We start from the raw sequence: 288,358 nt of genomic DNA on the forward strand, positions 1-288,358 counted from the left end.
CTTCTTCTTGGATACATCTTATGTTTTCCAGTACAGGCTTTGTTTCTTGCTAAAGAGAGGAGGGAGGGGAGGGGGATATTTGCCCTTACTGCAGTGCTGCCATGTCTGTTGCATCCTTGGTGGCTGCTGGCACCTCTAGGCTCTTGGGATTTCTCGGGAAATCCCACTGCTGCAGGCAAACTGGGGCACGTTTAGCAAATGACATGACAAGGAGGAAGAACGGCTCTGCGCTACAGGAAAAACGCAGACATACACTTCACCCATTAAAAAGGAGGAGGGGGAACGCAGAGAACAGAGTCAGAAAGAAAACCCAAAGATTGATTATTATAATATTCCTAATCCTAGGAAAATACTCAGGAAGATTGCAGCAACAGAGAGCAGTTCTTGAGTGCTCCGAGCAAAACCCATTAAATCACCAATCAAGATGTCAATTACTCACTGGTTCTGCAGGGGGGCTACTCGCAGGCAGAGTTTTCCTGTGATACTTACATGAACGACCTCCTTAAAAAATATTTTTAGAGCTGTTTTAGCAGAGGACAACTGCCTTAGCTCTGTGACACCAAATCAGGATGCATCTCATCTGCAGAGGGTATCATTGACCAATATCTTACTTAAAGAAGGAGTCTCAGGAGCTCATGGAAAACGTCATAGAAAATGCCCTGAACAATTGCATATGAAACCATCTCAGCAAAACTGCCCCGTTCTCTGCTAAAGAAATCATTAGTTTCAGTTCCAACCTTTGGAATCAAACCAGACTCTCGTGGGAATTCTCAAGAGAGGCAAGCTGGAATGCATGTTCTTGCTGCTGAGAGCTATTAACTTATTTTGCTTCCTGTAACATTGACAGAAGGGAATATCTGGAAAACTCTAGGGGATAAAATTCTCCTTATCTTTAGAAACAGCACAACAGTACCAGCACCATGCAGATCTACCTGAGGTGAGATGCTCTTCACACCTGAGGGACAAATCAGCTTCCCTGACTCGCTTACTCCACCATCCACCCCCATGTAACACAGCACTCAGTGCGGCTGTGCAGCAAAACCCACAAGCAATGGGCAAACAGTAAACGTGCAATGGCAGAACTGGCTTAGAACCAATAGCAAATTGTGTCACATGTATGGACGCATAAGAAAACAAGTTATAGTCTGAAAAAAACGCAGAAGTAAATTTTTATCAGAGCTGGCATGAACTTTCTGGTTTTTTTGGTTTTGCTTTGTTTTACGGCCACACTCTGTTCAGCAAACGCAGGGTAATTCAATGGAGCCCTCAACTTCACCATGTTTGAAAAGCAGCGCAGGGCACTAAGCATTTCATAGATGAATTTTGCAAAAGTCTCTACATCCTGCACTTGGCCCAGGTCTGTGCTCTGAAATGGGTCTGACTGGTTGTAAAACTACATTTGTTTTTATTTTTCCCCTGTTCCCACCATCCTGATATACAATATCAATGCTGTAAAAAAAAGGGGCTGGATTAACACCCAATATTTTTTGCACAATTTTTTGTGTTTCAGTTCCAACCTTTTTCTAGATGTAACTTCTCTTTTTCACTACTGTGTCAATGCCACAACAGATCACCCCGTGAGACAGAACAATGAACACGAGCTGATTTCAGTTAGTGCTACCTGCCACAGTGAACAAAAATCCACCCCGGGAAATAGTAACAGAGGTGCCGGACAGGGATGAAGCTGTGGGACCCGCTGTGCGTAGCCCTTTGCTGAAACAAACAATCCTCTTGCAATATCCTTCCACATCAGCCTCTGGTCTCCCACTGTCAAAGAGCATTGGAGAGTTTTGCCCTTAACTTCGGTAAGCAGGGAAACAACTCAGGCTCTGCCTGCATTTCCGTGTAGGCTCTGCTGTACAGAGGGAAAGGCAAAGACCACTTTCCGTACACTTCGGGGAGGAGAAGATCGGCTGCAGATGTCTCACAGCTGTGCACAACACCTTTGTTGCCCCAGAAGCTCATTGTCAGCCTGTTGTTTAAATGTACCCGTTGCAATTATTTTTATTTTAGAGGACTTTGGGGACATCTCTGTACCTGATGCTTATTTATAAACATCTGTAAGGTGGTTTGGCTTGGGTTTAAGACCCCGTGCAAACCAAGGGGTGAATTCTCAACCCGCAGCCACAACATGGCTCCTCCCACTTAAGCCTCCTCAGAATCCCCTTTCCTGGAACATAATTGTATCTTGTTAATAAATGCTACAGACAGAAATAAGCAGGGCCTTCTGCACAATTACAGTTTTGATCATCAGGGTGAAGTATGAAGATGATAGATAATTTGAGTTCTATTTTAGAATCAAGCTAGAAAACCAGAGGAAAGTACATTTTTCACAAAACATTCCCAAGTATTGTCCCCGCCTCTCCTGTTTTCATGATATACATTTACAGGACAAAACATTTCCAGAGAAACTGAATTTTCTTACAGCTACAGTCTGATTTCACCAGACTTCCACATAGTAATGACACCTCTGTCTCCCATTAATTACAGCAGTATGCTGCTCTGGGCTCAAGAAGAATTGGCTTTGATTATTGAACTCTGTTTTACCATATTCAGCTTCAGGTGACCTACTTGTTCTCCAGTGTTCTTCATAACTCCAATCTAATCTGCAGCCAGAAGTAATAGAGCAGACAATATAAGGCAAAAATGTGACACTGTCTCTTTTATAAGGAAAACAAAAGCTACGTCAACTCTGGAAAGCACAAGGGCTTCCACGTGGTGCACTCATTTGCCCCAGAAGATACTGCTCTTTAATTCAGTAAACGATTCTGAGTCTTTCTCATTCTGCTCATGTTTCATGTTTCCCATTGGTATCATCTACCCCTCAATTCAGTTATGTTCAAACTGAAATTTGATTTTCCTGATATCTCCAGTTCTTCTAAGAAATAAGAGATTCATGGATGAGTAAATACAATAATATATTGGTAATAAATTACCAGAACTAAAACAAAATCCTACGTGGGTTACTTGGAGGAAGCCTAATCTGAGAATGTTAACTGAGATTATTAACCTTAGGAAATCTTTATGACAGAGGAGCTATTTCCAAAGAGCAACACAATGTTTAGACCTATCTCCATAGGGATGAACTGACAGATCTTTAAAAGAGTATGCTCAGAGTTGTACATCTACTTAAGCAATACAGTATCTGAGAGTCCAAGGGACAGACATTGTCTCAAATTCACCTCGTGCTCACTCAGTTCCTAGAAATTCTGAAGTATTTCAAAGAGCTCCCATATTTTCCCTTGTTTTCTCCAAAACATAATCAAATTGAACAAATCCCTCTAGATTTGGATCTTTTTGGACATTTGATACAGGAAAATTTAGTGCTTTTCCCCTTAGTGTTACTGTACATTTATTTTGCCAATTTACTGTGTTAAAAGAAACCATGACCTGGTCAAGCGAGGACACAAGAAATAACAAAAGTGAGTTTACAGCACGTATAGAAAAATTCCCGAAAAGAATGAATCCCATAGGGAATACCTAGAAAGTAGAAAAAGCTATTTTTAACTTAAATATGAACTTTGTGATAATGCAATTTCTAACTTCTCAGCAGAGAGCAGTTAATCCACTTCCGAGGCAACAGCAGTTTTACACATTTTATAACTTAGCTGTCAACATTTGGTCACGTTTCAGCTATTTACTACATACACACTAAATAAACTAAACATGCACCACCCCCACCCCAAATATAAAAATGTACCTACTCATAGCAAGTACGTGCTCCTACAGTGTTTCTTCAAAAACTTACTGCGTTTCTAAGACAAGTAATTTCCTCAACTTCAGTGGACTTTTTTAATGCCGTTTTGTTTCGATGTTTTTACCTGGAAATGTAGGAGCGGAGTTGGCCAGCCTGTTGCCATGAGCTTCCTTACTTCATAGAATTTGTTCTATAGCCAAGTAAATTCCAAATTGTAAGCTAGATGACTTGCCTGATTACGGGAGGTTGTGAAAGCAATGTGATATCAAACTGATACGTGAACAGACTGATAAAAGTAGCAAGAATGTGATTTGAAGCAACACGGTGAGAGACAGCACTTAGAAAATGTTTTTGCGTTTTGATCAATGCTGGTAAACAGGGCTGGGAGGCGGGAAGAGAGGGAGAATGAATTTATCTAAAAATATCTTTGTATGCTCATTGGATTCATTCCGCAAGTAGTCGAGTATTTATTTTCAAAAATTAAATATGTGGGTGATTACAGGCTTGTTGGGTTTTTTCCCCACACAGAGTTCTGTTTGCGGTTTTCAAAGTCCACCTCTTCTTCTGCAGTTAGAGGAAAAAAGGAATTACAAGAGAAAATTTACATTGAATCATATGCCCTATTTGGCCAGTCCTGAGAGAAACATTTCAATGAGTTCAATTTTGACTCAGTAGGATGTAAAATTACAGGGAAAAAGCTCTGCTCATGCTCTCGATGCTTTCATTTCTTTCATTTTGCTTTTTACTTTGTCCCCGTCTCCAGAATATCTGAGCACTTTTCAGTGGGTCATTAAGCAAGATAACATTAAGCAAGATAACATTTGTCATGTGCTGAATCTTGCTTCCTTTACTCCAAAGAATCCAGCTTTCCAGTTGGCGCAAAACAGGCTGTCGTGTCCTACCTGATTTGCTGCTTGTTTTTAACTTTATTCCAATTACAAGGTACATATTCCAAGGGAAAAGCTCTGAGAAATGAGACTGTCTAGGAAATACGCCCCAGTAAAGCTTATTATGATGTTTAATTCTCATTGGCTTCACACCACAGCCTCAGTTTCCTGGAAAAGATCCACCTTTCAAGGCACATGAACTTCCTCCTACAGGAAGCCCCCCTGTATTACACAGGGAGGGGAAAACCTGTGAAGGTAGTCTTCATGATGAACTTTTCTATTATCATTCATACCGACTGGGCTAGCTAGTTAAATGTTCCCCGCCTGCTACCAGAACTAAACTATGCAGCTCTTCAAACATCTCAGGAAACCATTTATTTTATATAAATCAAATAGTCCTGGCAAAACTCAATCCATTAGCAAAGGAGATAGTGGTACATTATAGTATCATATAATGTACCACTGAGTTTTCAGAGCCACTGAAAGATCTTTCATAGCTAAATTGACTTCTTTCGTGGATGACTATGAAGTGTAATGGAAGATATAAATGAGGCTTTACATCTTAGCTTAGTCGGACAGGGAAAAGCAAGGCATTATTTATGACAAGCAGTGCTTATGTTGCACATGAAGGAACAACTCTGAACTGGAGACTGGGCATACACTGGCTGTGACACATCAAACTGCCTCACATAGATCATACTGTCTCTCCCTTTGTAGTTTGGGTCTAAGCTGAAGCCTGAAGCATGGAGGACCGCACATAGGGTGAGAGAGAGCATTGTAGCACAACTTCTCCATCCCCTAGGCAGCACGGTGGCTGGAGGAAGATGGAGAGGGGGTGGGAAGTGCTCCTCCTCACGCGTGAACAGTTCTGGAAATCTCATGTGCGCTGGCTCCCCTGACAAAGTTCCTCCTTTAACAGTGAGAAACAGAACATGCAAAAGCTCTCACCAGAGGGGCTGGGCTTGAGCAATCCACTACAACCATTTATGTATCAGGCTGAGGTTGTACCAGGCTTCCTGAAGATTTGTTTTCTTAGGCGGAGTAGCCACAGACAATATGGAGAAGGGTCCAACACAGCATTGCCAAAGTCTCATGGCCTGGCTGCTCAGTTCTGACCCGGACTGCTCTGAGACACTGGATGGCTGACAATGAGTCTCGCTTCTCTTCAGTCTGATCATTCTGAGACGTTCTGCATCTTCTCTGTCCTAGTGAAGCTGCTGCTCTGTGCTGCCTTACAGCCCTGGAGGTAAAGGTGCAACCTCACACCGCTCTGGTACTTTCCTTTCCCTTTGCCCTCACCTAATTGGGAAGGCTTGTTCACCCCACGTTTGTTCTGCTTCAGTATCGTGCAGAAGATAACAGGCTAGATTTACGTGGGCAAACAAACAGTCATACGACCTATAACGAAATTCACAGTGCGGGTAGAACACGTTAGGCGCTAAAGCACTGGTTATATAGATGCAAGCCCACACTAAGCAAAGGCTTGCAAACACGAAAGGCCTAGAACAGATATACATTGACACTAAGGCAAAAGGGGCTTCGTAACCCGGCACAAGCCTCTCCATTCCTACACACGCAAACACAAAAACACACGCGCCTTTAGAAATTGTGTACCAGAAAATGCTGGACTGAGCCATTCACCACAGTCAAGTGAAGTGCCATATGGTAACATGGTGTGACAGATGAGGCGGGCAGGGTTTTTTATGCTCAAGATCTTTTGGATTACAGATCTGCCATCTCTCCACACAAAATGCACCTGGTCAGAAAGTTTTGAAGTAGCCTGAAGCACCAAAACCTGAAAATAATCAGAGAGAAACCTGGATTTGTCAGTTGTTTGGGAAAGTAAATGATTCCTGACCAGGGCTTCTCTGACGGGACCAAAGACCACCAGTAGCCACCCTGTGGTTACCTCTGTCAGTGTGTGCCACACTGCTCTGCCAAGCAGCTGTCCAGGACAGCCAGCTGGCCAAAATGCCATGTCTTCTGTGGGACTCAGATGAAATACGTCTCCTACTGTCAGCTCCAGACTCCACAGGCTGAAACCAGTCTGTTCTCCCAACCTTTCCCCATCACCCTCCACAGGAACAAGACAATGCCCTCCCATTCACCATTATTCTTCAGTTTATTTCCTTCAGTTAGTCTTTCTACCTACCAGGAAAACCCTTGTGTGGCAGGCAGGGTCTTCCTGCTTGCTCCACAGCTCCCCTCTCGGCCCCTAGACTGAGGGGACTTTCCCTGGGACAGTCGTTACATGACAGCCGAGTTGTTCCAGGTCTCGCCTTGTCTGTACCCAGCTGAGGACTTCTCTATCCCATGGAAGACACCCAGAAACTCCACCTGTGCTGTGCCAGTCCCCTGCCCCTTCAGTGAACTTAGCTGCAATATGGGCTCACTTAAAACATGTGGACAGAAGTTGAAGAATACGTCAATAGAGCAGTTTCCACCTGCTGGGCATGGGCACAATGTAAACACATTTCTTCCTGTGGACCTTCATTATTTCCTCAATGCTTCCCACCCATATCTCTGGATTTGTTTCATTTATATCACAAGAGGGCACCCTTCGCCTGACTACAGTAAGTTTCCCATACACATATTGAAGGGCAAAAGCTGAAAACAGTAAAGTTCTTGGACTGAAATGGGCTTACAGGGAGAGGGGCACCAAAGGAAGAGCCACCAGGGAACAACCAGTTGCACCTGCAGTGGCAGTGACCTCTCCTCGCTGGCAGCAATAAATACTCTCTCTCCTCTGTGCGATCCCTGTAGGGAGAGGACTCCTACAAGCTTTAAAACTGAATTAAAAAGTAGCCGACTCAAAATAAGGCATTTAAACAAAACAACCGTATAACACTCTGCAATGAAAATGCCCTCTCAGCCACGCTGAAGCTAACTGAAATGCAACTCTTCCTTTCTTGCCTTCACTGTTAACTTTTCAGACCTCCACACAACTCAACCGCCGAAGCAATTTAAAACTATTTTGCCAGGTTATGCAAAAAGCACTATTTGATGGTCAGTTGCTTGGCTTTCTCTGCTGCCAATGAGGTTCCAGGCTCCTGGGGAGAATTGTGCCTGAAACGTTCTGTTTGCTGCAAATACGTGCCTGAAGCGGCCCATACCCAGCGAAGGAGGTGACTTTGCTCTCTAGGCCCCTTGGGCCTCTGGTACCGTTCAAGACACGCTGAAGGTTTCTCTCAGCCCCTCCCTGCAGTTCATCTGGAAGGATCTGGGTCTCCCCTAGCTCCTGAGCCAAGCCTGCCAGTTGCAGGTGAAAAATATCTGATATCCCAGGGCACTTGAACTCCTGCTCTGCCTGTAGGCAACTGAAGGACACCCCTGGGGTGCCAACTTTAGACATCACTGAACACTCAATAGCTTTTCTTGTCCATTGCTAGTAATGAGAGTTTCCATATCCAGCTCAGATACCAGCACCCGCATTTAGATACCTTCATCTGTGAGCCAAGTCCCACCCCTATATTGTAAAGGAAATGTTCTTTCAGACTGGCAGCCCACCGATGCAAATGCAGCGATACCCCCTTCCTCTTACACTGCTGTGAATTTTGGTTGAAATCTGAAAAACAGGGTCTCATCAGGTTTACCTCCTCACCAACATTCCTGCTAACATTTACCTCTTTTTAGACTGGCCCATTCAACACAGTACCATGGCTAAGTGTCACAGATCAGTTCTACCATGGCTAAGCGTCACAGATCAGTTCTACCATGGCTAAGTGTCACAGATCAGTTCTACCATGGCTAAGTGTCACAGATCAGTTCCTTAAGCTGATGAGCACTGACCTCTTCTGATGAACAGCGCACACGGGGCTAGTTTACAGAGCCCTTTATAATCTGAAGCATTTGAAGATGTACAGCTACAAACTTTTTTTTTTTCCCTCAGAATAAATTTCCAGACCAACTGTCCAAAAATCTTGAGGAACAGAAACCTTTTTTCTGTACGCCCAGTTACGGCATCAATTGTTCCAGTTCCCTCAAGTTTCGTTACTTTGCTCATTTCCCCTTGGTTAGTTTTCTATCTTTTGATCTCTGAGGCCAGGCAGCTGTTAAAAACAAGCCAAGCCCCCGATATATTAATTTCATTACTAGCCAACATATTCACAAATAATTAACTGAAAACCAGCTAAATATACAACTGCTGCTCTACTCAAGATATTATGCAACTAGTATTATTTCGCAAGGCAGTTAATAAAAAGGAAAGAGTTTTATTCTTTGTGAAGAAAAGCAGCATTTAAATAATCCAATGAAACATACTTCTATTATATAAATGGAGATTTTGTATAGACAGAAATACAAATGGACTTACATAAATGCATGTTTTGCTTTTAAAGAAGGTGATCGACTTTTCCTTAAGCATAATAAGAATCTAATAGCACATCAACAAAAGGTGTACTGTGTCATAAAACTCTGTACTATAAAAGCAACCTTGTAGGATGAAAATATTTGATTTTGTATGGACTGTAAGAAAAATTTTGTCAAAAAATTAACACTGTTAGAAACGAGTACCAAAAAAGTAATACATTTGCTCAAACAGAAATTAAGGGGACATGGTAACATTCTCCATTGTTAGCATCAGAGTATATTGTTACCCTGGCAGCAGCAGTAGCAAGAAACATCATGCTGTGTGCACCCCAATAAACATATCCTTTACTTGTTTTTTTTCTCATGTTTCACATGTTAATTTTCTAAACTATCAGCTAACCACACTGGTGAGTATGTTCCTTACATATTGCTCTGATTTTATATCAACTTCTGCTGTCATAGTACCAGGTTAATCCCATTGCAATTTCATGTTATTTCCTTTTAAGCAAAAGATCACTATTGCCTGGTCTAGCAGACAGAGCATATTTCTGGCACCCTTTATAAGAGAGTCGCTATGGTATTTCCAAGTATGAGTGGAGCTGCTTTGTCAGCACACTGCAGTTCAACATACGCACGTCAAACAAACTACTGTAACCTAAACTTTCCTTGCTTGCACTTTCTGTTCAATACCACGGGCCACAACTAGGTGATGTGTGTCTCAGGAAAGGGACGCCAATTCACTTTCTACCAGATCCTCTTTTCTGTTACTCCACAGATCCTCCTCTCGCTTCTTTTACAGAAAAGCAGAACTGCAACTGTGTGAACTGCCCGGGGAAGAGGAGGTCTTCTAAGGAAAGTGCAACTCCTCCTGAAATGACTGACTCGCTCCCAGCCCTCATTATTTCCGACTTTCCACCAACATCTAGTGAAAACAGTCGTCCCGTATATGTTAAGGTCAGCAAGAAGCACAGTTTTTCACATGTATTCTGTCTTTTTTTTCATACTTTCAATTTTGAGTAGGTTGGCAAGATTAGAAATGTGGAAGATGGCCCAGCTCTGAGAGACACAGCAAAGAAAATGTTAGTGTGTTTCTCTGGAGTAAATAGTAAACCCTCTATTGCAGTTGCACACACAAAGAAAAAAAGGTACTGGCCAGGAACGTTGGCTGTCCAAATGTGTTAGTACCTTTACGGTTAAATAAAAAACAAAGCATCAAGGTGGTTGCTTTAATGCCCCTCATGGTAGCTTCAAAACATACTTCTGTCCTTGGAGACAGCTTTATCAATAGATGTTGATAACATTGATTCATACAAACGAGGTCGATCTGTTTGACAACAAGGTGAGCTTCTCTGAACTGCTTTGCCCACATCGTTCACTCCCTTCTGAGTCACCAGCCCTGAACTTTCAGCCACAGCTCTTTGTGATGGTCTTCTATATACACTTTTCTCCCCATAAAAATGCATATAAAAAGCAGTGAGGCATCCCAAATGTAAATGCACTGAGTTATGAGACAATAAAGAAAAGCAGTTGAAAGGCCAAGGGACTCCTCCCCCCCTGCCTCCCCCCGCCCTTCCCACTAGTGTTTATCAGAGCTCCCTGGACTGGGTGATGGCTTACTGGTTCTTTCCAATGAAAGCTATTTCATCTTTCGACCACTTGACCGAACTTCAGGGCTTACAGAGGATCCTTCCGTAACACCAAGACAGGTGCTTTGTGCTGTCTGTGGCTCTCTGGCTCCAAATGCTGCTTTCAACTGCAGCTAGAGGTCCACCTAAGAACCACTTCCCCTTCCAACCTTGACGGGGCAGGGGAGAAAAGCTCTAACAGAAAGCAGAGAATCCTGCCCCACGGTGCCATTGACACTCAGATTGCTTTGGCTACATAAATAACCGGTGAAAAACAGCTGCTTTAGTCACATTATCTTTTACACTTTTCTTCCTGAAAAGTAATCTCCATGAAAGAAAGGCAGTGTGTTTACTTGGCCCTTTTGGGTCGCACTGTAGCTAAAATTTTCTAATAAAGGAGAAACAAAAAAACATGTTCCACAAGAGCTTAGTGCAGCACAGTGGAATAATGGCAAAGTGTCTGCTGGTGCCAAATGATATGCTTTCTGGCACTAAACTCTTGCTTTTAGTCTGACTGAACTTTATCAACTCTGAGTCTGAAGTGTCAGCTTAGCAGATAAGTAACAACAGTAACCTTGTAAACAGACTAGCTCCCTTGAAAGGATTTCAGACTTGTTCTCAAGCTCTCCCAGCTGTGTTCTCAAGCTAAAAACCAGCTCATGACACAGGACCCCATGGCCATAAAGCGCAGGTTGGGATACTGTTGCTTGGTAGAAGCAGGCTATCCGTATCTGACTGATAGCAGCAGGATAAATGCAGCTGTGAGGGAATGCATCTCTAGGGATTAGCATCTCCCTTTATGTGGGGAAAATCTGGCTCAGCATGACCAAGAGGAGACAGAGAGGAGCTGAGAGAAAAATCAAACACTGGTACACTACCAAATAATTGTTCTTCTTTTCCATCAGAAATACTGCCCGAAGCCCACAAGGGGTCCTGCTGCACACAACAAGGAAAGCCAACCAAAGTGACAGGAAAAATTCCCCAGAAGAATGATAGTCCTGGAAAATGAATGACATTCTGCTTATTATCCAAAAAAAAGTTCTTTTTAGTGCTAGATCAAGGACCAGTTTCAGCTCTGTCAAGAACAAGCTGTCTAGGAAGGCTGAAGAAAAACCCCGAAAACCCAACAACCCCCAAAAAACCCCGTGGAAGTATAAGTTCTTGCTTGTTCTTTTAGAGATGACAGTTGTAAATAGGCTTTTGCACAGTATTGCATGCAACTATTCTTTCATGATGATGCGACGAAGCTCTATCCAAGTAGGAGAAAAAAAGGCAATATTTGGATGATAAGGACAGGTATTGTTCTTGTGGACTTAGCCAGACATGCAGACACATGAACAAGTTGGTTCATATGGGTCCGTAAGACCCACAGTTTTCGCCTCTGCACCATAAAGAAGTACGTACTGTTTGAGCCACTTATACACGAGACTTCAATGTTGCTTCTGTCCCCCTTAAGCACTGAGCATCTGCCAGCATGGAGCTGGGATTTTCAGTCCTGGCTGAACACTCAACTTGTAGAGTTAAGGAGTTTTTGCAACTCCTTAGAAAGTTTGTGATGTTTCCTCTAGGAGCGGGTAGCCATAGAAGATTCAGCCATTTTCTCTTTTATTTTCTACAGACAGGTGTGAACAGCTGTTGCCAAGCCAACAGTTCAACAGTCTGACAGTAGCTCAGGATGGTCAAAATTAAAGCTCAGCACAGTGGCTGCACCAAGTGATGGCGCAGAGGGTACAGTGCAGAGCGTATCACTCTAACATCAAACACTGAGTTCATTAATGCTTACAGGAGCAGCCTCTGGCTTGCCCAGGGCTAGGCAATTTGCATTCCCCTTTCAAGCACCAGTCACAGGTTCCTGTACCTGCTGCCCAGCTTCTGTGCCAAGGCAGCAGCCGTCTTGTCCATAGCAATCCCTCTGGTATGTGCTGCCTTTTCTCCGCAAGAAGCTGGCCCACAAGATAACAGAGCCTGCGATCCGGATGAAGGCTGCATAATGCTATTTGTCCTTTTATTTACAAAGGCTTAATTCCAACTGCATAAATAACAAACCTATTTCTAAACCAGGCTAGTAGTCAAACCGTGTTACAATGAAGGAGGGAAATAGAGAAGTTATTTTTACAGGTAAGCTAACCCTGTATTCAACCCTCCTGCTTTTCCTAGAATCACAGAATGGTTTGGGTTGGAAGGGACCTTAAAGATCATCTAGTTCCAACCCCCCTGCCATGGGCAGGGACACCTCCCACTAGACCAGGCTGCTCAAAGCCCCATCCAGCCTGGCCTTGAACACTTCCAGGGATGGGGCAGCCACAACTTCTCTGGGCAATCTCTTCCAGTGCCTCACCACCCTCATAGTGAAAAATTTCTTTCTTATATCTAATTTAAATCTACCCTCTTCCAGTTTGAAGCCATTACCCCTCATACTATCACTACAAGCCCTTGTAAAAAGTCCCTCTTCAGCTTTCTTCTAGGCCCTCTTTAAGTACTAGAAGGCTGCTATAAGGTCTCCCCAGAGCCTTCTTTTCTCCAGGCTGAAAAACCCCAACTCTCTCAGCTTGTCTTCATAGGAGAGTTGATCCAGCCCTCTGATCATCTTTGTGGCCCTTGTTCGTGGACATCCAACAGCTCCATGTCCTTCTTATGTCGGGGCCCCAGAGCTGGATGCAGTACTGCAGGTGGGGTCTCATGAGAGGGGCAGAATCACCTCCCTTGACCTGCTGGCCACGCTTCTTTTCATGCGGCCCAGGATGCGGTTGGCTTTCTGGGCTGCAAGCGTGCATTGCCAGGTCATGTTGAGCTTATCAACCAACTACCCCAAGTCCTTCTCCTCAGGGCTTCTCTCAATCCATTCTCTGTCCAGCCTGTATTTGTGCTTGGGATTGTCCCGACCCAGGTGCAGGATCTTGCACCTGGCCTAGTTGAACTTCACGAGGCTCACATGGGTCCACCTCTCAAACCTGTCCAGGTCCCTCTGGATGGCATCCCTCCCCTCCAGTATGTCAACTGCGCCACAGAGCTTGGCGTCGTCAGCAAACTTGCTGAGGGTACACTCAATCCCACTGTCCACGTGTCAACAAACATGTTGAATAATAGCTACTGGTCCCAGTACTGACCCCTGAGGAACACCACTCGTCACTTGCTGCCACTTGGACATTGAGCCATTGACCACCACTCTTTGAGTGCGACCAATGTCTCTCCAATTTAGAGACAAGGATGTTGTGTGGGACAGTGTCAAACACATTGTACAAGCAGATGATGTCAGTTTCTCTTACCTTATCCAACAATGCTGTAACTTCATCGTAGAAGGCCACCAGATTTGTCAGGCACAATTTGCCTTTAGTAAAGCCATATAGGCTGTCACCAATCACCTCAATATTTTCCATGTGCCTTAGCATAGTTTCCAGGAGGATCTGCTCCATGATCTTACCAGGCACAGGGGTGAGACTGACTGGCCTTTAGTTCCCCAGGTCTTCCTTTTATGCCCTTTTTAAAAATGGGGGTTATGTTTCCACTTTTCCAGTCAGCGGGGCTTTTACCAGACTGCCACAACCTCTCAAATATGATGGAAAGTGGCTTAGCAACTTCATTCACCAGTTCACTCAGGACCTACGGATCGATTTCAGCAGGTCTCAAAAAGCAGGTTAAAAAGGATAGCAAATATTGTGTCACGGAAGCTCATTTATGTACCTTATATTCCTACTTTCAGAAGACATGGAAGAGGAATACACAGTTTTCCCCAGCTTTTTACATAAACTAGGTCCTGCCTATAAGCCTGAACAATTGGGGAAGGATCTAGAGGGGAAGATGGGAAAAGACCTCACCTGATGAAAGCTAGGAGGTAAGTCTGTGAACTGCAGAAGCTGTTTCTTCCTTTCAAAGAGTTAGCCTCTTCTTTCTCCTTCACCCTAACTCAGCGAATGGGAGAGAAAGAGAGGAATCCTCCTCCACCATCGGGGCTTGAGGCCCTGGTGCTGGTGTTCATGGAATATGTAACTTCCAGCACCTTGTACCAGCAAATGGGCTGCAGTTAAGGACAGTATCCCCATTGATGAAAGCTACTTCAGCATGTTCTTACAGAATTAAAAAACTAAATACTTGCCTGAGAAGGCATGGACAGGACATAAAAAGCAGCTTACCTTAAAACTCAAGAGAATCAGTGCAACAAATAGCTATATTTATTCTTATTTCTTTTCTTATTTAAATAACAGTGGCAGGATAATTGCAACTACCTTTTCTGCCAAGTATGTGCTTTTGCTTAGTGATTTTGTGTCCAGGGTGATCCACAGCTACAGTTTCTTTTTTTTTTTTTTTCCATTGGGTTCTTCATAGGATAAATAGAGTGACTAAGTATTCAGAGCTACTATGAACTTATTAGATGTGTACTCCTTCGCAGTCATAAACATAATCCATAAAGCAAATACACAGGGAGACTGTTTTGTTCATAGCTGTAGCTGAGAAGAAGCCTCATCTTTTTTTCTTTTTGGCATCTTGCTATTTCAGTCAAAGTGGATTGTGTTCTCCATTCTTACTCTTTCAAAAAAAAGGAGTTATATAAATGACTTAATAAAAACATACTTTCATATTTCAGTGCAGTTTGTACACCAGTTTCTCAAAGACTATTCTAGAAAAGTCAGCTTGTTCAACCTAATATAAGAAGAAGGTCAAGTATGGAAAATTAGAGTAACAAAACTGTATAGTAAAAATAAGAATGTCTGTAGCATGTAGTGGTTAGTTGTAAACAGCTGAAAGAAAGAAAAAGCCTCCCTAAAAGTTGTAGTCCAAGCTACATAGCTACTATATTTTTGCAGCAGGTGTTTCCTACAACAGCCTTGATTTTTATTACTTTATATTTTTTTTAAATAACTTAAAATAACAATGAGTTTGCCTACCAGCAGCCAACTCAAAAACATAACAAAAAAAAACCCAGCCACCATTACAGTGGTGGGGAGAAACACTCCCCAGCAGCCAATTTGTTGTGTCCAGTCCTTTCCCTTCTTAGCAATCCTGATCAGGCAAAGTTCCTGGCTATATTCAGCTTATTAGGAATGGAAGTTCTTCAATACAGACTTGGGTTTCACTGAAAGGAAAGGTGATTTTTTCCCCTCTGTAATCTGCTATCAACTCCACAGAGTCCTTGTAGCAGCAAGCTGCAGCAAAAGGAAGGGGGAAAATTATTCCATCCAGGTGTGAAATGATTCATAGGCGGCATCTGAGGTCTTCAAAGGATTCTGTCAGCGCTGTCCTCAATCAATACTTAAGCCTGAATCACAGCTGAGTGGGCTGTGATTTTATCTCGTATGTCACATGTGAGAGGCTGCCTGTTTGTTCTTGAGTTAACTCGTTTCATCTTTGCTGACACAATATTGCGACTGACTGCACATTTTTTTATAACTTTGAATGCCACTCAGTGTCCAGAAAAATAAACCAAGCCGTGCCCCTTGGTAATCCACAGAACGTAGCAATGGCAGAAACGGCAGCTATCTTGTGCACTAGGCTCTGCCCAGAAGCGCTGACCTGAAAGGAAGAGGCAAATGCAAGTAAGTAAAGACAATCATTAGAATGATGTAAATCTTCTCAGACAGCTTCAGAGTGTCTTGCATAAGGATCCTGTGAAACTGAAGTTCGTGTTATCACAGATTTTCAAGCTCAGTGTCTTTGTCCGTTCATCTTGCCACCCTGTGTAATGCAGAGTGTCCGTGCACTGATTTTAGTAACGTTTCCTTTCTGTTCTCTCCCCAAAATAACTGGAGTTAATCAGATGGAACTGTAACTGGTCCTTGTGATATTCCAGGAAGAAACAACACTGCCTGAGAATCCTTTCCAAGAATGGTTATCTCACTGTGGTGCTGCAGAGTGGATCAAAAGAATTGGGATGTTCTATCAATGGGCACCTCTAGGTGTTAATGTACCAGCCGTCTGCAACAGTAACAAGAGCATCTGAGTAATGGTCAGCTCCTTGGGATATTGGTAGCTTTAAGACTTAAGTGGAGGTACGGCTTAGGGGTGAAAACACGGACTATTCATACACCTACTTACTTCTGTGTCTATCTATGCACATGGTTATTTTTTTCTGCTGCCATGAATTCAACTTTAAAAAACCCAACAGTTGATTGGCAAAGCATGAGCTAAAACACTGCCATAATGGTTCACGCATCCTTCCACAATTAGGAAAATTAAAGAGTTGATGAGACTATGTTCAACCAGCAGCAGAAGAAAAGCCAAAAATAGGATTTTGCTTAAATTTGTTTCTCCCAGCCTGGACTCTAAATCATTACCTGGTTTCATGAATGCTTTTGCCCCAGGGTGATCTTTGTGCAAACGTCATCCCTGTCTGAAAGGCTAGGCACATCAAGGGATGCAATAGCTGCGGAAACGTCTGCCTGGAAACCAGAGTATTCTGTATAGTAGTTGTCAGGAAGTAGAGATTTCTTTGAAGTTCAGAAAGCATTTTTTCCTACACTGAATAACACAAGAAATTAAGATTAAAAATTACTTATTCTGATTCCCATCCCCTAAGGGAGAGAAGGCCTGGGAGGGTTTAAGATAACGACCGACTGCTCTCTTTTTTCCAAGAGTCTTAGATTGCAGGGGGGGATTTATAGCAATGCTGTGCCCCATCTGTCGAACACGTAGTGTGCCATTTGGTTTTAACTGTTTGATGCTTGCTCTGTATCCCATTCTCTTTATTTAGTGGTGCAGGTAATCTCTGACACAAACCTTAGCATCTTCCATCTGTCCTTTTCAACGTGATTCTCAGGACTTTCGCTCTCATAGGAAGCCAAATAAAGTGCTGCAATCAGAAACAAATACAGTATGTTAGGCCTACCGGCGTTTTAAAATTTGCTCTCCCTGGAAAGTGGACTGAAGTTAAAGGAAGCAGGATTGTACTACCCCTCTCTCAGATTAGAGCTCCAGAATCCCATTAGAAAGCATAGCATTGCTTATAATTACACCCAGACAATACTAACAAACAGTGCATGAGAACAAAGGCTACCCTGCGGGGGAAAAGAACAACTAGTGAAAACTCAAAAGCACAAGAGTGGAAGAAAACACTTAAAATAAAAAACTGAGCCCAGGGACATAGTGCTTTGTAAGCAATTAGTGAAGTCCCTGTTTTCTTTTTCAGGCAGTACTCTTTAGTGTAAAGCATCCTGAAAGTCCATATAAATACACTTCAGGTTATATTTATGGGACCACATACCAAATTTTTTTCATTCCATTTCAGAAAAAGGGATAAAGTCAATTCTCACAGACCACACATACATAAAAAGAAAAATCTTATTTTCTCTCTCATTTGTAAGGGAGAATCACTATTTACTTGCCAGACAAAGATGTCTCGGGGCAAAGTCTTTCTTCATTGTGAGGAAGCAACAACTTAACATGGAGAGAGACTAAGCAGTAGACAGTGACATCAGACCTGCAGGAAGTCCAGAGCTTCTTACCGTCATCACTGAAGACCGGGACAGTGAGCAAGTACTGCAGAATCTTCCGATCCCTTTCAAAAGGACACTCCACCTGCTTCCATGTCATAAATTCACCGACTTGTTTTGCCAATTCCCAAAATTTCTGTCAGAATAGAAGAGAAAACAGAAGAGGTGCTATACATTGAACAGTACTATTTACCCTAAACATTTTTTAAAGAGAGAGAGATATCTTGGTTTCAAGTCCAAGGCTTGGATTTTCCCTGGCTTTTAAGCTAGAATTGAACGTGATCTGACTCAACAACTCAGCTTCTAACTTTTGCGTTTCTGTTTCAAAACTGCGATGACTTTCCACTCCTCCACCATGGTCAAATTGTTGCTACTTAGGAATATAAATAGTAGACCATGATTTGCATTCAGTTTCTTTTCAAGGAGCTGATAACACTCCTTATGCCCAACATTTCACTTTGATGATGCTCATGCTTGTTTATTTCAGAGTGAAATATTTAGTAATTACCACATCAAAAGTCTCTAGATGCTTAATACTGACATTTCAAAATCCAGATGTTCCATTTAATTAGTTAATCTGAAATGCTCAATTTTCTTACTGGAAATTTATGCCAAAAATAAACATTCCCCATGTAGTGTGTTGATGTCATCCATTGAAAAACTCTTTCAATTAAATTTTAACATGTCTTAAGTGCATGTGGATTCCTACAATAAAAGTACATTCTAGATCATCACACAGCTTTAGAACCAGGCTAATTCAGGCCAATGACTCCAAGTGAAATGTACTGTAATTTTGTGCGCGACCCAGGCTTCTTGAAAGTTGAAAGCACCAGCAAACAAATCAATGGGTAACCCATGCTGTCAGATAACAAGTGTAAAATTGGAGGCAGAACAACTACTGAAAGACAAGCGACTGAAAACTCTTTCCTGCTGCACTATCGTGTTTCTTCAAAGACAATCATCTGTGACTTACATGTATGAAAATACTGCATCCATATCTTGACAAAGGATGACCTCACCTTTTACATGTGGAATTCACAAGGCAGCTCTAAAATACTAACTTGAATGATTTTGTTGTTCAGTATAATAGACCTACGAGTTGAAATGTTTAGATGAATTAGAGCCCTGGGAAAAAGTTCTGACTTTTTTCCCCTTAAAAAATTGTGAATATCTTGACTACCTCCCAGCTCCTGTGAGAAGCAGCAGATACACTCAAATTCGAGTCTAATTTTGCTCTCCCAGAATCCAGTGGAACTTGAACCATGATTTACTTCAGTTTTCTGTTAAAGGGGCTGATCCTTTATCAGTACCCAACTCAGTGCTCTACTTACTTCAAAATTGACATGACCATTTGGAAGACGATTGGCGCAACCCTCATTGAGGAAGTAAATATCTTTGATCAAGAGGCTGAAGAAAGGTATTACAATCTAAGGAAAGAACAACATTATTCTCAGTCTGGTACTGCATCAAAATATAATGTTCTACAGAGAAAAATAAAAGGTGATGCAAAAAGTAAGCAAAATATCAAAGGACTAAGATCTGTATGATATCTCTCTTTCACTAGACAAAAATTCTGCATTCACTACATTTAAAAATACATGATGTTTCTCTATAAAGACAGTCATCCTTTGGAAGGTAAACTAATCCATACAGTTTTATTTCCAGTTTTGTGCCAAAGTGCAACCATTACTTTGAACTCTTATGGGTATGTAGCTCTCTCAAGGTCACAATTAAAGTACCTGTTGGCACTCCACTGCTTGTCAACTGTGGCTATGAGGCGTGTTTAGAATAACAATAAGCCTAACTCGTCTCATTTCTATGTCATGTCCCTCTTGTTTTCACTTTCTCATTCTTCCTTGCAGATGCCAGAACACAAGAGTTCAGAGGTGCCTACTTCTTACATGTAATTCCTGCAGGGTATCTTTTAGTACAGCTCTCCCTCTTGCTTGGTAAATGAAAGGAGATGCATGTTAAAGCACAGCATGGAAAATCTGGGGATAGCAGCACAAATGGCTTTTGAAATACAATTCCCTGAGCTCCTGCAAGAAATTGAACCTTGGCACCGACTGACTCAAAACGAAGCATTTCCTGCCAACTGAACAAATCAAAGTATTTTTCTTTGGAGAATGCTGGAACATTCTTACGTTCTTAAAATGATTGTATTTTAATTTGCATCCTACAAAAATTTTCACAGCTGCACGTCCTTGTTGCAACTGGGGATAAAACAAATATCAGTAGTTCCATGGAAGACTTTGCTGCACCATTTCAATAAGTTCTTTCTTTGAAGCCTTAAAACTCACTCTTCTCTGAAAGGAAGTAAGCATCTTGCATTTAAACTTCCAGTATTTTGAATGATATGTGAACAGATCCTCAGGACTCAGAAAAAAATCCCTGTTTTTAATTTACATGTGTATAATCACAATACAGACCGGCAGACTGCATGTGGATTTGCTTCATCCTGCCTGGTAGTTTATTCTACGAGCACCAAGATCGGGTATATTAAACACAGCATGAAGTCCTAATATTAACAGCAGTTGATAAGCAATGCTTCTAAGTGGGGAGCAACTATTTGGCTTCTTTCCACAAGAACTACAACTGAGATTCTGCATTAATGTGTGACCAAACCCAGTTTATTTGTCAAAAGCTAATTTATTTTGAAGAGCAAAGAAAGATGTCACCCCTACTAACGCATAGTTCACAGCCACTCTTGAATCTAAAGGTGGATTTTAACCCACTCCATTACACAAACACCTGATTCATCTCACCGTTTCCACTAAAAATCTCCAGAGTATATTTAAAGCTCATCTAAAGACTGTGCACAGGAAGGGGACTCCACAGAATCTAGACAGAAGCTCTGTCTAGATTTGAGATTTAGAGTACCTTTTCTGAGTAAGTTTTAAAGCTTTTTCACCCCAAAACATAAACCACTTAAAATTGAGCACAAGTCGCAGCTATAAGAACAAATTACTAGCAACCTTATCTCAGTCCTTAACCTTTCCATCTGTATTGCTGGTTTCCAAGATAAAGTTCTCTGTCAAAAAAGAAATGAGCTGAGGCAGTGTACTTATTTTATATAAATAATCAAAGGAATCACTTCATATTTGCAGATTTCAGTCAGTGACAAACTGAACTGGCATCCCTAAGATGGTCAGCTTCCTCGAGCCACCTGGTTTCCTCAAACATCCCATTTATTTTCTTGGTAGCTTACAGGCAATATTTAGACTTTCCCAGTAGAGAAGGATTTGGTTTTGAGACTTTTAATTCTTTTAAAAGCCCACCAGGGTAAAGCTGCTGAGGATCAGAATCCCAAGACAACAGTTTACCATGCAACTTATCAAGCACATTTCATTTTTGCACGCTGCCAAGTCACTTGTAAACATACCTTCTCTCTGTTGCTGTGAGCTGTCAAGGACCTTTGAGCGGCTCCACGCAGAGCAGTTCGGTAATTATAAAAATTGCTAGAAGGGTCCATCTGATGCTACCAGGCATGAAAAAATGTAAATAATGAGCCAGTCATCACCACACTCAATTCTTTTTCACTTCAGCAACTATTTTAAAAAGCAAGAGGTCTGCTGAGCAGCACCACAAAAACGGCCTTTTAGAGGACTGCAGTATCTCTTTATCTGTTCACTCGATCAGAAGAGAATCTTGTCTTAAAAACGTTCACTCAGCACAACAAGGGATCCAGTACAAGTCAGGGGCAGGAAAGCAAAGACAGGCTTCACGGACCTTCTTTCTCTCTCCACAAAGAAGGTAGCTCAGCTTTAATTTGGAAGCCAAAATCCTGGAACTAAGACTACAATGGGTCTTGGCACTAATTTTCTGCTCTTCCTAGCGTGTAGGTTTCTGAGAGCCAATTCAGTTGCAATGGCAAAGTAAGATACGACACCTAAAGCTGTTAGTGCCCCCACCTCACTGCTCCAAGACTGACTGCCGCGCTTCAATGACTAGGATGACTGCATGGCTCACAAAGCGCGTCCTTAACCAGCAAAGTCCAGACTGCATAATAAAGTCAAATGAAATAGAGCTGCAATAATAAAAGCGACTTCCTGAGCTGTGCAGCCACCCTTGACACAAGGAAGGCTATTTCCCACCCAAGGGTGGGGGAAGGAAGAGTTTAGGTAGCTGCAGCCATCCAGTTTTAATCTGTTGTCCTAACACAAGTCAAATCTCCTGATGATATTAATAAGCTTCTCATGCTTGCTTTAAGTACAAAACATTATACTTTCTTTATTTTATTAATAAGTGACCTGAATTAACCCTACTGCCATTTCCAGCAGGATAATTAACTTGTTGGCAAATAATCTGTTGGGTAAATCACAAACTCATACACTGCACCTACATGAACTTTTGACAGAGCTCTCTACTACCTGAAGGTAACTGGCAATCAATTAGCTCAAGATAATTTTTTTCTGAAAGGGCAAGGCAGCTGTCTTGCAGCTCAACTTGATTTTCAAAGGCAGAACTGCATTAGGTCAATCCACAAATACATCTCCCTTTAAAGAGGTTACCTACGTGGTGGGTTTTTTTTAATAATTCTTAGGAGGTGGGTTTGTGAATTAAAAAAAAAACAACTTCAATTTCCTTCCTCCAAATCAAAAGAGCACAAGTCGGTTGAACAATTCTTATTATGTCTTCTAGAACTTCCATACAGAACACAAACATAGTAAATTAAACATGTCATAATGAAGACAAACTCGCACTTTAGAGCGGTTGAAAGTAAAATTAACCGTTCCGTGTCCAAATATTGGCAAAGCTTACCTCAAGAATATCAAATTTGGCTGTCTTCACTTTTGCCCAAGTTTTCTTTAACCGAGACACAGGACTCATATTCATGCCAGCTTGATGTAAGAAAGAGAAATTGTTGGAGTATTTAAAAATATATTTTTCACGTAACTAAGGCTAGTAAGTATTTCTAAAGCAAAGAAGCTATTAACAATAGCAAGTATTTTCAACAGAGCTACTCAGAAATCAGACTCATAATTTTCTTGAAATTCCAACGTTACAATCAACTTTGGAAACAAACTCAACGCCTCTTACAGAATGAAAGCTCCAAAAACATGCTATGACATTATTTAATGTGGTTTTGATAAAACATGAATATACAGTAAAAAAAACCCACAAATGAGTTTTCTCAACACCGCCTCTTAAAAATGTCATTGAAAACTGCACATATCTATGAAGTGTTCACATTTCAAATTTTAAAAATATTCAAAATATTTTCCTATCAAATATAAAAAAGGTGTGGAATTTTTAAAGCACTAGGGTATTTATGGTGCAACAGAAACGATGGAAGGCGTCAATCCTCCATATTACAAGAAGAGCTTCTATTCCAATTTAGCACTACAGTTGGTTTCAAAAAGTGGGGATTTACCTCTCTGAATAGTTGCAATGAAAAATTTGTTTTTCTATAATTTAACCAAGGCAGTAAATAATTTCTTAAAACATAACACCACAATAACATTGAGCGATCCTCCACCAATTCCGCCCCCCAACTTCACACTGCTGGGCGTGCTACGCAGCAGACTTTTGTATAAAGCACCGTGCTTCCTTTATCTAGATTCAAACTGGATTCAAAACGTCTCAGGACACATACTTACAAATAATAGCCATTAAGGAGTTAAAGTTGCCAATGTTAAAACATTCTCGTGCCACATCAATGAAATATTCTATCACTCTTGCTCTGTGCTTCTTCTTCACCGGCTGCAAGAGATGCCATCAGAATGTTACGCTCAGACAGAAACAGAGCACTCTGACCCATCCCCAAAAGAAACAACACTCCAGTTAAAAGTCTTCCTCACCTACCACAACTTCACACTATGCTTTACGTGCAGAGGAAGCCACACTATTGTGTTCAAAAGCCCTCAGGGCAGCAAAGACAACCCAGATACCAGGCAGGTAGAGAGCAAGGAAAACAGGTAAAGAGGCTCTGCCAAGAAGGGTACGAAGAACAGCGGAGCTGAAACGGGAGTCAGCACAGGGGAGAGAAACGATGCCCCCATTCAAAAGAGGCATTCACAGGAGAGAAGGGCAGGCCAGACGCACTCCTGTGCCAGGAAGGGCTAACCCAGCATAACATCACTACTGTGCCAAATGAACAAGGCTGAGGCACGAGTATGATGCCGAAAACATGGAACTTATTTCCTCTTCAGCCCTGTGCTGACTTCATCCATATGTGAAAAAGTACAGAGTTGAGAGAATGAAAAGTCGAAGAGCACAAGTCAAGAGTGCCAAAGGGTCACCAAACCTGAAAAGGCTTCACAGTTTTAGACAACTAGACTAAACAAAACCTTATATAGCAGAAAAAGTCCTTGCTGACCATACAGATTTCTGTTGCAACCAAGTAACTGAGCCTGTTAAACCATTCCACGTAAGCTTCCAGATTCCGGGTCTTCTTTTGATCTCCATAGCAGCTCTGCAGACAGAAGAAAAATAGCAACTTTTAGTCTAATCTTCATCTTTTCCCTGAGAGACCTTTTGGCTTTCCACCTCACCATCCCAAAACACTGTCAAGTAATCAGGAATAACTCAATTACACAGAGTGACAAAAAGCTTAGAGGGAAAGCAGCAGTGATAGTATTTGGGCGTGTATAACTTCGTCCTGAGCTGTTGACTCAGTAAAGCACTCAAGCAAGCACGCAGAATCCATCACCTGCTGTAAGTCCTACTGGGATGCTTTAAGGACTTAAGATAAACTTATGCAAACAATCAAAGCTAAGTATCTGCTTAAAATTTCCTTGCATATGAGCACTGTTTCAGTCCTCACTCCTGTCCCACTGAATTATAGCAGAGACAACATTATATGCCCTCTGCAAGTGCAGAAGGAAAACAGAGGCCAGCCCACTCCACTGTCCCTTTACATTCAGTCATTGACACCAAATTAACATACTGCATCCTAACTTTGGGAGATCAGCTCTACCACGTTGATTGGATTCCCCCTTTCCTAACGAGTGCTATTAGTTCTGTCTTGGAATGATTCCCACACCACATCTCAAGGGTTGCCTAAAAAGGGGCACACGGCAGTTTTAGTGATCTCTACCTATAAAATCATTTTCAGAGGCTGTCTGACTGAACATCAAATTGCAAACTTGAGTCATTCTGTTCTGTTTGTCAGTTTTAGAGAGGACAGTAATTCAAATTTTAACTGCCTGACTTTGGCACAGTTTATTGACAGAGCATAAGTCATCTCAAAAGCAGCACTCAAGGAGATGACAACTCTGTCACGGTTAGCTAAAAACACTGCATCTTTGCCCTTCATCTCCCATGGATCTAGAGCTCACTGCCCCCTTTTTGTGATGTGCGCTCTCCCTGCAAATTGCCCCACTTGCCAGTTTGCTGCAAAGTTTACTAAAAGGATAAACAGATGTTGAAAATGAGTAACGCAAAAGCCAAAATTAAACTCAACTTTTTCAGCTGTAGACCACGTAGGTGGCTTGGAGAAAATATTAACAGGATTAAGTTCTCCCTTAGCTTCAATCAGAAAAAAAATAGCAAATGTGTTACTTTAAGTCAATTTGTTGTTTGAGTTCTGGAGCTCCAGGAGTTGTCCTCCAGAAAGAAAAAGCATCAACAAAATTTTTTAGAGGAATACTAAAGCATTTTCACTATAAAGCTTGTTTCTGCTGGTCCTCATTTATTGCTGGACCTCACTTTCAGCTCATGGGGCTCCTGAGCTCCAGGATGTTAAACATCACATTTCAGAGCTGCTCCAGATCTGCTCCAATTACCTTGTCATTATCCAAAGGATCCTTTTGTACAAACGCTTGGACAAATTCTTCTGGTCCAATATAATTGAGTCTCTCCTAAATAAAGCACACAAACAGCCAAGTCATATCCTACGTTAACTTGCATTTCAAAAGGAGAGGAAGGATGAAATCATACTTGAAGTATAACAACTCACAAGCTCTATTTGTGTCAGCTGCTGAGCTAATGCGTAGGGATCATTGCAGACTGTGATTATGTCCCTCTGGATGGACTGGGGCTTGGTCTTTAGAACCGTGAGGCGATCTGTGGACGTGGCATCAATTTTTGCAAGTACTTCCTCATACTGGCTAACAGTGGAGAGCTTCCGAATCAGGTTCTGGAGGAGCTGCTGAACGTTCTTCCGATACATCTGTCGTGACATAAAACAATGGGAAGATGTTTTCAAAACATGAGAAGATAGTATTGAAGTCTGCATAACACCAAAACAGATTGATGCCGATACCTGTATTTGTTGTCAACTTAATATACACTCTACTACTTAAGTTTCTAATACTGGCATTTCATCAGACCTAAAGGAATCCAGTTGAGGATTTAAACACTGATTGTCTCACGGATTCAATAGTGACCTGGTTAGCTCAAGGAACAGCAGAAAAGACATGCGTAATCTACTGCATGAAAAGTACTGGACAAAACACCAAAAATGAAAATACTACATCTTCTCCTGCTTAACACCACAGAAAAAGCAATATACAGTCATTCAATGATGAAGAAAGGGCCCGCTTCTCTCTGAAGTAAATCAAGACCAGTTTCACTGAAGTCAGTTAAAACTTGCAGTAAATCTGAGAAAAAGAATTCAATAAAACCACTTCTCTTTTCTTTCACCATTCCGGTCCTTCCTTGTGGCGGTTTAAGTTAACAGGAGTGACAAATTTAAGCAGGAGCAGGACTTGACTCAGGTAGATAGATCTGTGTAAGTGAGCTCAAGGTGGTTACTCTCCCAAATTCCAGATACCATCCTAAAGCCAGTAAAGTGAAACCTAAGTGGATGAAAAAAGGAGCATCCAAAACTTATTAATAGACGTCCAACGGTCACATTATGGTGTGATCAGTCCAGGGCACGAATGTTTCTTGTATTCTAATGAATTCGTCATTCCCTCCAAAGCTGCCATTTATATGGATTTCCAAATTTACTCAATACAACAGCACTATCTTTGGTCAGATTCATTCTTGGAGTCAGCTGTGTTCAACCAAGGCTGAATTTGTTGTGTTAGTTTGTAAATAATTGCTCTCTGCTTAGATGTATTTTGATTTTCTAGACAAATACATACGGCATAATTTTTCAGTGGGGTGGGGAGAGAATAGGATCTCAAGCTTTTAAAGAAAAGGATCTACATTTTCCTCAGAAAGACACAGGAGTATTACTTCGTAAGTGCTGCATTTCCATTAACAGGTGACACACACAGACATTTGCTTCACTGACCCATTTCCTTCCAAATTCTTTGAAATTTATCGTAAGAGAACTTCATGAAGCATTTTCTTGCCCCGCTGGTAATCAACCGAGAATGAAAAAAACATCTGAACTACTCAGGATGAATTCTGGCTACTGATGGAAATCACATAATAATCAGTGGGTTAGAGCTTCAAAACAAAAAAAAACCAAAAAAACCCAACACAAACCTTGCCTGAATTTGTGGTTCACGTCAACCCAGAACTGACAACAAATTCAGGGAGAAAACGGGTGAACATACAAAGCTGAACCACCTAATTCTGGTCAACCTGCTTCTGTAGTTGGAGAAACCCAGAGAAAATGCAAACTGGCAGAGATACCCTCCAAAACAGAACAAGAAATCTCATCTAACACCTGACCTAACAGCAGTTCAACATAACAAACACCCCTCTGTCCAGCGATGAGGTAAAACCCTCTTGGCACAAAGGTAGAAGGAAATAGCAGTTTCCTCTCACACCTCATAGATGTGAGAGCCCACAAAGATGTGAGAGCCTACCTGAGCCGACAAACCCAATCCTTTCCACTTACTTGTCCCACAGTCTCATTTTTGATTTTATGTTCACACTGACAACACTGATATTCATTTATATTTAAAAACCTCTGAGGATTGGACAGCACAGGAGAAAAGTGATGAGACATTTCACCTAAAGGTCACGCCTTTTTGTCTCTGTTTGGTATGGATAGTGGCTGGATGCATCACTACTACCTGCTAGATATGGAATATCACATGTTAAATGAGTTTCCACAGTCAATCTCACTATATGATATCATGGTGGGGAAGAAAAAAAAAAAAAAAGAAGAGAGGTCAGTGCACATGAAAAGACACCAGGATACAGGACGTGGCTTGGTGTGAGTGCATACACTCAACAGAAAAAGCTACTGATAAAAGTTTATATCGAACTAATCAGGAAATGTGAGGCAATGGCTGATGGGAAAGGTTTCAAAAGATGTACCTTGAAACAAAGGTCAGTTAAGCAGTAAAAGGGACCACTACAATCTAGAAATATCTCACGAGCGTGATGACCTCTCGGGACACAGAGCGGGGAAAAGTGGAAGGAATGGAATTAAATTGAGGGAGAAGAAGGGGATAAAAATAAGGTTTTTCTAAAGACATTTTTTTTGACGGAGCAATACACTAACATGGTGAACAGTTTTAGTTGGACTTTTACTGGTAGCTCTTAACAATGCTGGAGCACAATAATTTGGGACGTGGAATAAGAAGCTACAAGTAGAAGAGCTATAGTGACCAGGAATAGGAAACACTGCTTCTTTTGTATCCTTCAAGGTAATGACTCGCACAAATCCAAGCAATCTGTAGAAAAGCAAGGTCAAGGATGTTGCCATTTACTGTTCCAAGCAGTTCACAATAATGCAAGTCAATTTACTGCAGCGCTTGCTTTCTCTTTTGTCTTTCTAAAGGCGACCTCAAAGTCAAAAAAAGCTCAAAGCTAGAGCTAGAAGAGATCTATAGCTCGCTGCCAGAGCAAGATTGCTCCCTAGTGCTCATTTTCTAGCAGTTTGTACTTCTGCCTTTCCCCTCAATAGATGATTTAACTGTTTAAACTGTCTGTATTGCCAGAAACTTCACTGTTGCCATTTCACTCTTGCGTCCACCAACTCAACTTCCTCCAGGCTAAATAGCTTGCTCTCTCTTTTTGTGCCAGTGAGTATTTTTCAAGTAGGTGCGAGTCCTCAATCTTATTACTTTTCCTTGAAATGAACTTCAGTTCCCTGTCTTCCTATTAAGAGTACCCAGAAACAAAGCAACAGTGCAGGACTACTGTACGGGGAAAGGTGCCTCCTGGCATCCTCACAGTGAATGCAAAGCTATTGCCTCTCCAGAGTCCAAAGCCCCCTGTAGCTATCTTGCAGCAACTCTAAGCTTGCCCATCAAATTTGGCATCTTTTTCATTTGTATTCCATACTGCATGTCACCCTCTTGTGCCATCTTCTTTTGTCCCCCTCCCACTTTCACAACATCAAAATGTATTTCAGCTTCCAAATTCAGTTTAGGTTTGTTCTCTTCCATCCTTGTTTACAATCTCTCAAGATCTTCCCAAGCCTTTGGCAGCACTCGCAACTCCTCCCGCTAAAGCTTACACACATGCTTGCCAACATGCCCTTTGCTGCCTCATCCATATCCTTATTCAAAAGTTTACATAAGGAACTCTAGAAACATGGTGCCATTTAGCAATTGCTCTTTGCGTTTATAGTTCTTCCAAATGCCGCTCCAGTGCTCCAGTGTCCTTTGTAATCTTAGTATTACCCCGGCTACACATGATCTGCTTACTGAAACCTTGTTAATTGCCTTTCCACTAAGTAAATATCAACCTTGGCTTTCGGCTAAGTTTATTTCGGTACTTACAAGACAAGCATCAGTTAAGCATCAGAATATTTCATAAGACCTCCGTGAAACTTAACTTCTCTCTGAGAACTGGGACTAGAAAAGAGTCAAGTGATTTCCTTTTGTGCTCAATCCATGAAGAAGGAATATGATAGACTTCCTCTGAGTCCATATCTGATGCTTTAAGCTCAAGACAATTCTTCCTGGACCGGTTTTCTTTTAGAAACTTTTTCCCAAACCTGCTATAACTCTTACATTGACCTACAGGTCAGAGGCTCAATTCCAACACAACTTCATCAGTAGGGATTTCTCAGATATGCAAGGCTTCCCAGTGTCTTATCTAGCTTCTTCCAAGCAGAATTGCTAAAATGAAAAATACTAATACCCACCAACTTGCGTCTGTCTGCACAATATGCAATTATATTATGTGTTTAGGGATGGAGTGAACCTTGCCTGTGTGTTGGAAAGGGTCTGCTTATGCTGTGTAGTTTCTTCCTAGGCCTAGGTACTGGACAGAACCTTTTGCCTACCAGCAGCTTCATAATAAGTTTGTTTAGCCACCCAGAGCCATGCCATGTTATTAACAACAACAACAAAACCGCAATATCAAAGCATTAAAGGGATGCCTTTTCATTCAATAACTGTGCGCAGACAACTTACCTCATCACCACTGGCTATTCTTTGTGCCAACTCCTTTAAGTTCCTCATCATTCTTTCATCTCGGAAATCATAAGGAAATGTCTCTGTCCATTCAGTCAACAATTGCAGGATTTTGGGCGCAATTTTTTGATTCCAGTTCTATTTGAAAATGGTAAGGAGGAATATTACATGTAACAGCAATACAGCACATAATTAACCCAAAGGAAATAGATTTTCCTTCTGTAGGATACTGTGGAGTGGGTATGAAGGTCAGTTAAATTTTAAAGCTTTATTTAATTCAGCATTGGATTACAGGCCAGAGCCAATACCCACAGAAGCCAATGAAGAGACTCTCATTGGCTTAACTGACCTGGAAATTAGGCCCCCAATCTTAGAATGATTCTCCTCATTATCAGGAGTGTCTCAGTGCAAGACATTTATTAGTGTTTCCACAACTTACGGCTCACTATCAACAATGAAAGTGATAAACGCCAGTTCTGCCAAGACTTATTCATGCGCTACACCTTATAGTGAGAAACCAGTGGAAGTATTCAAGTATCTTAATTTAATTTGTGTCACTTTCCACTGGGGTGGAGGTTCTACCCAAACGTCCACATCCTGCCTCCTTTCAACTCTAGACATGACACACAAAACACCACGTGTTCCTGCGCAAAGGGGCCAGTAACCTAAGCCACTCTGGAAAGACTGTAGCAAGAGTGTAGCTTAAGCACAGGAGACAGGTCAGTGTAATTCCCATTGATGTGCTTAATTCATCTTTAATGTCTTTCCAACACTTTGGCGCTGAACCGTGAATCAAAAGCAACCACTGCAGGGTCGGTGCAGGATATGTCATTAACAGCAAGCACTTCTGTTTCTGGCCCACGTATTGGCAAAACAAACAGTGCAGCAGCTGCAACAGTCTTCACGGAGGACAGGCTGAGCACTGTGGAAATTTCTCACGAATGTCAGTGAATAAAGGGTCAAATTCTAGTTGCTGGTATCGGGTTTTCAATCTGTTTGATCCTATTGAGGACTCTCTTGAGTAGGAACACGTTGCTGTGGGCAGGGTAGAGACAGTGACTGGAACTAAGAGGAGATCCTGAGAGTGAAGGATCTTACCTTGTCCAGGCCTGGCTCAGTTAGTCTCTGCTGCTCAATGCACAGGTGGCAGACTTTGGCCATGAGCTCATACGGATGCATGAACAGACGTGAACTGAGAAGGAAGGTGAAGATATATGTCCTCTGCAAACAAGAGGAAGACAGAGATAAATTACCACCAGTTTTATGTTTTCTCAAAATGTGTTCCTGACAGATCAGTTCCTAATGCTTTATTATCTGCAGAAGAAAACGCTGCATGTGGCTGTGTCAGGAGCTAATACTACAGCATTAAGCGTTTAACACTTGTCATTGCTCCAGAATCAGCATTATAAATTAATTCTTGAGCCAAGTTATGCAAGATTTAACCAAAACAAGGCAGGGCAGGGCTTGTTCAGCTCTCCTATTGCACACCGCCTTATTACAAGCTCAGTACCTGAAATTACCCACAATCAAATTTAAACTCATCTTCTCTTGCTCTACAGCAAACCTTTGTGAGAGCCATTACCAGCTTACATAACTCTTTCTAGCTGACAATGGAACGAAACTCATGTTGCAAGTCCAAGCTACTTAGAATACCAACAGAGAAATCTTTTCTGCTTCCACATTGCTAGTGAAAGTAAACAGTCTTCAGAGAAATAATAAAAAAAAAAGATGCCAGTTGACCAGATTGTTGAGCTGACTCAATTTTGCCACACACACCATCTTTGCTATGCCGTGTTTGCCTGCCTAACCTCAGTAAACCGCATACTATGACCTTGTGCTTCCTTTAAGAATCCCCAAATGCTGTTCATTTCTCAGGGTATTGCTGGTCTCCTGAGTGAAAGCAGAGGGAACTACATAGCTTAATTACAGAGAATTAAAATTAATAACTCATTCTGAGGTTACAGGAAGAGGCTCCTTATTTTGCTTTAATTTTCCATATATCGTGATTTGAACTCATTGTGAGATGGATATTCAAAACATCCACTCCACTCCCCACACTGACAGTAGTTAAGTATCTGTGGCACCCACAAGAAAGATTCTACAACGTTCCAATTCTAGGGACTTGGAATAAATCATCACGTTCGACCAACTGATGTCTAAATTGCTACATGTTTGAATTTTACATTAAGCACATTTAAGGTTAAGCACAGTCCTGTGCTGCTGTTAACCCTGACCCAAGTTAAAAAAGATCCTGTCTTGGAAATGTGAATACATCTATGACAGTAACAGAAGCTGAATATAAGTGGAGTTATGTCTTCAGCAGGAGCCCTTCAACAAGCAGAGATGCAATTTCATCATCCCTCAGTCATCCCTGACTGCCCCCTCCCCCCCCGACCTTTTGATATCACTCTTCTTTTCTAAGAATTAAATAAAATGTCTCAATGCATGGATGCATCTAGACAGACCAAAAATTCTCAGATGACAAATGTCCTTTCCTCATGTAAAGCCTCTGCTGATTCTGAACAGTGTGGTACTAGTTCAACACTTCAGTTGCCAATTGCAAGATACATGTTGACCTCAGATGAGCAATGGGAAATATGCGTTAAAAACTGTTTATTTTTAAACTAAATACATTCATCCTGTCACGCCAGTGGTCATGCTTTTCTCCTCAGCTTGCCTGACAGATTTTTAAGGGTCAATGGTACATACAATCCATCAAACAGTAGGTCACAATAGGTACTTACTTTATAAATGAGTCACCAGGGTTGCACACCTCACAACAGGAGTAATAAAGAATTAGATTTCCTGCGTTAGTTACTGCATACTGCACTCACATGAAGCATGTGTTTATCCCGCCATTGCTGATCAGTCACTTGAACCCCTTCCTTAGCAATTTGATGTGAGACCTTCTGCTTTTGCTGCATATGTGAAAGTTCCCCTTTACAAGATACATCAGGCCTAGCCATATAGTTACCTGGGTATATAGACTTACGTCAGGATAGTAATCTACATTGGGTACCAGGTGTTGGATCAGAGCTTCCAGAGACCCTGACAGGAGGTTGTTGTCATGGTAATAGAGCCCTCCACAGGTATCCTCTTTTGACTGATACAGGTTCCTGTTGTAGCTGCTGCTGTCAAACATAGCTGCAAAGAGAGGCGTCTGTGGCATCCTTTCCTGAGGAGACACACAAAAGAGATACGTGATAATTACCAGAAGGTGTGATGTAAGAGGATTTCTACACTCCAGAGATAGTACTGCACTAGGAAGAAAACCCAGAGTCATACCCTGGGTTGCTTGCACACAGCAGTAAAGATTGTACTGTCTTCCAGCCTGCGCAGATTTCTCAGGAAAGGGCCAACACAGGCTCTCATCACTACCTGTGTGTCACAATTGCCAGGCGCTTCTTTTATATCTTGCTGTTTCTTCATTAAACGACAGATAAGAGGTCAAGGTTAAGAGTTAGATGCAGGACACAAGAATCCCGACAGGTTTTGGGAACCCAAGCTCTCTGTAAAGCTTTTGGGCATGTGGCATAATGTTCATGGACAGCTTCGGGCAAATCCTGACAGTAGGTACCTAAGAGCAGCACTCTGATGGGGAAGCGTGTTCAGGCTGTCACGGGCTGACATAGCCCCAGTCCGAGCAGAGGAAGAGAGGCTGAAGTAAAGCCCCGAAGAGGTTGTGTGCGAGGACAGTCTCCTTATGCGACACAACAGCCACGTAACTGCAATCAAAAGCTCCAATTTCCCAACTCCACCCTGGTAAATTAGTGCTGGGTTTTTCCAACCACACCGTGACAGGTGTGACCCAGGCTAAAGCCTGATGCTACAGCGCATCTGTCTCCACCTACTCTCTGAGGGGCTCCACAGAAATTTAGAAAAAAATGCCTGTGTATAGCTGCTCACCAACGTTGTCCAAGTTCACCAATGATATCAAAGATACGAGCAGAGTCAGAGATCTGTTAAAGCCTCTCTCCAAATTCTGTGACAATGTAAAAATTCAGCGCTGTGTTTTCCAGCTTCAGATTTTCTTAATACTTAAGGAAAAATAAAGCAATTACTCATCAGCCTGCACCTCAGTGCTTGTGAAATGAAAATGTCTTTCCAAGGAAAAGATCAGCCAGCGCTGCAGGCTGTTCAGTCATCCAGAGTAGTGGGTAGGCGGCGAGGGGGCTATGACCACCCAAGAGATCTTTTGGTGAGCAGTATGTGAAAAGGCCAAAAGATAAAATCTCCCTGATTTCTTGAGCGTTGAGTCATACCCTCCTTCCCTCTCCCCTCCCCTGCTTTCTGTGAGTACCAATTCCTGTCAGTTTAAGGAGCCTGGATTTTATAGTCTTGACTACGAGTAAGTTTGTGCCCAATTTTGACCACAAATACTTACGTGCTGGTTTTAACTACTAGGGCAGTTATTGGGCTGTGAGTGCTCATGGGGCAGCCGCATTTGGGGAGCGGGTGGATCAAATGCAAGAAAGTGTCGCACACTGCTTCCCATCCTCCCCACAACTGGGAGGCAAGGGAGATCAAACTGAGAAGGTAATATCCACAGGCTGCCAGGCTCCTGTGTTGACAGAGCGTGTCCCTGAGCCTGAGAAAAGCGTTAATGCCTCTGAACCATCATTGTAAGTGCAGATGCTGTTGCTTTTCTCTCCATTGTATTGAATCCTAGTTGGGAAAAGGCACTTTAAAGCCATAGACCTCAGCAAACACGAGTCTGTAAAGGCACTCCACTTTGAGAACAACTGGCAATGTGACAGCCTGGAAATAAATAGCGTGCTGCCATCTGTGTGCTCCACAACTCACAACAAAGCACTTTTCAGAGTGAGCTGAGTGGAGATGAGAAGCTATTAAGTTATTAGCTAGATTCCTGGGGACCTGAAGCACCACACAGAGAGCCACAGACTTGCTGCTGCTGGCAGCATGTCCGGACAATGGAGGCATTCAAACCAGCACAAGATTGAGGGATTCAGTAAGTAAACAGTAAAAGAAAGTGAAAACAATTGCCAAAACAGAGAGGGACGGTGAAGAGAGCCTCCTGGCCTATGTGGCTTGTGCTAATCCTGCCTTGTGAGATGCCAAAAGATATCTGCATCAAAATGGGAGTGAGGAGTCTCCATGTCTGTAAGGTGACATTAGTCACTCTGTGCAGCTGTTCAAACAGCAATTCAATTCCATCCAGCCCAATGAATTGAGAGAAAAGAAGAATAAAATAAACACATGTGCCACAGAATAAGAGGACGAGGTGCAGGACTGAAGAGAACAAGGTTCCCATACAAGAGAGTTCAAATCACCGGGCAGGTGAGGTGCAACCCCATCACGGCCACTCTGCAACACTAAAGCACTCTGATGCATAAGGACTCTTGGACTCTTTGAAAGGCTAGCAAAGTTTAAGAAACAAAGTTATTACTAAGGAGCTGACGCAAACCTTCTGCAGCATTTCCTAGGTTTTCATACGGTGTAAAGCTCACCGTGTTTTAACCACAAACCACAGACTTGAACAAATCCAAAACATTCTGCAGCCCCCTGGCACTGAACAGTGTCCTGTTTGCACCAAAATTCAGAAATCTTTTCAGCTACGGTAGCAAAGTTTATTCAGCCAAAAGGCAAGTGGCAGTGGACAGTGTGTAAACACTGCCACCCACCAAACATTTGTAGCCCTGTGGCTCCAAGGTATTACTCCCCAGGGAAAGTGAGAAAGGCTAGCTTGCATCTGCAAAACGACTTGACATCAATACTGGCACTGTGAAAAAACAAGGAGTGCAGTTGTTTCAATCCAGATCTCGTATTAACCAAAACGGCCCAATTCAGTGTGAGACTGGAATCTGCAAAGGTTTTAGCCAGCCTAGCCAGCAATTAGTTGCTATTTCGTATATTGCAGACTCAGGCAATATCTCCTTTCATTTGCCATACGATGTTTGGGGAAAAACCTTCACTTCCACCATACATTAACTTTACCGAGCATGGTAAGAACAGAAACAGGTGTGAATCACAGAAGGGTTTTTCTCCAACATATTTCACACATGCACACTATCTTTTACTGCCCATTAAAGTGCAAGGCTTTTTAGAAGGTCAGCAGGTAGTGCTTAAATTCTACCAACTAACTCCCAAAGGGAATGAGACCTTTTCGAAGCTTGCAATCCTGTAACTCTCAGCAAAACCATTACACCCAGGACCACATGGGTCCTTCTTCAGACAAAACTAAATTTGAGACACACAGAGCTTCACCAAGAGGAAAGAAAAAAATCATCAGGTCATAAATAGATATACTGCTTCATAACAATAACATAAAATTCCCAAAAGTCTGGCCCCAAAAGGTACATACTTGCTCACTTGTTTGCTGTTTATTTCTGGAAGCTGCTTGATAGAGATAGTTCAGTTCTGCTTCAGTGAGACATCAAGTCATACAGCTAAGAGACGTTCTGTATGTCCTGTGTTCAGACACTGAGGATTTCATTTGTAAGTGAATAGGACACAGGACACGTTCTCCATGCGATGAAAAGGGACGATATCAAAGTGTGCCAGAGATAAATACAGTATAGCCAACAGGATGATTCATACAACACACGTACTTTTTCCAGCAGGACTCCTTTGTTACCTTGACTCTCCTGCTGCATTTTATACAGAGGTGGAGCCACAAAGCAGCATGCTTAGTTTTAATTAGCTTAGAAGCTAAACACGTAACACCAAACCCTGTCTTCAGAATAACCTGAGTAGAATTGAAATTTGGGCACAGAACAGAATCTGGTCCACAAATCCTTGGCATATAGAGCAGAGGTCTACATAAACCACAACAGTACTATGTCTGAGAAGCAGGAATTAGGAAAAAAAAGTCAGGAAATATGATTCCAGTAAGAGACGTCCTGAGAGTTAAAACTGGAACTTTTTAACCGGGCTTTGGAAACATTTGGCTATCACTAACATGGAAAAACATTTCTCTCTCCTCTTTCTGTCCTTTTTTTTTTTTAAGGAAAAGAGTGACTTTTTTTTTGTTAAAGATCCGACTTGAAGGAAAGAGCAATGAAATAGTTTCCTGGCTCTCTACCAGTGATGTTCTCCTGTGACAGCGAGAAGTCGATTAACTGTCTGCATTATGGAAAGAGGAATAAAATATTTTTTCTGCATTTAGTATCCTTATGAAGAACATGAGATCTTGGGCATTAAGGTCCAAATTCTGACTTTGAGTAGCCTCTGACAGGAAAGAAGCCTCAATCTTCCCAGTAACACTTGTGTAACTAGAAAGCCAAAGATGATGTGCTCAAAACGCCACCATTTCCTGCAGGAGTTGAGTTCCAGTTTGGCAAAACGAAAGGAATCGGACATAGCTTCCAGGCTGCCAAGTGCTTGTCCAAACCTCTATGATCAGCAATAGCAAAAAAAAAAAAAAAAAAAAATCAGTTTTCTACTAGCAACAGTGGAAAGTTGTGTTGGTTTGTTTTCATTTACATTAAAGAGCTCAGTCTGCACATCAGGTGTATACAACAAAATCAACAATATGGACAGCTTGCATCCTTTATAGAAGCACCCACTGAGGGGTTCAGTAGTAGCCACAAAAGTGCCTTTAAAGCCACTGCCAAACATTTTCAGCTCCTCTGTTATGTACAGGTTATCTCCCACACTACCTCCCTCAACCAGAGGAACGGTGACTGAACTTGTTATGAGTCCCAAGGCACACCCCCTCAGAGTAGATGCAAACCTCAGGTCTGCAATTATATCCCCTCAGAGCCGCTTCATCATACCTCAATGCTTCACCATAAACCCCAAACCACATTTAGCAAGTGATTACCATCTCCCATTGCTGCTAAGGACAGCATTACAAAATTGAGGTATAGCAAAATAAAAGACTGCTGGGAAAAGGACTACTTGCACCAACCTGGGAAAGTCTGAGCAAGTCAGAATAAACCTCAGCTTTAACATATAGAAAGGAAGTAAGGACTAGGTGCTTGTCAGCAACATCCAGCTCTCTTAATTGTTTCTGGAAAGTGTGGAGTATTTTAGACAATGACCCAGGCTACCTAAAACAAAAGCATACCAGACCCAGAGGCCACTGGTTGCATTCCATACAGCTGGGTGTCACTGCTTTTCTTACAAAGCATTTGTTTTTTGCACTGAAAGGTAAAGTGCAATTCTACAGCTCAAACTATTGAGAAGATAAGAAACCTGAAAAAAACCCCAGGTCGGTGTTTTATATGCCTTAATTGCAGAAACTAAGATCACAGAACTATCCCAGCTCAAGTCTTCTTGCTTCCATTTTCCATGAAGAATTTGCCATACGATTCTGGCAGTGTGACTTCAGCACCAACTTTGACTTACAGTTCCTTCTTATATATTGTTCTTCCTAGAAATACTTCTTATTAACTGCATCTTGTAAACGGCAGAGTACAGAATGGTATTTTATACTCACATAGGAGATGGAAAGAGGAGTGACATGGGCTTTTTCCTGAAATCAAGAGCAAGATTAAGAGCAACTCAGAAGGAATCCATCACAGAGTAACAAGAGGACTAAAACTATCCATAGGCGATACTGCTAGACAGCGACGTGACAGTAGAAACACATCTTGCACACAGCAGAGACCAGTGAATTGCAGCCTCTGGCAGGGTGAGCAAGCACCTGAGGCAGGCATAATAAACCTGACCGAGCCCTGAGATACTTCTTCATCTTCACTAGAACAGCAGAGGATGAACAATTTTGTCAAGTTCTCAAAGAATTACTCAGGCAGTAATAGGCTGCAAAGGAAAAAGGAAAACCCCAGTAAGCAAAGAACAGACCAGGAACTGAATTTCAATGAAAGGCATTTTCCTCCTGAATGTGCAAAGGAACTCTTTCTTGGATCTATAAATAGATTCAGCTGATGATGCGGGAAGGACAGATGCCGCACTGCTGACTGATCACTCACATATGAGAACGGACCCTCGATGCTAAAGTCCTTGGATACTGAACTGCAAAAGCGTGACGGATATGAATGCATTTGTGTATATGCTTGGGAGCATAGCGAAAAGTGCAGGGGGGTTAAGAACGCCTTTAATTTTTCAAAATCTGCAAGGGTGGAAAAAGGGAAGAAAACAAACAAGTTCCTCTTGATGCCATTGTGCTGTAAATCTATGTCCCCTGCTTAAGCCCCCAGAACCAACCCCACTTCTGCCCTTTCTCCATGTTCTTCTTCTGTGGGGCAGGAAGAGTGACACAAGCCTAACGATGCTGAGGGTGGCCATGCCACAGCACCGCAGACAAGCGTGTGCAGACAAGCACACGAAGGCAAACTACATCACGGCAAAAACCCCAATTGCAGGAAAACTACCCAGGCCAAGGGAGAGGAGAGGACATAAGTTCCTTCCAAACAAAACACATGAAACAATTTGTCTGCATTGCTGGGCACACAAAAGCAGCAGCCTTGAAACACAGAATGTGAAAAGAAGAACAACGTAGCACATACTAGCTTTCTCAGCACACTTGTATCCTACCATGATCACAATGCAGCTGAGATTTCTATCTGTAGGTTAAAACTTCACTATATGAAGTGTGTTCCATCACTGACTAATCTTTTTATTAAATTCATTTGTAAATTATATTTTAATTTATGGACAATTTCTTTATCTGGATGATGTCCTCTTAACATTTTAATTAATTTTTCCATTCAAAATAAGGCTGTTCTCCCACAAGTGTGAGGGGTTTTTTAACCTTGTAGATCTCTCTGATAATCACACATTATTTTTTTTTTCTGGTATCAGAGAAGTTTAAAACATGAGCCGCACAGGATAAGTATCTGTTGTAAGTGACATGATGGATTAGCACAGCAGTAATTACAAGTTACAAGCCACCAGAGATTCTAGAAAAGTTCAGTCCATTGTATGCTCCATAGTGACTCCTGTACAGCTTGAGTGATTTACAGAATGAGTGAAACATAAAAGGATGCACAAAGGCTTCAGACCAGCCAAAGCATGCAATGAAATATCGCCCATCTTAAACAACAGACAAGGCATGTAGCTACTTTTCTCTACGAAAATTTATGAGCAGACAGCTGGACTGAAAGCAAAGAAGTTTTAATAGACAACCAATACTGGGATCATCTTAGAGAAACAACTTCACCTCCCCTGGATCTATTTCCTTTAGAAAAATTCATAAATTAACTGTCCTCCAAGCACTTTTTAAAAAAACTAACCCAATGCACAAGCTGAGTGTGATCTCCTCAGTCCTACATGTTAAATTTCATTCAAAATCAAATACCATCAGGAAAGGCAGACAACCTAGTGGGTGGCCAGCAAAAAGTGTTGAGAAAAAGGCTAGCATTGCTGATGGCAAAATTGAGAGCTTTGAAACAAGAGTACAAGTATATTAAGTGCAAAGAAAACACAAGTGTGCTACTCAAGTCTTATGCTTTTTTTAACTTACTGAAGCAGGGTAAGCTTTTTATAAGTACACAGCATTCCCCTAATTGCACCCAGTGAAGTACAGAAGAGTTTTGCCATTTGTTCTATTGGGAATAGAGGGTACTTTAATATTACAATCATAAAAGACTAAAATCCCACCTCTCTATTCAGCCAGCTGCAGACTGGCTCCATCTGGTCTCCCACACACCATCAAGATGCAAAGCTCTACAGATCTGAGGAGGTTACCATCCCAGCCTCCCATGCAGCTGAGTAGACAGCTGACCTGCTGCTCATCAATCAGCTGATGAATTGCTGCAGTTTGCAGTCAGGAGTTTTAAGGCAAGCGAACAGCAGTGATGATTAACTTCAAAACATCATGCTGTAAAACGAGTCATTCAGCAGCTGATTCACTATGGCTCAGCTGTCCAGGAATGGGACGTAAGGTGGGGTGGGGTGGACAGCTGAGATCTGCATGTCATCCATGCCATGCCATCCCCATTAGTGAATCAGAACCCTGACTTTATCGTTTCCATAGCACGCTTTGTGCCTCCTGCATACCTCAAACTGAAGAAATAGAAAACTGATGTTGTCAGTAGAGACAGGAGCAGTTTCCCCTAGACTATCATCAGAATAGTATCGCTGATTTCAATGCGGTATTAGACTCCCACTAAGCTTGGGGAATATGACCCATTTTATGAGACAGGGATGTGAACCTCTGTAATCCTAACCCACCTCAGGTGGTCGAGGCCAAAGGATACACCTTCTCTATCTGCATGGTCAGTAGCTAAGCGTGGGTCCAAACTAGTTCGTAGTGATAACCAGCTTGATCAAGAACTGTTTACACATCCATCTGCAGTCAACAGAAAAAGCATGATTTCAGTGCTCAGACATGGCAACTGGGAGCTTAGATCTGCTTCTGATGCTGCTACAAGCTCCTAAAGTGGCTTTAGTCAAGTCACTCAGTTTCTCATTACTGCATTCCTCTGCTTGACAGTACAAAGAGGGATTAGTGCGGGCTTATTTCCTTTCATTAAGTTCCAAGATCTTTTTTCAAAAGGGGTACAGAAGATGTATCACACTGTATTAATTCTAGAAGCACAGCACTAGCCTTAAGCATGAAGCTCTCTTGACACGGTTCCTTCTTCAACCTCATCAAAGGAAGACACTTTCCAAATGCAAAAGCTGTTGTTCTTTGCAGACATCCATGCTTGGCCTTTTGGTGAAACCTACAACACACTTCAGAAGAAAGCACCATTCCCTCTTCTAATCGTAACAGACAGCCAAGTTATAATTTACAACAGCAAGCTGTAATAGTGTTAAATAACAGTACTTAGTTTCATTTAACTGGTTCTACCTAAAACCTCATTGACAAACATCTTCTTTCCACTTAGATGATGCAGAAAAAATGCTGGCTTAAGGTGAACAATTCACCTAATCTCTGTTTTTCCATTTACTAAAACCATGAACAGTATGGAATTTTTACTGACACTTACAGACGTACAGCAGGTTGAGAGCAGTATATTTAGAGTTTCTGCAGTAGAAACACTTCAGTTAAAAAACAACCACAACAAAAAAAATACAGCTTCAAATGTTTAGGTTGATGATAAAAAGGGATGGTCCCACTTTGGAGTTAAGAAAGCAAACACAGCTCTGTATCTGGATCAGTTATACTTGCCTCACAACCTGAACATCAGCCAATGGTTTCTAGCGAAGAGCTGGGTCTGAGGTACAGGAGACCTTTAAAACAGTTGGCTCCTCCAATCAGCTTGACTGGCTCCTTGGGAAATTGAGAAGAACAGTCTAGCCAAACTGACTGAAAAGTTTTTTCCCTAGTCTAGGCAGGGCCACAGCAGAAATCTCCACTGCTTACATGCTGCGTCTACTGGTTTGTGCCAGCCTCTAAGACCCGGCAGCAGTTCCCATGCTCGACTGAAGGTGGACCCTTGCCCTCTGCAATCGATGGGACAAAGTCTTGCCTTGAAACTATTACACCTATTAATTCATCACACAGTAAGTATGGTATTGAGCAAACGTATACCAGCTTGGGTTGTGAAAGGATCATTGTAAACACAGGCTAATAGAGTCTGAATCCCTGCAGGATGTATAAGGGAGGATCGACTCGCAGTCCTGATGGGCAGGTATCGTCAGGTCAGCATGCTGCTTTCATGCGGAAAGCACCTGGCCTTGTATCAATTAGAGCAATTATCTCAGAGAATATCCCACTCCTCAATCTGACTCAAGCATATTTATCCTCTGTCTTATTGCTTATGAATCTAAATGTCTCATTGTTCTGGCTGATGCAGACTCACAGCTTCCCAGGCTCATCTCTCTACTGGCGTGTAACCTGGTATTTTTGGTGCTATTTTCAGATGTGACAAGATGCAAGCAGAGTACCTGACCCCATGGGAAGGGCAGGTGACCCGAGGAACTTTTTACTCTGGGGAGAAGATGCATTTTAATGAGTCAAAACCAAAATAGTCAGAATACATGGATCTGAGTCACGCAGTGCTATTCTAGAGCCGCCTAGGAAGACTGAGCTCTATTGTTTCCATGATCCTGCTCATTTTCTAATTAAAAATACAGCCATACTGAATACCATCCGTTCACGTTCCTCACTGCAGTGATTTATATTTTTTAATACTACTTCTCACAGCAGCTATAATAGAGGAGAAATTAGCAATAGCTTTCGGCTAGAGGTAGAGTCTTTGCCTCCTGTTTGTAAATTATGTACTGTACTTGCTGCGGCTGCAAAGTACAATCTGGAACTTCTGTTTGCAAGCTCATTTTCTAGCAAAGTGTTTATTAGATGATGTGGCCTGGTTCCAGCAAGCAAAGGGCACTCGTCAGTGCTTGCAGAGTACACTTGTGTATCTACTAACATTTGGGAAAATATGCTTAAGTATAAGCAATCATAAATCCTGCCTTCATTGAAACACAGGCATCCTATTCCAACCGACGGCTTCTTTCTGTACTGCCCAACCATCTACTGAACAGCACAACAGTGCTCAAATGACTGAAGGAAGACATCTTGAGACAAACGCAAAATTAGCTTTTCATTTAGAAACACTGCATAAAGATATAAGGAAATAGATGGTTTGGATCATTTCTATCTCCAAAAATCAAGGGCTGTCTTCTGAAGACTATGCTTTAAATGAAATCTCCTATGACAGCTACCCTACTCAACGCTGGAGCTTTGACATTAATCTCTCTAAATGAGTGAGAAGGATCACAGCTAATGGAAGGAGCTCTACAAACTGAGCAGGGACACAGTTGCAAAGAACAACACACCCACATCAAGGATGTGCAAGAATGAAATGAGCACCACAAGCTTGCCCTTTTCCAAGTCATTTGACTGAGCTCCCAGGACGTTTTCTAAGTGTAATGACACTCCAGTTAAAATCAGTACCAGCTGACTGACTGCAACCTTGCATAGAAAAAAAAGTTTCTAAACCCTCTGATTTAGATAGGAAATATTTGGAGTGTGAGCCATCCAATACTTACACTTCCTCTCTTTGCACAAGGCACCTAGAGCTTGATATTCAGAAAAGCTTAGAGCCACAACGCATCCCTGTTACCAGGAGCATTCAGCATCTTTGGCCCCAAATATCACTTAACCTTTTACCGACGATCATTTCAGAGGTGCTTGAGAGCACCAGTTTTAACCATTTAGCTTTGTAGCACTCTTCCAAGGGTAACACCAATGCCCAAGAGGCCATGTAGTCAAAGGCTGCCAAGAAAGATCCCACCCACACAATTTTGTCAGCTCTAGTAGGTGTCACAATGCCAGACCCTTCCAGCGATGTAGCACAAACTGGCAATATGATCCACACACAGCCCCTTCCTACCTTTACCCCAAGAAAAACTCACTTTTTAACTACCGTGAGTTACAAAAATAAACTCCCATGTTTTCAGCTTTTTCAGTTCACTGATGGGGCTCTAGTGTTGAACTATGCCTGTCATTTCTGACACAGTGTGACAGCAGTTCACCCTGCAGACCATGAACAGGTACGGTGACTCACTGCATTCCCCAAGGACTGTTTAGATAACTCATACAACTGGGGCACAGGTAACAACACACTGTGCTATCCCCGAAAACCTCAGCAGAAAGAAACCATGAAGAACATGAACCAACAGGGATTCATTGTACTGCACAAAAAAGCATTTTACTCAGTGTGTAGCACCACTGCGAGCTTAACCCCAGACAAACCAGCACTTTCTTCCCTCTTTTACAAAGAGTTAACATAACCTACAGTGGCTTGTTTCAGTCCTGCCTGTTTAGAGTGATATCCCCATCGCTAAGCCAAAACCAGAGCTGGGTCTTACCTATTAGGTCTCTCCAGCACAGCTCACCAGTTACCTACTCGTCTTGAGTATGCTTAGCATTGATCTTCAGCTGATTATGAGCTTCTCTCCAAGACATCTCATTTGGAAGCTGTAAGGTAAGCCTGAGGGACCTATCCCTCAAACAATGTTCTTGGCTTTCAAAATACAGAGATAGACTAGAGACCCAGTCCTGCCTGCCCAAGTCCCCATTTCCCACAGATGGCATGTTATCTCAGCCCAGCCCACGTCACATTACATTACGTTACAGCTGTAACCTCACTGAAAGCAACCCTCTCAGCACTCCTCGATGAGACAGATAGCTGCCTGTCTGAGGTCCAGAGTACCTCTTTGTTCATGGCTCTTTTGATTTTTCAGGCCATTCTTCCCCTTTAAGAGGAATCAGCCCTCCTCTGCTCTATTCAGGGGAACTCCTCTGGAAGAGTTTTCCTCATGCCTCAGTGCTATATTTAGCTTTACGCACAGGAAGAAAAGGGAGGCACTGCTTGTTTTTAGGGTTGCCTTAGTTTACAGTCTGGCCTAAGCACAACTTAGGGGTCATTTAACAGCCATTACTCTCCTCCTGTCCCTGAACTGCTTCCACCTTACTCAGCACAGAGGACCTGTTTTACCACAGTCACGCACAGCAGATGCCCAGCATAAGAGAAGCCCATAAACACATTTGAGCGATACCACACATACATCTCCGTCCCACCTGCACACCCATTTTATGCAGCCCTACAACCACAATCTGGCAAACTGCTTTTTCATCCCTCCGATCCAAAAAAAGCAGCCATCAATTGAACCGACGGGCTTCAGGAAAAACGGGGAGAGCTTCTCCAAGGGTTATAGCCACAGAAAGATTCCATCACGCAGTTTTAGGACCCTGTTCCATGTTAATACAGGGACCCAACCACCGCACCGCCAAGTGATGCTTCGGATGGGCTGAAGTCTCTCACCCCTCCCCGGTATCCTGAAGTTCCGCAGAAATGAGTGGCTGTGGCTGTACAGAACTGGGTAGCTGGTAAGGAGATAAACACCAGGAGGAAAGCGACATCCTGCCGGCGCTAGCAAGAAGACGGACGGACGGACGCACACCCGAGCACTGCAGACGCCCCGGACCGTACCTGGAAGTGACCGCAGGCGCTCCCGGCCACGGCCGCTGCTTCACCGCCCACAGGTACACATCGTCCACGGCTGCGCTCAGCTTCTCCCCCAGCCGCTTCCCAAGCCGGGGCTCGCCGGGCAGCAGGCGGAGCGGCGGGAGGAGCTGCTCCCCTGCCCCGCCCCGCTCCCGCCCCCGGGCGGCGGGAAGGGCGGGGGGCGCCCGCGCTGCGGTGCCGGCGGAGCGTGACGGCGGCCCGTCCTGGCTGCGGCGCTGGCCCCCGGGGAGGCTGCTGGAGCGGCTGGGGCGAGCCCGCTCCGGGTGCCGCCAGCGGGGCAGAGGTGGCAGGCGCGGGTTTCAGAGCTGGGGCTGAGCCCGTGTGCGGCCGGGCTCGGCTGAGGCGGCCCCTGGGCGGCGACTGCCCCGCCGGCCCTGCAGCTCGCCGCCGGCCGCGGTCGTTAAGCCAGTGGTTATACACGGGCAAGAACAGGACACGTATCCACGGTGCTTCCTCCCGGCTCGTATGTTCAGCACAGAGGATTGCCCGAGCCCAGTGCTGTTCTGCAGATCCTTCTCTCCAGTACTCGTCCAGTTCCCCCCACAGACCATCCACAATAGCCTTCAAAAAGGACTTGGGCAGATCCACTACAACCCCTCAGAGAGCCACTGTCCTTCGTTTCTCTTGAACTCGGCTTACTAGCTTCCATCTGATGTCCCCTTGTTCTTTCATGGAGTGACAAACATTTTGCTGCTACGCGGTCTCTCCAGAGCACTCTTGAGTTTTCTCCATTTCTTGTACAACAATCTCAGTCACCGCTTTTCCAGGCTGAAAAGTCCAGGTGTACCTGGTCACTCCACAAACAGGGTCCATATCTCTGACGATCCTTGTTATCCTTCACCAACCTCTTTGCACTACTTCTAAACCTTCTGAGATGAGGGAAAAGGAGCTGCACACGCACAATTCAAGGTGCAGCTGAACCTTAGGTTTGGGGAGCAGTATGCCAACTTTCCCTACACTCCATCCCCTCCTAGCAATTCCCAACCTATGCTACATTTCCTTTCTTGACTGCAACTGGGCACTGAGCTGGAGCCACCCTTCAGAACACCCAAGATCTTCTGACCAAGTGTCAGCAGCCGGGTCAGAACCCATACTTTGCACATGAAGCTACATGCATCAGATCTTCCACCAATTGAAGAAAAACTGTCCCCAGTACTTAAATGCTCAAAAGATAGGTCCCTCTGGCTACTATTTCTGCATATAAGCATAGAAGCATGTAGACCTGCGTTCCGTTGTCCAGGATGATTTTGGAGTCAGTCACACAATCCTACCTACCTGCATTTCCATTTCTTGAAACTCAGTCCCTGGAAACAAATACTTTAAAAATCTATTTTAAAAATAACCGAGCTGGCAAGATAACTAATAGTAAAGTCCCTGGAACTGGGACTTAAAGGCTCATGTGATTTCCCTGTGGATTCTAGAAATTACTTTCAAGTCTTTGAGTTCTGGATTCACACAAAAGCCCGCTCTGTCCCTTTGCACAGTGCCACATATAATGTGAAGTATAACGAAATGACATTGCAATGTTATTTCTGAAGGGAGATGACACAATGAGAAGTCAGAGGTCACAGCACTTACACACGCATTCTGGTCCTTTTCCCACTTCAGTGAGTATGTCAGAGATGGCGCTACACGTGTTCCTCAGGCTCTGCTTTATGATGTTTCTACCTCCATCTCCTCTCTGTGACAGGTTTCCTACTGCAATAACTATTTAACTTTCTTGATTCCTGTTTACCCCTACAACTCTCTTTATCAGACAACTTTTGTTGCCATACCTGCAAGAAATCTCCTAGAAAAAGATTTAAACTTCATCCAGATAAAGAGTTTTCCCTTTTTCCTTTCCCCCTCTCAGATTTGAGGACAAACTTTTGTTTTTCCCTCCCCTTGATTCCTGTATTCTCAGACACGATCTGTGATTAAAGCAGAAATATTTTACTGAAGTAACGGCATGTACAGACACATTTATCCTGGTTTCTTTTGGTGCAAGCTGACGAGCGAAATCAGCCTGTGGGTTTCCTGGCTGAGAGGACTACCCCAGAGGAGCGACGGGTGGTGCAGCGAACGACGCATTGTGCATGAGTCAGCAGCGCTGCACTGCTGCAGGACTGACAAACGCTACAGCTCAGTGGGCTGCAGTCAAGTATCACGTTAAGCAAGTGAAGTAATTTGTCTGCTGTGCTTGGCATTGCTCAGGCCCCATTTGCAGTAGTGCAAGTGGTTATGAATAACTTGGCAAGAGTTGAGAGGAGACCAAAAATTGTAAGGAGCTAAGCAGTTATGAGTCAACGATTCAAACACAGAACATGCCCAGCCTGCATTGCTCAGATGCTTTTTTATTTTTCCCATTTTTGATATGGTAGTGCCCACAACAGCAATGCAGATTAAAGGAATTAGAATGATAGAATCATAGAATTGCCTAGGTTGGAAGGGACCTTTCAGATCATCTAGTCCAACCATCAACCTAACTCTGACAAAAACCATCACTAAACCACATCTCTAAGCACTATCTCTACCCATCTTTTAAATACCTCCAGGGATGGTGACTCAACCACTTCCCTGGGCAGCCCCAATGCTTAATAACCCTTTCAGTGTAAAAAATTTTCCTAATATCCAGTCTAACCCTCCCCTGGCGCAGTTTGAGGCCATTTCCTCTTGTCCTGTCTCTTGTTACTTAGGAGAAGAGACCGACCTCCACCTCTCTACAGCCTCCTTTCAGGTAGCTGTAAAGGTTGATAAGGTCTCCCCTCTGCCTCCTTTTCTCCAGGCTAAACAACCCCAGCTCCCTCAGCCGCTCCTCATAAGACTTGTGCTCCAGACCCCTCACCAGCTTCATTGCCCTTCTCTGGACCCACTCCAGGACCTCAATGTCTTTTTTGTGCTGAGGGGCCCAAAACTGGACACAGTACTCGAGGTGGGGCCTCACCAGTGCCGAGTACAGGGGGATGATCACTTCCCTAGTCCTACTCACCACACTGTTCCTGATACAGGCCAGGATGCTGTTGGCCTTCTTGGCCACCTGCACACTGCTGGCCCATAGTCAGTTGACAGTCGACCAACACCCCCAGGTCCTTTTCTGCCAGGCAGCTCTCCAGCCACTCCTCCCCAAGCTTGTAACGCTGCATGGGGTTGTTATGTCCCAAGTGCAGGACCTGGCACTTGGCCTTGTTGAACCTCACACCATTGGCCTCAGCCCATTGATCCAGCCTGTCCAGATCCCTCTGCAAAGCCTTTCTACCCTCAAGCAGATCAACACTCCCACTTAACTTGGTGTTGTCTGCAAACTTACTGAGGCTGCACTCAATGCCCTCATCCAGATCCTGGAGAACACCACTTGTGACCACCCACCAACTGGATTTAACTCCATTCACCACCACTCTCTGGGCCTGGCCCTCCAGCCAGTTTTGTACCCAGCGAAGAGTACTCCCCTTCAAAGCCATGGGCAGCCAGTTTCTCCAGGAGAATGCTGTGGGGAGCCTTACTATCAAAGGCCTTACTAAAGTCCAGGTAAACAACATCCACAGCCTTTCCCTCATCCACCAAGCAGGTCACTTTGTCATTGAAGGAGATCAGGTTTGTCAAGCAGGACCTGCCTTTCATGAACCCATGCTCACTGGGCCCGATCACCTGGTTGTCCTTCATGTGCTGCATAATGGCACTCAGGATGATCTGTTCCACGACCTTCCCAGCCACCAAGGTCAGACTGACAGGCCTGTAGTTCCCCAGATCCTTCTTCCAGGCCTTCTTGTGGATGGGCGTCACGTTTGCTAGATGCCAGTCAACTGGGACCTCCCTGGTTTGCCAGGACTGCTGGTAAATGATTGAAAGTGTCTTGGTGAGCACTTCTGCCAGCTCCCTCAGTACCCTTGGGTGGATCCCATCCAGCCCCATAGACTTGCGTATGTCTAGGTGCTGGAGCAGGTCCCTCACCATTTCCCCTTGCATTATGGGGGCTTCATTCTGCTCCCCACCTGTATCTACTAGCCCAGGGGTCTGGGTACTCAGGGAACAACCGACTCTACTACTAAAGACTGAGGCAAAGAATGAGGCATTAAGTACCTCAGCCTTCTCCTCATCCTTTGTCACCATGTTACCGCCCTCATCTAATAAAGGATGGAGATTCTCCTGAGTCCTCCTTTTGTTACTAATGTATTTATAGAAACTTTTTTTATTGTTCTTAACATCCCAAGACAGGTTAAGTTCTAGTTGGACTTTGGCCCTTCTAATTTTCTCCCTACATAGCCTTACAACTTTTTTGTAGTCTTCCTGAGTGTCCGCCTCTTCTTCCAAAAACCATAAACTCTCCTTTTTTTTCCCCTGAGTTGTAACCATATCTCTCTGTTCAGCCAGGCCGATCTTCTCCCCCAACAGCTTGCTTTTCAGCACATGGGGACAGCCTGCTCCTGCACCTTTAAGACTTCCTTCCTGACAAATGTCCAGCCTTCCTGGACACCTTTGCCCTTTGGGACCGCCTCACAAGGGACTCTGTCAAACAAGCTCCTGAAAAGACCAAAGTCTGCCCTCTGGAAGTCCATGGTGGCAGTTCTGGCAGTTCTCCTTGCTTCTCTAAGAATCGAAAACTCTATCGTTTTGTGATCACTATGCCCAAGATGGCCTCTAACTGTCATATCCCCCACAAGTCCTTCTCTGTTTACAAACATGTCCAGCAGGGCTCCTTCCCTAGTCGGTTCCCTCACCAGCTGTGTCAGGAAGTTATCCCCAACACACTCCAGGAACCTCCTGAGAGTTAAATCTGCGCAGCTTCTGTTCTGGACTAACTTCTGTTTCATGGTTGAAAATATTTAATGGCATCATTTGAGGAAGTGAAGCTTCAGAAAAATCACCAAGCCTGGGAATGCTGAGAATAGAGTTGTTAGCTCTACGCAACTTCTGTTCTGTACTAACTTCCGTTTCATGGTTGAAAATCTGTCTACTGATAAAACAACCTACCCGCCGCCCCCTCCTCCCCAGCTCCCCCACGGCTCTGGGTTTACCCTGATCCCATGCAGCACTGCTTGTGCTACGTGCCCCTGCCAACTATTCATAATTTCCAAGCGATAAACCAAAAACCACTTCCCTTAGTTTAGACAGTAATCTTTTACTGGTTAGCTCACACAAGCGTGGTCTGTAAAACACTTAGGCGATGCGGAATTTTAAGCATAAAGAGAGAACGTTCCCTCTTGTTTCAGCAGTAACCCTCTGGACAGTTCTCCATCAGAACCGTGGAACAATCGCTAAACCAGCTGCTCTCTGCCTCCTGGTACTCCGAAGGATCATCAAAGAAGAAGAATTAAGAGAAAACAGCCAATACCCATTCTTTTTCCATTTCAATACTTGTTGCTGTGCAAGTACATCAACCCTTACCCTCTGGTTTGTAGCACTTCCCTGCATAAAGCGGAAAGACATCAGGTTTCATTTAAGCCCCATGTTTATTCATTTTGAACTTGAACTAGGATCATATTAAAAACAGATTACTAATCATTTAAGAGCTATTACTGCTTGCCAAAACTAATCTGTGGTTTTAAATAAGAGGAAAGGCAAAGTAAATAAAAAGTAGCATTTAACTCACTGTAGAGAAGTCATGTTATGTAAAAAGTGCACAACATATTTGGCATTTCAAAAAGTACTCAGCAGAAACTCATACACAAATAGTAGTCTTGACAGAAATGGATGGAAGGGAAGGATTTAGAGCCTGAAGTCAATTGTCTGAAATTCAAAGGTAAGCTTTAGTCTGGCAATATTAGCACACATTTAAACCTCTGCAGAGAACTCATGCTGCAGTCACTGAGATACCTGCACAGATAGAATCACGTGCAGAACGAGAGACCAAAACTCTTGACCACTTTGAATTTTCAAAAAACTGCTTCAAATTAAATTCACACCTCAAACATTTAGATTAGAGGGATCAGTCCAGCAGATCACTTAAACCTTGCCTTGGCTTCAAGTTTGAAATTAAGTGCATGCTTCAGTGATTTGACAGAGGGATTCAAGTACAGTCTTCAATGTTCAGATGGAGTGATGTGACAGTGCAATAGTTTTGTGTGGAGATTAAGACGTACAAGCAGACTGGTAAGCAGACAATACATCCTGTAACAGATTTTTTTTGTAATGAGACTTTGTTTTTAGCTGTCTACAACTTTGTCAGAATTTAATCAATGGGAGCTAAAAGTGTTGATGGCAGGTGCCTGTTTCAGGCTAGGACAAAATGCAGATGAAATCATTTATGCTTTTCTGAAAAGATGGCAGACAAAAATATACTGCTATTGCTCATGTTTCTGTGCTAAATACAGCTTTTTTATTTGTTACTGTTACCTATTGAAGGAAAACGTTCAGAGACAAAGCCTTGGACAAGGACTTGAAAACCGAAAGAATACTCTCCCTGTAATTTGCCTTTAATGCAAGAACTGCCCAAATTCAGACAAGCTCTTAATTTCTAAAAGCTCTCTGTCTGCCCTACAAGCACATGTGAGAATTTGTCAGCACAATTCTTACAGACCCTCTCAAGACTGACAGTCACTCTGAATCCTTCAACGTTAATGCAGTGTGGAACCACTAGCCATGAGGAAAAGTGTCAGGATTTGGCCTACCTTAAAAATGTATTTATGCAAGAAGCAAAGGCTCTCTCTCCTTTCGAGTGAATTTTGCCAGTACTATTTTGGTGCTTTACAAGTTCAAAACCATCAAAAAATGTGCAGGTCAGTGCATGATGTTTCACTAGTTCCTGATGTCCCTTACGAACTGGGAGATACAGAAAGTGGATAAGGTCAATGCCAACTCAGTAGGGCTTAATCCCAATTTTTATCTCTAAGAGAAGTTGTCGATTCATTGCAATCACTTGCATTATTGATGGCCTCTATTTAACTTCCCACAAAGGAATACACTGTCCAGAGTGAAATAATTAAGTTTCCTGTTTATTTACATAAAACTTTCCCAAAGTATCTTAACTAATAAATCTTTACAGTTACCTGCAAATCTGAAAAATATTCCACCTTTTCTTAAACAAACATAGGCATTTTCAAAGACAGATGATGTAGCACAGGAGCAGCTAACACCAAGAACAGAACCGAGCCCTGATCCCCAAGTCCTCTGTGGCTTGGGAGGTCAGAACCTCATGGATTGGGAAGTACGTCTAACTGCAAAGCACACTATCCACAAGAAATAACGCACCATGCACAATTACTATCTTTAACTATGGGTAAAAGCTCTCATTTAGGACTTTGTCTGATGATACACACGCGATGTACGAATACAGGAGAAAGGGGACTACTGATGAATGTGATCTGGCTTCTGCTGCTAGTGGATAACTGCAAAAATAACTGCAAGACTGTGTCAAAGCCACATGCCTTAAGCTTTAAAAGCCCCAAACCACTCCTTTAGTAGCATTATTCTAAAGCTGGATGTTGAGATCTTTATTTCTGTTTAGTTAATGATTTTCTGTTCTGTTGCTGGAGGCATCTCCCTCACTCCCTCAAGACAAGGAAACATTTACAACTCTCCTGCCTCCCCACTCTTTCTTCTTTCAGCCTGACATCCTCTCGAATGCTACCTGACAGACTGCAGCAATCACCCTGTGAATGGTAAGTAATTTCCTTAGTGACAGCCTCCCATTTACTCTGACATCTGCCAGCACTCCCTGACACTTGAATAAGCATTAAGACATAAGCAGTCTGGCATAGGTTTAAGGGTTGGAATAATAATGTTCTGTGGACTCACTACACTCACACAGGCAGCTAAAAAAACCCTTGTGCACTAAACTTTGCCATCCTCTGGGCTGGGAAATGCTGATGGAAGGGTGACTGCAGCGACAGATTTACCTACGTGGATGAACTGTCACCTTTTGCTACTTGAGACAATGAGGCCTGATCTCTGGCCAGTGAAGCTTTGAACGTCTTTCCCGGTACCACAATACAACCGAAATCTGGGCTACAAGAAACAGACTCAGTGGTTTGGGAAAATAACAGGAAAGAGAAAATAGAAACAAAGGGAGTCTTCAGAAAAAAAGAAAAAAAACCCCAAACCACAACAAACCAAAGCCCACAATTAAAACAAACAAACCACCTCCTCCCAAAGCCAAAACCAATGCTTCTTCTGATTTTTGTAGTGTTCATAAACTCTCCCTGAACTCCTGAACTGGAATTGGAGAGCTTTGAACTACCTTTGGAGTGCAGAGTCTTGTACTGCAAGTATCACGAGGTCAAAATAGTTTCCATTTTAATGGATTATCAAAATGAGAAAATGATCCTACTATGTTTGCGTACAGTTTATACTAGCACTTGGTTTATTTCTCTTGTGTGTGGGCCTAGTCCCAGTCTGGGACTCTGGTATAATGGATGATCTATTAGCTTGAAAGACATTCCCTTCTGTCACTTCCAACCATACCAACCACGTCGGACTATGTCATGGAGGAAATTCTTCCTTCTAACCTGCAGCAGCGATGGCTCTTAAACAAACCTCAAAGCACTGGTTATAGTAAGAAGCTTCTGTGCCATATGACTTGCAGGAAACCTGGTATGCCTCCCAGATGTTTAATAAACTCGACAGTGCCCTCTCAAAATCTTTGGCTACAGTTCAGTCATCTCTACCCACAAACAGTGCACAAAGGATTCAAAGACTTCACAAACCACAACTTTTGTTTTGAGTTATGGATAAAGCGTGCACATACGTTTCTCTGTGCTTGCTATTTTGTGAAGGGATCTGGTGTATTTTCCACCATTATGTATTGCAAAATAGGCTTATAGTTCAACAGATAAGACAAGGTAAATGAAGAGATGTCCCAAAAACTAACAAATATTGCCATTATTATTTTTAATGTGTTAGTTCAGTTGTACGTCAGTGAAGAAAAAGGAAGATTTATTATGAATGAAAGCCATTTGACAGCCTACACGAAAGGAATTTGGTGGGTGACCTCTGTCAAGTTCCAGGGAATGGATTCACATTTTCAAAACTGTCACCACAGCACCCAGCAGCTGCATGGGTGCCATGGTTTAACCCCAGCCAGCAAGTAGGACCATGCTGCCACTCGCTCACTCCCCCAAGTTGGGATGGGGGAGAGAATCGGAAGAGTAAAAGTGAGAAAAAACTTGTGGGTTGAGATAAAGAGAGTTTAATAGGTAGAGCAAAAGCCGCGCATGCAAGCAAAGCAAAACAAGAATTTCATTCACTGTTTCCCATCAGCAGGCAGGTGTTCAGCCACCTCCAGGAAAGCAGGGCTCCATCGTGTGTAATGGTTACTTGGGAAGACAAATGCCGTCACTCTGAATATTGCCCCCTTCGTTCTTGTTCCCCCAGCTAAGCATGACATCAGCTAAGCATGACATCACACATTATGGAATATCCCTTTTGGTCAGTTGGGGTCAGCTGTCCTGGCTGTGACCCTCCCAGCTTTTTGTGCATTCCTGGCCTACTTGCTGGGAGGACGGTGTGAGGAGCAGAAAAGGCATTGACAGCTTACCAACAACCAAAACCATTAGTGCACTACCAACACTGTTTTCATCCCAAATCCAAACCATAGCATTACACCAGCTGCTAGCAAGAAAGTCAACCCCGTCTCATCTGAAACCGTGACAATGGGGAATGTCTTTCCTACTCTGCAAGTATATGTAAGGTATCGAAGATCCCTCCCGAACCGGAACACAAATTTGAAAACACCCCAAAAAATGTATATTCATGAACCAACAATCCCAAACATATTTCAGACTGAAAATTTTCTTTATATAGTTTTTAAAAGCTTAAATTTCAAATTCAAAATTTTGTATTTTTTAAAACCTTATTTAAAAAATTAACCAACAAAGGTCGTTTTGAAAAAAAAAAGACACCCCCCCCCCTTTTTTTTTAACATTCAGAAATAACTAAGTAGAAAATACCGAATCTTTTTCGATTCTTCCCCCCTCAGAAGAAGGTTGTGATTGTTTTTGCAAACTACCCTTTTTCCTAACAGTTTTCAGTTTTGCAAATTTGTCTGGTCAAGAGGGGAAAAAAGTGTTACTGGAAAATTTCCTACTCTCTCCTTTTAATAGAAAGGTTGCCTGCTGTGTCCCCAGCTGTCTGCTTCCAGTGGAGAGGAGGATTACAAAGCTCTGCAGAATAAAAACTTCCTGGAGCCCTCCCCCTGCATGCACATAACAGAGCAGCTACTACACCCAAAGCAAGAAAAATAACTGGCGCTCAGCCTTCAACCCCTTTTTTAGCATGGTGTATGTCTCCCAGAAGGCTTGGAACAACAGTTCCTGAGCTCATAGACTGCAGGAGGTACTGTACAACAGGCAGGACATACAAGGCAGAAAACAAAACTAAGCAAAACAAAACCTTCTCCAGCCACACGCAGAAGCCCTGGCTATGTATCTATCTATTTGGATGGGCATCTCTCCCTGCATAAATCTGCAAAGACTTTCTTTTCCTGAAAAAAGATGGTGGGACAGAGGATAGAAACTGTTACTATTGACGTTTTTTCTGCTGTTATTCACTGTAACTGCAAAGACTTGCTATTGGGTCGATACTTTTGATGGGTAGAAAATGAAACAACGCGGGCTTAGTATCTTACACCGACACCATTTGACTCTTCAGTGTTTCATTCCAATAAGCCAGAAACAGTCATTTGAAAACTGTTTAAACGTTACTTCATGCAACAGAAATGGCTTCAAAACAGCCATTCTTGAAACAGAACAAATAGCAAACACTTCAATTCTGTCCAAATATCGTTTAGCAGGCATACTTTTACACCCACGATGGGCTGCAACTCGTCTGCTGTGTTTGTTCACTAGCTTTCAATGGCGGTTTGCTGTTTGCCCCTCTTATAGCACAACAGAAAGGAAAGGCGCTGTGACAGAAACCAGGATTCAGATTCTGCAAACTGTTATGCACACGCTCAACATTAATAGAAGCTGACCCGAGACAGAGTCTCATTAAACATTTATACAGTACGTCAGACAGAGCACGTGAATGTAGGACACAGGCTGAAAGGAAGGACGTTTACACTAAAGACTGTGTACTCTTTTTCAGATTTACAACAGTGTTTAAATATTATTGCTTTATTGTTGTCTACTTCGCAGAGCTGTACTGCTTTATCAGAGCATAACCTCAGGCAAGTAAGGTGTTTCTCATCACCTCTGACTTTAATGCTGGGATGAACACCATTGAACGACAGGCAATTAGGAGAAATTAATCATAAGATTTTTTTTTTTTTTCAAAAAAGAGGCTTTGAATCTAATTTATTTTTTTCATTGTTGTGTTTGTTTTTTTTTTTTTAATTAATTCCTGCCTCTTTCTTGTACCTAAACAATGATACAGCCACAGTGTCAGGATTCAGAAACACAACAATAGTTAAATGTGTAAGTTATGAAAGGATCTGAAAGCAAGCCTCTGGAAATCAGCAGTGCCACAATTTCCAGTGTTCTGAGTTACTGGAGTAATGCTGTACTCACCTTTCATACAGCAACCAAAGCCAGAATTGTTCTGCCATTTTTCAGCAATTCAGTTCAATTTGCCAGCTCCAAAGGTTCTACCAGAAATGTTATGGCATGAAAATATTTGCTTCCTTGCATTGAAAGAAAGCAAAAAAAATCTAAGGTTTCCATCGTTTGATTTTACCTAAGTTTCATGGCTACAGGAAGAAGCATGTATATACGACCCAAGTGTATTTTTAAGGAATTGTTTGGGAGAAAGCAGGAGCAAAGGGGTGGGTTCTAGGTGTTATCCACAGCACTGTCATACCTCTCAGAACCTATGTAGTAGGCCTTAGTTTAGGCAAAGGAAAGTGCAGCTGGCAAAACACATCTGGTTTGGTTTGGATCATATGGGAAAAAGATTTTGTGATTTTTTTTAAGTGATTTCTATTTCGTATTTCAAAGTAAATAAAATATTTTCACAAAATAATTTCCGTTTGCTTCCAGCTAGAGAATTTCAATACAACATTGATTTTTACCCATGAGTCAAGTAGTCAATTATATATCAGCGTAGCTCTCTGTTTCTGAAGAATGAGCATGAATTATTATATTTGATTAAGAGCCTGGCCTATGCCTTCCTTTTCCAGCATGGGGGAGAATTTTCCTAAATTCAGATTAAGAAATAAGGAATTAATATATACGGATCGCTGAGGATAATCTATGTAAGAGAATACTTCCTCCTGCAAAATTAATAACCGTTCTTTGAGGCCAGGATTAATTTAACAGTAGGCTTAGTCACAATTCACAATGCCAAATGAGCAGGTGGCATTCTACACAGTCATGCAGAAGTTTCTGCCTCTCTTGGCAAATGCAAATATTTGAGGTGATCAAAGCCAAAAGGGTTTTTGCTTTTCCTGAACAGTCAGTCATCAGGCTACCATTGCTAAAGCCTCCTTCCCTTTTCTTCCTCTGTCTGCGTACAGGCAGGGACATACGGGCTTTATTTTGTGTTACTTACTCACACAGATTGGAGGTTATCCCTAAAAGTATTCTGACTAAGGCAGCACAAAGCTCTAAGAAGGTTCGCACGTCTTAAGAAATGCCCTCAAACATTATGATTTGAGAAAGGGAAGGAGGGAGGGCATTTGGCTAAACAAGGGTGGACTGGCTAAAAAGAAGTCCAACCATAAAGGCAACAACAACACTCCAGGCTACAGAAGATAATTAAGGGGGACTGTAGTTCCTCAGAGAAAATCAGAGGTCCTTGTGTGCGGTTTTCACTGAAATATTTTATTGCAGTTTAAGCTCTGTACAGATGTGCTGTAATCAAACAGGAAGTATGCCAGCAAGGAACGGTGTGAAATCCATATGCATGAAACTCTGCTAAAAGTCTCTGGGTCGCCCACATGGAAAAACCCCAACCCTGTACTGACCAGCTTCAAAAACAAAGGCAGGTATGTGATTACACATACTGTTTCATTAGAGTATATGAGAGTTTTATAAACGTCACAGGCCCCGTCCACCCTGCAGATGATATAAACGAGAACTGCAGAAAAACGCAACTGAATGGTGCATGTCTGTCAGGAAACATGGACAAAGGAAAAGATGTTGCATGAAACCTTGGAGCTAATGTTGCCAATTGGTATTGAAAGCTCTAATGAAATAGAGCACAAGGAGCAAAGTTCTTTTCCTCGTTCTGTCACTGATGCTTTTGGTAGCTGTATGTGCATCATTTCCTCTCTATCCTCCCATTTCCCTTTTTCCATTTCCTACAGGATAAGCCCTTCAGTGCAAAACCAGCTTATTTTATGTAACTGTCAGACAATCCATAGCTCCAAAGTAAGGGCATCATCATGCACAGAGTTCGGTGTGCTTTCAAAAAGTAGAACCAGAAATGAAAAAGACTTCCCGAACCAGTTTCCAACAGTTAGGAGAACATTTATGAGCATCCTTTACAACTGCAACCACCAGACTTCACAGCACCAAGATGAGCTGCAGAGTAGGACACAGCCTCTTGAAATAAAAACAATGCTAGCAGAGTGAGGTGGTGGTTATATCATCAGTGAATGATCACTGTAATAGTTTTAATTATTTAACTTGATTAGAGAAGGAACTTACTCTGGATTCTGGTATTCTGCAATGCCATGGAATTTAAGGTGAAAATTACAGAATTCGTATTTCAATAAACATCATGGAGAAGAATACAGCATGACTATGATAAAATGAACCTACTGACTTGAGCCCTATGGGATTTCTTTCCAGAAGCGTTTACCAACAAATCTTACCTGCACTCTACAGAATAGATTCTGCTTTCATTTACCTGCACGCAACTCCTGCTATAACACTTACAGCTTTCACATCATGAGTCTTGAAGACGTGCAGGTGATGCACATAAAGGGGAACAGAATTTGTCCTTCTGTATCGCAGAATGACATAATATGAGTCCATTTGGACTGAGATATCAGTCACTGAAGGGTGAACTCTTGGTGATGCTCATTTTTAGGGGCCGTTTCAAAGAAGCCACAGGTGTGAAGAATAGCCTGGAAGCTAGAACCAGTAGTAAGATGTAAAGAAATTCAACTGATATTAAAACCGATACTATAACTGAGTCCTGGGTGGTGAAAAAATATTCCCTTCTCTTCCTTCCATAATTCTTCTATCTACTAGCATCACTCTGAGTGAAAAATAAACTGCAAACTCAAAAACATTGAAAAGTAGACGAGCCTTTTGTTGTAGTAGCCCAGGAGTTTAAATGGCAGCCAGTGCTGCAACACATCACCCATTTGCACCATCTAATGATATAAAAATTACTTCAGAGAGACGATATGTGGACTTAAAGGCACTATTTAATATGGCTGCCAGAAAGCCCTTCATATAAATTCATAACTCCAGCAGCTGGTCCTAGTTGCCACGAGAATTCTTGTGTGTTCTTCTATGGAAGTTAGAAAAACCCAAACCATACTCCACATCTCCTCAGAAGAGCCGTGTCTGATTTTAACTAAATTGAACAAGGAAATGTTCCCACCACCATCCGTTATAGAGATAGCTTCTCCATCACCTACGGCTCTGGAGCATCACTCCAATCTGCTATACACTCCATAGGAACAGGAAGCAATGGGCTTTAAATGCTGTGATCAGACCCAGCAGAAGCAACCCAGAAAGCTTTGGGAGTGTTGCTTCTTTCATCCAAAGGAACAAAATCCTCAAAGGGGTACTACTACTTAGTGATGTCTTAAAAATGGTTCAAAATTTTTACTCAACAGTAAGCACAAATCTGTACTGGGGAATATAAAAATCATGTCACATAGCGGCAGCCAGTTCCTTTCTGGTCAAGGCCTTACAAACATTTATTTTTATGACCTCTGAAGTTGTCAGATTGATCTGCTTTAAAGGGGAGATAAAAACACCCAGGTGAAGCAGGGGAACATCATTTCCCAAATTGCCGTAGTCAAACAATGAGAAATAGGTTTAATGAAAGCTTAATCCAGCACATTAACCAGTGCACCTCTCCAAGCACTCTTTAGAGATTACAACTTGATGTTAACAGAGTCAGAAACTAATAATCCGTAGGGGGAATGAAGCCCAGGGCTCCCACACGCTTCTCCTTCAGGGGTGGATGGCTGGCTCCTGGCAGCAGCAGTCACTGAGGATGCCCAGTTGCTTCCTCAGAAACACACTGCTCAAAAGATCATTGCTCAGTTAAGGCACTCTCTTAGGTGGAGCTCTCAGAACTAGGTATCTGTATCAGGAAAACACCGACTTATGAATCATTTAGGCATTTTTAAGCTGTGGTCTTCTAACATTGTGGCTAACTTGCTAATGACAAGGTCATCTTCCCTTCCACAGGACACAAACTGCTGAATACGGTGGCCTAGCTGAAGACAAGGACCATGAGTTTCTACACCACCACCTGATAGTGAGTAACTTATTAATCACAGACATCAGGCACAACTCCAGGGAGTTTTCCTTCTACTTCATGCACATTTCCAAATCTGGCTTGTGCCCAGTATGTCAGTTTACCACGCTGCCTTGGATAATACAATAACACTTCCCTCTCCCTCCTTTGCCACACAGCTTGGTGTCGTCAACAAACTTGCTGAGGGTGCACTCAATCCCACTGTCCATGTCACCAACAAAGATATTAAAGAGCCCTGGTCCCAGTACCGACCCCTGAGGAACACCACTCGTCACTGGTCGTCACTTGGACATTGAGCCATTGACCGCAACTCTTTGTGTGCGACCATCCAGCCAATTCCTTATCCACCGAGTGGTCCACCTGTCAAATCCACGTCTCTCCAATTTAGAGACAAGGATGTCATGTGGGACAGTGTCAAACATGTACAAGTCCAGGTAGATGACGTCAGTTGCTCTTCCCTTATCCACCAACGCTGTAACCCCGTCATCAGGCACAATTTTTCCTTAATGAAGCCACGTTGGCTGTCACCAATCACCTATTTATTTTCCATGTGCCTTAGCATAGTTTCCAGGAGGCTCTGCTCCACAATCTTGCTGGGCACAGAGGCGAGACTGACTGGCCTGTAGTTCCTGTAGGTCTTCCTTTTTTCCCTTTTTAAAAATGGGGGTTATGTGTCCCCTTTTCCAGTCTCCTAGCTGAGAACTGGCTTCTGCCTGGAAGCTGTGTTGCTGGAGTACAGAAGGTCTGGAGGACCAGAATGGGGGTTTTTTTTTTGCACTCCCAAACCACCCTTTCCTCCATGGTTGTCATGTGCATTTTTAATAGGAGAGATTTGTAACCCATAGAGAGCACTTTACTCCTGTTTATGCCCGCATCAAAATTCAAGAAGACAGACACTTACAAAGAAGGCTTGCTACAATTACAAGATTGCTTTCTCCCCCTCTAGTTTCTGGCATTGCTGTAAGGAAGACTATTACTTTTAATACTGAGATACTGAACAATAAATGTGTAAATTTCCCATCTCTCTAAGTGCTTTCAACAGACGAAATGCACTCATTTAAAGAATTTACCATGCTGGGATTTAGAAAACACCCTGAGAAAAGAAAACACCCTTTTAATTGACATTTTATCATTTATTAAGTCTAGAATAGCTATACTTATGAGAGAGCCAGCGTAATATTAATTATTATTATTTTACTGATGTCAGTATTTCTGATTTTTAGGACACTAGTGATCATTCAGCTACTATTTCAAAAACAAGAAAAATCTTGTTATTCTGCCGAAAATATACAGAACTAAAAGTAGCAGACTTCCTACGCAGTTATTTTCATTGAAACACAATAGTTTATTCAAAAGAAATTTTTAAAAAGTCTTCTGGCTGGGATTTCTCAAAGCTTTCTTTAATTGACTGTACTTAGAAACATTTTAATTTGCAGTATTGTTTTTTTGTGCAAATGGTAATAAGGGCAATTAAATTTCAAGTTACATACATGTTTCTGAGTTTAGAAATCATGCAGCACATGAAAAAATGATATTATTCAAATTGTTCAAGAATAATAGAAGCAACTTCAAAAACTGCAATCTTTTCCTATGTGGTACTTTTCAGTATAAACTATAGGGTACACTGTCTCCCATGTGCAAGAAGGGAACCATTGTACCATGGAACAGAAAAGGTATTTCTCTGCTTCGAATTGGATCATGCTCTCCAGTCATTTCTTGAGACCACGTGTAGCCCCGCAGAAGCAATGAAAGAGAAAAAGCAAGTAAAAGCAACAATAGGAAGGAGCTGAATCCTGACTAGAAGTGAGAGGTTTACTGTAGTCTGCAGAACACACTGGGGAAGGCTTCTGGCTAAGGAACTATATGAAGGCTTCAGAGAAGTTAGAGGGAGCTGCTAGAGAGATGGAGCTGAATTCCTGCTTCTAAGGGATGAGGATCTGTGTGAAAGACATGCTAGGTCTCCCTAATGCTGCAGCTCAATCCGCCCACATTTAAGGAGATTTATTTGTCTTGCTCTTTGTTGTGACACGTGGATCCAATCAGTGTCCTGATCCCTTCTGGATATCACATACTTGCTTTGCTTGAGTTTTACCATCCCACCACACACTTCCTTTGAAAGCCTGCCTCCCTCTCCATCACTCACTTCCTTCAGTTTAATAGTTCCCAAACTCTGCCTGTGTTCTGGGCACAAAGGGAAAGTTTTATTCCTGCAACCCAGATCCAGACTGAACAGCACACTCTCTTTGCCACTGCGATGCTGCAACATTGGCTGGCTCCCAGGATGTGAGATATGGTGGGGCTTCATTGCTCTAAGTCCTTTCGTTAATACTTTATAGAATTTACACTCAGCCCCGGGCATGGATACTGTCCTTCAGCTAAGGCTGGTTTCCTCCGTAATTGCCAAAGGGCCAATCTGGACATGCAGGAAATGGAACAACACCTGGGAGATGAACCTGCTTTTGTAGTCGTCATGTCCAGAGCTGTGAGCTCTGTCTCAACGCCTTCCACCCCTGCTTGGGGGTGGGCATGGCAAGCTGTGTTGTTAGTGACAGTGCGCGTATGTCAGCACCGAGGTGAACTGTGCTTTCCCCCGAGGTACCGGCTCAGTTTCTCTCAGCAACTGCCTCTCAAAAACCCTGGTAAGTCGCATGCCAGCTGCCTTCACCACAAGTAACTGCTGCTGCTATTCGTAGCAGGAAGAGGAACTGACGAAATAGCACACTGGTTACGAAATACACTTACTCTGTAGAAAGTGATGGAAAAATTTGCTAGACAGCACAAAGGCAACTTTAAAAATTTTACTGGGCAAAGAACCACCCACACTCTGCCCCCCACCCAACAACCTCATTTCCCCCTCTGAGCTTAAAGCTACGTCTCCCAACCTATGGGATGGATGCAGACTCTCATGTGTAAGCCTAAGGTGCTTTAGCGAGTTCCCCAGCTAGGAACAGGTGGCTCTTTCTAATGCCCCTTCAAGTAACATACAGGCTTCAAAGTAAATTCAGTGGGGTTTGTAGACCTCACTCGTGGCAATCAGCTGAAGTCCCCAGTGACTGTAAAAAGGGAAACATCACACCCATTTATAAAAAGGGTAGAAAGGAGGACCCTGGGAACTACTGCCCTGTCAGCCTCACCTCTGTGCCTGGGAAGATCACGGAACAGACTCTCCTAGAAGCTATGCTAAGGCACATGGAGGACAGGGAGATGATTTGAGACCGCCAGCATGGCTTCACCAAGGGGAAGTCTTGCCTGACCAACCCAGTGACCTTCTATGATTCCTTTAGTGCAATTATACTAATTTTAATCACATGCAGCTTGTAATCACTGATGTACCTTCTGACTAAAACTATTAAAGCATTTGACAGTGACGCATGCAAAATAGCATCCTCTGATTAGGTTGTATCATTAGTGGGAGATGTTTCACCTCATACGATGATTAAATCTTCTTGACAGTTGGTATTACATTTACCATGGCTGTTTGACCATGCACTCACATGCATGACAGCAAATCCGCACTCATTCAGATGAGGTCAGTGGTAGTCAGCACAGAAATGCTGTAAAAAGTATAACAAGCAGCCTTGTATTTGTGCACATGGAGCAGGTACAGAGAAAAAGAACCTGTCTTGAAACTCATTAAAAGAGCCAAGAGCCTCATCGCCATGGCCATTTCTCTCAGTGCAGCACCAGCTTTAAGAGTTTCTGCCCCTAACAGCTCGTTCCCTGCTCATCTGTGGCATACAGTTGTACCAATACAGCTTGTCTGGGAAGCCACGGTAGGAACAGTGCTTGGACATGGAAAAGAACGGAGAGGAAAATTTCTGGCTCAGCCTCCCTGAATCCATTTCACCCTTTTGTCTCACAAACAGTTGTACTGCCACAACTGAAGATGAACAGCTAGCCTGAAGCCACTTAAACTGGCAAGAGCCACTGAGAGGTCCAGAACTGCATGCCTTCTGGCAGCAGTGCATACCTCTAGACTAATTTAAGGCAGCCATGAAAGCACATTCTTACTGAAAGCGATGGCATGGATGTGGGGACAATTTGTTCCGAGCCTGTTCTCTTTGATATCCAATAAGATGCAAACTGCCATTTACGTCTCCCTAATGACTGGCCAGCATCCTGGTACAGCTGGCCACGACAGCCAACTTACCAAGGCTGTGTGGTGGTGACATTCCCACTCAGACAGAGAGAAAACTTTACTTATGCACAATTATACTGGCAGAAGACGAGTTTTAGCAGCACAGGCTGCACTGGCAGGGGGTTATTATTTCCAAGCACAGGAATGCTAGTTAAATTGTCAAGTTCAACATCCAGGAGGTAGGCAGGGAACTTAAACAGGTGTTTTCCACTATACACTGTGGTTCCATTGTAACCCTGGAATTGAGTCCGGATTCAGTGAAATCGCCTCAAAATCTGAGCCCAATTCCACATGAAGTTTTACTGAGTTTCAGATGAACCTTAGATTAATGTTTTTGACTAGAAACCATGGGAAATACGTCAACTTCATATGATCAAACCACAAAAAGGATGAAAATGAGCAGTTTAATCTGAGCTTTTTTTTTTTTTTTGAAAGGTTTGGTTTCATTCAAATGCAAAGCAAAGCGCAGCTACTGGGAGCTCGCATGATGCAAAACCTGTAATTAAACCTACACAAGTGCCACATTTAGAGGTGGCGTAGACTTCTGCGTTTAAAGGAACAGCACTCCAAGACAGACTGTGAGGGCGTCCATTGCCCAAGCTATCAATCCGACGGAAGTTTGATCATCATCATGTTTGTCCTCATCCAATGCTCAGAAATGAGCTGCATGAATTCATCTTCGTTCTGGCATTTAGTCATATAGCTGATATAAATATTGATACACACATGAAGATCAGTTCAAGATCCACACTGTATATTCCCCAGAGTAGGTGTGTGGGGTAAAACAGGGGAGAGAGAGTTCAACCCCTTGTTGAGTCAGAAACTTCTTAATGCATACAGAAAGTGATAGATGACATTCCAGTGAAATATCGAGTTTTCCCAGGAGGTGCCACAGTCGTCAGCTGCCAGAAGTGAACAAGTCTGCAGAAAAAGGACTGAACATGAATGGAACCTCTGGAAAATTTCTGAAGGACAGAAGGACTACAAAGCAAATATTCTGCACCAGGAAACAGCCTTCTCTCAGAAATCTAATTAGACTACAGCTAGGCCATCAGCTTCCAGGAATGTAGGACCAGAAAGTACCTGCAATACAGCAGCCAAATACAGGAGAGACACTTTTTAGACATTATCCTCATATAAGCAGATAAAACTTGCTTTTTATCTTTCTTTTTTTTTTTCCAGTGAGCTTTGTACACTTTAATTAAACATTTTTAATTTGTATTTGATCTAATTTGAATTAAGATCATGGCAAGGTCACTGGTAATGTTCAAAACATTACTCGAAGGTAAGGCCTTGAACTACATCTGTGAGCTGGGCTGGCTGAAAGCTCCTGAAATGCTGCACTTCAGAACAGTCAAGGAATAACAGGGGATGGCATCATGCCAGCTGCACAGCCCTGGTGGGTAGCTGATATTGCTGGAGGTGGACTAAGAAGAAATGCTTCCACAGAGGTCAGAGATCTCTGGCACGTAACCAAGCCTTGGGGGGCATGCTGAAATCCTGAGGCCCAAAGGAATTTTTGACAGTATACGATCTGCTGCATGGAGAGCGCCTCAGGAGCTAAACATCTCCTTGGCTGCGATGCCAGTACAAGCTGGGCTGTCCCTGCCTGTTTGCAGTAAATCAAATGTTTCCTCAACATCACGTGATGTCCCTATCTATAGCAAAGAACGTCTTAAAATTTAGATGCCAAAGTGTGCCTCGGGACTCTTACAAGTTCCTACAGAGATCCAGGCTGAGACCCAGAGGTCCCCTGAGACCTAATTGTGTAACGGAACAAACCAGCTCTCAAAATCTCATCCCCTCCTCAAACATGACCGCTCCACTTTGTGCATCTTCTCAGTCATTTCAGTGTGCTGAGGGCACTGTGCTCCGAGATCCTGTTACAAGGGGGTTTGGTGAAAAAAGCACATTTCAGGTGCACATCCATTAGTACTTACGCGTGATGTCTCCTTTTGCAATGTATTTACTTGGCTCTGTAAATATCTACTGCCCAAGAGTAACCTTTGGCTAATAATAACACTGACTGATACAGTCAGTACGCTCAGGCGTACTGACAAGAGGCTGGAACGGTCTGATGCTGTGGAAAAACAGAAACCAGGGACCGGCTATGCCAGTACTTCCCGCTTCAGAGCCGCTTGCTACCACACAGTATCTTTCACTCAGCAGTCACCAGGGGTATTACGAATACAATTTGTCAGAAAGACCCCGTGCTCCTTGTATCCCTTAAGGAATTATTTAGAGACCCATTATGCTTCAGAGTCAAAATTTGCAGAGACCTGTCAGATAGAATGACATATGCTAGAAGTCAATTTAAATGGTGTTACCAAAATGTGAGGACTTAAAAGCTCATCCTGACATGGAATAATTTTTAAAGCACTCAGAAGACTTTGCAGTTCCTTCTGACTGTGTCATTAAATACCATCATTTGTGAACCAGCAATGAATTCAGGAAGCTACATCCTTCCGAGTTTTAGTTTTGGTCGATTTGCTGTTTATTTACCGTAAATCAACTCTCCTTACTAGGAAGTTCCCAGCCACATTAATAAGATCGCAGTAACACCTGCAAGGCTATAAAGGACTAAATCATCCCCTTAACAACTCCCAGAGGATCTGGCCCCCAAATTAGCATGATAAAAGACTGCACTGTGCCATGGGAAGGTTAGAGACAAGCTAGGCCATGTAGGGCGCTTCCAGGGCTAGAAGGATCCTGCCAGGCCACCCAGGCACATGCCCAGGGCGGCTCAGGAGAGGATGCTTCCCCCAGGCCAGCGAAGCACCACTCCCGAAGGCCAGGGCTGCAGTCTACAGCAGAAAGGTTCGTTAATGTGAGGGGATCACCTAGGGGTCATTACGGCACAGGTGCTTGGCAAACTTAGAACAGAAAAATGCCGCAAAGGGATGAAAAAAGCAGCAACAGCTGAGCATTCGGCATCAAACCAGGCATGGTTTTGCCTAAGCCAGTCATGTACGTGGTCTGCTGGTATACACCCCTGTTCCCATGAAAACTCTTCACACCAAACTGAGGCTTTGGAGTTGGCACTTGTTATCAGTGCTAAGAAGCGCTGGCACCTATGAAAATCAGAGTCACTCAATTCTGGGGGGGACTATGATTACAGAACAGCTTGCTATTTGCCTGTAAGTCTACCACAGTGCTAAGATCCTACACTTTGCACCACAAGTAACTAATTTTAAAATGCCAAGCAAGAAAGTACAAGTGATAAGAAGAACTGTGTTTTCAAATGAGAATTTCTAAAGAAGCTAAAGGCTCTGTCTCAGCTGTCTCATAGAGCAGGCTGAAGCTTTGCCACTCACTTCGATAGAAGCCAAACTGGGTTCTTTGGGAATTCCCTGAAAAGCACTACAATAAGTTTGTAAAAATTATGGGAGGGGGATTTCCACAGAGAAAATGAGTAGTGTCCTTTCTCCAGAAAGGCCTATAAACAGAAAAAAAAGAAAAGAATGTCCCAGAAACTTCATTCTACTCCAACAGACACACTGTAAATACCACTGTAAATAGCTCACTAGCTTAATCATCTCTCTAATCCAGAAAACAAAACCACCTAACCAAACTTAACCCTTGAGGGCTGGGGGGCTTCACACTCCTGATGTCAGGGAAATTTTGACATGATCCTAACTTTAGGTAAAGACACACACACACAGACACTGAGAACCTTGTGAGCAAACCAAAAGCCTGCCTAACCAGGCAAGCTAGCAGCAGTCCAAATTATTTTTTCTTGTTTTACTCCTACCTTATGGCTGTGTTTTGATATTTGCCAGTGCTCCACGGGACAAGATTTGCTCACTATCAATGATCGGTAATGTTAGATACACTTTTCCCAGTAGCACCAGGCCGGTCAGAACGCAAGATCTGCCAGCTGTGACAGTTCCTCAGCTAATTGCCAAATCCCGTTATAGACAATCCTGGTGCAAGAAAGTCCAGCCCTTTATGCCCTTCCAAAGGGACTGACATGGTTTCTTTCAGGTGGCTGCTCAGGACCTCATGTGTCTATTTCTCAAGCAGCTCCATTTCTGCCGGGTACCACTTGCTTCCTGGTATGTATAATGCCATTAAGGCAAGCAGTATTGTTGGGGATATGCTTTGATTGGAGAGAGTGCAAGCATTTCTCTGTGTTTGTAAATCAGTGGGAAGGGAAACAATGGCTTGTTTTCAACTAATATGAAAACTTTCAGAAGCTGTGTAAAGAGAGCTGGAAGAATGCTTCTGTTCCAGCCCACTGCTGTGAAGTCTCAGAAGAGTAACATGAGGTCCTTCAGCCGATAAATATCCCACCCGATATCTGAATTAGCTGGAAAAAATATGAGAAGTGCACTCACTGGCTTTAATACTGCTTAGCACAGAACAATAAGATGATAACGAAGACTGACAGATTAATACTTGAAGGCAGCACCACCCCCAACCACTTTTGTCACCAGGAAAACTGAAGTTTTTCTATTCTCTCTCTCACTGAGAATTTAAAGCAAGTTCGTCATAAATGGAGTCAAATGGGATCTATATGCAAACCATGCAGTAACTGCACCTCAGCTGTTAACTTGCTTGCAGTAAATTTAAAATAAAAAATAAAGATTCTTTTTTTTTGAGGCAGCTAATCTTATGATACTCCATCATGTTCTTCCCCCATCCTACGGTGACAGAGCTTCTTGCCAGTGGGGTGAAATGAAGAGACTTGTCTGAAGGATCTGATAGTTTTGGGGGCTTTTTTTTTTTTTTTTTTTTTGCTGAAGGTGGATCTGAGGGGATCCTAGGAAGGTCAGTCCTGCAGTCACCAATATGCCTGTGAAATGAGAGCACCTGCAGTCAATTCTCAGCAAATTTAACCTCACTAACAGCTCCTGATCAACAAAACAAAATAACACACAGATTTCCCGTCCTTTGTCTCATAGTGTCTACCAAAAATACTAATTTGTTAAAGCACACCATCTTCTCTGTCCTTTAAGAGCTTTAACCGGGGTGGGGGTGGCCTGGGACCAGATGATCCACAGCAGAAGTTCTGAACGATGCCACCTCCCCCACCAAGTCTGAAGGATAGAGAAGTGGAGGAAGGGAAAAATCATCTCTAGAAAACGTCTAGGGCGACTACTGAGGATAATGACAGATACGGAGCCACACAAAACTGAGAAAAGGAAATGGAATCTCCAAAAATTACTAATAACTATGTTTCTTTTTGAGATTAATCAGCCATGGGAAGCAACAGATATCACAGGAAAATGGGGCTGGACCGATACAGCTACCCTGTTTCTGTGGCAATGGGCAGACAGCACTCTTCTGTTTCAGCCCCTAAGGTGACATAGTCCTGCTTCACAGTTTTTCCCCATTATTTCTCCACTTTCCTATGGATGGAGGCAAATTTCTTCTTACTCTCTCTAGCTGTCTGAGTGACCTTCCATTGCATGCAGATGGCCTTTTTTTTTTAATGGAGAAACAAAGGAAAAATAGCTCTCCATGTGCTTTTTTTTCTGCTGAATGGCCTTTATATTCACCAGTTCATCTCAGCAATCATATGAGGCACACAGGAGTTTGTCTGATCATCTTCCTTTTTCAAACACACTTGGTCAAAGCTTGCAGCTTCAGTTCTAGCCTGTGACAACTGCCAGTAATACTCTTTAAATTAGCAGCTCTTTCAGGCTGCAGCTCTCAAGCAGGCCAATACATCTGCTTTGGTGACAGCCAACTACTGCTCCCGGGGCCACTCCAGACACATTTCTTTTGCATCACAGTTGACACTTAAGGTCAAATGCCGTGGTAGCTTTGACACTGCAGCGATAATTCACTTCATCTGTCTCTCAGGATTAGGCGGTTCTTGGCTGAGCAGCAGAGACAGAGGAGCCTGCTTCCATCCCTCTGCTTGCTGCCGCTGTGAGCATCCAGAGCAGGGACCACTTCCCTGCACCTTGCTGCAAGGAGCGAAGTTGGGTGCCCCTCTAACTCCTTGTTGCCCAGTGTATCTGACTGGAAGCTAGCTGAGGAGCCAACGATTGTGCAATGATGCGGAAGTTACTTCTACGTGAGGACAAGTGGTATGCAGAGGAGAAATGGCAGTAGCATAACAAAAAACTTCTAGCCCTTCTTGCTTAGGTAGGACCGAATACTCACCACTGTCCAGTTTATCTATGCTAGGGCACTACGCTAGTGACCTCTTAAATTACAAGTTACTACCCCCTCCCTTGAGGAACTATTCTATTAAATTATCAGGACAAAGATATGAGTTCTTTCATGCCCTTAGAATCAAAGGTTGTGTTATTTTCTCTAATGGTCACATACAAACTAGCCAGTTACTATAATTCATTTTCAACCATGGCTAATTTCTCATAAAGTATTATGTTGTGAGTAATTTTGCCTAGCAATCTATGTGCTTGCTGGATTTGAGCCTCCCCATTTGCAGGTTTGGTTCAAGACCTTTTGCTTTCTAAAAATGTCTAGCCTGCAGAGAGCAGGTCGCTAGGCATCCCTGGCTTTTCAGGTCAGCTTTCTTATGCAGAAGAGCAGCAACAGCATCATTACAAATCTGATGGATAAAATACAGCCTGTCAAGCTGAATGAAATCTATCTTCCTTGTTTGGTCCATTTAGAGTCCTCTCTAAGCCCACCACTCAGCATCCCTGACATGAACAGCTGAAGTTCCCATCTGTATTCCATAAATAGTGCCCTCTTTTACCACGTCTTTCTCTATCACAATAAGATGTGACGAATCTGTTATCACGCGAGCTCCTTTACGCTCTCTAACTCCACTTACAGAATCCCAGAGCTTGTTCCATTTTTCAGGCTGCAGAGCCATCAGGTTGAGAGACTTGCCTCCCAGCGATATGCTTTTGTGGCAAGCAATCCGCTCCCACTGAAGGTTACATTATGCAGTGTAGCGGAGAATAAATTCCCTCCCGCTAGTCACAATTTTTCAGGTTGTCACTAAAATAAATAAAGTGAAAAATGACCTCACTAGCACCAGTAAGAACAGTATTACTGATATCTATAGGAAAAGGTTTTCACCCAGATTTTTGTTTGAAGAATGACAGCTGAAACACAGCATGGCATTTAAAGTCTTCCTTCCTCCCACTGTGGGTTTGCAACTCACATAAGGATTCACTTCAAAGTGAATTTTCTTAATTTAATTCCTTAATTCGCTCTCTTTCCACACCTGGCAGCACAACCCTCACGTGAAACCATCACCTCTACTAAAGCTGCCTACAATCCAGAGGGATACTTGGGGTATGCTATTTTGTAAAACTAAGTTATTTCATATCCTAAATGACAGACAATACCTTTGTATAGCTTTAACAGTACAAGCTTAGCCATATACAAAGATAAAGCAATACTGCCTGATAGAACAAAACCAATTAAACCACAAAGCTTTTTCACTTTGATTTTAGGAGAAGAAACTTATGGCAATATAAGATAGATTTATATCTTTGTGTCTGAAGCCATTCTCAAAAAGCTAATGGAAACAGCAGCAGGGATGGGGAGATCAGAAATAATTATACCCGCGAAGAAGTTATGGGGAAAGTAAATCTGCTTACAGTTTCAAAAGTAGGCATCCTGCTGTCTAGAAAGATTGCTGTTTACCTACTAAGGGTCATTAACACAGATTTCTTGGTTATATCTGATGGGAACAGCTAGATTAGTAAACAGCAACATTTTATCTTTTGGTTAAGGCATCACAAGCTTTAGGAAAGATCGCATAGGATAAAGAATGAATGATTTCCTCTCCATTACACTCTTGATCTGATGGGTCTCCCATTCACTCCACCTGTGCATAAAATGTTGTCACAGCATCTTTCAAATCCATTCCTCTGCTCTGCAGCCATTCCTAAACATCACAGACACAACCACACACACGCTGCACTCAGCTAAGGGGACTGTGGCCTTTATAACTTGTGTTACACAAGCTCAGCCTTACCAGCCCTCCAGGCAATGAAACTAATCACCAGGGAAAATGGGATTTCACCTTGACCATTTATTTCCATTTAACGCTGATGACTCAAATCGCTGTGAGTTCATCTGTTTCCAACAGGACGCACATTCCTGTTAGGAAGGGAATTTGATACTCTGAAGGAGAGGAAGTGGCTGCCATTAAAAACCTTTCCTTGCTGTAACCATGGGATTAACAGTCACATGCCCAACTCCCTGTGTGTCTAGTGCCTGCTTCCAATTTTTGTCTCCAGTGGTTTCTTGCTAGCTTTTTCTATTTGCATTTCAAGAGCTTTCTTCAGTGTCAGGAGGAGTGGTTCTTCCGGCCAAGTACTTTGACAGGGAGAGAGGAAGAGGGAAGAACTCAAAACATGCAGACACTGGCATAGGTCAGTGTCTTCTCCGAACCATTGCATCGGGTTATTCAATACAGATAGAAAATTCACAGGGTTGGTTGTTGCTTAATTTTTTTCATATGAAGCATGTGAAACTGCTGCACAAACTGGCCCAAAGTAATCGGTTATGTAAATAGATGCACTTCCCTAAGTTGGAATGGCAGAGAGCTATGCTGAGTAGAGCCAAATACACATGCTGCCTTTCAGTTAATATGTCTCTTCTTTATATAATTAAGAAAAGCAGTGTGTGGAGAATGAAGAACCCATTCAGAAGAACAAAATGTTCCTGAAAAAGCTTCTTCAGCTTCCTCCAAGGCAAAACAACAGCTTTCCAGAGAAGAGGTTTTTCAGCCCAGAGTTATACTCTGAGACACCAGAGACAAAGGGAAAGTAAAGGAGGGCCTGACAACTGAGGATGGCACTTTGGTCCTTGACACGCAATAAAGTGCGGTACACTGAAATATCATGAGCGGTGTACGCACTCCGTTCTGAAAATAGCTCCCTGGAAACAACAGCACGCACCATGGAAAGAGTAGGCGAGATGCTTTACACAAAGCTCTGCCAGTGCCTCCCAAGCCCGACCTGCAGTGCCTCTGGGATTGGCTTTAACAAGCACACAAACGCACAAGTCAGTGATGTGCTGAGCCCCACCTTGCTTTTAATTTCTTAGAGGCTGTGAGGAGGCCTTGGAGCTCCAGGCAAGAGAAGCTAAAGAGAAAATATGTTTGACCACTAACTTTATTCCCACCACTGCTTGCACAGTAGCCTCACCTTTCACATCAGTTTATGTAGCTTAAATGTGTGCGGGCCCCTTCCACTTTCATTTTTGACTCAATCACTTTAGACTGCTAGAGCTGATTTGAAGTAATTGTAAAATGCACTCTGAAAATCTCTGACAGGCTGTTTGGGTGGTAATACTGTGAAACGGTTCAGGAGCAGAAAAGAGCGGCTGTGAGGCACCGATGCACTTCCACAGCATGGTGTACAAGCACCACACACACACGCACATACACGATGGAGAACCTCTGTTTACTTTTGCAACACAAGATATCTGGGAAAAGCATCCTGGAGGCAGACATGCCATTTAAAGGCCAGACCAAAAACTGGGAAAGGAAGAATATTCACCTTATTGAAGGCACTGTGATTTGGACAAGTGACATCTTTCCCACCCTATAGAACTACCGCAAGGATTAGACAGCACTTGGATAATTATGTTTAAGAATAATCCTAAAAATAAATTGCACTGCATGCAGAATGAAAAACAAAGTGACACGTTCAGTTTATATAACACCATAAAAACAAATAAACAAAAACTTTCTACAATTCAAAACTGAAAGAAAAAAAATTGATAAGGACATAAATGGCTTCTGGCTACCCCACAACAGTCACACTTTAAGCTTACCTTTGGCCCCAAAATGGCATGCTGAATTCACAAAAAGGGCTTTTTCTATCCAAACACTATGTAACTTGACTGATATATTATCAGCATCGTAAAGGAAAAACCTTGAGAAAACTGCTCCAATAACTAGTCACTACAAATGTTTATTTGTTATGGGAAATAAAGGGTTTCCTGAGTCGTATGCCCTGTATATGTTAATTTTAGCCAAATTTACATGCCAAGGGCATAAAACAAGCTTTTAAAAGTTAAAAAAGGGCTCCACTCACAAATTTGTGGTTTATATGAACTTTCATTCTCAACAGTTGTGTTTGAGGTCTACAAAGCAATCTCAGAGGACTGAGCCACAAACGAAATAGAGAACTTTTAGATACACAACCTCCTTACTGACCGTCACGTTTTTGTGCCTTGCTGAGCATCGTACCTTGTAAACAAGGGTTTAAAAACTGAAGGAAAAAAATGTAAGAGCTTCTGAAATACGATAAGAAAAAACTCAGTTCAAGAGACAGAATTAGAGATTCCTAAGACTGTGTCTTGCTGCTGAAAAAAAACCTATGATTCCTCTCACTTAAATACAAACATGTTCCAATATGTTGAGCTCCTATCAGGAGCTGATATTTGAGACTCTGCCGGTCATCCATGGAGAGACAAGCACTTCTCAGGTGTGATCACTGCCTTTGGAAGCAGATTTCTAAAACAGATCAGACAAATGGCACCTTAAAAGTGACTCTCCACCAAACACAAGGGTGGTCTAGACACTAGCTAAGGTATAGATTGCTCCATTATAGCCACAGAATATAGGTAAATGGAATGAAGTCTAATTTCCTGCCAAGTTGTACCAGCATACAGTAAGAGTAATTGCTGTGAAATGTCTCATTAATAGAAGAGTGCATTCAAATCTCTGACACTGTTTTGAGAAGTTCATCTCTGATAATCACACAATTTAGAAGCGGAAAAAGAAGGGGAAAAGTGGCTTGCAATCCGGTTCCACAAAGCTGTATTTCAGAAACCAATTCCTTTTACTAAGACAAATTTCAATTTAGTTGTAAGTTAAAACAGAACTGGAGTTTTTCAAGCAAGCTTGCCTTTTCTTTTCCAAATTCTGTCTTTAATTTGTTCTGTGCCAGGCACTTGCATTCTCCTTCTTCCTCCTTGCTTATTTGGCTATTTCCCCTCAAATACTTGCACCTTCCCTTGCACGAATTGCAGCATTGGAACAGTAGTTTCCAAAACCTTTTTCTAGTCGCTGTCGCGTCCTTTTTCTCCATCCTGTGCTTCAGAGAGTAGACCTAAATCTCACCTGCTCTGGATTTCCTACTGTCAGAGATAACCCACTGAGGAAGCCCATGGAGCAACACTCATGCAGAATACACACACAGACCTGCGCTATTACTGACCAAGCAGCAGTGCTGCTCTGGGAGAAATGGCCATTGTTTTTAATCAGCAGTTACAAAGCAGACCTTAAATATACATGGAATAATTGTCTACTATCTGCACAGCCTCTTTGCCTGCAAAGGTTTTGTTTGTATGCTGCCTTTTTCACCCAGTTCACACGCAAATGGCATTTGCAAATCAAACAGCTTCAACAGGTATGCCTGGGACCAACATCCACAAGTGCAACTTCTCTTCCTGAAAATGCAGATCAAAAGCAGGAGTACAATTCTAGTAGCAAATCAACTGTCTGGGAAGTACTTGCTTTACCTCTTCCTCATAGGGAGAAATGTGGTTTTTGTTGACCCTGCCTCCAAATTTCCAAAAATCAACTTTAATGAAATCTAATAGAAAGACATGGAAAAAGACTGACTAATTTCTCCCGGGGTCCTCTCCTTGTAATGCTGCTAAAGCTGTGGCAGAGAAGAGTAAACACAGAGATTTCAGGTTACCTCTGATCCATAACAATTGTGTTTCACCTCTCCCTCCATCAGCCAGATGTATATCCTACCACTGAAGGGGAAGAGCACTACATATACAACAACTCTTTTTCATATGATTTCAGTGACAGCATCCATCATTATTAAATGAGTAACTAAAGTCAGGTGGTAACATTGCCCCCAGAGTACTCTAAGAAAAAGAAGTTTCAAAAGTCCATTGACTTCTAACCCTATAATGCAGGAATAGTCTTATTCATAATCATCACCAGGAGATGAGAGATACCTTTAGAATTCTCCCGTAAACAAAACATCAGCAACATCATAAACAAAACAACAACAAAACTTCCTTGCAGAAGAGGCTGCCAGCACATTTTCTGCCCTTGGAAGGGCTCAGTTTATGATTTATAGCAACTCCAGATGATCTGCTTTTCAACACTGCTCTAAGTAAATGCTGCAAAGTACAGACATTCACTGCACAGAGCACAAAAAACAGTGCCAAGGCAATTTCGCCGTTACACATGTAAAATGTCAACAACCCTGCCAGGAGAAGGTCTGAGATTTCTCTCTCCCATGGACACATGCATGCACCTACTCACACACGCACTACTCCTGTGAAATCCTGGTTCATGTCGTGCACCCGACAATGAGTCAAAAAACCCAAGAAAGCTCTTCAATAGCAGCTAAGAAGTTACTTCAGGCTGGCAGTCGCCTGTCCAATGTCTTAGAATTAAGATACTGAAAATCGAATAAATGGGAACGTTTTCATTGACTTAATTTTGTTCAAATGAAGAAGATGGAAGAGCTGTTAGCAGTTCCGGGCTTTTCACTGATACAGAAATTAGAGCTCTGATCCAGCAAATCAATTAATCTACAAATAGGCCCAGCAAAGCATGCTGCTTCGGATCTAAATAGTAGATATGAAGCTAGTTAGATAGCTATCAGTAAGATTCAAATTGGTTTACAGCTCCAGACCCTCTAGGACCTTGGAATACAGTACAGACCTGCTGCTGAAGAGTTCCATCTTCCCCATAAACCTCTTGAGATCATCCCTAAACGACAGTAACAGCCCAAAAGACCACACTTTGGTTTGAGGAACCGATTGTGCTAGCTTATGTCTTTAACTTGTTGCCTAAAAGCATCTAAATCTTCCTTGAATGAAGGCCTAGAATAAACCTGTGAAGTATGTGTTTAATTCACCTTTAAAAGAGAAAAGGTGTCTCTTGCTTTGTCCATCCCATCACAGAAAAATCAGAGTTATCAACTGCGTTAAGTACTTTATTCCTTGGGGGCTTGTGTATATTCTCCACAGCTCTGTTCCTTGCAATTAGGGTGAACATTGGAAAAGCAGAACCTTGGGCATGATTTTGTGAGGAGAAGAAGGATAAATAAACTCCTCCTGTGATTTTCATTAAACAACATCTTTTTATAGGACGATGCATTGCAGCATGTTTGCTTTAAACTAAACACACTTGAAGTCCTTGGGTAAATTAAGACTAAATAAAGCACCCATTTAAGAATGTTTCTTTATTTGTTACAAACTGTTTACATTCAGGAAAAAAATTTATTTCCTCTATCAGTTGGTTAACAAGAGTCTGAGAGGGTCACAGTGGGCACACAAGAAAAATTCAAAGCTGCTCCTTAAAATAGGAAAGCCTCGGTCTTGCCCAAAGCTTTCTGGGCATTTTAGCAAGCACCAACAACAAGAAATTACTATAACTAATAGACATAACAAGGTTACAAATACTCTTGAAAGGCAAGAGACTAAAGGTATTCATGTGAGGAAACAACACAACAGGAGCAATCGTACCGTTCTGTCAGAAAGCTAAAGAAAATACCTATGACTTGAGCTGTTAAAAGCCGCTCTGGTGTGGAATAAAATCAGGAAGCACTATCATGAAACTAATTGTTTCTGATTTGAATATGTTAAATAGGCACGTAACTAAAAATGTTCTGCTTTTTTTCCCCTCAATATGTTGAGCAGCATTATCTCTCATTAGACAATCCGGAAAACCATACAAGCTTAGGATCACTGTGAAGTCAGTCCTTTTTTTTTTTCCACCACTGTGACCCTGCTGACACAAAGCAGCCTTGTGAGGGGCCATCTTCACTTTTTCAAGAAACGCTCTTAAGCCTCAGTGCAAAACATGATTCATTTTGAGATAAAAGAACTTGAGACATTACTGTTCCATGCAGTCCCAGAGTGCTAAGAGAGTGCATTAGGCCACATGCATCACTGTGTCACGGCCCCACTTCTTGCAGCCTCCCATAAGCACTGCTACTGACCACTGCCAGAAAATACAGAAGGGGACCGGTGCACCTTGAGTCTCACCCAGTATGGCTACTCTCGTACACCTGTGGTGCACTGCACTAGTACTACAAGGACACTCATGTGCACTTGTTATTTTGAAATAATTATGTTTATGGGGGGAAAAAAAGGTCAAGTCTATATGCAACAATGGCTAACGAAAAGCCATGTGCTGGATGTTTTAAGGAATATGTCAAGTTTTCTCTAGGGAAGAGAACACGCTTGACAGAAGATGGTCATCAAGCAGAATATGCTTTTATATGGTTAAGACTATAACTTGGCCAGTCAGACCAGAAATTCATGTTAGGCTTTGAAGTTGGTAGCAGTCAGAATATTCATGAGTCAAAACGGCTCTTCCTTCAGAGCTAAGCTTGTTTGCTGACATCCAGGCTAAGCGAAATAAGTACAACAAAAATCAACGACTAAACAAAACTCATCTGGGATTGAATTCCTAACCCAGAACCACAGTCAAGACCGTAAGATTTCCTCAAGCTTGCTACTTACATAAAGAAACTGTAAGATCCTGCAGTCAGGGGAGATGTTGCCTTAACTCGTGGTGATTCTATAGCCCCATAAATAACAACTTGAACCAGAATCAAGCATAAACCAGCTGATGTGGGGTCTCAAAGCCTTAACTGATAATGCTAGAGGTTTAGGTCCTACACTCATTTCAAAACCCTCTTGAGGGAACCCAAACATAACTCCTCTGAATTGTTGAAATATTTGCAAAGACACACTCTCTCAAATCTCAGGCTGTTTACATATTTTGAAAAATAGAAGATAAAGTGTAAAATACCACCACTACTCTGAGCTCATAGAATGCTCAACACTAGTCATAGAATGGTTTGGGTTGGAAGGGACCTTAGAGATCATCTAGTTCCAACCCCCCTGCCATGGGCAGGGACACCTCCCACTAGACCAGGCTGCTCAAAGCCCCATCCAGCCTGGCCTTGAACACCTCCAGGGATGAGGCATCCACAACTTCCTTGGGCAACCTGTTCCAGTGTCTCACCACCCTCACAGTGAAAAATTTCTTCCTCATATCTAATCTAAATCTACCATCTTCCAGTTTGAAGCCATTACCCCTTGTCCTATCATTACAATCCCTTGTAAAAAGTCCTTCTCCAGCTTTCTTCTAAGCCCCCTTTAGGTACTGGAAGGCTGCTATATGGTCTCCCTGGAGCCTTCTCTTCTCCAGGCTGAACAACCCCAACTCTCTCAGCTTGTCTTCGTAGCAGAGGTGCTCCAGCCCTCTGATCATCTTTGTGGCCCTCCTCTGGACTCGCTCCAACAGGTCCATGTCCTCCTTGTGCTGAGGACTCCAGAGCTGGATGCAGTACTGCAGGTGAGGTCTCATGAGAGCAGAGTAGAGGGGCAGAATCACCCCATTTCACCTGCTGGCCACGGTTCTTTTCATGCAGCCCAGGATGCGATTGGCTTTCTGGGCTGCAAGCGTGCATTGCCAGGTCATGTTGAGCTTCTCATCCACCAACACTCCCCAGTCCTTCTCCTCAGGGTTTCTCTCAATCCATTCTCTGCCCAGCCTGTATTGGTTCTTGGGATTGCCCTGACCCAGGTGCAGGATCTTGCACTTGGCCTAGTTGAACTTCATGAGGTTCACATGGGTCCACCTCTCAAGCCTGTCCAGGTCCCTCTGGATGGCATCCCTTCCCTCCAGCGTGTCAACTGTGCCACACAAGTTGATGTTTTTGGCAAACATGCTGAGGGTGCACTCAATCCTGCTGTCCATGTTGTCAACAAAGATGTTAAAGAGCCCCCGGTCCCAGTACCGACCGCTGAGAGCACCACTCATCACTGCTTACCACTTGGACATCAAGCCGTTGACTGCAACTCTTTGAGTGTCCGTCCAGCCAATTCCTTATCCACTGAGTGGCCCACCTGTCAAATTCATGTCTCTCCAATTTAGAGACAAGGATGTTGTGTGGGACAGTGTCAAACGCTTTGCGTAAGTCCAGGTAGATGACATCAGTTGCTCTTCCCTTATTCACCAATGCTGTAACCCTGTCATAGAAGGCCATCAAATTTGTCAGGCATGACCTGCTATCTTTTTATTATTTTTTTTTTTAAACCACAAGGCCTGATATATGTGGTGAAAAATAGTTTTGTGTGAATCTAATGCATCTCAAACTGATGGCTCAGTTCTTAGTGTAGCAACATGCTGCATTACTACCAAAATCTATGAGACCAAGCCAGCCTACATGGCAAATCAGCTTTTCTGCAACCATAACTAAGCATGCCTACATATTCTCTAGGTTAGCACCATCTTCTGTCACGTTTCACAGGGAAGAGCTAAGCTACAGAAGCAGAATTTTTTTTCTGTGTGTCAGAGATTTGCTGAAAAAATACACCAAGTCAGTCACAGAGAGCAGAGAATCCAGGCAGTTTCTCCTTGCTGCCACAAAGCAACCTTGACACTGAACCATAGACTCCTGGTACTCTGTAAGCATGGTGGTGAGGTGCTGGGACTTATATTACTTGGAACAAACAAACAGCAGGGGCTTAATAGCTATAAATGGTGAAAGGGAGAACAGGGCCTCTTAGCTGATGCCAACACATGCAAATGCTGCAAGGAGCTAACCACAATTAAGAGAGGAGCTACATTTCCTTACCATCCCTGGAAAGGAAAAGAGGCAACTACCAACAGGGGCTGTAATGAAAGGCAAGGCTGGCAGGGTGACTGGGGAACTGCTGTAAAAAAAACTCCCTTCTATGAGGGACAGACCCAGAAAGAAACGAGCCCAACATGATAAGAAATCCTTATGCCTGTGATAGCACTGCAGGACAAGAAATACTAAAAGGAAAAGCAAAAGGGGCAGAGGAGGCAACAGACACTCTCTATAGCTGGTTGCGTGTCCCAGTGTTTGTGCTAATAGACCATGAAGAAATGCTCCTATCATGTCCTCTCTGGTAGAGTTAGCAACTCTACAAGCCAGGCAGAGGGAAGTGAGAAGAAAAGGGGGAATCTGTAGGCAAGGAAAGCAAGATGGAAAGTGGCACGACACTGAGTCACTCAGCTGTCAACAGAAATGCTATTCTTTCCACTGTCACATGGAGCGATTGGCTTTTTTGGACAGGGAGACTTGTAGTACATGGCTGCTCATATGACCTCTCCCACCCCCTGCAAGCTGTAAGAACACACGCATAACAATCCCAGTCCAGCTATTTGTCTGCAGAATACACTGCCTTCTTGCCATCATCTTTAAAACAACCTCTTTATTCTTGTCGTTAAAACCCTTCAAGTAGCACAGTAGTCCCCTATAAATACACTGCTCTAACTTCCTGTATAGGTTTGTCTTGTTTCATAGCTGCTGGAATGTTTCTTGTGCCGGATTTAGCAATTCCTTTGGTTTTCCATAGCCCTTGCAGAAAAAAGCCTCAAGTCCCTTACAACCGTACACTTCAAAAGAAATTAATAATATTCCTGTGATCAGTAGTGTTTGGGACTGTTAGAAATAAATTACATCCAGCTCACCCATAGAATTTCTTAGGGAAGCCTACTGAGTTCTGCAGCTGTTAAGTACACATTATACTCCAACACAAAAAACCCCTTTGGTCTCTCCACTTCCTTCTCTTGCTGTCATTGCTTCAGCTTCCTCTTTCCTTTTTTACTTTCCTGATCTCATTAAACCAGACTGAGTTTTTTCATCACTGTGAAGGGCTGATTTTATTTTAAGCCTGTTTCATGGCGCAGGCGCTATTGTATTCGAGCAAGCAATAAGCTAACATGTTTGTTGTATTGCAGCTGAGGTTCTGCTTTCGTGTCTCTGGGGTAGAACCATCACCTGACTTTGTTCTTGAGTCTATCCCGCTAAGTACTCTATGTAATTCAAAAAAGCGAACTAAATTTAGGTCATTCTTCAAAGTTAAAGCAAAAAGAGCAAAAAAGGGTCTTAATTTGCACTGTCATCATTTTGTATCTCTTGTTGTATCTCTTGAAACAGAATAAGGCAATGGAGTCGCTTGTCCTGATCTCTAATTTTGAGAAACTCCAAAACTATAAAGAAGTGACAACTGGAAGTCCCAATGTTTCTAATTTACTACCAGGAGGTTTGAGGAGCTTCAGCCTCTTCAATAACCCTGTCTAGCGTAGCAGCCAATTGCAGCTGCACAGAAACCACAAAGCTACATCTTCCAACCAACCCATATTTCCCCTGATTTCCACAAGAAAACAGTACTTCTGTTTATAAAGGAAGACCAAACACAATTAACCTGACCTTTGAAAATAATTCCCTCCCAAGACTCCACTATTACCATGTCTGTCTATCCAGGACAAACAGGGCTCTGCCAGTCACACCCCATTACGAGCATGACTCCTCTTCAGAAAACTGACTATGGTTAAATGACCATAACCATCGCACATGTGAGCTTTCTGTTAATCTTCTCTCCAAACTTCACAGCAGCCTAGCTATGCACTTCCATTTTTTTCTTCCACTGCCCATTACCGCCCAGGTGTCTTCACTCTTAGGTACACTCCCCGTGTCTCCCTCTGTACTCAAGGCTGTGTCACATACGCTATTTAACAAACAGGCAAATGACAGCCCAGAGCATTTCAAAGACATCTTGAATCCCAGAAGTGGCCGATAGCATGCATGTGCTGGAAAACAAACATTTTCATTAATCTGACTCTGCTATAGGTAAGATGTGTTAGTTATTGAGCTGCTACATTTCAACGCAGACGCTTTACTCCCGCGGGCCAAGGTGTACTGTGAAATTTAAGAGAAAACTAAGTTCTCATGAGAGCACAACTCATACAAAAAGCACAACTTTATCCCTAGCTTTGATGAGAAATAATGTCTCAAGTGCCAGAGGCATTCAGTGACTGGCCCTAGATCCTGAACGAGTCTGGGCCATAATTAGAAGCTAAACCCACGTCTTAGGTGTCATTTCTACTAGTGTAGAAAACATAAAACCAAAACGGAAACTCAGAATTGAATAGTCTTCTCAGCTATGGCTTTGCAGAAACAAATTGTCCCTTGAGAGAAGCTGTCCTACCATTTAATAACGTTAAATAAAAAATAACTCCCTAAGCAGAGAACAAGTAATCTTCTGTGAATTCACTTGGAGAGGCTGCGTTCCCATAGGGATTCTTTGATGTCTAATAAAGATGATCTCATACTGCAACCTTTCCTTGTGGATTTTCTTCTCTTCAGCTGCTTTACTCATGCAGTAGCTGAATTTCCTTCAGCCCTCTGTTCTACAAATTTGTAAGTCAACAGTGACAACAGGATGGGGGAGAAGAATCACAAACATATAATAAGCATCAAAAATGAAAAAAATCTCATTTCCCTAGATAAACAGACTGAAAGGAGACACCACCAGTACTGCTGTTACATAAAACATGTTTGGGTTTGCATGACGGTTTCACCCAAGTCCAGCAAGTTTTCCTTAATAAAGAGACAGACCTGAAATCCTGAAGAAATCACCATTAACAATGGAAGCATCCAGAAAACATTATGGAAGCTTATTTAAGTTGAGTGATGAGGCAAAGTCTTTCAAAAATATTGGGTGTTGTAGTCAGTATCCATCTCTTGAAAGATCACTATCCCCTAGATCCATAGTGAACATGTTTACCCCACCAACCATTTCACAGTGGTCTTATGGTCATTCAAGTAAACAGAACTGAACGCCCTGGTGGAGGCAGGCACTGGAACCTGCCAACTACTGTCTCTTGTCTCTGTGCAACTGAAATTCAATTTTAATTTGAGCTTTTATTAGCCACACCACCACTGTGCCAAAACAAACCATATGTGAAGCAGGTGCAATCAGTAATGTCAGAGAACAGCAACTCTGACGCCTGCCCACTCTTTTGACAAGCTGGAGGACAACCTGCGCCATTTGGGGCTATCACTGTGAACAGAGGCGGTGCTTTTGGAAACAGACAGCTGTGACCTAACATCCAAGTCCAGGGGAGTTAATGCCACCAGAGTTAGGCCAACGCCGAGACTGATTCTGTAAGAATAACTGTTTCCAGGCCATCTTTGTAAAACCATTTTTCTCATTCTTGCCTGGAGAGTCTTGCCATCAAAGCCTGTTATTTCCACATTAATCCTATGTCATGGTTTAGCCTCAGACAGCAACAAAGAACCAGCGGGACGCTCTTTCAACACACACACACACCCCCCTCGCCGGGGGCAGAACTGGAAGAAAAATCCAAAACTTGTGGGTTGAGACAAAGGCAGTTTAACAGAACAGCAAAGGGAACAAGAAAACAACAACAATAACACGGACAGAAGAAAACGACAAACCCGATGACGGTACCACCGCTCACCCACTGGACCTGGGATGCCCCAGCCCGCTCCAAGGGGCACCTTCCTGCCCCCTCCCCTGGCAGCTCCCGGCTCCAGCCTGGGCACGGCTTACATGGGATGGAATACCTGTGTCCCTGCCGGAGCCTGGGGAAAATTAACCCTAATCCCACCGGAACCAGGACATCCTATAACACAGTTCACACACAGCATTTTCTGTAACAACTTGTGGACTTTCCAAAGCCAATACAGCACAGAGTGTGAGTGTAACCACAGGGCAAACAACCACTGGCAGAGGAAATAATAATACTGCATGTACTCCCTGCAATTTTATGCCTACAGATAAGATCTGATATAAAGAGGTAACTCATCTGCACTAAACTAGACAATATTCTTTCCCCCCAAGAAATGAATTAGTGAATTAGTACTAGAACTGCAGGGTCAAAGCTATGAGTCAACAGTTGTAGATTAACTAGACACTAATTTTAATTAGTATAGGGGATATACCAAGAAACATGAAAACCAGATGTAGATGTGTGTGAATTGAGAAAGTCTGTCTCCTCTCAGTATACATTGTCCTTCTGGTACAAAAGCATGTCTTCAGTGTTGCAACTAGCATTCCTGAAATGGTCTTTGGTTGTTCTCCCAGGAGCTGGGCTTAATGTCAGAGCAGTCTAGGTGAAAAAAATCTTAACCGGTAAAAGACGAACTCCTGAGGCCATTGTCCAGGCCAGACTGTAAACTCTTAAAGGGTCTAGGTACCAGGAAGAATTAGATTTCACTGTAAATTCAGCTTTATTAGGCCAAATGCTCAGACAGTGCAACACACAACTACCACATTGACTTCAAAGGAAGTTGACAAGTTCTTATTATCTGTGAGCATCTGTCCCATGAGGTTGTGCTTTATTGTTTTGAACCAAGGGAGCATACATGGAGTAATGAACACACTGCTTTGTAGTCCTACTACGGAATCGGAGCTGACACATAGGTATGAAGTTTGGGTAAAAGCAGTGATTGAATGCGTACCACACAGGGTAACTTACTCTTTAATTATGAAGAAAGCATCAATCAATACTTCTCTGGGGCAGTGGCTGCAGGAAAGTTCCTTTTCACTGCTGCCAAATCATAACCTTTCAACATCTACACAGCTTTACTGCACTGTTTACAGGAATGACCTCTGAATAGTGCTGCAAGTGACCATTGCTAGAGCTTTACAAACCCATCAAGTGGTGAACAAAGCCCTTTCGAGCAGACTCAGCCCACCTTATGTCAGTCAGGCCTGTTTTCTGCTGTTCAGTAAAGGCCAGATACGAAGACCTGCCGAGCACCTTCTGTTCAATTTAGCACAAGACTCAAATGCTTGTCAGCTTTCAGGATTTACCCCTGAGCTAAGCGCTATTTTTGAATCCTCATTAGCACAGGAACTTTCTGTCTATGCCAGCAATGCTTTTCCTAACCCTAGAGATGCTAGTGCTGGCTGATTTAGAAATAAAGGTTATTTTTTTCTTTTTTTGTGATTTTTATCAAAACATCCCTCCTGTTAGAAAATGGAGTTGTGTCAGAAGTGACCTTTTCTGAGGGAAATGATCCATTCAAAGGGACTTCTTCATCTGGAAAATAAAACGTGTTCTTCAACCGGCAAAGCTCAGCATTGGTCTCTGCACCAGAGTCAACCACTGCATTTTTACACCCCTCAAACTCATGTTATCTCTTGCAGGGCCTGTTTGCTGCACAGAATATGTATAACTCAACAGTGTCTCTCAGTTGAACCGCTATGGACTATCACTGAAGAGTACAGTAGGTGTTACATGATAGATCGACTGTACTAAGTGCTTTATAATCAACGACGATTTCAGGATGAGATTAAAGAGGAAATTAATATGTTCCGTGCAGTTGCTGCTTTTTCTAGGCTGAAGAAAGTGTGTAGATAAAATAACGTTGTGTCATCTTTTTATGCATTTTTGCCCCGTGAGAGCAATTCCATAGATCAAAGATAACAAAAATAGCTTTACGCAACAGACTTCACAAATAGTCAGGCTCCTCTCTCTAACCTTAGGAGCATTTGTGAATGCTATAGCTTAATTGCTATGTTAAAACTGTACCAAACAAGCTTCAGCTCTGACCTGGCCTAACAAGGTGAGAGCTCACCTTCAGATTGCTGGTCCACAGTAGTCAACAGGAGGCTTTCCACTCTATGCAATGTGATTTGCATGATCAGAGGGATTGATCCCATATGAATCTGGAAAACGGCAGAAACCAGCTAAAATCAAGTAACACAGACTTTTTTCTCCTCTTACATAATCACAAATATTACACTGTCTGTCTAAGACTGTACATGTCACCTGATGATGACAAACTATGTGTTTTGCCTTTTTGGCACTTAAAACGCATGTGTCTTTCCACCCTGATTACAATCTCAGTCCCATCAAAGACAGAATATTCTGTTAGATCCTGTTGTTACACAAATCTCCTTCAGATTGTTTTTGACTGCAGATGTACGCAGGACTTGACCTCTCTCCTGAGGGCCCCTGTGAACAAGAAAACAAGGCCAGGCAGCAGGCTTGAGAAAACAGACCAACTCCCTTTGCCTTTTACCTTATTACAAGGGAGGTTTCAACAAACCAACTTCACCACCACCCTTCACTACTCAGCCTTGACTCTACAACACACAGTGACATATGTCCCACAGCCCACAAATCTGGGAACTATCATTTACTTTATTTAAGAACCTCAGGGAAGAAGAAAAGAAGCTCCAGCAGCATCAGCCAACTGTGACAGAGGGAACCCAAGCCTCCGTCCGGATGATCTAGTCCTCCCATTCACTCTCATTTAAGCAGCAGCATATCAATTACAGCACAAATTAACTGCCAGGGTGGGTTAGTAGGTTATTAAGCACTGGGAAGCAGTCCAGCCTATAAAGCTGAGAGAGACAGAAACAACAGAGGCAAAGCTGCACAGGGAACTTGGGCTACACTGGATCTTCAGCGCCCTCCCCGAACCAAAGGGCCACCTTCCTGACGAACTGGCCGGGAAGCTGGCTGGGAATACACGGCTTCTGTATGAGCTGTGCCGTACAGAAGCCATCAGTATGGCAAGGACATGGATGTGGTACGGTCGCCAGGGAAACTTTTGCATCCGCTTTCTTAAGTGAAAAATTACAAAATTAAATTGTCTGCTGAACTCTTCGACTTGAATTAGACTCACTCTTGAGTCTAAAAAAATAATGTTTTCAATATTCACTGTATTTATTGTACACAGAAATACAGTTTCATTTTATATCTCAAGTTACATTCATAAACTTCTATCACATTGCCAGTTATAAACCTATTGTTTTCCTCGTTCGAGGTTAAAAAGAATCCATGAAGGGACATTCCGCACACAAGACCAAATCCAAATATGAAGGGTATGAGACTGTTTAACTAGTTTCATTAAGGTATCTCAGTGTTCCAATGAACGCTTGCATTGCCTCAGCTTGGCCTGTATCTCAGCTGTCGTGTCTATGACATCTGTCAGCATGGTTTAACTGAAACCATCTCCAAATGACTTTCTGAGGATAACCATCTTCAATACCATGCAAAATGCTGATGGATGAGGACATATATGAAAAAACACGACAGAATAAATTCCCCAATGAAAAGATGTCTTTCCCAAGTCTTACACGTCAAGTTGCAGTTCAAAGCAGTAACACAGATCAGCAGTGGTTTCTCACCCGGTAAAAACTACTGCAGGCTTGAAAATAATGCTTGAGTTAGGCCTCAGAAATACATGCTTGGCAGGCAGTGCTCTGTCAAAGTTGTCTGACCTGGAAGATTTCAGACTTTCACCTTGGTTTGAAGTACTCAAAGTGTGGAAATTTGTCTGAAAGGCTTCGTTCAGATGAAACTGAACAAACTGGATGAATGACCATTCAAAATACAAAGGTAAAGAAAACCTTTGGCATTGTGTGGAAGACAGTAACCTAAAAACAGATTAGAAACTTCTGTTTGTGAATTCAACTGCCAAAATTTCTGGGAAGCACATAAGTTAAAGCTTAACATGGGGAGGATTTCTCATATACATGGAGCTCCAAAAATGTGGTAGAAAATACAAGCATGTACATCTCCAGAGGAAGGTGGGGCTAGAATTGGGAACTAAGGCAGGTACTCAAGGAAGGAAATGAAATACCAGCAGACCTTCCATCATGCATGCTTTCCTGCTTAATACCTTCCTGTGGTCTCTTAACATGTTAAAAAAAAAAAAAAAACAAACACACAGAGACATTATAAGCAGTTTCACAAACTGGACAGCGAGCAGAAAACTTTATAGTAAGCCAATAAATCGAGCTCATATAGAGAAATTTGAGAAGACTGTTTTAGTCAGAGCATCCAAGATCTCTAAGTGTATTCACATGGCTTTATGATGCTCCTTGTGCAATTTTACTTTTACTCCATGACACAGTTCTGCAATGTGACATTAACACTGAATGTGTCACAAAGTGCGCGTTCGTATGTTTCCTCCCCACCCCCCAATCAAAAAAAAAAAAATAGTCCATGGTTACTCCTGTGCCCACAGTCTACTTGAGCAAGACTACTAGCATCCCGTGCCCAGGAGTCAGGAATGCAGCAGGGAGGGGAAAAACAGGCGAACAGAGGAAGAGAGGATGAGGGTTTTGTTCCTCCCATTTCTAACCACTGCAGAATGAGGCTAAAACAGAAAGGAAGGTAGGTCAAAGACAGAAGGTTCTTTGCTGTAAAAGCCTGGGGTATCCTGCAGATAGGAAAAACAGGGCTTCTGACCAATAAAGCATAGAAAATGTGAAATGCCATTTGAGAAACACACAGGGCCCAATTCTGACAACCTCTAGAGGAGCCACAACTTCTCTTCCTTCATGAAACTGATGATGCCTTAGAGAAGAGCTTTACCTTTTTTTGGTCTCAACAGGAGATGTTTCATGCTGCAGACATGAATACGAAGTATGAAATTCCTTATCTGCATTCTTCACATTTAAAAAGTTTGGGGGAATCTGAACCTTGACTGCTGCTGCCTCAGGCCTACACTCCTGTGGGAAATCTCAGAACAGAGGAAACCTCAACATCCCCAAACAGGTCCCTTTCACCCTGTTTACAGAGCATCCCAAAGGAAACTTAGTTGACAACAATTGCAACGCATTTTTCAACTGTCCTAAGTCTATCCATTTCTCCTTGCTCCTGGCCTGACAAACCATTTTCTCCCCTTCCCGCATGACCCCAGTAACATCCTGATAATTCTTAATTGAACCCAACAAACATAAGCCTTTGACTCAAAAAATCATGCATGCATGTTTGTGTATTTGGATAACAACCTATTAGTCTGTATTACAGAGCCTTCAGTTTCCAGGCAACTTCCTGAGCTAAATATCCACATCAATCTTCAACTCAATAAAGGACATAATCCCACTGAAATCCATTCAAAAGCATCATTCATTCACTGACCCTGTAGGAAAAAAACCAAAAAAACCTCCAACTTTGTCTTCACTAATATCTTATTTTAGAGGTCTTCAGATGTTCAAATGAAATTCAAGGCATATGCAGTTGTTAAAAACTAGTGGGAATTGCCCAGAAATTAAGAAAGCAAACACAGCCTCTCGACAGCTGCAATTATCTCTGGGAACTCAGAGATATTAGGCGTTTGAAACAACATGAAGAAGTTACTGTCTGGAGAGGGTGATATTTAGACAATCTATTAGAGAGATATGAGCACTGGGAAGTTCTTTGATGTCAATGGCAGCTGCCAGATGCACTGCACTTCTGAAAACAAAACACTGTGATGCTTTGACCTCTGGTGATCTTCTCAAGTGGCCTGTTTGGTTAAAAAATGTCATTTCAGAAAGGGAGTTCCACAGCTAAGTCACGGTTCAGATTTTTAGTAGGAATTCTCACATTACAAGACCATTGGCCATGAAAGAAAAACCCAAATTTATTTTTCAGGTATTACTGAGACTAAAAGAAGAGATGCAATATTTCCGTACTGTATGACTTGATATTTGAGCAACAGAGGTACTTCTATTTTCACCACCTAATTATGCATCTCGTGATGCTGATCATAACGAGGGGTTACAAGAACTGAATCTTTCAAGAGGTTTTTTCTTCAAGTAGTTCAGACAAACTCAGTGCTGTCTCACTTCTCTCCTCCCTTTTTGTTAAGTGGGAGGTTTCTGTGGCTAAGGTCACATTAAGATTCTCGAGATTGGGGATTATCTCTTGGGTACAGTAAAGAGGTTATGCATGAAGTCAGGAACCATGGATTAGATCAAAAGGCGACACAATCTTTTCAGTGGATTTGAATGAGACTTTTAGTTAATAACCATCAGAAAGTAGAAAGGCTTAGTCATGCTTTCCAAGTTCTGCCAAGCCAACATTGAGTACTACACCTGACTACACAATGAATTAGCAGAGGAGTAAAAAGCTACAACTTTACACAGATATTTTTAGAAGAGAGCTGACACATTTACACTGAAACTTTACATCATTATCACATTTGGAAAACAGGAAAAGAAGGTGTATTCAAATCAGATTTTTAGAAGGAAATCAGAAATGCTGATTATGGAGTAAAAAGAGCAGTTTGAAACGAGCCAAAGAGCCAGAAGTGTATTTAAGGGCGACTCCTACAAATCCACCCAGCTGACTAGACACTTCCAACACTGGATGCTCCCTTTAAGTCACTAGGTTTGTCCTCAGTCTTAAGAGACTGCCTGTACAAGTTTTCTTTACAGGAACCTGAAAGATTACTGCCATGTGAGACACCAGATATACAAAACCATAGCTGGTTAGAGTGCAACTGTTGACAAACAAGAACCACCAGGAGCCAGGTCAAAAGTCAACAGGAGAACATGATGCGCGTGTAATTCACTGCAGAAGACAACTGTGGGCCCTAAACGCTTACCTAACTTCAAAAGGAGACCAAACAATTCCATGGAAGAGAAATCCACCTCTAGCTGAGAAAAAGCCACATACTGAAAATACCTCAAAGAGCAGAATATAGTTGGGGCAAGTCTCACCTAAGCATGCCCCATTTTTACCACTCTCTAGGTATTTATATGTTGGCCACTAAATTGGTTAGTGGACAGGTTGCAGACTACAGCCATCTTGGGTCTGAGCCTGCATGGATCATCTTGATCAGACAGGTTTTTTGTACTGACCCATACTCTATACGCGTAAGGTGTTCTGTTCATTATAGCTGCTCCCATCTGTGCATACAATTCTTTCCTATGCTTCCTTACAACTCATGAAGATACATGTAAGACAAAAGACTGTTTCGGACATATGCAAATACCCCAAATTACTCATAGAAGAAAAGGGCAAGACTTCCCATGTCACTACACAAACATATGGCGACTTGAAATAAGAGAAAGGCCACATTTACACGTTGCTAAGTAATGGGTTATGCAAAAATAATAAAGCCAAACTTCAGCGTGCATTTTCCTTGTGTTCCTGAGAATACAGAGAGATATATGCTTGAAAAGCAATTTTCACGGTTCATGCATTCCCTGGTGGGCTGGCTTCAGCAGCCCCACAATCAGGACAACTGTTACTTTTCCTCACATGGAAAGCATACAGGTATGTAATAGCCTTGCTACCAAAAATTGTGCAGAAAGTAAACAGTGAAAGGAACGATTTAGTTTCTTTTCACAGCCCACATAGAGCAAGAAGGAGAATCAACAGACCTCACTGCCATAGAATCAGCATACAAACAACTTGGAAGTAGTTTGCCTTGGCTTTAATAGCACGTATGCTTCATAGCATGTTTAATATAATCAACCCAAACCCTATCAATGAGCAATATTATAGCCTCAGGACACCTAGGGGGAAAAAGGTGGGGTTTGGGTGGTGTGTGTCAGACCAATTGGGGAATGCGAATCCCATGCATGAAAGCATGGAGGACATTGAATATTAGGAACCACAGCACTCAAACCCTACCTTTACAAATCAGCTGCGTTTACATGGATCTATAAAGTCAATCAGATGTTACAAAATAAGAATTCTAGCCTGAGTACTGCCACAAAAAGTTATGAGCTGAATGTTTAGTCTTTAAGCTATCTTCACTCCCTCTGCCTAGGCACTCAAACTGCTATAAAGATAATATCTAAGGTGGCAATTAGACCATATCTCCTGCAGCTCCAGATGATGCAGCTACATGCCAGGAGGGAGTTTATTCAGAATGCAAAGAGTGAAAGTAGAAAACTGTGCTGTACCAGTATGAATCTGAACATAAAACCTGAATAGTTTGCTTTGAAACTTAACAGTTGAAAATTAATCCTAGCATTAATTGCTGTATCAGCTGAAATGAACATAGCAGGAATAAATATAAGTTACAGTAAGAGCTCTAGGCATAAAACTATGGTATGTGGTAAAGAGCAGCTGAAGTAAAAGTGGGCAGCATTTTGTGAAATGGGAGGACCTGGACCCTGGGCTGCTGTACTAACAGTTTTGCCAGTTTCCATTACTAGGTATACCTCTTTTCAGCTGAAACACCAGATTTTTTTTTTTAAATAAAAAAATAACTCAGTCCTGAGTTCAGAGCTTTATGGTACATGCACAAGACTGCCAACTCCTCGGAAGCAGACAATCATTTCTGCATCAGAGCTCCACTGACTGTTAGCCTGCCAAAGAGCATGGCACCCTTGCTTGAAGTTGGTCTTAAAAGTCCATTTTTAAAAATGGTTTGAGGACGGGGGGTGAAAAAAAAAAAAATAAAAAATCAAATGCCCCTTAACAGTCCCTTACTTCTTCACCTTCACAGAAGCTGCCTGAGCCCTTGGGCAGTTGCAGGCTGAGCAGAGGTGCACTACAGCAATCTGCAGCTATTCAAGAGAAGCACAGCAGACACCACCAAACACACGCAGCACTGGTAACGATTCCCAAGCACGCTGGGACCGCTCTTCAAACAACCTGCCCTCCTGGTGGGGAAGATATATCAAAACAGCAAGATAAATCAGTGAACACCTGCCACTTAAGCGTGGGAGATCAGAAAGCCTGTTTTTGTCATCAGGGTTGTCTGTCTGTGGGAATCTGCCAGTTAGTAGAACAAGGAGACGAATGGCAGCCCAGGACGCTTCTGAAGTTTAACTGAAAACGTGCTGCTTAGTAATGGCAAGCTGAGAGTTGCATTGAAGGGATTCTTCTTTTTCATGTAATGCATCTCCTATCTCACTCAGCCATCAGTAAGGTGCCTTGTCTTGGATTTTACTAGTCACCAGCTCCCACATCTCCTGGATATAGACTGATTTTTCAGAAGCTACCTTCAAAGACTATGGGAGGTAGAGTTATATAAAGTGGGAATATCCTTAGAAGGGAAAGGATATGTGAAAAAAGAGCTGGAGGAAGAGTGGGAAGAAAGGATTCATACTCAAGTCAAGGCTGAATCCAATGGGTTGACTGGTAGATGTGTGTTGGGGTCAGCAGAACACCACCAGAGAAGGGACTGGATAGGGATGTATGCTGGTGCCACAGAGCAGCAGGCCAGATCAGGTGGGTGTACGCATGGCTAGTAAAGGCAGGTGTGCTGGGAGGGAACAGAGGGAGGGCCTGGAGCTGGGCTACTGCAAAAGCAGTGCAGAGAAAAGGCAGTAGTGGAAGTAAGGGGGTCCAGGGTAAAGAATTTGAACAGGGAGCTGGAACAGGTCCTACTTCCCATCAGCCCTCACTGCAGGTGGGAATGTCCCAAGCATTCACCTTTGCCTCTCTCCATGAAGAGGGTCACAGCAATACTCTCTAGTCACGTCAAGTATTTGCCACATTCCTAACTATTTCACATTTCACATTCCTTACACGTTGCTCCTGTACATTCCCTTTCTGTTCTAATTCATCTCTCTTCCTGTCTCCCCTCCTTCTCCCCTGCTCCAGTTTGATAAAGTTTTAACACAAACAACCCCTCAGAACTCCATCAATCAATCCTCTCCTCTCTCCCTGATCCACCTAGGGATTGGGAGAGAAAATAGGCTGGACAGAAAAACTAGGATTTTATGCCTTTAAACACACGGTGCGAAGCCACACACATGGAAGAGGATGGTTAGTTGTTCTTTGTGAGCAAGGAGCAATTTCACTGTTTATCAAAACTGTAGCTCATGCTACAAAACACACTACAAACTCAGCTCTTTGAAGCTCAGTGCCACATTCCAAGGCTGCCTCCTCTCAACAAATTCAACCCACAATTTCACCTGACACAGAAAATTTCCAAGTCAACATACAGAAGCTTTAGAAGAATTGTTATTATTATGAATCAAAAGCAGCACGAAGATAAGAACTGATCTTCTATTAAGAGTCAGCTAGAAATTGCCAATCACTGAAGCAAGACATCAAGTTTAACATGCATTTATTGCCTACGTAATGCTTTTCTACTGATTTGCCAACAAAAGGGTAACAATGTCATCCGCCACAGAAATTACGCATGCTGATCCTCCAGAAATAGGCCCTAGCCACAATCCCATCTTTTACACACAATACTGTATACCAAAAGAGAAAGCAAGTATTGCAAAGTTTAGCCTAAGTGACCCAAGTGCCTAATACATAGATGGCATTATACTGTCACTATTAGGAGGAAGAGTTTAAAACAAACAAATAAAGCTGTCTTTGTCCGACGTAACACCCAGAAACCAAGCTGTAAACGCATTGTGTCGGATACAAAGGTTAGAAAGCCCATCTTCTCCCGCTGAAGTGGAAAGATGCCTCTGGAAACAGCACTGGGATGGGCGGTTGTAGCTCTTGGATGGAGATGATGCATTCTAGGGCTAGATCAGCGTGGAGCTGATCCATTGCCAGGACTGCCAAAATTGCCATAGGTTCTTGCCGGTCGCTGTCTGGCCAGGGCTGGAAGAGGCTGAGAACTGAGACTGGAAGCAGTGCTCTGCACAAAGCACTCGGGTTTGGGGATGGATTGAGAGCTGCTGTGATTTAAGAGGTTGTGTGGCTTCACACGTACTGTTGGTAAAGCTCCCCTTCATTTTCCCAGTAGCCAAATGTGAATCCTGTCCAGGGCTCTGTTGCTATTCTCCCCCTGAGAAATCAGCAACATACCCTTCTGCTCCTGAAGTGCAATGGTAGCAGCATCTTCAGAGCAGTCAGCCTCTTTGCCCTCTGCCTTGCGTCTCTGGACCGGTTAGACCTTGCAAAGTTGTCCCCTCTTCTCCCCGAACTTTGTGAGGAACACTTGCATTGGGCCTGATCCACGTGCCACCAGAGTTGGTGGGTGGAGCATCTCCATCTGGTTCATGCAGATTTTTAACAGTCCCTGGTCCATTAAAATGCTGAAAAGGATGGGTGGGTAGAGTCCAGACAATTCTGGCCCTCCACAGCAAAAGCATTGCCCACGTTTAAAAGCTGATCCGTGAAATATCCCTCCGTTAGGAAAGGACCCAGGGGAGCGATCCCCAGGAAAGGGGCCCTCAGCTCCCCTCAACCCTCCTCTTCCTCAGGTACGCAGTACCTTAAAGGTACAGGGTAGGATACCTTTAAGGCCACAGGTGCCCCAGCTGCCAGAATCGCCATGTTTGGTTATTTGCATAGCCATCACAATGGCCTCCTGATGCCTCGAGCTACCTCACTGTTCTGTTCCAGACCCTATAAATACCACGCCCCCGGCAGCTGGCCCCCATTCGCTGAGCTTCTGGGTCCTTGACTTCTACGGTGGTTGGCAGCAAGAGGACCCACATCGGTGAAACAAGTGGGTGCCCACTTCTGCGTGAGCGAAGAGAGAAGACGATACAACAGGTGCGGAAGCAGAGGAGGCATCAGAGGGGAGGCACCATCAGCTACTCAGCCGCAATGGCCATCGCTCGTGTAGCTGGTGGTGTGGAGCCCATGGAGGTGGATCCTCCTCCAGATGAGGAGGAACCCATGCAGGTCGATATTCCTCGAGATGAAGAAGAACCTATGGAGGTGGATCCACCTCCAAGACAGCTGCCCTGGCACCACTCCATTGTGCCAGGGCTCCCCTCCAGACTACCATCGACATGGGGCTGTAGGAGCACCTGGCCAGCACCCTACCGTCAGCCCGGCCTCCGCACCTGGCACTAGCTGGGAGGCCCACCCTCTGCACCTGTCCGGCCTGCCGGCTCACCTTTTCCATCTCGAGCTACCTCACCGCATTCTGTTCCAGACTGTATAAATGCCATGCCCCCCGCAGTTGCCCCTGTTTTGCTATCTGCAGACTGATACAATACATCTGTTTTCTTTGATTGCCCAAGGTCTTTTCTTCCTTAACAACATCTTATCTGCTTTGCCTTATCAAGAGGAATAACGTGCCCAAGTTGAGAAAGCACAACTGGATCCCTAGCAGGATCTCTCTGTCACCAGAAACCTAAGTGCACAACTCCTTCATGGATTTCTATAGTACTTAATGCATTGGAACTGGGGACCCTCTTGTTAACTGCATAAATATGTAATTCTCTAACTCCTACTATGCAATGAACATCTGTTTTCATTGAATTGTTAACATTAAAACCTTGCTCTTCTTCCTGGCTGCTCACAACAGTCGACCACATCACTGCTATAATTCTTACTTCCAACATGCGCTATCCGGCACTGGTTTGAATTTAATCTCATCTGCTACGATTCTTCAAATCTTTGCAGCTCTGTGAGATCCTGCCAATGCACTGCAAACTCTCTTCTAGTTTTTGCTAAAGTATTGTATGCCAGTTGCAGGTTCTGCCTCCTTATGTTCACCTCTTCTGTTTATCAATACACTAGCTGTTTATTGTTTTGACTTCTAGTCCTAATTTTGATAGCTCATGTCAAAGAAAAAAATACTTAGAATTTGGATTTCCTTCCCACTGCAACAGCAGAACACAAGATAAACAGGAAATCCGTGACATGTGGGAAGACAAACCAGACATGCAAAAGGCACTGCTTATAGGCAGGAAACCAATAACTACTTAGAACTGTCTTCTCTGGTTCAAAAAAAGAGAAGGCAACAGACTTTTACCCAAGAACATGCCAGATTAATCAAGGAAAAAGAATAATTAGTGTTTTATTTTCAAGTAGCTTTAGTACTGTTCTTTGCTTATCTTACATTTAAGGAAAGCTCAAATCCTGTCTTTTGTGTGTGTGACACTGACCTTGCCAAACCTAAGCTAGGGATGTCAAGTAATTCCTGTAGGTAACTCTCAATACTTCATGAGTGTAACCTAGAAGTAAAATTGCATCAGTGTTTTCGGAGCAGGACTCTCCCATTACTTTCTCAAGGTGAGCAGTCAGAACTGTGCAGTCTCTTTTTTCCTTATTACTCACCCAATAACCATTCTCTAAAATACATCATTTAAAAATGGTAGTTACCAAGCCTCCAGTGTAAACCAGCAAGAAAACCCAGTCATTTTAGTTCTTCAGTTTTGTGATATCGGTGCAATATACACACCCCAAAGACCATACGGAAAGAGTGGCATAAGTGCCCTCTAGGCTGTAGCAGCTTTTTGCATTTCTGATTGGCTAGGAAGACAGCCATTTAGAAGGGAATGGGTTTGGAGGATATCTTAATGGTTAAAACTAGGGAAAAACTCAGTCCAAGTGGGTTCTTTATGAAAGTCTGGTGTGGTGGTGTTTTGAGAAATAACATTCATGGGAAGGTACCAGCCTGAAAACCATTCCAAAGGAGAAACACACAACTTGACAGGAGTATCTTAGTTTGACAGGGTGACCCTAATTTCTCACATACTATTACTAAATACTGGGATGAGCTGTTAAGGCCTGTTAAAGCCCAAGAGTCAAGCACAAAGAAAAACTACTTTAAAGCAGCGTAGACGGTCATCTTACAAAATCTTACGTGAGACCTCTGAAATGGATGTGCATTTCTGACAGCCATTTAAAGCTGGCGCTTTCAGCAGAGATTCAGTTACCTACCACTAAGCAATTACATTGGAGCCTTCTCTATTTTGTGTCAAAAAGAGAGTGTTCAGTTACTGTGAGAAGCAAAGGCGCTGCCCTGCTTGGCCCACACTCAGTGCCTGTCAGTGTGAGCTAAGGACTCACATTGGCTCATGAGGCTTTTGCCGGTGGATATGGCACAGTGGTGCTACGCATGTTTCTATTGCACTGCAGTTAAAAGCAGCCATTGCTCTTGAGGAATGGAGAAAGCAATCACATCAAAGCATGCTACAATGGCTTTTAGAAGTAACCAGAGATATTAAGGAACGTCAGCAGCATTGGATCCTCTGTATCACAAGGAAGAGACTGACTGCCTAGTGCGGCTCTGAGCATACTCCATACTCCCTTCGGCTCTAGTACGTCTATGGAGAGGACGCACACTCCAGCCCTATTTGGCTGATGGTTCCTACTAAAAGCTGTACAGATGAGACACCTCATTAGCAATCAGCATCCATTTTAACCTGAAAACAATGGCATCATGTATGTTATGGAGTCCACCTAGGAAACAAACCATGTTTAAGAAGATAGCAAAGAAAAAGCCTTTTTCACCATCAGATTGTCATGGTTTGGCCTTTCATACTACACGGTCTCTCAAGTACTTGCTGAAAAGCTTCAGAAAATATAATACTATTTTATCCTGTGCCAAGACTAAGTTCCATGGGAGCCCTAACTATAGTTTTGCAACAGCTCAGCCAGAACAAATAGCATTCTCTATTTTCTTTCACACATTCAAAGTTGCTGCTTTTTGTGTTTTCAGTTCAGTTCAGCGCTATCATGAAAAGAGCAGTTCTGCTACTTAGCTGTGTGACAGGTGGGTACACTTCCTTTACAGGCTCTATACCTCCCTGGAGTCTTTCAGTTTCAGTCTCCAATGGCCCATCCTGTAACTTATGGTCACCATGAAACAAAAACTCAGCTGAAATTTGCAGCCTTCTTTGTCAGCACCACACAAAGCCAAAATAAAAAAAAAAAAAAAAAATCATACTTAGGACTCCAAGTCTCAAGGCAAACAGGATATCTACCAGATAACGACCACTTTCAAGACAGCAGTCTATCAGTAACCACAACTAGGCATTTGCAAAAGAAATATGGAAAATATATCTGAAAACTTTAGGTATTATTATACCCCCTTTGTGACTTCCTAACCCAATTGTATATCCTGCTCATTAAGACAGAACTAACTGTTATACTGAGGAGAAAAAAAAAAAAATCTTCCTATTCCATACACACCATGTCATACAAGCTCCTGCATCACCTGTGATTGCCATTATGATTGTTTCTTCATGTTGCATTTTAATTTTAAATACATTTTCTTGCCTATGTGTTGATACCGTCATTAGAAAGAACAGTCTAACCTTTTCTTCTTCCTTCTATAGAGACGCGCACCTATATTTTCTTCGTGGTGATTTTGGTCATCTCTGATAAAAGTTACTCAGAACTGAAAATATGTACCCTGCTGTACAGAGCTATATATAACTCTCAGGCCAGTGCTTCCCCTAAATGTCATCTAAACAGGATGCATCTACAAACTGTAAGGGTATGGTAAGGAATCAGGCGATGAGTTTGCAATGGGCAAATTACTGTGCTGGATAAGAATTCACAAGTCCAGACCTGTCAAGACATCTGTCCTTTTGCTATGCTGACTGAGGTGTGCTGGAATCACCACAGAACTGGCTCCCAAGTTTAAAAAACAAAATAAAACCCAGTTTCAGCTTTTGCCAGCAATGTATATTTGCTGTGTAGTTCACAAGACTAAGGCCTTAATTTTAAGGGTCTTTACTCTCAAAGGTTTACAGTCCTTCCAACCCACAGATCTCTTGTATACCATCATCCATCCCTTAGAATGGATTTCCTTCTGTTACACAAGACAAACGTGATGTGACAAATTCCACAAGAAATAGGGCTTATAATATAATGCACACAAGCACAGATAACAATAGTTTCAGGGGTATATCCTCTTTCTTTTTTTCAAACCAAGAACCCCATACAAACTTTTGTTATAAAAGCCTTTCCTTATGAAAAGAGATCCTCACACACACTCAGGCTTTCCAAAGCTTTCAATAAATACTCTTTATTAATACTGGAAAAAAGCTTTTAATAATGTATTTTTAAATCATCTAAATGCTTGTCCTATGCACAGGCTACTTAAGAAATCCATTTAATGTATCTCACCACCATTAGCATGCTACAGGTTGGTAACAGACTATGGAAAGCAGATACTTTTCTGTTACGATCCTTACAGGCGTATCACAGCCAAAAGCTTTTCCAGTGAGTCACATTTTCACAAACATCATATTCCTTGTGTTGTGCTTGGAAATGAAGGCAAAACACTGATGACCTCTGGCAGACTTTTGCCTCTCCCACCCAGACCGCTCGAGCAGTCCAGCAAGATGAAGCTAATCCAGAAGCTATATGCAGAACGGAAAAGCTCCTTTTCCGATGTAAACTGCCATTGATGTCCATGACATGGCCATATTTCAAGCCTTGACTTATGCTTATGATACAAGCTTTCATTTTCCTCAAGAGATGAAGATTCTGTTTTCCATCTCAACTTCCCACCTATGAAGTGGCAAAAATCACTCAAATTTGCAGGTCTGAAGGCAGAGGATCCAGGATGCTCTTTTTATAGGCTGCTATGTAATTATTAATGCTACTTTGATCTGGTGATTATTAGCTTCACTGTAAATGGACAGGGGTTTGGTTTGTTCCGAGCCCAGTGAAGATGCTCAGAAGTGCCCCTGTATCAGACCAACACTCATTCTAGTTTTAATATCTTGCTTCCAGTGACATGCAGCAAGGCTATTATGAAGAAAAGCCAGAGTAAAACACAACCAAACACTTAGGGGATAATTTATCCCTGAGGAAGCTTTGAAGCCTTGAAAATCACAGGAATCACATCCTGCCTCAAGTTAACTGCTTATGCTTTTTAATATTCATTACAGTAATACCAGGAATCCTTCTCACCCATTACTGTCACATCAGTTTATGCATTCTGCAAGTGACAGATAAGTTAGATATTATCTGGGAAACAAATGCTGAACATTTTTCTATTTAGCATGAGAAGACAATCTTGAACTATGCCTGCATGGACATTTAACTGAGAAATAGTGAAACTTTAACAGGGGTAATAAAATCCTTTCATTAGTTCAAAATATAGTGTAACACCATTCTGAAGTATAATTTAACCATTATTTAACTAAGATTGCATAAGATATGCAACATTTTTCTTGCTGGAAAATAGTTAAGGTTTGGAGATTCACTGTTATTTCCCCTGTCCATGCACAGTTACACTGCAGATTTACAAAGATAATGAATTCAGTTCACAAAATTAATTTCAATAGGAGGTAACTGAGCTTTCAAAGCGTGGATGCACGGCACTTATTTCCTTTTAACCAGTTGGAATAAGCCTTAGTTTCAAAGATACTAGTAGCAAAATTCCTGTTGCCATCAAGAAAGTGTGAAAAAAGATTCGTCAAAAACTCAGGATCTGATAATGTAACCCCTCCTGAAGGGGGCAAAAATGATTCCTCTATAATTTTTTCAAATGTTGTGTTAATGTATATTCTGATGCTTTTATTACTGGAGCTGAATTGGAGATCATTTTAACATAGCTGATCCTCAGCTGCTTGTATATACTTAAAAAAACCACAACAAAAAGCCCTATTGAAACCTTCCTTCTCCCCAGCCAAGATCCAACTCAGCTCTCTTTCCATTCCAGAAAACTTGAGAGTCAATCTTTCCTAGTAAAGCTCCTGCCAGAAAAATGACTGAAATTAACTGTGGGAACATCCACTCCTCTGATATACAGGATTGTTATTTACAGTAAGTTTTGGAGTTTTGTCCAAAGTGGATTTAAATTACTCAAAACACTGGGGCTTCCACTATTTCCCTCGAGAGATTTCACGCTTTCAGTTTTCGCCATTACAGGGTTTTTTTCCTTGCTACATGAATATCTTTCTCGGCTTGCTCAATTTCATCTTCATTTTAACTCTTAATTGTTCAGAGCTGGTCTCTTTGCTGTTCCTGCTCTTTTTGAAGACCACGTCATACGCTTTCCCATCCGTCTACATAATTTGTCATTGTTTTCCCCTCCCTGTCAAATTAAGCTCCCGCTCTCCAGTCATCTTATTAATTTCACATGCCCCAGAAGATTATCAGAAAGGGCTACAATGATCTCCTGTTATCCTGTGTTACAGCTCTCCTGCCTACACCCTTAGTCATGTTTAAGAATTTGCTTCTTCAGCCTCTTCATTGTTTCCAATTTGTGTTTTGGTATTCTGTTGTTTAAAGAATACTGTTGGCTTTGATGTGATTACAACTCACTAGAAGCACTACTGACTTTTCTTTACCAGTTTGGCTGTGATAACTATAATTTTAGCCCTACATACATTTTCCAATAAGCTGAAATGAGAAGGTTGTTTCCCCTTGAATGTAAAGGCAGAAAGATGTCCTATGGCAGGTGCTCAGCTGACATTTTTCTGTTAACTGGCATTGTTACTGTCAGTTCACGTAACTGATGTTGTTCTGGCATAAAACTCAAAATTGGGAGAGTGTCTCTTGCTATCTAGTAGAAAGGAAAATAAAGGTAAAACCATCCAAATTTATCTCACTATAAAAACACTCAGAAAAACGTTACCTAAGCACTTCTTGAACCTGACATTCTCAACTTAAGACAGATGCTTGACATGAAATTGCTACAATGAGAATGTCTGCTCAACACCTGTTGCAAGCCGCACAATTACAAGAAGTAAAATTCAGAACAGACTAAAAAGTTATGAGCAAAATTAAAAGAACTGAAACTTGCACCAAGGCCCTTTTGCTGTTATTGCCTATAAATAGTCTGCACAGTGTCCCTGGCCCCTCATTTGAGGAAAAGCAATCTGTGACTAGGATTTCAGTGCTGCTTGCTGCAAGACTGATGGAGAAGGACAGAAAGCGACAGATGGAGCTGAAGGTTTGGTGATATTTAACCCTCTTATTTGCAAGCAGGATTATAGACTGGAAGGGACCACAGTACTCTCCTTCCCTCCTAGGTAGTCTAGCATACAAATGGTATTTCAAAACATTAACAGCACTACAGTCTATCTGAAGGGTATATGTGTTACAGAGGCATATTGCACAGCTGAGAAGTAGTTGCATTCTACCCTTTTACCCTTAAAAGCTATTAAAAAAATCCATCTGCATAAGTGTGTAAAGGAACTACATCTGCAAGCAATGCCCCAAAAGAAATAATTTTCTAATGAATATAAACAGTGTTGTGACCAGGTTGGCTCCTAATGCTTTCTCTGACCTGACATTTGGAATTTTAAGTAACTACTTGGGATCAAGCAGTCGGGGACATTTCTGGATAGCAGCTGCTTATGAGTTAAATGCGACACAAGTATCCTTTATGGACTCCCTCTGGCCAAGATGAAGCCCTACTCTTTTCAGAAGAGGGCAAACAGTGTGAAATAAGCAAAACCCCCAGGTGGCCCTGATGGTTGACCACAACACTGAACTAAAACTTCCTCTCTTCTTTTTAACTAAGTGGTTTTCTTAAACCTCTTTTAAACTTCTAGGTTCCCTGCAAAATCTTCTGGAGAGTCAAGAAACCTATGACAGTAAGTTCAAGGTGGGATGGGCAGCATTTGCTTGTTTGTTTTCACAGACCAATGAGAACGCAACAGACCACCAGGTGTTCATTAGTAGGACACTAAAACCTGTTTTTCCAGACTGGGATAGAACAGTGGTGCATTATAATACAGTGCTAGTAACATGTTTCGGCCTTGAATCCTCAAGTTTGCTGTGTAAGAATTGCTGCCCAAACAAGCAATGCAAACCCTGCAGGTGATAAAGTGACAGAAGGATACTTTTTTTTTTTACAGCTATGAAGATGGCAAAAGAAAAGGCTATGTTCAATTTGACTGACGTAGTAGCATTGCATATCTGAAAGTGCTGACTTCAATAAAGTGTATATCCATGAGACATTGCCATCCTTCTCTGACTGTCTTCCTTCAGATAATGATCTTACATTTCCAAGGCCACGCTCTGAAGTTGTCTCAATTGAGTTTGCGGTTTCAAAGCCAATTTCAGCTCAGCCAGTGCCAGAACCCTGTGAGAAATTTTCAAAATTAATTTAAAACAGCCATCCATGGTCAGTTAGGAAACCAGTTAAACCAAAGAGGCTGTGAGGGTCCAACAAGACTTTGAGACTAAAAATTAAATTGGGAGTTCTGAGCAACTTAACATCTTCTCTATCACTGCTTGAAAATCATGGGTAACGTGTAGAAACAACAGTCCAAGAAACCTGGCCTAAGTGATTGTACCCTTGCAAATTAAGCAAATAATATCCTGTCAGCTTTCTTTTATCCATGGGAGACAGCAGCAGCACAATTTTGAGAGCTAAGTCACTGCATAAATGTAAAGCAGCGATGGGAATTGAATCCAGGTATCTTCTGACTGTCACTTCCATGTTCCCACCACAAAGCCACCCTCATCACAGCCACACTGTGTGATGACAGATGACCTGCAGCAGTTCACTCTTCCTCTTTCAGAGCTTCCTTGTTACTATTCCAAAAAACCAAAATAGGTCTAGACCTATAATTAGCAGTTTCCTATCTTCTCTTGCTCTGCTCTCCCATGCTTCTACTCCAAATGTAATTGATTACTTGCAAGACAGCTATCAAGAGCTATTCTAGTACTTACCTTCCACCCAAAGGTATCTTCACCTTCAACTTGAGGCTGTTTCCTTTCTCCTGTGCGTATCCCTCAATTCCATTTTCCTAACCCTGACTTCTCTTCTATCCATCTCAGCACTTTCCCCTTAATTTCAGACTTACGTAGAAGATTTTTCCTTCTCCCTTCTGACAAGCCTTTTCCCACCTCTTATAAAGCTACTAGTTTCCACTTTTTTACCATTCCCTCCTTTCTTCAAGAGCCCGTCCTACCCTAGGAAGGCACATGATTTGGTATTACAAGATGTTTGATTAAATTTGAACATAAAATATGTTCTATGATGCAGTAAGAATGGGGTTCAGCATCCAGGCTACCTTGTCTCCGCTTATATAGTTAGGAGTAAGCTCCATCATCTGTTACAGATCACCACTGACTACAGACAGAGCCAAGATGCTTGGCTGTAACTTACATGCCTTAAGCTACAACCTGAATCCCACACAGTGTCTTAAATACTAGCTAAGAGAGAGTTCTCAGAACACAATTACAAGCAGTAAATAATCACTAAATGCATTTAATCCATAGCAGGGATTCTACAGAGGTCAGGTCTTGGCCAGTTTTCAAACACCAGAAATTCCCAAGGAAGCACAGGTTATAATAAACTTGCAAACAAGTCAAATAACGTGGACTCCCATCACTGGCAAAAAATCTGGTGAAGATTATATGGCTTTCTAAACTAAAAATGCTACTGTAAAACCAAATTAATTTCCAGATGCCCTATGGCCCACACACTATTCTGACTAGATTACAGTATTTCCAGCTTTATAGTGCATGAAGAACTTGTCTCACTTCTGAAAGATTTTTCCCTCGATTCCCCTCTTCAAAACCCTTCAACAACTATTACCTTCACCTGCTTCTGTAATGACCTTCTAAGTAGTGTCTCTTTCTACCCCTATTCCCTTTGTGTCCTGGCACACGTTCTGCCTATGCTGGGGAGGGCTTTGCTGAATTGAGTTCTCTATTAGCTCTTCCTGCTGCACCATCGTCTGCAAATTTCTTTTCTTCCCACCCCTCCATTAGGGTGCTCCACAAGCCCTCTCACCTGATCTTCATGATCACACAACAGGCTGAACAGAAGAACACTTTGCATGCTGGCAAATTATCTGTAAATATCTAGCTTCCTAGCATGCTTGCTTGCAGCATGACTCAAACCACAGAACTCTTACACAACAAGAAAATAGCCTTAAGATCAGGATTCATATCTGACAGACATCAGCATTTTCTTAGGCTTTAATTTCTTCAGAAGTTCTTTATGAACATAGCAAGTAAAACAAGATGCTTCATCAAAGAGTTTAACACACAGGACTAATTCGATTTCTGAGTGTTCTTCAGCAATACAAGTGATAATGACAATTAACTGAAACACCTCTCTCCCACGTCTCTTTGACAAACTAATCCCTTACCTCTTCACCTCCTTTATTTTCTTAATGCATCTTCTGTTCTTAAAACTTCTTAGGAAAAGAAGTACTTGAATGATTTGTTAGAAAAGTGCTGAGCGTTTGATGACAGCTGGCATCCTAAAAAGTGTTTATACTTTTCCATGCCAAACAAGTCAAATGATTATTTCACCCTTTCCACTGAGTATGGACGTTCAAGAAATACTTTATTCTAGGGATACTTTTGTGCTTTGTATAAAACATACAAACCTAAGTATTAATACGGTCTGTCATGGTTTGGGCCAGACCAGCCACTGAAACGAATGAAAGATGCTCTCCCCAGTCCCTCCTGGAAAGGAGAGGAGGAAGAGAGAGAGAGAGACTTATGAGTTTAGAAAAAACTGAAGTCAAATAGAAAAAAAAAGCCAGTGCAGAAAAGCCTTCTGTGGTTCCTGTGGTCACCATGCCTGCTGGACCACCCCGCCACACTTCACATGCAAATAACTTCCTCCTGGAACCGCTTCAAAACTATAAAAGGAAGCCAAACAGACCAAAGACTGAGCTCCCTCTCCTGCCACCTCTGATTCACCTGGGTGAAAAAGACCAACGAGACGTCACTGGATCCACAGTGGTGACTATCTTCTTGCACTTTCTATTTCCTTTCCTTTTCTTTTCTCTCTCCCTTTTTCCTACTTTGACCACTTAAATTGCTGTTAAATAAATTGTTCTGGTGAGTTTTCAATATCTGGCCTCGCTTGTGCCTTAATTCCAACTGGGTGATTGAAATATAACTTTAAACTAATGTTTGCAGCCTGGTTGCGACACCTTCTCTCTGTACCTGGTAGGTACAAACCCCAGTCAATTCCACTTGCAAGTGAATTGTTTGGCAAGAGATCAGTCAGTACTCTTGCCATGGCTTGTGGGAAAGGGTTTCACTGGAAAAGTGACCATTCATCCAGGAATTCGCCCCCTCTGGCAGCAACTAGAGAGATCAGCGATTACAAGACACCCTGAGGCTACTGCCAACCTGTTAGGAATTCATTGCAGTGTGCATGTTTTCTCTGCAGCGTGAGTTATGCCTCAGCATAATTGAACCATTGCCTTTTTAAGGGTACTGATTTTCCACTTAGGCACAACATAAACGTTAGCTCTTCTTTTGGCCATGGGCCTAAAGCAAAAAAAACAAACACAAGACAAACTTGCGGAATATCAAGGCAACATGATGTTTTTGTCATGGTAGGTGCTCAGTAAAATCAGCACACAACATTCAGGAAAAACATCTAAGAAAGTTACAGCAGCAAATCTAATACATATGCTTAGCCTAGCTCTGAAAGACCTCCGGGTAAGAATTTCTGGGGGATTTAGAGTCATAGAATCATTTGGGTTGGAAGGGACCTTTAAAGGTCGTCTAGTCCAACCTCGCCTGCAATGAGCAGGGACATCTTCAACTAGAACATGTTGCTCAGAGCCCCGTCCAGCAGGACCTTGAATATTTCCAGGGATCACATATCTACCACCTCTCTGGACAACCTGCTCCAGTGTTTCACCACCTTAATCGTAAAAATTTCTTCCCTTATACCTAGTCTAAATCTTCCCTCTTTTAGTTTAAAGCCATCACCCCTTGCCCTATCGCAGCAGGCCATGCTAAAAAGTTTGTCCTCATCTTTCCTGTAGGCCCCCTTTAAGTATTGAAAGGACGCAATAAGGTCTCCCTGGAGACTTCTCTTCTCCAAATTTGTGGTCTTAAATATCAAAAATCAGGTTAAAACCAAAGTGAAATGAAATACTGACATACACACACTTACATCTTTCTACAAAGAAATACTGATAAATATACATATATCTATATATGGCAAGCATTTTTTGCCCTAAGACAAACTTCCACCAGTTATGTATAGGTAAACTACTACTAAGGTCTTATTCCAAAACCAAAATACTTTATCAAAAAACAGAGGATGATGTTTCAAAGTAGTCTATTCAGGCTTATCTTCCTCCAAATTTGAACTTGTTTTATAAATCTCAACATAGAAAACCAACGTTACTGTATTCACTTTTCCAGTGTTTCCACTTGAAGCACAGGTAACCTTTTACGTGACTGAGGTCCTACAGCAAGGCTGAAAGCACGCCAAGCCACTATCCTGCAGAAGTTCCAACAGGCCATTTGTCTCAACCCATGAGTTTTGCCTTTTTCTTACGATTCTCCCCCATGGCTGGGGGAGAGACAAGAGAGGGGCTGCGTCGTTCTTTGTTGCCACATGAGGCTAAACCACGACAGTTATAAAAAAAATTTAAGTCATCCTTGCAACAATCAACTCACAGCATCTCTGTTATTAGTTCAGTTACCTGCAACATTTAACATACACTGCAATTGCTAAAAACTAGCATTCACCAGGGGGACAGCAAAAGCTACACAGGACTAAAATTAACTTTTCTGATCATAAAGGTCATACTGGTATAGTTGTATGACTTACAGTGACAGCATGGTAACCATATGTGTGTCCAGGGATGGGCATTAGAAAGACAGAAGAGAGTAAGGCAAGTATTCTGTGCAGGGTAACTGGTGCCAGGCCTCAGACATGTTGGAGAAGCCACGTGTAGTACCAAAACCGAAAGGTCTATAGGGACATGGCCCAAATCACTGCTATGGAGACTAACTGATACAGACATGATACTACGATCTCTCCACAGCTATTCCTTGTATGGGAACAGGTGAGAGAAGAGGGAGAAGAATTCAGTCATAGCTCCTTCAAAGGAACCTTTAAAATCTTTTCCAGCACATACAACCTTTCCCCTCACCTGGGTATTAAAAGTAACCAGTGATCCTGACAAATGCAAACATCCCCCATGTTCGATGACTAGGGAGAGGTATAATGCAGTCTGCTGATAAAGCTACTCTTCCACAATATGCTGGCTCTCACTAGCGGAGGCTCAGCCCCATCTTAGGTTTACTCAGGAAGTAGCAATCACCCATGGAAAGAGAGCAAAGCAATCCTCTGAGCCTACATACTACTTTGTGCTGAAAAGTTCCCATTCCAGTTTTCTCCCTGGGCAACCCTCAATACCTTCACATGCAACGAGGCTACCCAGATCAGTGCACAGGTGGGGGTTCCTTGAAAACAGTATCTTTTCGATCCGTACGTACTATTAAAAAATGAACTTCGAGTGCAATTCACCAAGAGTGAATTTCAAATCAAGTTTTACTCATCTGTCCTTATTGATTTAAGGCAATTCTTGAAATTTGGACGGGCAAAAATTCATTCTTATTTATTATTCTGGCATCAATTAACTACAACCTTGTAGGTTCCCAGAAAAGTCAAAGTTGCACTTTTTTCCAAAATGTTACTCTTGATTACCTGTTACTCTTGACAACTTCAACTTCAGGCCAGATCAAGGGTCATGAGTGTTAACTTTTGCAAATCTAGTGTACAGATGAATCTTAAGCACATGATTATTTTCATAAATTTATTTCCTTTTAATCACAATTGCTAGTATTATCTCAGGTGTGCTTTCTTATGAAGAACTACCTGGAAATCTACAAAATCTGAACATTACTTCTCCGAGACAAATCCCACCACTCTTACATGATAATATACAAACCTATCAAAGCACCAGGAAAGGTACAAGTAATTCAAACAGTACACCTTGACACCTGCACAGCTCCAGTCCTGCTTTAAGAAAAGCTATTGGCAAAATTTCTGTCTGCTTCAATACCAGGATTGTACACTACAGGACCTATAGGGGGTCCGGATTGTGTTCTTTGAGTGCATCACCATGATTGTATACTAAATGAATCCAAGCATGGGGGGGAACTTTTTTTGTCTTGAATGTCATTTATCATTACATACTTTACTCAGCACTTGTACTAACACACAACCTTTGCCCAAATATCAACAACTTAAATGTAAGGTCATAACAAAGCTGCCACTGATTTTAAGGAGTCAGAATTTCTTTCTGAATGCAAGCTGCCAAACAGACAACTGCAAGCAACATTTGACTTAAGCAGGGGTGTCTACGTTTCACTTCTTGCTAAAGGAGAAAAATGCATTTGTGGACTGTGAGGAAAATCATCATAAACTCCCAGTAGACACCACCAGCTTTGGGATAGCAGCCAGGAAATATGCATCTCTGGAAACACTTCTTCCACACAAGCTAATATGGAAAATCTAAACTGCAAAAGTTGGACAAGTAGTCTCTGCACAAGACGACTGATCTGCTTTCCCAACCTGTACAGCTGTCTCAATTTTTCTCGTTGACACCTCTTATGTTTAAGAAAATTTATGTCATCTGTAATGAGCAAAGAAAAGGGCTGCAGTGAGTATTCCACAATCCATTCCTCTACTGTCAAGCAACCCAGCATCTGGCATTTATCTCAGCCATCAGCATAGAAAAGTGGCAGGCACAGCAGCTCTGGGACATCTTTCTCTGACTGTTGTCCCTTGTCCTGTCACCGGGCATGACTCAGAAGAGTCTGCCCCATCCTCATGGCAGCTGTCCTTTAGAAATTTATAAGCATTGATAACATCCACTCTCAGTCTTCTCTTCTCCAGGCTAAATGGACCCAGGTCTCTCAGTCTTTCCTCATAAGAGAGTTGTTCCAGTCCCTTGATCATCGTCGTAGCCCTCCACTGCACTCTCTTCAGTAGTTCCCTGTCCTTCTTGAACTGGGGGGGCCCAGAACTGGACACAGCACTCCAGATGTGGCCTCACCAGGGCAGAGTAGAGGGGGAGGATGACCTCCCTTGACCTGCTGGCCACGATCTTTTTAATGCACCCCAGGAGACCATTGGCCTTCTTGGCCACAAGGGCACATTGCTGCCTCATGGCCAACTTGTTGTCCACCAGGACTCCCAGGTGCCTCTCTGCAGAGCTGGTCTCCAGCAGGTCAGTCCCTAACCTGTACTGGTGTGTGGGGTTATTCCTCCCCAGGTGCAGGTCCCTACGCTTACCCTTGTTGAACTTCATTAGGTTTCTCTCTGCCCAAGTCTCCAGCCTGTCCAGGTCTCTCTGTGTGGCAGCACAGCCTTCTGGTGTGTCAGTCACCCCTCCCAGTTTTGCGTCATCAGCAAACTTGCTGAGGGTGCACTCTGTCCCCTCATCCAGGTTGTTGATGAATATGTTGAACAAGACTGGACCCAGTACTGACCCCTGGGGAACACCACTAGTTACAGGCCTCCACTAGACTCTGCGCCACTGATCACAACCCTCCGAGCTCTGCCATGCAGCCAGTTCTCAATCCACATCACTGTCTACTTACCTAACCCACGTTTCCTAAGCTTACCTATGAAGACGTTACGTTATTATATGTCTGTTAAAATGCATTTTTCTCTGAAGTGCATCCAGGAAGCTGCCTATAATAGCAAACACTAGTGGAACCACACAGAAGTAAACGCAGCCCGAGTATCAGACAACCTTTTTCATGCAAAATGTACTAATAGGTTGCAATGAAGAGATGAATACTTACAGGCTTAGCCACTTACAAAACAAATGCAGTATATCTGCATCTTTCATCCGTCTCTTTACAATATATAAATGAATGGCTCTCATCAAAACAACTAAGCCATCTTTCATCAGATTAACTAGCATTTTAAGAAAATTGTCTTTCTCAAAAAAAAAAAAAATAATCCCCTTTTCATCCAAACCTGACAGCAGACCATCACATAACCCGGCATGTGTCAGGCGCGGAGTTAACTAGTAAGTTCACAAGGAGAAACAAACAAAAGGAGAATCTTGTCTACTAATACATGCAAATTTTTTGAAATAGAAATGTTCCTCTTCGTTGATCATAGGAAAGCTCAGCTATATCCCATGCCTGTTCCAGAAGGTTTAAAGAAAACAAACATTTCATCATAATTAAAGCCAGTTATATATCACAAAGACATATTTCAAAAAAATTACACAAACTGTTAAGAATATACTTTATCACAAAATTTAAAACAGCCAAGCCATTACAGAAGACAGAAACAAATATCTGATATAATACATTTTATATTGCCAACACCACCATAGTAACGTACAGGAAGTGAACTAGATTTCTGATGGTAATTAGTACCCTGTGCATCAGTCATCCCATAATTACTCCTTTGTTTGAAAAACTGTTTGCATGCATGTCTCTCTTTACACAATAAACACCTGCTATTTTCCCTTAGGTTCAAACTGAGGTTGACATTTTATGTAAAGGAACCTTGCATGAAAGGACACTGAAGCATCGCCAGGGGATGTCTGCTACTTCAGAGCTCCAGTTTGAGACAACTGCCTCTAACCCGCGGCAAGTCCGGTTTTAAATGCTCTGTTCCATACAAAGTCACTCACAGCTGCGTCAGACAAGCAACTAAGTTTCCCACTGGTTTCAGAGACTCCTCACTTGCCCTGATACTCATGAGGAAGCTTGGCTTCACCATAGCCTGGGCTTTACACAGGCTACTTTTCGCTTGCTGTTCAGATGATTACAAAGTCAGTTGGTTCAGCTCACTAACGTGACCTAAAATTATGCCTTATTCTTAATCATTGCATTCTGTGCGAGGAAGACATCGTTCCAATTCCCTTGCAGCTATGCAAGTGCTAGCTCAGATCAAAGAGAGATGATGGAAATACAGTATGGGATAGAAAGAATAGTTACCCCTTTCAGCAGCACTCTGTACTTGAGCAACATTCCATCAAAATCATACCTTGACCCTTTATCAGCCAAACCTGGAAAATGTCTCACTGGTTATTTTCCAAAGGAAAATGTGGATAGGGAATAATGGAAGAGGGACGGCAGCAGCGTATCTTGGCTTTTTTTTTTTTTTTTTCTTTTGAAAGATATATGTGTGGTAGGTTCAGGGGCTGAGCAAAAGAGCTGCACAGTTCCACCCTTGTATGCAGGGCTGCCTCTGGGCCCATTCCCCCTCTCTCCCAGCTCTGTTGGCAGTGCTTTCGTCTGCGTTTGAAGCAATATGGCCCTTCTTTTTTCAATGAAATAACCTCTCTATACTTCTCATATGCAATACTGACATGGAGTAAACAGAACAATGTCATCATTAATGAATCAGTCCCAATCAACTTCACTGCACTTTAAGAGCTTTCATCAGAAACTGTAACATTCATCACATTGGGAAGTAACAGCTAACCAAAAAAATAACTTTCAGAGCACGCATTCAGTATATGCCATTTTTCAGCCCTCTTCTTGACCTGAGTGAGCAGGTAAAGAAAACAATCAATATGAATGTTTTAGACATTCCATGCTGAATCACTGACTAATATCAAAGTAAAAGACAACTTGGATCCAGGATGGTTCCAACTGCTGCTGTTCCTGACACTGGGATAACATGTGCTCCTTCAAAAAGTACACCTTTCACGCTTATGGGGTCCTCTTTCTTTAAAAGATTTAAAGCGAAAGAAATCATGGGAGCAAAATGCAGTCCTGACGTGTGCTAAATGGGAAAATAACTGTTGAGAAAATAACCAGTACCCCTGCTCTTACTTGATGAAATCAGAAAGAACAAACCATTCGTTTTTCAGATGTAATAAACATGTTGAAACAAAAACTTATTACTGCCTTCCAATTAAGTTGCTACAGACACAGCCAGCTCTTGATCATCATACAGAGCCTCTCATTTGTATTAATTACCTGTCTATTAAGCTCTTTCAACCAGCAGCTCCTGTTGGATGAGACACTTCTTAAAGTGATAATTCCATGAAGAAACCTTGTGATTTCTAATTTAAGTGGCACAAATACTATGTTAGCACAAAAGGCTGCCAGGTGACTTAGGCACAGAGGCTAGCTCTCCTCATTTCAACCATCCTGCTGCTTGGTGACCTGCTCCCTACCATCTCTGGATACACTGGAAAGTGCCAGACCGCAGTGTTGGTGTTCTAAGGGGAAGAAAATGCTACAGTCTAAGTTTATAACCCTTTCCCCATCTTCACATCAGAGAAGACTCCTCTGAGGCAAGAAGCTTAGATTCATTATTGGTAGCACTGACAGCTGCAAGTCACAATCACTCTATAACATGAGTAGGCTATTCATCTAGTAAGCAAGTAATTACACCTTTCCCAAAGGGTGCCAATTTTATGATTAATCACTATTGACAATTTGTTATGCCTGATGACCAGACACCCTTCATCAAAGAAACGGCAGCAACACCGTCAACACTACCATTCAACAAGTTCTCTTAGGCTTACGCTCAGGACATACCAACAGTACTTAGTTGTGGAAAAGGTTTCACAAACGCTTCCCAGAAGACTATAAACACATGAAGTGAAGATATCGCATCATTGTTCAAGAATAATAGTATTGAAATATAGCTTTTTCCATCTTCTAAAACACAGGCCTAAGAGATTAAGGGCGATAAAAATCGAAGGACTGACTTACTGATCACAGTGGTGAGTTTACCTTTTTACCTTCTGATTTTATATTCTTGCAAGTTTCTGTCTCAAGGCAGTTGGTAGCCCAGGCCACCCATTTGTTAATAGCTCTGATCAAAGAGAAGACAATTACTGATCAAGTAAATGAATTTCCAAGCATTTGATAGCACAGAAAATAGGCAGAGATAATGGCTCCACAGTGATGGCTGTCCTTTGAACAGCTAGCCATTTCCATGCTGAGAGGTCGAAGGCTGTTTTTTGGGAGAATGGTAGGCAGTGGAGCACCTAACAGCCCATTACAGTTGATTCACTGGTTTACAGAGCAATAACGCTAAAGGGATAGAGGACTTTCCTGACCAGACATGCAAGTACAACACTTAGTGGTGTTCCATTCTTACCCATTAGTATAAAACGTCATGCATTTTCAACTACTACATGTTTGGCCCTTACGTTTCCCTGCAGGATTTACTTCTTGTGAGGTACAGGACAATGCAGAGAACAATTCAAGAGACCAGACCCTGGGAGACCTGAGCTGGACCTGCATTTTCTTACTGCATCCCTAGGCCTACTGTGTGACAAAGGCTATATTGTTGGTGCTTTCTGTTCCTCGGAGGTCTGAACTGGGAACCTTTAAGGATTTAGCTGAGGTGCTTAAAATCTATTCTAAGTTACTGCCACATGTCCAACCCCAACATAAACCAGTCAGCGGTAGTAGTCAGATAGAGATGATGTGGTGTAGCTCAAGGTCTTTAGCTTAGCACAGACCACAGTGTGTATGAGAAGGGGCAAAGAGAGGGGGAAACTAAATACACTAAGTACTTGCTTGCAGCAAGAACTGGCCACACGTCGGGTTTTGCTGCTAAGGTTGCTACAGAAACAGTAACCTCTGGCAAGGGCAGAGAACCAGGGACAGTATTGCTTTGTACAGTCCCAAGCACATTTGCTTGAACCTGGAGTCAGAACCCACAATTTCTTCTTTGGCAAAATATACTCCAGAATTTAAGACTATCCGGGGAGCTGTCCCATTCTCTTTGCAAATACATATCAGATCAACACATGTTAACAATAAAAGAGACAATCCTCAAGTGTCCCCAAAATACATCCATTGTTTTAAATGCTAAAGAGAGTATATTCAAATGCAGTCTGACACTCAGCCCTTTTTGAAGGGCAGCAAAAGTTAACACTTACATGTCATCCATCTTTGAAGTTCTCCCCTCACATACTATACTCCATATTTTGTGGCTTTGCTTGAGAAAGTGAACTGGACATCTTATTCATAGATAAAGCTGAAAGAGAAAAAAAGTCTTGTAGTGAAAAATAAAGGCCTTCACCAAAAGAGATCTTTTGGGAGGGCTGTGAGCCCCTGAATTTGCTATTAGGGTCAGTCCTAGCCAGTCGCCTCCTTTTTCTTCAGTCATGTCCAAGCCATTTACTGCCCAACAAAGGTACTTTCAGTTCCACTGTGACCACCTAAATTTCTATTAGCGGAAGTCAATTACGTCCACAGCAGTATTTTAATAGTCAGGAAGAGGAATCAGGACAGGCTTCAAGAAAAAAGGGGACCAAGGAAGCATTCTAAGTTTGTTGTAAGAGCATGTGAAAGCAAAGTGTTAAGGCTGAGTCAAAAGCACAAAAAGTTACAGAAAGACTAACCAGCCCCGTGGATTGTCACTGAAGTCCTGGGTTCTGTTTTCCCCTCAGAAAACTGACATGACTGGTAGGGAAACATTAAGAAAGCAAAATCTTGGAAAGGGACATTATTTAGACAAGGCTCGGGCTGTCAGCACACCAAACATCGTCTCTGTTTCCAGTAAACATAAACATACATATTGAAGTTGCCATCTTCCCAAAGGAAACTTGGCAGGCACTCCTTAGTTTCTAGAGCCAAATAAACTGGCCCCTAACCAAGTCACAAGCCGAAACCAGCTGAAAGAGCTGCAGCAGTTTCAAGCTAAACTCAGGCTGACTGCAAACATGTGCTGTTTTATCTCTCCAAATCACTCTACCAGGCCACAGCATCAGTACTGCTGTTTACTCGTTCATTTCCCATGGAACTTAAGACAGCTGAAAAAGCAAAGTAGCTGATGAAGCTCCAAGAAAAGGTTGCTTCTTTATTTTCCGGGACTGTTAAGCAGTGTACAAAAACTGCCAAGCAGTGAGGTGTTCATAGGTCCAAATGCTTAATGCGTGCAGTTTCTTTTCCTATAAAAAATCCTCCGCAAGCAGCTTATGTGACAGCTTTTAGGAGAAACCTTTATCCCTGAAACTGCTCTGCATTACAGGAAAAACAGCATATAGAGACCATCATTGACCATAAACGGCAATAAATTTCTTAAGACAGACATGCTTATTGAGATACAGTTTCAGGACTTCAGCGTTTAATAGAAGAATGACTAGTGAGAGCATGTAACAGTAATAAAGGATTGTTTCAAGTATTATTGGTGTGCACCTTGTGTAAAAAACCTCTTCTAAGGCTGAAGAGAGAATTTTTAGGCAGTTTCCCAGCTATTTAGCAAGCCACTTTCTCTTGCACCATCATCATCTCACCTCCAGGTATCTTATTTAAACAAATAAGCTAAAAAACCCCCACATGTACATATTTTTAAACAGATTTTAGGGAGCCAAAAAGCTCCAATAAGACAGTGTGCATGAAGAGATTAATGAAAGGCTCTGGGTCAGCCAAGGGAAACACTATATGGCTGAAGGTGTCTTGATGCTGCATTTTCAGTAAAGGAATAATTACATGCACATCACAGCTCATTTGCCATTTAGTGGCACGAAGTGAGGATTCATTATTTAATACAGGAAGCACATCTGCTTGGTTTAATAGAATCATAGAATGGTTAGAGTTGGAAGGGACCTTAGAGGCCATCTAGTTCCAGCCCCCCTGCTATGGGCACGGACACCTTATCTCATCTTCCTGGATATGCAGCTGATTTAATCTAAAAGATAAATGTTACTTATCCTGTTTGTAAGCAAAATACTGTAATAGTAGGGGATGCAGTAATTACCTAAAAGCTATCAATTCCATACGCTTATATTGAGCATGAGTGGCAAGCTGCAAACCCAGGATCTTTTCAAAGGAGACAGAATTAACTGCAACAGCAGAAATCCATTGAGAACAGATCTTAAGTCTATTGAAAGCTGCTTTCTAACCCAACAGAAGATGGAAGGAGAAAGGGAAATATCAGACTGGAACACGAATTCCAGAACATTCGCCACCACCATGAAGCCAAGAATCTCTGCGCAGAGAACCTTTGGCCCTCTGTTGCAAGTAGCATCATCAATAAAGCCTTCAAAGGCTCTCTGGAGACACTGTCCAGCCGAGTTTACCATAGCACATCAGTGATTCTCTCCTGTAAACACAATTCAAGCCACCTGCATTTCTATCATGGTTTTAAGCAGAACAGTTCTGCAGTCTTTTCTGGCAATAATCCCGTTGTGGGACATTGCCACCTTCTGGGTCCTGTGGGTATGAAACAAGAAGCAGAAGAATTAAGACGAAATAGTTTAGCAATGGCCCAGGTAAAATGGCAAACCCCTGTTTAGAAATATTATGGGTTCCTATACTTATCAAGGAGCATGTCTCTGAAGGGTAAGCCACAAACAAGATTAATGTAAAAATCAGACAAAATGAACGCTTTTAGCTAAAACGCTCTCAAGTTCTGACAAAAATTGATCCGCAAATTCAAGTCCTAGAGCAGCTTTCTAAGCAATACACACCAACGTGTATCATACAAGACAAGTGAAAAGCTATTCTAATGATCCTCGAGGGGTTTTTTTTCCCCTTCTCCTTGACTGTGTTTGTGACCAAGTACCTGCAAATATGTGGTTAACTGGGAGCCTAGTGGTTATGATGGGTTGAAAAGATAGCATTTTACTTACTAAGAAGATAATACAACCGGTTAATTGTCCTTCTATACTTTACTTTTCAGTGTCATTAACACCTAATTTAAAGGACAAACGGACTTGCCAAGACAAAAACGCTCTTCAAAGAAGCCAATGGAACTAAAGGTTTATTTCGCATGTCCTGAGTGGATTTCATTCTCCTCTGGAGAGTCAAATTTCATTTGCTTTAATAAAACCCACAAATATAACCTGATAATTCTTTTTAGAAGTGTTCGTTTTTCCCTTATTTATTTCTACAAAATGCTGAGATCTCAAACGCATTTTAAACTGTGCTCTTTGCTTTTAATCATAACGCGGTGGGAATGACAAATCTGGTCTCATTTATTTTGTGAATATGTACACTCAAGAGAAGTACACTGGGAGTGATCACAGTTTAAGTGCCAGATACGTTTAACCACAAAGGCATTCTCACCTCCAAGGATCACTAGCTCTTCTAAGTACTTAACACAAATTTACAGACGATTCCAACATAGAACTAAAGAAGTTTTCAATACATTAAAATGCACTTCCAGTTTCTGTTGTTCAGCTTTTAGTCTCATCATTACAAAGCTTTCATCACTTTTCCTCATCTGTTTGTCACTAAGCACCCTTCCAGAGAGTACAAAACTCAATTAATTAATAGAATCATAGAATCCTTTAGGTTGAAAAGACCATCGAGTCCAACCGTAGATGGAAGCCCCTCACCGTACAGAAATCATAGAATCATAGAATTGCCTAGGTTGGAAATGACACCAATCTACTTCAATTTCCTCCTGCAATTCATTCAGAAATGCATTTGGAGTTTAAAAAAAAAAAAAAAAAAAAAATGGAGAATGCTAATGATTTTCTACTGGCTAAAAGCAGCAACCCTATTAGATTAAGGGAAAATCAGAAGCAGAATTTAGTTCCATCCAGCTGGAATGATTTCCAGTGGGAAATCACCATCTCTGTCTCAAAATCCTAGGTACACCAGGATACTCACCTGGCTCCTGTGCTCATAATGCAGAAGAATAGGCCTTACTATGAAGAGATGCTTACTTAATTTTTTCTTGCATAATACACCCAATGGGAACAACAAGAGTGTTATCTGCGTCTTCCTGAGTTGAGCTGGCTGGATTATTCCTAATGAATATTCCCTTTTCATATGGGTTCATATGGATTCATAGGCATCCACTCTTGAAAGCGAACAATCTTTTCCATTACAATCTTCCACTTTTCATTCCCGCAACGCAATCATTCGAAGGGTTCAACGGAATAAGGAGGAAACCTACTTGTCTGAGCTAGGTACTCAAAGGTACCAGCTTGGCTGCATTGCTTAGTGGAAACCTATTCCTGGGCTTGGGCTCCTGTCCCTTCTTTGGCACAAGTGAGGCTGCACCACCCACGATGGGGGTATCGCAGACTGAGGCATCACACATCAACTCCCAAAACTGCCTGCACAATTGCAGCAAGCAGAATTAAGCCTCCGCTGTGGTGAAAGATGCAGCTTCTGGGCAATTTTGCTTTTCATCCTTATAATGCACTACTCCCGATCCTACGCAGATAGTGATAAAAAGAATGTAGACATACAAGTTGCAGGAATCTGTACAGTTCTAGTAAAACCCTTTTATTTTCTGCTCTAGGAAATTTAAAGTGAAGGTTTCTAAACACCTAATCATATCACTTAGCACTATAAGTCGCTGTAGATGTGGCAATCAACCAGAGGCTTAACTGGATCATAAGATTATTTTTATTTCCTGCGCATTACCAGCTATTCTTTACGTAGTTATTACAATAGACTTTGCAGTATTTGTTTTTCCTTCCCTTCCTCTGTCTCACCTACATTTTAAAGCATGAAGTTAATGAGTAGCCAAGGGCTGATACAGTACAAAGGACCCAAAATACTAACATGACCTTGCAGCCATATCAGAGCAACAGCTATCTCCAGTTTCACTCCAACAGCAGCAGGTTGTACTGCTTTAAGCCCCAGGGGAAAGTTGAGGGATAAACTGGAAGAAGACAGGAGGAAGAAGGCCTGTGATGATAGTTGCCATCAAATAGTTTTAGCTTAGAGCGTTTTCCAGGATGTTTAATGTATTAATCAGAGATGCTTTTGTATATACCAGAAACTAAGCTGTAACCAGAAAGGTTAGAGCTATGCAGGCACACAGATGGGATGCATCCAAAGCCTGCTAGTTTCAAAGCAGTCTAAACCCTCGCCCTTTCAGACTGTATCAGATATCACCCATTGTGAAATCCACGTAATCTCTTCAAATTAAAATTTACAATGAGAGTTTCTCCACAGCAATAGAAGTGCGATTGTGGGTAGACTGGGAGACAACGAACAACAGGCAAAGCAAAACAGAACCCATCCCTTCTAGGTCACTGGTCCAAATTAACAGCAGATTAGAAGGGCACAGAAAGCATCACCATCTGCTGTCCCTCTGGCATGCTGTACAGAGTGAACTTTGTAATACTAGGCCAGATCTCTGAAGACAAGTATTCACAAAGACACTAGCATTAATTGGAGACAATCCAGTACATGTCGAAAGCCTTCCACATCACTGCCAAGTCCCACATAAGCAGCTGTAGCAGGTGGCACCTGCCTCTCTCCAGCCAGATTCAGAGCTGAGCATCAGCATGGCAGGAGCAGACGGGTCACACCATCAGGCATATAGATCCATCTCTGACCTCAAGTGTCCAGCATGCTACGATACTGTATGAAATCTCCAATACAGAGTAGCCAAAAAGGCCATGCGCCTTTATGGATGGAAGACAACACGAAACTCCACCATAAAGAGGCAGACAGAGGGACAACAACTATTCTGGAAAAAAGGAACAGGTATCAAGAAAAATTTATACGCACAAAACCCAGAACCTCTCAAGTGACATAGAACAGAAGTGATGCAGAACTGAAGTCTAAGATGGCCCTTTCCTCTAAGCTACCTTATATTGTCATCACAATCATTTTTAGAAAAAATCTGTATGAAGTCCCAAAATATATTACAGAATAAGAAAATACATATTAGCTTCAGGGCTATGTGCCAGGATACAGATTACAGTTCCTGGCTTCACTGATAACAAGGGCCAAAATGAAGGTCTGTAATGAAGTTACAACTCCTAATATCACTACTCATCATCAATAGCAGAAATTAGCCTTACTAGTGTTATTAAAGCTGAGGATCAAAAGTCCCTTTCAAAGAAGTAGCAGAAATTACAGTAAAAATTAGGTAAAGTAAAAAGCAGCTTTCTGGAAGTAAAAATTGTTAAGATATCCCTCCTTCTTGCTCCCTAGCACATACATGCAAAGAAAGGAGAGGGAAAAAAAAAAGGAAGTTACAGCAGTGACAGGACCAGTTACTGAGAGCTCAGCTTTATCATTCACTCCTAGAGCTTTCTCCTAAAGAGGACGTACAAGGGGAAAACAGGGCTAGAAAACATCTTCTCTCCTGCCAACTTTGGAAACTCAGGCCAACAGGAGTTGAATAAGAACTGCAGCATTCAGATTCCATGCTGTGTATCCCGCAAAGGCTCAGCTGCTGAATATTATGACACTAATTCATCACAGACAGCAGACAATCCTCTGGGGTCACATTTACCAAACTACACAGCACTAAGATGCAAGGTTCCTCAACAGAAACGCGATCATGACTTAACTGAACACGGGCACAAGCAACACAACAAGTGCTTGTCAGGGAAGGCAAACCTCAAATACCTGAAGAGTCCACACAAATCAATGGCTAGCATCTCAAGTGAACCTGATCACACTGTTGTTCCTGCTATATAAATAACCCATCTCAAATAGGACATGATAGGTGCTCCACAGCAGGCAGGAAAGTCCATGTATTTTTCTCTCCCTCCTCCTCAGGGCGATTTTATATAGCAAATAGAGTGCACATAATCTATATATGAACTACAACTTACTTTTTTGATCCAAAGATGAAATAAAATTAAAAGTATTTTTAATTCCAAAGATGAAATAAAATTAAAAGTCATAGAAGTTCTTGCCTTTCCCACGTTCACTTTCCCTGCCTTCGTTCTTCTTTTCACACTAAACTGCCTTTTCCAACTCCCATGGCCGCCCCTGGGCTTGAAAACGATCTTCTGCCAAAATGGAAGAAGTCTGTCCATCTTTTTCTTCCATATATCTGGCATAGAAAAGGGGTTTATTGAAAAGATGAAGGATTTTCTGAAAACCTGTCTGGTTTTGATTCCAGGACTGCTTCTTGTGAGAGAGCATTGGGTAGAAGCAAAGCCGTGACAACCGCTGCCTGGAACTGCTAAGGGTACGCTGAAGAGTGTCTACTCACTGAGTGATGTTCTGTGATTCTACAGGCTCAAGCTGCACGTGAGTTTACCTCTCATTGCGAACTCTTTTTCTTTCAAGCCCCTGAGAAATTATATGGTGACTTGTGTCCTTTTAAAGTTTTTTATTTTTCCCTGTGGGAGGGAGAAGGGACCAAGGAATTGCTTGATACCTGGGGAGAGCCTTGTTTCTGCAACCAGTTGATCCGCCTGCCTTGGTGGCTTATTCCCTCCTTATACATTTCCCCTCTGCACTAACAAAAAATTTCTTGATACAGTACTTCTGTGCAACTCCATCTTCATTCTGGGATGAAAATGTGGAACTTTCACATTTGGGTTGCTCTTCCTGTTCCTTTCCCTTTACATTTTCTTTGATATCTGCCTCTAATTACTCTGATCAAACAGACAATTTTAAAAGGTTGTTCTTCTACTTCAAAACAACTCTTGGCTTAAATGATATATGTTATAAAACAGCTTTCCTTTCAACACAGAACTGTGTTGAACACTAGACATAGGTAGTTTTTTGTATGGTTAATTTGGGGACTTCTTTCATTTTTTTTTTTTTTTTTAAATGGTGTCCTTCATTTTCTTAGCAATGCCACCTACCTACCGTTAACCCAAGTGTTATCACTATCATACACCACCTGCCAGATTATGATATTTAATTCCTATTCTGAATAGCACATTGTAAGCCTTTTTTCCAGACGCTATGATTGCACGCAAGTGGGTTTTCCTTCACAACAAGATCTACACTCAGTCACTACGCCGTGGGACATTAGTCTTTAACCATAATATTAACTGTTACAAGTTCCTTCATGTTTTTTTCTGAAAGGTGAACAGCCTAACAGGAGCTTCAGTGACATTTTCTGAGCCAAACTTTTCCTACCTTACATTTCTCTAAACACCACCACAGTATTTATACCACAACTTCGCTCCTTTCTACCCTGTGTGCTAAACGCTGCCTTTTTTTCAATAGCACTGGAACACACTGCATTAGTGACAACTCAATTATTTCTTTGGTTTTGCAATGTAAACTAGAAGCCCTAGGCACTACAGGATTAAGTTGATCCTTTTCTGTAGAAACTCAAGTTTCTAATCATCATGGTTGAAAAAAAAAAAAAATAAATCCAAGTAAGACTAGACAACAGCTGACATGTGCTAAACGAACCTGCCAGTGGTTGCTAGTCTGCATCACAAATTGAGAATCTCCTGGCTGCAGCCCCTTTCCTCTTGGTGTGCAGCATGGATGCTGCTGCACCTGGAATGATCAAAGCCCTACGAGCAGGATCCCTCTGCCATTACCCTCTTCAGTCTTCCATGCGATGCTCTCAAGGTCGCTCAGAGCAAACCCAGGATGAGTCTGCCCCTTCTTGTCATAACCCAAGGCAAAAGCCTTCTTGTTCTATGAAAATGTTGCCTGATGTATGGTCTAGATGTGGCTGTAGCAGGGAGGGACTCTCACTAAATCAGATGTCAGCGGCCATTGTCATTTGCCTTTTGAAAAACCACTCATTCCAATCCTTAAACTGAAACTTATATGCTAATATTCAAACTGAAATTTATATGCTAATTTTCAGCTAATATTTGTCTTCTGTTTAAAGTCCTTGAGAAAGCTGTTTCAATTTATCTCACATACCACCTGGAAAGTTACTTTTAATTCCATATAACTGCCTCCAGGGTGGCCATTCACAGTCTTTAAGTTTCTGTGGCACAGATAATAAGCAATGTTGATATGTACAGTTTTAGCCTTGTTTGACAGAAGAACTACTTCTACCCCATCTGCTACTCCTACTGGATCACAACCCCACAGCTGAATCTCATACTGGCCTCATACTCTAACGCTAGACTGAAATTTTTCAGACTAACTGATTTGCTAGTGATATCTTCTCCTACTTCTAGTGAGCTTCTGACTAACCTGCACCTAAACGCTCAATCTTGGGATTCACTTGGTTCAGTTCAGGCTTCTGTTTCTACTGCCTTCAGGCCCCATCGCTCCTGATTTCATAACAGCTTCAACTCACATACAAACACAACATATTACAGAGATGATTTGAAACTGAGACATCACCAGCACCTGAAAATTACCATTTGAAAGCTTGCTAACGTAACTAAATGCATGCAGCAAAACAAACCAAGACCTTTTGTGCACATTAAGATGAATACTGTGTTCACTTTTGGGCTCCTCACTACAAGAAAGACATGGAGGTGCTGGAGCATGTCCAAAGAATAGCAACAAAGATGGTGAGGGGTCTAGAGCACAAGTCTTAGGAGGAGCGGCTGAGGGAGCTGGGGTTGTTTAGCCTGGAGAAAAGGAGGCTGAGGGGAGACTTTATGGCTCTCTACAACTATCTGAAAGGAGGGTGTAGAGAGGTGGGGGTCAGTCTCTTCTCCCAAGGAACAGCGGAGTACAGTGGGATGGTCACTTCCCTAGTCCTGCTGGCCATGCTATTTCTGATACAAGCCAGGATGCTATTGGCCTTCTCGGCCACCTGGAAACACTGCTGGCTCATATTCAGCCAGTGATTTAGCTTCAGACGGCAACAAAGAACTATGAGGCCACTCTTTCAAGCCCCCCATGGTGGTGCGGGAGGGTGGGAAGAAAAAGGCAAAACTCATGGGTTGAGACAAAGGCAGTTTAACAGAACAGCAAAGGGAACAGGAAAACAACAACAATAACATGGACAGAGGAACGTACAAACGCAATGACGGTACCACCGCTCACCCACCTTACCCAGGATGCCCCAACCCTCTCCCAAGCCGCGACTTTCCGCCCCCTCCCCCAGCAGCTCCTGCCTCCAGCCTGGGCACGGCTCACAAGGGGTGGAATACCCATGTCCCTGCCGGAGCCTGGGGAGAATTAACCCTAATCCTGCCAGAACCAGGACAACCCCCAGGTCCTTTTCTGCCAGGCAGCTCTCCAGCCACTCTTCCCCAGGCCTGTAGTGCTGCATGGGGTTGTTGTGTTCCAAGCGCAGGACCTGGCACTCGGCCTTGTTGAACCTCATACCATTGGCCTTGGCCCATCAATCCAGCCTGTCCAGATCCCTCTGAAGAGCCTTTGTAGCCTCCTACCCAACTTGGTGTTATCTGAAAACTTAGAGTGTACTCGATCGCCTCCGCTAGATCATTGATAAAGATATTAATCAGAACTCATCCTCATAGTGAGCCCTGGGGAACACCACTTGAGACTGACCACCAACTGGATTGAACTCCATTCACCACCACTCTCTGGGCCTGGCCCTCCAGCCAGTTTTTTACCCAGCAAAGAGTGCGCCCATCCAAGCCATGAGCAGCCAGTTTCTTTAGGAGGATGCTGTGGGAAAAGGTGTCAAAGGCTTTACTAAAGTCCAGGTAAACAACATCCACAACCTTTCCCTCGTCCACTAAGCAGGTCATTTTGTCATACAAAGAGATCACATTAGTAAAGCATGAACCCCTGCTGACTAGGCCTGATCACCTGGTTGTCATGTATGTGCCATGTGATGGTGGCACTCAAGATGATCTGCTCCATAACCTTCCCCCGCACCAAGGTCAGACTGACAGGCCTGTAGTTCCCTGGATCCTCTCTCTGGCCTTTCTTGTAGACGTGTGTCACATTTGCTAACCTCCAGTTAACTGGGAACTCCCTGGTTTGCCAGGACTGCTGATAAATGATTGAAAGTGTCTTGGTGAGCACTTCCACCAGCTGCCTCAGTACCCTTGGGTGCATCCCATCTGACCATAGACTTGTGCATGTCTAGGTGTCGGAACAGGTCCCCTCACCATTTCCCCTTGCATTATGGGGAGCTTCATTCTGCTCCCCACCCCTATCTACTAGCCCAGGGGTCTGGGTACTCAGGGGACAATTGACTCTACTACTAAAGACTGAGGCAAAGACGGCATTAAGTACATCATCCTTTTCCTCATCCTTTGTCACTATGTTTCCCCCACATCCAATAAAGGCTGGAGATTCTTCTTAGCCCTCTTTTTGTTGTGAGTGTATTTATAGAAACATTTTTTAATTGTCTTTTACTGCAGTAGACAGATTATGTGCTAAGGGCTTTGGCCCTTCTAATTTTCTCCCTGCATCACCTCATGACATCCTTGCAGTTGTCCTGAGTTGCCTGTCCCTTCTTCCAAAGGTCATAAAGTCTCTGTTTTTATCCTGAGTTCCAGCCAAAACTCCCTGTTCAGCCAGGCTGGCGGTCTTCCCTGCCGGCTCGTCTTTTGGCACACGGGGACAGCCTGCTCCTGCACCTTTAAGATTTCCTTCTTGAAGCAAGGCCCCTAAACAGGCCAAAGTCTGCCCTCTGGAAGTCCAAGGTTCCTGTGATATCATTCACATCAAGGTCACCTAAAACATGAACTATTCTGGGTCCTTCTGTCTTTCTCCTCCATCAGTTAATCTCTTCACATGTTTAACGAATACAACCTGAAGTCTTTCAGAAATACAAAACAAAGTAGTCTTTCCTTCACTTAGCACCTAATTGGAAAAGACAGTAGCAGTAACTTTTACTTAAGTGAGTTTTTTTAATCTGCATTAACTATGAGTATGGTCTATTAACAGTATTAGCAAAAACCATGCCTCCATAATGCCATGTCACCAATAAGCTGCAACTGCAGCAAGCTTTAGAAGTCAACAAGCAGCTTTCACAGAGAGATGAATTCCATAACACCTTCTTTTATTTATTCAGGATGTAAGAAATGTCTTGGAGCCATTAAGATTGTTTTCTTTCTTGTTTAGTTAAGCTTCAGACCAAATGAAAGATCGAAGATGAAGCCAGTCTATTAATAAAAAAGTAAATAAATGTCAGAAGCAGTACAAGCTTCTTTCCATAGGATGCTAAATCAATAGCACGGCATCCCCTTTTAGCTCAGTTGGATATATGCTCACAAAGTCTAAGGTGAGTCACAACTGATTTTCTACACACGTGAATTCATATTCCATATCCCTAATACACAAATGTTCCCTCTTCTCCTTTTAATAAAAGTCAATCCCTAGAGCATGTGTTCAAAGCTTAGTTGAACAGAGTATTATCTGGACCTCTGAACCAATTGTCAGTGACATTTCCCCTAACGACCTGCGCTGGAAGTCAAAAGACAGAAAAACATACAAATAACTTTACCACAGAAACTAAAGACAGAATAGAAGGATGTTCACCTTTGTTTGCATCACACCCATCAAGTTCCCGTTGCTGTGTTATACTGTTTGCTTGTAGTGGCTGCCCTGGTCTCAGTAAAACAGTGTCATCTGTTTGATGGATGCTCCAAGGTGTGCACACAGGACGGGTAGCTTACCTGTTTGTGGGCAGGTGAGAGCTTCTCATTGGCAGAGTCTGCAAAATAAAGGACAAAAGGTCCAGTAGGCCAGACCAGTACTAATTGCCATATTTTCTGGAGAGTATAGAAATTTTTAAGGTTGGTTTTTTTTTTGTTTTTTTTTTTTTTTTTTTTTTTTTTTTTGTTTTTTTTTTTTTTTTAAACAAAATGTCTCTGACTAACCATTAAACCAAGTAAATTCTTGTGCAATACAACAGTTCATCTTGGCATCTAGATTTGCACGTTACCCCTAGGCTTTTCATTCCTTCTGCAGGATGACATGAAAAAAAATGTTTTTTCTAAGGACAGATTTTGCAACATATGCTCTTAAGCATGTATTTCTGAATTACACAATAGAACATTTGACTGGTTTTAAGCTGTATTCTTTTCCTAAGTAACTACCTCTGACATACAAAATCACATTTGTATGCACATTTCACCATTATGATGATCCTACGATTTATTTAATGCCGACACCAAAAAGATTCAAATCAAAATACTGCCAGTAGAATGTGTACTGGCGCAAAAAAGGAACTTGCCCTGAAAAACAGGATTTAAACTAGGGAAAGTGGATACGTGGCAATGTCAAGGTAAACATGGTTAAATGAGTCCGTACAGACTGAACACCTTGAGCAGCACTGTACAGAAAGACCACAGCAATATCACTTAGAGTTAGGATTGGGAAAACCACCATACATGGGGTGAAAAAACAGGACAAGTATGCTGTAACAACTGAAAAAAGCATTTAAACTCATAGTATAGTTTTTAGACTTAAGATTCTGGCAAAGAAACCCGTGGAGGCTTTTCCCCCATTGATGAAACTTTCACCCTCAGGTAAAATGAAGCATGATGACAGCAAGTACTGTCAATTCAGATCTTCACCTAGAAAGTTTTTACTTCAATGTACTTAGTACTCTCTTTAAACCAAACTGGGCACAGCCCCTTTCATTGAAACATGAAAAAGGATGATGAAAAGGAAAAAGGAGATTCTCTTGGCTGTGAACAGTTCAATGTGAACTGCTAGTAAAACCACTTTTTTGCTCAATTCACCTCACTTCTACCAAGTTGTTTCCAGAACATCTTCACCTTCCCCTTTAACCCTCATCCTTCCCACTTCATTGCTTAATCCTCTGGGTAGGTCCAGAGGAATACTAGTCCTGCATATGCTCATTATCAACGGACTGCATTAAAAGTGTAATACATGCTGATCAAGTGAACACAAGGGGCAAGTTCAGAGATTGAAAGTGTCATTATCATAATTACCAGCTATTAGGCTTCCTTAAAATCAAAGCAGAACAGTAATGATTGCCTCAAGTAACTATCTGATGGGTTGTTAAAAGCTAAGGTCTGATGCTGGTGAAGGAAAGTTCATTTGCTATTATCACAGCCACTGTGACAGTTTGACAAGAAAGCAATATTTACATTACCCATTGCATAAAAAGAAGAAAGCCTGGTTTGCTTTCAGTGTGCCAAATTCATCACACTATTAGAACATCGATGGATAAACCCTACAATTACTTCTTCTCTTCTGCTTCAAAACACTGTTTCACGCTTCAGCTCCCCACTGGCTTTCTCCATTTGAACCACTCAAGTCAAAAAAGAGGGGACACTTCAGCATTGCAACTGACAACTCTTCTCAAGCGAACAGAATTTTCACCCACAGACATCATGCAGGGTCTAAGCACAGGCTGCTCCAAGACCACCTAACATGCTCCACCAGATTATTTTGTTTTTTTTATTTAAAGACTGCACACAAATCATCTCCAGGAAACAGACTAGCAATAAAAAGCAGCTGCTTTTGATAAATTCATTAGGAAATGAAAAATGACATGACTTATGGCAAATATCTTCACAGAAAAATACCTTCTCAAAACCTTCTCAAAAATTAAGAAAGACCCAGCTCATTACAAAACTTACAGCCTTCATAAGAAAGCTTATGCTTTTCAGGAACTTAACTGAAGACTTTTACAGATAAGCATATTTAGGGAGAATAATTTAAAAACTGCTCAAATGTAAGCTATCTCAGGAAGCATGTCTGAGCTGAGCACAGTCCTAAAATAGTTTCTGAAAGGGGTCTCATTTCCTAGACAACAGTTTATGCAATATCTGCTTTTAAGCAAAGGGGTTAAATAATTGTTTTTTCTCACCTATATTAAAATGATGTCCTTTGCTAGGAAAAAGCATCGCTTCTGCCCAAGTGATGTCTGTGAGGATTGAAGGGAGTAAGTTCCCCTGGCAGTAGAGATCATAAAGGGAACAACAGGCCTGAAGGATAAATTGTTTTCACAAGTAAACAAATCATCGAGGAGTGCAAGCTTCAAACTCCTCTTCGACTAATATACATTGAAATTCACTAGTCAAACTCATCTCCTTATTGCAGTGCCATAGCTGAAGTCAGCATTTTACAGTATCACGTTCCGCTGGTTTGCTCAGTGTCTCAGTACCACCGTAAGGCGCAGCTGGGTTCAGTTCAATAGGGGTTACCAGCATGTCCTTACAAAATGTCTTGCATGGCGATACACGGCTTGGATGCTCCGGCCTGCTTAACAGACAGGTCCAACTTGGAACTTAGCGTCAGTAGAACTACACTTCTGACATGTGCTAGAGTCTGAAATGAAGTTGGTCACACTAAGTGAGCTATCTAATGGTCACAAAGACCATTTCCAAACCAGTCACTAAACTGGTTCTGCACAGTGCATCAATGAGCTGAAGCAGCTTATCAGGCAACCTTGTCAAGCAAGGCTGACCTTCACTACTTCTAGTGACTAAGGATATTTTGAAAACAAACTGACCATGAAGTCAACTCTTCCATCTAATGCTTCAAAATGAAAAAACATTAGCCTACAGTCAGCAGTCTAAAGGGAAAAACGTAATAGCTTTGGTGAGCGCTCATTTGTTCTTTATATAGCAATTCATCACATTACTAAAACTTGCTTCAGACCAACGTTTGGAATTGGACGTCGCAGAAATGAAAGATCACTGGTTGCAGCCTACACACAAGCAGCGCACGTAACCAAATGATGCTACCCTAGAGTGAGGATGTTAGAGTATTCAGTTTCCCGTCTGAGAAAAGCCACCTGTGTATTGAGAATATGGAGCCTCTTGCCCTGAGATTGTCTGGATATAAGAGCTACCCTAGAATCCCCTGTAAAGCCTGGCTTTCTACACAATCAGTGCTACCTCCGCTCCATGGACCATTACCTACTTGCTTCATATCACTGCCAAATGAAACTGCAGAGGGTAATTTCTTTTTAGATCTTAAGATTTCACTATACACAAGATGAGCAAACAGAATTAAAAAAAACTCAAGAAATGTATGCCTGGAAACAGGTCTCTGCAAAGACAATGGGAATCCAGCTTTTAATGTTGCAAATAAAACCAGCAGGCGTGGAACATAGCAGGGCTTTAACTGCAGACCAAAGCAGTCCTTGGCAAAAGGACACCTAAGCAAAAAAGTTTAACAGTAGTCCAGGCAGGTGATCCTGCTACCACGGGCTTTATCTCTAACACTCCCAGACCCTGAATCATATTCCATTTGATGAACAAATATTGCTACCACTACCTGATAACACTGAAGAGGCAAAGGGTCTCTGCCAGGCCTCAGATGCTGTGGCCTTAATATAACAATTAATTTTCTAGCAACTCCAAGTGACTGGAACTAATAGCTTGCACCAAAAAGATGGGACAGTGATTGCATAGAGCATATCCTCCACCTCTTCAGGAAAAAGCACCATTATTTTTATTACTTGAGTAATTTTCCTCATTACAGAAGTCACCTTTACCACCTTCTCTTCAGAACTGTGAAGAAAAAGTACTCTTATTTTAAGTTGATTCATCTGGCTTGCTTGAAGCCTGCAGTTTTTCCCCTATACTTTGGAAAATGCTATTCTACCAGCACCTATCTTGAAATCCCTTTCTTACTAGCAAAATTGCCCCTACAAATAAATTTCCCTAGGCAGATCCAAATACTTCAGTTACATCACCAGCCACAAAAAATCAGCCCCGTGCTAGAAGCTGTTTTATGTTGACATATAGCACATTTTAAAGCTGCCACTCGGCCTAAGAAGTTGAAGAAATGTGCATTTTCAGCTTGCTTTTCTTGCCTACATCCAAGAGATAAATAATGTATGCTCACACTAAAAATTAAGAGAAAGCGAAGGCCCAAATGTCAGCTTAACACCAGGTATGTGGAAAAATTAAGGTTGAAAAATTTATGAAGAATGACTCCAGGAAAAAAAAACAATTGTGGAATTAAGTAACCCGAACAAGAGATAGAATTATAGCATGCTTTCAGTTGGAAGGGACCTTTAAAGGTCCTCTTGTCCAACCCCCTGCAATAAGCAGGGACATCGTCAACTAGATCAGGTTGCTCCGAGCCCCAACCAACCTGACCTTGAATGTTTCCACAGATGGGGCACCTACAACCTCTCTGGGCAACCCAGAGATCAACAGCCTTGTTAGCCCAGTTGCTAACACACACCTTATGTTCTTCTAGTAGTTCCATAACTTGCTGTCTTATTTCTTGAAGGCTTCAGGGAGTTGGACCTGATGATGCTGATGGGTTTCCCTGAGATATTCTACGATTCATCTGCCCTTCCTCTAATCCTTCCTGTCTCAGGCTAACTACTTACTATGCTCTTCCAGATTATCTCAAGCCCCCATTCACTCTCCTGTGGCTGACCTTCATCCTCTGCAAGCAAGATATGAGCAGGTATCACTTTTCTCCCAATAGAAGAATGTCTGCAAGTTCATGTTACTCCCCTAAGCAGAATACGGGCACACAGGTGTGTGGGCATTTCTTTTCTCTGAATAGGAAAACATCTGATCTATCACGTTCCTCTCCTAACACCTCTGAATCAGGAGTTGAGCTTAACTTGAGGTAACATTACCTACACAGATGGACAACACTGCCCATATCTGACTCTAGCTGCTCTTCTGTTGTCTCTGGCACATAGATCCAGTGCAGTTTCTTCACTTATATATGATCCTTAATAACCTGAAGGGAAAGCACTAGGGAAACTGACAGCTTTTTAACCTCAGCTTCATATTTGATATCTCAGAGCTTTTAGTTTTACAGTTATCTATAAACACATAGCAATTATTACAAAACTCTATACACTGCATTGTGGCATTTCTATGTTGTGCTCAAGAACAGGGTTACACCTGCCATAAACTTCCTATATTGAGCCTTCCTGCTCACATTTCACTTTTTAAACGTAGTTTCTAATTATTCAGAAGATGAGAAGGTATTCCTTGAAACAGTAGCAGAAACGGCACACCAGTTCAGTTCTTTAAGATCGCCTCTGTTTAAACATAATCACCTGCAAACTACAAACCACAAGGGGTAAGTGCAAAAGCTCCATTTGCACACAGCATAGCTTAGATTTGCAAGCATAGACAAATTTCCAATTCTCCGTAAGAAAAATCAGTGCAAGTTCTTCTCTGAAAAAATGGCCCTAGGCCTTTTTGTAAAGGTCTAATCCAATGCCTGCTGAAGTCATTAAGAATCTTTCTACTGATGTTAATGGGTTTGGAGTTTTGGGATCGCCTTGGCACATTTCTCTCCGTGACACACACAAGGTCTGATACTACCATTCTCATTTAGCTGCAAATTCAGTAGGAACATTTGCCGAACAAAGAGCATTAAGACTGGCCTAACAAACCAGGCAAACAAAATGGTAAAATGTGAAAACAAAACCTGCCGTCTCAACACCAGAAATACTAACTGGATTTAGGGTGAACTACAGCACTTTTACATGAAAACCACTTGGGGAAAAAAAAAAAAAAAATATCAAGATCAGCTTGTTACTGCCTGATTTAAATCAAAAGTAGCCTTACTCCTTCAATTCAGAACACATTAACACAGGCATCCAGGTTAGATGGCAGTCAGAGACAGCATTTTGGTCACTCGTGAATTTCCAGTTTTCTAGCAAGCATATTCTGAAATTGCATGTCTGTACACCTTGCTCACCAGATGCTTTTCAAGCAGCCTAATCAGATACTAAAGGAAACTACAAAAAACTTGAACACGTGGGCAGCATGGCAGCATCTCCCCATCAGGTCTGGGAGTCCCTTTTGCCCGATGCGAATAGGATACAATGCTCAGCTCCTCCCAGCGCAGCATCTGCCTCCTCCTTTTTGTGCCCCCAACAGATTAAATACCAAATAGAAACAAATAAATAAATGCTATCTTTTTTTCCACAGATACATGCTGTCCCAATGCGCCTGTTTGGTGTGATATTTATAAAGAAGAACTAGCAAAAGCAGTGTGAATACATGAAAATGAATATATTTTTATGTCTTTTAAAACAGATTCAATGAAACGGAGCTAGATTTAACAACAGTTGCTTCCTGAACTCATCCTCAAAAAACCAGTTTCCCCTCTCCATTTGTGCAGTCTTTCAGCAGACTAAAGGCTTGAATACTTGACAGAAAATCAAGTCAGGTACAGGAAAGATTTACAAATTATGTACAAAGAAAATCAGAGATTATGGCGGTTTTAGTACCTGCTTCCAGTTGGGAAACCTCGTGGCTACTCTGTAGCTTCCAGTTGGGAAACCTCAGCTACGCTCTCAAGAGGACGGAGCTGAGAGCATTTGAGAGGGCACTGATTAGCCAACACCTATGTTTAATTAAATCAACTGCCAGAGCACTTGGATTTGCTATATCCTGGAAGGCACATTGCTGACATTTGAAAAGATGCACCCCAAAAGCCAGAAATTTAGTGGACGTAGTAAATGCTTTTAGAAAGACAGAAAATGGCTTATACTAATGCTACATGCTGTTTTTACAAAGCTTTGCTGAGGAAGAAAAGATGCTGTGCCGGCCGCTCTAACGTCTCAGCTCCCAGGAAACTCCCAGCACAGAGAGACTTGCAGAAACACACTGGGGAAGCCTAATCAGCTACCTTCAGAAGCTCAACACAGCTGTTCTCTTTTAGTTTCCAGAGTATGATAGGACTCCCACAACACATCAGTGAAGTTTGTGCTGCAGGTAACCTAGGAAAACAAAGTATGGACAAAGAGAAGAACTAAAAGATAAGGCAAGATAGTCCAGACTGTGGACCAATGATAAGATGATCAGCTCCTCAGCTTCCGAAAACCTGATGCATCCACCGGAATGAAGAATTATCTTTGCCCACGTTTGCCCAAGGTGTTCCCTTCCTCCCGAAGCCGTAGTGCTTGCAGTGTCCTACACTTGCTGTCCACTACTGGGAGTACACAGCTTCCTACTGCTAGAATTGGGTGAGTATAATCCTTTTATATTGGTATCAGGACCAATATTGGTTATTAATTTTAATTATCTAGTCTTATCCTATTAAATGTGTTTATATTTCAACCCTCAGGTTTCCTTGTTTTTCCTGATTTCCCTTCCCAGGTGGGAAGGGGGGTCATCAGATGATAGAATAGTTGTTTAAATGACAATAACTTGTTGTGGATTTCTCAAACTATAACAAACTCAGTGCCCAGTGTGGTATTTTAACAAATCTGGTGCACAACATATTTTAAAAACCTTGGCAGCCAAGGTGGTATTTTAATGAATTTGGCACTCAATGTGATATTTTGCACTTAATTCAAATAGCGCCGGCAGAACCATAGGCTTTAATTTGAGAATTTTGAAGGGTTGAAGTTTTAAACAGATTTGATGGGATTTGCCGAACAGTCATCACGAACCTGTCGGGGTGATTTCAAAGGAGCGCCGCTGGAGTCCTCTGGTATCTCTGCGTCGGCTTATGTTGGGAGCTGTGGGAGAATTCCTTGCCTTTTGTCACTGGTTTAGGGCAGTTTATCACTTCTAAACGTGGACTTAAAACCATCGCCGTGTTTTGCTATGTTATCGGGTCTTTTGTAATCTTTCCGGGTTTTGTCACTTGCGTAATTGCATCTGGTTGATCGCCGCGGTCGGAGTCAGCTGGGGACGGCGGGAGCCCTCTGTTGGGCATTGTGCATAATGACACCTTGCGCTATATGAAGGGCCATTCAGCAAGGGGCGGGATGTCTCTTCAGGATTTGTATGTTCTGGGGGCGTCAATAGTAAGAGATTTTGAGAGTTTGGAATACCCTTGAACTGTTTTGGTCATCGAGCTTGTGTTGTTAAGTTTTGCGGGCTTGTTCTTTTCCATTGGCTGGATCTGCTGTAGAGGGAAGCGTCAGGTAGTGACCCAGACGGCTCCTACGACACTCAGACCCCTCCAGCCCCCACAACAGGCATTTATCCAATCCAGACTCCACCAGTGTAGGTCCCACCGGCTCCTGCGACAGGCACTGCACAGCATCCATCATGCCTACGCAGACCCCGCTGGCCCCTATGACAGACATTGATCCTATCCAGACCTCGCTGACTCCTGTGACAGGACCTGCAGGTGCAACAAGTACTAAACCTACTCCAACCTTAGTGATGGATGATGTAGCTGACCTACAGAATCAATCAGTGCCAGTATCAATCAACCCTGTACATAAGAGGAAATGTGCAATAGCACTGGGTAGCGATGGCCAACCAGGGACATCACGTTATGAAGTAGCAGAGGAAACTCCTCGATCATTACAACTAAGTGAGCTGTGAGATTTGTGTATGCATAACAGCCGTCAGGAAGGGGAGCAAGTGATTACTTGGCTGCCACCAGGGACCTGTCTATTGTGGGGCTATTGAGTGTTGAGGAACAAAATGTACGATTGCTCCCACATGAAAGGTGCCAGGAGGGAATGCTGTTGCTCTTCTTCACTGTCCCTGGCAGCGCTTTCATTAGTAGCAAAAAACATGGGTCTCTGCATTTCCCCAATGATATAATCCTCAAAACAAATTTTTTTTGTTCTCACCAGACCTGGGATCAAAAATTGCAAATATCCATCAGTTTTACTTCCAAATGAAAGGTGCCAGGAAGGAGCGCTGTTGCTTGTCTTCACTGTCCGCTGGCAACACTTTCATAGTACCATAACCCTTGGGGGTCCCCGCTTGTCTAATGACTTAATCAACAGAACTTTTTTCTCTCTCACTAGACATGGGGTCAAAATTTACAAACATTCAGTGATTACTCCCACACCAAAAGTGCTGGGAGGGAAAGCTCATGCTTGTTTTCACTTTTTCTGGGATGCGCTTTCATCGCCTCACAAGCCTTGGGGCCCCACGCTTGTCTAACATCTGAATCCTGAACAGAACATTGCTCAAGCCCAGCAGGGCCGGGCTCAAAAATTGCAAATGTCCAGTGATTGCTCCCACAACAAAGGTGCCAGCAGGGAAACCTGTTGCTTGTTCTCATGTTGACATGTCAGGGATCTCAAGATTTGAGGCTGCAGTGATCACACACTGGTGGAGTTCACAGTCCTAAGGGATATGTGTCAGACAAACAAGGAGCATAGTGAATAAGAAGATTCACTCCTAGTACCTTTTGTTGGACAGCAGTTGCTGAATGGTTTCAAAATTTGATCCCAGGATGGTGAGAGTGGAAAAATTTTGTCCTTAAGATGTTTGCAATTTTTGAGCCCGGCCCCTGGGAGAGTGAAAATTTCTTGTTTTGAGGAGTAAGTCTCCAGGAAAACATGGAGCCCCAGGGTTTGTGGGATGATGAAAACACTTCCCAGAAACAGTGAAAACAAGCAAGAGCTTTCCCTCCCGGCACCTTTGGAGTTGAAGCAATTGCTGAGTGTTTGCAAATTTTGACCCCATGTTTGGTGAGAGAGAAAAAAGTTTGTTTTGCTGATTAAGTCGTTAGACAATTGGGGAGCCACAAGGTTTTTGGTACTGTTAAAGCACTGCCAGGGGACAGTGATGAAGAGCAGCAGCGCTCCCTGCTGTCACTGTTGGTGTGGGAGCAATCTCTGGTCGGTTGTAGTTTCTAACCTTGTCCCTGGCGAGACTGAGATATGAATATTGAGGATTCACATATTAGACAAACGCAGAGCCCCAGTGTTTGTGGTATCATGAAAGGGCTGCCAGTGAACAGTGATGGAGAGCAGCAGTGTTCCCTCCTAGCACCTTCGGTGCGGGAACAATCGCTGGATGTTTGCAATTTTTAAGCGCAGCCCTGGGCATAGTGAAAAAAGGTTGTTTTGATGATGAAGCGGCAAGTAAAGCATGGAGCCACAAGGTTTGTGGTACTATGAAAGCTCTACCAGGGAACAGTGATGAAGAGCAGCAGTGTTCGTTGCTGGCGCCTTTAGTGTGGGAGCAATTGCTAAATGTTTGCAAATTTTGACCTCATGTCTGGTAAGAGAGAAAAATATTTTGTTGATTAGGTCATTAGACAAGCGTGGAGCCCCATGGTTTGTGCTACTATGGAAGTGCTGCCAGGGAACAGTGAAGAAGAATAAGAACTTTCACTCCTAGAACCTTTGGTGTGGGAGCAATCGCTGGATGTTTGCAACTTTTGATCTTTTTAGAACTTTTGAGAAAAAAGCGCTGTTGAGGATTACATCGCCAGTAAAGCGTGGAGCCCCAAGGTTTGCGGTAATATGAAAATGCTGCCGGGGACTGTGATGAAGAGGGCCAAGGTCAGAAATTACAAATGTCTAGACATTGCACCCTCACCAACGGTGCCAGCAGGGAGCACTGCTGCTTTTCATTACTGTCCCCGGGCAGCACTCTCATAGTACTACAAACCTTGGGGCTCCGTGCTTGCATAACGACTTAATCAGCAAAACAAACTTTTTTCTCTCTCAGAGACACAGGGTCAAAATTTGCAAACATTCAGCGATTGCTCCAACTCCAAAAGCGCCAGGAGCAAAAGCTCTTGCTTGTTCTCACTGTCTCTGGGGAGCACTTTCATCGCCTCACAAGCCATGGGGCTCCATGCTTGTCTAACGACTTAACCAACAAAACAAACTTTTTTCTCTCTCACCAGACATGGGATCAAAATTTGCAAACATTTAGCGATTGCTCCAACACCAAAGGTGTTGGGAGCGAAAGCTCTGGCTTTTTTTTCACTGTTTCTGGGAAGCGCTTTCATCACCCTACAAACCTTGGGGCTCCACTCTTTCTTGGAGACTTATTCTTCAAAACAAGAAATTTTCACTCTCCCCAGGGCTGGGCTCAAAAATTGCAAACGTTCTAAGAACAACGTTTTTCCACTCTCACCACACCCAGGATCAAAATTTGAAATCATCCATCAACAGCTGCCACAGAAAATGTGCCAAGAGGAAAAGTTGTTATTCTTCTTCACCGTCCCTTGGCAGCGCTTTCATATCAAACGTCCGGAGATTGCTCCCACACCAAAGGTTCCAGGAGCGAAAACTCTCGCTTTCTTGGCAAATTCATCCTGAAAACAGCATTTTTTTTCACTCGCCCCGTGGCCAGATCAAAATTATCCCCCTTTTTTTTTGGGGGGGGGGGAAAGTTAATATTTGTTTAGTATCTTCCAATTACTTCTGGCAGAACGAGTGACTAATCAATTTAGATCAAATGTATCTGATTTCTACACACTTTATGGTTCTCTGTCTATGGAAAATGCCTGTAGGAAAGGGTATGCAATAATCCATCTCAAAGGTCTGAACTCATCTTCTGGAATTCAATGGACAATCATAAAAATCCTTCAAGGTGGTGTAAAACCTTGTGCTAGATGGTTATTCTGTAGTAAGTAACACCTGTTCTCCCATTTCCATGGGGATACATGACATGTTATAGTGCTCTCTACTGAATTAATTCATCTTAAACTTCACTCCGAAAGACCATTGGCCAGTTTGTTCATCTCCGGACAGCTCTCTCTTCTAGTACACCAAAGGCAGACAAGGGGAGACACAGCTTAGTAATACCATCATGGGTATCTCTCTGTCTCTTCTCCCATTTCCTTTCCCCTCTTCTCTTATTGCCTGTATGGTATATGGTGACCTGTAGTCGTACCACCGAACACCTTGCACCAGAACTTGTTTTTTGAAGTTGCTTGGCTTTGCAAAGGGATGGAGAGCCAGAGTTCGACCTCCATCGCCATCTTGTGTCATTGACTACTTGCGTAGCAGTGTAAGCCCTTCTGTCAAGGGTGCTTTTCTACAATAAAACAATAATCATTATTAAATTCAGTGCAAGAGAATTGCCAAGGGATGAGAAATGAACATGGTTATTCAGGAAGTCTCTCATCCCCAGAGCCTCGCTAGCTGACAGCTGGGCTTGCGATCGCATATCTTAGTCCAAATTCAACCCAATCCTCAATTTTTTCAGCCCCAAATGGTAGTTCATCCATTTCTAGAAGCTTCTAAGATTGGAAACAGACAGGAAACTCAATCAGGTTTTGCATTTTTTACCTCTCTATGACTTCCCCTCCCTTCTCTCACCTTCTCCTGCATGCTTATTGGAAGCAGGTCTCTACTGTGCAGGAGCAGCGGGCTGACTTCCCAGTGGTCTGATGTAAGCTGTTTTGCAGGCAGGTGTCCCCAAGCTTCTTCAGCTTTGATGGTTCTCCAGGGTAGCTCCGCAGGGTTCCTTTGCACTGAATGATGATATCCACCTTCATTGCTCTTGTCAGGGCTCCCTCCAAAGTGTTGCTCACTGCCTCTAGATGGTGAGCAGCTTTAACAAATCACTGCTTCTATCATGAGAAGCACCAGTGGTCTGAGATCTTCCCCGGCCTTTGTGCTTCAGTGGGCAAATTAAGGAAGAGTATCTAAAAATACCACCTGAAAATAAGCCATTTTTACTCAGATGCTCCTGTGAATCAAACAGGGCTTTATTCCATTTGACAGTGGAGACAATTACCCTGTGCAGTACTTATTGTTGACATGTCTCTGACCTTCGCTGCTCCAGGTGAATTTGCTCTCTCAATAAGCTCTCCCACCCTCTTCCTAGTTATTTCTCTTCAAACAAATCAGTTCTCTGATCCTGCCTTGCTTTGACTCTCCTGAGACAGTAGGCTGAAAGTAACACTTGAGAGAAATAGGGAGAGAAAGGTGGAGGTGCTGTATTTTCTCCTAGTCACCACCTCAGTCAGAAATCTGGCATCCGGGAAGGGTCACGTATTTTCAGTGATGTATGTGGACAGTACATTGTAAAATGGATTAGTTTTTTTTTTGTGTGGCTCCCCCTGCCTTCTTTCAAAAGGGACTGGCATCTTCCTTTTGACTTTCCAAGGCACTTTGCTCATGTGTATTTCTGTTTTTGCGTCACTCTTCCACACAAATTCACTGCTGCTCACACACACATAAAACAACCCATTAAGTATAGTGCTGCCATTCACGCTGATGTTGTTAGGATCCTACCAGAACTGGGTATGAACTCACACTTTGGAGGGCTCCTACTGCTGTAGTGAAGCGCAGTGACATAGATGGCAAAAAGAACAGCACATTTTTTAAAAGGGGTGTTCTCTGCACGTCTGTGTTCAGGTAGTGGAAAAGAAATCCTGAAAAAACTGGAAAAGTTGCTTTAATAATCCCATAATTTAACAGTGGGGTGCTGAAGCTGCTGGGATGTTTATATTTGGATGAGACTGCCATGGTGAGAATCAGCTAGATACTCTCTCTGTTATTTTATTTAGATGTAGTTTGTCACACATAACTACCTATTTTAATAATTGCAGAGGAGTAGCTGAGCTGCAAGCCAAGCAGGCTGCCTTGCCATTTCTTCCAGTATTACCAGAGAAATTAGCAGACACTCGGTGCTTCTGGTATAGCTGTTCTACAAACGCTGTTGCTAAATGCAGCACTACAGAGATTTGGTGATATCAGGTAGTGGTAGTAGAAAAGGAGAGATGTAATTGTCAAGTCTTGCTCCACCGTTGGATTTCCGTTAATACTGCGTACTGCTGAATCATAAGGGAGATACATGTTCTGCATAGCTCGGGGGAGAACTGGCTTCATCACTGCCCTGTATTTGTGGGGCACCTTGAACTCTTTCTCTCAAGGCTGTTTTTTAGGAGAAAAATTGTTTTCAGAAAGTCCCTACATTTTTTGGCAAAGAGCAGCCGATTTGTGCTAGAAAAGACTTTGTGTTTATCTTCATCCCCCTCCCAGGGTGCTGATCTCCTTCATGTACCACTCTTCCTCTGTTGTCTCAAGCTCCCTGCACTTTGCGTCAGAGACACAAAGGCTTTTCAAAAGAAAGGATGATTCCATCACTTGAAGTGGAGAAAACACTGGTGGGTTTCTTTCCTTAGCTTTGTTTTTGTAAATGGATGAATAACTTCGGCCCAAATGATTCAACTTCCTCCCCCAAAATGAGCAGTCTCAGGCATTTGCCCTGAAAAATATTTGCCAGATGCTTTTAAGTTTGGTGGAGCTGTAAGCAGTTTAAAACAGGTTTATGAGGGGAATTTTCAGGCAGGTTGTCCTATAATAAGTATAGCATTTATCATTGTAACGTTATAAAAACCTTTACAGAGGAGACTAAAGGTGCACTGGGGAGAGACATTCTCATCTTCTTTCTTCAAGAATGCCAACTCTTCCTGTATTTGGACAGTAACCTTGTGTGCTCTTGGTGGAAGATGAAGCCCAATGTCTTTCCTCAAGACGTGTCAGGGACAGTTTTCTGAATACAGACTTTGCCTGCCAGGCTGATTCTCCTTTTCTTTAACCCTCTGTAGACTATTCTACTTGTGCAGAAAGTGGTGTACATGGGGTGGAGCCAGAGAAAGACAGGATCAGAAAAAGCCAAGATCCATGCACCAAAGGAAGTGGAAATGCAGGTGGATGGGAATAAAGTCGATATGAACATTTCTTTTTTCTCCTATTTCTATGGGTGGTGTATTGTGATGTGGGGATTTTTCCCTCTGCCGCTGCTGCGGTCATTTAAAACCACAGCAGACCAAGTCTGTTTGTGCCTCAAATCTCCCCCACAACCCTCCAACTAAACAGTTACACCTTGAAATCCTTTTTATTCATTATAACTTTGATTAGCCACGTTAATTTCTTAAATAGGGCAACTTGTAAGAAAAAAAATGAAAAATACTTATTAAATGTTTTTTTCCCCCAGTAATTTCTTCTGTTAAAGCTGAGAAATGCCTTGAACTCCAGGTGCTACAGGATTTATTTAGCACCCTCATCTTGAAAAGACTGTAAAGATGACTGAAAAAGTCCCATAAAAATACTAAACAAAAATAACAACCAACAAAAAATGACGATAGGTTGCCTACTCCTGTAGTTTTTCATAAGCTTTGTAATTTATTTACAAATCTTGAGATAGTGGTTGGCTTGCCTAAAGCCCTGGTTATTGGAGTTATTTCAAGAGAATCTCAGCAGATATTGGATTTTTTTAAATACGCATACATCTTTAACAGTCTTGACTGCAAAAGGTTTGATGTTCGAAGTGATAGTCATTGCTTTGGAGGTGCTAGTTACTATTTTTGAACTTCGGTCACCAGCAATGCAGTGGCAGGCATAAGTTCAAAATAAAGATTGATTTATTTTTTTTTTTTTAGCGATCTTAATGTTGCTGAGTTTTACTACCTACGAAGAGCTTCACAAATATTTACAGGCACCTAACAGAGATAACTTCCCGAATCCCATCAGTGTTCAGGTCCCTAATTCTTTTAGCTGTTGAAAACTTTGGGATGTTGAAGTCAAGGTAATTATGGGCAAGTTAGATCTGAAGCAGGACTTTTATATTACATGGGTCTTGGTTCTACTGGTGAGTTTTATGTGGAAGCCAGGGCTTCCATACTTACGTTGGTGATTCAGGTGATCAAGGCAGGCCTCTCTCTGTGCATTGAGTGAGGCCTTGAACAGCTCGCAAAAATTCATATATTACTTCAAAGGCACACATTATTTATGCACTTTTCCAAGTAAACTGCATGGAAAAGTGTAAATGAAGCATAAACGCTCTTACGAATTGAGCCCTAAGCATTTCTCCTTTTAGCATATAAACTGCTAGTCAGGATGTGATAGGAATGCGTTCAACAGTATTTTTCAAACTGTAATTATGTTTCCCCAATAAAACTCAAATAGTTGATATGGTCCTGGTGTACTAGACAGGCAGTAATTGGAAAATTTAACGCAGAGGTTTTATCTCTTCTACAGTAAAAGGTAAGGTTACATGTTGCATACAGAAGAGGTTTTGTCAAATATGGAAAAACTCTGCTATGTTAATTTTATACTTGGAGATCTCCAAAACTATATCGTAAATTGTCGTTTTTCTCTGAAGAAGAAAAAAAAAAAGGAAAAAGATTTCTATCTAAAATTAATTATTTTGTCTCCTGAATCAACCATAATTAAAATAATCACATTTACACTAGCATAGCCTTTTACGCAGTGCATTTCAGCCCTGAGGACTATGTTTTGAAGTGCACAGAGACAAAGGAACATGTTTAACTCTTGGTAATGTAAACTAAAAACAAAAAGATCATCTAGAGATGTGTATCTGGACACAGAAGTCAGTGTCTTTCACAGTCACGACTACCCACTGTAGTATGAACTCTCGCTTTATCTGTCACATCCATTCAATCTTCATTGCCAGAAAAATTTGCAAAGAAGTGATCTGCATTACTCTTTGAGTATCACACAGGTTACCAACTCATGCATATAAATGAATCTGCCCAAAGTTATTACAGTCTGAGAGGACTTTCCCCTAACTCTGAATTTGCCTACTCTTTTCCGTTCCTAAGTGATCTTTCTTTTTTATACGCCAGATCTGCTCTCAAAGTCAGTACTGTTTTGGAGACATAGTCCAAATGACACAAGTGGTATTTTGTTTATTTAAGTGATATGTCTGTCACTGTACCTAGTCTCTGTTCAGCCTGGTAGTGGCTGGATTGGTGTAAAATAAAAAAAAAAAAGAACACAGAACAAAAAAATAAAAGAAAAAAAGAAAAATTTTACATATTTTTATACATATTGGGAGGAGAGAGAGGGGATGTACCTACACAAGCGCACACAGATGAGTAACTTTTTCAGGATGATGTGGAATTCTCACACTTTCTGTATTCCTGGTGAATGCTGGGGGCTAGTATAGGGGTTTTCATGTCTTGTGGGAACATCTCATGGTTGAAGGATTTCCCTGAAGACTTCTCACTCTCTGTAGAAAACTTATTCTTGTTCCTACAAGCAGCAGGGAAAAGCTACCATACCAGAGAAGCGACCTTGCCTGCTGGTGACTACTGTGCACTGTAGCACACGCCACAGCTTTGCATTTTCGTGAGAGTGCTTAGCTGGGTGTCAACTCTGCTTTGACTGTTGTATTTCATTTTTTTTCCATATACAAAACAGTAGAACGTCACTGCAAATTAAATCTGGCACATCAAATTTGTCCACAAGATGGCATATCACTCCTGCAATTTCAGGGAGCCACATGCGTGATGGGTGAAAATATGTCTGTTTCCCTCATGCCTCAGAAAAATCTCCCTTTCCTAGCACTTGGAAAATCTTGTACCTCCTATATTTCTTCATGGTGCGTCCATATCAGAGAAAATTGCACAGGACTCTTCAGAGAGGAAAAAAGATCTCTCCCATCTCATCCCCCAAATCACTGTAGAAGGTGTTTTGTTTTTAAGAAATTGTTCATATGTAGAAGAAAAAGAGATTTGAAAGGGTTATCATTGCTGCTGATGATACTGTGCAGAAAAGCTGAATGGTGCTTTGTAGGGCAATAAAGTTTTCAGAGCTGCGACCATCACTGAGGTACAACACCATGGTTTGGGATGGGAAGATGGAATGTACGATGGGTATTACAACAGGTCTTTTTTCAATTCCCAACCTAGCACAAGTGATGATAAAAGTCATCCTTGGAAACGGGTTATCGTAAATAACACAGAGTCCCTCTTTAAACTGTGTTTTGGCAAACTACTGAGACATGAGGACTTCTGTAGCTTGCCCACAGCTGGGTGTCAGCTTTAGCTGTGTGGAGCTTTGCTCCATAAATCTGGTGTTCCCCCCACGTTTTTTCAGAAGACCTCCATGTGTCCCTCAAGGCCTGTTCTGCAGCTCATGACACAAGTGGATTTGTCTCAATTTTTCCCTCTTTGCTGAGCTCATTTCTGGGACTCTAGGCTGGGCTGAGAAGGTGGACCCATTGGTTAGGAGGTACACTGTGTTCTCTATTATAAGTCATGCTCCTCCCCAGCATTCCTACCAGATTCTGAATGAGTTACCCAGCTTCTCTGAGATGTATTTCCTATCACCGAAAAGAGACAACAAAGAGCACTCCTCTGCCACAAGGCTGTGACAGGAAGGAAATTCAAAGTCGCAAAGGGCTCAGGTTATCTAACCCCTCTATAAGATATCATTTATCATGGCAAAATGTGCATTTTCCCTTTGCTTAACCTATTTGTAGTACAGTTAGAAAATTTTTACTGTAGGCTCAAGGGCACAATTTGTCCAACTAATGTAATTTCCTTGCTTAGTTATATTTTGTTCTATTATCTGGACAGTAGCAGTAAAGGGAGTTAAAAAGAGTGCATGTATCATATTAACAAAAAAAACCCCACACCTAAAATAAAAGTACTGCCTGAAATGAAGAAGTTTACTGCTTTCAAACTTGGGAAGTTTCCCAATCAGCATGTTTAATCAAAGTGTAGGGTATCTGAGCTGTGTCTTTTTTCCTGGAAGGTCATGTTATGTTTGTTGTTTTGGGACTGTAATGAAAATAAGTACCACCACAAGGAGTGTTTTGTTTTTGTGATGCAAAATCCGGTGTCCCTGAAGGCAGATTTCAGTCTCTGCTGGCAGCATCATGAAATACTTGTGCAGAAAAATGTCTCTGGCCTCTTCTACAACATTTTTGGGATTGCAGAGTGTCTGCTATTTAGATCTTGGGTTGGCAGGACACCACAGGGAGCGTCATTCAGAGCTCTGGGTAGCCGAAGAGCCATCAGAAATGGTGCAAGAGCAAGGGGCTGTGAATATGAATCCATGTATATTCACTGCCATCCCATGGAGATGTGTTGCTCTGGGCACACAGCACGCTGTCTTCTTTGTCACGAACAGTTGCTCCAAAGGTTCCTTCCAACAGAATGAGTGTCCCATAGTAGAGAATTTGGGCTGGAGGTATTTAGAAATTCTGCATATCGTGGCCAGGCTAGGTACTTGAAAGAACCACCATTTAGTCCAAACTGTGTATGAGCCCTTGAAAGATGCGCAGGATTTTCCTGTCTAGTGTGCTTAATTTCAGACTCTGCTGTCATCATCTGATCTGCTATCATCACCCAAGTAAGTATTAGTTCTTGGCTCCTATCTACACAAAAAATACTGCAATTACTTCTCAAATGTCAAAGAGCAGCTGGGGCTGTCTGTTCCATATGGGACAGGGATGAGGGAGCCGCAGGGGATAATGTGATTGGCAGGGTAGGGATCTTGCCAGCCAGGGACTGTCCCACAGTGCCCAAATCAGGTGAGCATGATCATCCTGGAGATGGCAGGCAGCGCCAGCAAAGTGTCCAGACCGTGAGACAGCTCTGTGATGATGAGCGGGTCCAGGCCAAGCTGGCATGGTAAATCTGTGAGTCAGAATGGGGACCAGTGATGGTAACCCAGGTCAGACACAGCCCAGTGACATTCAGGCAAGTCCATAGTGACAGGGCAAGTCTGGGGTCCAGTCGGGAAGTCTTTCTGTGAGTCAGGGTCCAGATCAATGAGGTCCGTGGCCCCCAAGGCTTGGCTGCAACATGGCTTTGATGGTCATTTATACAGCACAGTGCATGAAAGGAGTTAATATGCGGGCTTGAGCTTCAGTGGGGATAGACAGGGATGCAGGAGATGGTGATCAGGCCCATTAAGTGCTCTCAGGGTCCTGACATCAGGGTGCTCTGGGAGTTCGGGCTCCTGCTGCCACCAGCTGCATGTGCTACTGTTTCTTTCTGATGTCTCACGGGTCTGATTTCACATGTTAGTGTTTAGCATCAAGATAAAGAGCGCATCCAAGACAAGCGAAGAGGGGAACTGCTGCTGGTGGGTCTCACTGGTGGGTCTTCAGCCAGTCGGGTTGAACAGGTCAAAACCTCATGCTGATGTAGATGAGTGATCCAAACTGTCTTGAAAAAAGCGTTACTGAAGGAAAGGGAGTGGTTCATATTTTCTTTAAAGTAGGATGACTTCCCCGATCCATCTCCCTCTACACAGAGCTGAGGTGCTGCAGCCCTAGGAAAAAGCTGTATAGGCCGGAAACGTAAAGCTACACCTTGAGCCATATTGCTGCCAAAGTCTGTAAAATGAAGCTCCATGAAGCCTAACACTGAAGGTAGTACGTTAAAACGTAAATGCTCTTTTGGAAGCCAAAAAATGAAAGTACATCTTGAGAAACACAGATTGTCTTCTTTTCTCTGTTTTAAGTCTTCAAAGTATCTTTGAGGTTTGTATTTTAAAACTTAACCAAACTGACAATCTAATTATTTTTTCCCACTGGCACTGAACATTTTTTCCCAGGCTGGGTGGAGGATTGAGGAAAATCAGTTGCTTTGTATATTGTGGGAATGCCACCAGAATTAGCACTAACACTATCTTGCAGCTTCACAGATGATGGCTCTGGGTGAAATCCATACAGAATCTATACTAGTGGCGAGCCAGATGGTTGACATAATGTTTGCTAAACACTGTCACCACTGGAGGGTTATTGTGCTTTGCTGAGTCTGCAAATGAAAAAATATAATTTATTCAATCTGAAACAAAACAGAAATAAAAATAACAAACCAAAAATCTTACAACCTGACTTCTCAATTGTAAAACAGGTAGGAATGATAGTGATTTTGTAGCATATGAGTGGACTTTGCAGGTCTGATCTTTCTTGAGACCTGCTCCAGAGGGCAGTCTTTATCTTAAATTCACTTACCATCAGTGAAAAGCACACGGGCTTTATTAACACACTTAGGCTTGTTTGTCACTGAAGTTCAAATGTCATTTTAGCATTTCACTGGCCACAACACCCTCTCTGGCCTTTATAAGAAATAACATATTCCAGTTTTCTTTGTTTCCTACATATGCTCCAGAAGAAGCCAAGCATTTATTATGTTTTATAAGGTTAGCTGGAAGATGGAGAGTGCTGTAGGCAAAATACTTCAGAGAAAGAATTAGGATATATTGTAAGCTGGAGACTTGTGGTACAGTGTGTCACAGTAAGGATTTTTTTTCTTGCTTCTTTGTTGGTTTTCTATGAGATTTTTTTTCTTGCGTGTGGTTTTTTCTTGTCCTGAGCTGTGGAGGCTCTAATGCAAATTTGGCATCTTTTTTATGTAACTGCAACTGTGCTTTTTTCTTTCCAACACAAATGCCTAGGTGAGCCCGCTGCCAGGCAGCTGTTAGTCACCATCAGTCAGAGAAGCTCTAGACAAAGATGCTCTGCCAGGCTTCTGTGCAACGTGGTACCCTTCATTCCCTGGCAAAGCCTGATCCACCAGCAGTGCCTGCCAGTTTAGCACAGAGCAGACACTGTTTTACAGCTTACATGAGTGCTGCTCCCTCAGCCTGCAGTGGGGCTGATGAGGAGCCCTATCGTCCCCCCTTCTTTGAGGTGCTGACTATTGTGTTCAATTACAGCCTTTCCAGCTCCAGTTCAGCCTTTGCTTGGATTGCCAGTAGACGTTTCTCCATCAGCTCTAGAGTTATCAACAAGCTGACACCTGTCTTTGTTTTCCCACTGTCTCAGCTGAAGCTCTGTTCCAGGCAATCAGTCCCTGGTTTAGCTGTGCAAAGCCAGATCATTAATTACCCATAGCGTAACGACCAGCGTTAGGCACCGCTGCAGTGGAAAGCTTTTCAAGCAACTCTGTTTGGGCTTTAATGATAAGGAATTTCCTTCTGCAGAATATGCATTGCATGTATCTAGGATGTGTTAGATTTCACATGCCTTGGATTAATCCTTAAATGGCGCATCATCTTCCCTGTAACACGTGCTTTAACACATGTGAATACGTCAGTTCCCCTAATCCTGTTTCTTCTGGCAGATCACATCCTCAAGGGTGGTTACCTACTAGAAAAGGGAATCATGACATGAGCTCTCCAGCTGTCACAGCTTGTACTAATACATGCAGGGAAACTCTCAATGTACCTCAAATTTGCAGTAGAGAGGAGCATGGTTTATTTTCTTTGGCAACACAAAAGAAGAGGTTTATTCACATTTCAGAATCAAATCAAGTGGAGCTTCCATCCATGGTGGCTCCCGTTCAGTTTGCTGTTTACCAGGGTCCCCATGTCCTTTACTGCAGAGCTGCTACAACAATTGTTCAACGGTATATCCTAGCGCGTGGGATTATTTCATTCCAGGTGCAGGCTTTGCATTTGCCTTTGTAGCATTTCATGACATTTCTTGTCAGCTCAGCCCTCTAGTCAGTTGAGGTCCCTTGACCTTACCCTCCAGAATATCATCTGTTCCCCTCCGATTTGGTGGAATTCACAAACCGATGGGGGTGTGCTCTTTTCCACTCCTCAGGTAGCTGATGAGGACATCAAACAACAGTACTCCCTGTGCTGACTGCTGTGACTGGTACCTAGCTGCAGGTTAGAGTTTGGGTCTTCAGTCACTATCACTAAGCCCAGTGCTCCAGCCAGTTTTTCACTTGCCCATTCAGTCTGTACCTTCCTAATTTGGCCCCAAGGATGCTATGGGAGATTGAGTCAAAACTCTTGTTAAGATCCAGGTAAATGACATCCTCTGTTCTTGTGTTGTCTACAGAACTAGTGATTTCATCAGAAAAGGTGTATCTCTGCCTCTTACGTGTCTCTGCTCCGTGACTGACAGAGTGTGAATGTCACCAGCTCTGTGGATGGGCAAAACTCCTGCACTGTCACTGATCATCCCGTCATGCCTGAGGCATGAGGCTGTCAACAACGTGGTGATCTGGCATGACAGTGCCCTACAGGGACACCAGGTCATTTAGGATATGAGCGGAGAGCGTGGATCTCTCTGAGACAGGGTGTATTATAAATTCGGGACACTGACTGAGTATCGTGACAAAATCCCTGGTTTTGGGATTATGGGTTTTTTGAAACTGGCTTTTGGAAGCAAATTTCCAGTAATCAAAATTTCAGACACTCCTGTCAATGGAGCCATCAGTGGCTTCTCCTAAGCGAAGGTCTGTTGGGAAGTGTCTGAGAGAACTCAGGTCAATTTAAATCCATTTTTCACCAAGTAGTTGCTGGCAAGATTAGGTATCCAAAAAGCTCAGTCCTCATTGTTCTGTGAGGGTGGGGCTCTTTTCCTGGTGCATTGTCACTGCCTTGTGGCTTCACACAGAAACTGGAATGTGTTTCAGGTCATTTTCTTTTTTTAAAAAAATATCCTTTGCGAGGATAACAAATCTCTCAGTATGTGTAACATGGAAATATTAATCTGACGTGTTTGTCATTGGTGAAAATAACAGTGTAGAATCCTGGGAGGAGGCAGAATCTCTATTTACGTTATCTCTAATGTTCTCTTCTGAAGGTCTTGGTTTACATTTCATTATTGATAATGGACTTGTTCTCCTCATCCCTTATGCATCAACTTTGCATACACATAATCCTCACAGATTCTATGGAAACAGATATACAAGAGAAGTGAATTTTCTCCCTGGAAGATGAGAGGAGTAGGGGGTTTCCTGTTGACAGTTCTTACCTTTTTGCTGAACAACTGTAGATTGACAAGAGCTGCTTCTATAATTCTTTAGCTAATGGCATGGGTTTATATCCCATTACAATGATGAACCCATCTCTCAACACAACTCATGTACTGAGAAACTTCAGCACTGGAGGATTATTCTAGCAATGTTGTAAAAATGCATCAGGGAGCTGGAATGATAATGCAGGAGCCTGTAATTCTGAATATGTTTGATCCTGGCTTTAACGTTTCCCTAAAGGTATGAGTTGAGGAGCAGGACTCAAAATGAGTAGAGGTAAGACGGCCAGTAAATTAAGTTTTGCTCTGTCCTCCATGTGGACAAACATATAGAACCCATTGTCTAGGTATCAGGCCAATGGGAATGGGATGTTGCCCTCCCTGAATCTTTTTCTTGTGATGGGAGATGTACTTCCCTCTGGAATTGCCCTCTTTTAAGAAATGCTGCTGAGCACAGTAAATCAGGCAACTAGTTAATATGTGCTACATTTTCAGGAAGAAATGCAGATTGTCCACGTGACTAAAAAAAAAGAAATCAAAAGGAAATAGAGCAAAGCTTTAAATTCAATACACAAGAAAAAACAGCCTGTTTGTAGTATTAAAATGCATTGCATCAGGTGCCTGAGCTGTGTATAAGTATCTGTTTTCAAGTCCGCTGACAACCAAAGTGATATCATTTAATGTATCAAATTCACTAGGTTTTAAGTGGAAATTCTGCTGAATTTCCTTTAAGGGGCAATTCTGCTGAATTCCTTTCAGAATAAGTATTAAGCTAATTCCCTTTCTGAGCTGCTGATACGGAAACAAATTTGAAGACCATTCTGCAAATATGCCAAGAGAATGTGTTGACTTTCTGGGTTGTGGAGGAGACGGAAGCGCAAGGACTAGCAGCAGCTGCTGCTGAAACAGAGGGTGTTTAGCTGGTGGTAAGCGTGGCCTACTGCCTCCAGTGGAAAGACAATAGGAGCACGAACATCAGAAGAAAACCGTAGTCAATCATGATTTGTTACTGTGTCTGAATAGACATCTCTACCTCCTCGCTCTGGAGTAATGCACGTCTGTGTCGCGTGAAGAAATAGAAGCTTCATTAGTATATTTTTTGTGGCCCCACTTTGCTGTGGCTCAGTACGTGGCAGGCTCTCACCATTTGAGGTGGGCAGGAAAGCCTGAGCCACATCCATTTCTAATCTAAAGGAGGCAAAACAGGCATCTGACTACCAAGGCAGTGAATCCTAAGCAGTGCTTCATATCATTCGAAAGGAAGGAGAGTACAGACAGTCATGAATTTTTTAAACCATTCTGGTTTGGTTACTTAAGCCAGCCTTCACTGTGGCTGCACGTGGTCTTAGCTTCAGACCAATTTTTTTAATAGAATAGGGAGGGAGGACAAGACATGTGTAGTTTGTCTCATGCAATGAGCTTTATATCTGTCTTAAAGATGCCCTGAGTCAAATTGGTGTTGCTACTGAGAGAGAAAAGAGAGGTGAGCCTCCATAGGATAGCAGTAAAACACAGAATGTACCCTCTATGTGTGTGGTGAGCATAAATCAGGTTCAAGTAGCTATGGCAGCTGCATTCAGCTCCTGGACTGTCTGTAAGACCACAAACGAATTGTTCATCCTATCAGTGCTTTGGTTTTCCATCTGCAATGTGTACATGTGTGTGCATACATAGGAAGGACATCTTGCTGATCATGCAGGGATCGGTGAGAATAAATGTCACCGATAGAGTGCAGCGGCTGGGTCTGCAACCGGGGAGGACCTGCGCTGCAGTCCAAGCTGCATCCAAACCATTTTTAGTCTTGTAGGAAATCTCATTGAAACTTTTTTTCCCCCAGAGAATTTCAGGGGTTTTATTTCCAAGGAAATAGCAACAAGGCTGTCAAGTTTCTGTTATCAGCCCTTTTGACCCTTTGGGAAGAATGATCAAGCATGGGACAAAGGGTACACTGTAGACCAGGTAAATGTGATTCCTGCCCACCCACCTGCTTGCCCCCAAAGAACATTTCTCATTTGTTCCTCAATCCAGAAGTTGCACAATTGGGTCCTTCCCTTCAGGCTTAGTTGCATGGTGGGGAAGAGAAACTGAGGTCTCCCAGAGAAGGAAGGTGATGTTGGCACAGAACAGGAAATGAGGCAAGAATGAGAAACTGCAGAAGGGAAAAAAAGCAAGGCAGGAAAGAAAAAATATTTTGAAGAAGATCTCTGTAAAAAAGCAAACATTTATAAAAGACTGAAACGTGTAAAAGCTGATGTACTGATACCATAGGGATACCATGGTAACTACATACCAAGGGAAGGGAGAAGTGAGAAAGCAGGGGAGGAACAAGGCACCTAGAGACCTGGGTTGTCTCTGGATGCGCAGAAACCTGGCTGGATGCTGTCTGATTCATTGATTGAAGAATGGGGCTTTTCCCTGAGCCCATCTAGCTGATAGATCACTCACTTGCCAGCTGAAGAACTGACAGCTGTGTTAGCTGGCAGGTCTGATTGCCCAGTTCCCCACCAATTCACATCACAGAGTACTGACAGAGGAAGGACCAGGTTTCAGAGTAGTCAAAAAACTACACTGAGCAGTGGTGGGTGGGCAGGGGGTGCAATAGGTTTCCTGTTCCTGAACAGCAGAGGGTTGTTACCAGATGATTTATGTCATGCCTCTGTCCTTCCTGACATACCCAGTCTCGTGCCCGTCAGTTATGTCTTGCTTTGTCTCAACAAATGGTAAGGTTTCTGGGTAGGGACTGTAATTTTCTAGGTATGTATACTGAGAGTGCTGGTCTTAGTCCAATGCATCAGGTACTAACTCTAATAAAGTTCATGTAATAGATCTGTTAAAGGTCTGGGAGGATCGGAGGAAGAAAACAGAGGGCTGTGGAGCCAGCATGTGGGTGTGCAGGGGACACTTAAGGGGCTTGAGAGACTTACCATCCATGTTGCCACTTCTGAAACTGGGTCCCCTCTCCTACAGTCCTTATTTTCCCCTCTCCTGTCTTACCAGCTAGGAGGGCCTCCTGAGCCTGCTGTCCATGCAAGTAATTAGCAGTCCTCCTTGTCCCTCTGAAGCACAGTTACGAAAGCCCATCTCAGCTGGATGAAGAAAACTGCTGTCGAGCTCTAAGTGAGAGAAGACATGCAAGACAAGCACGCAGAGGAATGGAATTGTCGAAACACTTGTACTTAGCAACTCAAGGACTCAAGAGAAAAATACTGCTGCAAAAAGGTATAAAATCCTAAGGAAAAATATAATGAAGAGAGCTAGGAGACAGCAACTCAGAAAGATCAAGGACCAGCTTTCTCCAAGCATCAGTAGAGGCCAACCCATCCCCTCCTGGCTGATGAATGCCCTGCTTGTGTGTGTGGTTTATGGCAGTGGGGGTCTTGTAATGTGCCAGTGTAACCCACTTGCACTGTGACTGGCGGGAGTTTCACTGGTATCAGTGAGCAAAGTTAGGCCACTGGGCTACCTAACTGGGAATCTCACCTGGATTTTGCTGTCCTTCATTGCACCATTACTGCTACCTGAAGCTGATAGAGGGAAACACTCCTGTCTTAATTTTCACCAGTGCACACCCTGTACTCCTTTTATTTCTGTTTCATATGTGTGCAGGTGTATAGAAAGTTTATTACTTTAAAAGTTTGGTCTTTATTTTGTCCAAAATCTCTGAGTAGCCAAAGATCTTTTGTTTGTATTATAGAAATAATGTATCATTTGTGTGCTGGACTGTCTGGGATTTTCAGTAGCAGCAAGTAATTTCTTGATGGGCTGTTCCAGTGATTCCAATCTTAACAAATGAGAAGATTAATTGCAGTAAGTGGCAGGTGTCTACATTGTAGGTGGGATGATCTAACTTTTCTCCAGCAAGATTACTGAGTTCACACTTGAGTATCTAAGTGCTTGAGAGACACGGACAAATGTCCTGAAGTTCAGAGATCGCCCAAAAGTAGTAACTGGGTTGGCTTGCCTCCTTGAAGAAAGGTTAAAGGCGTTAGATATATTACGTATGAGTCAACTCATACATAATATAAGGGGGAGGAAACTTGTAATCTCCACATATCTGGAGGAAGAGTGTAAACGTGAAGGAGGACTACAAATTACTCAGTGGGCACCTGAGAATAAGAAGAATAATGGGATTAAAAAAAGAGAAAAAAAAGAGAAAACTCAATAGCGGGACAGGGATGAGAAAGGATGCTATCCCTTGAGAAACAGGGGAAATTTGATGTGTAGGAGACACTGTGACAGCTAGACCTCTTGAATGTTTTTGTGCTAGGTCCTGAACAAGTCCCTAGAGCTTAGACAGCAAGGCTGCCAGGCAGGGAACTTCAAAGGATTTGGGTCAACATGATTTTAAGGGACCTCAGCATGCCAGCAAAGCGGGGCTTTCACGCAGTGCTCTTAGGCACTTTACTGACTGCCAGTCTGTCTGCGGGGGAAGCTATGTAGCCTCATGTGGAGACACAGACCTGCAGCCTGTCCATATGCAGGGCTGTGGGGCTGTCGAATTGGCTGGACTGTGGGCCTGGTGAAATGTTTCAATGAGCTTCTCCTGAACCACACTAAACTTAGGCGATCCAGCAGGTGAAGCTGAATAGCTGTTTCAGACTTTGTGCCTGTGTGCATTTGTCTAGCTGTTTTTATAGACATTAAGAAAAGTTTTAGCTGTGGTTCGTTTTATAACTGAGCTGCTTGTCCATGAACTGCTTGCTTTGATTATGGAATATTTGTAAGGTGTGGTTTGCCTAACTCACTTGTTTTATCCACTGCTTGTTTCGGAATAAGAAAATTAACTATGAGCATCTAATATATGCTCACAGGATGGGTGTTCTGGCAAGTATTTTATAAGAGAATCTGCAGACAGTGTATTGTTCTACTATAGCACCCTCACATCTTCTCTGTGTCATGCATATGTGCTCCCCTTGTAGTTGCTGGAGACAACCAACGCACAAAATCCTTGGCATTGATTGCAGATGGGAATGCAGTGGTGTACTAGGAAAGACAGAGTTTGCCAGCACTTGCAACTCACTGGGATCTGACATCGCACTATTTTCCCACTCAATTTATTTTTATTCTTGCAAGACGGCAGAGGAGAAATAAAATGTTATAGGATGTTTGCAGGGGAGGTCATCTTGTACAATAAGCTAATTGTAGAGCACGTTGTTTTAACACAGCACATTTTGGTCTCTGGACTATTTATCTCCTATTGGTGTTTTATCAAAGGGTAGAATCACTATGTGTCTCCTGACAGAGCTTTTGGAGTCTCTTTCCAAATCATTGCAGAGAGATTTTAAGAACAGAAATTAAATTGTTCTGCATGAAGAACAATAGGCCACTAAAACAACCACAAAGTCAAATAACAAGTAACTGTTATAAGAATTATGGCAACTTTGAAATATTATTTCGTTCTTAATGGATCTAGAGCCATTTAAAGATTTTTTTTTTCATAGCCTGTTTATTGAAGCAAATGCATTAGAGGATCAGAACACTAATGCTGTCTGTTAAAGTCTATTCATGGTAAACAACATGAAATTAAAGAAATTTTCATGAGGCATGCCTTTTTGAGAATGTGACGGAGGTACCACTTATTTGTATTTGATAGATGCTGATCAACATGCAGGAAATGTCTAGCAGTTAGTGGGTGAGATCTGGGGAGCAGCACTGTACGTTGCTCACTGAAGCTCAGCTGAAAAATGTCTGCCAAGTCAATATGTTGGGTCTGACTTCAGAACTGTACAGCCCTGGTTACTCCCACTGATGTCGGTCCATGTTGCTGGAGTTGAGAAGCTTTGAAAACTAAGCTCCAGGGCAGACAGGAGGCTAAGTCAGTGGGAAACTTCTTCCTCTTCATCAATGATTCATCTGTCACTGATTCTAATGTATTGGCCTTGCTCTGGCAGGGCTTAGTGCTGTCTTTTCTTTATCCTGGAAGTGTTCAGGGACTGAGCTCTGCTCTGTAAAGACCTGTGCAGAGCTTTTACATTTACTTGAAAGCAAAGAACAAAGATTTTGGAACTTGGCTGTGTTATCAGCTGGTGATACGAACAAAGTCTTTTGACTGTCGTTTCTTGGCTTGTGTTATCATTTGCATTCATGAAAATTAGACCTTGTGCCGCACTGATGAATGATCATATCTTTATTGACAGTGTCTGATGCATGTTAGTGACAGTCCAACTCATGAAAGACATGCAACAGTGAGTGGCTACATTTCCCTCTGTATGACTGTTTCCCTCCCCACTCCCCCCACCCCGATTTCATTCTCTCTTTCAACTATTGGGTTGAATGTAGAGAAACTTAAACCTGCAGCTATATAACTGCAGCCCATCGCTAATTCTCCTGGTTTGGAAATGCTTAACAAATACAATTAAACACTGTACACACTACTTTACTAACTGCCGGAGAAAGGCATCCAATCAATTGATGGTTTCACTCTTGATATTACAAATGAGGAATTGGGGAATGAAGCTCAGAGAGATGTCTGAATTAATTGAATAATTAAGTTTAGCATTAATACGATGAAAGAACAGATCCCCTGTTGGGAATGAATGTATAATACATACATGGGTTTTTCTGCATGCCTTTTATCATTCAGAGCAAGTGCAGTCAAGATGATGATGTGAAAACAATTAAAATTTAAACAAAGGAATTTTTTTAGAAAAGTTTTTTTTTGAAGAGGAAGCAAAATTGCAAATATTTCATACAATTTACAAGGGAGAGTTTTTGCTCTTTCAAAGGGGTATAGCAGCAGAATTAAGAACATAAACATAACCATCCTGTCGTTCCGTGGGAGACTAAGAGACTGCTTTTCTTAACCATAAAAGAATAAAATTCTAAGCAGCGACGGAGGAAAACATATTTGCAAAATGGATTTTATTTACATAAATTACATTGCTCATAACACTCCTCTAATATAATTTGTCATAGGTAGTCCATAGATTCAAAGTGAGTGGAAAGATGGGAGTAAACAGCTTGCTCTAACCCAGCTTTGTGCAGATTGTCTTCTTCCCGTCCTTGTCGCTGGATCTCTGGGAGGATCCAGGTCCGCTGTCTAGGACATGACTTCTGGAAAGCAATATCTAAATTCCTCACAAACTCTTTCAGCCTGACTCTGGCCATCGTCTCTTTAGGATGGGAAATCAGTGCATCTGTCAACTACTAGCAGAGGATGGTCTGTGTTTGAGAGTTTTCTTAACACGGCCACCAAATAACAATGTCAGCAGTGAATCTGGGTGCCAAAACACGTCTTTCCTTCTTATATATACAAAGCATATTCCTTTGATGTATGAGACACAACTTGTCTTTGAGAGGAAACCCAGAAACAGATGTTAGTTCTTCTTGCTTTTTAATAGAAAAGAACAGTGCAAATTTTCTTTCTAGACCAAACTTAAAGTAGTCAAGAGGGTACATGTGTATCAGATTGATTCTCCGTCAGAAAAATGACCATGGTGTGAGTGCACCTAAGAATCAGATCTTTTGACAATGTTTTAGTGTTTTATGACATTGCTTTTTTGATAGTGGAGATGAGGAAGGGAGGGAATTTCCAGCACAAAAAAAAGTATTTTTTGAATATATTGTGCACTGAAATCGTGCAGAAAAAATGAAATGCCTTGATTTGTGTTCTTCCACTACCTGCCTCTCTCTCCCAAACAGTCCTAATAGCTCTCTATTTGGAAATAGTGACGTACTTTGATTTTTGACACTTGCTAACAAAATATCTCCAAATATCTGATTGGAGTTATTTAATGTGACTTTACTGAACCAGCTGGCAAAATTCCGCTACAAGTTCCAAGATCAGTCACATGACGCCCCAGCTAATGGCAAAGTGCCTTAGGAGAAGTAGTCGTGGATGTATCCTGCCCCTCTTCTTTCCTGGGCTGAGCCCCTTGCTGACCACTGCTCACAGCGATTCCCAAACCACATCCTGAGACTCTATAACTTCTGAAAAACTTCCAAGGACAGGGAACAGGAGGTCTTTCCGTCTTGTCTATGGCTGTTGGATCTGGGAATTGCCTTTAAAGGTGGAGCAGGACAGCTGCCCCTGTGGGCTTAATTTGGACTCTGCAATGTCTCACCTGGAAACTTCACCTCCACTTGCAGAACAAGCATCCTGCAAAGCTGCTGGCGAGCATCTCCCGTGGCATCTCAGAGCATCTGACCCAGAACCAGCCTTGCACAACTGCTGCAGTAGGTGTTAACAGAGCAAAGAGCAAAACTTTGGCAGGGCAGAGAGTATTCCTTGTGTTGACAGCTACAGCTCAGTCCCAGTGGATTTTAAGTGCTGGACCACAGGGTGAGCGTCAAAAGCCAGCCAGGTTACTTTGCTGATGTCATGCTTTTATTGCTTAGCTGCTGCAGAGAACAAGAGAAAGCTATCAGCCTCTGTAACCTCTGTGGCACATGTTCTTTAGCAGCAGGAGTGATTTAAGGTGCTGTCTATTGACAGATTAGCCATCTTTCCCTGGTTGCTGGGGCCTTGAGAGGTTTCAGAAATCCCAAAGTCATTTGTAAATCTAACAAAATGAGAGCTCCAAGTGCAGAAATACGGAGCTAGGGCAGCATCTGCAAAATGCATGGCTTTCAAAACCAATCTGATAAATCTCAGCCTGCCCTCCTTTGTTCCTGACATTTTGGGTCTGGATTTGGCACAAGCTAGCTCCAGCTTGCAGGTCCCTTCTTTCCGTCAGTAATCGTGGGAAACTCAAAAGCTGTTGTCAAACTGGTTAACAGCACTCTGTACCTAAAGCAAACAGTAACCAGGTCTCTTGGGATGCAGTCCTGCTGCAAAGTGTTTGAGGCGCCTGCCCCAGAGGAATGCAAAAGCCTCATGTAGGCTTGCTTCCACAAATGTTGCTTAATGTCAGCACTAATTTAGACTTCAATGCACCATGTTGGGCAGCGCCCGGAGAAAGCAAGCCCTTTGCAATTAAATATTAGAGATGCTTCTAGGCCGCTGCTCCAGGAGCTGTAGTTGCATGCTGGAGAACAGCTGTTCTTCTTACTCAGTCTTTGGACTATTTGCATTGTGGCATTTTTAATTCATGGTCTAACGAAGTAATATGGTTTGGAATTATGCTATAAAAAGAGGGGCCCCCAGAATTCAGCAGCAAGCCAGGAGCTGTGGTGGCACCTCTTTATTACCCAAAGCTAATTCCTGGTACCTGCTCTTGTACAGCCCCAAATTGGGCCCTAAACAGTGTTTTTCACATGGAGAAAAATTTCTCATGTGCAAGTATGTCACGTCCCACTCAGAAAAGAGGGGGTGTAAGTGACTCAGATTTGCTAATCTCCAATGGTGCGGACTAAGGTGAGACAAATCTCAAGGTCCGTGTACAAACATCTATTAGGTTAGTAACCAGGTCTTAACTAGGTCCCCGATAATTGGTTAGGTATATAACAAATTATGGCAAGCAGTAAGGTATGCATTGCATTAATTAGCAACAGGTATACAACAAACTACGGCAAGCAGTACTTAATAACAGATACACAATGAATTACAGCAAGTGTAACGGTATGCCTTGCATTACTTCTTTGAAAGGGAAGAGAAAGGAGAAAAGGGAAAGAAAAAACCAATGGGATAGAGAAGGAGAGATTGAAAGAGAGATTGAGAGAGAGAGAGAAAGAGAGGAAGAGACCACTGGTCCTGGTTCCAACGTTGCTGTTCCAGCCAACAGGGGCTGATGCCATAAGAGCTCTCTTCTGTGTATCCCAAGGGAAAAATCTCTTCAGGGTCTCTTCAGGGAAAAAAATCTTTCTAGGCAAAAATCTTCCTTTCTTCCAGGAAAGTCTTCCTGCTTTTATGTTCGTCCACTCCCAGGGGCAGTTTCGTCTCAGGTATCTCCTGCCCTCCCAGGAGGGCACGTAGCACAATTTGGGTGGGGAGATGAGAACTATAGTCATATATGTTTAGCATGATCTTGATAATCTTCACTAGTATATGCAGGGGTGTGAACTTCAATATGCATTTTGCGGATAATGAGTCAAAGGTCACCATCGGGCATAGTGTCTTTCCAAAGAAACAGCTTGTCCTTCACGGGAGAAAAAACAGGGCTATTCTGTTTCTCTAAGACTTGTTGTCCAGGTGCCAGTTTTCTTTCCCATAAATCACACAAGAGATAACCAGGTGTTGGCCTTATCAGTTCCTCAAGCAGAAGGCCTAGTACTGTGAGTGTTTGAGACATTAAGTGTCTCTTCAGGCTGCTTTGTTTAGGATAAATTACGAGTCATCTCTTACAACATGTAGTAAGCGTGTATTTGTTCACACAAAAAATGCATATGTATCTCTGGCTTGCTCTGTTGGTATATATTCCTTTGTTTCTTGATGCAAAAATAGTCACCAACAAATTAGATAATGTTCCTGTCATTTATAATGTTTTTACAAATGATCTGGAAGCAGGAATAGAATGTATGTTAAGTAAGTTTGCCAATAATACTAAATTAGGAGGAGCTGTGGAGTCCCTCGAGGGCAGAGGAGCCTTAAAGAGAGATGTAGATATACTAGAGAGCTGGGCAATCACCAACCATATGAAATTTAACAAAAGCAAGTGCCGTATTCTGCACCTGGGACAGGGTAATCCTGGTTATATGTACAAATCAGGGGACAAGAGCCTGGAGAGCTGCACTGTGGAAGGAGATCTGTGGGTTTGGGTTGATGGCAAGTTGGATATGAGTCAACGGTGTGACCTGGCAGCCAAAAGAGCCAACCGTGTCCTGGGGGTGCATAGTTGGTTGGTCGAGGGAGGTGATTGTCCACCGTATACCGCACTGGTGCGGCCCCACCTCGAGTACTGTGTGCCGTTTTGGGCATTTCAGTGTAAGAAGGACATCAAACCATTACAGTGAGTCCAGAGGAAAGCAACCAAGATGGTGAAAGGTCTTGAGGGCAAGACTTATGAGGAGTAGCTGATGTCACTTGGCTTGTTCAGCTTGGAGCAGAGAAGGCTGAGAGGTGACCTCATTGCAGTCCACAACTTCCTCAAGGCGGGTAGTGGAGAGAGAGGTACTGATCTCCTCTCTCTGGTGACCAGTGATAGAACATGTGGAAATGGAATGAAGATGCATCAGGGGAAGTTCAGATGGGACATTAGGAAAAGGTTCTTCATGGAGATGGTGGTTGCTTACTGGAACAGGCTCCCCAGGAAGTGGTCATAGCACCAACCCTGTCAGAGTTCAAGGAGCATCTGGACAATGTTCTTAGTCATATGATTTAGTTTCAGGTGGTCCTGCAAGGGGCAGGGAGTTGGACTTGATGATCCTTATGTATTCCTTCCAATTTGAGATATTCTATGATTCTATCTAAGGGTTGCTGTTCATTGAGAGGAAGATGGTCTCAGTCTGACTGTTAAGCAAAGGACTGCAAAACTTCCAGATTCTGTATTCAGGGTCTTTTGGGGTCATTGGTCAGAGCAAGTTATTCTAAGAGGCTTCTTTTAGGATGCTCCCCTGCCTTAGATTAGATACTTGATCTCTGGACAGTTGCAGTTTGCTGAAGTGAAGACTACCTTCGGCTACCATGTTTTTACAAGCATAAAGAGGCAGATCAACACCACAAATTCCCCTAGAAACAACCTATTTAATTCCCTGAAATTCCTCTGTTGCTATTCACTAGACAACGCAACATTGCTCTGTTTTGAAGGACAGTTGCAATTTGGGTATCATTGTTAAGTAGGTACTTGAAATGAAATAAAAGCAGCAGCAAGAGCTCAAATCACTCTTCTGTTTCACTCCTCCTCTTTGGATTAGACTTTGCAAATAGCTGTCTAATGCATCTACCAGGCTGTGTCCTGCTCAAAGTGAGTGTTTATTATGGTGATTTCTGTTCCATCAAAACATGAAAAATTAAGCTCAGGGCTCTTTTGCTATGGTGTGTGGTAGACAAGGTCAGTTCATCTGGCAGAGGCCACCAGTGGGTCTGTCTTGGAGCAGACCCTGTCCACCATGGGGGCAGCTTCTGACATCTTCTCAACAGAAGCTGTGCCTGCAGCCTCCCCACTACCAAAACCTTGCCATGTAAACCCAGTACAGCAGTGTAGGCAGGATGATACTGAATCATGTAAGGTATGATTCTCTCAAATCACACTACCACTGGAAGAGCCAAAGGGTGGCATGACTCTTACCCACATTCAAAAGGCATTTGCATGAGTGGCTGTTGCTGATAGACGACTTGGACACCACATGTTCCTGGCAGACCACCGGAGCCATGGCATCACTTATGATCCTATGTTTGCTACTGGTGATTGGGTGAGTCATATGGGCTCATCTTTCCTACTGCTTCAGTGAAGCTTTGTTTGATAGAATGTTGTCAGACTCCATTACTGTTTGGACCACAGCCGTGCCCTCACCCACTGCACTGTTTCTCTTGCAAAGCTGCCTTTTTCTTACACACTGACTTCCCATGGATATTGAAGCAGAAGAAATGTGAGATTTCTTGTTCTGTAAGCTGAGCTGGAAATGTTGTGGCACCATGTTTTCTTGAGAGATTTCCAGCATATCTTGTTTTGGACTAGCTGGACATATGGCACGAACAGACTTTTGTGGTTTCTTTTCAGTAGTGTTTTTTCACAGCCATTCACTGGTAAAACCAGCAAGGGCAGAGGAGTGTGAAAAATATTAAGGCAACAAATAAATATAATCTGTACTTCTTCAGAGCTCAGGAGTTTGCCTTTGTCTCAGCAGGAGTTTTGAGGAAAGTTTCAAACTATAATCACTGTGTTACATGGTGTTGTAGGGTGTTTTAGTTGTTTACATGTATTGACCCAGGGTTTTTTATGTCTGCCTCTGTTCACTTCTCTGTAAAAGACTTGTAAACAAAGATTGAGAGAAGCAGCCTGAGGGAAGCAAGAAACAAATGGTGAGAGCCTGAGGAATATCTCAAACACTTGAAAGTACCAGGTCTTCTGCTCAAAGAACTGATAAGGCTAACACCTGCTTATCTCTTGTGTGATTCATGGGAAAGAAAACTCTAGCTATCCTGGATGAAGACAAGGAGGGAGCTTACAGAGCCCTGCTTTTTGTGGCAAAGGCAGTAAAATCGAGATAACAAGAATCTGTGTAGTTCTTTGTCTCTTCAGAAGGCTACCATGCCCAATGGATGACCTTTGCCTCATTATCAGTGAAACACATATTAAAGTTGACACCCCTGTATATGATAATGAAGATTATCAAGATCATACTAAACATATATGACTATAACTCTTGTCTCCCCACCCAAATCATGCTACATGTCACCTGGTGAGGGGGAGAAATCTGAGACGATGCTGCCCCATGGCAAGCGGGGTGGGCCATGCTAATATGGCAAATATAAAAGGGGAAAATAGATGTCCCTAGAGAAGAAGATTTTTCCTGGGAAGATTTTTCCCTGAAATGAAGATTTTTGCCTGAAGAGACCCTGAAGAGATTTGTACCTTGGGATACACAGAAGAGCGCTCTTATGGACAACCCCTTTTGGCTGGACCAATGCTGGAACCAGGACCGGTGATCTCTTTATCTCTCTCTCCTTCTCTATCCCTTTGTTTCTTTTCTCTTCTCTTTGCTTTTAAACTTGAAGTACTGATTGCCATAATTTGTAGTATACCTGTTGATAAGTAACACAATGCATACCTTACTGCTTGCCATAATTTGCAATATACCTAACCAATTATCGTGATCTTAGTTAAGACCTATACTAACCATTTTGGGACTCTAATACCAGCATTTGCCAGCCTTTAGAAGTGTTCGGTTAAGTAAAGAGTGATGCAGGGCTCTTTGGAGCTGGGGTAGTGAATTTCAGAGTCCAAAGAACCTGGAGTTGGCCAGAGGTGGAATGTCACTGGCAAGAAACAGAGTATGGAGGGAAGATGGATCCATTCAAACCTTCAATATCCTGAACACAGATGTGCCTCAGAGCATGTTTATTCCTCTTGTCCATTAAATTTATTCTGAGTGTTTGTGTGTGGCTCCCAGCCGCCACCTATTTAGTGCTGGGTCCTTTCCCTCTAAAATTTACAAGAGAAAATTGTGGCCACTACAAATGCTGATTTGAAACAGCCCGAGCAGTGTTTCTGGTGAGCAACATTTGATAGTATGATCCTAGCTCAAAGCCGCTTTTCACAAGAGTAAGGCACTGCAGATTGAAACCTCAATCCTGCAAGTCCCTCCTTATGTGTTTGACAATTTATATTTACAATGAAGGAGCTAGCCCCTTGATATAAGTCTTTTCAGTCTGGTTGTCTTCAGCCCTTCCCATCCTAAAATCCCTAGCAGTAACCAACTTCCCAAGGTCACTGTAAACAGAGAGGGATCGGAGCACCCCTGTCATAGTCCCTACCCAAAACGTCCAACTGTCTAGACCCTCCACAAATGCACTCCAAAATATACTACATCTACTATGCCAGATCTTCTCAGGGAAATTACATGGGTAAAAACAAGTTCCAAGGAAACACAGGAATCTACAAAAGAGAAGTGGGAATTTCTAGCTCAGATACCAGAACTCCCTGATTCAAGGCAGATAACTTATGGCCCATTATATCCCCCCTCTCAAACTTGATTCCCTTTGCCTTTTGCAGACAAGAAAACCTGTTTTATTCATCTACTCTTGCCCAACAAGCGTAAGACCTTCTCTTTTTCTAGCATATCCTTGGCTCCTCAGTAAAGAGCCATTTTCACACATCAAATTCTCTGGCTAGCGTAACAGAGACATATCTATGAACTTAGCTGTAATTCTCTAGAGAGATTTTTAATATGCTGGTCCTACATATGATTCCTTGCATTAATCTTGGGAACTGATGAAATAGCCACCAATTGAGGGCTTTTTGTATTCACTGAGTGTTCATGAGCTGGAATATTTCTTTTCCAGGACAGTTGATGTAATGGGAGCACAAGGAGGAGGGGGCAATGGATGGGAAAGCAAAGGGCATCTCCATTTCTTGTCATGGGAATTCAGCACACCTCTAAGAGGAGGAGGCAGCTTCAGACAAATACCACAGATTAGCTACCATCTTTTATTTTTTCTTAATTGTTGCTTGTTAATTATTGTTAGACCTTGCCCAAGTATGTAGAAGAGAAACCAGGAACCCAGTGGGAACCTTTGCAGTCAGGCAAACAGGAGCTGGGTGCCAAGGGAAGCAGAGGCCAGGCACTGTTGAGAAAACTCATTCCTGGCGTGCAGCTATAAGTGCCTTCTCTTGCAGGAGCAGTCTTCAAGTTTGGTTGTACAGACTGGGAGAAAAGAGGTGTTCAGCAGTGAAGTGTGACAAGTTTCTGCCTTTCAGCTTCTGTCACACAGCTTGGGATGGCCTCAGTCTTGATGTGACTTCCATACTGCTACCTTAGATAAGGCATGATTCCAGCAAAGTGAGTTTCAACAAGGCGAAACCAGCCCTTTTTTGCTGTGTATGATGTCAAGCAAAGCCTTTTGGGACTTGGAGCTGCACTTTCGGATATCCTTGCCCAAAAGAGCTTGTAGTCTTGCTTGCGTTCTTGCAGTGAGTACAAGGTTGCAGAAGGCAATGAGATGACCCACCTGATGTTCAGAGCAGTTTTGTGGCAGTGGTCAGGGAGCAGGTAGCCTGAGTTTCAACCTGTTGCCATAAGCATTAGACTGTACTTCTCTTCCTGTGGTCAGGTACTTTTTATGTCATGCTTCATACAAATATGGGTTATCTTCATACCTGGACATGCAGCTGAGAAGCACTGAGGTGTCAGACTGTCGGTCCTCTGTCAGCTACTTCACTTTATAGTGACAAGAAAAGGGGTTGATTTCACAGTGTAAAGTTGAACTACCCAGCATGGAATCAAGTAGGGGCAAGCACTATCAACAAACGCTGCCCATTGCAAACACCTGAATCTGCATACCCATTTCCATAAGTGCTTTTCTGCCCGTTTCCTAACAGCCTGCCCCTAAAGTCACATTTCAGGAATTCCCTTACAGGTGAATCACTTGTCTTGCTTCCTGTCTTTACAGGCAGTGTCAAAAGCCTCCTCCCTTTCTCCGTTTTGGCCAGTTGAGTCTCCTTTCTATATGACTGCAATTAAGTAGAATTGACTTCATGCTTGCTTCTCCAACCCATGCATGTGGAAAATCTTTCTTGTATGAGGAAGATACCATGCATATCAGCAATGTGAGCAATGTGGTCCTTAAGTGACTTGGAGAGCTCTGCTTCGTAAGAGTGTGTTGTGAAGCAGACATTTGAGGGGTATTGCCTCTTTCTTCCTCCTCCTGTCTGCTAAGTTAAACTTACCCATTGATCTCTCAGACCTGAGGGGTGCTCTTTGATATGCTTCAGGGCCCTTTGCACTTTGTGTGTTCACAAAGGAAGAAAAAGGCCAAGAGCTCTACCACAACCCACATTGGGTTGAATGCAGCATCCACCAGTTCATTAGGAACCTTTCTGTAGACTTGGCTATGCATTGGATCAGTTGGTGATTTCTGGCTGACAGAATACTTTCAGCATGTGCTTTGCACTTAAGTGATTTTCACAGGGTGTGGGAACTTGGAAGAAGTTTTTTAGGATGGAATTTTGGCATTTGCTTAAAGCTTCTAAAAAATTCATGCAATGAAAAAGCCTTTCTCTTTGGCATTGGCTTTACACTAAAACATACCACAGGACTGTGATTTATAAGCCCATAGTCTTCTATGTCATGAGCATGGAAACACACTACCAAGCTGTGCAGCAGCTCGTTTTGTGTAAGTTCAGAGCTGCCTGGCTGAGAATCTGATGAAACTATTTTTTCCGCCATCATTTGCAATCAGAATGGCTGCTGCAATTATGCTGCCACAGAGCACACTTAGAGATGTGTCAAGTCATAGGTCTGTTTTCTTTCTTTATAATTTCCCCTGGACAGGGTTTAATGAAAGAGAATGGGTTAATAGGATTTTTATACATCGCTTTATGGAGAAGCATGCCTGTCTGTCCCTGTATCAGGTCTCTCAAGGAGCATGCTCCTAATGTTTGAATCAATTACAACAATTGCTGCAATGAGTGTGAGGCCTGACTTTACTTATCTTAAAGCAGGCCACAGAACTTGAGGATTCTTAAGTCCCCTTTTGGGCAGTGGGTTTTGGCATTTACCAGGTTAATCATCCTCATAAGATTGAGCAAAGGGAATGCTTCACTCTGATGGCATTTTATTTTAAATGTGCATTTTATCATATAATGAACTGAGTTTAATATGCAATAAATTATTACTCATCTTCAATAGCATTGTAGTCGGCCAGAGGCCATGAATCTTGGATCCTCTCACCTTGTTCATGGAGTGGCTAACAACAGACATTGCTCTTGTAATTGTTAAAAAATGATAAGAGCTTCTTAAGAGGGAAAGAACTCAATCTCTGTGGCAACTTATTGCCTATTCTTTATAGTGGCTACTTTTTGTATGCAAGCGATACTCTCTCTGGGACTCAAGGTATTGGTATTACAAGGTATTACTTAAGGCCTCTGTTGATTGACTCCTCTCTGCTTCCTCTGGCATCTCTCCAATACCATGTATTTCATCCCTGCGCTTAGTTGAAAGAGAGTTGGCTCAGGCTGTGCTTTTTCACACTTACTCCGCTTTGCTAAGGTGATCTCAGCATGTTGTACTTTCTCTCACTGCAGTGACATGGGTATGATCAAAATGTAAGACACCCAGACAATGCATTTCCAGTTCTTAGCAATGTCATTACTGTTGAGATGAATTGGCCCGATGAGCATGAAAGCTGCAGTGTGAAACCTCCATTCCCAATTACATCAAGGAAAAGGTGAAGAGCTGAAAATAAATCTCAGACTTCCATCACGAACTACTTTACTCTAAAGCTGGAAACACCTGAGAATCTGGACTAAATCCTTTGTGGTGTTAAGCACTTCTCGCCTTACCATCCCCTGGGGTAATAGGAGCTCAGCAGTCCTGTTCAGCTGTTGTGTTTGGAAAATTTTGTGCTCCACATGAAAGATCCCAGTGCCAATAGTCTTCATCTCCATTCTTACACATGCAGGATGGTCAAAATGGAGAATAAGAATGCCCTAGGACACAAGATGAGGACTGAAGGTCTAGATGTGCCCCTTGTTCTTTTACAGGCTTCTAGTAGGTATGTTGGTGAGGCATAGTCTCAGGCCCCAGCCTTAAATTATTTAAGCTCTGTGATTGAGAAGTGTGACACTAGCTGTATTGCTCCTCATAACTAAATAAGCTTATTTAGATCTGCCATGGTGGACACTATTCAACACCATGTTACCATTCACTTTAATAGAGACAGGGAGTTTAAACATCTTTTTGCATCAGTGTGTAATTGCCCTCTACTTCAGTATCCTATTGATAATCTGCAGACATAAAATGTAAATGAGCCTTGTATGAACCTTTTATGTAATAAATGCTGACAAAATACTGCAAACATACCATTGATCAAGTCTTTCCTCTTTTGATCCCTACAGCTATCCTAGTGTTGACTAATCATAGATTAAGCATCTATTTACCATTTACTGGCCCATTAGAAAAATTAATAGGACTGTTGTAACATTCCTTTCCTTCTTTCTTTCTTGCTGAGGTTATATGATTTTTGAGGAGAGGACTTTTTCTACCTATATGTCTGTTTCATAGTGTAATAGGTCACTAGGCTCTAATAGAGAGAAGCAATGTAACAGAAGGGAGACCCGCCATAGGAATCAGAGAGCATATTATTAATGTGCTTTTGGTTTGAAGGACTATGCAGAAAATGCTTTAACCACTGGAGAGAGAGGGGTAATAAGAAATGCACTGGCTTTTCCAAAACAGCACAGCAAGAGCTTATAGTTTGCCCAGTCCATTAAAGGACCACGGTTGACTTTAAGTTCCCCATATAAAGGAAGCTAGATTTAAAACCGGTCTGTTATTTCAGCTTTGTACTCACGCTAGCACTAAAGGAAACAGCCTCAATTCCCAAAGGTCTTTAGATGTTTAAATACATATGCAGGCATCTGTGAAAATGTGAAAAATTTCTGAAAATCCCACTAGGACGTTACCTGTGAGTAGGCATGTCTGAACTTCTGGATGAAGCTGTTTGCTTGCATGTTGCTAATGTTACTGTTCCTCCCATGTTCTTGGTCCATTTTTCTCTCATTAGGGTATAAGACTTCTGCAACATCAGGCAAGAGAGGAACAATTTTTAAATGCGAAAATGCTACTGGTGAATTTTGTTGCCTTTGTGAGGGAGGATGAAAAGCAGGAGAGGTAAAACAAAGTACTCACAAAGGAGGATGGAGAATAGAAAACTTAATATTTTCCTGTTCTTAATACAGGAAACCTACCCCTGTCTTCAGCAGGTACTTGGGAGGTTGTTTTCCAAACCACTGCTCATCCAGCTGGCCTGAGAGGAGTATTTTACCTTCACTTCTGAATCGAAATGAGATATGCATATAATTTAGGAAGATCATTTGAGATTTGCATTGCAGGAGCTGTCACTAAGAGGTGGCTGAAGAAGAGCATCTTGCATGCATCCTTTGCTCTTCCTTTACCTTGGCATTACACTACAAATATGAATTATTTAGGGCAACATTTCTCAGCTTTGTCAAACTTAAAAGCCATGCAAGCTCTCTGAAAAAGATTCTGAGCACTGTTACCACAACAGTGTTTCTGTGTTGAGAGAGTTGTGTTGAGCACAGGTGTAGGTGATATAAGCCCTGCACCAGAAACTTCTCAGGGAAGGCTGGACTGAGCTGTCCTGAACTGGAATGAGGACTTCACCAAACTGCTCTTCTTTTGCTGTCTGACAGGAATGCATTGATTCTCCCCCTGCTCCAAATAGGCTGGTTTTTTTCATGGGTACATTCACTCTGTCGTAACTCAAATTTAAATATCACTTCATTTCAGATTTTTAGATTTCAAAACCTGAAAGAAAATGTCATTTGATATTAACTTTCCACAAGAAATGTCAGGTTTTCCTTTGACTTCAAGAACCTGGGGTTTTGTCAGTTGATCTGTTTGTTTGTTCTCTTTTTCTGGGGACTGTAGAGCCAAAGTGAAACAACGTCTTATGTTATAGTGTCCCAGAGTAAAACAAAGCAAAGTCTTTGTCTCAGATTTCCTATGGGAGAGAATGAGGGAGGTTTGAAAAGTTCGTTTATCCAACCAGGAAAGAATAGGAAGGAAAAATGTTTTTTATATACTTTCAAGTGCAATGTAAAAGCACTGCTTTGTTTATATCTTGGAGATCTGGACATTCAAAACCCTAGGCAGCAGCCCTGAAGTGCAGCAGAGCTCTGCCAACACCAGCTCAGACAGAGCACAGTTGTGTAATGTTAAGACAACTGATGGGATGTACAGAGACTTTATTAAAATGCCACTGAAAATAAGATCATAGAATCATAGGGTTGGAAGTGACCTCTGGAGATCATCTAGTCCAACCCCTCTGCCACAGCAGGGTCACCTAGAGCAGGTTGCACACGAAAGCGTCCAGGCGGGTCTTGAATGTCTCCAGAGACGGAGACTCCACCACCTCTCTGGGCAGCCTGTTCCAGGGCTCTGCCACCCTCAAAGTAAAGAAGTTCCTTTTCCTGTTTAGGTAGAACTTCCCATGTTCAAGTTTGTGCCCATTACCCCTTGTCCTGTCACTGGGCACCACTGAAAAGAGCCTGGCCCAATCCTCCTGACACCCATCCTTTAAGTATTTATAAGCGTTGATAAGATCCCCCCTCAGCCATCTTTTTTCCACACTGAAGAGACCCAAGTCCCTCAGCCTTTCTTCATAAGAGAGGTGTTCCAGTCCCCTAATCATCTTGGTAGACCTTTACTGTGCCCTCTCCAGCAGTTCCCTGTCCCTCTTGAACCGGGGAGCCCAGAACTGGACACAGGACTCCAGGTGTGGCCTAACCAGGGCAGAGTAGAGGGGGAGGATGACCTCCCTCAACCTGCTGGCCACACTCTTCTTGATGCACCCCAGGTTGCCATTGGCCTTCTTGGCCACAAGGGCACATTGATGGCTCATGGTCATCCTGTTGTCCACCAGGACTCCCAGGTCTCCAGACCTCCACTATAATGTCACTTGTCCCCTGCCCTCCCTTTAATCCTGACCCATAAGCTCTTGGTCAGCTCCTCATCCACCAATGGTCAGAAAGGACCATTTAGAGCTCCCAGCTCCGGTGAAAACAGCCAGGCTTATTTACGCACTGAGCTCCTCTGATGTACTGTCAACATGGCAATGGCTACCAAGCCTCATCATGTGAAGTGCTGACCTTTTCTGGGAATTCATTTTCCTCCCCTCTTACCGTCTCTAGTAGCTTTCATGTGCATACATTGTTCTGCAGGTTTTGACGTGAACTATTTATATTAAAATAATTCCCAAGGTGCTGTATCATTCCTGTCTGATTAATATTAACTCTGTTTATGCTGAAACAAAGTCGCCATGTCTAGAAAGGGCCCTTACTCACATGATTTGCCCCAGAAGATGTAGGAATCCCACTATGCATTCAGGGCAGGATTTGATCTGAAGTTTGCACTCTGCTATCAAGGTATGAAACTTTGCATATCCTACCACAATCTGCATGTGCATTTTGAACAAAAAGAAGGTTCTATCTGAGAAAAATCACATAAGTGAAACACTCTGCTCCCTTTGCTAGTCTTTTTCTGATTGCAAGCCCAGGACTGCCTCACTGGTCTTTGTTATGTACAGCACTTGACACATCAGGACCCCATCCTGAGAAGAACATAACCATGACATTGGGAATTGCCCTACCAACAACAGCTCACAATAACTAGAAGCAACAGCACAACCAAAGTCTGGTGGACAAGGGTTTGTAGAAGCAATGCTCTAGGGTCTGTTGGCCTTTGTGTAGGCTTGTGTATGCTTCTTACTTGACACTTGGGAACAGTAGCTGTAAGTGCAGGAAGACACATGCTTTGCAAAGATATCTCGTGTTGTGTAAGCACGGAGAGGAGCTGAGATTTGTCTTGCAGGAAGTCTTAGCTCAGATGACAGTGGATGGGAGAAACAGCAAGGAAGAGCCAGCCTTGTTCCTGCTGAAGCCAATGGCAAATTTCCCTGGCTTCCTGAGGACACGGTGTCAAGGTCCATTCAGCTCTCTCAAATTTACAGAACAATGTACTCTGTGATTTAAAATGTATTTCATGAGCTCATTAAAAATATGTATGAAACAAACATTACAAAGAGGGTCTAAATTCCATTTTGCGCAGACTAGTCTATCATGTTAATTCACTTATTCACCATTCAAATCATAAGTTTTCATAACTTTTAACCCATAACTCTTAATATTGTGCATCTATGAGCAAAAGAAAAGAATTAGTTACCTAGCTGATGGTGAGAATGCTCATTCTTCCTCCTCCGTCACAGTGTGGGTGTCCTCTGTATCACACTGGGAACCATAAAAGCCTTGGCAGTACAGCTGCTGTTGGATATGCTTCAAATGCTTTTTGGGTAAGCTGATATTTTATACCCTCCAGCTTGCACGTCTGGTCTATACCATTTCCTTGCCTTAGCATGAGATGGGTTAGCCAAAATCTAAGTAGGAGTTGAGTGAACAGTCACACATGATGTCATGGTTTTGCCCAAATTGGCCAATGGCCAGTGACAGATGCTCTCCCCCGACCTCTCACACAAGGAGAGGAGGAGGAGAGATAAAGAGATTTACAAGTTTAGAAGGAACTAAATGACTTCAGTGAAATATTAATAGTAAAATAAAAAGAAAATAATGAAATAGATATGGTATATACAAAACCGTATTAAGCTCCCAGGATGATGTCACCGGCAGGCACTGGGGAAGTCCCAGACTGGACTCAGCGACGGGTGGGAATTGGATTCCACAGCTGGAGTCAGAAATCCACAGATAGGGATCAAAGGCAGATGAACAGACAGGGTCCTCCTTGGACATCAGCCATTGAAGAAAGAGTTCACCCTTTGATCCCTCAGCTTTTATCCTGAGCATGGTGCAGATGGGATGGGATACCCTTGTTGGTCAGTTTTGGGTCACCTGTCCTGTCCACTCCTCCCCACAGGTGGGACCCCTCTACGCTTTTCTATTTCCGACCCTCCAACGGGGCAAATAATGAAATTAGCTGACCTTGGTTGTTATAGCAACAGGTATAAGCAAGAGCCTCTCTGCGTACCATTCCTTGGCACTAACTTTAACCATTGGACTTATCACTCTGAGATTGAACTGTTTTCGGCACAACATGCTGTTAATTTCAGAGAGTTAGAAGAGGCCTAGCTAAGAAGTAAAATTACTGAACAGAAACTTGGTTCTGTTTTACCTCAAACCAGGTCCTGGAGAACATTTGCATTTATGATGTACTGTTGCAGAGCAAGTCAGACTGCGTTAGCTGTGGCCAGTTTCCTAAAGAGGTGTGAGGTGAGAAAGTGAATGGAAGAAGAGGGCTGGGGAAGGGTCAAAATCTTGCTGTGATTTCTTCAGCATAGAAATTATCCCTCCTTGGGATCCCAGAGCTTGCTGGAGCTCGTGGGCCACTCTGACTGCTTTTACACAGGTCTGTCTGTAACATCCAGTGTGGGAAAAAGGCATTCAGGCTCGAAGAGTATACAGCACTAGCCAAGGCATTTTGCCAAGGCCTCATGAGTCCATGACATAAAGGTAAAAAAATACTCCGCACTCCATGCCAGAGCAAACAAAGAGAAAAGGGGAAAGTGGTAAAACATGGCATAATATCCACCACTGCCTCCCAGTCCCTCTATGTGGAGCAAACACGCATCTGAGGTTGCTGAACATGGGCAGGACGCACTGTGAGAATACCGCAGGAAGGCTAGCATGGTTGCCTTAGAGATGGGATGCAGTAGGAAAAGTACAAGAGCAACTAATCCATTGTTGCACTAATTTTAATTACGACTGGTAATTAATGCATACAGGCAATTTTCAGTATTGGGCATTTGTGAAGAAAGTATCTCTTGTTTCTGTGGAAACCCCAAATGGAACGGAACATAGGAAAAGCTGCATGGAAAAGAGAGGCAATGCATTAGGTGACTGTAACAACCCTGTGACTGTAACAACCCTGTGACCTGGAGATCTTCGAAATACCCAAAAACATACTCTTTAGTCTACTGGTCTTTCTGCGAAAGCTGAAGCGGGAAACAGTTTTCAGAATTTATTTGGGTTTGGGGTCTTACCTGGTTTTCAAGGTGAAGGAATGTACCAAAAATACAGCCAAGTGTCTGTTGGTGTTCATGCTGTTCATGGCTAGAAGGTTGCCATTTGGGACAATGCTATGCTTACTCTTGAGCTATTTGCCCCGTCCCCTTATTTCAGGAACACTCCCAAACCTTGGCATCTATTTTTTGCTTTTTTCGCTCGTCTTTGTATTGCAAAATGCCGTGCATAACAGCTTGGGGCAGGACTACTGTTTGAAGATGATTTGGACATAGAGCACCTCCAGTCCGCAGAACAGTGGTGAGAAAGGAAACCCATGCAAGCCCCATAGGGCAGCTGGGCAGCTCTAGGCACACTACTGTAGCATTGTCTCTGACACCTTCATGCCTTGCTTGGCTACTTCCTAGGTGTGCATCAGTGGGACACCCCACTACAGCTTCTCAACCCCTTGAGCAGGGTTACTGCTTTGCCCCTAGGGTAGGGCATGTTAGAGAAAATAACGATAGCAATGGATAACAGAGTAGACGACTGGGGCAGTTATAGTACTGATTCATTGATGGTGCTACAGAATTTCTGGGGAACATAACTGGTTTGAAATAATGTAATCTTTTTGATTTATTACACTTTTAATTATGCATGGAGAACTGCCACAGCCTATACATTGAGGCCTTGCAGCTAGATAGAATTAAATTGAAACCTAACCAGAGATCATACTTTTTACACTCTGGAAATCTGTTTTAACAGGAAAAAAATGTTTTATGATGCTTCAGTTTATCTGGGGAATTACGTATCATCATAACTTTTAAAATGAGTTTTAAATTTCCATGAGAAGAAAGCATAAATCTTTCCTTTTAGCTTTCCCTAATTTTTAGGCCAAACAGTGGTCTACACTGATTTCTACAGTGATGCTGTAAGTCAATGGAAGTGTTTAAAAAAAAAAAAAAAAAAAGGAGTGGAGAGGAAAGGCCTCATTACTTGACACTCTCCATTACATTGAAACCATAAAGGGTCTGATAACCAAAATTTCACATATTCCAGAAGGAGCCCAGAAGGTAATTTCATCCACTAAATAGCTTTAACTCTTTCAATAAGCACTTTTAACTTCCTAACACCACACAGGAGTAGCTACTGAACCTTCCTCGTTCCTTTCTACAGTGCCCGTAACCATGTGGCCAACTCAGAAGATGCACCCTCCTGTTCTGCAGTGCTTTCAAGACCATATCTCCAGCCACTTTGGTGGTTTGGCATGTGCCGTTATTGCTGTTTTACAGAGAGTGGGTGCAAGGTTGTGGCAGCATTTTTTCTTGGCCAACTAGTCGAGAGTTGAAGCTGAAGTTCGAATGTTGGTGCTTGCATGCCAGGAGCTTCCTCCTGTCCTCAAGGCCTCCCTGACTTGCTCAGTCTGTGCAGCTCCTTCCTCATGTCAGGCTGAAGGGCAGTCGAACACAAAGGTAGTTTGGATAGGGATGAGGGTAGTAGAGGGGCTTAGTACTTGGTGCTCTGGGAAGGTGCAAACTCAACATGGACCCCATTCTCCTGCACTCGTATTAGGGAGGATTGGCACTGGATGTGAGTCTCTGATATCTCCTTCTTTATGGTAACTCATTAAAAAAAATTGGTTCTGTTTTTCCTTACGTAGAAAGTGAGAAGAACACTCTCTCCTGTCCAACCTGTCTTTAGCTTGAATTATTAGGTCAATGGAAAGTGAGGAGGAAAGGAAAATGTCAGGTTTGGGGTCAGTCTGATTGCTTTGACTAGAAGGTAGTGAGAGTGTGAGACAGCCATGCACTGTTTCCTATTCCAGGGTTGTGATGTGTTTGACATAAATGAGACTACGGCTGTGCTGTGACGTGGAAGTATATAGTGGTGCTAATACTGTTGGCTTTGTCCATGTGTTTAAACATAAATGTGTAGGTACTGTGCTAAGTTGTAACCCTGAGTCATGTTTGGCTTACGGCAGAATAAATTGTGGGGCATTGGCTTGCCATGATGCAGGATGCGCATATACTGCTAAGCTAGAAAGTTTGCCTAGGTTGAAACACCGCTCCTGGGCAAACCTGTGGTCTGGAAAAATACCTGTGTTGGGTTTCTTTACATTCTGAAGCCTCATCCACTAGTGAACCTCTTGTTTAACACTTTTCTTGTAGTGAAGCTAGTGTTTGCTTTTGTAATAATGACAAGCAACTTCAGCTTTATAAAACCATGTGTGGCAAGGAATACTTTCAAAATTTGTGGGCTTATTACAACTTCAGTTAGTGTTGCAAGGTTATGCTGACAACATTAACAAGATTATGAAGATAGCTCTAATAAGGTTATGATGACAACATGCATCTAATGTAGCAGCCAAAATGCGCTTAGCTTATTAACAGAGCTCTGATTTTGTTATTTAATACTTTTAATGTTGGGGATGTTGATTATTTTTTGTTTCTGGAACAAAACCAGAAAATAGGTAGAGAAAAAAGTTGCTTTGCTTATAGAGATTTCATATTGGCCTGAAATTAGCAGGCACATTCAGGCAGGTACATCTATCTCAGGTATGACCAGCTCAAGAGGGAAGATGTGGAGGGTAAGTCCCTCTCCAGGGAACATTCATCTCTCTGAGCCAGACCTGTTAGGAGAAGGGAGACACTGTAGATTTTAAGGTGGCTTTCTCAAAAGAATGCTTGAATTCCTGTACCACCATCAACTTTCTTTTGCCAAAAATCACATCACGGAAGCCCAAATTCTAAGAGGTGCAAAGATGCCAAACTGCCATTATGATTTACTAGATATGCTGCCATTATTTCCGACAGTACAGGAATATTCATGTTGAAACACTGAAGTTTCCCTCTCTGGTAGCTGTTACTTTATGTGAAAGTTCTTGCAAACTATAATGCATATGATCTGGGAAATTAACAGAAAATTATTCCTGTGCTGAAAATAAACAAAACTGCTGTTCAGGGTAGTGTATTCAATTAGGAATTTTAAAAGAAATGTTCCTTAGAATTTTGAAGTAATTAACTTGCCATTCTTGTAATTATTCTGCAGCTCAACACATCTAAAAACATTTATCAAATTAACATGAGTGACATTTTTACAGAAAAAATAAACAAATTCCCTTAGGGTGTTTCTAATCTAAACGGAAAGCAAAAAAAGAAAATGATTTTCAACTGAAAAGAAATGAAAATTGATTTAAGTGAATGTAAAAATTAAAGGACAAATATTACTTCATATTGGATGTTAAGAGACAGAGCTTAATAGTGAAAAATCTTTAATTAGTGGGATAGAATCGAGTGGAAAATTATTAATTTGTCCTTTCATAAGTCTTTATTGCTTAATTGATTATTGCTTTACATACCAAGATGTAATCAGGAAACTGTAAATAAGCACTATGTTGTAACCTTTAGAATTAAAGTGAAATATATGCCCCTACAGTTTAGCACAATACTGAGGGACCTAGACTGACCCCTCACAGGCTGTTCTGCAAAACACAAGTCAGGTGTGCCATCAGGGCTGTGTGGAGAGTCAGGATAACACCTACCTGGCTCTGCTGTAATCAAAGCCCTGTAATGGAATGGCAGTGTGAACCCTGGCCATCTGCAGTATTCCTACAGTGCCTGAGAGGGCTGAGTGTTGCCTAAGGCTGTAAAATCACTGTATCATAAGCTGGCAGGGCACTAAGGCAACTAGTGCCCTGGTGAGATGAGCCCCGGTGGGGTAACAGGTGACAACATTGTCCTGGATATCATACTATTTCTTCTGCATCTTCTTGGTCCCGAATAGGAACTTAAATACTGCCAAGTGCTGGTCTTCAATACTGCCATCCTTGCACAGACCTGCTCTATCTTGCCCAACCAGTTACAGGAAACTGAAAAGCGGAGCTAGAGTAACTCATGCTGAATGCAATGCTGGATGTGAGCCCAAAACCTACTGGGACAAGCCAAGGAGAAAACTCAGTCCTTAACGGCACGCACTGTCTGGGAAAGGCGGCGGAGTAAGGCTTTACATTAGCAGCAGAGTTTTGGTTTGCACTAGCAAGGCACAGTCTGGATAAAACAGAGAGCAGAGAATGGGATGACATAAAAGTTCTGCTGTAGGCTCCCCAGAACCAGGTTTGGATTTAAACAAAGACCTCTGTAACAGCATTACACAAAAACTCTCTTGGGGAATTGTGTCAGGAGAAGAGATTTTAAGTCATTGGCAATAGTCTGGAGAACAACTACTACCAACAGTGGAAGGACACAAATAATCCTGGATGTGACAGGTCATCAATTCCTTTGTGAAGTCCACAATGAAAAAATGAGAAATGAAGACATTTCAATACTGTATGTGGCGGGAGTGAATATGTTTTAAAAAAAATATATTGATTAGAAGAAATAAATAACCCTGAAACATATAATTATGGAGTAATCCAGTTTAATTTAAAAGGAAGAACAAGCACAAAGACGCCAAAGTTTAGGAGCAGGAATTCATGCCCCAGGCAAAGGGAAAACTGTCTAGGGATGAACACCACCAGCTGTCTTGATACCGATACTAGGAATAAGCACAGATATTACAAGGAAAAGAAAACTGATTGGCAAGATCACAGCTAAAACGTCAGGAATTAGAGGGGTAAAATGAGGATTGCCAAGAATCATGCCAGATTAGACCTTGAGAAAAGATTGATGCCAGTAGTCAAAGGTTTGTCCTTTCAAAATAAAAGGAGAACAATGGAAAACAGAGTGATGCTGAATACAGGGAGGACATAAATTTGGAGTGGCCTGGTATTTTGTCTCAGTTTTTTTATGATGATGTTGAACTAAGGTAAAGATTTTAAATGGCAATGAATGAACAGAAATCAAATGCTCCTCTTGGAGTGGGGAATTGGACTTTGGGATTTTGATGTGCACTAGCTGAAGGTGAAGGGTGAGCTGATAAACTGCAAATCCTGAACATCCAGTGCATGAAATTGCAAAGTCAGAAACAGAGGTTTTTAACAAATTTCTCAACTTGACCTGGAGAACAGCAGAAGAGATACTTAACTTTAAAAAGAAGGAGGGAAAAGAACATCCTTGAGAGCTGCAGACCTTTAAGTATGACCTTAATATCATTTAAGGTTTTAGAGCAACTTGTGAAGGAACATGTAACCAAAGACCTGGAAATGCTAGTCTAATAGGAAGCATCACAGCATACTTTTACTAGAGCAGATGGCTCAGACTGAGCTGGTAATTGTCTTTGATGAAGTCACCAACATTTATGACATGAGAACGGAGGCAAACCGGCACTTTGGTAAAACATTAAACATGGCGCCATGGGAGAAATTACTAGTTAAGGTAGAGAAGGTAGGGATTACTGAAGGCTATAAGAGGTACAGAGTCAGCCAAAAAGGAAAGGACAATTGGGATCCAATAAACAGAGATCCATTACAGTGAGTGACACCGGGTGGATATCAGCAGGACTGGGTTGGTACTCATCCACAGAGTATATCTTGTTGCATGTGCAGCCAGTGCATACACAATTTGGGATGGCTGGTTTCAAGAACAAATGCTCAGTTCTGATCACTGTGAAAGTAGGCAAGTTTTGTGGCTCTCCAACACCTGGACCACTTCTGCAGGCTGAAATTTCACAGTTGCTGCTGGAGAGGGGAAAGAGCAGAAAGAGCAGCGCTGGCTGAAAGATAAAATCCTTCTTTTCCAAGAAATTCTGAAATCCTGAAAAAGTTTGGTCCCTTTCACAACAAACTGTAGATTCTTTAGAATCATAGAATGGTTAGAGTTGGAAAGGACCTTAAAGATCATCTAGTTCTGACCCCTCTGACACGGGCAGGCCACCTTCCACAGGACCAGGTTGCTCAAAGCCCCATCCAGCCTGGCCTTGAACACTTCCAGGGATGGGGCATCCACAGCTTCCCTGGGCAACCTGTGCCAGTGCCTCACCACCCTCACAGTGAAAAATTTCTTCCTAAGATCTAATCTAAATCTACCCTCTTTCAGTTTGAAACCGTTACCCCTCGTCCTATCATTACACTTCCTGATAGAGAGTCCCTTCCCATCTCTCCTGTAGGCCCCCTTTAGGTACTGGAAGGCTGCTATATGGTCTCCCTGGAGCCTTCTCTTCTCCAGGCTGAACAACCCCAACTCTCTCAGCCTGCCCTCATAGCAGAGGTGTTACAGCCCTCTGATCATCTACGTGTCCCTCCGCTGGACCCATTCCAACAGGTCCATGTCCTTCTTGTGCTGAGGACTCCAGAGCTGGACACAGTACTCCAGGTGGGGTCTCACCAGAGTGGAGCAGAGGGGCAGAATCACCTGCCTCGACCTGCTGGCCATACTTCTTTTGATGCAGCCCAGGATGCAGTTGGCTTTCTGGGCTGTGAGCGCACATTGCTGGCTCATGTTGAGCTTCTTGTCCACCAGCACCCCCAAGTCCTTCTCCTCAGGGCTGCTCTCAAGCCATTCTCCGCCCAACCTGTATTTGTGCTTGGGATTGCTGTGACCCAGGTGCAGGACTTTGCACTTGGCCTTGTTGAACTTCGTGAGTTTTGGTTTGTTTTGTTTTACGTTTTTTTAGCGGGAGAGAAAGGTTGTTGGGAGGGGACAACATTCAGAGCAGTGGGAACATTTTAGTGAGCTTGTTCTGAAGTGACACTGAGCTTGGGAGCACAGGATCATAAGTGCCCTGTATTTATCAGCTCTCACAGGCTGAAGAAGCACTGGGAGCCCTGGGAGCTCACTGATCTTTGTAGCAAGAAAAAGGGAAGCTCTAATAGCAGGGATGTGAGCCAGGCTTTTTTTTCGTGGAAACAGGACTTCTGCAGCCCAAACATTGGCCCAGACTGCAGAGAGTGCACTTGGGCTCACAAGCCTACTGTATGTAGATATGAAATTAGGTGGATATGGTTAAGCCAAGTATATGTTTCATCAGAGATTCACCAAACCTTTTTTTTTTTTTTAAATAAAAATCTGTCATTTCCTAAGATCATCCTTTTCCAGTGACCCTGAAAGTAATTTTTTCCTAGAAACTCCTTAGGATTTGTATTTTTATTCAGTCAGGCATGAGGCAGACTTTAACTTAAACTGTGACCCTGCTGGGTCTTTGTTGCAGTTTCTGCAGGTCATTCTGAGCAGAAAAATCATACAGGAGTGGAATGAGCTAGTCCTCTCAGTGCTACCTGTTTCCTTCCCTTTCCATTGCTGCTCCATTGTAGCTTGTTTCTGGATTTGTTTTTTACACTTTGCGTGACTCTTGATGCTCAAGAGGAAACAGGGATGAAATGAATCTGGACTGGAGACAAAGGGAGTTCAGCTGTTTATTCCTCATATGTTCACCACCTATCTATTGTACCGATGCGTCTAGCTGGTGATTTCTAAAGGTTTTTGGTGTTTGAATAGGAATCCCCTCATATACTGGTCCTGAAAATGTGTTCTCTTGCCTCACAAATTCCCCGAGATGTGAATCTTAAGATGTTAGATACCGCTGGAGACAAAGTAACTGTGCTCAGACTCCCTTAGAGAAAGGATGCTTCCCTGAAAGAAATAATAGGACAACTGGATTGCAATAAGATAAAAGGATAATTGGATTATCTTTAGGTATTTGTCATTCAAAAGAAAAGCAATGTGAATGGCTTGACCAAGGGCCTATGATGTCTGCTGCTTCATCATTTCCTGCAATGTGCTTGCTGGTTAATAAATCCTTCCTGTCACATATGGGGATAATGGTTTCTCTTGTTTAACGAAAAAAAGAGGGTTTTCTGCTCTGCACATCTTCAACTGCCTTAGAGATGGCTGAATGGAGCAATTTCTTTAGCATATTGTTCCAATAGGTTTATTTTTACTTCCCTGCTTTGCTGAAATGCAGGATTTGTTTGGGAAGGGTGTGTGTGTGTGTGTTTTCAAAGCTCAAAGCCAAACAACAAGTTTTCTGCTTTGAGGCTGCTCCTTCTCAAAGCTCCTTCAGTACTGACTTTATGGAACAACACCTTTTGCTGTCTATATCCTGTAACCTCAAACCCTTTTCTCTGCCTCTTTTTCTCTCCACTGAAAAGGTTTTCCGAGTGTTTCAAACACTGACACATCCAACAGCTTAATTTCCCAGGTTTCCCCCCTTATCTATGAGATCCCACAATTTCCTCCTTATCTACACTTATCTTACCTTGCTCCTCTCCAACGTCTCATTATAATTTCATAGATAGCCCAACGGCTCATCTAAATTCTGTTTTGCTGTAATTTCCAGGAAGATAGGATCTTTCTAGAGACTGTCTGACAACATGTGTTATTTTGCGTTTGCCTTCTTTTTCCTCTCCTCTCCTTGCCTCTCCTCTCCCTATTCTTTCACTCATACAGTTGGGCAGATTATGGGAGTGCTTCCGATAGTGCCCGGCTTCTGTCCTCCCCTTTCCTTTATGCTCCGTTCAGTTTGTCATTACTTTGTCGACATGTATCCAAATCGGGCACTTCTTGCAACACCTTGGTACGGGACCTGCTGCTCAGTCACAGTTCTTATTCCCAGAGGCTGTCAGATGTGCGTTCTGATTCTAACCCCGACTCTTGCAAAATTGTTCTTGCAATTGTTACGGAAGGACACTGATGGCCTTACACAGCGATTGGAACATTACTTTGTTCACTACCTCCTTCTGAAAAGGGTAATCAGATGAAGAACACAAGTTTAACCACTTTGGTTGGTACATCCAGAAGTCCGGGCCTAACACCTTGATGTTTACCTTGGTCTGCAAATTGCATCTTCGTCAGACTGATCTCATGAAGTATTTGGCCAGAAGTTATCTCCTGTCACACTCCCCCCGCCCCAGCCCACTGATGAGGGAACCAATTCAACTTCCTCTGAAAGGTGAGAAGTGTTCTTACCCTACGACAACTGAAATTTTTATTTTTTTTTTTTTAAGAGGGAATGATAGCTCATCTGGTCTGTGGGAGTTCCATGCTGAATTCAGAGGTAAAATACCATCCCATTTGAAACGGGGTTGGGGAGCAACAAAGACAGTCAGAACCTCTTGGATTATTAAAATAGGCAAACTGCTAGAGGAGAGAGAGCTTCACAGGGTATTCACCTAGAGAAAAGCTGCATCATTCTCAGATTTGATTAAGGAATGGCTAATACAGGCCAGAAACCAGTACAAGTATGACAAGTTTTCCTGCTCAGGGAAGGATGCAATATATTTCTGATACTGGCTGAACTGGATGAAAACAGGATTTTATGTCCCTATTTGTCCCAGCATTAGATACATAATCATTAGAGAGACAGACTGCAATCAGGTATTCAAATTCAAATCTTCACACCGCACAGATACACTGGGGTCAAGGATGCCTTTAACAGCCTTACCCTGGTATTAGTGAAGGACAGCTTGGCTCCCTGAAGCTTCCCCTGGCTCCCCAATGGCTCCAGCACAGTACAGCAGCTTAGTGAAATGACAATGTCCATTCCAGAAGGTATTTAAGATGATAACTATTAAGGATAATGGTAGGGAACTGCAGAAGGATATTGGAGAATAGTGTGGGTGAGAACATGAAAGATACAGCTCAGTCTTGTTGAAGGCAACGTAATGCACAAGTGAAAAAAGCAATCCCAGCTACGCATGTGCAGGGATATTCTCAAGAGAAGTAGATAGGGTGTCCTGTTGATAGACTTCCAAAGACATCAACCTCATGTTCACCAGTGCACAAGGAGATATGAAGAGCACACCACACAGGCTATTCATTCATTGTAGGCATATTGTACGCTGAGGTTCGAAGATCTGATACGTTAGTGTGGCAGGAGTACCCCCTCCCCATGGGTCTAACTTGGATGTACAGGGCCATGGTGGCTTGTTTGGCAGGAAGCATGTGAGCTGCTGGTCATGTAGGCAAACAACCCCCAGCCACATACCCCAGAAACTCAAGCCCTAGAGACCACCTCAGCCAACGAGCCTACCTCAGAGACCCCTCAACCAATGAAAACTATGTGACCACAACCAATAGATGACCACAGTTCAGCTCTGACCAGGCTATAAAAGACCCCTCCCTGCAGGAGACCCTCTTTTCAGTGGTTCTCCTTGGAGCAGTGGGTCAGCTATCAGAAACGCTCCCTTTGCGTTGAGATGTCACCCAAAGTATCTTCCCTGGGATTGAGAGTCCTCGCCTTTTAGGTGAGTGGTTTGCACATTTTGAATCATCATTCTAAGATTAGAGTTAATATGCACAGTGTAGTAATTGCTCCCAACTGACATCCTGAACCTGTAAAAAGTTATGTCTGCTGCAGTGTTTGTAGTACAAGATCCCTGTTAATTTTTACCATTCTACCTTTTTTTTTCGTGACACCATTAAAACCTGTTTTATTTTTCTTTTTACTATCTTTTGTTGGTCTTACACTTCCGGGACACCTAGGTAGCTCTACTTCCCTTGTCTTAAAAGAAGATAGAGTTAATTTAAAAAGAGACAGACAGGATAACAAGAATTATCTGCAAAATGGAATGATTTACATGCAAGGAGGGACTGAATAGCCGAGAACTTTACCTTGGAAAGAGGGGGTATATGAGTGAGCCCTACAATGGAAGAATCTCTGAAGAGAATGGTTAGGCAATAGGTACTCCAAAAGGAAGAACAAAGCCCTTGGAGAGCAATTTAAACCAAAGAAAAAGAAATAATTCTTTATGCTTGGCACATGGTTAACTATGGACCTCCTTGTCCCAGGAGGCCGAGGTTTTAAAGACCTAAATGGCGGCATAAAGGGCTCAAATGCATGGAAAACAAAATTCCATTGTGTTTTATTAACCATGAAGACTCAAGCACCAACTGCAGCTGAGGAAGTCTCTGAATTGCAGGTGGGAAGGTGCTGGAAGTATAGTATTACTCAATTACAGTATCTGAGGTCTGTTCTAGTATTTTATTACAGGCTGTCATACCTATCTAAAACAGCACAGCATTACCTGTACTCCTTCCCCAGGATTACACTGCTGGTCCCTGTCGAAGACAGGACATGGGCTAGATGGCCCTTTGATAGGACCCAGCCCAGCTGCTCTTCCAGCTCCATGCAAAAGGAGCCTGGCAGTTGTCAGTGGGTGATTAAACGAGGACAATGTTTTGCAGTCACTCTGGATTAGTGGAAAGATCTGATCTCTCTTTGTTAAGCAGACAAACAAAAGAAATACCCAACATCACGTCTACCTTATTTTCACTTCCTTATATTTCCATAGCTTATAGAGAATAGTTATTTTCAGATGAGGGGGCTATTATCAGCATCTTTTCAGAACTTAATTGTGCACCTGCTCATCTGTTTTACCTTGTTTTCTTGAGAAATTTCTTCTGCTTTCTGAGCCACATGGTCCACTCCTGGTGCGTTGCATTAGCTGACAGAAGTTGTGACTGATCCCCTTCTGTTCCTTCATCCTTCTGTCACCCCTGTTTTTCCTTGGTCCATGTGCTGCCAAAGCAGCCCAGCTGTACCTGAGCTATTCCACTGGTACATGGAGCACAGCAGCTACAGGAGCAACTTCCCTGTGTGTTGGTTTCATACCACATCACTAGCTCATCACCAGACTCTTGTTAGATCACTTGTGAAAGAAATTACCACCAAGGCTTCTGCAGGTGCAATGGCATTAATGAAGTTAGGGAATTACTCCTGCAGATGTCTGACACTCAATCAATCCTACTTAATTTAATTACGCTGCTCAATGAAAGACAAAAGGGATGCTCTTGTAGTCCATGCCTTGCCTTTTGTTTTTCTGTGTAGGGTATTTCCCCTGACACCTTCAGCTAGTTTAATATTCAGTGAAAAATGTTAATGTAATTAAGCAAACTTAGAATTATTTAAAAAATGAGCTTTATTCTAGCACTTTGCATCATTACCATTTTCCCACCTGTTCTGGTTTCAGCAGGGATAGAGTTAATTTTCTTCCTAGTAGCTGCTGTGTTTTGGATTTTGTGTGAGAATAATGTTGATAACACGTACTGTTTTAGTTGTTGCTAAGTAATGCTTATATTAAGCCAAGGAATTTTTCGGCTTCCCGTAGAAGCTGAGAGGGAGCACAGACAGGACAAGCTAGCCAAGGAAATATTCCATACCTTAGATGTAATGCTCAGTATATAGACGGGAGTTGGCCGGGGAGCAGGAATCTGTGATCAGCGCTCAAGATGGACTGGACAATCAGTCATCAGGGGCTGAACAATTGTATTGCATTGCTCATTTTGTATGTTAATTTACCATTATTATTATAGGACCTGGGGGTATTGGTCGACAGCTGGCTGAATATGAGCGTGCCCAGGTGGACAACAAGGCCAATAGCATCCTGGCTTGTATCAGAAATAGTGTGTCCAGCAGGACCAAGGAAGTGATTGTCATAGAATCATAGAATGGCCTAGGTTGGAAGGGACTGAATTAAGATCATCTGCCTAAATCCACAGGGTGATGACAGAGATACTCAAGGCTCTCTTTCCCACCTGGCAACATTTGCAGTCTTCCTGCCTGTTCCCAACGGAGGTCCTGCAAAGTGCAAGGTGTAAGTTGATTTATAATTTTTTAAAATATAGTGCTTTTAATTCACCAGTAGCCATAGCTCCCCAGGAAGCTTTTACGATACAGCTGCGTTGGTGGTCACAAGGAAAGGTAACTCTCTTGTAATTTCCAGTCAAAACAGATGGGGCAGACAAAGCTGAAGAGATAAGTAGACATGCAAATGACAGAGCAGGCCAGTTCCAGAAAAGAGCTAACTCCTAGGCCCCCAGATCCCAACTCACAGCTCCTTAGTTAACATTTTTCTGCAGGCCAGCTGCTGCCTGAGTCTAGCCCACACAGCCCAGAAGCATCACTGGAAGGAGCTGGTCAGAGCTGTGGGAACCAGCCTGGATGGTGGCTTTGGACTACATACAATGAAGGGAATCTTCCCAAACCCAACCAGCTTCCCAACCCTATCTTTGTTGGGCACCAGGGTGACAAATTAGCTGTGAACCTGTTGTCAGGCTAGTTGATTATCTTGTCTCTGACAAGGGAAAGAAGTGGTTATATTTTGCAAATGATTGTACCCTAAATGCTCAAATCACGGAAGTGCAAAGCCATGGGAGCCAGGGCTGGAGCCAGGGCCCAGTCCGACTCCAGGCCCAATGCAGCCTGGGGAGCACACATAATCTGTCAGCCGCCTCTTCATTTCCCTTCAGCTGTCTGTCACCTCTGTGACATTTTGATGTCTTCTAGTCATCTCTGTGGAAGCACCTGAGTGTCCCTTCTCATGCCATATAAGCCATGCTTGGCCAATCCAGTTCCCAGGCGAGCCCCATCCTTGGTTGAGTAGCCTGCACGTAGATGAAAGCATTCAGCTATTGTATCTACGGAACTGAATCTGTAGGGTGAGAGGGAAGGAATAGTGGAAGCTGCCTTCTGAGACAAGACTGCTGACTGAGGGTGGGTTACATTTTATGTCACCTTTAAACCTGGAATTCAGTGATTGTATTGTATGAATGCATGAGGTTTTGATTACCCAGTGCCTCAAAAGCCAAGTAAAGCATATTTCCAGTGCATTGGGCATAAAAGAATATGAGATTGTTGTGCCAGGAAGCACTGATATATAATTTTCTGTCTCCCTGTCTAAGAACCACAGGGATGTTTGTGTCAGACTCTTTGATTAACGGTAAACTGTAACTCAGGGTCCTATTCCCACCGGTGGTGGGAGGTTGTGGCTACTTCCCTTTTAGCTGTTTCTGCTCACTCTATTGTTGTGAACATCAGTCAGCCGAAGGCTGTGCTTGTGGGAAGTTTGGCACTGCTGTTGTTGCAGAACACTGAGCTCATGCAGCTATTCCTATCCATCATACCACCAATAAATGCAGCTATCCAGCAAACTGGCCATCAGAAACAAAAGCCAGGTTCAGAGCAGAAGCAGAAACATTTCTTCAAAATGTCTTCAGGAGAACTCAGGAGAGAAGACGGAGGCACGTAGCTGGAGGTTGTAACTCTAAGAGGCCCCTTGCTTTGTCCCTGTTTTTGTATTGCACTTGCAGTACTGACCCCTGGGGAACAACCCTAGTCACAGGCCTCCAAGTGGACTCTGCGCCGCTGATCACAACCCTCTGAGCTCTGCCATTCAGCCAATTCTCAATCCACGTCACTGTCTACTCATCTAACCCACACTTCCTAAGCTTACCTATGAGGATGTTATGGGAGACAGTGTCAAAAGCCTTACTGAAGTCGAGGTAGACAACGTCCACTGCTCTCCCCTCATCCTGGTGGTTGGCCAGTTCTCTCACTCACTCCCTGGCTCTCCAGAAGGTGTGTGATAGGAGAGCATGGTATGACTCTTCATGTCAGCACTGCAAGGAGCAGCGACCCTGGTGAATGAGTGTGTCACACTTTCCAAGGTAGGATGGGAAGCTCACCAACTCTGAATGTTTTGCTAGTGCCAAGTGTCAACATCAACTCCTCCTGGTGAGTTCCTCAGGAAAACCATCTGGATGGAAGGCCACCAGCTAAAGCTAGTAGTCATGGGAGTGCTTGGACTGACAGCTGGAGTCATTCTACTCTGTTAATTGTGATTTTTAGACCACAACAATAAGCCTGACAGTTGGTATCTGGCTCCAGTGGTCCCCACTTCATGTTAGCTCAGTGCAAATTCAAAGGAGATCCTGTAGCTGAGGAGGCTAAGAATGGCAGCAGCTCAGTCCTCACTGAGAAGTAATAGGGGTTTTATCTGAGATGTCAGCTAGGTGCAAGGCTGGCAGCTGGCACTGTGCATTAGCAGAACCTACTGTTGGTTTGTCTGCCTAGACACAGCTTGCTTACCTGATATGGTTCCTGGGCTTGGTACCCTGGAAAGTGCCTTTGACAAGCCACAGAGGTGACAAGGGGCAGCCAAAAATGATTAGGTGATTAATTTGACTTCCTGCCCACTAGTCCAAGCAATCTTGGGCTGGAGGAGTGTCTTATAGTTTCTAGAGCAGCTTCATTATTCAGTCTTTATAGCACAGCTCACTGCTCCTCTGTGTTCAGTCTGCTGTGGTTGGCCTGTTTCAGAGGTACAGTACTAAACAAAAGGGGTTTTTTGGATAGAGCTTTGGGGGAAAGGGAGTCCAGCTCAGACTTGCTTCTGTAACGTGCCTGACACAACCATCATGCTCCCACCACTTCTGAAGGAAGAGTTTGTGCCTGTTCTCCTTGCCCCCTTCCCTCTTCCCGCAGCCTACTCCTTGCTGCTGTGGACATGAGCATGGCACTTCTCTGTGCTTGGGGAGAGATGGACAGCTGTCTGATGAGCCACGTCCCTCTGCACGCCACTCTAGTAATGCAAAGGGACATTCTACCAGTGCAGAGGCATCTGCCACCCCTCCACCGTACCCTTCATGGCTAGAGATTGTGATATTGAGTTGAATGTGAGGGGTAACTGCGCTTCCCTGGATTGGGACAGATGAAGAATCAGTGAAAAAAGCAGCTCCTGCCTTGGGGTGCACTCTCTTAACGCTCTCTTAAGCTGTGGAGGCTGGCTTAGGGGGCATGCTTAGCTTGTACAGGGCTTTCACACCCATACATAGAGACTTGTTTTCTCAGGCATGATCTCCCATTGCTCGCTCTCTCTCATTCCAGGCTGGATTGCTCCCACAGAGGTTCTAAATATTGCCCAGGTTGCCTGGTAGCTGCTTACTTCTGTGCTTCACTCTCCCCCGGTGAGAAGATCTTGGTAATATAGACAAGGCTCTTATGCCATTGCATGAAAAGGGAGCCTGCAAGCACAGCTTAGCCTCCACTGGTCTATCCCCATAAGAATGGAGTAACCATTTTTCTCTGTTCTCCTTTATCCAAAGCCATGAATGGATCAGGGTCCTGCAGACTTCTGTCACCTCTGAGAGGATGATGTACCACAGTGATTACAAACAGCATACAAGATCTCCTACAGTCTTCGTCCTGGGTGTGATTCTTCTTTAATGAGTTTTGGTATCATTCCCCAGGAACTTTTCTTGTCAAAACCACAAGACTGACATCTGTGCAGGGGCATGGGATTACCTGACAGTTCCTTGTCCCCCAGTCCAATGTGCAATCTTGTAACTCAAGATGTCATTGGCAGTGGACTAATAAAGTCCTTCCCAAGGTCCCAGAGAGCCCAGATGAGAGGTGGGTGGGAAAAGATTTTGCCAAAGCAGAATATTTTATAATTGACAGGAACCATTCAGTAAGTGGATGCATTTCCTTCCGCCATCATCATTGGCAATCAATTACACATGCCGTGCTGTATGGAACATGTGGTACTGTGGTGGATACCTCACAAAGCTTGAAGTAGCAAATACCACAAAACAAGTGGGAATGCAGCGTTCTCATGGGACTAGGTTTTATGTTATTTTGAGGAATGAGTTATGTAATATATGAAGGTAAGACCTGGCAAAACAGCATTTCTGCAGGAAATCGGAAAACTAGGGCACATGCTAACGGGGCCTGATGGATGCAACATATCAAAGTGAGTTCAAGGTGAGAAAGCAGGAAGGCACGATTCAGTGAGAACTGGAGCTGGAGCAGTGACGGACTAGAGTGAGCCAAGCAGTTATGCTTGCCAGTGGTTTTTTTTTTTTAATGGTTCAGATGCTGAAGCTGGCTTCTGAGTTTAATTTCCTGTGTTGAATTTGATTTTTCTCACATTGCAAAACATTGTTGTAATGGTTTGTAAGCTAGTGGCATCCAGAATTCTATCCAGGATTGTCATCTTATCCAAACAGTCCCTGCTCCAAGACAGTGCTCCTCTAGTTAGACAAGGCTGGAGCAACACATAGCAGTAGAGCTATTAGCACACCTGAAGTGTCCTAGGTTGCACCTGAGTATCCTACCACCTATAGCATGTTGGTCCAAATCCTCTTAGACCTACATTATCAGCTTTATGAAATACTGCATCAGTGAAGCAGAATGGAGACCTTTTCTTTTTTGTGAGAAGTTATAATATTTCCAGTGTTTGTCCAGGCTCAGAGTTGGATGAATGTTTTATTAACTGGATGTCTATCACTATAGTGCAAGGTAAATGTTCTCAGCCTTGTGAACCAGCACTTTATACTGTCTTTGTTGCCTCATCTCCTTCAGGTTTTTCCAAAAATTTGTCCTGCAATAGGATCAGGAAAAACCTCTTTGTAGGTTTCTGGCAGTTAGCAGAGTAGTGTGAAACACACTCTCCCAATCACATTTCAAAATACCGAGGCAGCATTGCATTTTTTTGATTATCAGTCTCTCATAATTTTGGATGAAAGGGTGAGTTCTGTGCTTTGCGTTTGAATCTCTGTGGGATGGTAACACTAAAGAACTGCCCTCTCAGGGCAGTTCTCAGGTTTCAATCTCAGGAGCAACTCATACCTACTTGTGCCTAATTTTCTGCATGACGTGATTCCTAAGTTGAAAGTGCCACCAAAGACTGAATTATGCTGAAAAAGTAAAGAAGACAGATGAAGACACCTAGAATCAGTGTTCCATATGGTACAATTTATTCAACAGACAGCAGAAGAATTCTGCAGAGGCTACTTCTGCTTTTAGCAAGAGAAAAAAACCCACATATAAGGTCAAATTTATATCAGGCAACATGTTGCCACAAGGTATTAATTTGATCCTTATTGCTTCAAGATGCCCTCATGGATAATGAAGAGGAAGAAATTATCAAGAGGCACATGAAAGTGTGCTGCAGTATTGCCAAGCACTTAGGATTCCTTATTTAAGAAAAATTCTCAAGCCAGCCCAAGAACTCCAGGGATTTTGGGTGCTCTTTCTTCATGTTTGCAAGCTCTCCCTTTGAAACATCTTTCTCTTTTTATTTGATTGCTTTCAAAATTCTCATGCAGTTATTTTACTCTGGGAGCTGGTATCTTTAAGTCAACTTGTCGTGGTTAAACCCTGGCAGGCAGCTAAGACGCACACAGCTGCTCGCTCACTCCCCTCCATTGGGACAGGGGAGAGAATCAAAAATAAGAAAACTTCTGGGTTGAGATAAAGAGAGATTAATAATAAAAAAAAAAAAACCAAACAAAAAAACAAAAGAGAGAGAGAGAGAAAAGAAAACAACAAAGAGAGGAAAAAAAAGAAAAACAAAACCAAGAAAAACAACCCTCCATTGTTCACCACCAACTGTCTGATGCCCAGCCAGTCCCCCAGCAATGGCATCCCTGGCCAGCCTCCGCCGCCTGCAGTTTTAGTCCTGAGCACATCATATGGTATGGAGTGTCCTTTTGGTCAGTTGGGGACAGCTGTCACAGTTGTGTGCCCTCCCAACTTCTTATGCACCTCCGGCCTACTCACTGGTGGGGCAATATGAGAAACAGAAAAGGCCTTAAATCTACTTAAGCAGTGTTCAGCAATAACTGAAATTTTACTGTATTATCAACACTGTTTTCATCACAGATCCAAATCAGGGCCCCATACAAGCTACTCTGAAGAAATTTAACTCTACGGCAGCCAAAACCAGTACAAAACTCTACAGAAGAATTAATCTCTCAAGCTTCAGCAGGTTAGAAGTGAAGTAGCCACTCCAAGCACGCTGTCTATGCTCTCTTTCTCATTGGGGAACGTATCCTGGTTCTTCCATAATGCAATTCATTCCCCTTTTTTATACACTGGTCATAACACAGGACAAATTGCTCTCTGGATTGTCCTATCTCTCGAGGGTGTCACTGCGCTCAGTGGAACAGACAGATATTTGTGCAGGCAGTTCATCTCACTGGTCTGAGACAGTCAGCTGAGGACAGGATAAATCCCCCCAGATACATCTTGACCTCAAGACTTATATTATAAAAGTACAAATAAAATTGTGGCAATTGGCAAGACTAAGGTTGTGTTATTCAGAATTGTTCTCTTTGAAACCTTCTCATTTTCCAAAGTAAAATTTACTGGACTACAGGTCTTTATAATTGATTCGTAACAGGCTTTTCAGTTTTGTTTATTTTTAATAACAGAGTATCTCCAAGGTTTTGGTTTGAGAAACTGCTGCTGTTAAACAGTCTGGCTGTTTTTCTTATGAAAAGATGCTCTCAGCTTCTCTAAGGTGCAATTCTGCAAAACCAAATGCCCCTTCATAATTTCATTTGTGAGGACAGTCTCATTAAAATCTCATTACTTGTGGGCCTTAGAGTTTCCAGGATCGGGCCATTAAAGGTGTGTGTTGCTAATTAGTACTAGCTTCCAAAAATGGCTTTGTATTTTAACCTAAAGCTTAGTTAGGGCTTACAACAAAATGAAACTTCAATTATATGAAACCCATGTATAACTAATGAAGAAGCCAGCGTTCTTTCTTGTGTAAATATCACTCAGTCAGAAGGGACTGATTTCAATATTGTCTGTTGATTAATTCATCAGGGTTAAAGCTAAGAAGAGACTTTTGGATTTATACTGCTCTCACGCATCCAGGCACACTTCAGAGGAGCAAATGACACATGTAATGGGCACTCAGGTATTTAGTATGTTTTGAAGCAGAAGATTCTCCTTGCATCCACTAGTAAGAAGAAGTACTGCTTGTGATCAACAGCCATCAACTCTTACAAAATTAACCCTTTAGGTTTTGTTTTGTTACACTCCAGGTAATGCCAGAAAAACAGCCGCAATGCAGTTACTGTCTTCTTTTAAGTGTGGTATTGGTGCACACGTGTGCTGGCACTGCCTGTCCCCTCAAATGGTGGTTGGGCAGGAACACCAGCTGCCTTCTCAGGCTCCTGCCAAGCAGGCAAGGAGCAGAGTTCATCAGCAAGGACTAAGACCAGACATGATTTAAAGCTTTGCAGCAGCCTAGACAAAGTTAGCACTGTTTCCATAACCATTTGAGTGTTTCTTTCCTGTCACTGCTCGTGCATCTCCTAGGGAGGAACAAAAGGTGTGAAGATGTTCCTAGTCATCTTCCATGCCATCGCAGGGCTGTGCCATTAACAGGATGTGGTTAACTTTTGGAACTGATGGGACAGGAGACCCCGTCTTCTCTTGATGCTCATATCGAGCCTGAATCACCACATATGTCTACATTGAAGTTATGGTCCATATTATTCCTTGTGGAGGCTGTGTAAAAGTCCTACCACTTGGTCTTCCAGTTGATCCTCTCTAACATAATCACCTCTGGTCTTGGCAGTCCATTTTTTATCTTGTCCAGTCCAGCCTCCTGGACCTCAGGGAGTGGTGCTGTCAGCCTTCCATCCAGGATACGTCACACAGTGCACTGGCTTGATTGAATAAGTCACTTGTATGTTTGGCCTGTCCTGCTCTTAACATCTCTCTTTCTCCTTGGTACTGAGGATTCATACTGAGATAATCAGATCTGTGTAATCTCCCCTACCTCCTTCAGTGAGTGAGGGGAAAGCCTTTCAACTCATCAAAGATGGTTTCAGTCCTCTCTGAAGTAGTAACAGCCTCTGCCGTAGAAGTCATAGCCTTGTGGAGAGGCAGGGATGCTGAGGGGTGCCAAGGCCAACTGCAGCAGATGCCATCACGTCCCCACAGGTTGGCTCTGATATGTAACAGAGGGGTCAGAAGAGCAGTTCCACGCTGAACTGGCCCCTTCTGATGCTCAGAGCCATGGTAGCCCATGTTGCTATCCCTAAAGTGGCTGCAGTAAGAGGTATGTTGTGAATAGGTTAAAACAGAGTAAACAGGCAGTCTCCAAAAACCTAAAACAAAACGTTGACAAGTTTCACAAGGAGAACCATTTGAGGAAATAAACAAAAAGCCATTAAGAAAAGCAAATTGACATATTGGGCTGGATTCACAGAAGGGAAGGGAGGAATATAACTTTGTGTTTGGAGACTTTTTGCAACAGCTTGTCTGTTTCCCATTTGTTTAAAGGCAGAACAGCAGTTGGTCAATATTTAGGGGAAAGAACTGACAGGAAAAAGAGTCTTAATCACCGAGCGGTATCTCTGTAAACACAACGTTTATTTTGCATTTATGCTATGCTTTAGGGCTCCTGCTTATTTCTGCACAGCCTGGGAAGAAGACACTGTCCACATCTAGCTTTCTCTTTTACTCTGTGTGTAATTTGGTCTTCCTTTTTCCCTCTTCCCTAAGGCAACTGAGAATTTGCCACAACTAGTGAGGGTAAGATGCAGAGCAGTGTACTGATACTACTCAGAGACAAATTCTTAGCTGTCCCATCAGTTGGTCTTGCTCAGGCTAACTCAGGGTTAAGCCAACTGAATTGGTTGGCGGCCAGGTAGGACTTCTCCCCCAGACTGGATTGGCAGGGACCTTCCCCTGTAGTTGCTGTTTCTTGAGCCCGTCTGTATATTTCTCCACATGGAAATCACACCCCTTTGGGCTAGTGTTTCTTCTATTTCAGGTCAGTGCACAGGAAGGTGAAGGTGGTCAAAACCATATGCAGTAAGTCATTATCATCAGATAAGCCATTATGGCTATGCATGTGCCACCTAAAAGCTGAATGAAAAGTTCAATACAGTTCAGTCCATAACCTAACCTCACCCTCTCTACCACCACTCTGTAGTGGTGTATCACTGTTACTAGGACATACTGCAGAAAGAACTTTTTTTTTTTCCCTTCTGCCTTCGTAGAGTGACTCCAAGGTGCTTGTAAAGGTCATTTGCTTCCTCACCTCTGGATATAAAAGTTACATATTAAGCTTCATATGAAAGATATGAACTGTTACTCCCCCAGCTGTCATCTAATGGCTTAAACCTCATTAAGTTACGCCGCTAGTTCAGCAAGTTCAGAGAAATGAAAATGTCAAGAAGTGTCATCATATCATTAAAAGACTTAAGTGGCATTAACTTCTCCGCTGATAAAGTTGGGACTGAATTTTCATGTAAAGTCCAGTTTTGTTCCCTGCCACTATATAATATCTGCACTTTAATAAGGAGTTAATCTTGTCTTGATCTTTTGTACAGGAGATGGCAAAGGGCAGCTGTATCCCAAAATGTTCTGTAACAGCTTCTCTATAGAGAAGTGGCCAAGTTGGCCAAAAGAGGCAGGTCACAGAAACTGGAAGGCTACCTAGGAATTCATTTTTATAATGTACAGAATACCAGGGAAGGAGTTGCATCTTTTGTACTCATGTTCCTCAGCATTCCTCCAAGAAAGTCTTAATGCTGACAGTTCTCTTTTTAAGCTACATACTTAAAATGAAAGCTCAAACTGGCTTAGGTCAAGCCACTTCATCAAGCCAGTTGTGATGAAAATACAGGAGATGGGATGGGGTTTGCTGGATGAGATGTCAACAGCAATCAGTGTGTGGGGAGAGAGAAATTGTCCAAACCATGTTTTGGTTTGCTTAATGGAGCAGCATACAATATACAAGGATGGAGAAGTACAGGCATGGGACTTTATAACCAGTACCTCATCTCATCTCTGCAGCACTGTAGAGGGACTGATCTGAGCTGATGAGAAGTCTGGCTGAGCACTGTGAGATCAGAGACATGTTGTGGTCTGGCAGGTAGCCACCATCTTTATAAATTCAGAGCAAGGAGCTTCTAGTGCATAAGCAGGATGATTACACTTTGCAAACCAACTCAAGAGGCTGTTTTTAACTCATCAGTGTGCACAATAAAGACAAAAATCGGCACAGACAAAGGAACAAAGTTTTTTGTTTTCTCTGGTGGGCTAGCAGGGGCTCCCTTGGTCAAGTGTGCACTGTTGAAGTGAATCTTCTGACTGTCCTCTCTCACCACTCTTCTGTTCCTGCCATGGAGCAGTCTTGGAGGTCACAAACAGGATTCCCTTTAGACTGATCTACCCTGATAGGTGCACTACAGAATTGCATCTGTCCAGTGTGTCCTACTTAGTCTACAGACTTCTCCTTTCTATGAAGATAAAGCAAACCCGTGTTCCCTGTAACCACTGGAATCCTTTATTTTAGCTTTGGGTTAGGATGAAGTTTTAGGTTGGCAATCATATGCCTGAGAGAAGCAAATTAACATGAGCAGGAGAAAAGACAAAGATCTATTTCCACCACGTAAATCTAGACAGTGCTGTTGTGCTCAACACCTCGTGGCTGACAAAGTTAACTGCTGAGATTGCTGAAAGGACGGGCCTGGACATATGCCATTTTCATTAGATGGAGAGTTGTTTTTCCCAGTGATGCATTTGTTACAGGTTCTGTTACTGTGTCCAGTCATACAACACACTCAGCTGTAATGTCATCAAGTCTTGTATCAAACCAGGCTGCGAGAGCAAAGTGAATGCCAAGACAGAGCAGGAGACAGGACGGTGCCATCCCATTCATTGTATGGCATGCCTATCTGGGTCTGTGCAAGCATGGCATAAATATCATCCTGACAACACGCCGCCTGGATCTCTGGTTAGAGTGATAATGAGCATGATTTGAAAGAGCTGCTTGATGAGATTCAACTGTGTGCTGAGAGCCACAGAGAAGAAACAGATGGCTAGCTGCCTTCTTTGGTGTGCAACTGTCTCAGCAATGCCCTACCCTCCTCAATCCTCGATTTGCTTTTTTTTTTTTTTTTTTAATTGCTATTGCAGATGATAAGGCATTTCTGAAGCAGTTATCTGTATTTGCATGAATTCTGAGATTTTCAAACTGACCAAAGTACATCCGTTCTTCAAAAGGACAGGTGTCTAAACTTTTGTGCTTTGTGAGGCTATTTTAGGAGCAGGAAAAGGAGCTATCGCCTATACCATGGATACAGTGGGCACCTGGAAATCAGCACATGGGTATGTGTCTGTACAACTCCATATCCAGCAAAACAGAAACAAAAAGCAAGAGTACCCACAACTACTAATGTCCTTACACAGAAAGCTTGCATTGTAAGTGTAACCAACAGAAGGAAATCCTCCATATGGAAGGGATCCATAGCATTAGGTGCAGAGCTAATATCAATGCACATGCAGAAAGGATCCTGAAGAGCTATCTTGCTACATAGAACAAGATTTTGATATACCTATCTTTCATAAGATGAACCCATTTGCGTACATCTACATAGTGCTCTAAACCCAAGCTGAGCAAGTGACTGGTACTGAGATGTCAGCTATGAGAGCTTTCCAAGTCTATAGGTGGATTATTACACAAGAAATGGAGTATTGTAGATAGTGGCCCAAGTGTCTTACGATCACATTCACAACATGACCAAACTTCATCTTAAAACCAGTAATATTTCTTGCCACTGCTCTTCCTGGAAGCTTGTTCCAGAGCCCCATATATCTGTCTTCTTCGTGCTTATTGGGCTGGGAAGAAGACTGGTATAACTGCGTGGTGCACTGCACAACTACACGATGCAGAGTATTAAATCAGATGGCAAAAGCACATGGGAATATGCACTCTTCAGATACTTAATATTTCATATCAAAGCTGGAAGGAAATTCGGGTAATAATGTCCAATTTTCACCTACATGCAAACCTGCATCTGCTTAACTGGCAGCCTCAGTCTTTATCAACTTAATTAAACTAATGTCACTTTTGTAGGCCCTGTATATTGATTTCCAAGTGATTTAAACTGGTATGGCACCAGTGGTTCAACTCCAGTGAGATGACAAAATCTGTATACAAGTGATACAGCTTCCCACGCATCAGTACAGTCTCATTATCTTTTAAAATACTTATGGAAGGCTTAAGCAGTTGTGTAATCTGCAAATTGCTCTGCCTCTTTGTTCTCCAGTGACGTGCTACCAAAAGTGCTTACTAAAAGTTACTGTCTCATCTGCTCTGCTGGCAGAACTCTCAAGGACCTTCTCTCATGTAGTCATCAAAGCTACATGACTACTGTCATAACTGGGCTGGCTGTGCCAAGTAAGGGATTTGAGAGCAATTCCATGAAGTCCTCCCTGAAACTGGAGGAGTTAGTTACCTCTGGTTGAGTGACAAACCCTAGCCCTCTAGCACTCCTAGAGGGTGCTAACGCTTTTCTCAGCACTGCTTGATGTGGGAGAGGAGTCGGTTTCGGGGTTTAAACGCCTGACATGCCTCTGCCCCAAGCATCCCAGTTAAGTCCACATCTGAAATGCTAAATATTGCCAGTCTGCACAAAGCATTTGGCTTCTTGCTGAAAGCTGGTGTGGAAATGTGTATGTTAAATTGCTGTGTTTCCCACTGATTTTGTATCTCAATGCACTGCCTGTTTATTGGTGCAGATGTAAGACAAGTGCGTTTTCCCAGTACGCATGAGATCACATCAAAGGCAATTTTGAGTCTAGGTCCCCCATGGAATCTCGTAAAGGAGTTTGTGATGGAGGTGACTCGATCTGCAAATCCTCTGATTGCTTGATTAAGTATTTGTTCGTGTTTTTAGCATACACTTAATCTAATAGGAGGGTGTTTTAGCACTGGAGGTACTCTTCGGTGGCTTCATCAACCTGATGGGGCTAATTAGAGAGGAAGATGCCATTCAAAGCAGTTGAGGCAAATGGGCCATGTTTACATGGTTGTCAAGCCAGGATTGGGCTCCCTTTTCATAGCTCTATAGTTCATGTTACAGCTTGAAAATGGCAGGTGCTTGTTTGCAGGGGCCTGTGCTGCTTTATAGGGCTGTGGAGACACAACTGGTCATCTGACCTTGCAGCACATGATGCTGGGGACAGTGGTCATCACAAGGACAAATGGTCTACGTAGGGGCCCTCAGGAGCACAAAAATAATAAAAATAGCAGGAGCCAGCAAAACTTCAGCTGGCTGAAGGATAGGTGGGAGTCTCAGGCCTTGAAAGTCCTCAAGACCTCCCTTTGCAGTGTCTTATGCTGGCCATCTTTTCCATTCAACCAAGTGGCTACCAACCCTACTCCCTCTCTCCATTTCACTTTAATCCTTTAATCCTTTCTTTCTCACTTCCTCCTTCAGTTTTTGGTGTGGAGAGATGCGCTTATTTGCTGTCAGGTGCATCACATTCTTGGTATTCTTCGTTTTTCCTCTTGAGAAGGGGAAAGATATAATTTGCCTCTTTAAAGCTGATGCTGAAGTCTGACTTCTTTGAAAGGCAACACCTCTGCTTGAGTTTCCTTGTGTACTAAAACCCTGTAACTCTCATTAGTTGGTGCTATTCCTTGAACTTTCAGTCCGTCACACTCCCATCTACTGTTGGAGGGCTGTGACAGCTATCACTTCTCTTTTTGTGTTGGGCCAATTAGCAAGAACAGATAATTTTATCAGGCTCTGATGACATGCCATTCTGTGTGTGGTTGAGTCTCCTGTCCTGCCATAACACAGGCAGGCTGTGGCAGTGCTGTGTGGTACCTAGCCTGTCAGCAGGAACCTATTCTGGTCTTGCCCAGGTGTATGCAAGAAAGGAGCAGCGGCTGGAATATTGCCTAGCAAACAATTTAAACCTTAGTCGCATTGTGGACAAATGTCATGTTTACAGGCTAACAGCATGCTTTGAGTGACTGTTGGCAGCTGATGTGAGCTGAATACTCAAATGCAGAGAAGCCCAGATGAGCTGCGTGTTTGTGGACGATATCCCTTCCTCTGGACATTTTGTCAGCAAAGTGAGTGTGTTATTCCTGTATCACAAGCATTGCACAGCTTATTGAAAAGATCTAAAGCACTCAGATTTGCAGATGTAGAGTGCTGTGATTGCCAAGTAGATTTGTTTATATTTGCTAAGGATTAGTTTTATAGGATAAAGCTTACTAACAGTTCTCTGGTAGTTTAAAAGCAAGCTATAGTTGTTATTATTATTATAGTTATTATTATAATTTATTCTTCTAATAACACTTTACTATAAATTCACCTATATCCTTAAAACATTTTAGGAAACTTTTTAAAAAACTGTGTATCACTAGAAGACTACAGTTCTTCCGCATTAGTGAGCAACAGGTCCAGCAGTGCCTCTCCTCTGGTCAGGTTCTACATCACCTGTATTGGGAAGTTGTCCTCAATGGACTCCAGTAGTTTCCTGGACTGCTTGCAGTTTGCTGTACTGCTTTTCCAGCAGATGTCCAGGTGGTTGAAGTCCCCTATCAGGATCATGGCCTGCAAGCGTGATGCTTCCTACAGTTGAAGAACAAACTCTTCATCAACTTCTTCTCCTTAATTGGGTGGCCTGCAGTAGACAAACCACAAATTTTCCTTTGTTGGCTTGGTCTCTAATTTTCACCCATAACTCTCAACCTGCACATTGCTGTTCTTCAAAGACAACTCTGTGCAATTGATCCCATTTTTGGCATAGAGGGCAACTCCCCCACCTCTCCTTCCTTCCCTATCCCTTCTGAATAGTTTATAGCCATCAATCACAGCACTCCAATCGCGTGATTCATCCCACCAAGTTTCTTTGATAGCTATCAGGTAGTTTTCCATCTGGGCAGTGGCTACCGATGCCTTCTGTTTGTTTCCCATGCTGCATGCATTGGTATAGAGGCACTTCAGCTGGGCTGTTGGACACATCATCTTTTTAGAGATCATCCTAATTCCCTTGAGGCAATTCACAGGTGTTTCCCTGTTGCTTCCTAATGCCTCAGCAGCCCCTGGCTCTTCTTGAGTGCTTAGAACACCGTCCCCTTCCCCCACTAAATCTAGTTTAATTAGGTCAATCCAGGAAAGCCAAATAACAATTCAGGATCAGACCTGAAATGGGAATACTTACCACACATCCCAGGGAAGGAGCGAAAACCCAGCTCTGAGCTTGAACGGGGCTCATAGGCCCATCGGTAGGAGTGTGGGTGGATGCCCTATGTGAGCTGGTCAGGGCAGTGAAGCTCTGTTAGTGCCCTAACAACCACCAGAAAACAATATTTTTTACAGAAATGTGACACACACCTTCTTTAAGCTTTTCTGTACTCTTCTTTATTTGTCAATAGGAATTTCTTGCACAATCGTTTTTGACAGGTGGATGTAAGTGTTCACTTGTTTATGCTTTATATGAAACATGGGCTGGCTGCAAGTTGCAAAGGTGCTTTAAATGCCAGGTTGTAAAACTAAGGATCATTTGATTTAACATCAAAAAGTCACCTGCAGTATTTCAGAAGAGGGCAGCTTTGTACTGAATAAGACGGTGATTTGTCTGAGACAGAATCCTTTTCTGAAAGCAAGAAAGCACTGGCAGATGTCTACATTTCAAGAGAGACATACTTGTACAAAGCAGCAAGAGGATGCTCTTTACAAAGGAGAGTCTTAAGACAAAAAAGAATGGCTCATACAATGTTGTGTCAGAATAAGTGTGCTTGCCTTGACTTCTCTTTGCAAAGAGAAAATCCTGTAGTTTTAAATGCTTTCTCCTTCCACAAATTGTATCTTTCTCGATTTTTTTTCAAAAGGTTAAACAGGCCAAAAAATACTTGATCAGCCTTCTGTGTGGGTGCTTGAAGGCGGCAGTTTGCACAAGTCCATTCCAGTCTGTCTCTCTAGCATTATACTTATTTCTCCTGGTACTAATTTTTCTTCATAAATAGCCCAAAATCATCAGTCTTCACTTGTTATAGAGAAGTTTCATGGGAGCAAAAGACTGTAGAGAAGTTGCCACTTTTTCTTAACCTATGTTTCTCCTTAAAGAGGAGAAACTTTTTTAACTCCTTTAAGATTAAGTAACCTTGACGTATGTGTTTATTTCTAAATATTTTCCATCTCTTGCAAGGCTTGTGTGTGAGCTGACACAGGCAGGATGCAGGAACAGCCATAAAACCACAGATGAAAGGCAAAGAACGAATTTAACATCAATACCTTGCATACAGGGGGATCTCCGAAGCAGGACCTGGACAGAGGCAGGCAAGTGAGGGATGCAGGCACCACGGAGCAAGAGTCCTTATTAGCGAGAGAGTCCTTGTTAGCAAGGGAGTGAGAGAAGGAGAGCTTGAACCTAGTGTTCTTGCCTGTATTTCAAGGGTTCAAGCAGGTGTAGTTTTCCACTGTGCTTTGCTCTTCTCCAAAAGCAGGGCAGGAATCTCAAGCATGTTCAATAATGTGCCCCTGGGTCCATCACAGGCCTATGTTATATAAGTGCAGATGTTCTACTTGCGAGCACATAAGACTAAACAACAATTAGCGTGATGCATGTTTTCCAGCACCCTATGTGCGAGTCACTTGAGTGTGTTTACAATCCTCCTCGCCAATCCTCTGTTATTTTCCCACAGCTTCATAGAATAACTGCCTCAAACCCATTTGTATCAACAGCAAGTTTTCAATAAAGTATTACAATATAGCATGCTGTTGTAATTGATCTGCTTTTCCACAAAAATATATTCATAACAATCAGCATATTAATTAGCTATTTGGCCACCCTTATATAACTCCATAACAATATCAAAAAAGACAAGAAGAATGACCTCTCCAAGGATGTTAGAGATAAAATACAAGAATCCCTTTAAAGACTACATTAAATCTAAACATTTTTTGATAACTGTTACAGTCTGAAAAATATTTTGAGAGTGGGATGGCTTTTACAAAGGAAATCATAAAAGGAATTTCAACTCGCAGTGGAAGTACGACTCAACTGAATGAAAATCTGAATTTACAATGTTCTGAGATTCCTATCAATAGTTCATGCATGATAATCTTGCAAAGTATCCATCAGTAGATCACATATGTATAAACTGAAGATGCTATAAGATTATTGAAGGGGAAATTCAGATTGTAACTACTCAGCAGTTTTAATTTGTAACTGAGGAGTCATGGCATGGAGGGCAAGAAGGCCCAACTGCACAAGGGGTTAAACTGCCTGGAAGACAGAGACAATGAAGTTCCCTGGGAAGTGATATAAGAAACAGATGCAGCATTGTCTTGTGACCATCCTGGAATGGGAGTGTTCAGGGGTCACCTTTGGGCAGGAGAGCTGGGCTGGGGAGTGCATCCAAGGCTGCGCTGAGGCGCCCCATGCAGCCACTCACGGGACTGGTGCTGGTGACAGTGTATGTAAAGAATCAACTTGTGATGCATCTTTGTAGACTCCTTGTAGAACAACTTACAGCAGCAGGACTCTGCCCAATGCATTGTTCATTAAATTATTTTCTAATATTGAAGCACCAACGTGTGTTTAATCCACCTTGAGGGGTACCTTAAAAATTCCCCAACATTAAACCATGGAAGGGTGGAGTTATGAGAGATGGATCTAACCAAAACTGTGAAGAAATTATGTTCATCTTTGATGAAACTATGGAAAGAGTAAAAAATTCCTCTAAACTTCTAATGTGTTTTTGCTATATGCACTCAGCTCAGCCAGTTTGGTCACGTCTCTGTGAAGAGGAAAGAAAAACAAAAAGTAAGCAGCTACAAGGCTGCACAGAAAGCCTTCTAGGTCGGTATTGCTCCAGCAACGTGATCACTTCACAAAAACCCAAGGATTGCTGATGGAATAAAATTCACAATAACTCTGCCAAATAAATCAGTGCTTGATACTCGGATAACAGAACAGTAAAATGCTACTGTAATGGAAATACTGGTTTAGATCGGACATTCGTAGAGAGGAGACACATAGGTGATTTGGATAAGCTGTGTGAACAAATTTGAATATTGAGATTGTTCATACGTTCTGATTTGTCTGACTCAGCAGTGCTCCTTAAAAATCATTCTTTCAATAACTAAAATCAACATATTCTTACATGTCATGTGGCTTTGTGAAGGTCAGTTAGCCCTGGCCAAACAGTCTGGATTATCCAAGGTAAACGGAAAAAAGCTTAATCATCCCATGTGGTATTGTCCCTCCAATCTCCAGACACTGAAGCAAGACTTTGCTAATGACATGGAAGGAGTCTTTCTACCACCAACTACAGAGAAATGCAAATAACAGAAATCCAGTGGGCAAAGGTTCATGTAAGCATATTCTAACCTAGGAGCAAAGTTTGCATGGATAGCAAGAAGGTCTTTGAGACAGTGAAAATCACACTGGCTTTTTCATTTGTGTCAGTAAGGATGTTTCTCTATAAGCATGTCTTCTCTGCTCTGTGTTCGCACAGGCAGATCCTATGACCTGGACCCTAGCACTCTGCACGCTTCTCTGAGAGGGTACACAGTTCATTTGTCCTAGATGGTGTGGACTGTGGCCCCAAAGGGCCTTGGGAAGTCTTTTCAGAGCCAGGCCCCACAAAAAGCAGTTGGAGTAGGTGGCTTGGAGGACATATTTGCCATGAAGAAAGAAGATCTAATTTCAGATCCCCTCTCTGGTTCACTTATGCCTCCAGGAGGTGAGGTTTGCACCTCTGATCATCAGAGCTGTGGTCCCGGCTTTGGCTCAGGGAAGTCCATTCAATACTCAACGACAATATGGGCAATTCACATCACCTCTGCACACCACATGCCTTCCAGTTCTCCCTAATTGGATAAATTGCCTCATTATCAGGCTGGTGTTACTCCTTTTTAAATTATCTGCATATATTTATTTACTTTGAATCTTCTAGTTGCCATGGCACCTAGGGGAAGTTTGAGAATGGACAATTCATTTATCCCTATAAAAGGCCAAGGATAATGAAATATTCTGATTTATCTCCTGCTTCTGTGCCTCCCCAGATGCTGTCTCGCGTCCTCCTCATACGAGGATGACCACACTACTGTGAGGTGCTGGTTTTCTGGCTAGGGCAGTCTGCAATCCATTGGTCTAGATGGAAATAGCAAGGTGCCTGGTTTGAGTGATATTGAATAAAGAGCCTGTAAACCCCACAGTCTATCATCCATGGCTTTGGACAGAAGTTATGAAGGTAGACTTACACCTCCAGCAGGGACCAGGCCATAAGTTTCCATTCTGCTAACCTTGCCTTGAAGCAATGCTTCAAGAAAGCACTGAATCCAGCAGACTTGAAGACAGAACGGGGTGTGGGATCTACAATATCACATGGAAGGAGAATTTCAGCCAGATAAGAGACCATGATCGAAATTCAGTGTATGTTCTGAGCTCTTGGGGGCACCAATGTGGGGCTGGATATGTCTTGGTCGTGCAAGTATGACCAGAGGACTTAACAGGACAGGTTTGCTGAACTGCCACTACATTTCAGGATTTTTCCCCTGGCCACTGGGCTGATTCTTCTTCTTCTGACAGATAAGTCAACTGCCAGGTCAGGTCAGGTTAACAGGGACTTTGCAGGGAAGAAAGATGCCTTCTTCTGTAGCACGGGATACAGGCTGCTTCCTAGGAGTTTGCTGTGCTTTTGCAAGAATTTTCTTTACTAAATAGCGTGCTCATGTAGGGCCTTTTGGACACTGCCAGTGCTTTGATCCTCCTTTGTTCTCCGGCACGTCACAGCTGTGAATTCTGGCCCTTCGCTGCAGGATTCTGCAGGGCTGTGTGACAGGGGAGGGTGAGCAGAGCAGGTGCTCAGTAGACCCTGGTGAACTGTACATCTGCTACATGGCTGGGCACGTCTTCCCAGCTCAACAAGTCCACGTATTCCCAGAGGTCGCTATTGCCTGTGCCAATCACACTTCTGAGCAAACAGCATGTGGTAATCAGTTCTGCTCCCCTTCCTCCAGTGAACCTTGCTTCTCATTTCACTGGGACCTGAGGCTGTCCCAGAAAAGAGATGTTAAATGGTCAGCCCGCACTTGACTGATATGTCTGTCAGTGGTACAAATCCCAGATTGGATGCTTGTAATTTTTAATTACGAATGAGCTGATAGGAATATTCACGGACTCCTGGGTTCACAGGCCAATTATCAAGGCGCTTCATGAAAATTTGTGCAAGTGACATGTCTCAGCTTTACCCACAATAAAGATGGGGCTGACAGATGCACTTGTGACCTCAGGTGAGTTCAACACCTTGATGAATATCCATATGTTTTCACAGTTTCCAGGCACAGATGAGCAGAGTTAGTCAGGTAAGCAGTAAAATACTCACCTCGCTTCTGCAAGGAATGTCATAGGGCAGAAGACATTTCACTATAAGCATCTCTGGAACCTCTTAGTCTTTTCCACCCTCTCTTGTTTTTTCCAGAATTCTCCATCAATCAGTGATTTTTATTTTTTTTATCCATATATATATATGATCTTTTTATATATATATATATATATATGATCTTTTAAACACTGAATCTGCAGGCCCTGGAGATGCACAGGGACTGTCCATCAGTGCTGGGCCATATGGGCTTCCATGCCTGGTGGCTTTCGTATGTGAATTAGGGCTCAAAAATCAAAGAATGAATCCACAAGACAGACTTAAAAATCAAGACACAAGTCCCCCAGAAGGGTACATCTGCCTGTGTACAATAGTGCACCTTTAATTTGCCTTGTGGTATTTGAAAGCTGAATTTCTCAGTAAATCACAAGGATCATGTGGGAGAGGCTTTAAAATGGTGGGGTGGGGGAGGGGGTGGAAAACCTCTGGTGATATTAGAAGAGTTGACAATACTGCTCCTCCAGTCTTTCTTCCCTTTGGCACTTTCCTGCTGCGTGTGTCCTTTCGGAATGTGATGGAGAAGGGAGAGGTTTTCTTCTTTACTGGGCAGAATCACTTAGCTCAGGGTGGGTTTGCTGCCTTTGTTGCCAGCCACAGCCTGGCTCCCCTCTTGATTTAGGCCCCGATTCCGTACTCTCAGTGAGTCATTGCATAGGCAGGTGCTGGATTTGTTCTTGTCACTCTGTAAATCATGCTTTATTGCTTACACTTGCAGAATAGCAGCACACTAACCAAGAGCTGCCAAGGTGTTTGGAATATCTGACATGTCAGCCTTGCATGCATGTGTCCTGAGCTGAGCTGAGCTGAGCTGAGCTGCAGGTCTTTGCAAAGCTGCTTTCAACTCGAAGCTGAGCAGCCTGCTGATGACACAACAGGACTGAAGGAAGGGCCTTAATGTACCAGAAATGCTCTCTGTGCCTCAAAAATGAAAATGTCTTTTCTATCCCTATCCAACAAGCCCAGCTTCTTTGTGGTCCATCTTTTCCACTTAAAATATCAATAGCAACCTCTATGCAGGGCATTTCCAAGGACTGAGAGCCAAAGAGGGTTAATAGACTGAGGTATATCTGAAGGCCATCAGTTTTGTGCAGGAAGCATTAATCCCTAAGGAATGACTTGTACCTTAATCATTATTGCTTAAGTGATTTTTTTCCTGACCTTTATTTGAAGTGATGTGGCAAGATGTAAATTATTCCCTGAGTCAGGGCTCTCCTCAGGAGGATTTTCATACATATATACTTAAATTGTGTTTTTTAAGGAGTTATTTTCTTTTAAACATCTCTGACCTCAACTATTTTGATTAATGCTGCTGAAACAGCTCAGTTTTGCCTGTAATAAGAAGACAGGAGTGCAGATTTAATTGTTTTCTCCTCACCAGTGTTTCAGGGTGCAGGGATGGTGATGATGATAGGTACCTACTGTCTTCATATTGCTCAAAAGTTTTCCTGGGTATCTTTATGGTTGCAGACTTCAGATGCTGTCCTAATCTTCACAGATACTAACTACTGCCTGCATCACGGTTCATATGTGTGCATAGGCTGCCCAGGGAAGTGGTGGAATCGTCATCCCTGGAGGTATTTCAAAAATGGGTAGGTGTGGTGCTTAGCAACATGGTTTAGTGATGGTTTTCGTCAGTGTTAGGTTGATGGTTAGACTTTATGGTCCGAAAGGTCGCTTCCAACCTAGACAATACTATGATTCTAAAAGGCACATACTCAGCAAAGACTGACGTGAAAGGAACAGGAAAGTTTGTGATACTACTGTTGAGGAGCGAGGAATGGACGGTATTGACTGGACAAAGGGAACATGATTTATAAATGGCCTATGTTGAGTTCTGGGCAGCATTAGGGCTGCTTTGTGCTATTTCTCCAGAACAAAGATGCCCTCAGACTTTGGATGTACCACCCAGGTGCAGTGGGATCTTCCAGCAGAATGGACCCATGGTAGCAGCTTCTCCCATTGATTGTGCCTGGGGGCTGCGTCCAGGACATTTCTGGATCAACTTCTCCCCCTACCAGGAGTGTCTCTGAACAGTGAGCTCCCACAACAGGGCAGGGAAGAGGCAGGACCCCCTGCAGCCTTGGGGCACAGCCTCCCTTCAAAGACAACCTGTGGGAGAGGTTGGGTGAAGACCCTAATTGCAGTTCTCTGAAGTGCATGGAGCAGGCAGTGGTGGAAAATCTGAGGAGCCATGTTGCTGCTACAAGGCCACCTTCTTCTGTGACAGTGTGGACTTTGCATGGATCCAAAAGCCCCAGGGAGGAGAAGACAAGGGTTCCTAGCATTATTTATATATTGCGTGTTAGGTGGCAAGTAAAAATTGACAGAGCTGCCCCTGTCTCTAGCTCTTGATTTTCCCTTCCTGAAAGCTGTTTGACTAAAATAGTATCTAGCAATGATGGCAATGAGACAGAGGAGATTTAACTAAGGTATTTAAATTATGAAGGACATAGTTAAAGTTGCTCTTTCATATTATAAAAGGATAAAGGAGTCACTGGATGAAGTTAACGGCCGGTACATTTAAAACAAATTACAGGAGGTACTTCTTCATGTGGTGTGAAGTCAGCCTATGGAATTCATTACCACAGCAGGTCAGGGAGTCAATTGCTGCAGGCAGATTGAAAAATGGACTGGATAATTTTATGGCCAATAATAACATTTGTAGCTATGGCTGTGGGATACAGTAAGAGTAGCAGGTGGTGGTATTCACAATACACACTGCTGGCAGCAGGAGCAGCCAAGCATAGCGTTTGTCTCTGGGTTCTGCTGAGTGGAAATGCTGCTCTTTCCCCTTCCCCTGTCAGTCTCTGAGGGGTGCAGATCAACTCACTCTGCCACCTCTCACGAGAAAAACAGGGTACCTTGTTCATGTTTGCTCAGGGGAATGAAGGTCAGGCAAAAGTTAGCCTGGTAAACTTTGACTGGACCGGTAAAGTTTGGAGCATTCCAAGAATATGTGTTGTACACAACTTCAGGAGACAGGTTTAAGTTCATCTTCTGTATGTAAAGATGTGCTAGCAGGAACAGGCGGCACAGCTCAGACCCAGGATCATGGCAGGGCTCTGTTGGGGGCCTGAACCAGCTGCTTCTGAGGAAAATCCAAGAAATCCTACAGCTTCCAGATATGCTTCCACTGGGGGAATTTCTTCCTGGTGTTCAAAATTAAAGAAGCTCCTGTTCAGCATTCTGAAGGGCAAATTGGCATCCTTGGGAGGCGTCTAGGATCATACCACCACCTCAGTAAGTGCCTGCCTAAGAGATATGTCAAGTGGAGAGGAGATAGAGGATTTCCCCTTGTTGTACTCTTATTCTTTCCTGTGTTCAGCTTTTTCTTCCTTCAGTCTCTTTCACCCCCACTGCTCTATTGTCAGATTTGCCCTGGGCACGTGTCCATGTGCAAATCAAGTGACATTTTTCCCAGTTGGGAGAAGAAAAACTGAAATCCTATTGCCATCCAGGGACAGAACAATCCCAACATGGGAAAAATCAAGATGCTGCCTTGGTAACAGAAATGGAATCTCCCACTGGATTTCATCGGTTCTACTTAACCCTCATCAGCTTTTCAGCACAGGGAATTTAGTAGTCATGTTTGCTGGGTGTCCAGAGTTTTGTTTTCTATATCAATAAGGCCACAGGCAGACTTGCCTTACGTACAGCATAAACCATAGTGACAGCTGCTTATCAAAGCTGAAATCAGAAGCCATGATGCTCTCCATTTGAGATAAAGTGCCCTGGATGGAGCCCAGCAGCTGGTAATCCATAACGTAGTCAAAGCAGATGAAGTAATTGGAAGATATTTTAAATATTTGAAACCTGTCAAATTCATGAGGATTTAAATGTCTTTCAAACAGCACTTGCAAGCCAAGGTCTCTGGTTTTCAGTGCACCTGGAAGTCATGATTTTATCTACAATGTTTTCTCTATAAATGTATAACTCCACTGAAGGTTTTCTTTAATGGCTTGACAAGCTGAACTCTGCCAGGCCTACAGAGTCAGGCAAACATTTTAACTCAGTCAGGTTTCTGCCTGACTAGAGAATGCTTTTAATCTCTGAAAGGCATGCAACCTGTGCAAATGTACATACAAACAGGTCTTTCATCAAACAATTTAATGGGAAAGGGTGGAGGGACACTCCCTGTCCTTCCTTGCTCCTTTAATATTTCTGTTTATAAAGGACAGGTGTCAATGCATAACACGATTTGCTCAGGCATGGAGGGGCAGGAGATATCCTGAACAACCGGAGTTCCATTTGTTCTCCTGGAATCAAGACTTATGACTATCTGAGGGATTACGATATAATTTTTCTCAGCACAGGACTCTTGTAAAATCATTTCTTTCTCTTGCGCCTTTTCCACAACTCCAGGTAAAACATAGACTTTGTGTGGGTCCAATGGAGCAAAAGCAGAATAAAGAAGCTGCTGCACAATGCAGCCTCTTACCATGGGCCCTTAAAGCTGGGAACTCTGGGTAGTGTATCTGAAAAGGTAAAATGAGTGTGCTGATCTTGGAATATATGGTCAGAGCCAGGGAAGACCCCAGGAGGGGTTTGGAGGATGCTCAGTATACTGGGAGAGGAATGAGAGACAGAAAGAGAAATGATCCAGCAGAAAGAAATGGCAGGGGTGTCTGAACCTTGGAAGAAAAGTAATGGATGTGATGATGGAGATGTCAGACTAGGATGGAAAAAAGGAACCGCAGTAACCATAACATGAGTCTCTGGTGGCTATGATGAACAGCTGGGGAAGAGGGGGATTGTAACCAAAGCGCCGAACAGTGCACATGTGAACTTTTACAGTCCTGGGTTTGGAAAAGCAAGTTTCAATCCTGCGGGAAGCTCTTATGTGGCGTTCTGTTTGGACCTCTGATTCTCATAAAATGTTACAAAAGCAACTTCTTAGGGCAGGTAAAGTTCTTGGCTTGAAGTACTTCTGCTGTTATTTCAATTGACTACTTACACTTCCGCCAGAAAACATTTCCATCTCTAAATTCTGAATTTCCCTCCTTTCAGACTTCCCAGAGATCTTACTATTTTCGTGTTTGGAGATAGGATGGGCACAAATTCCTATGGAGCTACTTTTTCAGGAGAGCTGAATGTGCCTATGTCTCTGCCAGGGTCATGTGGAAGTGGCAGGCCGCATAGAGCAGGCCCGGAGGGGCTCTAGCATTGTGGCCAATGTACAGTGGAAACATGTTCTTATGGGTAGAAAGGGTGTCCTAGGAGCAATAGCAAGGAATGTGACAAGCCCTCTGATTGCTCCTCAGAGGTTAGTCGATCCAGCTGCTTGCTTTTCCTGCTGTCTAGGGGTATCTGAGCACGTTCTAGTCAGGGATACTGTTGAGCCCCGGAGACCCTCTGATACCGTGAAGAGTCACCTCTGCTTCACAGGCAGGGAACTGAGGCACAGCGAAAAAGAAATGCATTTGCTCAGAGTCTCCCTTGCAACCAAATGCAAAGTGGAGGGGTCTGCCAAGCCCTTCTTCCTGTCTAACCCCTCAGCCACTCTTCAGCCATCTCACTCTGCCAGATTTTTTTCTGTCTTAGCAAATTTGCTCCTCTGCTTTCTAATGGGCGTTTTTCTCTTCTCTTTTCTTTTCTTTTCTTTTCTTTTCTTTTCTTTTCTTTTCTTTTCTTTTCTTTTCTTTTCTTTTCTTTTCTTTTCTTTTCTTTTCTTTTCTTTTCTTTTCTTTTCTTTTCTTTTCTTTTCTTTTCTTTTTTCTTTTCTTTTAAGTTCATGCAAATCACTATTTATGCTTAACCTTTAAAAATTCCTAAGCATAATGACTGACAATGGCATGAATAAGTACTCTAAAAAAAACTCTTTATGGTTCTTGTTTGCATTTTCCCTGAGCACACATAGTAAGACATTAAAAGCTGGTAAGATTGTCAACCAGGGTTCACTCACGTGATATTTTTGTCACCTCAAATTGCTTTGTTTTTTATGCTCCAGCTCAAATCTCCACCCAGTGCTGGTTAATTACCTAATCACTATGATTATATCATAACAAATTTATCAGCATTTTAAATGGTGTGGTGTCATGGTGTCAGAAAGGAATTACAGAGATGGCTCACAGTTGATTGTCATCATTAAATGTGACATATAAAAACAAAGTTGCAATTTTGAACTTTTCCCCCCATTCCCAGTGAAGACATAAATAAAACTCCCTTTTAGGCACACTGATAATGTAGGCAAGTAAACTTTGAGAACACTGTAATGTTTATGACGTGCAAGTGTCTCATAAAATCAATGATTAATCAGACAAAATGAAAGGCCTATGAAGTGAAATTTGTAAGTAATACACACCAGTTAGTTCAGGAACTGTAACATTTGCAAAGCTGAAATGCTTTGGGAGAAAATGGAGATGACTCGCCTTACTGGAACAGGGGCTTTTTAGGTTGTGATACCAGTAGATGATCCACAGATGTTTATTGTGTATCCTAGCTCCAGAAATCAGTATTTTTCTGATAATTCGTATGCACTAGATACCATAAAGTCTTGTGACCTCCCGACAAGCCTGATGGTTTAGCCATTAAAAGTTCTTTCAAGAGCATGGACCTAATGGATCGGAAGGTGGGTTATGTCTCATGTGTCAAGACTGGAGTCCCAGAAAGAGATATGTTCTCTAGCCAATATCTGTGTAAATACAGATTCTGTGGGATGCAAAAGTGTTTAAAAACCTTAAGCTTGTTGCTTGACTTGGCTTCCTACTGAAAAAATGCTCAACTAATATAGCTAATAGAGCTAACAGAAATCAGCTAATTCCAGTTAGTGTCACTGAAGCCATCATGGAAGGTTTTTGTAACATAAAATGGTTCTGTGTGCGGTTTAAACAAGAGCTTGAATCCTCACACATTTGTGGTTATACATATAAGTCTGGCAGAATTCTTTCTGCAATGAATCAAAATATTTTGGATGTTTCTGGAGTGTGATCATTTTATATTATTCAGGGCAGGTCCAAGAGCATCTTCACCTGTTTGTGAACAGAGAGAGGAAAAGCAGCATTTGAATAGACTCTGAACTCTGAGTAATGTACAGGTGAAATTATGATTGCTTAAATGGTGTTTGATTGGGTTTTTTTCAGTGATTCCCTGCTTGCAAATATGCAGACCCACTTTCCCACGCCTCCAAACTGCACCATCTCACAACTCTGTTCATGCCTGCAGCAAAAAAGCTCACAATGCATCCCCATCATGCCCAATTATTATCTCACTGGGGAAACCCATTGTCTTGTGTGGTCTTTGATGCCTTCAGTAACCACCCAGAGTCCTTCCTGAGGCAGAAACTCAGTCCTGAGTGTTCAACAAAGCCAGTAAACGGAAAGCATTTCTCTCAGTCTAACATTCTGGGATCCGCTGTTAAAGGAGACACAGTATATAGCAAAACAAAATGTTTTGTACATTTTCCTCTTGTTCAGGGGGCATGATTTGTCATTACTGGGTTAATGCTCCCAAAAAAGAGTAAGTAGACCATGTATTCTCGGTGAATAAGTCATTGCTAACTCTAAAATGTTTTATAGGCACGGGAAACCTTTTCTTCCCGCAGACGTTAAGTTGGGTATTGCAGTGGGAGATGAAGACCTTGCCATCACAGAATAAAATCAGGTTCAGGACCACCTGAGGAACCTGAACATATGTGACTCCACGAGATCTAACAAGATGCATCCTAGGGTCGTGAAGGAATTGGCTGACCTAGTTGTCATGCCATTCTCAATCATATTAGAAAAATATGGCAGTCAGGCCTAATTCCCAGTGACTGGAGAAAAGGAAAACCTCACATCCATTTTTAAAAAGGGTAAAAAGAAGGACCCTGGGAACTACCAACCAGTCGGCCTCACCTGTGTGCCCGGTAAGATCATGGAACAGATCCTCCTGGAATCTACGTCAAGGAATATGGATGACATGGAGGTGATTAGAGACAGTCAACATGGCTTCACAAAGGGCAAATCATGCCTGATCAATCTAGTAGCCTTCTATGATGGAGTGACTGCATCAGTGGACAAGGGAAGAACAAGTGATGTCATCTACCTTGATTTCTGTAAGTCCTCCTGAGTTGTCTGTCCCTTCTTCCAAAGGTCATAAACTCTCCATTTTTCCTGAGTTCCAGCAAAATCTCTCTGTTCAGCCAGGCTGGTCTTCTTCCCTGACAGCTTGTCTTTTGGCAGATAGGGACAGCCTGCTCCTGCACCTTTAAGATTATGTTCTTGGAGAATGTCCAGCCTTTCTGGACTCATTTGTCCTTTAAGAACTGCTTCAGAAGGGACTTTGTCAACCAGTCTCCTAAACAGGCTGAAGTTTGCTCTCCAGAAGCGAAGGTCTTGTCTGAGAATCAAAAACTCTACCATTTCATGATTACTATGCCAAAGACGGCCTCCAATCATCACATCACTCACAAATCCTTCTCTGTTTGCAAACAACAGGTCCAGTGGGATGCTTCTTTAGTTGGCTCACTCACCAACTGTCAGAAGTTACCTTCTGCATACTCCAGGAAACCTCTGGAGACTCTTTCCTCTCCCCTGGATTGTATTTCCAGCAGACATCTTGAAGTCCCCCATGAGAACAAGGGCTAGTGATTGCGAGACTTCTCCCAGCTGCTTATAGAATATTTTGTCTGTCCATTCATCCTGGTTGGGTGTTCTATAACAGACTCTTACTGTGATATCTGCCTTATTGGCATTTCACCTGATTCTTACCCATAAACACTTGACCTTTCATCACCAGCTCATCTCACTATGCACAAGAAGTGAGACTGGAGGGTCACCCAGATTTGTTTGCAAGTGAGTAGCAGAGGGATAGAAGAAGAAAAGTGCAGTGTTGAGTAAATTACTTATCTGAATGAAAACCAATGACATCTTTTATCAGATGCCATTAGTGTGTGCCTCAAAGCGTCAGGAAAAAGACATCTAAAACATTTCATGTATTCTAGTGAAGGACAAAAAATGCTGGAAGTGGAAGCACTGGAACTTCTGAGGCTAAGGAATCACTAGTTAAATAAAAACAGGCATGAGACACTGACTGGAGTTGCACGTCCTTGCAATCTGGTTGATTATTTGCATGGCTGAGCCCAGTAGGAGCCTTGCTCTTAATGACAAAGCCTGTTAGTCTGGCTGTTTGTTTTTGAGGTTATATATAGTAAATTGATGACGCCAAAGAAATTAAGTGCATGGCTAAAATGATGCTACCCATCTGTCAGCTGTTCTAAGATGTGTCCCAGGACCAGCCCAAGAGACATGTGGTTGGGTTTTGCCTATTTTTTTTCCCTTGGTGTCTTCATTCGCACCTTTAATCTTTATCTCTGTTTCTGCCAAACACTTATCTTGGCTCAGGGACCTGCTTGAGACTTGTAGGAGATCTGAGACTGAATAGACTAGATTAGAATAGACTAGAATAATAGAGTAGAATAGAATAGAATATTTCAGTTGGAAAGGACCTGCAAAGATCAGCTAGTCCAACTGCCTGACCAATTCAGGGCTGACCAAAAGTTAAAGCGTATTATTACGGGCATTGCCCAAAAGCCTCTTAAACACTGACAGGGTTGGGGCATTAATCACCTCTCCCTAGGAAGTCTGTTCCAGTGTTTGATCACCTGCTTGGTAAAGAAATGCTTGCTAATGTCGGGTCTGAACCTCCTCTGATGCAGTTTTGAAGCATTCGCATGTGTCCTATCACTGGATACCAGGGAGAAGACATCAGCACCCAGCACCTCCCTCTCTACTTCCCCTCCTCAGGAATCTGTAGACAACAATAAGTTTATCCCTCAGCCTTCTTTACTCCAAACTACACAAACCCAGAGTCTGCAGCTGCTCCTCATACTACACACCTTCCAGTCCTTTTACTAGCTTTGTTGCCCTCCTCTGGACACATTCCAGTACTTTAACATTCTTCTTAAATTGTGGGGCCCAGAACTGCACACAGTTCTCAAGGTGAAGCTACACCAATGCTAAATACAGCAGGATAATCAACTCTTTTGACTAGCTGTTTATATTCTGTTTGATGGACCCCAGGATGGGGTTTGCCCTCTCGGCTGTCAGGGCACACTTCTGAGTCATATTGAACCTGCTGTCAACCAGCACCCCCAGATCTCCTTATGCAGGACTGCTCTCCAGCCATTTTTTCTACCAATTTATACCTGTGCCCAGTGCTACTTCACCCCAGGTGCAGAATGCAGCATTTGGACCTGTTAAATTTCATGCCTGTGATGACTGCCCAATGCTCCAATCTATCCAAATCCCTCTACAAGGCCTCCGACCGCTGGAGAGAAGTCAACAGCACCTCACAGTTTAGTATCTTGCTGATGGTATGTTCAACTCCTGCATCCAAATCATTGATAAAAATATTGAACAGAAACGGCCCTAAAATTGAGCCCTGAGGAACACCACTGCTGACTGGTGACTAGCCAGATGTAGTCCCATTCACTACAACCCTTTGAGCCTTGCCATTTGGTCAGTTCTTCACCCACCTCACCGTGTACCTGCTCATCTCACAGTTGGACAACTTGTCCAGAAGGATTCTGTGAGGAACAGTATCAAAAGCCCTAATAAATCCAAAATAACCACCTTCTCTCTACATCCACCACCTTCTCCTCATCTATTAGGTGGATGACCTTATCATAGAAGGATATCAAATTAGTTAAACAGGACTTCCCCTTTGTGAACCTATGTTGACTATGCCTGACGACTGCACTGTCCTGTTTCCAGGAACTGAGGTTAGACTAACAGGTCTGTAGTTCCCTGGGTCTTCCCTCACACCCTTTTTGTAAATAAGAATCACATTGGCTAGCTTCCAGTCAGCAGGGACCTCCCCTGACTCTCAAGACCTTTGGTAGATGATCAAGAGGGGTCCTGTCATAGCATCCGCTAGCTCCTTCATTACTCTGGGATGAATCCCATCAGACCTCATGGAGTTATTAATATTCAGCTGATACAGCTGGTCCCTTACAGTTTCAGTGGCCACAAATGGAAAGTCACTGTTCCCATACTTGTGGTCCTCCAACTCAGGGGACCGGGCAGCCCAACGTCTATTAGTATTATTAAAGACTGAGGCAAAAAACCCCACTGACTGCCTCTGCCTTTTCTTCATCCCTATTTGTCAGTTGATCATCTTCAACAACTGTCAGCCCAATGTTTTTTTTTGGACCTCCTCTTTTTTGTTGTCTGATACAACACTGGCCAGTTTAAGCTCTAGTTGAGGTTTCGCTTTTCATGCATTCTCCCTGCATATGCAAACCACGGCTCTGTAACCTTCTTGTGAAGCCTGATCTCATTTACAGATATCATAGAATTCTTTTTCCCCCTGAGTTCCAAGAGGAGTTCCCTGTTCAGCCAAGCTGGTCTTCTGCCACAGTTTCTTGACTTATGACACAGTGGAATTGCCTTCTCCTGTGCTTTTAAGAGGTGGTTCTTAAAAACTGAGCAGCACTTGTGGGCTATTAAGACCTCAAAAGCAGATTTCCAGTGTGCTCTACTAAGTAGCTCCCTGAATAACTTAAAGTTTGGTCTCTTGAAATCCAAGGTAGCAACTCTGCTGTCCTTTTTTCTCATTACACCAAAATACTCCTAAGCCATGCTAACGTAACCTATAGACTGAGCCCTTGCCCATGGTACAAGAAAAAAAGTGCATCATTAGAATTAAAACCTTGCAAACTGATGCTTGATCAGTGGAAATGTTTCCCAAGACGTGAAAATGAACTTGTTGGATTTACCGCTGCAAGTTATTCCTGTAGTAAGGGGCTTAGCAGGATCCAGCAAAGGATTAAACTTTTATTTGAACAGTAAGACTGTCTGAAGTTACTGTAGCGTCAAAAGAAATGTTTGAGTGAGACAGTTGCTTGGGTTTTACAGGACATGAAAAATCTCGAAGGGACTTGGTGGCAAGGTAGTTCCCTGCAGAAAATATCCTACGTTGGCAAATTTATGCCTGTCAGTTATTGGCATCTGTCAAAGCCTCCATGGCTCATTGCCCAAACCTCCCATGGCGTCCCCCTCCGAACATGGACTCTGAGTAATGTGTAGCTTGTGTCTTCACTCCTGTAACTTGTTTCTGATAAATAGTAAACTCTTCAGAGCAAAAGTGGTTTTAGCTGTCTATCAGGGTTAAGAGGCTCATGTCCGTGCTTGGGCTGTTCTGGCACTGGAAATAATCCTGTCCAGGAATTATCTTGTTGGCTTTTAGTGGTTCTGGATTGGGAGACGGAGACTCATGTAAAGGGAGGCATGTTGCTGCACAGCTTGCCCTGTGTCAGCAGCACTTCCTGTGTTTTGGTTTCCTCTGTTTTGTTTTTTATTTTTTGTGTGGTTTTTTTTTTTTTTTTTTTTTTTTACTTCTTATTTTAGATACATCAGACCACTGTCAGAAGTTCCTCAATTCCTCAAAGTCTATTCTAAGCAAGTCCCCAGCCATTGGAAGATCTAGCTACATGTCTTACTTTATGAATTCATGAACTTTTACTTGAGTGAAACTTTCACGGTGCATAAAATCAAACACGTACATATATCTCTGCCCAGTTGGGGCCTTACTGAGTGACTGACCTCAGCAAGGAAGTGACAAGCAAGGACTGCCTTTCCCTTTAGCAAAATTTCTCTCTACAAGCTGGACATCAATTAGCACAATTGGTTTTGATGGTGAATGTGTAATTCAGCTTTTGCCAGTAGGCAAAAATAAAAGGCATAAAGTCCTTCTGTGTGGTATAAGCGAGGAGTTACCTCAAGTTCCCTGTCAAGTCTGAGTAGACTGTCAATAGCAATGAGGATGTTCTTTTTCTGGGCTGCCTAATATGAGTCCAAAGCAACAAAGCAAAGGGGAATTTTTGAGCAAAATTCATAGATAATGAAATGCGGATATGCAGGCGAAAGCTCGTGGGGAATTAATTGCTGTACCAGTGAAGAATGTGGCGGTAATTAAAGACTTATCAGGAACACTTTCAAATGAGAGTCTAAAATATTGATTTAATTTAGATTTAATAGGAAAGCTATTGTACTTCATGGTAAATAGTATAATTTCATTATTTAAAGAACCAATATTTGAATATTACTCATCAGCAGCTAAGCCAGAAGTGTTTACAGCATTGGCAATTGTTTTTAGTAAAGCTTTAAATGAATATTTGAATATAACAGACTGAAGTCTTCCAGACACTTTTTAATTTCTTTATAGCTGAGACATGGATGAGTTTAGCTTTTTCTGTAGTGAAGGAATCTATGACCAAAGGTCTATGAAACCTGTTGACAGGTTGAATCATTAGTTTTCCTGGCGTGAATTTGTCATCTTGGGGAACACGATTAGAAAGATGATCTCAGTCAAATGAGCTGGAACAAGTGCAAAGAGATATATGAGTGATTTTTGAAGGAGACAATTTGATGTGAAAAGTCTCATAACTTTATAAAATGTGAGATCGGGACAGGCATTTCAGATGATCCTGGCATATTCTTCTCTTCCTGATGAAAAATGGCTAATAGCAGAAGTGTTCACTATTCCCTAGAGCAGTGAAAATAGTCGGTTCAGGAATCAGATTTAAAAGTTGGGTATTTCCTTACACACACACACACATACACACACACACTCTCTTTTCTTTTCAACTAGATATCATAATACACATGCTGATGCAGAATGTTGTATTTGATCAAAAATTGTGTTTTCAAGGGGCAATTAATCCTTTAAAAATAAACACCAATCAGCCAAATTTCTAAATGAAATGTTTCCAAGTAAAGAACAAAATACTCCTTTTCCTTTTTTAGCAGAAGTTGCCCTGTCTTTCCAGCTGATTTACCCTTTTATTTTCAATAAGCAGAGGGTAGGTTGCTCAGCAGATGAACAGAAAAGCACTGTCTCAGTCTACTGAAGTCCCGAACATCTTTGTCCAAAGCCAGAAGCTGACTGAAATTAATCATCAAAGAAGCTGATTAACTAGATTTATGTGTGGAACGTAATCAAAAGTTTCAAATTTAGATGTCTAGAAACTGTTCTTTGATTTTCTGCTATCTGATGTCATAACATTGCAAAGGAAAAGAGACTGTAAACTCAAGCTGTTCTCATTTGACCATATTTTTCTTTTCAGTGTAACGCAATACAGATGTTTCACAGCATGTAAACAAGACAGACAAGAATCAGGTGATAAAGTTTGTAAAAACAAGAATAGGTGTTAATTTATGGACAGGTTCCACCAGCTCTGTTGCACATTTTCTCTGAAAAGCAGCAATCATCCCGACCCCGCTCATACACTGTTGAAGCAGGGGATTTAATTAAGGCACTCCGAAATTGTGGACATTTGAATGTGAAGGAAGAGAACAGGCAAGCCTGGCAAAAGCAGAAAGAAGGCAAATGAGTGAGGAACTGGTAAAAATACAGGAAGGTTACAAAGGAAATGACAATAAAGAGAAAGATGAAAAGGCTTGTTGTGAGATACTGGAATTCCCAAATGAAAAACTAATCTTAATAAACTGGGACAGGAGAAAAGGGAGTGGTATAGGGGGAAGAGAAGTGTCAGAACAGCAAAAGATCTAGGAGATCAATTTATAATAATATTCAACTCCACAAGCCACAAAAAAGGAAACTCCATATTTGAAAATAAACATGCCAGCCGACTCTGAAATCATGTGTTTTTCCTATTGAAACACACACACAAAAATAACAAGCCTCTTATTAGTCAGAGGAGTTGGGTTGTAACGAAATTCAATGACCTACTTAAAAGTACACAATTTTCCTTGCTCAAACAAAACATTTAAAAGCCAAGTTTCTGAAGGAATACATTTCAGAGTCTCGATTACAGCGTGCAAAGGAGAGGCTTATGGACTTATCCAGACAGGCACAACTGATAGGTAAAACAGCCTGAGTAAGGGTGGAGTTGGGGAGGACATGCGCACAAAGGGGTGCATGGACAAAGGACTGAATGGGGCATATATACAATCACCTTCTGCCTTTTGTCACGCCTGCTGGGAACCCTCAAGGCTTAAGTAGGTTTCCTGCTCTCTTGATGCATTTGAGAGGTGTTTCCTGGCCAACACTGGCTCCTGGAAGGCAGTCTCATATTTTTGTCTTAGTGAAACTGCTTAAACTAGTCTGTGAAGCTTTTGTGTCTCAAAGCTGCTGCTTTCCCTCTGTTCTTCATATTACACCACTAGCATTTCTAGCTTATACCTTAATTAGCAGCTTCCTGGCTCCAGACTGCTATCCTTGCTTACAGCCTTCTGAAAACACAGTGGCACAACTTTATAAATTATACATTAGGAGAATATTAATGACTTAAAGCTCTTCTTCTGATGGATAGGGTTCAGCTCCTAGGAGCTTTGGCTGGAGTCAATGCAAATGTGATGGGAAACTTAGACCAGACGGTGGTGTTGTCAAGACTGCACAACCTTCATAGCTGGCTAGATTCCAGGGACACAAGCTGGGGCAGCGTGAACTTCATGAAGTTCAACAGGGAAAAATGCAGAGCCTGCACCTGGGACAGAGCCAGCCCCTGAGCCAGGATAGGCTGGGAAATGGCTGGGAGGCAGCTCTGCAGAGATTGGGGGGTCCCAGTGAACAACGAGTTGAACATGAACCAGCAATACACTCTCAGAGAAATAAAGTCCAACTTGCATACTGGGAGCTGGATCACAGAAAAGGCAGAGGGAGTAGGCTTTATTCAACCTGGTAAAGAGAAAGTTGAGGGAGTTCCATTTCAAAAAGGACACGACAAAGACAGAGCAATGCCCCTCTCAGAGAAGCCAACAGGTACCTTTGCAATGCAGGAAACTCTGATCGGCTAGGAAGAAATAATTCATCCCCAGGAGAGTGACACAGTCATGGGATGTGGCCCAGAGAGGTGGTAGCATCTCCATCAACAGATGTCTTTAAGACTTCTCTCTCTCTGACCTACTCCATCTAGCTATGATGGTGGACGTGTTTGGAGCAGGGAGTTGGATAGAGACCTCCAGAGGTCATTTCCCATCTAAATCTGTCCATGATTGTATGGAATTCTTTTAGCCTATCCTTTTTGTTTTTTAATTGTTGCTTTCCTTTTCTGTCAATGTGTCATAATTTTTTGGGGTAAAAAAAGTCAGCCTTCTACATGCAGAAATGTATGTCTTCACCTTGTCCTCAGAAGGAGTTTTCACTCACCTTTTCACTTACATATGCACAAGGGAAGATGACATTTATTCCTGTTACTGGCTTGATCCACTCCTTGTCAGTCCAGCCCACACCAGGACTGGAAAATGAAGCTGGAAAATGAGCACAAGATTGTCTTGCGTGTATCCAATTATTTTTCAGTGAAGATATTTGTAAGCAGCTGTGATCAGAATGTCTATACTGCACTCACAACTCTGTTAAAGGCTTGGAAAACTATGCCCCAAACAGAACTTTGAGAAAAAAATTAGATTGGTAGCTGCACATTTTTGAAATGCATCTTTTCCTGTCTGTAGCAGTAGGTGCCCATGAAACTTTGACACTGTGCTGTAAGAAATGGTGTGCAGAGAAACCTTCCTTCTGTGGCTAAATATAGAGATTTCTCTACTTGGTCTCAGGGGCTATTAATACCCTTCGTCTCTGCACCCAAAACTGTGGTGTTAAACATACCCAAGAGAAATGAATGTCAAAATACATGCTTCGTGTAAAACCTCAAAACTTTTGAGTTGTTATTGGAAGTAAACTTGAGCTTTCAGCCTTTGGAGATCCACTCATCTTGTTTGGCATGTTCCTTTAAAAGCAACGAATCCAGAGTATGGTGAACTCTCTGTGTGCTGTGCTGCTAATATGAAGTTATATATCCTGCCTGTAGTTCTCATAAAGATTAACATAATCTTTTTCTGCCCGAAGATAAACAACCAACCCTGGCTCTCAAAAGGTTCTCTGTTCTATTCGGCTTTGTTATTCCCTGTGGTTGGCAATACTGTTATTGACTTTTATTATGTGGAAAAGTGCTTGTTTTATGACAATTAGTGTCTTGTCTTAATACTGCAAAAGATCTACTGCCAGAAAACTTTGTGGATTTCTTTCCAAAAGGTGACATATACACAAGGGAAATTATTCACTCAGCAAGATTTATAAAGCTCTTCAGAGCTGTATTCTTCAGTGTTACAAATTACAACAAAATGCATGGCAAACAAGTAGGACAATGAACAATCACAGGAATATGAGATGCATTTATGAGTGGAATACAAATGAAGTGTTGCGTTTTTTTCCCTGGAATACCAAGGGAAATAAGTGGATTTTCAAAATAACTTTTTTTTTTTTTTTTTTTTTTTTTAAGTCTTAAGTAAAAAGCCAAAATATTTCTGCCCAAAAATAAAAAAGGAGAAGTGGAGATGCTTCTGAGACTCTAAAGTTTGTCATTTGTGTCACCTCTTTCTTTGGTGGTCTGGGTTTTTCAGGTAGACTGCATCTGCCACAGTGCCTCATAGCCTCTCCTCTTAGTTTCCTGAACTGTGGTCCATTAAAACAGTCCTCCCCTTAAATGCATAATGTGGACAAACAGCACTTCTGAGGAGGAGGTGCATTTGACAGTATCAAAGAATAAGGAACCTCTTTCCACTAAGAGAACGATCTGTAGAAAAAAACTGTTTAAATTAAAAAAAAAAAAGTCTTTTTGATAATTAGGGGTGTACCACCGGTAGGAAACAAAGTGCTTGCTGCAGAAATCATTAGTGGTAGGCTTATACAAGCAAGAGGGAAATGAGGGCACAAATTTGGACGACATCACACTTCTTTCTCTCTCATTAGCTTTCCGAAAAGGAAAGAATAATATAGGGGAAAAATAAGTATTTAGGCACTCAAACAACCTTTGCTAATGCATCACAAAAGAGATTGTTGGGGAAAGCTTGCTCACCACAGATTGAGACGTGAAGCCTTGTCTGGCATGAAGAAACCAAGTATCATGCAAAACGAGGAGTGGAAATAAAACCCATACCATCCCTCAGTGTGGAGAAACAAGTGCTGAGAAATGAGTGCTGCTCCAGGAGGAGTGGGGCTGCTTGCTGTGTTTCCTGGTGCCTGCTTTGGAAGCGATGTGAGCATTTAGGATGGGCATACAGCAGTGTTAAGCACCTGCAGGTCTCCTTGCAGCAGAGTGTGACAGCGTGCACATTGTGGGTCACGTTATGCGCATATAGTTGAATGGATGCCCCAAACGCTTCTCTGCCTGCTTAGACCCTCACTGTGATTATAGCTGTTTCAGACACTACCTGGAAAGATGAGGCGCTCAAAATTCTGCTGGATACTACAGTCTTCATTTATTATGAGCTCCTTTTTATCTACTAGGGACAATTCTGATTGTACGATCACTCAATTCTGCCACTTACATTCCTAGTTGCCTTTCACAGAATATCTACATGATTAAGTATTTGTTTTCCATGAACAAGATTATGAATTCAGGGTATGAAGTAATGAATATTTAAAGATAATGAACAAAATGCCACAGCATGGAGACATTCTCACAGCATTGACTACCAGCATAAAATGCAATTGGATGACTGCTAGGGATGCACATCTAACACTGCCTTTGCAGTGATATACTATTGGTATCTTCTACGGCCCTCTTCAGATATCATCTGACCTTCCTTAGGCAATCATTTTAAGCCATTTGTCTCCATTCCATGCCTTCTGTTCCTTGCTGGTGAGACAGGACAAGCATTCAGGCTTGGGAGGTGCTCAGTTCTGAAGATCAAAGGTGAGTTATTTGCCACCTTCCTAAACAGGCGTTTGGACAAGGTGTTTGAATTTTGGAGGTGCTTGTTTGCCTGGTAGGTCTTCATGCTTTTGTGCTGGAGTTCTTCCAGTTCTGCATCTCAGGTCACATATTTAGGAACCTAAATATAGTTACTAATTCCAATGTCTACTGAATTTCCACATTCCTTTTCATTAAAGGTCATACTCAAGTCCTCTTAGGCATTATAATGAGTCAGAACATGGAAGATTAATTCATTTTTCCATTACAAGGAGCAACACGGAAACTTGAAGGTCTGATATCTGCCCAATTCATGAATTTTAACAGCTTGAAAGGCTTTTTCCCTGAAAAGTTCCAACTCCACAAGTAAACAAAGCAATAAATGTCTCTCACATGTACATTTTTCTCTCATCCTAAATAAATAAGAATGCTTACATTTTTATTGAGGTGTCTCCATTCATATGACTCTCTTAATGGATGGAAATTGGGCACCTGCTTGTGGCATGAAACATTGCTAAGATCCTTTACTGAAATTATTGTGATGAATCGCCGTTGTCAATGCTTTCTGAATGAGACAAATCCCAAACTAATCTGCTATCTGCATTCCAAATGTAATGGGCTCATGGATCATAAATCTTCTGCAGGGAAATAGGCCTCCATTCTGTATCAGGCAATAAACAAAAGTGTTATTCATACTTTCCTGCACAGGGGCTGCAATGGAGAATATAATCAGAAGATGAGTGAGAAATTGGACAGAATGCAAAAGGCACCATGTATGTTCGGATTCAAATTGATTTCAGGAACATATTTGTTATTTACATGTGACAGAAAGCATTATGCACAGTATATGCACCATGTAAGCTCTTCAAGTCAATATTTTAACTTGTTTAGTGTGTATTCTGGAATGAATATCAGTCCCACAAAACTGTGATACAATGGGCACAAATGGATCTTAACCAGAAATGTGGGGCAAGCAGCAAACATCCTCTTAGGCTGTAATATGTTAATGGTGTCAGTATGAGTGAAGAGTTTTAGCCAGTCGGAGACCAGATAAATTGAACCTCATCATGCTCCAAATATCCTTAGAGTAGCAAATAAATTGCACTTACCTGCTCTTCAGCCCAAAGCCAGAAACACCAGTTGGACACATCAAATAAAAGGCGCACTCCAGAAGGCAAAGAGCTGTGGTTGCTTCCTCTGTAGGGAGTCAACTGAGGTAGTCAAATGTCTGTGATAGAACTAAAGCAGCAGGTAGTGTCTGTGGTGGAAACAAAAGACAAGAATTTAGAAAGGCACAGCTTCTGTAGCGTGTATGGGTATCAGGAAGAGCTGGAGCTGCAGGAGGTTCTGAACAGACCTCGAGGATGGTCAGTATGAGCTTATATTTCAAAGCCTGAATAAATCTCTGCTAGAAGCTATGTATATCTTCCTCTGAAAAATTATGTCCAAGGCAGAGTGCCAGGTTGGATGGCTGGTGGTTCTATTCAGTGTTATGTGGCTTTTGTTCCAGTGTGGCAGAAAGGAACATTTGAAAGAGCAGAAGAGAAAAAGAAAGATTTTAAAAGTAATTAAAAGGAATGACTATGCAGGTCTCAGAAGAACAAACGTTAAAAGTAGGATGGTGTGATTTCTTTTTTGTCTCTTTGACTTTCTGAATAAATACAGTAACTTTTCAGATAGCTTTTCACTGAACTGGGACATCTACAAGCACAGTTTGAGGTCTGAAAGGTCAGGCTTGCTTCTTGTTCCCTTAGGCGTTGTGTTCAGCAGCAGCAGATGTTCTGCAGTAACACTGAAGTAGCATCTTATCTTTCCATAGGTTTGCATATGAATGACTATGTAAAGATGTGCTTGATGGATCACAAGATCCATTGTTTTTTCATTCCCAAGCAGAATGGATTCAAGTATTAAGATGCACAAGTATCGACATCAGAGCAGTTGTATAAATAGAGTTGTATAAAATTATGCCTCTCTATATATACATTGCATCTCATCTATGTTGAGTTTCAAATCACAGTTATTTTTACTAGTGTCTTCTCCCACTTGCTCAAGTAACACTATCTCAATCAGAAGTCTGGGCAAATTGTCTTCAGTATCTCCACTTCTGGGATGAGAGAGCTAATGTGAGTTTTCTCCATATTATTCATTTTATTTTTCTGTCATTTCACAGCATTGCATCTTGAAGAAACAACATCTTAGTGTAGCTTTTCCTTCCCAATAATGGGAAATTCATGGGAATGGGGAGTCAGGGAGTGATGTTTCTGTCAAGACTGTCCCGCTATGCAGACCTCTTGTCACGTTCAACCTGCATCTTGGTTAAATTACTGGGAACAAACACGTAACTAGATGGCAACCATGGCTGAAATGGCTGTGAGTATTTCATGCCACTAATAACTGACCTTCTTGTTAAAACTGTGGCAAAGCTGACACAGCTGTGTTACTGAGATGAGTTAAGAGCTCCCAGAACCTTCTGATGTAGAAACAAGACAAAACCACTTGAAAAATAGACTGCTTTACCTTAAAGGCTGTTTCAGAGAATTCCTATAGAAAATCACATCCTTTTCTCCCAAAGGAATATTTCAGCCGTGCCATTCAGTGATCATGTTTCAGGGAATTGTTCATGTGGGCACTTACTAACAATTTTGATGCATTTCATCACACCCTGGTTTTAGAAATCAGTGCAAAACCTCTTTTCCTGTTCAACTGAAATAAAATTTAATTTGGAAGCATTGCCTTAACATGATCATTAGTTAGTAGGTTTCAGTCTGTCCAAGTCTATTTACACAAGAAAAATGTCGTCCTGCTTTGCAACAGCTGAAATGGAAATTGACATAAGTTCCAGAAGCTTCAGGAAATTAAAAAACATAACTAGTTGAAGTTATAATATTAGAGCATTATCTGACATAAAATTCTTTGGTATGTCTACACATTTCACCAAGTTTCTCAGTAAACAAACAAATAATCCATATGCAACCTTTTGTCACATTCAGCTTCTCAGTTAAGCTCCCAATTTCCTAAGAAAACATTTTTTTTAGGAGAAGTGTTTGAGTCAGATTAAAGTGTTTGCTGAAATCAAAATATGAAACCAGGTGTTTGACCCTAGTGTATGCCATGAAATGAGCCCCGTTTTTACTTTTTCCTTTTTGCCATGGTGTGTTTTTTCTCTTCTCTTGTTTTTCTTCCCATTTTTACCCATACCTCATTAAATATAAAGTTGAACTTGGGCATTCCTTTGCTAAGGTCATAAAATAATTTCTAATATCTGGACGATATTTTAAGAGATAGTCATCGTGTGGTAAATGTTCTGAACATATCCAGGTATCCAAGATTGACAAAATAAAATACCTCCTTTAATTCCAAACCACTTCTGACAGTGGAGACAAGTGATGTAAACCTTTTTTTTTTTTTTTTATAGACACAATCTTCAGTATTAACTGTTGGTTTCTGTCTAGTAATTGATCTACAAGGCTGCAGAATCAAAAATGCGGACCAGGAATTAAGCTATAAAAAATTTTCTTACTCCTTTATGTTAACTTGCAGACTATCACAAAGCCATGCTAATGTTATAATTTCCAGTGCAAATGATATGCTATTGGAATGCAAACCATTTAGATCATTGTATACTTTTAAATTGTGTGAATATTCCCCAAAGCAGTTTCATTATAGTCTTGAAAATAATGAAACAGATAATAGCTGCTTCCCCTTTTAAGTATGTATTATCATCCAACTCCCAGAACTATTCTGATATTTCTGAAATTTGTGGTGTCTCTAGCTGCAGAAAACTACCATTTTCATCCATCTTCTTACTACCCTTCTGATGTTGGCAGTGCACATGCTCGCAGTCCTTCCAAGCTGTATTGTTTTAGCCATGAGTGAATCTTGGATTGTGTTGTTTAACTCAGTGTCACAGTCGGATGACTTATAAATACTACTGTGAATAATACTACAATGCCATTTCTGTGGCAGCCACTTTACTATTTCCATACAGCAAAAAACGTTTCAAAGCTTGAGGGTTTTGGTTGGTTTTTTTTCTCCTTAAGTAAGCAGAAGCTACAGTAAACCCTACAGGAATTCCTGCTATTTTTATTCATTTGTGTAAATTAATTCTTTCACTCATTCTAAAAAGTGTTAAGAACTTTTTAGGATATGTACCTGGGCTCACTGAGGGATTGTTTCCACAACATTAACTGCTTTAATTGTGGCAGTAATTTAATTCTTGAAAGATGTAACTCAATCAACTAAATGCATGTAATGGAGACGTCAGTGTCAGGTCACACTTTGTCTATCTATCGTGTTCACTAGATCACCAGGGTCTAGGTGATGTGCCTGAGATAGTCAATATTTACGGTAAAAAATTGAGATAAAATTGTACTTATAAGTGTGTTTGGTTTTTTTTGTAATTACCTGTTCTTTTTTCATCTCCACAGCCACATTCTTTTGCCTTCAGACTTCAGACACGGCTTGGTCTGAAGGGATCTCCACTTCACGATTTTTATGAGACTCAGGGCAACTTGGTTCTCAAGCTCTCACTCAGCCCCTTTCTCACTGTCAAAGGAAACTTGTTTGCCTTGCTAGTTACACTGCACAGCTCTTTACACAGAAAGTCACTCTCTTTCTGAAGTCCTCTCCATGTGTCAGAAGACACCTGCAGCCTGGTGCTTGGGATTGCTCTGACCCAGGTGCAGGACCTTGCACTTGGACTTGTTGAACTTCACGAGATTTGCACAGGCCCACCCCTCAAGCCTGTCCAGGTCCCTTCCTTCCCTCCTGCGTGTTGACCGCTCCACTCAGCTTGGCATTGTGAGCAAACTTGCTGAGGGTGCACTCTCAATCCCACTGTTCATGTTGCCAACAAAGATGTTAAACAGCACCAGTCCCAGCACTGACCCCTGAGTAACACCACTTGTCACTGGTTGCCACTTGGACATAAAGCCGTTGACCACAACTCTTTGAATGTGGCCACCCAGCCAACTCCTTATCCACTGAGTGGTCCATCTGTCAAATCCATGTCTCTCCAATTTAGAGACAAGGATGTTGTGTGGGACAGTGGCAAATGCTTTGCACAAATCCAGGTAGAGTTCTGGTTACATGCAATGAGGTGGAGGGCCTGAAGAATCTGAAGAATGCATAGCAATATTCTTTCTGCATTACCTGGCAGTACCTGCTGCCTAATTAAATCAATGCTTTCTGGTATATAGGGGGATAAATTTCAACTGCAAGGTGCTTAAAATGGAATTGCAATCTGAGCTGCAGAATTAATTCAGTGTGTCTTTATGGAGCATATTAGTGTTCTTAAATTGATATGAAATGATGGGAAGCTGTTATGGTTTGAGGAACCCAGAACAATTTCTTGTTGTTTAGACAATATTCTATCACCTGATGAACCCTCCCCACCCGGGAAGGGGAATCGTGGGGAAAAAAAAGGAAACCTGAGGATTGAAATAAAACCAGATCTAATAGAATACTACTAAATAGTTAACATTAATAATGCTAAAGATCCAGTATTGATCCTGACACCAATATAAAATATAGCAGGAATACTCAGCCGATTCCATCAGCAGGAAGCTGTGCACTCCCAGCAAATGGCGGACACTGCGAGCACTACGGCTTCAGGAGGAAGGGAAGGGCTCAGGGGTCCTGCATCAGGACAAGATGTTCTCTGGCTCACACCCATCAAGGGAGAGAGAGAACTTCTCAGCAAACTTTCTAATTTATATTGAAAGTGACATTCATGGTATGAAATAATCCCGTTGGCCAGCTTGGGTCAAGTGCCTGGGTCTCGCTCCTCCTCATCCCTGCACCTGGTGAGCTCAAAACCACTGAGACCTTGAAACCCACATACCATAGCTGGCTAAAAAGTAAATATTTCCATAAATTCATACACTAGAGTTCTCTAAAAGTGCAGTTTTCCCAAACATTAGAAGTGAAATTAGTCCTCTCTCTCAAACCAGGACAGGGGCCTATCTGGAGCTCTTTCCACTTTAATCACTGCAAGGTATTTAAGCAAGAAAACATGAAATGGGAATCTTTATCTTCCACTAATACACGTGCCCTAGTCATTATGTAGGGAGAGTGGAATTACATGTCTTTTAATTAATTTGAAGGATCAAACCAAGCAGGAGGGCCCTGTTCTGATGCACAGCCGAGCACCCACAGCCACCAGATCAGGGCCATAGTGGGGCAGACTAAATGACTGTCCAGCCCGGTGCCCAGCAGAGACTGCTGAAGATTAGAACATACAGGTAGATCCTTCCCACAGCTAACAGTCAGGGTCTTAAGAACTTCCCGAGTCAGGCGTTCACTCAGGTGTCTCAGTGTAATTGCCAGTGAGACCTCATGCACATGAGTTAGTCTGTTAGTGGGTTGAGTAGGCACACATTAGGACATGTGCTAGATTTCCACTCGTAATTTTGTCTCAAACTTTATAGCCTGCTTCTTTCTGCTTGCCAAGATTGCTGGAGAGCTTGATGGTAGCTCCCATGTTTACCCATACTGAAATATGCTCAAGCTGCCATCTTGGGTGAGATGCTGTGAGTTACTATCATTACTTAGACAGTAAGATGCTATCCCTAAGAAAAGGTTAAAAGTTAAATAGGCCAACAGAGAAGGAGACAGTGCCAGACTTAGCAAAAGAGGATGCAAATTTCCTGGTTCTATGTCTAAGCCACCAACTCACAGTGCATCCTCAGTGGCAAATTAGAAATGTGTGGGAACAGGCTGCTGGTAAATGCTTTTAGCTCCGTTCTTCACACATCAGGCTACACTGTCATAGGAGAGAATCAAAGCAACAAGCAGCCCGAGACAACTCCCCCCACACACAGCAGCATCCTGTCTGCCTGCAACATAATGACAGGGGTTTGCATTGTGATGGGCTGAACAACAAATCAACTTTATTAACAGGGGTTTACATTTTTTAAGCTACTTAGAAGGATTGCTTTCTCATGTTATTGCATTAGCTGTGTTTGTCACAGCAATGATGAGTAAACACTGGAGATAGTTTCAGATTCTACTCTCTTAATGTTGTTTAGACTTTATAAGAAAAGATTAAGCTTCACTATCTTTTATCTGACAGCCATTTATATGTGTTCTAAAAACCAGTAAATGGGTACTTCATATTACAGTCAGTTGACTAAAGGGAAACTGCCCAAAAGTGATGAGTTAGATACAACCTACCTTAAAAATACATGACACTCCCTTCTCTGTAAAAATACGTAGGGGAACATATCAGTTGTAACTGTTGTTTGAATTTTGCTTAGCAGCTTTTAATCATAGTGTTGTGTCCTGGTTTGAGGAAAAAACAGAACCAATTTTCTGTTCAGAATTTTACTTTTCAGTTAAGCCTCTTCTAACTAACTGAACTCTCAGAAATTAACAGCACGTTGTGGAGACACTGTTTGCTTTCAGGGAGATAAGACCTGATTATTTATAATTATGCCCAGGAACAGTATGCAGAGAGGCTCTTGCTTATACTTATTGCTATAGCAACCGAGGTCAGCTAACTTCACTATTTGCCCCGCTGGAGGGTTGTAAGTGGAAAAGTATAGAGGGGTTGCACCTATGGGGAGGAGTAGACAGGACAGGTGACCCAAAACTGACCCACAGGATATTCCATTCCATCTGACTCGTGCTCAGTATAAAAGCCGAGGGATCAAAGGGTCCGCCCACTTTCTTCAGTGGCTGACGTCTGAGGAGGACTCATTCTGTTCATCTGCCTTTGATCCCCAGCTGCACATTCCTCGACCTAGATTCAGAATCCAGTTCCTGTCTGTCACTGAGTCCACTCTTGGGCTTTCCCAGTGCCTGTCATTACGTGATTGTCATCTTGGGAGCTCAATACTGGTTTTGTATATTGTATATATTTCATTATTTACTTTTTATTATTTTATTATTAATATTTCATTAGAGCAGTTTAGTTTCTTCTAAACTCATAAGTCTCTTTCTCTCTTTCCCTCCTCTCCTTGGAGTGAGAGATAGGGGGAGAGAACCTGTCGTTTGTTATTGGCCAATCCATTCCAAACCATGACATGTTTTATTTATTTATTTATTATTTTATTTTTTAAGCCTATGGAAAGAAAACAGAATCCAGGTTGTGAGACAAGTTTGTGGTGATGAGGCAGGTCCAACATCAAGCCAGCATGTTAGTCCACAACTCAGGGTCCAGATCAACAGGGTCCATGGCCTGGCACAGGCACAGCTGTGGCTGACCTGGAGACCCACCCTGCTAAAACACAGTTCAGGTCATGCGTGAGGGCCCAAGACTGAGTGTTGCGTGAAAGAGTCAAAGCGGTTTTGGCAGAAAATAAGCACACTTGCGTTCTAACACTCCTCACCGAGGCGGGAGGCTAGGTGCGGCTAAGTTTAAATTCTGAGTGATGCCCAATTCACCACCATCAGTCCAGTCACATTTAATATATATATTAAACTGTTACGATTTGGAAACACTAATAGTGGACTGCACCTTCAGTCTAGTGCTCATGAACTAGCACGGCCACTCTCAAGTCTTTGGCCGCGTTCAGTGAGAAACCGAAACGACTGGCTACTTAAACAGTGCAGTTTATTTAAACAACAGATATATAGTTTCTTAGGATTCCGGTGATAAATACACTGTCTGCAAAGCACGTGCAAATAAAGACATTGTTAAGCATACAAAACGTGTGACAAAGTTATAAACGATACAGCCTGGCTATAAATGTAGGATAAAGATTATAGGATAGGATTATGTAGGATAAATATTTTACGGAGGAAACACTCGGTATAATCTGTGTCTTACCCAAAGGTGTCCCTATGGGGGGGAAGAAAGGCTCAGCCCGTCGACTGGTCCCGGAAGTCAAAGGCAGTCAGTGATGGAGCCCTCCTTGACTTGTTCGCGACGGTGTCTTCCCCTAATATCCCCCCTCTCTCAGGCTATTTTATACTATTTTTTACCTTCAAGGTGGAGTTTGAATGATTTTAATCCTAAATACTTTTATTATGATTGCTGTAAAATTCTCTCACTTCACATTTAAAGGTAGAGTTTACGAAAAATTCAGGGTGCAGACTCAAGGAGGAGTGGTCGCACCTTGGAGGCAGGTAGCCTTTGGGATGGAGGCGTGTTTTGGTATTATAATGACATTATAATGACCAAGTTCGCACAAAGGACAGCATTTCATCAAAATTTGACAAAATGTTGGCTCAGGGGAGCAAATAGGCAGCTTATCGGTTCCATAGTACCATCTCATTCCCGTATCTGCTATACGTCACAGAGCAAGGCCACGGAATGGTCACATTCCATTCCATCCCCCGTGTAGCTTCGCAAGCAATATTGTACAGGGAATCGCAGATGTTGCATTCTTTGCATGCCAGCTGCGGCTGTATTCTACCTTAGAAGCCTTTTGATTTTATACCTTTCCTTAATGTGCGAACAATGCTGTATTTTTGGCCATTTTAGTAATTATTCCACACTGAGCGTAATGGACCCCCTGTGCCCATGGGCGGGGAGTGGATGGAGGCTCTAGGTGAGGCTGCTCATGGACTTTAAGGGCCATCAGCACACTCACGACCCAGACACTTGTGACTGCACTCTCCAAAGAGCACCCAAGAGAAGAATTAATTCATATTCAAGGGCAGGAATGTATTTTAATGAAACTTAGACCCATAAGCAAAACCCATTAGTGCTACAGAGTCAGCTGTAAACAGCAGCCAGCACACAATCAATGCATGCTATTCTAACAGGGTATGTCAGGATGTAAGCGTTGCTATATATTAGTTCTGTTTTCTGTGTGTACTTCTATCAAATCTGTATTTACAAAGAGGCAAGGTAAATTCTCAAATGCTATACAAGGCAATCCTTTCTGCACTCTATCTCCAGCAGTCCTGTTAATGATCCTTCCTAAAATAAACATGCCATTTTATCAATAGTTCTCCCTATGGGTGAAGCAACTAATGGCAATTAATGTCGTTTAATTTGTAGTGGATTTTCAGTTTGCATTAAGCTTTCTTTGTCCTACTCGTGTTTCAGTGATAGTGTGGGTTTGTGGTTTGTTTTATTTTGTTGATACAAAACAGTGAGTGGAGACAACTCCTGCAGCAGTATTTCACGAAGTTTAGCCTGGTGGGACAAACGGCCTGCAGGGTTTGAAGACTGTTTCCATGCTCTCAGGAAATTAAGTAAGATCCTTTATGTTCTGGCTAATTTGGTCTGACAGATTGTGAAATTATGCCAATATTATGTTTTCTCTTCAGATAACCAAAGTCACTAAAACCATTGATTAACATCTCCTAACTGCTCAAGTAAGCTAGCAATGGAAGGTAGGTAACAGCCAGGACTATCATCACTTCCAGAAAAGGGTAGGGATTGCAAACAGAGCCCAGAATAAGAGCCCCAATTGTTCTTAGGTCAAATCCTGACATATTTTGTGATATACAGAAAGCAGTACCCAATCTTGCTCCTCAGGGAGGGCCATTTATTGGCCAGGACAAATCCCCTTTCCAGCTGGGAATGTTACACTAATTAGCAGATTTGTAGTGGGTTATTAAAATGGGCTCAGCATGACCAGTGTTTGTTTGCTTCTGCTCACAGGTATTTTTTAAAATCCACCTGGAAGATGACATTCTTGGTGGTGTAATGCAAAGTTCCTCCAAGCTTTGCTCACATGAGTATCAATAAAATAACCCTGCTTTAGGCAGTGTTAAATTTATACTGATCATGAGTGGATATAAGCAAATCAGGAGGCCAGAAGGGCTTCTTTGAGTACTTAGGCAACAAAAGGAAGACTAGGGAAAATGTGGGCCCATTGCTGAATGAGAGAGGGGACCTGTTTACACAAGGTGTGGAAAAGGCTGAGGTACTGAAAGCTGCCTTTACCTCAGTCTTTACTAGCAAGACCGGCCTTCATGAATCTCAGGTCCCAGAGACCAGGAGTTAAAAATGAAGCAAGGAAGATGTACCCTTGGTGGATCACGTCAGAGAATATTTAAGTGCACTAGAGATACATAAGTCCATGGGCCCTATATCGTATGTACCCACAAGGGCTGAGGGAGCTGGCAGGTGTCATTGTAAGGCAATTATCAATAATTTCTGACTGATTGTGGTGACTGGAAGAAGTGCCCAAAGAATGGAGGAAAGCAAATGTCACTCCTATATTCAAGTAGGGCAAGATGGACCCAGGGACACCTTACCTCAATCTCTGGGAAGGTAATGGAGCATCTAATCCTGAGAACCATTTCCAGGCCCCTAAAGAACAAGAAAATCATCAGGAGTAGTCAGCATGGCTTCACCAAGGGGAAGTCATCCTTGACCAACTTTGTAAACTTCTACGATGAAATGACTGGCCTGCTAAATGAGGGGAGAGCAGTGGATATTGTCTAGCTGGACTTCATCAAGGCTTTTGACACTGTCTGCCATTAGGACCTCATAGACAAGCTGATGATGTATGGGCCAGATGAGCAGAGTGTGAGATGGGTTGAAACTGGCCTAATGTCTGGGCCCAGAGAATGCCAATCAGTGGCATGAGGTCTGGTTGGAGGACAGTGGTGTACTGGGTCCAGGCCTCTTTAATACCTTCATTAGTGACGGGGCAGAGCGTATCCTTGTCAAGTTTGCTGATGACACAAAACTGGGAGGAGTGGTAGAGAGTTGTGCTGCCATCCAGAGGGACCTCAACAGGCTGGAGAAACAGGTTTACAGGAGCTTCATGAATTTCAAGAGAAAGTGTAAAGTCCTGCACCTAGGGAGGAAAAATCCTATGTACCAATATATGTTGGGAACCACCTAGCTGTCAGAAAAGGCGATCCTGGAGGACAAAGTTGAACATGAGCCAGCAACGTGCCCTTAAAGCCAAGACAGCTAATGGTATTCTAGGTTGCATACTGGAGAGAGTACAGCGAAGGGCCACAAAGATGATTAAGGGACTGGAGCATCTCGCCAATAAGGAAAGAGGCCAAGAGAACTGGGACCATTCAGCCTAGAGGAGAGAAGGCTCAGAAGGGTCTTATTAATGTATATAAATACCTGAAGGGAAGATGCAAAGAGGAAAGAGCTAGGCTTTTTTAGTGGTGACCAGGGACAGGATGAGAGACAATGGGCAAACTGAAACACAGAATGTTCCTCCTGAACATCAGGAAACACTTTTTCACTGTGAGGTGACTGAGCACTGGCACAGGTTTCCCCGAGAAGTTGTGACGTCTCCCTCCTTGGAGATATTCAATATCTGTCTGGACATGGTCATGGGCAACTGACTTTAGGTGGCTTGGCTCGGGGCCGGGTTGGACCAGATGACCTCCAGAGGTCCCTTACAATCTCAACCATTCTCTGATTCTGTGTTAGGGATCCTGGCAACTGTGGGGCTCATTTCCATTTCTTTGGGTACTGCCAGGAATGCTCAGTGTCCTCCTGTGCTTCCCTACTTTCATTTTTTTGACTGTTTTTCATTTGTTCTCCCTCAGAAATCATATGGCTTTCCCTGGATGAGTCTTTCCACCTTTCCCCTTTCAATTATGCTGGTCCTGTTACTTGAACTGACTAATTAAAACCAACCCATGTCAATACAGAGAAGCCTTCTCAGAGGCAGCTACTTGATGGATCCCCCTCGTCTCATCTTAGAACTTGCAATGTAGAAGTGTCCCCCTGGGCTCCCTTCCAAGCTTGTGCATAGATCAGAACACTTCTAGGACCAGAATCAACTAGTTGTGGTGAAATGTCTGCAGTTAGACAGAACAGAAGTGAAACATGAATTCTATCCTTACCTTATCAACCTCCTACAGACCACAGTGTTGGCCAAGGGACAGAGTTGTGATTCAAACCAAGACTTGGAATCACAGAGGGTCAGAACCAGGCTGACCTGCAACAAAAAAAACCCATGTACCTGGATGTATCCAAGCAGTTTTTACCACACTGAAAACTGTGTGTCTACGTGTCCTGCAATACATGCAGAAGGCATTTAAGGATTTAGAGGATGAATACACTGCTAAATTCCATGTGCTAAGGAAGTGCACGGTCCTTAAGGATAACTAGCACAGAATGACCTTGTCTCATGTCCTGCAAACAGAGTGGCTGTAGGTTGACTTCACTCTGTGGTCCACGGTATCTTGCAGACCATACTGAGGAAGTGTCAAGGAGAGTGCTCACTGGCATGCATCAAAAGACTGCGAAGTAACTCTCAAGCAACAGGAACAACTGGGAGCGTTCCTGGGCACAGCTTAACTTTGCAGCAAGGTCACAGCAGCACCTGCAAATATATTGATTATACATATAGGAGAAAAGCAGCTTCTGAAACTGCTGCTGAAAAATCTGCCTCTGAGCAAAAAAGGCTCTTTCCTTCTAGGTTGTGCTCTTGGAGGCTTATTGTAAAGGCAAGAGAGACTCCCGTGAAAGCAAGAATGAAAGGCTTGGAGTCATATGGCACCAGAACAGGTTCTCAGATATTTATATGCTAAACTGCTCTGGGAGTTGACTGTGAACCTAGCAATAGTGAAAAGACCTTTGTCCTCCTGTTGGACACAACCATGGAACATATTTTGTATGCAAAGGAAAATACAGCTTTTGAAGAGACAAAAGCGAAAATGGGTACTGTGTAACCTTCTCTTCGTCAATAGTTTATGAAGGACCAATAAATTATTAAGTCTGTGATGGATAAACTCTGGGTTTTTGCACAGTAGCAGATGGTGTTAAGAATGGCCATAGTCATACATAGCAGATTAAGCTGTTGATTAGACTTCTATTAAAAGATCTGTTAATCACTCATTAAACCTTTCTAAGTAGCATACCATAAGGCATATCCCCAATCTTAGAAGGTCAAGTGGCATTTAACTGAGACATACCCATCTTCCTGTCACAAGACACAAATTCAGTGAAGATGGGAAGTATAGAGTTTCAATACCTGTGAAAAAAGCAAGAAAGATGGTATGGCACTTCCATCACAAACATAAGAGCAACTGCCATGTGCTCAGATGCCTTGGAAATAAGATAACTGATTATGAATTCTGGGCTCCAAGATAAGAAACATTTTTAAGAAAGATGTGTGCATGCAGGACATAGGCGTGTTGCAGTACAATAGGCTTGATGGCACAGCATGTCTTAGTACCCAGTAGGCTTCTAAGAGCCCTTTGAGTTGCCCTGTGGGATGGAAGGACATTCTAATTTTTAAATGAACAAATGGTTAATCCAGGTAGAATACCAGTCTGGTGGGGAAAAAGGCCCTGTATCCACCACAGCCTTCCCCTCTACCCCTGCCTAATTACAGGTACCTGCTTGAAAGCACACAGATGTTACAGCTCCTCCAACAAAAGTTGCAAGCAGAATCTCTGAATTCCACCTCTCTACGACTGGCTCAGCTCCTGAGGCTGAGGTTTAAAGAAATGATTCATTCTGACACACATGTAATCAGGGAAAATTTCAATCCACTCAAGGTCATTTGAGAGCAGGATTTTCGCTGCTGAAAGCAGCTGCTGCTTTTATTCTGTGTTATAATTACAGAACAATTACAAGCAGGACACAGCAGGGAGGGGATCGAAGACTGCATGTGTGTTTTGGGGTGTCTATGCCTCAGCCCATCTTGGTTGGCCCCTAAATCAGAAGCAAGCGTTGTTACCCACTACCAAACGCAGTGTTACTAAAGCCCCTCTGATGATGTACAAAGAGCAGAAAATAAAAAAAAAAAAAGCTAAAATTTTCCTTGTTTACTGCTCTGACAGTCAGCTAAACAGAGCTGTCTCTCCCCCACAGCCCCTGTGTTTTTATTCATTGCTCAGGCAATGAATAATATTGATAATATTGATAATAATTGATAATATTCCTTGGGGAAATTCATCCCCACCTCCCATACACACACGCGCGCGCTCCTTTTGTGTGAAAGCACCTCTACTTCAATTACTGTGGTGAAGAGTTTGCCTCTTTTCATGAGGCAAGGTTTAGTGTACGAATTAACATCAGGGGATGACAGCAGAGAACTGTTAGATTCTCATTTCATTGTCCTTTTCAGCAAGTGGCTGTTTTTTCTCACTGGTCCCCTCAGGTCTTTGCTGGAGAGAGACGTGCAATTATTCATATCTGATTACACATCTGACTGATAGCCAAGCGCCAAATGCATTGGAAGAATTTCCATCCTAGCCTGACATGAAATCCACTTCTCCTGATGGACACGTGCCACACCAGACCGGGAGTAACCATGGAACCTCAAACGTTTTTCTGTCTTGCAAAGTCATCTGTAAGTTCCATTTACCCAGTCTTTAGGGGCTGTGGAGGTCTCTGGAGAGGACCTTCACTTTCTGGTACAGTTTCTTAAAGTGTGGCTTCTAGGAAGCACAGGCATTCCGCAGGCAGAAGTTACAATATTACCTTTAACTTCCCTTTCTGGAGCTCTGCATCACCAAAGAAGCCAATTCTAGCTTCTGGCTAGAATTGTGCGAGCAAGCAGAAGGTAGCATGGAAACTATACATGAATGCTACCTCCCAATAGACTGTGTAGAATCTGACATGTTTTATGTAGTAGAGTACAGGATTTTGCAGATGAAGGTTTTTTCTTCTTAGACAGAAAAGCAGAAAAAGTGCGTACAACTTGAACTGAGTGTATTGTCTATATGGTATTGAAGAGACATCCCTGCAGAAGAATAGTACAAAACGCTCAAAATCTATCAGATTTTTTTGAAAATACATTGTTATTTATTTTTAGTATCCATTAATTTGTAAACCTGCCTATCTTCAGATAAACTGCACAATCAGAAAAATGGCCACATTTTTGTAATTAACTATTCTTGCCATGAACAAGTCAGAAATGTAAAACAGGATAGACGCTACCTAAACTACCAGGAGCAGAACACAATCTTCATAATCAAAATCAACGTGCAAGAATTGCAATGTATTGTAACACGTGGCAATATACAACACTAATGTTTGGACTTGAAAATCTTTATCTCCTCTGTGTCAGTATTAGATTTGCAATTTCAACTGGACTTGAAAGCAGAGCGCTTTCCCTTGCTAGAAGGACATCAGTCATGCTAGGCATGTTTGCTTCCCACAGAGCCAACTGTAACTTTAAAACTAGATTTCTGAATTTATCTGTGGTGACTCTATTGGATTGAAGAGCAGCTCAAATACCTTCAATACTTAAACAAAATGCAAGTTTGACACCATCATTTCTTTGGTGGAGTGAAGTTCGGTAGCGATAAGGACTACCAAATGTCAGAGCAGACTACTAGTACTCTTCAGTTAGTAGCACTATAGTTAAACCCCGTGGTCTTTCCTCACACAGGGGAATACATTCGGTAATCTCTTCAAATATCTCAGTACAAGAACTGATCTTTCAAAAGTCTCTCAGAAGTTTTATGGCAAAATGAGGATGTAAAAACATGCTAATTTGTAGAGCTTGAAATAACTAATGTAAACATCCTTAAGTTTTAACTAGTAAGAAGGTTTGGTTGAGATAGTCTCCAATCCTGGATTACTATCAGAAAAATAACACACGCAAAAATAATGTTTCAAGATCTTATAAGAACTGAGTCAGAATGAAATCAAATTGTAATTTTAACATTGCTAACCACATTCCTAATAAATATTTTTATTTCATAAATACTTCATTTTAATGAAAATAATTCCATCAGAAATATCTGTTTTTTCAATCAGCCCTAGTGAGTATAAGGTTTGGGAATTAGTGAGAACACTCTTGTTTCCAAAACATCCAATATCGTCTAACATGAATTCTGATTCTGAATATGAAGTTTTACGCAACACATTTGAAGAATGAGCTTAACAAAGCTATTATCTTCATGTGGAATTTGGGTTTGGTCTCTTTTCCACCCCCTACTAAAATTTCTTTGTTTCAACCATAGGTCTTTTTTGGAGGGAAAATAAGTTGTTCTTATTCTTCATTATTGTTCCTCAGTGTGACAAAATTATTTAAATTCAGCAGTAGGTTTCTGTCTGGGCCGTAACACAACTTCTAAGACTGAGGGTCTGCTATGGAGCAATGCAGCAAGGGCTCTTCCGCTTTTTAAGGAAGACAAGCTGCATTGTCAGTGTCTTTGTCAAACAGACAGGGAGCTGAATTAAATACTCTCATAATAGAGAAAAAGAAACGGAGAGAGAACAAAATCAGCAGGATTTCTCTTAAATAATTCATAGCAAGTAAGAGATAGGGTTTTTTTAGAAAAGGGACTGTAAAGTTATTTGATGATGGATTCAGTTTTCTTTGACTCTTCTTTTATCATGGCCTTCAAAGGGATATGTCTTTGAAGTATGTCTTTGTTGTGACATGATACACTAATTGGCTTCAGCCAATGAGCTTGTTGAGGTGATTTTACTGAGGTGCACTTGGAAACCATGGGACTTCAAGTATAATGAAGAGTTAGGAAATAAACCCTATTCCTGTATTTTTTTTACTGAGATAAGTACACTGATCCTCTATCTTACGAATTGCTCATTCTTCAGCAATCCAAAGGGGATACTTATATGGTGTGAAGGTCAGCGGATAGTCACGAAGGGAGGAGATTTAAATATAAGACAGCAACTCTAGTTTGGGTTGGCTACTGTTGATAAAGCAGAGTAAAATTCCAATTGTGGCACCCACGAGCAACACACTGGATTTGCTGAAAGTAGATTGCGGGTAGAGTTTGACACAATGGAGGCATATGAATGCCTTTATTTTTAAAAAGACCATCAATTTCAGCTTTCTAGGAAGCTGTAAACTCGATCCTATGTACAGCAATCCACTTGCAGGGATGGATATTTATGAGTAGGTAAGTACTTATGTATGTACACACACAGATGGGTGTTTGATGACACAGTGCTAGGCAATGTTACTCTGTAGTTAGTAAGCAAACTACTGTCAAAGTAATTTAATTTTTTCTGGCCTACTTCCCACCTTGGGATCTATCTCGAGGTTTGAGAATGGGTTGATCTCTGCTAAGAGAACACTTGAATGTTTAAATCAAATAATGGGTCTGATATTATTTGGGGCACGCCTTCAGCTTTAATGACATCACTGGTAAGCTTGACAGCTTGGTTTTGGGACTGCTTTCAGAGAAACATCAGCTTCCCTGGGGAAAGGTGCAAGATCAGATATTTGTTCCAGCTGTCATGCAGCTTACTGAACACCCTGGACACTATTTCAGTGTAAAAGAAGGGTAAACTAGATCAGAGTCAGGCCTCAAGTGTTTCCCTTGGCTCAGAGTAGCTAGGAGGAATTAGGAGAATGTGACTTGAACCATCTCCAGGAAGGAATCTGTAAGGGCAAAGCAAGCTTTCAGTTCGTATTAGTGGAGTTAAGGGTCAGATCCATTCACCAGATGACAATCCGGTCACAGGACAGCAACTGGGTCTTGAGGCTTGAGGCTGGAGCTAGGTCAAAGTTTTCGTATAGAAAAGGTCTCTTCAGAAATTTGGTCCTTTCCAAAGAATGGATGGGAAATTCAGCTTCTGAATCTGTCCATGACATTTTTGGGCTTAATTTCTCCCTGAATAAATGCAGAAAGCATTTTAAAAACGAGGTTAGGTCCTTATCTTTCATTCTTCGGAATAGTTGAAAAAACTGTCTGGTTTTGAAAGTGGAAACATTGTCTGAAAATGGAAATTCTGAAGATGAAAAGACAACACATTAGTAACGTGATTTCAAGTTGCTGAAGTTTCAGTTGATCTTTTTCCTTCCTAACCAGATGCTAATAACTGTCATGCTCTACTGGCATGAAAAGGAGTCTTTTTGCAGCATTCTTACTTAAAGTAATTCATCAGAGACACAGAGCCGAATAGGAAACAACTCATAATGCTTATGACCTATATAATTGCCTATCTGTAACTCCATATTATGTGTGTTTTTTAATAATAAACCAGCTCTAACTCTTCAAGAAGGTTGCTTCCACAAGAACATTTTCAGCAACTCCAGAATTTCCAGGAAGGCATTTGCCAACTGGGTAACAGCATAAATAGGGTAAGATCCTGCCCATATGCACATAGGCCTGATTTCTTTATTCATTACCTTGCTTAGCAAGCTTAAAAAAATGATTGCTTATGCTTGAAAATGTAAGAGATGAGCTTACACTTTCAGAAAAAGATACTGAGTTTGCCTTGAGGGACACCAGTCCAGAGGAGGCTCTAAGTATTTTTGCTCCTTAAACCTCTATTATTCCTGTCGATTTTTTGTCTGTTCAAGTTTCTGCCACTGGTTTAAATCCATATGGAAGGTCTGATAGTTTCTTTATTGGTTACTAGCCAAGTTCGCAGCTCAGAACACCAAAGGGACCACGAAATTGTGCATAACACACATTTAAAGTTGCATCCAGTTGCCCCACTACTGCATCCAAGAAGACAGCAGTTTTCACCAACTGTCTATTTGTTTCAGTAAACCTTAATGGAGAACTCCAGCAATAACTTCTCTTCATTTCAAGGAACAACTTTTACAGTGCCAGCTTCACTGTGCCAGGACTTTACTACATGCCCATTGGTCCCACACCGTCGCTGTTTTTCAAGCACTTGTTATGAATGCTGATTTCAGGTTGTCTGGATTATGTCTTTGAACCTTTTCCATTCCTGCTTTCTACAAATCTGTGCATACTGCCATACATTTATTTCAGTGCACAGACAGATTTAGTGAAATATACTACCCAGCTTTCAGCACTGTCCTGCAGAACTAAAGATGAAATCAACAGTGAATTAAAATCCTTTATCAGTGTGAGATAATTTAGGAAAATTGACGATAAGATATCATACAGTTCACCTTGGACAACTTCTTAGCATGATTTTTTTCTGCATTTTTAGCATTAAAAGGCTTTGATAATATTAAATGTGCTTTTTTTAAGACAAACCTTCAAAATGACACAAATTCAAATCAGTCATTTAAATTAATGTGTCTGATGGCAGTGTTTGTTATGGGTGTCCTGAATTTTGGTATTTGACATGTCTGCCTGGTTCACTGTTCAGTACCTTGAAGTGGGTATTGCTACATAACAACATGAGCTGTGGACTGCCGCTCGTCTCTGTGTATAGGGTGGGGGTGAATTCAGATCCTCTATGTCCCACTTACATTGGAGTTTTCTAATGAAAAGTCAGGATTCCCATTATGAAATGAATACCCAAATTAATTATTTCCAATCAGCACAAAATATCTGCATCGGCCTGCAAAGAATGAGAAACTTTCCAAAGAACTGAATTTATGAACAGAGCAGTCAGACTTTGCAGACATGCTGCATTCAAACTACTTTGATGGTGATTAACGTTCATTCATCTAAGACTGTCTGCTCAATGTACTGAAAGTTTCTTCACATGGAAAAGACTCCTTATTTTCCATTGTCATCCGCAGCTCTCTTTTCTCTAGTGTATGATGTAGAATAATATACGCAGTAGAAGATGACCAGATTTTAAGCATTATATACATGGGGGTTCACACACATGAACACAGCAGGGTGGGGTTATTGCAGAGATACATCTAAAAGTACTGTTGTGGATGTGAAGAATGTAATTTCAAGAGGTACAAAGGACCAAATGTGATGGGAAAGCCAGCAGGCAAAATGCAACAAAATACGCATGTGAAGGGCTGCAATGCTCTTTCATTGCGTGCTAAGCACTGTGACTCTCCTCCTGTCAAACCCTACTGTCTTCCAGTTGCTTACCATTGGCAAAACATAATTAACTGCTTAGACCTAAGGGGCCCATTTTATAATGAAATGCGAGGATATTTTCTTGGAGAGAGTAGACTTAGCAATGGCTCAGTGGCTTTGTATTCATGCAATTAAGAGACAGAAAGAGGTGCGGGTAGAAAGACCAGATCTTGTTTGGCCTTTGTTTTGGCCCAGTGCAATGAGTGAAAACACTGGAAAGGAATAAATTTAGTTGGAACAAGATTGTTATGCAACATACGCATCACAGGTAGAAGATGGTAGAAATATCTGGGACACTGAAATAGTTGATGTGTAGATTTTATTATCAAGAAAATAGCAGGGTGGGGCTAACGGGTGTTACAGATGCATGGTGGTAAGTGCGCATAACAAGGAAGAGGGGAACTGCCGTGCTTGCAGTAAGTCTATGAGTGTCGTAGTGATGTGACTGGTCCTGTAAACAGAAATTATGTCGAAGTCTGTCTTTATGGAGAGCAGACAATATGGACTGGAAGTTTTTATGGTGGCTAAAACGAGCTTATTGAAACTCAGTAGGACCTGTCCCAAGAACTGTTATTTGACTTCTGTCCACTGCCCTTGCCCTGTTGGTTTAGGATATTCCAATGTTGCAGTGCAATGCTTTAGTTACTCAAAATCTTTAACTTGTCACAAGTATGCCTTGCATGGGTACAAGGCACATGAAGCTTCATTATGGGATGGAAAAGTGAGAGTCCATTGTAAGTAACAGCTATTCATACTAGATTTTTTCACTCCTAGAGCATTGTTTTTTCCTTCTCTGTAGTTCAAAGAGGGGTTTAGTTCTACTTTTCAAAAACCTGTGGACTTTCAAATGATTATACCGTATCAAACATAGTAGTAACTTCTATAAAGAGCAACTGAAATGCCTTTATGTCATCACAATCCTTTTAAAACCCCAGCTATACAGAACTAGCATGCAAGTAAAGCCTCAGGAATACCTTTGTCTGCTGTTTGTAGAGTGACCAGTTGCAGCTGACACCCTCAGCCAGACCCTCTACAGTGTGTGGCTGTTAATGTAGATTTGCCTTTCAGTGTGTCTGAGCAGGGATGAAGTAGATCTGATTTTGGCTGGGCACTTTGGTATTCACTTCTGCATTTCAGAAATGTTTTTTTCTCCACCTTGTCTATGCCAAATGCCGTTTTCAAAAGCTCATTGCTGCTTAGTCCAGAAGGATTGATTTCACACTACAATCACTGTCTGCTGCTTAAATCCGGCTGCCTTCACGGAGAACAGAAAAGCTCAGATGAGTTCAGGTCCCAGACAGCGTGAATTCATGGTCTGCCTAAACTTGGTAACTTCAAATCTCCTTCTCATTTCTATTGACTGATGCTGTGACCACGTCGTCTTTGTCAGAGGCTTGCATGCCGGGAGGCAGAAGCTGAAGATGCAGTCAGTGGGCAGTCAGTGGCCAGAAGCAAATAACTATCACATCTTTTTCCATAGTCTGGCCATTAAAACTGGTTCTTGGTTTGAAAACGTTATTGCATGCAGATAGATCTGTGGGAAGAAATGGCCAAAGATTAACTCTTTGGAGATTCCTGATCAATGGAGGAAAGAGGACCCTAACAAAAGCTGTTTGGGGCTTTTAACTGTGAGGAAGAGATGTCACAGTCCCTATTTGTAAGGACACCTGATTATGTTTTGTCTAATTATGTTAACAGCCTAATTAATATACATAACCAAGACCTAAGACCTAATATCTGTTCTGTAAGAATCCGCTTCAGACAGATGTGACAATGTGTCTTCTGCTCAACTTAAATGTGGACAAGTGCCCAGAACCAATCTTCTGTATCCCTTCTTGGACACTTGTTAACACAATGAAAAAAACCTAGCATTCCACAACACATGCGCACAGGGTCTACACATGTAGTAGGTCCCAGCTAGCTCACTCTTACACATCTCAAGTGAGAAATTAAAATAATTCTAAGTGCCTCTGGCTTGATGCTTTTGTTGCTATTCCTTGAATGAAGGCATTAATCTAGAAAGAGCCTCAAGCAGAAAATCAACGATTTACTGAAAGTGTATATCCTCTTGCATGTAAAAAAAAGACTCTTGAAGACAGCAGAAAGCACATAGGTCCAGGAAGAGACTATTACAGATCTGAAAATCAGATTCACTTTTTAATATCTTTTTCAACAAATAAGGCAAGTAACACAGGCATCTCGTTTCTAAAATCCAGGTGAGGGAACTTTTTCTTATTTCCTCCTTTCCAGATCTAAGACAAGATGTATAACCTGATAAACCTATAACATGTGAGAATGAGTTATTGTTGCTGTCAATTAGATAGATGTATGCAGAAATAGTCTTTCAGGGTATAATAAAACTGGATCCAACTGTCCAGGGCATTAACATACAAATAGGAGAAAGCCAAGGACCCTGGAAAAGAGAACAACTTACCTTCCTATGTATCAACTCTTGTTTAGAAAAATATAATGGACATTGTTTAAAATCTGGCCATTTAAAATATCTTACAAGATCTGTTCTTATGTAACACATCAGTTACAAAAATTCAATTTGAGGAAGTAGCTATTAAAACTTTACATACCATAAAGTAATTCATTGCATGTATATCTCCCTCCTTTGCGTATAATTATAGCTAATGATCAGGGACAGAATGGCTGATAATGGCCTTTCTTTTTTTTAGAATATTTCCACCAGGAAAGATATTTTATTTTCTTTTAAAAGTTGATTTGGTAACAATGGATTAAGTATCAACTACCATCTTCCAGCTACCTTTTGTCCCTTTTCTCTTTAATTTATAGTGCATTTTGTTACGGCTTCTGTGAGAAAACTGAAAGACAAGTGTTTTAACTCCTCCATGTCCATCTGTTCAGGGAGATAAGTATTAACGCTTTCCTCTCTCTTTTAGTCTGTAACCTTTTCCCTGTAATCTCCTCTTAGACTAATTCTTTTTAGTCAACTGTATTGCTCTGTAAAGACAGGGTTAGAGAAAAACTTGCAAAACACTTGTCAGGGTTAATCAATAAATCTCTTGCTTGTGTACCAAAAGCACAATATCTCCTGCTTTCTAAGCCATGGATAAGCACACAAGCACATAAGACAGCCTTACAGAACAGAAAAAAAAAACATTTAAGGAAAACAAAGGAAAGTGAAGACAGGATAAATATTCCCACATTGCAAAATTAAAGAAATTAATAGAATGACCAAGGTTATTTCACCCTAACTGGGCTGGATCTTGCAGCATTGACTCGTGCGACACTCAAAAACTGGACTTGTCTTTGAGAAAATTACATTAAGAGACAAATAATTTGCAGTGTGGTATGTATAAATAAGACTAAGACAATAGTAGGTGCTTAGATATAGCTAATGGAATTTGGTTAGCAGACAATAAAAATAGCGTGCCTGGATCTCTCCTCTTTGTTAACATGGATTTATATGACTGACACATTCATTTTAGTACTCTGATCTGTTGAAAAATACAGTCAGTTGTGTTTTCAGTGAACATTGCAGAAACTAGGATTTGCTAATTGCCAGTCAGTATCTAAGCAGATATATATTGTTTTCAGGGGTTGAGCAATATTTGGAAAATGACAGTAAATTATGATTAAAGTTACTGACTCCATGTTGACTTAAAGAGGCTCAGGAGGAAATGTAACCTTCTGGACGATAAAATGCATCCCCACAGTTTCTAGCAGATTAATCTTTTGTGAAATGTTCATAAACTACAAGTAAATATTGGGAACACATTAGTATGCAGCAGTCACCAAGATTCAATTTGTAAATTTATCCAAAACACTGGCATTTAATATTGATATATTATCCTTATAAGCTTTAATTATTTTCCAGATGATGTTTTCCTACAGAAATTACCAAAGGATAGCACGATGCTTGATTTTGCATGCCAGTTAGCTAAATGAATTTGGTACGCCTCGGAGAGAGAGGATATTCTGCTGTAGGAGGTCGTGCACAACTTTCTACTCTTTCAGAACTTAGGATCGATGACCAAAAATTGATCTACTTGAAGTTTAATGGAAAGATAAGCAAAAGTTGATTTGCAGCCAGAGTTCTGTGTAAAATGGAATACTTGAACAAAGCCAGGTGAAGTTAACTAGTTTGAGAACCTTGAGAAACCCAAGGGTCTGAATATGAAGGAAGCATGGGACTGATTTATTTAAGGCAAAGTACAACGATTACTTGGAAATCAAATCGCAGGTGAAAAAATGTGTTTGGAGGAAAGGGCTGCAGCCTCATCTGATTTGTAACCTCAAAAGATATGAGAAATAAGCAGGCAGCCTGCAAAGGAAGTGAATAAAGTACACATTAGAAAACAATTCTGAAAGGAGAAGTATAAGGTAGAGCAGAGAACAGACAAAAGTCAGGCTGAATTTGAATGCTGAACACGTATAAAACAAATAATGCTCTTCAGCAACCTGAATAAGAAAACAGGGAAAGCAGAGGTGATATGCATTGAGGAGAATCATCTAGACACATCCCAGAAACTAAATGACTTCTGGTGAGGATGATGAAGCTAGACATTTGGGTAATGGCAGGGCACATGGTAGCGTAAGGACCTAGAAGCGTAGCACTGGCATTGTTTTAGTGGCTCAGGCTTCAAAATGCAAGAATTGGCTCGTGTCCCCTGGAGAACTTGGCACCCTGAAGACCTAGAAGTGTTTATTTCCACCCTATTGGTAGGAAATACTTGAACCATCATTTGCCTGAAAGCTGCCAGAGTTGCCTGAGTAAACAGAAATATTTAGAAGACATATATAGATACTTTATAAATACTTTTATATAATACTTTTATATTAATATTTTATATAAATACAACCTAATTATACCTATGAAGGATTATCACCACCACAGCCAGAGGTAACTTTAAGGAGCTTGCCACATGTGAACAGTATGCTGAATTGTTATTTATCTTCCACTGTGCCACATACAGGACAGCCACCTAGCAATGCTCCTTCGTTCCAAAGGAGGAAAAAGGGAGGACTCTGGGAGAGACATATAAGAAGCTTTATGGATGTTAAGGCTATTGCAGAAGGAGACAAAGACAATAGAAACCAGGAACTCATTCTGAATCCTACTTTGGTAGAGCAACCCGTGGACTGAGACAAGGATACAGCCATGAAGTCTTGCTGCGTTGCAGCACAATCCTCCCCAGAGCACCAGGGAAAACTGTAAGTCGAAAACAGCCTCCCAGTTGGATGGAGAGGCTCATGCACAGAACATAGCTTCTCTCTCTTCACCTCATTTAACTGGCAGCTCAAGAAGGGAAATGAACTCGGCCCTGAAGTAATTGAATCCTGGGGCTCTCTTTGAGTGAATGAATAAAACAGATTGTCCTCATTTTTATCAGGTGACAGTAAAAGCCCTTTCTCCATCTCACCATCAGGTGAACTCACTGAAGCAGCAGGGGCAGGCTAGGTGAACAACAGTTGGGAACAAGAAGGAGGCATGTGGATTTCTTGTGGATGCAATGACACAAATTAAGCAGTCCAGCCAAGTTACTTTTGTGATTTCTCCCTAAATTTGGTGACAACTTCAAAAACATCTGGAAAGCACCAGGTTTGTGTTTGCTGAAGATTGTAATGAAACTGTGCATGAGGGTTTTTTTAGTGTCATGAAGTAGACTGTGTGGTATGGAAGGAGGGTGACTTTTCTTATATAGGAGAATGTTAGTTCAAGATCCACTTATAGCTACAGGGAGGTTTTCATGTTTCTCAGCTGAAAAAGTTATTGAAAAAAAAATGATTTCTGCAAAGTGGTCATACAATTGAACAACCTGCCTGGGCCTACGCTAAGTGACTTGAGGGTTCTGTAGAACAAGTTCTCTCTACAAATGTTAGCATAACAACGCAGGCTGGAGAAATGCCATTACAAAGTAGATTAGCATTGCTTACCTTTCTTTTCCTAAACACAACACACTGCAGTCCCAAGACTTGTGGTATGATTAAAAACATGCAAGTTGAAAACACACACACAAATAAATATGAGCTCTTTTGATAAGTTTCTTTTTATTAAACCTCTAAGACACAATTTCAGCTTTTTTCTACATCCACAAAGAAACACCATATACTTTTTTTTAATCAAACCTGAGATTGTCATGCAAACATCTGACCTCAGCAGAAAAAAAACCCCAATCACTGATAAAGACAGTGAGAGGTGACAATACTAGGCAGTGTAAAGATTGACAACACTACAAGAAAAATTCAGCTCCCTTCACTTCAATACACTTGTCCTTGGAAGCACAATATTTGTGAGAGTGTGTGTGTGTGTAGATGCACACAAATTTGCATCAGGAAATGTGTTCAGGTGCTTCAACAACTGCAATATTTGTCTTACAAATATGTAGGCTACGGTCTGAAAGCTGAGGAACGTCCTCATGTTGGTCAAGCTGGAGTTTAATACTTGTTGCACACAATCTCTTCTTGCCATTGACTTTTTCTTATGATGACAATGCTGACAATTACCAAGCATTAAAAGTGACTCAGAATGATTTTTAGTGACATGCTCAGTATAATATACTCCTGGACTAAAATAAATAGGAAGCATTTAAAAAGGCTAAGCTTAGTCCCCAACAGCAGTAAGAAAAAAATCAGAGGACTGGAAAAGCATCTTTGTTTGTCATTTCATCAAATCACATGATCACAGAGTGATGATAAATGAAGCATAGGAGGAAGGCTAAGGCTCACTTGGAATTAAACCTGGCAAGGGATGCCAAGGAGAATAAGAAGGGCTATTCAAGTACCTCAGTAGCAAAAAGAAGACTAGGGAAAATGTGGGCCCTCTGCTGAATGAGATGGGTGCCCTGGTGACAGAGGATGCAGAGGAGGAGGAGTTACTGAATGCCTTCTTTGCTACAGTCTTTACTGTTAATGCTGGCCCTCAGGAATCCCATACCCTGGAGGTACAAGAGAGCACCTGGAGAAAGGAAGACTTTCCCCTGATCAAGGAGGATCAGGTTAGAGATCATTTAGGCACAAATTTAGGAACCCACAAATCCATGGGCCCTAATGGGATGCACCCGTGAGTGCTGAGGGAGCTGGCATATGTTATTGTGAAGCCGCTCTCCATCATCTTTGAAAGAACACGGAGAACAAGAGAGGTGCCTGAGGACTGGAGGAAAGCTAATGTCACGCCAATCTTCAAAAAGGGCAAGATGGAGGACCCAGGGAACTACAGGCCAGTCAGCCTCACCTCCGTCGCTGGAAAGGTGATGGAACAGCTCATTCTGGATGTCATCTCTAAGCATGTAGAGGAAAAGAAGTTTATCACGTGTGATTAACATGGGTTCACCAAGGGGAAATCATGCTTGAACAATCTGATAGATTTCTATGATGGCATGACTACCTGGATGAATGAGGAGAGCAGTGGACATTGTCTACCTCAACTTCAGCAAGGTTTTTGACACTGTCTCCCATAACATCCTCACAGGTAAGCTTAGGAAGTGTGGGTCAGAGAAGTGGACAGTGACATGGATTGAGAATTGGCTGAATGTCAGAGCTCGGAGGGTTGTGATCAGCAGCGCAGAGCCTAGTTGGAGGCCTGTGACTAGGGGTGTTCCCCAGGGGTCAGTACTGGGTCCAGTCCTGTTCAACATATTCATCAACGACCTGGATGAGGGGACAGAGTGCACCCTCAGCAAGTTTGCTGATGACACAAAACTGGGAGGGGTGGCTGACACACCAGAAGGCTGTGCTGCCACACAGAGAGACCTGGACAGGCCGGAGAGTTGGTCAGAGAGGAACCTAATGAAGTTCAACAAGGGTAAGCGTAGTGTCCTGCACCTAGGAAGGAGTAACCCCACACACCAGTACAGGTTAGGGACTGACCTGCTGGAGAGCAGCTCTGCCGAGAGGGACCTGGGAGTCCTGGCGGACAACAAGTTGACCATGAGGCAGCAATGTGCCCTTGTGCCCAAGAAGGCCAATGGTCTCCTGGGGTGCATTAAAAAGATCGTGGCCAGCAGGTCAAGGGAGGTCATCCTCCCCCTCTACTCTGCCCTGGTGAGGCCACATCTGGAGTATTGTGTCCAGTTCTGTCTGTCCCCCCCCACCCCCCAGTTCAAGAAGGACAGGGAACTACTGAAGAGAGTGCAGTGGAGGGCTACGAAGATGATCAAGGAATGTAGTATCTCTCTTATGAGGAAAGGCTGAGAGACCTGGGTCTTTTTAGTCTGGAGAAGACTGAGAGGGGATCTTATCAATGTTAATAAATATCTAAAGAGTGGGTGTCAAGAGGATGGGGCAGACTTTTTTCAGTGCTGCCCAGTGACAGGACCAGGGGCAATGGGCACAAACTGGAACACAGGAAATTCCATCTGAATATGAGGAAAAGCTTCTTTCCTTTGAGGGTGCCAGAGCACTGGCACAGACTGCCCAGAGTCTCCTACTCTGGAGACATCCAAAACCTGGCTGGATGCATTCCTGTCCAACCTGCTCTAGTTGAACCTGCTTTGGCAGGAGGGTTGGACTAGGTGATCTCCAAAGGTCTCTTCCAACCCCTACCATTATGTGATTCTGTGTTTGGTGTCATATAAAGTCAATTTTACTAGTGGTATGGCTGCCTGGACAAAGTTTTAAACCTTTCTTGGAAGGGTATACTGTCCCTATTTTTTGGGTGAGGAAACTGAAGAAAACAAAGGTTAATTACCTCCAGACACAGAATGTTCTGCCACTTCAGCATACAACTGTCAAGAGCAGGAAATACAGAAATCAAAACAGACCACAAGGAGGCCTTTATGAAAGTCAAAAGTTTGGCTGAACTGTGAAGGCTTGAGTTTTTTTAGCCTGTGTGAGGAGAAAAGGTGATGCTGTAGGCTCCATGGGCTAAAGGCTCAGGTGGGCAGGGTGTAGGATGGGAGCAGTGGGGGGAAAACAGAGACTACTTTGGGCACCCTCTTGAGTTAGGAGAGTCCATGCAGCCAGGATGTCCTGAGAAAGTCTCTTCAGAGGAGCAGCACCTAAAAGCTGAGCTGCTCTGAAAAGTCAGCTCTGGACTGCAGATACTAAGGCCTTAGGAAAACGAAGCTCTCAGTCCAAGACTTCAGGAGAGAAGAGGGGAGAATGGCAGGCGACTGGGTCCCTGCAAGGGTCTTTCTGAACTCAACAGCACTTTTCCAAATGCATAATTTTTTTTTCCCTCTCTCTTCTTCTCCTGCTTCCAAGCACAATGCAATTCAGCATGCATTTGAGTTTTGCAGCGTGTTTCAAGTGCAGAACCCAATTCAAATTTTGTCTTCTTTCATGATCTTTTTCTAAGTAAAGAACAGAGAGCTCAGGGAGATTCTTCCTCCCACCCAAACTATTTTTTTTTGTTTAGAAAGGAAAAAAGACAGAAAGGAGAAGAGTAGGATTTTAATGTTTTTCAATAGATTGAATATCCCCAATTCATTTTTTAATTTTCCTCACAAACTTTTCTTATTCTAACTTTACATTGCCCTTCCACATTGACAATGTATAAATAGCCTCACGTTGACATGTCCAAAGAACACAAGGCTTGATCAGTCCATCTCCAGATATTAACAATGCAAGATTAATTATCTTCAAACTGATAGATGAAATGAGCTCAATAACATTTACTGTACCATTCAGGCATTTACTCTTTCTTCATCAGTCCCTTATTGCAACCTGAATTACAATTGCTGCTTGGCTAATAAATGAAGAAGTTGCTCCTATTAATTAATTAACTTTTCAGGTACTTATTAAAGTGACAAATTAATGGGTTGGAAGATAATAAATCTACCTGAAATATTAAAGAAGGGAAAGATTGAGTTCCAGCTGTTCCTTTAATCTACATTTACCAATTTACATATACCTCCAGAGTGGGCAAGCACTGTAGATCAGTCAGGAGAGCAAGGAGAAATGTTCAGAATATTTTTGGATGACATTGACAAGAGACAGCACAAGAGATGATAAAACAGGTTCATGCTAAGTGTTGAGAAAGTGGATTTTTGGAAAGACACGGGAATGTGTTGCTGGGGATACTCTAAGTTAAGCCAGTGCCCTTCTGGATCATACAGAAAAACACTCTAATTAGAAGCCAACCCTGCACCTGCAGTCAAATGGCCTCGAGAAGCCCTTGAGGATGCCCTGAGTGCTAAGGCCATTTAGTTGGACTATGGTTTTCTTCTAGCACCTCATTATTTATTGCATCTATTACTTCTATATGTACTGCAAAAGCACTGATGGTCCCAGGCGAGTGCGGTGATGAGGTACTTTGGTTCACAATTCCTTTTTGAAAAGTCTTGTGAACTAAACAGATAACTCAGGCAGAGAAGAGAAATGTTTTTATTCCCTATATTGCAGAGGAGAGAAGAGCTACTCAGGGTGCCGAAGATACTTATATTAACTCAACAGAACCAAGGTTTCACCTGGAAATTTTAAAGGACTCATCTAAAGCCATTCCAAGAGTCAGAGGAGACCATATGTCCTTTATTTCTGTAATTACACAGTTTTTCTCTGTGTCACTTGGTTTACCAGTTACAACTACTGTCTTTCCCTTGGAGAGCAGTGTGAAAGCTACTCCTTTACACCTGCTGCTAGTGGGCCCTACTGGGTGATACAGCTGCTGGCTACGAGAGAAGCCTCACTTCTTTTGCTCCTCCTTCATGTCCCACCTTGGCAGGGTGAGCAGAAAGCAAGCATATTGGGGAAGACCACTGATCCTTTAGGCAACATATGAATTCCAATGTTGCATTAAACTGAGGGCTTACCCGAAAACAGGAGAACAATGAGATGGTTAGTGTGGGTTAAGTTGAAAAACCGATTGTTGTTTTAATGGCTAGTTAGAGAAGCCAGAGTTAGTTTTAAGTAACAGAAACCGCTATGAAGTTGTTGCAACCTATTAAAGGCACTCCAGAAAAATTTGAAACCGAAATGTATCTTCTAGAGTGTAATCAATATGCAACGTTAAATAGTCAGTACTGGATAAAGATTTACATTTCAATGCTATTACCATGCCGTACACTGAATCAATAGCTTCTTGTGTAAAGAATGAGATAGTTCAGTGCTAAAATATGCCATCCCTAATGCTTATTAGACAATCAGAGTCAGGCTTAATAACACGCGAAGGCTAGTTACACACCCCATGTACTGTAAAATCCTTAGATTTAGTTTTTATGAGCTATGAGCAGGAATACGGTATTAGCAGAGTGGCAACCCCCAAAGAACTACCAGTGAGAAACAGTCTAATCCTGTTTACCTTTCTCAGGTGAGAGGCTACATCCAGCACAGAGATGGTACTCTCCTGGGTCAGAGTAAGACATTTTGGGCTTCATTCTCTTCTGGAAACTGAGTGGAAGAATAAAGAACTGAGTATGTCATAGCAGCTACAATCACTTAACAATTCTGTGGTTATTATTATTTATCTTTCATTTCATCCTTGTTTTAATATTGGATGGAAATGAACGGTATAAGGCTTATCTGCATCACAAAAGCATCTTTATTCCTTGGAAGCAAAAATGTCAGGCACGAAAGGATAAATGATAGCTGCATGCTGAACTTGGAAAATCCATTTAATTTGAAACACTTCTGCTTCCCTATCTTCTTTCCTTCTTTCCCTGCTTTATATTTTCTAAGTTGCTTGCATTAAAAGCTTATCTTTAATTCGTAAGGGTTCATCTGCTTCAGCTACTTATGCCTATAACTGAAGTCATAATACTGTATTTTTAACATCAAAATTATTTCCACCACAGCCAACTGCAATTTTGCAAATTGACTTCACGTAGGGAAATAAGCAGCAGGAGCAGATGAGCCCTTAAGAAACAATGATTCTGCCCTTGAAAACAGGGAATGGGGATGAACTATAGCATAGAATAATTATTTGTAAGTAGAATTATAGAAACAAAATGTTCCCTTTTTTCTTTGCTATGCTGGTGTATGTCCAGACTACCTCATTAGGACCCAGAAGGACTGGTAGGCTTGATCAGGATGTAGCCCCCACATCCCGCATTCATATTCCACTGCAAACCTCTAATAACAACTATGAATGAATGGCGAAAGCTCTTCTCTCTGTCACACTTGACAATCTGAATGGTGCTTTGGCTGCACCTGTCCTTAAGTCACAGAAAAGTTCCAACAACCAGACATTAGAGATTCTGCAAGATGTATGAGAGGCACTTCAGCATTTTACTGGAGTATACGTCTCAGCAATGAGACTTGATAGGAAATCAGGCCTTTCTGTGATAACATGCTTTTGCTTGTGGTATAAAAAAAATCAGAGCTGAGGGATTTTAACAACCTTGGAGATTTAATATGCACTCAAGGAGGTGTATTACGTGTTTAGGGTGTGGAACTGCTATTAGGAAATGCAATTAATAAATAAAAGCAGGGAAAATATTTACTTGGCATTCCTAACTCTGGACTGCTCAAAAAGCAACTTCCTTCAGGCAATACTACAGGGGAACTGGAATAATTGGTAGGGAAGCCTATAGTGATAGTGTTTTTTATCTTAGCGTAAAGGTAAGATGGGAATCTGGCCCCAGACAGGATAGAAACAGGAACAGCTTAAATACTGTTCGAGAACATGAACTGCTTAGTTGAACAGCATCATACTCAAACTACAGTAGCAAAAGTAAGCATTTGAAGTCTTTCGAGCTAATTAGTGGTAAGAAAATGAACAACAGCTAGATATAGCAGTGACCTGGATTCAGGTAGAACAGAACCAACTTTCTGTTCAGTAATTTTACTTCTTAGCTAGGCCTCTGCTAACTCTCTGAAATTAACAGCATATTCTACAGAAAACTTCATTCTCAGAGTGATAAGATCAACGCTTATAGTTCATCCCAAGGAATGGTATGCAGAGAGGCTCTTGCTTATACTTATTGCTGTAACTGCCAAGGTCAGCTAACTTTATCATTTGCCCATTGGAGGGTCGGAAATGGAAAAGTGTAGAGGGGGTCTGTGGGGGAGAAGCAGACAGGACAGGTGACCCAAAACTGACAAACAGGAGTATTCCATCCCATCTACCCCATGCTCAGTAGAAAAGCTGAGGGATCAAAGGGTCAGCCCTCTTCAATGTCTGACGTCCGAGGAGGACCCTGTCTATTCATCTGCCTTTGATCCCGATCTGTGAGCTCCTGACTCCAGATCTGGAATCCAGTTTCCATCTGTTGCTGGACTTCCAGTCTGGGACTTTCCCAGTGCCTGCTGGTGACATCATCCTGGGAGCTCGATATGGTTTTGTATATATATTGTATCTATTTCATTATTTCCTTTTCATATTATTATTACTATTTCATTAAAGTAGTTTAGTTCCTTCGAAACTCGTAAATCTCTTTATCTCTCCTCCTCCTCTCCTTGGAGCAAGAGGTGGGGGAGAATACCGGTTGTCCATCATTGGTCGTCCATCATTGGTAAATCTGGCCCAAACCACAAGCAGCAGCCTGTGCATCAGTAAAACACACCTGCAAAGAACTGATGAAGTTCCGCTTTGAGCATCAAATTGAGGGCATTTTCATGCCATCACTTATGAAACAGTTTTAGCATCAGTTGCCTGTACTCTGCGTTTTGGCCTCAGGTTCCTTCAAAATGAAAATTTGTCAGGAACGTCTTCCTAAGCCAACTCAATACAGAAAAGTCAAACTTGGTTAGAGTCTGGCCTGCTGCCGAGATGAACTATTAGTGTACAGTGGTTCTTGGTCAATAACTAAACTCAGAGATACTTGACCCAGGGAGCTGTACATAGCCTGTGCCTGGATGCAGGCATGTATCTTGCCTTTCCTGTCTTGGATCTTCCCACTGCATTCAGATCACAATCATAACATGAGTGTAAGGGTGTCTGAAATGCAAGAGCTTCTGCTTCATTGAGGTTATCACATGAAAAAACTCTGCAGTTCAAAAGGAGTCATAAGTAACAGGGAAAGTGATAAACAAAACACACAGAAACACACAGATGTTGGAGAAGTGATCCCATAACATAACAATGGCAAAGACCCAAATTCTCGTGTGACTAATTGATGGACCATTAAGAAACTACACGGACTTTGTAACTGGTAAGAAGGGGGAAACCAGATGAACTAGGGGATTTTTTATATTGGAGTGGGGCTGCATTAGTGCCCTCTCTGTCTCTGTGTGTATATCTCTGGGATACATGCTCAGATTTGCTATTGGTTGAACTTGCAAACAGGAAAACAGCAACCATATCCATCAATGTAGGATAGAAAGACCCTTGGGTTTCCAGAGACATTGGGCTGGCCTCCAGCAGCTGGGCAAGAGGAATCCCTGAGTCCCGGAGCGGGCCAGAGTTGGTAACCTTATAACATCCCTTAAGGTCAAGTGGGAGTAGGCTCATCCCTTGCCATAGAGTCCATCCATCCTTCCTCTAGCAGGATTAGAGAATTCCGAGGCAGAAAAAAAGTATCTCACTTCCAGATGCTACGGTCAGATGCTTCTATGGAAAGCATTTCTTCCCTTATGACATCTCCAATGCTAGCTACACAGGCAACTCTGGCAAAAAAACATGCTCACTGCCTGGTCAAAGGTCTCTGTGGAAGAGGGTTTCGTTCTGCAAGTTCTTTGTGGGAAATGGAGCTCGTCAGGGGAAAAGGTTGCTCCAAATTTGCAGCCTGACAAATCTCTGGGTAGCAACTACCTTTTAGTTTATATTTTCACAATACCTGTTGCAATACTGTCCCAGGCTTGGCTCTTAGCCCTGATGGGACAAACACAGTGGATGACAACAATAACTGAGCAGCAAACAGGTAAACAAAAATTCTCATCTCCCACAGTACAATTTAAGACATTTATTCCATCATCTGATGCTTTTATTATCTTTGAGATGTCCTTTTCTTTCCCTTCTCACTCACTGAAGTTATCAGCGGGTTGTTTTTTGGGGTCATTATTGACCTTCCAGAACAGAAAAAGACAAGCGGAAAGGCTGGAACTACATAAAAGTGAGGAGAGGGTTTACTGTGTTTTGTCCCTGACAAAAGCAAATGTAATGGTTGGAGTTAAGAAATTAAGCTTAGGATGCAGATGAATCAACAAGAGCGAAAATAAGTTGTCCTTTGCTATTTGCAATATTGACCCTGAAAACTAAATACCTAACTCCAGGTAAATGCCAATAAATCTAGGTGCATTTGAATAGATCCAAAAGAAAAATAAATTGCTGCAGTGGAGGCCTCTATCCCCTAAACCTAGCACTGGTGTGGTTCACACTGCCTTTACTATATGCAGAATTCATATATAATGGGTTTTCTTCCAAGTTCATATTCACGAAAAGGCATTGGCTGAATTATGCCATCTTCCAGTTTCCAGAACAGGCTGAAGCATGTCTCAGACTTGTTTCACATCACCCTCAGTTTAATAGATTTTCACAACTAGAGGTTCTTTTTCTACAGATTACTTGCTAAAGGTCAGCTGCTATTCTGCAGTGTCAAGATTAAAGAGCCTAGATTTCTTTAACCTTTCATTTAACATCACAGTTTATCAGCATAATTTCCCTTGCTACAGTGAAAAGTTAATCTGATTGGACTTCTCTTGCCTTGTATTACTTTAACGGTTTAACGGGAGCTTGCTTTCTGCAATATGCTTCTGTATTGGTGGTGAAAGTAGCTTTTGTGTGAGACAGATATAGAACCTGTACCTTGAATACTGAGGATTAAAGCTTTCATATGTGCCTTCTATATAAGAAAGTGTTCCAAACTTCAGCTAGAGTCATAGCATCCTGTCTGTATTTTAAATGCAGACCTAAGTTTGTATTTCACTCAGAATATCCATTAGGCACATCAAAATAAGTAAAAATTAAGCCATATGATTTTTATTATTTTTATTAATTATTTCAACCCAGCAAGGTACTTAGGTAAGTCTACTTAAGGCAAAGGACTTTCAGTGTCTGAGTGATCCTTTTGCCCTTCATGAAGTAAATGATGTGGCTGAAATTAGTTCCATACTATGATCTTCTGACACTATTTGATACAATTAATTAAAGGAAGCCTTTCAATTTTAGCTCAATTTTAGCACAGGTAAGAGGTAAAATATGGTTGTGTAGATGGTCCGGTCATGTAGATGTGTCCTGTCTAGATAAGCATCTTTGAATGGAAGAGCTATACGTGTAGATGAAGTGTCGCTTATGTAAAAGGCTGATTCCTGTCTCATTGGGTCTAGGGTAAGAATACACACTCATGTTTGCCATCTCACAGGTATAAAGGGAGAGAGTATCTACTTCTTCCTATAGAATGAGTCCAGACAACTAGATTAGATACACTCTTGACTTAGAGACAAAGTCCAGTTAAGATGAAGCCTTTGAGACTCTTCCAGATGAAAGCTTCTGTTAAGAAGTACATGATTATTAAGCTGGGTGGACAGATCTGAAGATTTTCCAGCAACACTTAGTATATTTTCCATAGCATTCATACATTTTGCACTTGCTTTTTTGCTGCTGTTAACATAAGCTTCAGTCACGAACACTCAGAAAAAGCAGTGGTCGGGCTTCCCATTTGACTGTTTGACACACAAAAAAGGGCAATTTCAGTTAGGCAACAATGGATACTTGAAATATTATTATTAGAAAGAGTACTAGAAACTGAAATACTGAAACTTTCATGTGTGAGCAAACCATAGGAAGCAGTCCAGTTCACATGTGAAACGCCAGGTTTCAAATTGCAACTAAAGAGTAGGGGACACTTACACAAAATAAAAATGTTAACTGATTTTTTCTATTCATGGTTGGCATTGGAAAAGAAAAAAATAACTCACAATGTTATTTGAATGAATACTATGAGGAATTGTCTAATGGATCCACTACCAGCTAAGTAAAAAAAAAAAAAAAAAATTTCCCTGAGAAAAATAAATGAGAATGAATCAAAATAGAGAACGTTAGGAGGAAGCAGAAAAACTTAAAACAGTCTTACCAAAATCTGAGTCTAATAGGAAAGAATAAGTAAAGACGTGATTATCTCACTTGTGGACTTTTACAATACCAAGCACATTGTTCTAATAAAATATAAAGAAATGAATATTTAATTACAACATGCCTAAAATATGCACATCTTTCTCCTTGGTAACAATGGCCTTTATTATTATGTGGAAAATGTGTGCTTTATGATGATTTTCACCATAGTAATTGGATTGTTTCAAGTGTCTGGCACATATAAATGATGAATTTGTTAGTTGCCTTAATGTTGTTTCATTAGGTTAGGTTTTCTTCTTGTTTTTTTTTTTTTTTTAATTCTTTTAGATGTGCAGAACATTTTGGGGTTTTTTTTGTTGGTTTTTTTTTTTTAAAATGGCATAGTACCTTTCTATAGCATTTTTTTCCTCCTTGCTTTAAAAATACATGGCTTTTTAAATTGTGCCTAAGGGCACAGAGAGATAGCCAGCCAAACCTTCCCATGGGAGAGGATACAGTACTTGCCAAGGTAATGAGGCTGGAACAGATCTTCTCTTCATCTAGCACCCACCTATATGTCAACACCAAGGCTTGAAGGACAACCCCCAAGGAAATCTAATTCAGAACCTGCATGGTGGACCAGTTCCAAAACTGTAAGTTATTGTATCTGAGCAGACACAAGGCAGATCAGTCACACCTCCTTTTATGCTGGTTTTCAGTCTGTTGGAAGCAGATAACAAGCGGCACAAAGTCAGTGTGCTCATTCTACAAGGTTTCTGGCTCAAAATGTGTTTGCTTATGCACAGGATTTTGGTGAAAAGAATGTGTGCATAGACGTGTTTATGATCGGTCTCAGGAGACTAATAAATTGCACATCCCTCACATGGAGATACTAAGTGAATAATTGCAGTAATGTTTCCCAAGTGCTCCAAGAAGCTTTCTCAAATGATCATTAATAAAGCAAATAACCCTGGCTTCAAAGCATCTGTACCATCAGAGTAACACCTGTGAGCACACTGGTGACGATAAGGGCTGTTAGATGACCATTCCAGTCCCTAATCTGATTGCTGAGCCTTGTATTTCTTCTCAAGGTTTAGTCCTGTTCCCCTATACACTAGATGGGCTTTGCACCTTTGAAATAGACACAACTGCTTATTCCCTGGAAGAGGATGCCAGCCTGAGGGACCACTGATTTTAGTTCATCTTCCTTCCTGTTGGATTTCATACAGGGGACATAGGACATATTCAATGGGTGGGATGGCATTACTTATTCTGGCTGTCCTCTTCTTCAGGAGTAGGTTGTGAAAATACCTTCCAGTGTTCTGGAGACAGCACTCCTAGGCTTCTCAAATGATCTCGGCACCTTGCTGAAACCTTTGGCAATTGTTCTTGAGGTATTTTTTGTCTCCAGCAGATGGAACCACCTCCATGTTTGTAGAATTGGCAAGAGTCCGCTCTCTGCTGAGGGTGTTCTGAAATGGAACATTTGCTCTGAGCTTGAAGCTGCTAGGTAAGCTCCAACTTTTGTTTAAAAAAAATCCACACCGCATAAAAGTATTCTCAGATCATTGGTAGCAAAATAGCAATTTTTTTCTTTAGAATTGTACGTTTTTCCTGTTGACATCTCAGTTTGAAGAGAAATTTTACTCTGACAAACTGCTGCACAGATTCCTTAGAACAACCCAAATTATTTGTTTTATTTTTGAAATCTATCTTCCATAACTATGAGATCTGCCTTCACAGGTTTTATTAGGAAATGTGTTTTGTTTTAAGATGATGTGTATGAATGCAAGTTCTTCTCAGATTCCCTGCTAGCATTTAAATTTCTTATCATATGTTGACCCTATAGAAATGTATTAGCTCTGCAGAAATACAATAAGGGCCTAAGAGGCTTGCTGGACGTAAGTAAATTACCTTGTACATAGGCTGGTGCAGAAGATATCCTATTACAGGAAAAGCTCTAGTGTTCTAGTGTCCTTCCTAACAGTTAAAAAAAGAAAATGAAGACGCTTAGTTTTTGCTTTGTTAGAATGAAGGATACTTATTTTTTGCTTTGTTAGAATGCTGATGTAGTTATTTGCTGCTTTTTTTGGGGGGGGGTGTGACAATAAGTGGAGAATTAAGCTATCATAGTAATGTAACATGATAAGTAGCATTGACATAGTCTCATTAAGCTCCATTAAGAATCACCCTTTAATGTATTTATTAACTAAAACAGCGTGTTAAGAATTAGCAGATAAAATAAAAAGCATGTTTTTACAATGAAGTTTCTTGATTCTGCCAGGCTGCATTAAGAAAAAGAGGGTAAACTGCTTGGATTTTAGCAAGGGAGAATGTTAAATCTTGATTTCTGTAAACTTGCAACTCTAATAGTTCTAGCTTCATTTGTGTCATCGTGTAGTTGGCTTGTATCCTGCTTTTCCTCTTGGAAGGGCTCCTGTGCTGAAAAATAGATCCAGTGATACACCCTTCCCACCCTTTAGCTGGCTCACTAAGTTTGTCATGGAGTTATGTGACCATGTGGCATCCATGTGGGATATGCAGTGTCACAGTGGGAAGAGGGGAAGAAAAACATGTGCAGAATGGGGCATAAAGCAAAGAAACCACAACTCACAGATGTCACAGCAGCAATTAAGAAGAAAAAGCTTGATGCGGAACTGAGCTGAGGTGAAATGTTTTGATACTTAAACAAGAAAATACAGGGAAGAATCCCATCTATATGATATTCCCTGCAATTCTGGCTACAGTTCATGGTGAGAAAATGAATGCCAAAGTATTAGAACTTCACAAGAGAAAAAAAAACAACAACGCAACCTATTTGACTTAGATTTAAATAAAATCTTCCTGGTTTCAGCAGTGGCGTTACAGTCAGATCTTCTCAGTCCAGCTGAGTTGCCAATGAGGAACCTAAATAACAGGCAGATGTTGTAAAGGGCTCAGCTAAGAGCAGCTTCTCTTTCTGATAAGTACGGCCACATTTACACTAAGGGACCAGCTGCCTAGACACAGGCATTCAGTGTCATTCAAGATCCCCTCAGGAATCCGAACCTGCCCCACGTGGCTGGCTGGTATGACACGGCCTCATATGCAATGGGGTGGTGGCTATGGAGCCTCCTGGAGCAGGTGGACGTCGAATGGATCAGATACCAATAGTGGAGCAACTGAACTGAGGATCCTTAAAAGGATGAATCTCAGCTGAATTCACTTACTACCTACGTGCATTTATGAAATGATACTTGGGGTGTCCCTGTTTCCTATTGATTGCAGTTTACGTAGAAGAGCAATGTCATTTTCAGCTCAGAATTACCTTTTCAGCTTTGGTCATGAGACAAACCTGTCGCTTGGAAGCTTGTCAGGTAAAAGTAGCTTTTTGGGAGTGACTAGGAAGCAAATTAATGTTAGCATTACAGATGTAAAGTAACTTCTTGAAGAAAGTGAAGAAGAAACAGCAATTCATAAATTTCAACTCTGCAAAGAGAACTGAAAATAACTGATATTCCCGAGTCCAAGAGAAGTTTAGCTCTCTCAGCCATAATAGGACAGGTCATAAATAATCTCTAGTTCTTTTTTTTGCTCATATCTTTTGCTGAGGTAAAATCTTACAAGATAATCCTGAAGTTTTTGTTGCTGCAAAACACCAATAGGAATGGATGACCAAAAGGTACAACTGCTCAGGAACTGAACTGGGCTCAGTTTCAGCTGGATGTAACTGAGAGACTGAAGTATCTTATCATCAAGGTACATTTCCTCTAGTCCTTCCTGTCTTGTCTATCTAGACATCCTGAACTTCCATTTTATTAATGTGGAAGAGATTCATAAGTAATTTTTTTTTAGTCTTGAGACAATGAGTCCCAAATAATATATAATACTTTTTTTGCGTATGACCTTCATTTATTCTACGCACAGACAAAGTGTCAGTAAGAACAGTGATAAACTGGTATGATTTTTCAGTGGCAGAGGACACTTGATAGTGAACCTGTGCAGAGGGCCAAGAGCTCTGCTTAGCTTTTGGTCCTAATAAAATTCAGATCTTGCTGACTTCCACAGGAAATTCTAAATATTTTGTCACTTTCTAAATATTGTCATGTCTAAATATTATGTCATTTTCTCAGCACTCCAGGAAAATCTACATGTTTTACAAAAACAAGTTTTACAGATTTACAGAATTTACATGATTTACAGAAACATGTTTTACAGATTGGCCAGGTAGTTTCACTACTTCTACCTTGTATAAAAGTCTGGCAAAGCTCACCAACATCCTAAAAGCCGAATTAGCTTTGCAGATGCTGTATGCACTTTAAGATATGCCACTGTTTACCATGACATGCTTGCAAACATAGTCCCAATATATTTTGGTTAATAATAATTACATTTCCACACTTCTGAGAATGTAATTCAGTTTAAAACACTGTTTATTTAATAAGTGATAAAAATGCAATTTAGGATTTGCATTTTCTGGTCTATCAATGTTTTGGACTAACTTCAGGAAAAATCCAAAAATCCAAAAGCACTCTACATAAATTACATACCTTTGCTTTAGTGGTAATGTAAGAAAGTTTGCTGGGAAGTAAACAACAACCCATAGATACTTATAGGCAGGCAAAGTGGGAACAAAGAGGTTAGCATCATGTATCTAAACTGGGCCACACCACATGTAAAATTGGACATGGCCTTTTCCAACAACATCAGCAGGAAAGGGAGAGTGTGGAGCAGGAGAGGTACAACCAAGAGGGATTTTAAGGCTTTTTAACATAGTTCCCTTTGCTCTGAGAAGGGTCTGTTTTTTCTTAGCTGTTTATAAGACGGATATGTACATTAAGATATATGCATTTGCATTACCTGTCATGCCTCCATCAACCTTTTTGTTTTGGCTGCCTTCCTTGTTGAATGAGCAGGAGGTGTAGCAACGGCCCTATGCCACTGCCACACAAGTGTGGGACCATTTCTCCATCTGCCCTGCCCAACAGATTGCTCAGGAGACCTATGGCAAAACCTTGGTACTGTGCCTGAGTCAAGGGCAGAAACTGGCAACCCTTCATCAGGGCCAGGACATGACCCTGCTAGCAAGGAAAGCTGGCTATAAAGAGGAGATGTGTGAGATATGTGGGTGGAAGCCAGTCTGCCCTTATCTGCAGGTAAATGGTGGAATTCAACCATTAGAAGTGGAGAGCTAGGCTATATTCTGTCACTGATGTTAGTCCAGCTGCATTCAGTGGAACAACCTCTTTCCATTGCACCAACAAAATCCCGCCTGCATGTGTTGGGAAAGAAAAGCCTCTCTCCCAGTGCAAAACGGCATGAGCAAACCAAGCTGCAACTGTACAGATGAGGGATCTTTGGCCCCAAATCACTGTATTTGCTATTATATGCTTTAATTCAGACATACTGGGAACATCTTAACACCTTATTTCAACTACCAAAGCCAAGCCCATCAAATCCTTGATGTGAAGCAGTTTTGTGTGTTTGCCCTGTTCCCTCACAACTTTTCTGGCAGAAAATCAAGAGACATTTGAAGAAACATCTCTGCTGAGTGGTCACGTATCACACAATTGGGTTTTAGTGCTTCCCATCCCAAAACGGCTGGAAGGCCACAGCTTTCCACCTGGCACACCAACACAATTCAGACAGATATCCTTTCAGTACGGGATTAGCAATGTCTAACTCGTTATCGAATTTATCATGTAAATGACTCTTGGAAACTGCAAGCAACCCATTACGGAGAATGTATCTTATTAACAAAGGTTATGTTAGAAACTTGCACAAGTAACTAATCCCATCATAGGTACAGTACATCAATAAACCCAGAGACTGGTGAGCAGTGTTTTCCAATTAAGTGAAATGGTTTGACCTTCTGAACTACAAATAAACTGTCAGAGCCACACGGAGACACTGACTTTCAATGCAATACAATGCCTCAGAACTCAGGCACACTTACAAAGTCAGTCCTGGAACAACCTGATGGACAGGGAGAAACTTGAAACACTTCTACTTCAGAAAAGAGCATCCTCAAATTTCTGCAGTCTTGGCAGAGTTGCACGCACTGGAACAGAGCATACCACAAATAAATACAGCCTGGATATTGTGTCCTTTGGTGGAGCTGCATTCACCTGTGATAAATCACTTTGAGTCATGCAAACACTGAGAAGAGGACTTTTTATGGCAATAGCGAGAAAAAGTAATAATCATAAGGCTTTTAAAACTATTGTTTTCTATTCTAGTTAAAACCCTTAAATGATTTACTGGCTGTTTTTAGATATCAGATTCCTATGTAGAGTCTCGACGAGAAGCCCCGCTTTCAAAAGAGAGGGCTGAGGTCAATGGAAGTCAGCACAGTGGCACCTACAGTTACTTACACGCTCCTAGGCTTTGCTTCCTCGTTTCAGAAGTGCTGTGCCAGTTTCTCTGGGACAGATTACTTGTTTTAGATAGCATCAGCATCTTGGACTGGATACAGATACAATTATGCCATTGTAGCTTGCAACCTTTTCATTCACAATATTCCTACAGGAAGGAAAACAAATAACACCAGGAAAACCATGTGGTGGGCTGTCCTGTCTGATGGTTACTTGATATAGTCATCCCTCTTGTGGCTAGTTCCAAGAGGAGCCTGAAAGTTTGCTTTGAGAAAGAGGAATCTGCTAACCTATTAGCAGAGAGAACATCATACCAGTATGATGTTCTTTGCCTTTCCCATACTCCATGAGCTTTCTTTTCACAAGTATTAGGGGTTCATCATTTCCTGATCTGCCAGTGATGCAGATATTGCCTTGACTTTTGGTACTTTAACCTGATAGTTCACCTCTGTAAGTCCTTACAGGTGTGGTTTTCCATCAAGATGGAGACTGTGGCTATAAGAAAGGGGACGGGGCTTTGGAATTTCTTTCCCACACTCTTCCCTTGAGCTCAAGAGAAAACCCACTCAGAATCTCAAAACTTATTTGCACTGCCAAGACTGAAGCCCCTACTTTTTCTTTATTTATAACTGCCATAGGGTGTGAGAGAGAGGGAGATGTATACCACTGATTCAGGCCACAGCAGTCATGGGTAGGTTACAAAGTGCAAAGGCTGAAATATTCTTTTTACCCCAGCCAGTCTACAGACTAATGCATTTTCTTTCTTGAATAAAAAGCTGGTGGCAGTTTTTTTTGTCGTTTCATCATTCAGAATGAACTATTGCCACCCACTGCCTACTTTAAGGGTCGTAGTGGTTTAGCCTTAGCCAGCAACAAAGAACCAGGCAGTCACTCTCTAAAACTCCTCCCCGCAGCCATGGGGGGAGAATTGGAAGAAAAAGGCAAAACTTGTGGGTTGAGACAAAGGCAGTTTAACAGAACAACAAAGGGAACAGGAAAACAACAACAATAACACGGATAGAGGAAAACGACAAACACAATGACAGTACCACCGCTCACCACCTGGGCCTGGGACGCCCCAGCCCGCTCCAAGCAGGGACTTCCTGCCCCCTTCTCTGGCAGCTCCCGGCTCCAGGCTGGGCACAGCTCACACGGGGTGGAATACCTGTGTCCCTGCCGGAGCCTGGGGAGAACTAACCACATCCCTGCTGGAACCAGGACAAGGGTCTAAAACCCGTCAAGAGACGAAAGATCAAGATTATAAAATTAAGTTGTAGAACAAAATGAGAGAGCTGGTGGATGCTCTAGACATGGTCTAGGTAACCAGGCTTTCAAGACTATAGTAGATGACTGAAGTTCTTGTAGGTAAAGAGGAAAATGAAACAGTCATCCTGAATAGCAATAAACAGACTTGGTCTCATTTTCAAGATCCTTCAAGGGACAGTGTATGTCTTGCCACCATGTTTTGTGCAAAGTTGAGACATTTTCAGCTTTTTCCCATATTCATGTGTATTTCGCTGCCTCTAATTTGCTGGAAAGACATTTCCAAATGTCTTTCCTTGTGCTACTGCCATAAACAGGAACTTCAGCACTGGTGAGACACTGTTCAGGCACTGTCCTGTTCTATAAAGTTCCGATGTTTTTATGGTCATCTCTAACTGTAATCTCTTGGTTATTGTTTATACTGCAAACAAAGCAAACCAAATCAAACCAGATGGGCCACGGTGATTCCCTCAGCCTCCACTTGTAGCATCCACAGCATCTCTGACGGGTAGACATTAGGGCCCTTGTGGTAGTAATCCACTTTTTGCGTAAGAGTATGTGTTCTGTCAGACTCATTGTCTTGCAGTCTTTTTAATGAAGAAGTTGATTTGACTTCATTTTTAATGAGAAAGGGAGCAAGCACTCAGCTCCACTCAGGATACCAGTCCTGCATGGAAAGACAGAGTCTTTCAACAATCTTCAAGAAGTCACATCTGGGGATGAATAAAGTTTGATATAGTCCTTGGTCTTGATGATTTCAATCCGCTACTGTAGATTCTGCCATCTTCTGCATCATGTGTTTCATGTACGCCTATTTATGGTGACCTCCATGAGGCTCTCCCCATGACTAACTGAGTGAAGCCAGGCACCTCAAGCAGATAGTAAATACAGTAGGCAGCCTGTCCCCTAAACCTGAGGCCCTGCAACACATATGCATTTGCCTGTAGATCTATGCAAGGCAGCGCTTGAGAACACGATCCACTGACAGTGCGACTCAGTCACGTCAGGTAGCACCTCTGAAGCAGCAAAACGTCCACCTGAGAAAAAGCCCAGGCTTCAATTCATGCCCATGGCTGGTAACCAAAGACCATATTCCCAGACTAGGTTTGTACTGCGCTTGCAATGGGAGAAAAAATACGTAAAACGACACTGTAACCATTGCCTTTTTCTTTACCTGCAGCTCAGGCTCTGAGCTTGAAGTTAAATGGAAAGTTTTCTTCCTTCTTTGTAGAGTTCTGACTGCAAGGTTTCTGTCTGCCTTTTAATACCAGATTGCACAGTTGAAGTTGTAGATTGGTGCCCTTGGTGCCCTTTTGCTAGACGTTCTAGTAATGGTTTTGAAGAGGCAGAAACCTGCTGAGCTGCATAGCTTTGCTTTCTGAGCCTTCAAAGGAGGCCTTTCCCACTTTGAAGTCAATCCTTTGCTGTAGTCATTAGCACAGGAGATGGACAGAAACATTGCCTCAGATGCAAGATGTTACACCATTCATACTGCTCCTTGCAGAATGGTTTGGGTCAAGTCGGGGTGGGGGGGGTGGGGGGGCGACAGACTGTGAAGCGTGACAGCTGGTGCCAATGGTCTGTGTTTCATGCATGCAGACCTTAGGCTAATTTAAGGTATACTCACATTATGAAAGCCCAGAATGCCTTTCCCAGTTTTATCAGGAGAGGATCAACTCCAGGGCATCTTGCTTCAGCATCTGTCACAACAAGATTTAGGGATGAAAAATGTGCTGCAATCCTGCTTTGAGTTACTTGTTACCGAGGCCCCTTAATCTCTTTTGCGGAGTCCATTTCATTCCTGTCTGTCCCTGTCTAGCCTTGTCACTGTCTACCCACTCACTCTCCAAAAGATCCAGAAAGCTATTTGGTCCAAATAGTGTACTGATACAACATAGGATATTTTCCTAGGTGCAGGATAGTTTAGGAGCTAGTCCAGCTGCTCTTTCCATGTGCTCATTCCCTGCAAGAATTAATCAGACTTTCTTAATACCAAAGATGAAGAATTAGACAAGCATATCTGAACCTCTCGTGTCTTGTAGAGTCATTTTGTGCTGGATACCTCCTATCCCTGGCACCTCTGTCTCCCCTCAAAGGCAATTAGAGAAAACGAGAACAAATTGAAATGAAGACTACAGTGGATTGAAAGAAAGACCCAGATCTTATATCATAGAATCATAGACTATCTCAACTTGGAAGGGACCCGTAAGAATTCAGTCCAGCTCCCTGCTCCTCACAGGACTACCTAAAACTGAACCATATGACTAAGACCATTGTCTAGACACTCCTTGAACTCTGACAGGCTTGCTACCATGACCACTTCCCTGTGGAACCTGTTCCAGTGACAGACCACACCCTCAAGAACTTTTCATAATGTCTGATCTGAACTTCTCCTGATGCAGCTTCATTCCATTTCCTCATGTCCTATACTGGTCACCAGAGGGAGGAGATCAGCAGTTCTCCCTCTGCCACTCCCCTTGGTGAAGTTGTAGACTTCGATGCAGTCACTCCTCAGCCTTCTCTTCTCTGTACACATAAGGACATTGGCTGTACTAAAGTCTGATTAAGGCAGAGGGATAAATTTTCCTCTACCTGTTCTGAGAAGGAAAAAAATGATCAAACGATTCCTTACATGGTCATTATCAGATCCTTGCTCTAGTAATGAATGGAGCCAGCTCACTGTGCTGGATGGACTGCTGAGAGCTTGTAGAGCAGGTTCAGCTGAGTATATATCTGGAAAGAACACTGAGAACTTGCAGGTGTTATTCAGAAGTTGCGGCTGGCTGCTCACTGTTGGGCACAAGAAATAACATAATCCCACAAACTGCAGAAAACCTCTGAACTTGGAGTACAGACCCAACCCTAAGCCAATATACCTTATTTTGTGGGTGCTCGAGGGCTGCTGGGCTGTGCAGGAATGAAATGAGAGGAAACACAGATTTTGAAAACCAAAAGGAACCACCAGCCCATTCTTCTAGGTACGCAAGTATTAGCTTGTGGGTCTGGTCCATCAAGCTGTTGAGCTTTTATATGTTCATATTGCTTTTAACACAGTAAAGGCTGGAATCAGGGTTTCAGCAGTCGGTCTGCCTCCATCTAACTGCTTTTGGTCTTGAAAGTGAAAAGAATTAATCTTTTCAAAGCTGATGGGAATTTAACCCCAGTAAAACATTGAGTCTCATAGCAAAGAAACATTTAACAAGCATGATAACCTGCTGTGAACCTTCTTGTAACTACAGAGATGTCTATTTTCAGCTTCAGCTGTGGTCCTGGGGAGTTCTGTGGGATATTTCCTTGTTTCTCCTTTATTCTAAAGGCAATTTGGGTTTTGAAATATGACAATAATTCAAATGAATTATAATGTAAAGAAAATTATTCTGTTTCGTTCATTTAATATCGAGCTATAATCTTTAAAATTAATGAGATTTTGAAATTCAGTGCTGTCCGTCCAGCAGTTTGGTTTAAAGAAATGTCTCTTGCAGGTTTTCTCCCTTGCCATTATTAGAATTTTTCCTGACAAGTGGAACTTGTTAACATAAACGCCTTGTTTGACTTTTACACCATGCTAAGCCTTCTGACAGCTTCATCAAAACCTGATATCTACATGGTTAGCAAAATGAATCATCCAGCTGAGTCATTTGTCTCTGCAAGGATTGACAGGAGTTTAACTCTTTGCAATCCACATCCCACACCATGGTTCAATTTCTATATGAAGTTCAAGCCCCTGCAGAACCCGGGGGTCGTGGTCAGAAGGCAGTCCTCTTGTCTCTGAAGGCTGTTCTGTGAATGTTCTCCCAGGAGTACCCACACTGGCTTCGGTAGGCATCAGACATGTTATCAATAAGCACAGAATTGCCGCCTGTCTTGGTAGAGACAGGTAGATGAACAAAATTATTTTTATTTCTTGAGCCGACTGATGAGTCTATGAACTACTATTGGCTTCTATTTTGATGATTTTTTTTTTTTTTTGTCTGCCTTGAAAATCTACATGGTTATGTACTTGCTAATTGTGGAACTTGTTAGAGGTATTTGTTCAGCGGATTCAATCAACCTTTGTTAGGCAATGATTCCTTTCAGAGTAGCAATGCAGTGTCTTGTTCTAGTGCTCTTTGTTTCCAGCATCCACCCAGGAGAACTTTATACAGCTGTGAATTTAGCCTTTTAAGCCACTTTGAAGCAGAAATTTGATCCTAAGTAGAAGTGCTGTAGTGCAGCATAGGATTCAGAAGTCCCTTATCTAGAGAAGAGACAGTTCAAGAAATCCAGATTTTGTGGCAGCTGTGATACAGTAGGGAGTGTCCTAAGGACATCCAAAGTAAAAAATAGAAGCTGCTGAAAGCTCAAAGTTTATACTGACTAAGCACAGAGACTAGCAAGATGCACTTATTTCCAGGACCATGCCCATTGGAGTGACAGTTTTTGTTAGGTGTTAACTCATTTCCTCTCAGCTGACCCAATACGGAAAAAAAAAAGCTTTGGTTTTAATTTTGTCTGGATTATATTTCTACAACTAAAATCAGTTAAGACCTTTAGAAAATAGTTGGTATTCCATTAGAAAAAAAAAAAGTTCATTAAAGTACTTAAATTCTCCAAAGGTTTTCTAATTTTTCAGAAAAATCTTCTCAATATGGAGATTTGATGAAAATAGTCAAATTAGTCGAAGTAGCTTCTTCTAATGAAATCTGGTTTAGAGGAGAATTTCCCCTATATTTCTACAGCAGTTTCCTCACTGAGATCGTTCTGTGCTCAAACCTCACTTGAAAAATCTTCCCAAAGAAACCAAGCCATGAACTCCAAAGCTGATGCTTATGTTCTTTCTTTCACATGTACCTTGAGTTTACGCTGTTTTTTACAATAGTTTTTGGCAGTTGTTTTTTGAATATTTTCATAATTTAAAATTACCCTTAAAGATGATATATTGAAAAGCAAGCTGGCTAGCAGTCTCCTTTTCCTGTGGAACATTTGTTTGTTGTTCAAATTCCAATGCAGAAAGCACCAAGATCATCTTAATTGGTGGTCAATGGACAGATCTGAAAAAATGTGACTTTCTCAAATCAAATTTGTGTCCCGATGCTGTAAAGCCGTGCAGGGTATATTGTCTATTAAGCTCCAAATCTTTTTGAGAAAAATAGATTCAAATGTTCCTGTTTAACAAATCAACTGGCTTGATCCAGGCTTTTATGTGGTTTACTGTTTGTGCATTTAAGGACAAATTAAAGAAATCAGTGTCATTGCCTTTTCAGAAGCAATATTTTCATATGTCCTTACTTTTCTCAAAAATCCTTTCTTAGGAATTCATGCGAAGAGCAATCTCTCCAAGTTCCTGTATTAAAATTATTTTCAAAGGCAGAGCAGAAAATATATGAACACACATACGAATATGTAGCTATCCCACGCGTTTTAAGCATTGTAAAAGCTGGAATATGTGACAAGCAACATCTCTTCCTTCTGTATCACTTCTACAAACTATTGGACTTTGGTTCTCTCCGGCCATCTGCTGAGAAGACAGGAGACACACTGTGTTTTCATTGGTCTCAAGGCCTCTGTAAGTTGTCCTCAGTTGAAAGAGCATGTCATTTCAGGTCATCTTGCAGCACCATGTGCTGATGTAATCAGGCTTGAAGGCAGTCTTAGAGTGCTCAAGTCAATATGATTGACCTGCAAAAAAGGCAGGTTTTGCTGTTTTCCTGCTCTGGAACAGAATAATACCTTTGGAGTGATGTTCATTTAAAGGGATATGTTATACAAGACTTTGGAGTGTTTTTATCAAAGGCTTTTCCAAATGCGGTTGTATAAAAAATTAAAATGAAGAAGAGAAATAGGGAAGAAAGGAAATCTCATCAGCTGAATAAACGGCCAGTTATGGCGTTTCATAATTCAAAAACCTTTCACTGAAGACCCTTTCTATAAAGAGGAGAGACTTTCCCTTCAATAAGTTAGGTGGTAAGATGATGTGAGAAAGAGCTCAGATAACAGGTTGATTCTCCTATCACTTACACATGCACTGCACAAGTCCATCTGCTTCACTGGACCTACTACTGTTTTTATAGTTTGGCTTCCTGGGGAAACAAACCATATACACCAGCACTTGTGAGTGCCCCTTCCCTTGTAACATCCATTTCATTGGCTGATTTTGGCTAGATTTGAGAAAGAGATGATGAAATTAATTTTTTTTATGTTTTACGAAAGCAAATGGCTACTGCCCTGTATGTGTTCTGAGTAGAGGAAGACTTTGATGTGAGCTCACACTGTACTATTATACACCGGATAAATGGATGTGCAGGTCAGTCCCTAGCTACACTCTCATACTATTGATGATTTATAAATATTGTATCTTTGTATCAGACTGGTGGGATAGCAGTGAACTTGTGAGAAATAGCTGCATGAGGAAGAGAGATGTGAGATGCCTTCTCTGGGGCTTCCCATCCTTTGCTCAGGAGCTGCATTTAACCTCCAGCTCTTGCCCTTGGTCCCTCTCTGAGCTACGCTGCAGCTATGCCCATATCCAGTCCTGTCCCTTGCAGAAGCTGGCCTTACCTTGCTGACTTGACTTCTTGGCTTTAGACTTGCCTCATTATTATGAATTTGTCTGACCACGACAGACACACAGAGCCATCTTCCCCCAGCTTCTCTCTAGATTAGGGTGGACTAGAGGTTGAACCTGGGTTTCCTCCACTTTGGAGAAGTTCAGAAAACACAAGATTATCCCCCGAGTTTTTCATGGAAAATCAAATGTGGACTCCCAGCACCAGGGAAAAGCAGCTCCCTGGACAGAAATAGGTCCTTTTTAGTATTTGGCTCAACAGATAGAAGTCATGTTAGAAGATGGAGGGGACTTGAACCTGTGGCTCCCATGTGCTAAACCAGAGACTTAACTACTGAAGTAACTTTTCTTTTCAAGAGCCAGTGCATGATTCAGAAGGGGCTCTGAGAAGCCTCCACTAGCAGTAGTTTTCTATGAGTGGGTGTGACTGTTCAGTTTTTGATTAACGCAGCTCTAGGGTCTAGCATGTGCTAGGGTCTAACACATGCTGGGAGTGGCATCAAATTGAGAGCACCAGGTAGTCAGGACAGGTTGCCACAAAGAGCTAAGAGGCTGTTATGCAGCCATTATCACCTGTAGATTGCTGTTTCAGCCGTCATCTCTGCATGTTGATTGTCTGGCAGTTTCATCAGAATCTGTTACCTCATGGAATGGTCTATATCATGGAAATGTTATAGACCAAACTTCCGAGTTGGAAGGGATCAGCTTACCCAAAAAGTTTTTGAAGCAGATTCAACAGCTGCTTGACGGCTGAGACTTTCGTGCTTCCCAGTGGATGCCCACACCTTAATGGAGGAGGAAGGATAAGTACTGTCAGCATTGGCTAGGTAACTAATTTTCCTCATAGGTGCACAAGTTAAAAGTTATGAGCAATAGGCTTTGGTGTGTGAGTTATGAATTAGTGAACTTGTGAGAAGCCTCATGACTTAAACGATGAATTAGACTAATATGTGCAAAGGGGATTGAGCCCTTGTTTGCCATGTTTGTTTGTTACATTTCTTAGTGAGCTCATAAAATAAAGCTTAATTTACAGAATACATTGTCCTGTAAATTTGAGAGTTCCAAACAGGCCATGACTGCAAATAAAGAACCAGTGCTGTAGACTAGGGCTAGAAGACATTTTCCCATTAAAGTGCCTGTCTTCAGGATGAATTCTACAAGTGGCATCTTGGCTACTCTTTTTTACTAATGAACCTGTTACATGTCTTCCAAAGTCAAAGATGTTAACCCCACCATCCTGCCCGCGTTATAATTGAATGGCAATAGTCCTTCTATTTCAAAACTCTTCTAAAGTTAACCATGCATAATTAATAATGTGTTTTTAAGATCTTTTCAAATAAAAGACTCTTATAAACCAAGAAATACATATTTTTAAGTCCAAATTCCTCAGAGAAGTAAAAAAAAATATGTCTTTTTGAGGCATAGTTTCTGCTTCTCTGACAATGTCAGAACGTGAAAACTGAAATGGAATCAGAGATAAGCAATTATGCTGGAGGAATGTATTGATAAGGATCAGCTTGGACAAGAAACATAAGTCCTGCAAATAAAAAAAAAGGTGCTCAAAATGACACACACCGGAGGAAGACAATTTTCACCATGCCTTTATCTGAGGATGAATTATTTGTCTTGCAGTTCTGTGTGCCATGGAATAATCAAGTACGATATTAAGAAATTTTAGTATGCCTTAGCGTCTCTTCCACTATCATTCTGTTATTTTCCCTATTCTCTCCACCATTGTTGAGGGACTGTTAGGCTTGCTGTATCCTGACTAAACCTTCCAGTGGATGAGACAAAGACAATTTATTAGCTGGTCCAGCCTGTCCAGATCCCTCTGCAAAGCCTTTCTACCCTCATGCAGATCAACACTCCAGCTCAGCTTGGTGTTGTCTGCAAATTTACTGAGGGTGCACTCAATCCCCTCATCCAGATCATTGATAAAGATATTAAACAGAATTGGCCCCAGTGCTGAGCCCCAGGGAACACCACTTGTGACTAGCCACAATTTAAGATATTCTATGATTCTATGAATCTATGATTCTATAATCTGCTTGTTATCCTGGCCAATTCAAAAATATCCGTTGTTTCACTGTTCTCTCATTGTGACAAACCCTTCAATGTGGGTCACTATCCAGTTCTTTGGTTGGAGGTGCCTTTGTACGCACACTTCATGCTTGGATCCTTTGTAGAGCTTGTCAAGTCATTTGTCCTGAACAGAATTGGATGGTACGTACCTGCTAAGGTCACTGGCAACAATACTCTACTGGGCAGTACACTAAGGCTTATTTTCACATCCTTCAACAGGAAACTAAGCTCTTCACATGTGAGGTGTATCTCATTGCAGGGCAGAGAGCCTTTTGAGGGAGAACGGTTCATATATGAACTCCCAAAGGACCTGGTAAGATATTCACTCTCATGTTCGGCCTGTTGCTTGCAGGAACATAGAAGAATCCACTCAGCGGTGGAGAGCAGGTGGCATGTAGCACATAAAGCTGTTTAACACCAAGTGGCTGACAGCATGGCCTTTTTATCCATGTGCCAGGCTCAGGGCTGTTGCAATGTCTTTCACATCCCTGCCCAACAGAAAACCCTCCCATGTGCTGAAGCATGAGGTAAACCACAGAGCTGTCTGCTGGAGGCTTTTAATTGTACACTTTAGACAGTTCATCATTCACGTAATCTATTTTGTATGATGACTAATAAAAGGGAATGTTATCTCTCACTATCACCCTTGATGTTCTTCTCTGCAGAGAAGGGCTAATGTCACCATCCTAAATAAGCTCTAGGAAGATTCCCCACTGCTTTCTTCAATAAGCACAATACTTTCCATGCCCAAAGAAGTGGCAGGGAAAAAAATCCCAGTTTTCTTTCCTTTTCAGGCTAAGCAATGAAACAATACACTGCCAAGGAAAGCAAGAAAGGTGCAGCTCTTGTTTACATTTCCCATATGAGTCCATCTTAGGTGATAACACCAAAAGGCAATATGACCAAAACACACGTCGCTGATCTTCAGTGACTGAAATGACAAAGAGTTACAAAGATATATCAAGTAATCTTTTCCGTAGGTTCTACAAGAGCTCATTTCTTTGATTCAAGTCGAGAGAGAAAAGTCTGCATAGAAAAGAATTAGCTTGTATTCCGTTCTGGTTATATTAGAGAGAACAAATTAATAATCAGTGTACCAGAGCCAGATAATCATAGAATCATAGAATGTGTGGGGTTGGAAGGGACTTTTAAATACCTTCCAACCCAACCAAAATCTAGTCCAACCCCCCCGCAGTAAGCAGGGACATCTTTAACTAGATCAGGTTGCTCAGAGCTTCATCAAGCCTGGCCTTGAATGTCTCCAGGGATGGGGCCTCCACCACCTCTCTGGGCAACCTGTTCCAGTGTCTCGCCACCCTCATTGTAAAGAACTTCTTCCTAATGTCTAATCTAAACCTACCCTGCTCTAGTTTAAAACCACTGCCCCTCATCCTATCGCTACGCACCCTCGCAAACAGCCCCTCTCCAGCTTTCTTGTAGGCCCCCTTCGGGTACTGGTAGGCCGCTATAAGGTCTCCCCGGAGCCTTCTCTTCTCCGGGCTGAACAACCCCAACTCTCTCAGCCTGTCCTCATAGGAGAGGTGCTCCAGCCCTTTGATTATCCTCATGGCCCTCCTCTGGACCCACTCCAAAAGGTCCATGTCCTTCTTGTTCTGAGGGTTCCAGAGCTGGACACAGTACTCCAAGTGGGGTCTCACCAGAGCAGAGGGGGAGAATCACCTCTCTGGATCTGCTGGCCACGGTTCTTTTGATGCAGCCCGGGATGCGACTGGCCTTCTGGGCTGTGAGTGCACATTGTTGGCTCAGGTCCAGCTTTTCATTCACCAGTACCCCCAAGTCCTTTTCCACAGGGCTGCTCTCTATCACATCATCCCCCAGCCTGTATTGATAATGAGGATTGTCCCAAGCCAAGCGCAGGACCTTGCACTTGGCCTTGTTGAACTAATCATTTTTGGTTCATCAGAGGTGATAAATCATTGCAACAGAACCTTTTTGCAGCTTGGCCAAAAAAAAAATCTCTGAGAAATCTAGGCCTTTAGACTAAAGACATTGTCCCATTAAAGAGGTAGATGCTGAATACTCTGAACACAGATGTTCACCCAGCGTGGTGGAGACCCAGGATCAACTCTGTCACCAAATGAAGGGAAGTCCTGGTGCCGGCGGGGACAGGGTTAATTTTCCGCAGGCTCCGGCAGGGACACGGGTATCCCACCCCGTGTGAGCCGTGCCCAGGCTGGAGCCGGGAGCTGCCGGGGGAGCGGGCGGGAAGTCGCCGCTTGGAGCGGGCTGAGGCGTCCCGGGGCCGCTGGGTGAGCGGCGGGGAGCGGCGGTTCCGGCATCGGGTTTGTCGGGTCATCGGGTTTTCCTCTGTCCATGTTATTGTTGTTTTTTCTCGTTGCCTTTGCTGTTCTGTTAAACTGCCTTTGTCTCAACCCACGAGTTTTGCCTTTTTTCTTCCCATTCTTCCGGTATTGGGAAGGCCCGAGCGAGCGCCACGTGGTTCTTTGTTACCGTCTGAGGCCGAACCACGACTATGGACTTTTACCTAGGATGGACTTTTTACCTTGTGGATAAATCAGCAGGGAACCTGTTCCTCCTTTGCTGGTTACTCAAGGGGGCAGAACATACATACACGTCCCTGAGTATCTCTCAACTACTGTCTGGTGTATAATAATTGCAAAATCTCCACATTTGGAAATCAAAATTCTTGCCTTCCAGGCTGTGCTAGTGCAGCCAAGACAAACTGCTTTTTCATATTTAGCTCAACAATTAAAAAAGAAAATGTGAAAGCAGCACTGTGTGTGTGCATATGTGTGTGTAAACTAAAGTTTTTTTAAAAATAGGAGCCTGAGGAGATTTGGTTTATCTAAACACCTCGTTAGCTGATCTGATTTCAAGAGAACAGAGAACAAAACAGCTCTCATTGAAGTCTACAGGAGCTCGGTACTTTTGTAAATTTAGCCACTTACATATTTATAAAGATTTAGGAGCATAGCACCACAGCTTCACTTAAAACAAACAAGACATCTGTTGCAGCCCCTAGATTTAGGGAACAATTAGTGGGTAAAATGCAGTCATTTTTTCACATAATGGCAGGCGTGACTACAGTGGGACGATACTTCAGAGGTACTTTTCCAGGAAGGATCCTGCCATGCCTCTGTGTTCAACCACTGAAGAAGTCCTGTAGCAGAATCACTTATGGAGCAGTATCCGTCTGTGCTCTTAATCTCTCCAGCACAAGCCACTTAAAACTATCTGCAAAGACAGCCAAAAAATGGGGTTGATGCCAAGAAAAGTGCTGCAGCTGAAGAAAGGGAGTGGATAACTGTGGCCTCAGGAACCTGCTAAGTGTCTCCTTGAGGCACTTTGTCCTATACTCAGCAGAATTTGGGGGCACATCTTATACCATGCAGATTTCGCCAAATCCTATTTAGGATAACAACCACCCCACTGTTGGCTTAGTAGGTTAGCCCAAGTCAAAAAGGCTTCAGTATTACCACAACACAAAACCTGAATAGTGTCCAGCATCTCCTAGTCCAACAGCATTTCAAAAGCACCACTTTCACAATCTGGTCAAGTGTAAACTGTCTCTGGAGCTGCTTTGCCTGACGTGAAGATGGCATTAGTTCATGGTCATGATTTACAGACAGACATTTACAGGTTGACCTTTTGTCAGGTTTACAGACTAGAGTATATTTTTGCATGCCTAGGGCCAATCAGCACATAGATTTTTTACATCTGAACCTCTAAATCTACCTGGATATGGTGCCCTTCCACGCACACCTCATCTTCAAATCTGGGGGGAAACTCCGTCTTCTTAGGAGACAGAGTCAACATGGCACAGTCAACATGGGTTCACAAATGGAAAATCCTGTCTAATTTATTTGATATCCTTCTATGATAAGGTCATCCGCCTAGTGGATGAAGTGAAAGTGGCGGATGTAGTTTTTTCTGGATTTTAGTTGGGCTTTTGATATTGTCCCTCACAGTATCTTTCTGGACAAGTTGTCCAGCTGTGAGTTGAGCAGATACATGATGGGTTGGGTGAAGAACTGTCTGGATGGCAAGGCTCTTCTCTGACTTCAAGTGTCAGTGGGAACATGTCAGCACTTGTAGAATCCCAGAAAGGCCAGTGTCCCCAGGCATATCAGGACAAGTGTGCCTGAAGTTTATTAGGTACACCTCCTGTCTGTTTAAGGAAGGGGCAGGTGAAAGAGATGAGTAATGATTTTGAGACTAGTGAAGGTCAACGCCTTGCCTTGGTGGACTTTGGAAGCTGTCGGATTAGCAAACAGACATACTGTAATGAACCAGGGATGCATCTGCTTCTCAGAGCAGATGGTACTGGCACCAGAGCAAAGTATCTATGCAAAGTTAAGAGTCCAACACCGAGTCCTACAGCACAGTGACACTGCAGGCTGCATCAATGTATAAAACCTCCAATGGCATGAAAGGCAGAGAGACCGATCACAGCATTGGCACCAGATTGTGGAAACTGAAAGGTGCTAGATACTGGCCTATGGTCAAAACATGGTTGGTATCACAAGCAGCTTTGAATCAATCCAAATTAACATAAATCCATTCAGTTTAACTACAAAGGCTACACAAGAGTTTTCAGCTGTGCTTTTTCAAGAGAGCAACCAGCTCTAAATATGAATTGAAAGCAGCCTGTTGGGTGGTCATTCCTGAAGATAATATTAAATCAGAGTCCTCAGAAAAGAAATTTTGAAAGAGCTGGAAACAGAATGAACAGCTGCTGTTCAGTGGGAGTTAAAGAATCTAGGGAAATTCTTACAATAGGAACTAGGAGAAAATATACTTAAACCCCCCCACCCCAAAATCCACCCAAAAGACCAAAAAAAAAAGACTGGCAGGTAAGCCAGAAATAGAAGAAAGGATGCAAAAAACCCCAGGATTGAGAGAGAAGGACAAACAGATAGTCTGACCTGAAAGTTCAGCCCAAAAATATCTTTAAAAATCAATAGAAAAGGAATACAACAGAAAAGAAAAGGTAGGAAATAAATAAGCATTCTCCAGAGACTCATTATTGTCTAAAGATTTCCTGACATTTTTCCATTTCATTTCTGAAGACTCTGCAGCAGAGTAACAACAAAACTGATTACTTGGTGTTTCCACTGATACTTAGTACAGAAACTTGAAAAAATTTCAAAATCTCTTCAATGTATAGGGGTATTTCTGAGGTCTCACTCAAAACACTGTGAACTGGTATGGTACTGTAAGCTCTTTTCTGTGGAGATGTACCTGTGATAACCTTTAGATGGGTAAACATTGTGACTAATAGAAAGGCAGATTTATTAAGCAAGTGTAGATTCAATATCAATTGAGCTTTTTTTTTCCCAGTGGATAGTTTTTTCCCCTCTTTGGAAATATGGTTTCATTTAAATTTCTTCTAGGAGAAAACCTTGCTTTTTGGTGTCAAAAAATATTGATCTCGAATGTATTTTTCAAATTTTATGACACGTACATTTTGCAACAAAATGTAAAAGGGTAAAAAAGACTAAAGTATCACCTTTTTATAATGAAAAGCCTGTAGCTTTTTCGTAGACTGCACTTGTTCCCTGTCAATTGTAGTATAAAAGAAGGTATGTCTTCTTAGCAACATCTGCTGTTGATAGATAACAACATGGGAGACTTTCATTATCCAGAGATTTGTGGGTTTGCAGTCTTGGCAAGGAGCAGATAGAGAGAAGGAAGTTCGGGATACAAATGTTCTCTTCGAGAGGAGTGGGATAAAAGGGATTATAAACCACTGGTACCCATACAGGCTTAATGTGTAACTGAGGAATGTTTTGCCTAGATCGGAGTACTTCCTGTGCTGTCTACGGTAAAATGTGATTGTTTAAAAGAAGCATGCAATGTATTTAAGTTCTGGCTGACCTGCAGCATGGCAAATAGAGCAGATGCTCCTCAGGTAACTGCTGGGACAACAGATACCTTTGTCCAGATTGCAGTCCTTGCCGAATGGATGCTCAAGAAGTCATTACACCACAGGGCCACCTACAGTACCCCTCTAAGATGGGGTCAAGGCCCCTTAGCTCCATTATCACATGAAAACAAGACAATAATGTCACTCCTGGTCCCAAATACTAGTTGGTGATAAGTCAATCACCTTATTCTCATGGGTACAACTGCATAAAGTCTCTGCATAACTATACAACATATATTACTATATAACATAACTGTATAATAATACATCTCTGTATAAGTGTATAATTCATCTGTATAAGTCTATATAATGTAACTGAATAACATCTGCATACATGTCTTCTGCTAAATGTACACTCTCTTGTGCATGTGAAGAGGAAGCACAAAATACATTGCTTATGCAGGCAAAAAAGAGCATGCTGCCTTACAGTAGGCTATTGACTCATTAATTAAGTGGACAGCCATTAGTCTGGGATAGAAGGGCAGGGGTAGAAGAGGAGTATGAAATCTACCCCCTGATTATTTTCAGAGAACAGGTATCCTGAGAGAAGTGAAGGAACAGTGGAAATTCTACAGATAGCAAAGGATTACTGGTTTCTCTTCGGCAAGGGAAAACTTAAAATACAGCATAGTATCAGGCAGTGATGCTAGCCTGTTTTGAACCTGACCCAAGGATATGTAAATGCAAATATATTTCCCTTTTAGTTTGATTCACTTTTCCT

At 42.2% G+C, this 288,358-nt stretch overlaps 1 protein-coding gene across 5 annotated transcripts; it reads right to left on the reverse strand.

Annotated features, from left to right (window-relative positions):
* Nucleotides 1–14,664: 14,664 nt before the first annotated feature.
* Nucleotides 14,665–135,921, reverse strand: RASGEF1B (RasGEF domain family member 1B). Of its 5 annotated transcripts, XM_074589223.1 has the most exons (16): nucleotides 135,870–135,921; nucleotides 129,343–129,380; nucleotides 33,149–33,331; nucleotides 31,255–31,377; nucleotides 30,157–30,294; nucleotides 25,842–26,054; nucleotides 25,669–25,743; nucleotides 24,261–24,356; nucleotides 23,542–23,644; nucleotides 22,703–22,782; nucleotides 21,324–21,419; nucleotides 19,273–19,368; nucleotides 17,954–18,077; nucleotides 17,229–17,301; nucleotides 16,787–16,891; nucleotides 15,868–16,025 (listed from the first exon to the last, which is right to left on the reverse strand). In XM_074589223.1, the coding sequence occupies exons 3-16, from the start codon at nucleotides 33,323–33,325 to the stop codon at nucleotides 16,001–16,003; spliced, it is 1,524 nt and encodes a 507-aa protein (XP_074445324.1). In that variant the 5' UTR covers nucleotides 33,326–33,331; nucleotides 129,343–129,380; nucleotides 135,870–135,921; the 3' UTR covers nucleotides 15,868–16,000. The 5 variants fall into 5 exon arrangements, with proteins under 5 accessions (XP_074445325.1, XP_074445326.1, XP_074445323.1 ...); XM_074589222.1 differs by lacking the exons at nucleotides 129,343–129,380; nucleotides 135,870–135,921 and adding an exon at nucleotides 45,969–46,120 and having other exon boundaries at nucleotides 14,994–16,025; XM_074589221.1 differs by lacking the exon at nucleotides 135,870–135,921 and having other exon boundaries at nucleotides 129,206–129,355.
* Nucleotides 135,922–288,358: the final 152,437 nt, after the last annotated feature.

This window comes from Larus michahellis, chromosome 5, assembly GCF_964199755.1.
Source record: "Larus michahellis chromosome 5, bLarMic1.1, whole genome shotgun sequence".
In the NCBI taxonomy this organism is placed as follows: Eukaryota; Metazoa; Chordata; class Aves; order Charadriiformes; family Laridae; genus Larus; species Larus michahellis.

Excerpts from the sequence above, each read along its gene's own strand:
- RASGEF1B (XM_074589221.1), bottom strand. The coding sequence starts at position 129,226 with ATGGGTGTGATGCAAACAAAG. Across the intron at positions 17,302-17,953 it reads CCCGGTCTTCAGTGATGACG|CACTTTATTTGGCTTCCTAT; the intron begins GTAAGAAGCTCT and ends TTCTGATTGCAG. Across the intron at positions 16,892-17,228 it reads GACAGATGGAAGATGCTAAG|GCAGACGTTTCCGCAGCTAT; the intron begins GTTTGTGTCAGA and ends TCTGGTTTCCAG.